The sequence below is a fragment of the Moschus berezovskii genome, chromosome 22 (assembly GCF_049115385.1).
Source record: "Moschus berezovskii isolate FMDL1 chromosome 22, NW_MosBer_1.0, whole genome shotgun sequence".
Classification (NCBI taxonomy): Eukaryota; Metazoa; Chordata; class Mammalia; order Artiodactyla; family Moschidae; genus Moschus; species Moschus berezovskii.
In genome coordinates, this window is record NC_142481.1 from 47,002,079 (window position 1) to 47,263,626 (window position 261,548).

At 42.3% G+C, this 261,548-nt stretch overlaps 3 protein-coding genes, 1 long non-coding RNA gene and 1 other non-coding gene across 17 annotated transcripts; 2 read left to right on the top strand and 3 right to left on the bottom strand.

The window, feature by feature from the left end:
• The first annotated feature begins 17,778 nt into the window (after window positions 1-17,778).
• SIAH1 (siah E3 ubiquitin protein ligase 1) lies at window positions 17,779-44,877 on the top strand. Of its 10 annotated transcripts, XM_088830459.1 has the most exons (4): window positions 18,910-20,002; window positions 20,944-21,294; window positions 22,503-22,583; window positions 42,739-44,877. In XM_088830459.1, exons 2-4 carry the CDS (start codon window positions 21,210-21,212, stop codon window positions 43,587-43,589), a joined length of 1,017 nt encoding a protein of 338 aa, XP_088686585.1. In that variant the 5' UTR covers window positions 18,910-20,002; window positions 20,944-21,209; the 3' UTR covers window positions 43,590-44,877. The 10 variants fall into 10 exon arrangements, with proteins under 10 accessions (XP_088686589.1, XP_055268808.1, XP_088686585.1 ...); XM_088830463.1 differs by lacking the exons at window positions 18,910-20,002; window positions 20,944-21,294; window positions 22,503-22,583 and adding an exon at window positions 17,779-17,798; XM_055412833.2 differs by lacking the exons at window positions 18,910-20,002; window positions 20,944-21,294; window positions 22,503-22,583 and adding an exon at window positions 18,317-18,504.
• TRNAY-GUA (transfer RNA tyrosine (anticodon GUA)) lies at window positions 24,208-24,279 on the bottom strand. The gene has a single exon. It is a non-coding gene; the product is annotated as a tRNA-Tyr (tRNA).
• Window positions 44,878-55,901: 11,024 nt separating the features above from the next.
• On the bottom strand, window positions 55,902-145,992 carry LONP2 (lon peptidase 2, peroxisomal). Its single transcript, XM_055412827.2, has 15 exons — window positions 145,660-145,992; window positions 137,854-138,088; window positions 135,596-135,727; window positions 134,323-134,445; window positions 132,129-132,292; window positions 129,311-129,405; window positions 123,626-123,884; window positions 112,264-112,405; window positions 102,090-102,240; window positions 99,917-100,043; window positions 96,391-96,524; window positions 70,857-70,999; window positions 60,830-61,037; window positions 60,202-60,392; window positions 55,902-56,320 (listed from the first exon to the last, which is right to left on the bottom strand). The coding sequence occupies exons 1-15, from the start codon at window positions 145,890-145,892 to the stop codon at window positions 56,099-56,101; spliced, it is 2,559 nt and encodes an 852-aa protein (XP_055268802.1). The 5' UTR covers window positions 145,893-145,992; the 3' UTR covers window positions 55,902-56,098.
• LOC129547128 (uncharacterized) lies at window positions 113,706-123,619 on the bottom strand. The gene is made up of 2 exons (XR_008684015.2): window positions 119,973-123,619; window positions 113,706-119,080 (listed from the first exon to the last, which is right to left on the bottom strand). It is a non-coding gene; the product is annotated as an uncharacterized LOC129547128 (long non-coding RNA).
• Window positions 143,126-226,915, top strand: ABCC11 (ATP binding cassette subfamily C member 11). 4 transcript variants are annotated; one of them, XM_055412824.2, is made up of 30 exons: window positions 143,126-143,279; window positions 153,609-153,751; window positions 157,693-157,811; window positions 160,485-160,643; window positions 165,800-165,947; window positions 168,576-168,809; window positions 172,525-172,698; window positions 173,693-173,840; window positions 173,993-174,141; window positions 178,087-178,194; window positions 182,991-183,251; window positions 185,248-185,319; window positions 187,951-188,075; window positions 189,962-190,034; window positions 192,273-192,476; window positions 194,084-194,218; window positions 194,301-194,397; window positions 195,952-196,041; window positions 198,456-198,559; window positions 204,304-204,501; window positions 208,038-208,264; window positions 208,388-208,525; window positions 209,765-209,951; window positions 214,743-214,832; window positions 216,016-216,205; window positions 217,861-218,020; window positions 222,972-223,050; window positions 223,618-223,731; window positions 226,240-226,404; window positions 226,514-226,915. In XM_055412824.2, exons 2-30 carry the CDS (start codon window positions 153,653-153,655, stop codon window positions 226,604-226,606), a joined length of 4,140 nt encoding a protein of 1,379 aa, XP_055268799.2. In that variant the 5' UTR covers window positions 143,126-143,279; window positions 153,609-153,652; the 3' UTR covers window positions 226,607-226,915. The 4 variants fall into 4 exon arrangements, with proteins under 4 accessions (XP_055268799.2, XP_055268801.2, XP_055268800.2 ...); XM_055412823.2 differs by having other exon boundaries at window positions 143,148-143,327; XM_055412825.2 differs by lacking the exon at window positions 178,087-178,194 and having other exon boundaries at window positions 143,145-143,327.
• The last annotated feature ends 34,633 nt before the right edge of the window (window positions 226,916-261,548 follow it).

The window sequence follows — 261,548 nt, forward strand, 5'->3', positions numbered from 1 at the left end:
ACTGAGCTATCAGGGAAGCCCTAAACAAGCATAGATTACTAAACTGTTTCTGTGGCTCAGGAGTTTGGGAATGACTTAGCTTGGTGATTCTAATTCAGAGTCTCATGAAGTTGCGGTAAAGCTGTTGACTGACTGGGGCTGCTGGCATTCTGAAGGCTTGATTCTGGGGCTGGAGAGTCATTCTAAGACAGCCTATTCACAAGGCTATTGGCTGAAGGCCTCAGTCTTGGTTGCTCATGTGGACTTCCCTAGAAGGTAACTTGAGTGTTTTCACAGCAAAATGGTTGGATCTCCTAGAGCAAGTAATCCTAAAGAAAAAGATCAAGAAGGAAGGCAAAATGACTTTTTTTGACCTCTCTTGAAAATGACTTCTGTCTTATTTTATTTGTAAGAAATGAGTCACCAAGTCCAACTCACCCTGAAGGGTTGGGGGCTTAAGTTCTACCTTTTAAAAGAAGGTATATTTATGGATACATGTTTAAAGCATTACAATGACCAAGATGGGTCTTGCTTCCTTGCAAAGATTAATCTCCCTCCTTGATTTTTTTTTTATTGAAGTATAGTTCACTTACACTGTTGTGTTAATTTCTGCTATACAGCAAAATGACTCAGTTATATTATATGTGTGTGTGTATGCTAAGTCACTTCAGTAGTGTCCAGCTCTTTGTGACCCTATGGACCATAGCCCGCCAGGCTCCTCTGCCCATAAGACTCTCCAGGCAAGAATACTAGAGTGGATTGCCATGCCCTCCTCCAGAGGATGTTTCTGACCTAGGGACTGAACCCACGTTTCTTACATCTCTTGCATTGGCAGGCGAGTATGTATATATACATTCTTTTTCATATATATACACTTATTCTTTTTCTTATTCTTTTCCATTATGGTTTATCACAGATAATAAACACAGCACTATTTACAACAGCCAACACATTGGAACCACTTAAATGTCCATGACAGGTGAATGGATAAAGATGTGGTACATATATACAATGGAACACCACTCAGCTATAAAAAATGAAATCGTGCCATTTGCAGCAACGTAGATGGACCTAGAGATTATCAGACTAAGTCAGAAAGAGAAAGACAAATACCACATAATATCGTTTGTATGTGGGAATCTAAAATATGACACAAATGAACTTATCTATGAAATAGAAACACACACAGACACAGAGAACAGACTTGTGGTTATCAAGGAGGATGGGGATAAGAGAATGTTGGATTGGGAGTTTGGGATTGGCAGATGCTATTTTTTGTGTTGCTGGAGAAGGAAATGGCAACCCACTCCAGTGTTCTTGCCTGGAGAATCCCAGGGACACAGGAGCCTGGTGGGCTGCCGTCTACGGGGTCGCACAGAGTCGGACACGACTGACTCGACCTAGCAGCAGCATTCTTTTTAAAAAATTTTTAATTAATTGATTTATTTTAATTGGAGGATAATTACTTCACAATATTGTGATGGTTTTTGACATACATCAACATGAATCAGCCACGGGTGCACATGTGTCCCCCATCCTGAGCCCCCTGCACGTCCCTCCCCATCCCATCCCTCTGGGGTGTCCCAGAGCGCCAACTTTGGGTGCCCTGCTTCATGCATCGAACTTGCACTGGTCATCTACTTCACATATGGTAATATACATGCTTCAGTGCTTTTCTCTCATATCCCGCCCTTGCCTTCTCCTACATCGTCCAAAAGTCTGGTATAATAGGCTCCAGTTTCATCCACCTCATTAGAACTGACTCAAATGTGTTCTTAGAACACTTTCTAACACCCTACACAAAAATAAACTCAAAATGGATTAAAGATCTAAATGTAAGACCAGAAACTATAAAACTCCTAGAGGAAAACATAGGCAGAACACTCTCTGACATAAATCATAGCAAGATCCTCTATGACCCACCTCCCAGAGTAATGGAAATAAAAGCAAAAATAAACAAAGGGGACCTAATTAAACTTAGAAACTTTTCCACAACGAAGGAAGCTATAAGCATGTGAAAAGGCAGCCTTCAGAATGGGAGAAAATAATAGCAAACAAAGCAACTGACAAAGAATTAATCTCCAAAATCTCTAAAACCCGGTCTACAAGCAGCTCATACAGCTCAATAGAAAGTGAAGTGAAGTCGGTCAGTCTGGTGCGACTCTTTGGGACCTGTGGACTGTAGCCCACCAGGCTCCTCCGTCCATGGGATTCTCCAGGCAAGAATACTGGAGTGGGTTGCCATTTCCTTCTCCAGGGGATCTTCCCGACCCAGGGATCGAACCCAGGTCTCCCACATTGCAGGCATACACTTTAACCTCTGAGCCACCAGGGAAGCCCTGTACAGCTCAATCAGTTCAGTTCAGTTCAGTCGCTCAGTCGTGCCCGACTCTTAGCGATCCCATGAACCACAACACGAAAGGCCTCCCTGTCCATCACCAACTCCCGGAGTTCACTCAAACTCATGTCCATCGAGTCAGTGATGCCATCCAGCCATCTCATTCTCTGTCGTCCCCTTCTCCTCCCACCCCCAATCCCTCCTAGCATCAGAGTCTTTTCCAGTGAGTCAACTCGTCGCATGAGGTGGCCAAAGTATTGGAGTTTCAGCTTTAGCATCAGTCCTTCCAATGAACACCCAGGATTGATCTCCTCCAGAATGGACTGGTTGGATCTCCTTGCAGTCCAAGGGACTCTCAAGAGTCTTCTCCAGCACCACAGTTCAAAAGCATCAATTCTTTGGCGATCAGCTTTCTTCACAGTCCAATACCAGATGCTAATTTTTTTTAACCATCGTTTTTTAGCTTCTCTTGGGTCTGAATCTTTCACCATTTTCTCTCTCCCCCGCCTCTCCTATTTTCTTTGGTCACAGAAGTACACAGACCCCCAGCATTCTTATAAATTCCTTTTACTCCTAGTCACCATCCCGCCAGTTCTGTTATCTAGCCTCTCACTAGCGCCCCCTCCTCCCATCTTCTCTCTTTATCTCTCTTCTGCTGGCTCTTCTTTCTCCTTCCTTTCCCTGAACATGGACATTCCCTAATGCCCTTTTGTTTCTCTGTACACTCTTGTCCTTGAAACTCATTATCATCCATGGTTTTAACTATCCCTTATAGGTAGATGATACCCCAGAGCAGATGCTTCTCTCAAGTTTCAGCCCCAGATTTCCTCCTGTCTGTTGTACATTTCCAACTGGATACCGCAGAGGCTGCTCAGCATGTCCTGTCTACACTTAGCCTCCGTCTCCTGATCTGCTCATCATCCTGTTATCATCAAGATTCAAGGGACTCTGACCCTCCCCTCTCCCTCACCTCACATGTCCATTTTGCCACTAAGCCCCTTGGATTTCACCATCACAACAGTGTTACTAATCTACTATGAGAGTCTATGAATTGGTCTCTCTGTCTCCAGAGAACCCAGTCCACTCCTTCCTGCTGAGCATGCCTGGATTAATCCTTGAACAGCAGGGCTCTGATTATGTTACTCTCTGGCTCAGAACTTTCAAGGGCTCCTCCTGGTTACAGACTTTCAGCGGGGCAACCCAGGGTCTCACAGTGTGAGAGATTATGGTGCTTTAATGTTTAACCTACAATAGGCTTGACCTCTTGAGACCTGAGATGAAATCCTGAATGTGTCACTTACCAATAATGTGACCCTGGACAAGGAGCCTCACCTCTGTAAGCCTGTGTTTTCTTATCTCCAAAAGGTGAATAGCATTACTTCCAATCAGCTGTCTTGACCAGTCAATCCTAAAGGAAATCAACCCTGAGTATTCACAGAAGGACTGATACTGAAGCTCCAATACTTTGGCCACCTGATGCGAAGAGCCAACTCATTTGAAAAGACCTGATATTGGTAAAGATTGAGGGCAGGAGGAGAAGGGGAAGACAGAAGATGAGATTGAATTGGATGGCATCTCCGATTCAATGGACATGAGTTTGAGCAGACTCCGGGAGACGGTGAAGGCCTGGAAAGCCTGGTGTGCTGCAGTCCATGGGGCTGCAAAGTGTTGGACATGAATGAGCAACTGAGCAACAACAATCTTGAGGATTAAAGAAGATAATATACATGAAGTTTGTATTCTTATTCAAGTGAAACCAGGAGCTACCTTGCAGCTTCTATCATTACCATCCCATTTAAAGACATTAGCAAAAGGTTCCTGCTGCAAAGTATTTGCTCAACAAATCAGTGTTTTCCCAAGGTGTTACTTGACTGTGTACCTCTGGTGTTACTTTTATTTTTAAATTATTTGTTCCAGTTGTTTTTCATTATGACAAGTGACAGGATTTTCAAATGCATATATTTACTATAGAGCAGAGGTGAGCAAACCTTTTCTATAAAAGGCCAGAGAGTAAATATTTTAGCCTAGCTGGGCCATGTATGGTCTATGTCACAAATACTCAATTCTGTTGTGATAGCATAAAAGCAGCTATGGACTACATATAAATGACTAGGGATAGGTGTGTCCCAAAAAAATCTTTTAATGGACACTGAAATTTGGATTAGCATAATTTTTACATGGGCTTCCCTGGTGGCTCAGAAGGCGGTAAAGAATCCGTCTGCAACTCAGGAGACCAGGGTTCAATCCCTGGGTTGGGAAGGTCCCTTGGAAGAGGACATGGCAACCCACTCCAGTATTCTTGCCTGGAGAATCCCAGGGACAGAAGAGCCAGAGGGCTACAGTTGCAAAGAGTCATACATCACTGACCAACTAAACACACAATTTTTCCATGCCATTAAATATTCTTCTTCTTTTGATGTTTTCCAACCATTTACAAAAGTAAAATCTATTCTTAGACGATGGGCCATATAAGAACAGATAATGGGCTAGATGTGGTCTGTAGGGCCATTTGCTGACCCGTGGTACAGAGTGTTCATTACATTTAAACAATAAATGGTGAATTAACAAGAATAGTATGAAGTAAAGAAGAGTAGAGATGATCTGTGGATCTGGAGAATATTCTGACGGTGGTGCAAGAATAATCTAAGTTGGGTAAACACATCGATAAAAGTTTATGGCCCACAAAGACCTGGTTCAACCTAGCTGTCCAGTTCCATCTCCTCCAAGACCCAGCTAGGCCAGGCTTCTGTCTCCCACATATCCTGCACCTTCCCAAGTCCTTTGTTTTCGAATAACCTCTCTGAGTCATTTTTAGTCACAGTACTTCTGACATCAAAAGTGTGGGATTTTCCCACAGCAACAACTAGATCAATTCTCCAGACACCAGCTGGATGTTCAACCCCATCATAACACTGTTCTTGGCCAGGTTCCTCTGTCCATGGGATTTCCCAGGCAAGGATACTGGAGCGGGTTGCCATTTCCCGCTCCAAGGGAACTCTTAGACCCAGGGACTGAACCCGCATCTCCTGCATTGGCAGGCAGCTTCTTTACCACTGAGCTGCCAGGGAAGCCCTTACTTCTCATTATCGGTTTATTATAATGGGTATGATGAAGGATGTAAAAGAACAGCCAGATGGAGGGGTACACAGGACGAGAAATGGAATGGTCTGGAACACAGGGGCCTCTGTCAGGAACAGAGACCAAATATTCATTTCTTATTTTATCATATCACCCCTTCCCATCATGCTCATGAAAATCATATCCTATAAGAGCCACATTAAATACCATCTGTTAAAAGCCCTCCAGTGCTTCCTCCCCCACCCCCCATATATGTTATTTTCCCTCCTCTGCCCCTTCTTTTCATGCCCTCTCCTCTCGGTAAGAGCCTGCAGGCACCTTCATTACTGGACTTGTATTATAGTCATTTGACTATTATCTGACTTAAAACCAAGGTTGTTAAGGGCCTGGGACTTTATCTAGCTAGGATTGGGCAGTGCTTGGCACAAAACAGGCACTCAGGAAGCATTTATTGAATTTTGCTTCTTTGAATTGAAAATGGGATTTGACATTTATTTTGGCCACTGTGTTGCTGGCATAATGGAGTGGAAGGGATTAGCTCATCCGATTGCAGTCAATGGAGCAGGTCTGGTGGCAAGGCCACACCCTCCGGGCACGGCTGGCAGGTGGAGAGTGGTGTTAGGTCTGTGAGGCTGCGAGGCTAGTCTGTATCAGTGAAACCTTCAGGAAGTAGGTCTGAAAAAAGAGAAAAGTAGGGCTTCCTAGAGCTTCCCACGCATCCGCATCCGAGAGGCTAAGCAAAGAGCCTAGAGCAATTCAACTGCTGATTGTCCTGGGCCTCCAGAGAGCCCAGGGCTGAGAAGGGCGGCCCGAGAGCATCACCGTGCCCCAGTTCTCCGGAGTGAATCAGGCTCTGATGCAACTGGCAAAGGGCCTTCATCACGAGCCCCATCTCGTAGGTTCCGAACAGACGAGCTTTGTCATTTCTCTGAGGGAATCACTGCCATTTCTCTTCCAAGCTCAAAGCAGCTCCCCCTACCCCATCTAGCCCTCATGAGATGACAATTTAAACAGCTCCGATGACCAGGTTTCAATAGGTGAGGAGAACTGATTAAACAACAGTGACCCAAATAACCTTAGTGGTAGTGATGCTTTCTTGAATCCAGTGGAAGTTTTGCCAAATTAAAGGATGTCAGGATGAGATACTATGAATATCAGTTTCCTTCTCTCTGGCAGTGGAGAGGATTAATTAAATGCTTGTGAAATGCTTTGAAAATTTAAGCTGTTAAGAATTATTGTTCTGTGTAATAGGGAAAAAATAGAATTCTTGGCTTATTAAAGCTGTAATGTTGTAAGCCTGAGTGCTTTTTCCAGGATATATTTGAGGGCTACATTTTTATTAAAAGGAGGGAAGAAGGAGAAAGAAAAGAAATGTTTGTATAATTTGCTTACACACGTGCAGGGACAGTTTATCAGCAGACATGCACTTGTTTTCTCTCAATGGATTCAGGGATTCCAAAGCTGTGAGAGTGAAGGCATGTAAACATGGAGTTCCATGTGCTTGGATGGCCTTTTCCATCTTATCATCAGCACGAGGCAACATTTTCCAGCCTTCACTCTGTGGGCAGATTTGCCCAGGGACGCCTTTGCTTTCTTTCCAGGGGTTCTGCGATATTCAAAAGAGCGCCATCCTCAGTGGACCCTTGGCTGTCTTTCAACCACACTGACTGAGGTCTTAGACCTTTTGTGTCTGCACTCCTATTGTTGTTGCAACAAATTACCACAAATGTAATGACTTAAAAAGCAATGTATTCTCTTACAGTTCCGGATGTCAGCAACCTAAAATCGGTCTCTCTGGGCTAAAGTCAAGGTGCTGGAAGGGCTAGTTCCTTCTGGCAGTTCCAGAGGAGAATCTGCTTCCTTGCATTTCTAGCCTTCTGGAGGCCGTTTGCACTTCCTGGCTTGTGACTCTTTCCTGGCTCACCCTGATCACTGCTTCCCTCCTCATACCTCCTTCTATCAGACTTTCCTGCTTGCCTCTTTCTTTACACTGGATGCCCCTGGACAGTCCAGGATAAGCTCCTCATCTCAAGATCCTTAACTCAATCATGCCTAGGATAATCTCCTCATCTCATGATCCTTAACTCAATCATACTTGCAAAGTCCCCCTCCCAACATCACAGGATCTGGGAGCAGGGGCGGGGCGGGCGTGGGGGGAAGCAGAGGAGATTGTTGCATTTGGGGCAATCATTATTCTATCTACTACAGCCTCCAACTGCCAGACCCCTTCTGTTTTTTTTTTTTTTTTCGTGTCTTCTCAAGTCAGGCTCTGTTTTAAATGTTTAACATGGATGATTTTCACACTCACCCTAGAAAAGGGAGTCTGTTACTATAGATAAGGAAACTTGGACTCAAAAAGTTTAGATTACTTGCCTGGGGTCACTAATCTAGTACTGAAGCCTAAACCTCACAGACTTCGTCCTTAAAGACTTCTATTGCCTTTACTGTTTGTTTTTTTTTTTTGTAATTAATTTATTTTTTATTGGAGGCAAATTATTTTACAATATTATATTGATTGGTTTTGCCATACATTGAAATGAATTCGCCCCGGGTTTACATAAGTTCCCCCTCCTGAACCCCCCTCCCACCTCCCTCCTCCCTTTATCCTCCCTCTGGGTCATCCCCGCATGCCAGCCCCGAGCATCCTATAACATGCATTGACCCTGAACTAGTGATTCATTTCACATATGACAACATACGTGTTTCAATGACATTCTCCCAAATCATCCCACCCTCACCCTCTCCCACAGAGTCCCAAAGACTGATCTATACATCTGTGTCTCTTTTGCTGTCTCGTATACAGGGTTATCATTTGCATCTTTCTAAATTCCATATATATGCGTTAGTATGCCTTTACTGTTTTTAATTATAAAAGTAGGGACTTTCCTGGTGGTCCAGCTTTCACTGCTGTGGTCCCAGGTTCAATTATTGATTGGGGAATTAAGTTCCTACAAGCCACTCGGCTTGGCCAAAAAAAAAATTATAAAAGTCAAGCAATATAGGTGATTAAAAATAATTCAAATGAAAATCCCTCTCCCTCACCCCATCATTAGCCATATCCTAACAGGGCTTCCCTGGTGGCTCAGAGGTTAAAGCGTCTGCCTCCAATGCGGGAGACCCGGGTTCGATCCCTGGGTCGGGAAGATCCCCTGGAGAAGGAAATGGTAACCCACTCCAGTATTCTTTCCTGGAGAATCCCATGGACGGAGAAGCCTTGTAGGCTACAGTCCACGGGGTCGCAAAGAGTCGGACACGACTGAGCGACTGAACGGAACGGAACAGTCCTTGTCAACTATAATGTTTCCAGTAATCACCCCACACCTTAATGTTATAATATGCCTTAATTTTTCAATTAATCTAGAGAGTTGTAGGTTGTTGTTTGGATAATATAATGTATCCCTTTACCAATTCTTCTACAATTATTCAAATGAAAGTGCTGAATTTAAAAATTCTCATCAAAGACCTCAGAGCTCTGGAGAAGAATTCATGTGTAAATACTTAAAAATGAACGTATCTTTGTTGAAACACACAGACATAAAGCAAAGAGTGAAGAAGGCCTTAGAGCCTGGTGGGCCTGATTGTCAGCTTTCACTTCACTCGTTATTATTAGGTACCCTTGGAAAAGTTACTTTTCCTCTGTATATCAGTTTCCTTACCCATATGACAGGGACTTCCCTGGTGGCTCAGATGGTAAAGCGTCTGTCTACAATGCGGGAGACCCGGGTTCGAGCCCTGAGTTGGGAAGATCCCCTGGAGAAAGAAATGGCAATCCACTCCAGTACTATTGCCTGGAAAATCTCACGGACAGAGGAGCCTGGTAGGCTACAGTCTATGGGGTCGCAAAGAGTCGGACATGACTGAGTGACTTCACTTTCACTTTATCCATATGATACTCCCTTCATATATGTTGTTAGCTTTAAAGTAAATAACCTGTAAATTCAAGCATGTTAGGAGTCCAATAAATGCTAGTTCTTCCAAGAAAGAAGGAATGTTTCATTGTCTTCTAACAAGGAATGAAAACACATAAACTAAAAATCATAAACAGATTTCCTAGACAGCCAAGGATTTTAGGACACGGTCCTTGTCTAGTATTTACTCATTTGCTCAGCAAAAATGTTGAGGGCTCCCTATGGCATTGTGCTAGGCCTTGATGGGGACACAATGGTGACTGTGCTGTGCCCCTCCCTGCAAAAGAAAGGCTTAGTGTATTCCTTGAGAGTCCCTTGGACTGCAAGGAGATCCAACCAGTCCATCCTAAAGGAGATCGGTTCTGGGTGTTCATTGGAAGGACTGATGCTGAAGCTGAAACTCTAATACTTTGGCCACCTCATGCGACGAGTTGACTCACTGGAAAAGACTCTGATGCTGGGAGGGATTGAGGGTGGGAGGAGACAGGGACGACAGAGAATGAGATGGCTGGATGGCATCACCGACTCGATGGACATGAGTTTGAGTGAACTCCGGGAGTTGGTGATGGACAGGGAGGCCTGGCATGCTGTGATTCATGGGGTCGCAAAGAGTCGGACACGACTGAGCGACTGAAATGAACTGAACTGAACTAGCACAGAACAGGAAATCAACATAGAAGTTTTTGAAAGGCTAACTTCTGGTGACTATAAAGGAAAGATTTGGATCTGTGGAAATAAGTATGTGTGTATTGGGAGGTCAGGGGAGGCAGGGATTGTATCAAGAGCTCTGGATGGGATGAACACTAATTGCGTTTCATTGATGTAATACTGATATCCGGAAAGAAAGTATTCTTAATACCACTCATCCCCACAGACTGCCAGGCACCTAAAAACCTGAATGATTTTCCAGCTTCTTGCAAAATTTAGTGCATTTTTTGTGAAGAAATAGTTTAAGGAAAAAAAAGTTGTGGATGAATGTACTTCCTGATAACTAAGGACCTTTCAGCAGTTAGTCCCTACCATGTTTTGGGGGTATTTATGCTGTAGCTCCAATTTCTTCTTCACCTGGTTTGTTGGAATTTGTTTTATACGCTGTTTAATACATTCACCACCCCTGGACAGGCACTGACCGTCAACAGGTGTGTCTGATAAAGAAAACATTGTTTCTGCTTTGCGTTAGACATGTCTGACATGTTGGGACCTGCTTCCCTTCTCAAAGTTGATAGGAATCTAGTATTTGGGAGGGAGGTGTGCTTGCCTGTTTCAGGCCAAGAAAGGCTCCCGGTTTGGCTTGCGGCAGAGCTCAGCTTGGAAGGGAATGCTAATATGTCTTCAGAGCTATCCAAGTTGGTTGAATGACAAATGGGTATTAACGAGCTAACGTAAGAGAAAATATTAATAGCAATAGTTTCCTGGGCAAAAGATATCTGTGATTGCCTGGAAATAAACACAGCCCATCAGTGATCTGGGAATGATGGCTTTGGCCTTGTGAACCAATCTGTACAAAAATAATTGTATTGACATTAGACACTTAGAAATTAAGTGTACTGTCTTAACTGGTTTTGCCAATTTTTATGGTGTTATCTGGAATTGCATGTAATCATGCAAAGGACAAATTACTTTGACTGTATGGAGGGCAGCCAGTGTGCCTTGAATAGCACTAGCACATTCATCAAGTGAGTCAGTGAACTAGTAGAGGCTTGATGGAAGAGAAGTTTGAGAAACAGACCTTCCAAAAACTCATGGATTTCAGAGACCCATACAGAAAGGCTACCAGTTGGAGCAGGAAAGGGACTTAACAAATGCAGGATTTGTACTTTGGAAAAATGACACTGGTGACTGGGAGAGGGGAAGGTGATGCTAATTTGGGTTAAGGCTTTGAGCTTTCGGGGGAGCATTTGGAAAGGTACTGTTGCATTGTATTGTATTGGAGGGGCAATAATGAGTTGAGAACTTTGTATAACTGAGGAATTCCCTGGCCATCTGGTGGTTAGGACTCGGCGCTTGCACTGCCAGGGGCCTGGATTGGATCCCTGGTCAGGGAACTAAGATCCTGCCAGTTGAGTGGTGTTTCCATAAAACGAAAAATAGAAAAAATATATATATTATTATTATTATAAAATTTGAATTCATATTTCTTAAATTAAGAACATTGGTGTGCCCAAAGATTTACATAGGTGTGCCTGAGAGCTCTTAATCCATAGAACAGTTTAAAACAGTCATACAAGAGAATGTGGGAGAAAGAATATGTATATGTATGTATTTTTGGCAAATTTCCATGTGAAAGAAATAATGGTATCCAATTTTGAACATGACTCAGTTATTCTAATGCAGTCAGTCAAAACACTTTCTACTTATTCCACTTGCTCCTACTTCATCTCTTGGTAAAATCTCACCAGACATCATGGAAAGAATAGTTCTTTTTGAGAAGATGTCAATAAGTTGGTCTCAGACCTATATTAAATGTCAGGGTACTGTGAATTTATATAAGATCCCCAAATCTAGATACTATTATCAGTGTCTGCTTCATTCATGATTAGGAAAGAAGAAAGTCACATCATTTCCTATCACTAGAGTCTTTATCATGGGTCACCTACAGGATTAGCACTTTACATTCCATTGGAGCAGAGGAAATTGCCATTTGACTTGATTCAAGGGGACTAGGAAGGCTGAAATATTTTCCCCATCTGGCCTGAAAATATTTGGCATTCATCCTGAAATCCCATCAAGTAGAGGACTATTTGGGTTGGCTTTAGAATTTATAGGAATGCTTTTCTTTAGATTAACTGTCATGAAAGCAGAGTTGCCTCCCTATTGAGAAAAGGATGTGTAGTTACTTCACAGTGGGGCTATTTTCCTTCCCATGTTTAAAATTTTTAATAGTGTGTTCGTGTCCCACCCATATCTATCAGCCATTCATACCCTCAGTAGGGATGAACTAAACCAGATTAAGTCCCTCCTGAATCTAGATGAGATTAGTGGGGATGAAATTATTCTCATGAGCTAGTTTTGTATAAAAGGGAAGGGGGAGAAGGAAGAAGTAGTTTCAACTTTTCTACAGGAGAGCAGGTACCAACCTAGCCAAGAAAATCAAGTTTGAGAATTCCAGAAACAGAAGTTGCTTCTGACACTTCGTAAGTGACTTGTGGCGTCTTCAGGCAACACTTTGTCCTGGGCACTCCTGCAGCTTAAAAGAATCCACCAATTTATAAGGTACTCCAGCACGGGGCCAAAGGAATTAGTGTTATTTTTGGATGGGAAAAATGCTGTTGATTAATGAGTATTAATGGTCTAACAGGGAGAAGGGACAGGGATATGAGGGGCCAAAATTTGATTTTGGCAAAGCATGATGTTTGGAATTTTGATTGCCACAAAACAATATGCACTGTAACTTATGGGCAATTCAAAGGATTTTCAAGGATAATTTTGATTATACTTACTTTTTTTTAATGGGCAGAGTTTAAACCCTAACTCTGCTAAGCTGTGATGTCACTCTACGTTAAGTCTATCTACACATTTATATGTAACATATGTTTGTTTCATGTCTACTTCTAAAAATAAAAAAAAAAGGTAGAATGTTCCTCAGACTCTGATGAGACACAGTTCAAATCTCGATGGGAGAGGAAGGTAAAGTTTGAAAACTGAGGGAATTTGGGAGTATCTCTGCTCTCCCTTCTAAGAAAATACCAGGTTTTCTTTGAGACCAACGCTCTCAGCTCGCTTTAAAATGAGGTAGCTTTTTCAAAGGCAGAGAGAATTGTGTCCTGCTGGCTTACATCATTCCGTGTTTGCTCACTCAGTCACGTGTGACTCTGTGCAGCCCCTTGGGCTGTTGCTTGCCAGGCTCCTCTGTCCATGGAACTTCCCAGGCAAGATTACTGGAGTCGGGTGCCATTTCCTACTCCAGGGGATCTTCCTGACCCAGGGATCGAACTCGTGTCTCTTGCATCTCCTGCACTGGCCAGCTGATTCTTTACCTGTGGGTCACTTGGGAGGCCTTCCTCATTTCATTTTTTAAAAATTAATTTTATTGAAGTATATAGTTGATTTACAATGTTGTGTTAATTTTTGCTGTATGGCAAAGTGATTCAGTATATATATACACACACACACACTTTTTCATATTATTTTCCATTATGGTTTATTATAGGGTATTGGATATAGCTCTCTGTGCTAACAATAGGACTTTGTTGTTTATCCATTCTATATATAATAGTTTGTACTTGCTAATTCCAAACTCCCAATCCATCCCTCCCCCTTGGCAACCACAAGTCTGTTCTCTGTGTCTGTGAGTCTCTGTTTCCTTGATAAGTTCATTTGTGTAATATTTTAGATTCCACATTTAAGTGATATCATATGGTATTTTCTTTCTTTCTTGGCTTAGCATGATAATCTCTAGGGCCATCCATGTTGTTACAATGATGTTATTTTTTATGGCTGAATAGGGTTCCATTCATATCTATCTTTTTAATTTAGTTTATTGAATTCTATCTTAAAAGTACGTACCATATTCCATCTCATCATGTTCAGTTTTGCCTTAATTGAACTGAAATTGACAAACTTCAAAATGACTGTTGAAAAAGAAACCTGGGTTTTTCTCATTAATTCCCCTACTAGGCTCTGTGTCCAGGGATGGGGGAACCTGGTGGGCTGCTGTCTATGGGGTCGCACAGAGTCGGACACGACTAAAGCGACTTAGCAGCAGCAGCAGCAGCAGGCTCTGTTCTCTGTGATTCCAGAGAAACTGCTAGAACACACATCTCTGCTCCACCCTAAACAGGGGTGGGCTAGGATAGGGTGGGGTGAGGTGGGGCCGGGACTGTGGGGAATGACCCACAACCTCCTTCCTAAGTCCTTGGCTTCTATTTCCAGCTTCTTTCTGCATGTTCCCTAGGCACTTTACACCTAATGCCTCCAAAACAAGAATTTATCTCAGAATAGGCTTTAGAGCAGAGCATCGAAGAAAGGCTTGGGTTTGAATCCTGCCTTTGCCACTTAGTAGCTATGTGACCTTAGGCAAGTTATTTGACCTCTTCATGCCTCATATATCAAATGGGGATAATAATGGTATTGCTTTACGGAGTTTTTGTACAGGAGTAATGAGGTAATGCATGTGACTGAAACAGAGTAGATGCTTAAGAATGGTCACTAATATAGTCTATCCGGTCGCAAAAGAGTCAGACACAACGTAGTGACCAAACAACAACAAAAAACTATTTCTACTATATCTTTGTCATTATCACCAGCCTCAGCTCTTTGATCTCCACATCCTACCCTCCCTAAATCCCCCTGATTGCTCTCTAGATCCAATTGTCTTCCAAGATGCTCAACATGTCTGTTGCCAGCTCTTAGGTTCAGGCCTTCATTTCTTGCCTAGACCAAAGTGTTTTCTCTGGTCACCCTTTGCTCATTTTGGCCAGTTTCAGCCAAACTCTACCTCCCCGTCACATTGTGACTTAGACACACATTTTCCTTTTGTGATTGTCCCTTTCATATCTGACCTCAGTTTGGAAGGATTTTTCATTTTCTTCCTCCTACATTTTAGCTGAGGCTCAGTTCCAAGTTTATTCCTGAGTGAATGAATCCTTTCTTGGCCTCACTAGCCTGAGAAATGCTGTCCATTACATAATTTGGGCACCTTGGCACAAAAAACCCAGCAGTCTCTGAATTTCATTGACTTTTTCAGCATCACTGTTTATACCACTTAACTATAACTTGTGCCCTCCTAGTCCCTTCACTTAACCCCCCAGAAAAAAATCTGCAGTGGAGTTGTTTTCCATTCCAGGAATTGGGCAAGGCTTTCTTCTGAAATAGGGCTTCCCTGGTGGCTCAGATAATAAAGAATCTGCTTGCAATGCAGGAGACCCGAGTTTAATCCCTGGGTTGGGAAGATTCCCTGAAGAAGGAAATGGCTACCTACTTCAGTATTCTTGCCTGGAGAATTCCATGGACAGAGGAACCTGGTGAGCTACATACAGTCCATGGGGTGGCAAAGTTGGACATGACTGAGCAACTAACTCACTTTCACTTCCTTTGAAATACCTTTCATCTTTTTTCGAGTCCTTCACTTTCCAGTAAGTTACTCCCAACCCCCAACTGGTTCAGTTCAGTTCAGTCGCTCAGCCATCATGTCCAACTCTCTGCAACTCCATGGACTGCAGTCAGGCTTCCCAGTCCATCACCAGCTCCCAGAGCTTGCTCAAACTCATGTCCATCAAGTTGGTGATGCCATCCATCTGTCTCGTCCTTTGTCATTCCCTTCTCCTCCTACCTTCAATCTTTCCTAGCATCAGGGTCTTTTCCAATGAGTCAGTTCTTCGCATCAGGTGGCTAAAGTATTGGAGTTTCAGCTTCAGGATCAGTCCTTCCAATGAATATTCAGGACTGATTACCTTTCAGTTCAGTCGCTCAGTCGTGTCCGACTCTTTGCGACCCCATGAATCGCAGCACGCCAGGCCTCCCTGTCCATCACCGACTCCCGGAGTTCACCCAGACTCATGTGCATCGAGTCAGTGATGCCATCCAGCCATCTCATCTTCTGTCATCCCCTTCTGCCCCTGCCCCCAATCCCTCCCAGCAGCAGGGCTGATTTCCTTTAGGACTGACTGATTTGATCTCCTCGCAGTCCCAGGGACTCGCAAGAGTCTTCTCCAACACCACAGTTCAAAAGTGTCAATGCTTCAGGGCTCAGCTTTCTTTATAGTCCAACTCTCACATCCACACATGACTACTGGAGAAACTGTAACATTGTCCTTTGTTGGTAAAGTTAATGTCTCTGCTGTCTAGGTTTGTTATAGCTTTTCTTCCAAGGAGCAAGTGTCTTAACTTCATGGCTGCAGTCACCATCTGCAGTGATTTTGGAGCCCAAGAAAATAAAGTCTGTCACTGTTTCCCCATCTATTTGCCATGAAGTGATGGGACCGGATGCCATGATCTTCGTATTTTGAATGTCAAGTTTTAAGCCAGCTTTTTCACTCTCCTTTTTCACTTTCATCAAGAGGCTCTTCAGTTCCTCTTTGCTTTCTGCCTTCAGGGTGGTGTCATCTGCATATCTGAGATTATTGAAATTTCTCCCTGCAATTGCAATTTGATTTCAGCTTGTGCTTTACCCAGTCCAGCATTTCGTATGATGTACTCTTAATAAAGTAAGCAAGGTGACAATATACAGCCTTGACATACTCCTTTCCCAATTTGGAACCAGTCCCATTGCTCCATGTCCAACTCTAACTGGTTCTGTTCCGTTCCGTCGTTCAGTCGTGTCTGACTCTTTGCGACCCCGTAGACTGTAGCCTAACCAGGCTTCTCCGTCTGATTCTCCAGGCAAGAATACTGGAGTGGGTTACCCTTTCCTTCTCCAGGGGATCTTCCCGACCCAGGGATCGAACCCGGGTCTCCCGCATTGGAGGCAGACGCTTTAACCTCTGAACCACCAGGGAAGCCCTCTAACTGGTTAATTCCTTCTAATCCTTAGGTTCTTTACTTGTCACCTGTCATATTATTATACACCTGGCCTGTTACATTCATTCTTAGCAGCAGGGACCGTCCACCAGTCCCCTTTTTGTAACATTTTCCCCAGTTGTCGTCATAGATTTGTAAGACTGATTTTTTATGTTCCCCACTAGATAATATATACATGAATGTAGGACTAGTGACTCTGTACTCCTAGAACCCAACACTGTTGAAGAATAAATAATGTCTTCTTCACTCAGTAAACTCCAAGCCCGACCAATGTATAACAGAACCTGTCAGAATTTATTGTTGAAGAAATTACTGTAGGGGCCTATATAATTCACCCAAGTCCTTCAAGTGACTTTTGGGCTTTGGGGACCAGCATATTAGTAGTACAGCTTGCGGTTAAGAACACGTGGTTTTTTACTTTCCCAACCTCAAGAAACACTGTGCTAATGGTCCTGGAGGAAGAGAGTAGCCACAAAAAGCAAGTACTAGGTTGAGAACATTAGTAGGAAGTATCAACACAGACACAGTCTACAGATTTGTTGGGGGAAGCTGGAAATTAGCAGCTTGCATTAGTACCTAAAGATAACTGTGTGCCTCTCACTTTCAAGTCGAAAGTTTTGTGTTCTCAGGGGCGTTTGCATAAAAACTTCCCATCTAAAATTATTTACTACTTGGGACACAACGCGAGACTATTCCCTGGTGGTTTCTAAAGTCTCGTATATTAAGAGTACTTTTTGTTTTCACACGGAATACTATTTTTACGGAGGCTCTTACATGGAAATCCAGTTTAAGGTCTGACACTAGCCTTTGCTCTGGTATATACTTTGTTAGGTACCCTGAATGACTTTCCTTTTATTTCTTAGGAAAAGAAAACCCAGAGTCTCACTCAGCTTCCAGAGGAGGACACGGGGAAGGGCGTGCCACTACCCGTTTTTCAGCTAAAATAAGCTTTTGAAACTCGTTCCGCTTTTGCTGAAGAGCAGCTCAAAGCTAAGGAAGGGGCTTGGACCTCTTCCCCTTTAGGGCTGGGGGCCCAGGTCGGTGGCTAAGGCAGCCCGTTTCTTTTTCCTTCGGGAAAGAGCGGAGTTGGGAAGAGCCGGGGGAGGCGCTGTGTGAAATCAGCAAACAAAACAGGAGTGGGCAGAGAGCGGGGCCGCCGCGCGGGACGACCCCTTGGGCCGCGGAACAAAGCCCCGCGAGGCGCGCGCAAACCGGGTGCCACACGCGGCAGCGAAGCCCTGCTCCTCCCCAGGAGGGGACGGTTGCAGGCATGAGCGCGATGTTCAAGTGTTTGTTGGTCGCGAGGTCTTCAGTCGCAGCAACTGTGCCCGCAGGGCCCGGGCGCCAACCGCCGAGCTCGACAGCCAGCACCTCGACCCGCGAAAGCCGCCGCCGGCCGCGCGAGCGCCTCTGCGCCTGCGCGCCCGCGGAAGCCCCGCCCCCTCCGGGCCGCCGGCGCGCGGGGCCGCGCCTCCTCATGGCGGCCGCCGCAGTGTGTGGTATTTAGCGGGAGCGCGCGGCGGGCTCGAGGACGCGCGAAACGGCGGCGGCGGCGGCGGCCAGGGGGGAGCCGGGGCGGCCGTTGCGGGGCGCGCTCTCGAGCGGCAGCGGCGGCCCAGAGCGTCCCGTCGGTGTTGGCACGGGGAGGCGGCGGTGGCGCTGCCCGCGGGGGCGGGGGTTGGCGGCGGCGACAGAGCGCGTTTGAGCCAGGGCCGGGGTCCGAGGCGCGCTCTCCGCCCACAGGTAAGTGGGGCCCGGCCTGGAGGGAGGAGCCGGCCGCGAGGGGCTCCGCGGGAGGAGGACTTCCAGGCCCGGTCCTGGCGGCGGGCGGGCGGGAAGGTCGGCCGGGCCGGGCCGCGCCGCCCGGGAGGGGGCTGCGGGCAGCCCCCGGCCCCGGGCGCCTTTGTCTCGGCCCGAGCCCGGCCGCCCGGCCGAGCGCCGCCCCCCGCCCCTCCCCTGCCCTGCGCGGCCCTGCCCGCCGCGCCGAGCCGGCTCGCCCCCGCCCCCGGCGCCCGGGGCCCGGCAGGCCCGCGCCGGGGGTCGGCCCCCGGCGGCCGGGCGAGGGCGGGGAAGGGCCTCCGCGCCGGCCGGCCCGGCCCCCGCGCGCCTGGGAGGCGGGCCTGGCCGGGGGAGGCGCCCGGCGCTCGCTGCGCCCGGGTGCCGGCCTTTGTTGTGAAGGGTCCCGGGGTTTGCGGCCAACATGGCGGAGGTCAGCTGAGTGCGGGCAGTGGCCGGCCCTTCCCTCCGGCCCCTCCCCGCGCCGGCCCGGGGGCAGGACGGGGCGACTCAGCCGTCCTTGGCCTCCCCTGCCTGCCCCCGACCCCGGGAGCGGTCGTCCCCGATTGCGCTGCGTTCTTTCCCGCTCCGGCCTGCGCTTTCATTGTGCGATGGGAAGAATGCAGTCTCCTCCCTTGTTTATGTCGTTAGAGAGGAGATCGCGTGAACAATTTGCCAGGGAAGCTCTCCAGCTTTTTATTGTAAACCTTGGTTTTCCTAGGCTTCGTTTGTCGGGTAGTTTGGGGGCCTTTCTGGACGCTCCCAGATTTATTTAGGAATGTGGATAATCTGGGCCACAGCGTTGCGTAGGTTTTTCTTTACCCGTTCCTGGAAAGACTGAGAATTTGCTCTGATACCCAGAGAAGTCCAGTTTGTGTGTTCGGAAAATCAAGTGGTGTAGCCGATTTGTCAAAGTCGTAGAAGCCGTGAGCACGGATATAGGACAGGGATCAGACTGCCCGTTTCTAGCTGTTGAACATTTACCATTTCTTGATAAGGGGCTGTCAAGGGTAAATTGTTAACTCTTTGCAGCAGTTGAACGTTGGGAGCGCGTACTCTGAAGTCAGACTACCTGCTTTGGTTCCAGTCCTGCCCCACCGGTTTGTGACCTTGGGCAAGATACTTTAACCTCTCTGTGCCTCTTTTTCTTTATCTGCAAAATAGGGGGAACAGTACCTACCTCGCAGGATTGTTGGGAGAATTGAGATAGTAGGTGAAGGGCTTAAGGCTTAGAGCAGTGGCAGGCCCATGGTAAGTGCTCAGTAAATGTTTGCTGCCAAGGCTGCTGTTGTTTAATAACTCAATTTATGAGATTATTTTGGCATGTTGCATATGTTGGAACTGCATAGGTTTTCTTTTAGTGCATTTTGTTAGTTCCTAAAAATGAAAACAAGAGGTTTAGATGATAAATGTCCAGGCATTTGAAGATGATGGCGTTGGAAAATTTCTGTAGTAAGACATCTGGGTAAGTCTTGTGTGATCTAGAATTTAATCAAATTCATGGGTCAGTTTGCTTTTGAGGTCTTAACTTAGAAAAGTGAAGCAGTGAGTTTCTGAGTGTTAGGTGTCTATGGTGTCACCATCTCGTTTGGACATTGTTGAAGAGCAGAGTGTAGTGTGGTGATAAATGTAATGGTCTGGTAATTTTGTTTGGGAGATACTGCCTTAAATTGTGGAGGAGAGGATTTTGGTTAGCTGTTAGAAGTTCATGACAAATAGATTTTGACCTTAATTGGAGTGTACAAATTGTGTAATTTTTTTGTTCTGGAAATTAAAATATACAACAGAGATTTGTGATCTGGAATAATTAGTTGCAACCCTAAAGTTGGCTTTGCCAAATATTTTCTTTAACTCTGTTATAGATTGCTTTGCATGACCCCTTTTGACACTTTGCAGCGTAATTGAACATTTAATATTTTAAACTGAAGTACAATTTAAATGATAGATGAGGAACTTTTCAGGATAAATATTACACAAGCTACAGATTCAGAAATTTAATTCAATTTTGTGTAATGTGTTCTCTCTAAGCTTTGGGAAATTTTTACAAAATTGTTGTAGAGCAATATACTTTAATATCTATAATTAAAAAGAATGTTAGGCTACGATTAATTGAAGTTACAAAGGAAACATCTAGCTATGGCAACAATGACGTAATATGGAGAATAGGATTTTATTTTCAGCTTATACAGTGATTAGAAAACAGCTCTTACATAAGGAGGGTAAACAAAGTTTAGTAACTTTGCAGAGCAACCACTTAAAATTGTATTTTGAAGGAACTGATTTACTTGGTTTCTAGAGACTGAAGTTTTTCCTGGCTTAGATCTGTTTTACAGACTTCAGTTCTAATTATGAAATGTCCATATACGTCTTATAAAAAGTTTTAAGCTTTGGTTATTTTTGCTCTAGACCTCACTGCAAACAAAATCAGTATATGAAAACCTCAGACTTCCTGCTGCTGCTGCTAAGTCGCTTCAGTCGTGTCTGACTCTGTGCAACCCATAGACGGCAGCCCACCAGGCACCCCCGTCCCTGGGATTCTCCAGGCAAGAACACTGGAGTGGGTTGCCATTTCCTTCTCCAATGCATGAAAGTGAAAAGTGAAAGTGAAGTCGCTCAATCGTGTCCGACTCTTAGCAACCCCAGAGACTGCAGCCCACCAGGCTCCTCTGTCCATGGGATTTTCCAGGCAAGAGTACTGGAGTGGGGTGCCATTGCCTTCTCCTCAGACTTCCTACCCACCCCCAAAGAAGAACCTAGGTATAAACTTTTATTCCCTAAAAAAAATTAATGGTTTCTTTAAAAAAGATTTTTCTAATGCATTTTGAGTCATTTGGTTTTCCATGGCTTGAGTTACTAGAGTTTCTGCTGCAAAAGGGCAGGGATTGTGTTTTATTCCTATATCCTCAGTGGCTGACACTCGGTACAGACTTGTTTCCTGACCTACTGCTTCTATTAATATATTCTTATGACACTCAGATTTCTTTGCTTGTGAAACCTAGACCTATGTATTCTCTTGCTTATAGGTCTTTTTTTTTTAATGACTTCTTTTTAGAACAGTTTTAGGTTCACAGCAGAATTGAACAGAAGGTTCAGAGATTTCCTGTATACTCTACCCTACTCATGCATAGCTTCCTCCATTATCAGCATCTTCCACTGCAGTGATACATTTGTTACAATTGATGTACCTGCACCTTATCACTCAAAGGTTATGGTTTACATTATGGTTCACTCTTGGTGTTAATGTATTATAAGTTTTGACAAATGATACCTATCCACCATTAGTCGGATCACACAGAAATAGTTTCACTGCTCTAAAAATCCTGTGTGGTCTACCTGTTCATCCCTCCCTCTTGCTTAATCTCTGGCAAGCACTGATCTTTTTACCCTAGTTTTGTCCTTTGCGGAGTGTTACATAAGTGGAATCATACAGTATGTACCTCTTTCACATTGGCTGCTAGTCATGTGCATTTCAGTTTCCTTCATGTCTTTTTGTAGCTTGATAGCTTGGTACTTTTTTAGCACTGAGTATTATTCCATTGCCTGAATGTACTAGTCTGTTTATCTACTCACCTACCAGAAGACATCTTAGTTGCTGCCGTGTCTTAGGAATTATAAATGAAACTGCTGTCAACATCTGTGTGCAGGTTCTTGTATGGACATAAGTTTCCAGCTCCTTTGGGTAGATAAATAACCAAGGAGCATGATTTGCTGGATATGGTAAGAATATGTTTAGTTTCTTTCTTTGTCTATGCTGGGTCTTAGTTGCACCACATGGGATCTTTAGTCACAGCATGCGAACTCTTAGTTGCAGCCTGTGGGATCTAATTCTCTGACCAGGGATCGAACTCAGGGCATTGGGAGCTTGGCACTTTAGCCTCTGGAACACTAGGGAAGTCCCTGTTTAGTTTTGTAGTAAACTGCCGGACTGCCTTTCGAGTGGCTGTACCATTTTGCATTCCCACCAGCAATGAATGAGAGTTCCTGTTGTACCAAGTGCCCGCTAGCATTTGGTGTTTGCAGTGTCCTGGATTTTGCCATTCTAAAAGGTGTGTGGTGATATCTTATTTTTGTTTTAAATTTGCATCTCCCTGATGACAAATGATGTGGAGCACCTTTTCATATGCTCCTTTACCATCTGTATATCTGATGAGGTGTTAAGGTCTTTTACCCATTTTCTTAATTGACATGTTCGTTTTCTTGTTGAGTTTTAAGAGTTGGTCTTTATTTTGGTTAACAATCCTTTATCAGATATGTCTTTTGCCAACTATTTCTCCCAAGCTGTGGTTTATCTTCTCATTCCTTTAACTGTGTCTTTCCCTGCGTGTCATTTTCCACTTTCACATACCAAGGTGCTTCCAATTTATGTATCCTAAACTAAAACCTTTGTTTCCAGCCGTCCAAGGCTCTCATCTTCTGTATCAGTCGTAGAGCCCTGCTTTTTCTACTCTCTGGCTATTGCCAGAGATCTGGCGTTGCTTCTCTCCCTCGTTTTCACATGTGCGTTTAGTCCTCTTCTGCTTTCTAAATTTCTATTTGCTTTTGGTCTCTGCCTCCTCCTTTCAGCTTTCCTACTGCTACTTGAGGGAGCTTTCTAACATAGGTGACTTAAAGCCTTCAGTTTAAAGTCCCGGGTTCTTTGACACTATATAGATAAGTTGACAGTCCGTTCTAAAGCTGGCTTTTGTTACTTTCCTGCCATTTTCAACTATGTACTTGCAAGTGCCTATGCATACCACATATTCTCTTCCAGCTAAGCTCTGTAATCTCAGCTTGGACATCACTTAACTGATGTGCTTTTCCTGGACGCCCCACCTTGAATTGGATGTCATCTCTCCATGTTCCCATAGCACTTTCTGCTTGGCCCTACTACAAGATATATTTCTCTGAACTGTAACTTTTCTCTTCTACTTTGCCTTCACAGATATAGACTGCAGTCTCTATGAGGACTTTGCCTTGATCACCCCTGTCTAGAGTTTATGTTGCTGGCATGAAGTTGGTGCTCAGTGTTTATTGAGTGGCTAATACCTTCACACTGTTCTGTTATGCTCTTCTAGCCTTATCCTCCAGCATTTCTTCTTTGCCATGCCTGATTAAACTGGATTCTTTTTTGTTTCTTGAATTCTCCATACTTAAATATATCTGTGCCTTTTCTCATGATTGTACTTAATTCCTCAGATAATATGTCTGTGCTACTTTGGGCGGATGACTTAACCTATCCAAGCCTTAGTTTCCATTAGCATGTGAACATCTACTAAGCATGTTGCTGCCCCTTGATCCAGTGTCCTACAGCTAGAGAGGCAGTGTAGCTGAGTGGTTAAGAGCCAGATCTGGATGTGTGTCTAGCATCTGTTACTAGTTGTTTGTGACCTTAAGCTCTGCAACAGCAGGGACAATGCCTACTGTTGATTTAAAAGCACATTTCTTGACAGAGAAAGTGCTTAAAGAATTAAAAATTAGTTGTTGAATAAGTTACTTAATTTCTCTATTACTACTTACATTCTGGTAAAGGAAGAAAGCAGAATTACAAACTGTGATATATACTATAAAGGAGTAAAGAGTAATTGTGGGAGGGAGTCTTGCTGTGAGAAATGGTGATATTTGTTGTCTGTCCATGGGACTTTCCAGGCAAGAATACTGGAGTGGGTTGACATTTCCTTCTCCAGGGGAATCTTCCCAACCCAGGGATCGAACCCGGGTCTCCTGCATTACAGGCAGACGCTTTACCGTCTGAGCCACCAGGGAAGCCCACTTACATTCTGGTAAAGGAAGAAAGCAGAATTACAAACTGTGATATATACTATAAAGGAGTAAAGAGTAATTGTGGGAGGGAGTCTTGCTGTGAGAAATGGTGATATTTGTTGTTTAGTTGCTAAGTTGTGTCCAACTCTTGCTACCCCATGGATTGTAGTCTGCCAGGCTCCTCTGTCCAAGGGATGTCGCAGGCAAGAATAGTGGAGTTGCCATTTCCTTCTCCAGGGGATCTTCCTGACCCAGGGATCAAATCCATGTTTCCTGCATTGGCAGGCAGATTCCTTACCACTGAGCCACGTGGGAAGCCCTGCATTGCTATTTAAGGTATGTTAAAAGGATAAGGAGTTCTTTGAAGGAGAGAAGGGAGAATATGAGGTTGAAGGAGCAGCAGAAGTAAAGACCCTGAGGCGAAAATGAACATGGACTGTTCCAGGAACTGAGAAAAGAGAGTGTTGCTGGAACAAATGGATGAGGGGGAGAGATAGGCAAGGATCAGATCCTGCAGAGTCAAAGTAAGGAATGTGAATTTTAAGGGTACTGAGAAGCTATCAAAAGGTTTTAATTATAGGAGTAACAATCTTCTTTTAAGATTGCTTAAGCTTTTTGGGGGGGCTTCCCTAGTGGCTCAGGTGGCAAAGAATCCGCCTGCCAATGCAGGAGCTGCAAGAGACGTGGGTTAGATCCCTCGGTCAGAAAGGTTCCCTGGAGAAGGAAATGGCAACCCACTCCAGTATTCTTGCCTGGAACATTCCATGGATAGAGTAGCCTGGCTAACTACAGTCCATGCGGTTGCAGAGTCAGGACACGACTGAGCACAAATGCCTAGCTCTTTGGAGAATAGAAGGCCATTTCTTTGACCAGGCTTCCCTGGTGGCTTCAGTTAAGAAATCTGCCTGCACTGCCGGAGACCTGGGTCCAATCCTTGGGTCTTGAAGATCCCCTGGAGAAGTAAGTGGCAACCCACTCCAGTGTTCTTGCCGGGGAAATCCCATGGACAGAGGAGCCTAGTGGGTTGCAGTCCATAGGGTTGCAAAGAGCTGGACATGCCTGCACAACTAACACATGTACTTTGATCAGGAAGCACAGTAGTTGATTATGACCTGGATTAAGGTGGTGGTGGCTGTGAATATGAAGAGAAGTGGATGGATTTGAGATGTATTTTGGGGACAGAATTAACAGGGCTTACTGATGGATTAGATATGAGAGGTGAGGGAAGGAAAGAATTAGATGGTTTCTGGCTTGAGCAACTGTGAATCATAGTGCTATTTACCAAGAATGAAAGAACTAGGAAAGGGTTTGCAGATAACAATAAAACTCAAAAAACAGAAGGACAGCAAATAAACTCGAAGTTCTGATATGTTGAATTTAAAGGTATCTATGAGACATCCAGAATGATCCAGTGAGGTAGAGGAACATCACAGAAGCCAGATGGGAGATAGGAGAGCATGTTCAGGTGTTAGGGAATGGTCCAGTAGAAAAAGAGACGGATGCGGGAGAGAGGGAGAATAGAAGTGTGAAGTCTGAGGAGGTGAGAGGACAGTGCCCAAAGGCCTGGGTCACTTCTTCCATTCTAAGAGGGAAGGGAAGTGGCAAGTCAGCATTTGATGGCTTCTGCTGCATTTTCTCGGAAAAGGCAATGGCAAGCCACTCCAGTACTCTTGCCTAGAAAATCCCATGGATGGAGGAGCCTGGTAGGCTGCACTCCGTGGGGTCACTAAGGGTCGGACACGACTGGGCAGCCTCAAACCTTAGGTGTTGAACTTGCTTGGGGCTTTTGTTTTTGCTTGTTTTGAGTAGCAGGGCAGTTGGGAGCACATGAAAGTGGACAACGAAACAGGGGAACATCTGTGGAGAATGGATCTGTATCTGTAAAGCTGGGATTACCAGTGGGAAGCATTTTCTTAGAAAACGAGGATTTGATGCCAGTCCTGAAGTTTATTGTACTTGTTATAGTTGTTATTGTCATAATTGACAGGCTTAGCCTAGTAATGGTTGACATAGCAAAATTAAGTGTGCTGTACACTAACTTTTGTACTTCAGTTCTTGGTTTGACTGAATGAAATAATCTAATTGTTAAAAAGTTGATTTTTCCTGCCTTTGTGTTTTACCTTTTAGTTCTTTTGAGCTCAGCTAAAGTTGAGTTGTGGCTTTTTTTTGTTTTGTCAGGGTCCCTGATTTAGCTTTGTTTGGGACAGCTTTGGATATTTTGTTAATACAGATAGTTTCTGAGTTTCTACATTCTTTGATTTTGCTTGGAGAGGTGATCAGATAAATTTTGTCTTTTACAATTAACTTTTAAAGTGCTAAGTTTAAGTTTTTTTTATATAAACTAAAATATACATGTTTTTGAAATATGTAGGGTTTTAAAAATGTGAAGAGACTGTTTTTCCCTATAAGTATTCATCTATTTGATGCATTTTAAGAAAAAAAGAAAGCAGTAGGCAAAATCAACTCTTGATCTCTTAATGTTTAAATTTGTGTATGAAATCACTAGCAGTTCGTTAGCAGGAAAGTGTGGGGACACAAAATAGACACTAAAATTTAATCATTTTAAATCCCCAAAGTAATATATATATTTTATGGAGCATTTGAGAAATATATACAGAAATGTAACCCCCACCTTCCTCATGATCATTCATAATGTGGTAATTGAAAAGTGTAGCCATTGTGGACATTTTGGTATAGTTTCCAGTCTGTGTGTGTTATACATTCTTTTAAGATAGCCGTAGACATTTTAAAGTCAGTTTCTTTGATCTGACTTAATCATTGTAGATGCTTTCCCTTTGAGTGATTACTACTTGTCAGTAACTATACATGTTTGTGGGGCTTCCCTCAACTGCGTAATTCCAAATGATGAAATTTGTGTTTATACTCTGTAGTCTATATATTCTTCCATCTTGATATTTTGTGTATATATTTGTAGTTCAGTGGTTCCAACTCTAGTCTTTGTGATTTCTGGTTTTGAACTTGACCTCCTTTCCCCCCTTTCTAATTCCTTACCTTAAGTCTTTAAACCACATTTGGCAATTTGGATGCCCTTCTAGTCCCATTACATGGTATGTATACGTACATGCGTACATATATAAAAAGATAGCTGTCTCTTTTTTCTCTTTTAAATGGGATTGTAATATATTCTGTGGGCTTTTTTTCCCTCTACCTGTTTAAAGAATTTGATTCTTATATATTAGTAAGTATGAGTCTGTTAAGAAAAAAATGGCTGCATAGTATTCTGTTGTATGGATCATCATTTAGTCACTTTCTTCATCTAGAGCAGTTTTCAGTTTATTTGCTGTTACAAATAGGGTTGCTGTAGACATCCATATATATACACCTTTGCCAATGTGTAAGTCATAGGATAGACTCTGGGTCAGAGAATATTGAAACAAACCGCCAGATATTCTTAGAAATCTTCATAGTGGACATTTCCAACAGTGTAGGGAAAGTATGTTTCCGCAGATCTTAGCCAATACTTGGAATCAAATCTTTGAAAACAAATTTATATTTGTAATTTCTTAAGTAATGCATGCAGTTTGTGACAATTCATATCAAGTTTTTGAACTTCTTTTTCTTTTAGTCTAGAGTTTTACATGCAAAATAATTCAAAATGAAATATTCCGCTAGGCTTATTTTTTTTTTTAAAGAAAACCTACCTGCCATATTCCTCTCCAGATGTCTTTTTCCAGAGGCAACTACTTTAACCTCTTTGAAGTGATTATATTTTATTTACCTTCATTGTGTCTAGATAATATGCTTATGTTGTTACTTCAGGATTTCAGTTTTAGGCCTTATTCCTGTTGTGTGTTTAACTACCTTTCCTGCCCCTGTCACATGTGCAGACCCTTACCTTTCCTATACTCTCCTAATTCAGTAACATCATAATTTTGTGTTTGCATTATTATGACTATAAAAGTTACAATTTGAGCCATATAGTAGTAAATGGTTACTTTTTCTTGGAACTATTTGTATAATTTTCCTTGTAGTTAATACTTGTCTTTTCTGCTGTTTTCTCTGTTTAATCATTTTCTTGTGGATTTTAACAAGTATTGCTGTACTACATACAGTTTTGGATATTATTGCTCAGAAGTCCAAAACTCTTCTGCTTTCTAATTTATTCAGCTAGCATATTTATTGAGCCTGCATTGTGTGTTAGTCACTGTGGAAGTGTTTGGGACACGTCATTGAACCAGACAAATCCCCATTTTCCAGGTGGTGGAGGAGGGGTTACAACAACCATAACAAATGAGTAAATTGTATAGCCTGATAGATGGCAGTGCATTTTATGGACAACAGTAGAGTAGAAATGGAGGAGGGGGAAGGAAGGGGAGGCGAGGCAAAGATAGACAGCAATGAATGAGCAAGGATTAGGAGAAGGGGTCAGTGGGCAGAGTGGGGTCACTGTTTTATTTAAGTAGAGGAGACTGGATAGCCCTCATTGAGAAGGAGGTATACAAGCAAAGATTAGAAGGAGGGGAGAGTCCTGTGGATATCTTGGAGAAAAGTATTTTAAGGCAGAGACCCAAAGGAACAACCTACCCTTAGGGAACAAAGGTGCCAGTCAGCCAGTGAGGAGGGAAGAGGTGGGAAGTGAAGTCAGACAGCAATGGGAACATAGCATCACTGTGCAGGGTCTTGTAGACTGTTGTATGATTTATCTTTTACCTGGATATGGGAGATTCTAATAGATTTTTTTTCTTACTGCTGTGCTCTGAATTGGTGGGTGGGGTGGGAAACAAGGATGGAAGCAGGAAGACTGGCTAGAAGGGTATTGCAGTAATCCAGCTGAAAGATAATGATCTGGTATAGTAGAGGTGATGAGGACTGGTTGGATTCTGGATTCATTTCTCAGGGAGGTACAAGATTCCTGGTGGTTTTATACATGTGATATGTAGAGAAGAATCAAGGATGACTTCAAGACTTTTGGAATGAGTATCTGGAAGGATGAAGTTTCCATGAAGTGAGAGGAAGGATATTGAGTTTTCTGGGAGAATATTAGGAGTTCAGTTTTGACCACCCTCCTGTACAAATGTCTGGAGCTTCCCTGGTGGCTCAGATGGTAAAGAATCCACCTGGAATGCAGGAGACCCAGGTTCAGTCCCTGGGTTGGGAAGATCCCCTGCAGGGGGGAACTGGCAACCCACTCCAGTATTCTTGCCTGGGGAATCCCATGAACTGAGGAGTCTGGCAGGCTACATTCTGTGCAGTTGCGAAGAGTTGGACATGACTGTGTGGCTGTGCACGCAAGCTGTGGGAATGTCTAGTAGGAGACAGCTGGGTGTACACATCCGTAGTTTAAGACAAATCTGGGAGATTTTTGTTTTTTATTCGGGACATAAAAATGTTGGAGGTCCGTGGCAATATCAGTGAAATTTTAAAAACACAAGAGTGAATGAGATTACCAAAGTGAAGAAAAGTGGACCATGGACAACTTCCAATATCAAGAGTTTGGGGAGAAGAGCAGGAATCAATAAAGGAAACTGAGGAGCATCTGGTGAGACAGGAAAACCAAGAGTGTGTAGAGTCAGTGACAGTTTACACAGCAGGAACCAGTGATCTGATCAACTCTGTCTGATGTTGGTGACAGTTCAAAACTTGCAAATTAAATACAAACAAAACTGCAAAACCAGTAAAATTCAAATTACACTAATTTATGAAAATATTGAATACTGCCTGCAAAATTGAAGTCTTGAAACAACATGACTTATGGAATTGACTTATGCTGTAGGTTCTGAGTTGAGCACACCAAAGTTATCCCATATGTGTGATAACCACATGATGTGTTTTCTTACCAATGTATTAGTGCTTCATTGAAAACCATGATGTCATCTGGGCTTCACTTCACACAAATGCATCACTTATATATTAGGTCCCCCTCTATTTTTCTCTTTAACGTCCCGTAATTAAGAGTACTGTTAGTACCAACTTGGAGCCATTGTGACCATAACTGTAAACAGGAGCATTCAGTTACATGGCTAACAGGTGGATTCAGATGATTGAGAATGTGCTAATGCTGTTTTTAAAATAAGTAAACCCGAGAATAAAACAGAAAATTTTTTTAGAGAAATGTGGTACCTGCCCAGAGAATGGAATCTTAGTTTGAAATTTAGAGTCTGAGTTAATTCATGTGTTATATCCTTATTCAAAATAACTAAAATGATTTGGCTAGAGTTTGAGATGTTATGCTTATGTGACCCCATGGACTGTAGCTCCCTGGGCTCCTCTGTCCATCCTTGTCTCCAGGAAAGAATACTGGAGTGGGTAGCCATTCCCTTTTCTAGGGGCTCTTCCTGACCTAGGGATCAAACCCAGGTGTCCCACGTTGTAGCTGGATTCTTACCATCTGAGCCATCAGGAAAGCTTCTTTAACTATTTCAAAGGAGTGTAATTTAGCTTGAATAAGGCTCCATGAATTTTTTAACTTGGCATTTCCCCCTATATATTCCATTGTTCTGTAAAGGTAGTAAAGAACTGTCAATCATATAATGTATTAGACTCTTCAGTGTGACTTTTTATCTCATTTAATTTCTTCATCTCTCAAGCTATGTGTTCTTTTCTGTTTAGCTTAGTATCACCAACTCTTTGTAGGTTACTGCCAGTGTTGATCTGCTTTAAAAATTTTGTTCTCTGTGTATTTACCTACCATTACTTATCAAGAAGAAAGAGAAGGTGGATGGGTTGTGTGTTAAAGTGTAAAACGGTACAAGATACAGGGAAGAATTTTGAAAACATAGTTTAACATCAAGATGGAGCAGAAGAGCAAAGATCTACTGGAATATGTGACAGTTTTATATCCTGAGAGAATATACAGCCCAATCAGATTAGTAAACAGTTGTATTCGAATTTAGGTAACTAAAAGATGAAAATTTGGCTGCTTTTATCTAGACACTATGAGTCTTGGTGATATTGCAGAAGTGATTGTGTTGTAATTATGACTGGTATGCTGCTAAGTCACTTCAGTTGTGTCCGACTCTGTGCGACCCCATCGACGGAAGCCCACCAGGCTCCCCTGTCCCTGGGATTGTCCAGGCAAGAACACTGGAGTGGGTTGCCATTTCCTTCTCCAATGTGTGAAAGTGGAAAGTGAAAAGTGAAAGTGAAGTCGCTCAGTCGTGTCCGACCCTTAGCGACCCCACGGACTGCAGCCTACCAGGCTCCTCCGTCCATGGGATTCTCCAGGTGAGAGTACTGGAGTGGCTTGCCATTGCCTTCTCCGATGACTGATATGGTTTCAATAATTTCAAGTGAGTTCCCCAAAATTCTCTTTAGTGATATGTGGTATGACTTAAAAAGGTTGAGAGCCTATTTAATCTCTTCCTGCTTCTTTTATTCTTGCTTGCAGCAAGTGGAATCTTAGTTCGGTCTTAGTTTCCTGACCAGGGACTGGCCCGAGATCCTTGTAGTGGAAGCTCGGAGTCTTTACCACTGGACTGCCAGAGAAGTACCTTGCTTCTTTTATTCTTATTTTTCTCTTCTTGATTCTTTTTTTTGATTTAATGTCTAATGACTTAATGACTGTTAGGCTATTCCACTTTAATACAAAAAATTCAAAAACAACTACCTGCTATGACTACAGGTTTAATTTAAAGAATGTAGGGAATTTTTTTTTTTTTGGTCAGTTTTTATGAATATTGAAGATTAGTTGGATGTGAAGTTATAATATTCTGTTTAAGAGTGAGAAGATTATACATACTTAGGGTTATTTGAAAGAAAATAAGATTCAGGGACAAAGCAGACAGTCTGGTTCTGTTCTTATTACTACTGAATTTTTCTGATCTTCATTTTCCTCATCTTCAAAATGGGAGATACAGCCTTTATGAGTATGGACTGTCTGAAGCTCCTGACATGATGCTTTACAGGTTGATATGTGGTCAGTTGGAAGTTTCTATCATAGCAGACTTTGTCTTTATCACATTTCAGACACAGTCCCAGGCTGAGGTTATGAAAATAAAGTAGGTTGAAACAACAGTTTTCAGTAAAATCTTGGGTAATCTGGATCTTTTTAATTTGGTAATTTGTTGCATGTGTTGTTAGTAATATACCAAATGTTTCCATATACTTGATCTTAGTTAATGTCCAAAAGTCTGTTTGTTTTTTCAATATTTTTTAAAATTTATTTGGCTGTGCTGGGTCTTAGTTGCAACATTTGAGATCTTTGATCTTCATGGTAGCATGTGGGTCTTTCGTTGCGACATGTGGCATCTAGTTTGACCCAAAGTCCATGGTTTACATTAATGGTTCACTCTTAGTGCTATGGGCTTCCCTTATGACTCAGTGGTAAAGAATCCACCTGGCAATGCAGGAAACTCGAGTTCAGTCCCTGGGTTGGGAAGATCCCCAACCCACTCCAGTATTTTGGAAATTCCATGGACAGAGGAGCCTGGTGGTCTGTCTAGTTCATGGAGTCACAAAAGAGATGGACATGACTTAGTGGCTAAACAAACAACTTAGTGCTATATGAGTTTTGACAAATGTACTCACAACTATAGCATACAGGATCATTTCACTGCCCTCAAAATCCTTTGTGATCCACCTATTCATCTCTCGCCCAGTCTCTGGCAAATACTGATTTTTTTTACTGCCTCCATACCTTTGCCTTTTCCAGCATGTCATGTAGTTGGAATCATACAACATGTAGCCTTTTCAGATTGGCTTTTTTCACTTAGCAGTACATATTTAGGGTTCCTTCATATCTTTTTGTGGCTTGATAGCTTGAATTATTCCATTGTATGAATGTATCACAGTTTATCCGTTCACTGTAGAAAGACATCTTAGTTGCTGCCGCATCTTGGGAATTATGAATAAAACTGCTATAAACATCTATGTGCAGGCTTTTGTGTGGACATAAGTTTTCAACTACTTTGGGTAAATTTTGGGGATCATGATTGCTGAATCTTATGGTATATATGTAGTTTTGAATAAACTGCTAAACTGCCTTCCAAGTGGCTGTACCATTTTGCATTCCCAGTAGCAATAAATGTTGCTCCACATGCCCATCAGCATTTGGTGTTATCAGTGTCCTGGATTTTGCCATTCTTAAAGGTGTGTGGTAGTATTTTATTTGTGTTTTAATTTGCATTCCCCTGATAACAAATGATGTGGAGCACCTTTTCATATGCTCCTTTGCTATCTGTATATCTGATGAGGTGTCTGTTACAGTCTTTTGCCCACTTTTTTTCCTTTTTCTTTTTTTAATTAATTCATTTTTGGCTGTGCTGGGTTTTCATTGCTTTGTGCGGGCTTTCTCTAGTTGGGCCGAGTGGTGGCTAGTCTTTGCATGGGCTTCGCACTGCGGTGGCTTCTTTTGTTGCGGAGCTTGGGCTCTAGGCCGGGGGCTTCAATAGTTGTGGCATGCCATTTAATTGGCATATTCATTTTCTTGTTGAGTTCTGTGCAATATTTTGGATGACAGTCCTTTATCAGATGTGTCTTTTGTGAACATTTTTTCCCAGTCTGTGGTTTGTCCTCTCATTCTCTTGATCATATCGCAGAGCGGACATTTTTACTTTTTAAGTCCAGCTGATGAATTGATTCTTTGCTCATTCATGCCTTTGATTTTTCTGAAAAGTCATTGCCAGATCCAAGGTCTTCCAGATACTCTCCTGTGTTACTTCTAGGATTTTTATAGTTTTATGTTTTACTAAGCCTGTGATTCGAGTTAATTTGTGAAAGGTGTAAGATTTGTGTCTAGATTTCTTCGTTTTGCCTGTGGATACCCAGCTGTTGCAGCACTATTTGTTGAAGTCTTCTCTTTTCTTCATTGTGTTGTTGCCTTTTGCTCCTTTGTCAAAGATAAGCATGGTGTTGTTGTAAAATATTGTTATTTAAAGTAAATTGTAAGTCTCAATTGTGAATTGAGATTCACAGTTGTGAATCTCTTTAAGGTTGTATCAAGCAACAGATATATTTTACTGAGGAGTCATCAGGGATGAGTGAGCTCTGGTTATACGCATGCTAATCCTTCATACTGTTGTACTTGATTTATTTATTCTTTCAGAAATATTTGAGTACCTGGTCTGGACTGGGTACTGTCCTAGGTGCTGGAGACAGAAGAGAGCACAATAAACAAAGTCTGTTCTGATGAAGCTTATATTCTGCAGAGCTTCTGAACGAGAAGTTACTGGTCAGGGAACCTGGGAGTTCTCAAGACCCTTTGGGGTCAAAGCTGTTTTTCATATTGAGACGTGAAAGTAAAGTGACGTTCCCAGAGGCTTCAAGACATGTGGTGTCTTCACAGATTAACTGCAGAAAGTGAAAGTTGCTCAGTGGTGTCTGAGTCTTTCTGATCCCTTGGACTTTACAGTCCATGGAATTCCATGGGTAGCTTTTCCCTTCTCCAGGGATCTTCCCAACCCAGGTCTCCCACATTGCAGGTGGATTCTTTACCAGCTGAGCCACAAGGGAAGCCCAAGAATACTGGAGTGGGTAGCCTATCCCTTCTCCAGAGGATCTTCCCTACCCAGGAATTGAACCGGGGTCTCCTGCATTGCAACTGAGCAGATATTAAATATCCACCTTTTGTTTTTCTTACTGTATCATATTAAAAAGATTTGCAAAAAACATAAAACATAGATGCTCTTCTTCCTATTATGGAAGATATTTTTCATAAACATTTAACATGTAAATCATGTTATATAAAAAATGTGATGGTAATTTTAACATATATTTAAAGTTCTTGACATAAACCACATTGACAAAATGCTGTTTTGGGATCCTCAATTACTTTAAAACAGTAAAGACCATTTTTTCCTTATGTGGCCAGATAGGCTTAAAGAGCTACAGGCGTCATGAAAGTGAAAAGTGTTAGTCACTCAGTCGTGTCTCTTAGTGACCCCAAGGACTCTTTGTGACCCCAAAGAGTAGCCCGCCATGTCCATGGGATTTTTCCAGGCAAGAATACTGTAGTGGGTTGCCATTTCCTTCTCCAGGGGATCTCCCTGACCCAGGGCTTGAACCTGGGTCTTCCACATTGCAGGCAGACTCTTTACCGACTAAGCCACCAGGGAAGACCTTAGGAGTCATACATAGGGTCTTTTCATCTCCACCCTTGGAAGCAGTCCTAGATGTAAGTGAATGCGCTTAACTACTTACAAAAACAGGCAAGTGGCCTGCAGCTGTAGTTTGCAATTACTGGTACAAAGGGTTCCTGAAACCAAAAATGTTTGAGAATTGCTTTTATCAGCAAAAAGCTGGTATTGAGGAGGAGAGGGAAAAGGACAGAAGACAGACAATAAGTAGTAAGAAATTATTTAGCAAGTGAATTTCATATGGCAAGAGATAATATGAAGACAGTAAGAAGAGTGATCTGGCCTTTAGTGATCAGGAAAGGCCTCTCTAAAATGCTGACTCTTACTCATCTCCCATCTTTTTTTAAATTTACTCTTTCCTGGCTACATTGGGGATCCCTCTTGTGTTGGGAGGGAAGCAAAAGATAGTTGAATCTTACTAAACTTAATTTCAGAAAAGGTTAATTTTTCAAGTTGAATTAGAAAATGTCCAAAGAATATCTGCTTTACAAGGATCTAGGAAATTATAACATTGCCCAGATTAGAACATTGACCTACTTTATATGACATTCAGCAAGTTCTTCTGTGTCATTTGTCTCTTCTGAAAATGAGAGAGTTGGTTAAGATCTTTTCCAAGTCTAAAATTTTTTCATAATGTCTGTTGGCCTAGGATGCCATTTACCACCCCTTCTAAGTCTTCCTTAGTCACATAGCTCTTCAACTCCCCCTTTTTTTTTAAAACTAGTTCTGTAATCTGAAATTTATTTTGAAATCCATTTTCTTTTCTGTAACATGGGATAAATGCTTAACCTGGAAGCTCATTGAGGACAATACCTGGTACATATGTATGCTTATTAGTGAACATCTGGGGGAGCTGTTTTAGTAAGAATGGAAGAAAAGTCCCTTCTCTGCCTCCTTATTATTTTAGTTTGCTGACCCTGGAACCATTTAGGTTACAGCAGTGAGAGCAAAACCACTAACCAGGAGTGACGCTTCAGTGAGGGACATGAAAATCAAACGTGGAAACTTTAAGAGAGGCTAAGGAAGTACAGGAGCAGTGCAGTCTGAATTTACGTGGCCATTCCAACTTCAGGGAAAGGAAAGGGAAGCAGCCGTTCCTCCCATCAGACTCTGCTCCCTTGTTGGAGGTTGAGGGTATCTATATAATTAAATGCTTTAGCATATCAGGAGATCTAACCTTAGCAAAACCAAATTTATGAATTAGAACTTGAGTTCTCTTGGAGTGCAGTACAAAGCAAGGATCAGAATGATGAGAAAAAATATATTAAGACTTTTGAAGATAGATTCAGGAGAGTCAGTATCAGAATTATGTGAAGAAAAGAGCTGAGTAATGGTAAGAGTTAAAAAAGAACAATTAGAGGAAAGGTCCACAAAGGTAAAAGATTTGTCTTGAGATTGAAAATACTTGCTGTTTGGCTCATGCTGATGACATATATCTAGATGTTCTGATGAAAATTTCTTCCAAAGATAGAATCCTGGAAGCCACCTGTTTAGGGTAGAAAAGTTACCTGCAGAGGACCAAGAATAAAAGTGAGGTTAGATTTTTGATCTGTGTAGTTACTTATCAGAAGACAGCAGGATTTATGTAATTCTTAGGGGTAAATGGTATGACTAAAATCCTGAGCTTGTGCAATTTATGCAAGAGCTTCAGATTGTTAAGATTGAAGTTTAACCTGCCTTGTTTTGGGAGATGTTTATAGTTTCATTTTTGAGGTTAATTTCATTTTGAGGTTAGATTCACTGTGAAGTAAAAATAATAAGGAAAATAGTGAAGTAAAATTAGGACTTACCACAGTTTGGTATTTAGCATAGTGCCTAATGGGTTCTGGTTAAGTATTTTTTGTATGGTTTGTTTTTTTACTAAGTATAGAAGCCTCAAAATACAGTGATTTAGGGAGTAAAAAACAAATATGCTTTATACATTTGAGTTATGGTTTGCATTTTCCTCTCCATTTACTGTCATCACCTTTGTTCAGACTTCTGCTTTTATATCTTCTATCAGGTCTTTTGTCCTGGACTTCCTCCACTTCAGATCGTTACTCTTATTGGATATATAAATATTATTCTGTGGCTACAACGTTTTCTGAATTATCTTCAGGAAAAGAGCTTTTAGGAAAATACTATGTACAATTTTTTAAAATAACCATTAATAAGGTACGGTTCTGGAAACTAAAAATAGATTGCTTGATTTTTTTTTTTCCTTGGCATTAATGTGTTATAATGAAGTTTTTTGATTTTTAATTTAGCGTTTTAAACTGTTGAATTTTTAAGGAGACTTGCCATAGTTTTAATTTTGTGGTGGGAATCTTTGAGGGGGGCATTATTTGCACATCATGGTAACATTTGTAAACTGTAAGAAAATGAAAAGCACAGCATTGTTGTGTATTCATTAAAATGCCCAGGCACAAGGTTATGATTAATCAGAGAAGTTGTTCATTAGTCAGTTATAATAGGAAAAAAAGGTTCCCACGTGAAATTGAGACTAAAAGTTTGCATCTGTTTACTTCAGTGGTAAGTTTGTTAATGTGGAATAGCAATGGTTAAATGCTCTAAAGTTACTAAGGCAACATTAAAGGCTGATTCTAAAATGTTTTTATTTAAATTAAAGTCTATTTAAACTTTATACCAAACGGGGCCTGAGATGTAAGCTTTATTTTAGAAAGGGTAAGTAATAGTGGACTCTTGATAAATTTTGGAATTTTGCTAACTTTGGATTCTGTGGGCTTGTCTTAGTGTAATGCAGTTTTTGTAAAAATTTATCTCATAAAACCAGTTTAAATAAACGTTCTACCTAGTCGAGAAATTCTACTATATTGTGCTAAAAATTAGTTAAAATGGTAGTTGCTCTTTGGTAGACATGTTTGATAACCTTACTAAAGCTAAAGGCATCTTTTAGAGTATACATCTGGAACGTACAAGTTGACTTTAGGCCAGACAAGTTAACTTTTGGAATTGTGTAAGCGAGCACTTACATATTTTGGAATATGTACCACCTAACTTACCCATCTTCCTTAATCCAGACAAAAGCCATGGAAGGCTAGAAATATTGTCCCAGTTTTACAGCTGAGCAGGTGGTGAAGACTGAGTTTGAATTCAAGTGTAGATGACTCCAGAACACTTCCGTTTTTACTGCCCTTACTCACTTATTCAGAGGTTTGTCCATAGGTTAATGATTTTTAGATGGTGTTGTAAGGATCTGGGTATAGGTTCTTTGTATATAGGTTCTTTTTGTATAGGTTCTTTGGAAGTTTAGGAAAACATTTTTTTGGTTGAGAAATATGTCATCCCTTTTCCTTGTTTTTACACATCTGGACTCTGTCCTAAATCTGTCTGAAGTTTTTCTGCTCTAAAACATTTGAAGTCTCCTGCTCTAGAAACCTGAGACCTATATAGAATGAATATGTTTTAGAAAATTAAAACATAGATTATCGTAATTTGTATTTTTCAGTGAACAGACTATTTTCAATTATATTTCTATTCCTAATGATGTTTTCTGTAGCCTAATACCAAAATGACATTGAGGTGATTGAACACACTATTAATAGGGTGGGGAAGTGATTAGAGTTAAAATTTTATGCTGAAAATGGCCAATTTACAGCACAGGGTTCACGCCCCACACCAGGTCTTGGTGCCTTTAAAGGCTGCTCTAAGCATGATGTAATGACAGGTTAAACCTCTGAATGCCTGAGCTGACGCAATGCAGATTGGAGGCCCTGGACTTTATTGGGGCAAGGGTAATGCTTATTTAAAAACAAAACAAGCTACTCTGTTTAATGAGGCCGTTTAAGATGGTTTTCCTAGAGTGGGAAGAGAATAAAATCTAAATTTGGAGGTTAAAGTAGTTTAATATGGTTATGTGTGCTTACTACTCTCACTACAAAATCATCTCGAAGGGAGAAGGAGTTTAAGGTGCTGACGGCGGTAAAAATGGAGAAGTGACTTACAGTTGAGGAAATAAGGTAGTTAACGCCCGTTAAATAGTTATTGAACGAAGTAGGGAGAATGCTTTTACTTTATAAAAATCTAGCGTCCGCAGGGTTAACTGGCGGAGTATAGTGCAGAGATGTGTGCTTGTCTGGTCGTGTATTTCCCACGTATTCTGTGTAGACTTTTGGGTAGAAACCATGCAAAATTGCCAATATCCGACTGTTTGGGCCTACAGAAATGGAGTGTTTCAGCCTTCTAGTAAGCTGATGGCGTGCGCAGTATCGCCGGGTTTTACGCGGAGTTTTACTCGGCTGGGTGCCTGGCTGGGAGTTGCGCGCTGCTTGCCCAGGAGCCGCTTGGGAGCTGCCCCAGACAGAGTGGGACGGAGCCTTAAGCCCCGCCCCCGTGCGCCGCCCCGCCTCTCGCCGGCCGCGGCAGCCGCCGCCCTGTGCAGAGAGAGCCTGCGGCCCCCTGGCAGTGCGTTGGCGCAGGCTTTACAGCTGCGGGCCGGATCCTGCAGTAGTAGCTCGAGCTGGCACCGAGAGCGCACGTAGTCTACCAGTCGCGTCTACGCACCCTTCAGCCCTCTTCTTCACCGAGCTGGCAGGAGCCTAGCCGATGAATTTGGGGAAGACAGACTTCCGAGACAGATGAAGGTTTAGGGCCCAGCAGAGGACAGCTCAACAATGGCTCCCATTTTTGGAGACGCAGGCGAATTTGAGCTCATGGGGAGGTGTGGTCGACTCCTCTTGGAACAGGAGGGGGCATCAGTTCTCTTCTTCAGTAGCCAGTGCTTCTGAGGAGTAAATGGAGTGTATGGAGTAGGGCATGTGCCGCCTTCTGAAAACTAGACCCGGGACATGTTTAGGAACAGAAGGTATCCAGGAAAGCCCTCTGTTGCAAGTTGTCTTTGCTTCTGGGGGAAAGGCTATGAACTCTCTGACTTATGACCGGAAAGTCTCCCTTACCTTTTCTGTACTCCTGGAGAGGCGTCTTGCTCACTTGTTTACCAGCATCTGGGACAAGGAAGAGAAAAGGTATTGCCATTTAAGAGACTGTGTTGCTTAAACTGTGAAACGGGAAAGTTGTTTTGAGCCTCTGAAACGGATCAGGGAATTGCTGCAACAAAACTGAGCTGGCAGTGATGTTCTTTTGATCAGCCGTGCTTTTCTCAGTTTAAGCCAAACTTCAGGTTATGTCATGACTGCTGCAGAGCTGTCCAGACACTTCAGTCCTTGGTTCCTACTGCACGGCTGCTGTGGTGTGTTTGGATTATTTTTCTGTGTGAGGATGGACTGAGTTCCCCTTCCGAGCTTCGGGAAGTTTGAGCAGCTACTGTCCTGTAATATGTAAATTCACCAGAAATAGAAGCCATATTTTACTTGTTTTCACACTTTGAATAGGAATTCCAAGTTGTGCTTTGTACGTTTGGAAAAATAATAATGTATATTGTGAGTCTGGACTATTGATAAATGTATAACTTTTGCTAGGTCAAAATATTAAACAATAATATTCTTCTTGCTTAGAAGTTATATTATGTTGAATACAAACTGAGTTTAGTGACCAGCTGTTTTTGGTTTAGTGATTTGAAAGGCATCAGCTTAGATTTTGTGCCCAGGGAATCACTTCCCAGTTATTATGTTGCTCTCTTAAATGAGCCGCATAAAATGGACCATGAAATAAGCATAAATACGGGACACTTTGGCAATGCTAAGCCATTGTTTTACTAGTGACCTAAAATAAAATGCATGGATCATCATATGCAGGAAAAATCTCAGGGGTAAACTGGATTTCATGAGAGTTCCTTTATAGTGTTTTTGTTGGGCTGAACACTTTGGTTATACAGGGCTTCAGTGATGAGAGTTGATTCCTGTTGTTTTAAATCCATGTGAGGAGCCATGTTATGATAGAATTCTTGTGATACTTTTGTTTCCCCTTGAGCTCTAGAATATTCCTTTAGTGACAGTGGAATTGATCTGTTTTGGGGTTTCCTGGGGGAGAGGTTTCACTCTCAGTCCCCATTTAAGGTGTCTGTCCTTGAGTAATCTATGAGTATGTGCTTGGGCTCAGTCGATCAGTACCTGAGGTCTGACTCTTTGTGACTCCGTGGACTGTAGCCCACCAGGCTGCTTGGTTGATGGGAATTTCCCAGGTAAGAATACTGGAGAGAGTTACCATGTCCTCCTCCAGGGGATCTTTCCAGCCCAGGGATCGAACCTGTGTCTTCTGCCTTGGCCGGTGGATTCTTTACCACCGAGCCACCTGGGACACCCTGTCTATGAGTAATAGAACCCAGATTGCATTTATGTGGTCTCATTGATAACCAGCATTATTTTTTTCAATGTTAAATTCTTTCTGACAGAATAACAATTATAATTAAGGAAACATTAACTTTTAGGAGTTAAATTTTGATTTTGTAGAAATATGGCTTGTGGTTATTGAGTATATCCTCTTAGGACATTAATGGACTGATTTTTTGTCATCCCCAAGAAAGCGGCCCACTATATCCTTGGAAAAGGTGCTTGCTTTATCTTTAATTCAGCTTGACAGGTTAGTTAACATTGTTGATCATTTCTTCCAGATGGCATTTATTTCTTAAATAATGTTTAGTGCTGTGCTGATGAATGCTTCAGCAACTCTGTAATAGAGTATAAGAAATTCTTTACCTGTTGACTCTGTCCCTCACCCCTAATGTTGTGTGAGTCTCTCTGATACTGTTTATCTTTATTCTTTATCTTTTCCTGACTCTCCTTCCTCTTTGCAAATTATACCTGATTTATATTGTAGAATGGAAGTAGAACAGAATGATTTACTTCCAAATACCAGACTCACATCTTTTAGAGGGTGGCCCTCTATTTCTCCTATATACTTCCTCACTTTTGAAGGGGGTCACAGATCAGTAGGAAACAAGATTAAGATCTAGCTGGTGTTAACATTCCATGGAGATGGATGATGGGATGGCAGACCTTCCCTTCCCCAAATAGATCTCTTGAGCAGATAATATTCACCATTAGAAAGAGTAATCAAAAGTCAGTACCCTGGTGATCCTTTGGATCATGTATAACTCACTGAGGCTGTCAACAGCTGACTTAAGACTGGGGAAGAAATAGAATGAGATGGGCAGTTGAACACAGAGAGGCAGGGGAAATTCCAGTCAAAACTGATTTCATTGAACTTAAAACTATTTATACAGTGTTCCAAGTTTCTATTTTAGCATTTATTCCATGTAGTCCATTCAAGGATGATTTTTTAACATTTTTTAGAAAAAGGGACTGTGCTTTGGAACATTGTGAAAACAGATTTTATCCAGTGTACAGTGCACATATTTCATGTAATCTATGTTGTTTTAAACCCTGTTTGTTTTTCTTTATTTTGCTTACAGTAAATTTTGCACTAAACTTAAGTATTTTTGGCAAGTAAATGTTATTTATATAAAACATGTTATAGTTGTAATTATTTTTCTCCTGCCTCCTTATACTTGTATTTGTGCTTTTTCTTACAGAAATGAGCCGTCAGACTGCAACAGCATTACCTACTGGAACCTCAAAGTGTGCGCCGTCCCAGAGGGTGCCTGCCCTCACGGGCACCACCGCCTCCAACAATGACCTGGCGAGTCTCTTTGAGTGTCCCGTCTGCTTTGACTATGTGTTGCCACCCATTCTTCAGTGCCAGAGTGGCCATCTTGTTTGTAGCAACTGTCGCCCAAAGCTCACATGTTGTCCAACTTGCCGGGGCCCACTGGGATCCATTCGCAACTTGGCTATGGAGAAAGTGGCCAATTCAGTACTTTTCCCTTGTAAATATGCCTCGTCTGGATGTGAAATAACTCTGCCACACACAGAAAAAGCAGACCACGAAGAGCTCTGTGAGTTTAGGCCTTACTCCTGTCCGTGCCCTGGTGCTTCCTGTAAATGGCAAGGCTCTCTGGATGCTGTCATGCCGCATCTGATGCATCAGCATAAGTCCATCACAACCCTGCAGGGAGAGGACATAGTTTTCCTTGCTACAGACATTAATCTTCCTGGTGCTGTCGACTGGGTAATGATGCAGTCCTGTTTTGGCTTTCACTTCATGTTAGTTTTGGAGAAACAGGAAAAATATGATGGTCACCAGCAGTTCTTTGCAATTGTACAGCTGATAGGAACACGCAAGCAAGCTGAAAATTTTGCTTATCGACTTGAGCTAAATGGTCATAGGCGGCGATTGACTTGGGAAGCCACTCCTCGATCTATTCATGAGGGAATTGCAACAGCCATTATGAATAGTGACTGCCTAGTCTTCGACACCAGCATTGCACAGCTCTTTGCAGAAAATGGCAATTTAGGCATCAATGTAACTATTTCCATGTGTTGAAATGGCAATCAAACATTTTCTGGCCAGTGTTTAAAACCATTGCATTCAGTTTCACAGAGAATAAGGCACCTGTCTGCCTACCAACCAAAAACTTGTGGTAGGTGGAAGCTAGACACATGAAGGTAAATAAAAGGAAAGGCTGTTAATTACAGGAAACAGTTGCATGTAATAACACTAATATATTTAAAAATAAGTCAGCAGTAAACCACTGAAAAATAAATATATATATATATACACCCAAGATGGGCATCTTTTGTATTAAGAAAGGAAGCATTGTAAAATAATTCTGAATTTGTGTTTGTTGTAGATTGAGTGTACTGTTGAAAAATACTGGGTTCTTGTTTTGTTTTTTTGTGTGCCTGTGCGTGTGTGTGTGCGTGTGAGTGTGTTTGGATTTTTTTTCCTTTAACTGACAAGCCATGTTGAGTGGTCTTGGACCACTGCTTTTCCCCTATGTGAGTCAATACATAGTGCTGCTGTGTGTGTATATTTTTTTTGTGTGTGTATTTGCTAATTTTTATTAATTCTAGTTTTTCATTAAATAAATTTGACTTTCTTTTCTGTAATTCAGGTTTTTCCTCACTTTTTTTTTGTACCTTTTAAAGTTAGTGTCTTTTTGATATGCATAATTGTTGATGGTAAAATTTATACATGTGTTCGATACATATTTTCTTTTCCCCCATTAATCAGTTCATTAGAAATATTTTAAATTCAACTGTTTTGTGAAGATATGAATTTCAGAAAGGAAAGATAACATCAGAAGAATTATCAGAAGCTAGTTAAAGCAGCTATAAAATGGTCTCCCTCTCATCTCCAGTTGAGTCATACCTTCAAACTTATTCTTTGTAAGGTTAGGGAGTACTGATTTTTTTTTTTTTAATACTGGGGAAAAAAAATCAGGCTCCCCCTTCCCCTCACATATCTTGGACAAATCACATATGTTTAAAATTTGTTCTTGTATTTATTGGTTTTGCAAAAGAAGGCATCGTCTCACACAGTATTTGTAATTAAAAGCAAATCATTTGTTTTAAAAAAAGGCAGTTTGCAAAAAATGTTTTTGGTCTTTTATAATTCTCATTAAAAGAATATCTGGCAAATTAAAAACTCTTACGTGTCTGCTTTAGCTCTTAAGTTTGAAGTTACAGCAAAAGAATGGGTTATGACCTCTGTTTGGCCTACAGTGTCTTGTTTTCTTCCTTTCTCTAGCTTTCATTTTGATTCTCATAACTCTGTTAGGAGGCCAATTAGTTAAAATACTGATCACTCCCCACCCCCAACCCCCACCCCCTCTTAACAACAAAAAATGAGTGAGTGTTTTACAGCCTAGTGGTTAGAGCCTGGCTTCTGCAGCCAGACTTCAGGGGCCTAATGCCTGTGCCACCTTTACTCACTCATCAGTGGTGTGATGTTGGGCTCCCGTTTACTAGTGTGTAAAATGGGGTTAATTATGGTAGCTACCTTCAAGGGTTAAATGGGATGGATACACGTTACCAAGGACAGTGCTCTGCACTTAATAAGCACCCAACAAATGTTAGATACTATTATTATACCTGTAACTAGCACCATCGTTAACTGTTACTAGTTACCCTGAAGCACCTAGAAAGATTCTAAAATTGCCCTCTGATTGGCTAGAGATCATTTTACTTTGTGTGGGTTTTATGGGTACCCTAAAGGTAGAAAGTCAATTAAAAAATAGTTTGGATGCCCCCTGCCCCCACTCCTCACCCTACCACCAATTCTGGTGTAACAGCTTCTGTTAACCATTTTCAGGAAAGTTTGGGTAGTTTCTTTCCTACATTAGCATTATTTTTTGAACTGATTGTAAAGTGTGCTTGTATAGCCGTTTTTGTTGTGAAAGGGAGCAGATCAACCACCAGTATATATCCCCCAAACTCATGTCCATCAAGTTGGTGATGCCATCCAGCCATCTCATCCTCTGTCACCCCCTTCTCTTCCTGCCACCAATCCCTCCCAGCATCAAGATCTTTTCCAGTGAGTCAACTCTTCACATGAGGTGGCCAAAGTATTGGAGTTTCAGCTTCAACATCAGTCCTTCCAATGAACATCCAGGACTGATCTCCTTTAGGATGGACTGGTTGGATCTCCTTGCAGTACAAGGGTCTCTCAAGAGTCTTCTCCAACACCACAGTTCAAAAGCATCAATTCTTCGGCGATCAGCTTTCTTCACAGTCCAACTCGCACATCCATACATGACCACTGGAAAAACCATAGCCTTGACTAGACAGACCTTGGTTGGCAAAGTAATGTCTCTGCTTTTCAATATGCTGTCTAGGTTGGTCATAACTTTCCTTCCAAGGAGTGAGCATCTTTTAATTTCATGGCTGCAATCACCATCTGCAGTGATTTTGGAGCCCCCAAAAATAAAGTCTGACACTGTTTCCACTGTTTCTCCATCTATTTCCCACGACGTGATGGGACCAGATGCCATGATCTTAGTTTTCTGAATGTTAAGCTTTAAGCCAACTTTTTCACTCTCCTCTTTCACTTTCATCAAGAGGCTTTTGAGTTCCTCTTACTTTCTGCCATAAGGGTGGTGTCATCTGCATATCTGAGATTAGTGATATTTCTCCCGTCAATCTTGATTCCAGCTTGTGCTTCTTCCAGCCCAGCGTTCCTCATGATTTACTCTGCATATAAGTTAAATAAGCAGGGTGACAATATACAGCCTGGACGTACTCCTTTTCCTATTTGGAACCAGTCTGTTGTTCCCTGTCCAGTTCTGACTGTTGCTTCCTGACCTGCATACAGATTTCTCAAGAGGCAGGTCAGGTGGTCTGGGATTCCCATCTCTCAGAATGTTCCACAGTTTATTGTGATCCACACAGTCAAAGGCTTTGGCATAGTCAATGAAACAGAAATAGATGTTTTTCTGAACTCTCTTGCTTTTTCCATGATCCAGTGGATGTTGGCAATTTGATCTCTGGTTCCTTTGCCTTTTCTAAAACCAACTTGAACATCTGGAAGTTCACGGTTCATGTATTGCTGAAGCCTGGCTTGGAGAATTTTGAGCATGACTTTACTAGCGTGTGACATGAGTGCAATTGTGAGGTAGTTTGAGCATTCTTTGGCATTGCCTTTCTTTGGGATTGGAATGAACACTGATCTTTTCCAGTCCTGTGGCCACTGTGGAGTTTTCCAAATTTGCTGGCATATTGAGTGCAACACTTTCACAGCATCATCTTTCAGGATTTGAAATAGCTCCACTGGAATTCCATCACCTCCACTAGCTTTGTTCGTAGTGATGCTCTCTAAGGCCCACTTGACTTCACATTCTAGGATGTCTGGCTCTAGGTGAGTGATCACACCATCATGATTATCTTCGTCGTGAAGATCTATCTTTTTTGTACAGTTCTTTGTATTCTTGCCACCTCTTCTTAATATCTTCTGCTTCTGTTAGGTCCATACCATTTCTGTCCTTTATCGAGCCCATCTTTGCATTAAATGTTCCCTTCGTATCTCTAATTTTCTTGAAGAGATCTCTAGTCTTTCCTATTCTGTTGTTTTCCTCTATTTCTTTGCATTGATCGCTGAGGAAGGCTTTCTTATCTCTCCTTGCTATTCTTTGGAACTCTGCATTCAGATGCTCATATCTTTCCTTTTCTCTTTTGCTTTTCTCTTTTCACAGCTATCTGTAAGGCCTCCTCAGACAGCCATTTTGCTTTTTTGCATTTCTTTTCTGTGGGGATGGTCTTGGTCCCTGTCTCCTGTACAATGTCACGAACCTCCATCCATAGTTCATCAGGCCCTCTGTCTATCAGATCTAGTCCCTTAAATCTATTTTTCACTTCCACTGTATAATGATAAGGGATTTGATTTAGGTCATACCTGAATGGTCTAGTGGTTTTCCCTACTTTCTTCAATTTAAGTCTGAATTTGGCAATAAAGAGTTCATGATCTGAGCCACAGTCAGCTCCCGGTCTTGTTTTAACTGACTATATAGAGCTTCTCCATCTTTGACTCCAAAGAATATAATCAATCTGATTTTGGTGTTGACCATCTGGTGATGTCCCTGTGTAGAGTCTTCTCTTGTGTTGTTGGAAGAGGGTGTTTGTTATGACCAGTGCGTTCTCTTGGCAAAACTCTATTAGCCTTTGCCCTGCTTCGTTTCATGCTCCAAGGCCAAATTTGCCTGTTACTCCAGGTGTTTCTTGACTTCCTACTTTTGCATTCCAGTCCCCTATAATGAAAAGGACATCTTTTTTGGGTGTTAGTTCTAAAAGTTCTTGTAGGTCTTCATAGAACCGTTCAACTTCGGCTTCTTCAGCGTTACTGGTTGGGGCATAGGCTTGGATTACCGTGATATTGAATAGTTTGCCTTGGAAACGAACAGATCATTCTGTCATTTTTGAGATTGCATCCAAGTACTGCATTTCGGACTCTTGTTGACCATGATGGCTACTCCATTCTTCTAAGGGATTCCTGCCCACAGTAGTAGATATCCATCCAGGTCTATTGCTATTGGCATGAATGCTAGAAAAATGACTTTTCCTCCTCATTTAATATATTTTTGTGGCAGTATATCATTTTAAAGTATTTTAAAATGTTTTTATTGTAAAAGCAGTGTATGTTTCATATATAGACTTCGGTACACACAAGAGTCTATAGTTTTATCCACTCAGAGATGATTATAAACATTTTCATTTTCCTAGTTCTTTATATGTATTTACATGTGTTTACACACATTTATTTTGAAATCATATAATTTGGGATCATGTAATTATGTAACTCTCTCACACTCACACACATCACATGATCATCTAAGCATTTCCTCATTTTAATAATCTTGGAAATACATCATTTTGGGTAACTTTTGTGAAGATTGACTATAATTTTAGCCAGGTACCCAGCACTGGATATTTGCTTTGTCCTGTGTGTCCAGGTAATTTTTCTGGCTAATTCTAAATAGCCTGTGAACATTTCTAATATATTTTCTGGTTATATTCTTTGGGGTTCTTTTTTTTTTAATTTTTTTTAAGGTCATGATGCTGTTTTCATTGCTTTCCGGAGAAGTTTCAGTGGAAACTTATGATAGTAAAATGAAGGATTTTGCATTTCATTATAACCTCATGTTTTGCCAATTTATGCCTAAGATTTTAAATTGTGTGTCTGCTGGTAATAAGGTTGATATTTTTGTATTTGTTAACTGTATTTCTTCTTAGTAGTCTATATTCTTGGCCTATAAGGATAATGAGATCTAGAACTGTAGATCTTGGTTCATTTGAGATTTGATTTATGAGGTCTAACTCTTGTTCTTAAATCATCTGTATTGTAATCAATATTCTACTTTTACTGATGCCCCTACTCCTGGAGTCTTGGTGTTTTCTTTCAGGGCACTATATAGATTTAAGTGAAGTGAAGTGAAAGTCACTTAGTTATGTCCGACTCTTTGCAACCCCATGGACTATGTACAGTCCATGGAATTCTCTAGGCCAGAATACTGGAGTGGGTGGCCTTTCCTTTCTCCAGGGGATCTTCCCAACCCAGGGACTGAACCCAGGTCTCCTGCATTGCATGTGGATTCTTTACCAGCTGAGCTACCAGGAAAGCCCAGTAGAGTTAAGGGGAGGTGATATTCTTTGTTATTTTATATTCTTAAATATTCTTAAATATGAATTTACCCTGTTGAATCATGGACTAGTTTAATATGTGAATTTATCCTGTTGAATTGAATCATGGACTAGTTTAATATGTTAATGATTGTTGGGGAATTTTTTCTTCTGCTCTGATTTTTTTTTTTAATCATATGTATGCCTAAGCCCACAATACTACAAACTTTAAACTAATGGCTATAAATGTTTTGGCTCGCCAAAAATCTTAGTTGTGCCCACCTTCCCTGTCGCTCCAGAGCTCTTTATATCCAGGAACATCTGCAAATGATTCTACTAATGGTGGAATTTTATTTCATTCAGATTCTTGAGTAGAAGAATTGGTAAGTAACCCAACTGAATAAACAAAATACTGAATCAAAAGTTAAACATTCTGGGGGCCAGCCTGTGATCGGTGCACTAGATCTAGAGTAAGATCAGGACACACAGGGCGAAAGTGAGTGTATGACTTGCCAACTAGTCCCATAGTCATTTATGTAGGTTACACAAGAAAGGAACGGAGAGAATGTTAGGGAAATCAACAGACTGAATGCACTGCTAGAACCTTAGTCAGTCTCTTCCCCACCTACCAGTGTGCATGTTCTAAACATAAAGGATAATTTGGTGGCTCATTGCTTACAATTTTAAGCTAGTTGAGTCGTTTACCAAAAGAAACTCAGTTTTATCTAAAAAGAGCATCCTCCTCCAAATTCAACCACTAAAATGTAAACTATGGGCTCTAGGTTCTAACTGCCTGGGTTTCAGTTCTGACCTACTCCCTACTAGGGTGTCACTTTGCTGCTAGTTCCACTCTAGGTGTAATAAAAGGTGTAATGATGTCAGCCTCCTCAGAAAATGAGGATGGTTAAGTGTGCCGTGCTTATCCTTATGTCTGGCATTATAGCCTCACTGTCTGCTAAAACAGACATTTTCCTTAACCTTGTACAGACATAGGAATTTTCTTTGAAATTACTTCTCTTAGATTTTTCTAAATTTTGAAAAGAATTTTGAAAAATTTTGAAAAGTTATGAAAGAATACTTGGTTTTATAATAAAGGCACCTTTGGATAAGTTAGTACTGTCATATTAAGATTAGGGTTTAGCCTAAAGGGTTTTAGTTCCTATTGCCTAGAAATGTACTATGTTAGAATTGAATTTAATTAAAAAATTATGATTTTTTATTACATCCAAGAATGTTAAACACATTCTTTAGCTCATTGATAGTACAAACCATACCTAATGTGTTTCAAATAAGTGAATTTTCATATCAAATAAAGGTTTTCCTAGATTAAAAAAGAAACTTTTGATACAGCTGTTTTATAACATTTCAATAGTCATTCAATGCATTTATTTGCCTGTTTGTGTCCCTTCAGATCCATTTAATACTCCTTGTTTCGGTGCTGTATATTTTTTAGTAACAGTGTAGTTGTTATTGCTGTATCAACTAAGTGTTATTAAAGCAAAAAAGCATAGGATTGGATCATAAATCATCAAATTGGATCATGACTGTAAAACTTTGTAGTCTTGACATTTTAAGCGGCTGGATAAAATTTTCATGAAGATGGGCACTCAAATACAACTCATTTTTGCCAAAATAATGAGAGCTTGAACAAGTTACACTTGATTAAAAAATAAAAATTCTTAGTCCCAGATAAAATAAACTACAGATTTGGAAGGAGAATTGGCAAAATTAACATTCTTTGTAGCTTAGTGTCAAGTCCCTTAATTATAGAAGGTTTTTCTCATTTCAGTGGTCAGTGAAAAAAATAGCCCACTCTACCCTCAGCAGTCGGTTACCTCACAGCATGGTAGACTTTGATGAGGTTTAAAAGTGGGCCAGTCACCTAGTCCAGGGAGCTCCGGATGGTCGACATCACTAGGTCACTGTTGAGATGACAGGAAGCAGAAAACCTCTGCATTTCAAGCAGCCTCTACAACTCAGATGGCGCTGGAAATGGAGATGGATTTACAACTCCATTCTTCTTGTGAAGATGATCTGTACTTTGACTAGAAAGCAAATCTTGACTAATGTCAAGGGAAGAAAAGGAAAGAAACCTTAATGTTTTTACCTCCCCTTATTTAGAAAAATTCAGATATATTTAATATCCTTTAAATAACACTCACATAGTCAGAAGACCTTAACTATGGTCCAAGATGTGTGTTGTTCAGTTGCCAACTCGTGTCCGCCTCTTTATGACCCTGTGGACTGAAGCACACCAGGCTTCCCTGTCCCTCACCATCTTTTTTTTTTGCCCAAGTTTATGTCCATTGAATTGGTGATGCCATCTAACCATCTGATCCTGTCGCCTTCTTCTCCTGCCTTCAATCTTTCCCAGCATCAGGGTGTTCCAATGATGTGTAAATAGATGTTAAAAAGGATCACTTACTGTGATGGCATCTTCCACTGTATTTGCATATAGGTGATTAAAAGCACTAAAGATGTCTGACATGGTTTGCAGTAAGGTTCAAAACAGAAGGGGCAGAGCAAAGTAAAAAGCATGTGTGCCTCAAGCAGTATAAAATTTCTTGGTTTCCAAGGCACTTAAAAGTTTTATATAGTTTTAATACTCGAAAAATTTTAAAGCCCATGCATAAAAAGCATGAAAGCACTAGATAAGTACACTGATTAACAAGCCCTTGCCTGTAGGCCTGCTGAACTGGAATTTAAGTTAGTTAGAAGTTCTCACGGAGAAGGCAATGGCACCCTACTCCAGTACTCTTGCCTGGAAAATCGCATGGACAGAGGAGCCTGGTAGGCTGCAGTACATGGGGTCGCACAGAGTCGGACACGACTGAAGCGACTTAGCAGCAGCAGCAGCAGTTCTCAAAAAACCCAGCTGACATAAAGGGTCTATGGGAAACAAACATTGCTATAAAGAAAAAAACATTATTAGTCACTGCTGCTAAGTCGCTTCAGTCATGTCCGACTCTGTGACCCCACTGACGGCAGCCCACCAGGCTCCGCCGTCCCTGGGATTCTCCAGGCAAGAAACCTGGAGTGGGTTGCCATTTCCTTCTCCAATGCATGAAAGTGAAAAGTGAAAGTGAAGTTGCTCAGTCGTGTCCGACTCTTTGCAACCCCATCAACTGCAGCTCACCAGGCTCCCCCGTCCATGGGATTTTCCAGGCTAGAGTACTAGGGAAATGTAAATGAAAACCATGAGATGCTTCTTCATACCCTCAGGATGGTCGTTACCAGTAACGAAAATAGGACTTCCTGGTGGTACAACAGGTAAGAATCTGCCAGCCAATGCAGGGTTCGATCCCTGGTCTACATGCTGCAGAGCAGCTAAGCCTGTGCCGTCACTACTGGAGCCTGTGCACCTAGAGCCTGTGTTTCACAAGAGAAGCCGCTGCAGTGAGAAGCTGGCACATTGCAACTAGACAAGGCCTGAGCACAGTGAAGAAGACCCAGTGCAACCAAAAATAATTCTTTAATGAAAATAAGTGCCGGCAAGATGGAGAGAAGAACCTTTGTGTGTTGCTGGTGGGAATGTCAAATGATGCGGCTGTGGTGGGAAACATACGTGGGTTCCTCAAACATCTTTCCAAAAGAATGTAAAACAGACTCAGAGACAAGTGCTGTGTACACTCGTTCACAGCACAATAGCCTACAGGCAGAAAAAAGATGAATGATTAAAATGTCATATGTCCAACAGTGGAATATTAATCAGTCTTAAAGATATGAAATTCTGATACAAGCTACAACATGGATAAACACTGATAACATGCTAAGTGAAATACCCCAGACACAAAAGGGTAGATACTTATTATATGATTCCACTTACGTTAGGCACTTGGGAAATTCAGAGACAAAATAGTGGTTACCAGGGCCTGTGGAGAAATATCAATAACCTCAGATATGCAGATGACACTACCCTTACGGCAGAAAGTGAAGAGGAACTAAAAAGCCTCTTGCTGAAAGTGAAAGAGGAGAGTGAAAAGGTTGGCTTGAAGCTCAACATTCAGAAAACAAAGATCATGGCATCTGGTCCCATCACTTCATGGGAAATAGATGGAAAAACAGTTCAAAGTGTCAGACTTTATTTTTTTGGGCTCCAAAATCACTGCGAATGCTGATTGCAGTCATGAAATTAAAAGACGCTTACTCCTTGGAAGGAAAGTGATGACCAACCTAGATAGTATATTAAAAAGCAGAGACATTACTTTGCCAACCAAGGTCCGTCTAGTCAAGGCTATGGTTTTTCCCGTGGTCATGCATGGATGTGAGAGTTGGACTGTGAAGAAAGCTGATCGCCAAAGAATTGATGCTTTTGAACTGTGGTGTTGGAGAAGACTCTTGAGAGTCCCTTGTACTGCAAGGAGATTCAACCAGTCCATTCTAAAGATCAATCCTGGGTGTTCATTGGAAGGACTGATGCTAAAGCTGAAACTGCAATACTTTGGTCACCTCATGCGACGAGTTGACTCACTGGAAAAGACTCTGATGCTGGGAAGGTTGGGGGTGGGAGGAGAAGGGGACGACAGAGAATGAGATGGCTGGACGGCATCACCGACTCTGTGGACATAAGTGAGTGAACTCCAGGAGTTGGTGATGGACAGGGAGGCCTGGCGTGCTGTGATTCATGGGGTCGCAGAGAGTCGGACACGACTGAGCGACTGAACTGAACTGAACTGGGCCTGTGGAATGAAGGGATGTGAAGTTACTTTTTTAATGGACACAGAGTTTCAGTTTAAGATGATGAAAAAGCTTTGGATAATAGTGGTGATGACTGTACATTAGTATAATTAACAACCCCATATACACTTTTAAGTTAAAATGGTAAATGATTTTGCCATAATTTTTAAAAAGTAAAAGCTTAGATTTGAAACAACAAACAGAAAACAATGCTAGAGAAATGGAAGGTCACACTGTTAGTCTCATACACGTTAGTCTCATACAGATTTTCCTGGTCAGTTCCTTTAGTGAGGAAACACATGCTCAAAGTCAGAGGTCATGGCAGATGCCCTGCTGCTGTTAAAGGGCCAGCACAAAGCTGCATGCTCAGGAATTTTGAGGAAGAATACAGAGAACTCCCACTTTGAAGAGTGTGCATTACTGGGTGGGACAAGACAGAGTAACGTGGGTATGGATTAGCTCCCTCTGGTTGCCGAGAACAAATTAAGATCATAGTTTCTTTTCCTACCCTTGTAAGATGATTGAGCAGAAATAATAATTCATAGTACTGAGAAGATAGTCAATGAAATGTTTTCAAAATTCCTGGTGCCTGCTACCACTGGCCACAGTCCCAGATCTGGACTTGTCTTCCCAGAACACCTTCAGATTTTTATTACCAGGTCTGAGCACAGTATTTGGGTAATTTGTACACCTTATTCTTATCCAGGGCTTCCCTAGTGGCTCAGATGGTAAAGAATCTGCCTGCAATGCAGGAGAAAGGAGTTTGATTCCTGAATCAGGAGGATCCCCTGGAGAAGGGAATGGCAACTCACTCCAGTATTCTTGCCTGGAGAATCCCGTGGACAGAGGAACCTGGCGGGCTACAGTCCATGGGGTTGCAAAGAGTTGGACACGACTGAGCAACTAACACATTCTTATCCAAGAAATTTCAAAGTATCTTTACAAGTCTGTTGTTATATTTTGTAATAAGATTTGAAAATCCATTAGTGGCTGGAATGATGATTAGAAACTGTTCAACATTATTTTATGTTGCATTCTAACTATCTTTACAGTAAGACTGATGAGTACAATTATTTGCATTTTAAAGGTAAGGAAAACTAAGATACAGAAAGTTCAAATGCTAGTACACAGAAGTTACCCATATCCTCAGTTCAGTTCAGTCGCTCAGTCGTATCCGACTCTTTGAGACCCCATGGATTGCAGCACGCCAGGCTTCCCTGTCCATCACCAACTCCGGGACCTTGCTCTAACTCCTGTCCATCAGGGCGGTGATGCCATCCAACCATCTCATCCTCTGTGGCCCCCCTGCCTTCAGTCTTTCCCAGCTTCAGGGTCTTTTCCGGTATCTCCTGCCACCTCCCCTTCTGTTCCTTGTTTGCCTGAGCCAGTGCCCAGTGCTGGAAGACGTCCTCTAGTAGACTTGTCTTCTCCTATGACTCGGTCCAAGACCCGTATCTCAAAAGACCCACATCCGGGACTGAGTCATGGGAGAAGACAAGTCTACCAGGCAAACAAGGAACCGAAGGGGAGGCGGCAGGAGTCAGGACACCAAGCATAGGGACCATCCCCGGATGGACGGCTGCCTCCTTCTGGATCTTTTTCCTAAGATCACAGACATTTAGGGTCGGTGTGTTTGTCATGGGAGCCAACACAGGCCACTCTGTTACTCCCCCCAGCAAGGAAGGGGCCTACATCGGGATGTGTAGACCTCATCAGAGTTTGCTTCCCCTGAGTACGCTCCACAAAGACCAATGGTTGGCTAGAGTTTCACCTTTGCTTAGTCCCCCTTCTGGTTGCTTTGAGGGGCCAATAAAGTCCATAGGTGCATCTGCTAAGGTAATGGTCTATCTCAATGGTTCTGACCTTGACTACATGCCAGAATCACCTGGTGGCTTAGTACAGATTGGCTCCTATCCCCCGAGTTTGATTCAGAAGGTCTGCTGCTGATGGGTTTTGAGAGATCACATTTCTGTCAAGTTCTCAGGTAATACAGAGGTTTCTGTTTGGAACCACAAGAAAACCACTGTTCTGTAACTTGCCAGGGACAGTAATGAGCCCATTCAAAACAAGAGTTCAATTCCAATTTAATCAATTTATTAAATTAACATTTCTATAATAAACACTAGCCACCACTTGAGTGAGGCTTGTTACTGCTGTGATTATGTTCACAAATTAGGGACATTTTGCTTTACCCCTATTGGTGCGAATAAAATCATGTCAGTACCTTTTGGCACTTTGTAACTTAAAATTCTGTTGCGATCTGGGCTACAATTTGCTATTTAGGAGACCAGGTCTGCTCTTGACAGTAAAGCCACCATCAAAAGCTGCATTAAGAACTTCATCCAGGCAGCTTGCTGTGATGAAACTTAAATCCTGCCGGACATTGGCTGGGATTTCTTCAAGGTCTTTCTCATTCCTCTGAGGAATAATGACGCGCTTCAACCCCGCTCTGTGTGCTGCCAGCACTTTGTCTTTAATTCCACCCACCTGTAAGGAGAGGAGAACGTTAGGAAGGTTTATTTATGATCATCCTCAGGCCTTGAGATAAACCCTGACCTACCTTTCTTTCATTGCTATTTTAGAACATCCAAATCATCTTCCATTTCCTTAGAGCTTGAGCTGAGAAAGCCACTAAAAAGGTTAATAGTATATTCTTTACATTTCAATTAGCACCATACTAAATCCTATTAGGGCTTCCCTGGTGGCTCAGAGGTTAAAGCATCTGCCTCCAATGCGGGAGACCTGGGTTCAATCCCTGGGTCGGGAAGATCCCCTGGAGAAGGAAATGGTAACCCACTCCAGTATTCTTGCCTGGAGAATCCCATGGACGGAGAAGCCTGGTAGGCTACAGTCCACGGGGTCGCAAAGAGTTGGACACAAGAGTCGGACACAACTGAGCGACTGAACAGAACGGAACGGAAATCCTATTAATGGAAAATTCTAAACTTTTTTTTTTTAATTCTTAATTTTTGACAGGTATGAGCACCTCTTCTGTCCATGATTCCCTTTTATATTTCTATTCCTTTCTGTACTCACATCAGTCTTGTTTATAGGTAGCTCAGGTGTCTGAGATCACCCCAGCTGTCTAGGGAGAGGCTCTGAAGTGAGGACCTGGGGCCTCCTGCCGACCAGGACCAATGTGCAGTCATGAGTGAACCACAATAGAAGCAGTTCCCTCTGCCCCAGTCAACTTGCAGATGACAGACCGGGCTGGTATAGTGACCACACAGTGACAGTCCCTGGGCCAGAAGAGCCCAGCTAAGCCTCTCCTGAATTCCTGCCCCACAGAAACTAAAAGTAACTATTGTTCTGGGGTGGTGTGTATGCAGCAATAGATGCCACATACAGATAATCCCCCGGAAGGCGCCTCCCACCTGCTGCACTGCTGCCATCCTGTCGCACTGTCACTCTCTTTCCAGGCTTTTTCTTTATGCTGCTGAACTACACTTTCAAGGTACCTTCGTCAGAGAGAGTGTGAGATGAATGTATGGCAATGTCTATTCTGCGTTCACATTTACCTGACAGTAGGGTCTTAAAGGTGCTGTATGTCTAGTGTCATCAGTGAGTAAGCTTTGTCCTTGGTGACTGGGAAGTCATGAGAATGCAATCCTTTTTCTGAGTTGGTCCTTTCAATCTTTCTTAGGTCCTTTCAAACTGAACACAGCCTTCAATTCTAGGAAATGCTCTGTTATTTCCTTGACAATTTGTTCTACTCTTATTTTCTCAGTTTAGATGCTGGATCTGTCAGATTGTTTTTTTCTATTTTTTTCTGAACAGTTCTTTGAGCAATTCCTAAAACCATCATTTTAAATTCAAGAGCTTTGTCTTATTCTCTGTTCTTGAATTATGTTTTCTCTAGGCTTAGCAGGTCTTTTTCTTAAATGCTGCTGCTTTTCTCCATGTCTCATGTAATAGGTAAAAACTGAAGGCTTCCTCAGAGTTGCTGTGGCTGTCCTCCCCTGGGGGTGGGAAAGCCTTTACCTGGGTGCGATGTGCTCTGAGTGCAGGGGATCTAGCAGAAGAGCCATTTGTTCTGTGGAGATTCCAATGAATGCCCTGGTTTTTGTTTCCCATCCCCTTCCTGTTCTCCTGGTCTGAACCTTCTGGCTCTGACCCAGTGCTTTTCACCAGGTTCCTGCTGGGAAGAATGTCTCTACCTCCAATCCTGTTACATCAGTTGGGATACTTCTATCTTCTAGAACTTGGCTGAACTATCAGCTGATGGCTCCCCACTCATTTTTGACCATTATAATTTATTCCCTCACTTGGCTTACCATTTTGAACTAGGAAACTAACAAGTTTATGGTTAGTAAAGCACTTGTTCATTTCCTTTTAGTAGTACAGCTAGTGTTAACCACCAAGTCACTAGAAATGCAATAGTTCTGGGGCAACGTGAAGAAAAGAGATCAACATTCCTTTTGAGTACAGAACATAAATATGGTTTAGGATATGACTTCCTGGTTGAATTAAATTTAAAAACCCAGAGAACTGAGAGCATTTTTAGTGATCTTAATTGGTGATTCTATGACCTACTTTCACCATTACTTCATTAAAGCAGAGGTGTTCTCAGAATAAAGAACATTTCTTTTTTTCTCAGTTTGCTATCAAACCTGCTTACTATTAGACTGCTACTGCTACCTAATGACTTAAACCTCTAAATGATCTCTCAAGTTTTATGCATTTTTCAGTGTTTTTATAAGTAATTACCATGTAGGCTGGAGCCCCAAAGCCTCGTATGTACAGAACTTTTTCAACATTTAGCAATTAAGAATGGTGAGTCTTTACTACAAACTTTCATTTTGTACTACTTCTTTTCTATACATTTTTCTATCAATCTATCATTACAGTAATCTAATAGGAAAAGGAGTACGTCAAGGCTGTATATTATCACCCTGCTTATTTAACTTATACGCAGAGCACATCATGAGAAACACGGCTGGAAGAAGCACAAGCTGGAATCAAGATTGCCAGGAGAAATATCAGTAACCTCAGACATGCAGATGACACCACCCTTATGGCAGAAAGTGAAGAGGAACTAAAAAGCCTCTTGATGAAAGTAAAAGAGGAGAGTGAAAAAGTTGGCTTAAAGTTCAACATTCAGAAAACTAAGATCATGGCATCTGGTCCCATCCCTTCATGGGAAATAGATGGGGAAACAGTGGAAACAGTGTCAGACTTTATTTTTTGGGCTCCCAAATCACTGCAGATGGTGACTGCAGCCATGAAATGAAAAGATGCTTACTTCTTGGAAGGAACATTATGGCCAAACTAGATAGAATATTAAAAAGCAGAGACATTACTTTGCCAACAAAGGTCCGTCTAGTCAAGGCTATGGTTTTTCCAGTGGTCATGTATGGATGTGAGAGTTGGACTATGAAGAAAGCTGAGCACTGAAGAACTGATGCTTCTGAACTGTGGTGTTGGAGAAGACTCTTGAGAGTCCCTTGGACTGCAAGGAGATCCAACCAGTCCATCCTAAAGGAGATCCGTCCTGGGTGTTCATTGGAAGGACTGATGCTGAAGCTAAAACTGCAATACTTTGGCCACCTCATGTGAAGAGTTGACTGATTAGAAAAGACCCTGATGCTGGGGGCAGGAGGAGAAGGGGACAACAGAGGATGAGATGGCTGGATGGCATCACCAACTTGATGCACATGAGTTTGGGTGAACTCCGGAGTTGGTGATGGACAGAGGGGCCTGGCATACTGCGATTCATGGGGTCGCAAAAAGTCGGACATGACTGAACTGACTGAACTGAACTGAAGTTATCTGTAGGAGGATAGGAGGTCTCACAGGAATTTCAAAAGGTGAGAACTGGGCTTAAAGTTTAAAAACAGCTACCATCCATCTAGTGGTTAAGAATCAGCCTTCTTGATCCCTGGTCAGGGAACTGAAATCCCACATGCTACATGGGGTGACTAAGCTTGCTGCCACAACCATCAAGCCCATATACTACCCATGCTCCACAACAACAGCAGCCCAGGCACTGCACGTAAGACTTGTGCAGCCAAAATAAAATACACAGCCACCATCCTATTTCACACATATGCTATATATTTAACAATTCATTAACTAAAATAAAGCCTCAAATCTTCATCTAAACAGCTAATGTTTCTGGTAACCAGACTGGTATTTTTTCCTGTCAGCAAGTTTTCTTTTTTAGTGGAAGGGAAAACATAGGGAAAATCAGTTTTTCATTTGATCAAAATGTTAAAATCTGAATTGCAGACATAAAAAATATGTATTTAAAACTAAGCCATTCATAGGAAGATGGCAAACCACTATTAATTTAGATTTTAAAATACTATTAATAAAAATCTTAAATTAAAAAATTTAAAAACCATACAAATAGGCTTTCTCATACTTACTGGAAGAACAAGACCTCGCAGTGTGATTTCACCAGTCATGGCTACATCTGAACGCACCAGCCGCCCACTGAAAAGTGAGGCGAGACAGGTTGCTATGGTGACTCCAGCAGATGGTCCATCTTTTGTGACAGCTCCAGCTGGGAAGTGCAGATGGATGTCTGTGTTCTCAAGAAGATCAAAACTTCCAGAAACTTTAAAAAAGGAAAAAAAGATTTTGATGTAGAAAAATTAAACTGGTTTTCTGTTTCTCTGAAAAAAGAAAATCAAAGAGATAAAAATGAATGTTTGGAGTAAATAAATCCTTCAAAATATTAGTGGGCAGTATAAGTGGAGGTGTGGAAGAACAGCTTAATTCTGTTCCAAGTAGAAGGAAAATCAAAACAAACTCTTGGCAGCAGTTTCCAGCTCAGGTTCCCGTCAAACAGTCCTCAACTGGGAACTAGAATTTCCCCTGCAGTTCAAAAGCAAAGGTCTGTGCTTTAAGGTGTCAAGTGATCATTTAAAGCTCTTCTTTATCTCTGTTTCAGAACTGTGGGATACCTCCTGGGTCCTGATCCCAAGGCTCTTCTTTGCCCACAGCTTTGAGCATGCCCCCCACCCCGCCCCCACCCTGGGGCGGGCCACTCACCATTGGTCAGATGGTATTTCTTGGCGTTGCTGCGCAGCCAGCTGATAGCGAGGTGGGCAGACTCCTTCATGACATTCCCCAGTTGGCCGGTCAGAGTTAACTGGCCTTCCCCATCCATCCGACTTGCCTCCACAAACATGATTTCCCCGCCTAAAGGAGTCCAAGCCAAACCGATTGCCACTCCTGGTTGACTCAAACGCTCAGACACCTTGGGAGAAAGAAGGAAAATGAACAGTAAGGTCAACAAGAGCCAAGCACTTTTCAGGCTGACCTAATCACAAAGGCAGGATCCCCCTCAGAGGACCTGAGCGTACGCTGCACCTCAAAAAACTTACTACTGCGCTCAATTTGGAGTCACACAGGCATTCTGCCAAATCAGGAGGTTTGGCATTTATCAGAAACAGTTTTACCTTAAAGTATGTATGAATGACTTCGATGCTTAAGCACCACATGCCCTAATTTTCAAGGAACAAACACAATCGTTTTATTTACCTCAGTATTTTTATATTAGGCTGCATATTTTACAACACTCCAGTGCCAAACTTCATTTCAGGCAATCATGAAACTGCTACTCTCTTTTCAAACACGCTATTGAGAACTGTTAGCTCCAGAGGCCAAGAGGGAGAGTATTTATTAAAACCCCTGGATCGCACTTCCCCGCCACTCATCTTTACTTTTTCCTTATTGCTGCAGAGATGCTGTGAAGTGCTGCTTCACGATGTCCTGGATCCTCTCTGTGTGCTCGAAGGCCCACCATGCTGCCTCGCTGCCTTTTTTTTCATCCTCAGAAGCTGTCCATATAAATCTGAACAAACCCGAGACACAGCAATCTATATTAGATCAACAAATCCGCTTAGTCCCTTGCTAGTGTTGAGAATAAGCTCTCACTGCCATCTCAAACCGATCGTGTCACTCACTAGAGATTACGAGCCAGACACGTTAACACATCCAAGTTATGAAAACATATAAAAAGTACCAGTTGAAAAACAATCATGTTAACTTTTATTGCACATGCTGAGCCTTCAAATTTCTTTTCCTATAGAAGCTATGCATGTTAGAGGAACTGGGCACAATATATCAACCCAGCACTAACGCAAGCATGAGATTTTTCCACTGAGAGGTAACCTTCTCTCTAAGGTGCAGCAGAGTCTATAGGATGAGTTTCCGGTTAAAGGGCTGTTTGGGGGATGCTCCCTCTTTTTCCAAGGGGCTTAGATGCTGAAAATCCTGATTTTAAATGGATGTGTGAAATCCTCTGAAGCTATTGGGCACTTGTTTTTAATAGTGAACATAAAAGCCTATTTTTAAAGTTGGTTTTATATTTAAAATTTTAATTTTTTATTTAATGATAAGTTAGACACTGGGAAGGCCAGGCTGTAGTGATGGCTGAGCTGACGCTGTGCACCATGGATTTCACCTTCGCATCTGCCCTGTTCTGTATCTACTCAAGCAGAAAAATGCAAAAGAACAACGGGCAGAAGATCAGTTCTATTTAAGGAAAACACAGAAACAACTATTTATAAAAGTGTTCACAAGGCTTATTCTTGCTAATATAAAAGCAATTCTCTATACCTGAAAGACACCTAGTGGGTGGGAACTTGCCAGGGGTTCCTGTTTTTACTTCATGGCTCTTTTCTAGGGCTGAGTGACCCGAACCAGCCCTAAACAATTATCCTCAATATACTTAATCCTGTGCTAATTTAACAGGAAAAGCCATACTGTACAACTGTTAGCTATAACAAGAACAATTCCCCCCTTTTTAAAATAGCTAAATCCTCAAAACTCACTCTGTCAAAATAATATGCCCAAAGAATCGATAGTAAGATTCATGCTGATTATCACATTGCTTCAAGAAACCACGCCAGTTTCCAGCACTCTCCATCTACTGGAGAGTCGCGCTGTTCCGGGCAGAAGTAACTGGTGCATAGCTCACTGAAAGGCAGGAGGGGAGATAAGTACATGTGGCCACACCGAAACCACCCAGGCTCATAATCACTTTATTCTAGCCTGATGGCAAGTGTTCTAATACTAACCTGAAAATGGGACCAGTGACAAATCTGTGTAACTCAACAACACAAAGGGGTGGGAGAACCGAGGGCAGGAGCTGCTGTCAAACCGAGAATCTCGTGATGAGGCTAATAGTCATCCAAGACAGTCAGGGGTCCAGGGCCTTCCCTGGTGTCCGGTGGTTAAGAATCAGCCCTCCAATGCAGGGGACACAGGTTCGATCCCTGGTCAGGGAACTAAGAGCCCACGTGCCGCAGCGCCACTGGGCCCTTGCACCACAATGAAGAGTACAGCAATTAAGACCCCGTGAAGCCCAAACCATATATGTATAGTATTACATATTGAAAAAAAAAGAATCTGTAACCCACGAACTTGGAGTCATACTCTTCAAAGTCATTTGTTCTGAAATAAACAGTTCTCTAACTACCAAGCATCCATTTTCTAAGTATTTTTCCCTCAGAGATAGTGAGTACAAGTAAATATGAATTTAAAAGATGAGATATATGCTCTTTCCTGCTCCTGAATGCAGCCATCTTAAACTGTGTATAGAAAAATTTGTATTTTATAGAATTCCCTAATGAGATTCAACACAATAATTTCAAAACTACATCCACTGGTGCTTTGTTACCAGTTTCTAACTCCATTACTCGGAGAAGGCAATGGCAAGCCACTCCAGTACTCTTGCCTAGAAAATCCCATGGATGGAGGAGCCTGGTAGGCTGCAGTCCGTGGGGTCGCTAAGGGTCGGACATGACTGAGCGACTTCACTTTCACTTTTCACTTTCACACATTGGAGAAGGAAATGGCAACCCACTCCAGTGTTCTTGCCTGGAGAATCCCAGGGACGGGGGAGCCTGGTGGGCTTCCGTCTATGGGGTCACACAGAGTCGGACACGACTGAAGTGACTTAGCAGCAGCAGCAGCAGCAGCAACTCCATTACTGGATTGTGGAATCATCAATTATATTAGGTAAGACAGGCCTCAGCTTGATGCTTAGAACATTTTTCCCCCTCTAAATGTCAAGTTGGAACATGAGTATCTCAAGTTCATTTGTCATTCAATTTCCCTTCAAACTGGTGCTTCAGTTTCCTTTATCTGTTAACTAAAGCTTGTTCAAAGAAATGGTCAGTTTCTTCTGTAACAATTATATCAATCATGTAAATATGCAAACTGAGGAAATGTTTAATATATTTAATAAAGTTAATGATAGGATATGTCTTATAAAGTATGGTTGCATTCCTAACACTTCAGTGACAGCAGCGTTTAAGGAGCATTTGAGCATCTAATCACTGCCAATTTCACTCTGTTCTTTACTCTTGATTAACTCAATAGTGATATTTATTGATATTTGACTGAAATAGTAAATAACACACAACTCTTTGTGACCATTCCAAGACTAGACCAAAGCCTGCAGTTTTAACACCTGGTTAGTTACTATTGTGGCCATTGGAGGGATTAAATTTTTCCTTCATCCATCCAGGCTTTACTAGCATCTGGCTCCAGGCTCCATCACAGATCACAGGGATAGCAAGCCAAAACCTCAGGGCCACGACAGACTTACCTGCCTAACCACAAAGAATAAGGGGCCGCTAATCCCCCAGTACGGGGAGTGCAACAAGAGGATCTAGCCAGCTCTTGTCTACAGAGAGCCCTGCAGAGGCGAGGGCCCATGTCTGGGGAGCTGGGACAGGTGTCTGCTGGGCAGAAAAAAGCCAGGATGCCCTTTCACAGCAGAGAGGCCAGCATGTGCCAGGGACTCAAGACAGGATAATATCGTGGGCCTTCTCTCCAAAGACAAGCACGGCGCCTCACTAAACGCAAAACCTGCCTGTCAGACGGCGGTGGCTTGTGCGCAGGTTTGCCCCGTGGTGATGGTTACACCACACGATGGTTTCTTTTATAGCTCATATGGCATATTCCTGCCAGGGCTGTCACCACAGCAGCTCTCCATCTGCCAACTTCTGTAAAGTCTTGGGAGGAATATCTGATTTTTCTAGTTATAAATGTGTTTCGGCAGCGTTTTGCTTGGGGGGGCCCTGGGGTCAGCCTCTGGAAGCAGTGTGACACAGCCCTGTCTGGCCCAGCACCAGTGCTGCTGAAAGCCAGCCGCTTTCAGATGCTTCCAGTAAGGAAGGCCTTTCCTTGGCACTGGTGGTGGGCCAGGCGAGCGCAGCGTCGGTGCAGTCTTAACGGGGGTATGGCACATGGCAGGTCTGAATCAGAAGGATGGAGGAGGAATTTACTACCATGACTCTTTGGGCATTTCCTTAGTGTTCACACACCCTGGTTATTCCTAGCAGCTGACTGTGTCTGTCTGCAAGGAAAGCACGTGGATGGAATCTCCTGGAGTTCACCTGCATTCTATTCAGGATGCTTTTTTAACATCTCCACGTCTCTTCTTCCCTTTATTACTGTTTTTTTCTAAGGGTAGAGACATCTGGATGAGGACTTTTCATATATCACACTTCATTTATCATATTTCATACTCATTATGAATGGAGTCACAAATACTCAGATGACAGATTGTCAGGATTAGCAGACTGGACCAAACACACTCGTGGCTTGGATGACTGGTTTTCTGAGGCTGAAAATCAAATGCAACCTGGAAACCCTAGAATTTATGTGTTCTTCTGATTGAGGCACCATATTTGCAATCTGTGGGATTAAGACAGCATCCCCAGAGGTATATAGGAACTCTTCATATATATTTTTTTTTCGGGAGGGGAGTATGAACTGCAGAGTTGTATAATATTTATATAATGTATCTAATTTGTATGTATGTCAATATGGAGACATACACATATATGTATATGTGTGTGTATCTAATCATGTGGAGGCTTCTCTTGGCTTCACTAGGATGATAATGAAAGTGAGATTCTCATCTCACCCCAAAGAGGTTCACATAATCAATAAAAGTAACCATAACCAAATTTACCATTATTAATAGCAATCTCATAACTGACTAGCTCAGTAAGGTTCAACAGCTGGGCCCCTCCTAAATTCTCCATATCTGGATCCAGGCCTGCTCTGAGGAGGTGATCTGAGAAGCAGTCAGGGAGAAGGAAGCCTAGACTTCCTTGGGCGCCCACACCTGCTTCATTCTCTCCCATTTTTAAAATCTCTTAACACAGGGAGATCTTTTATTTTTTTTTTAAGTGGATTTAACTGATCTTGTTATTATATATGAAAAAGTGACTAATGATACTGTTCCTAAATTTGAAATCTAAACGAAGTTTCTCATTTGTTCAGGAACTCCTTTTTCAACCTGCTGAGAGAATTCTAAAGGAATGTAACACAAGCAGAAGTGTGCCTTCCTGTCATTGCTCCTCACTGTTAGTTTGCTAGGTCAGTAACGTTTTTTGGTACTAACATATTTTTGCAGACTCATCTTCAATAAAAGTAAATCACAGTAGCCATGAAATTAAAAGACGCTTGCTCCTTGGAAGAAAAGTTATGACCAACCTAGACAGCATATTAAAAAGCAGAGACATTACTTTGCCAACAAAGGTCCATCTAGTCAAAGCTATCGTTTTTCCAGTGGTCATGTATGGATGTGAGAGTTGGACTATAAAGAAAGCTGAGTGCCGAAGAATTGATGCTTTTGAACTGTGGTGTTGGAGAAGACTCTTGAGAGTCCTTGGACTGCAGAGAGATCAAACCAGGCAATCCTAAAGGAAATCAGTCCTGAATATTCATTGGAAGGACTGATGCTGAAGCTTAAACGCCAATACTTTGGCCACCTGATGCGCAGAACTGACTCACTGGAAAGGACCCTGATGCTGGGAAAGATTGAAGGCAGGAGGAGAAGGGGACGACAGAAGATGAGATGGTTGGATGGCATCACCAACTAAATGGACATGAGTTTGAGTAAACTCCGGGAGTTGGTGATGGACAGGGAGGTCTGGTGTGCTGCAGTCCATGGGGTGGCAAAGAGTCGGACACAACTGAGCAACTGAACTGAACTGAAAGCACAATAAGGGATGGTCATGTTATTAAAGCAAATAATAATGAGGCTTATAATAAAAATTACAGGGACTTTTCGTTTTGTGACTTGACATGGGTCTATGTGTTTTTAGGATGCATGGTGGTTACACAAACTAGAATTTGTTCGTTTTTTTAGCATGTACTAGGCACTATGGTCAGAGAAGGCAATGGCAACCCACTCCAGTACTCTTGCCTGGAAAATCCCATGGGCACAGTCCATGGGGTCGCTAAGAGTTGGACACGACTGAGTGACTTCACTTCCACTTTTCACTTTCATGCATTGGAGAAGGAAATGGCAACCCACTCCAATGTTCTTGCCAGGAGAATCCCAGGGATGGCAGAGCCTGGTGGGCTGCCGTCCATGGGGTCGCACAGAGTTGGACACGACTAAAGTGACTTAGCAGCAGCAGGCACTATGGTGGTTTTCCCAGATGGCACAGTGGTAAGGAATCTGCCTGTCAATGCAGGAGATGCAGGAGACTCGGGTTCAATCCCTGGGTTGGGAAGATCCTCTGGAGAAGGAAATGGCAACCCACTCCAGTATTCTTGCCTGGGAAATCCCATGGACAGAGGAGCCTGATGGGCTACAGTCCATGGAATCACAGAGAATCAAACACGACAGCACAAATGCATCCACACAGTACTATGGTGGGCACTTTATATACATTAACTCACCAACTTCTAAAAACTTACACAGAATTACTCCCTCGCATCAGATGACGCCAGCGCAGTCCAGGGGGAGGGGTCATCCCTGTGAGTGACAGGCCTCTTCCTCCTCCTGCTCAGTCCTGTTTGTGGTGGCTGGATTTCCCATCTTCACACTCTGCTTACTTCCTTGTATATTCAAAACCACTCTTCTCCCTCCTGACCACCCTGAGTCCCGCCATCATCCTGGGTGTCTTCAGCAAGTACCTGAGACTCAAACAACCTGGTCTCTTTGTCTCTAAACACCCCCTTGACCCCCAACATACTCCTCAACCTAATCCAGCCACCCTTTTCCCGGTTCTGACTGCCAACAGAAGCCATACAACTTCTGAAATCTGAATTCCACCACTCCCTTCCCTGACCACTCACTTTCTTATCCTTCCAGCTCACTTGTATTCAAGACCACCAACTCTACTCATGTATACACCTTGTGTTATACACCAGCTCTGTCCCGGCCTCACCGCTCTCCTTGGGCACTGAGACGCCTTTGTCCCAGCGCTATCACCTCTTCTGTGGCCATTTCTCCATCACCTGTCGCACAAATACCTCCTCCCATAGCACTTTCCCAGAGACTGCTCCTGGGGTACCAGCTCTCTCTCCAGCAGACTCAGTCCAACTCTGTGGGATTATTCTGATTAGCGAACAGGCTGCCATGTGTAACCCCCTCCCTCTGACCTCCACTGTCCCTTCCAGCCACCTCACTTGTGTGTGGTCCATCACAGTCAAACTGCAGAAGCAGTTCCCGGCAACCTCCTTCTACTCCCCACCGCCCAGACCCTCTTCACACACTGCATCACTCCCTGCAAACAGGCTCTGTCAAGGTCGCCCACAGCCTCCACGCTGTCAGATCCAGGACACAGACAGCAAACACACCTGCACATCCCCCGTTCCTGAGACAGTTTCCTCTTCTGGCAGCACCGCATCCTTGTCCTGCTCCTTCTGTTTCTCTCTGCTGTGAGGGCTCCTCTTCTCCTACGTGACCCTACCTGTTCAGGGCCTCTTCCCAGGCTCCCTGCTCTTCACGCCGTATCCTTTTCCTGGGACTTTAAAACTCCTCTATTTTCTAACAACTCTATAATTTATACCTCCCCGTCCAAAACAGAGCACCACAGTTGGTAAGAATAGAAGTGAAACTCTGAGGTAGAGCAGGTATGCCTTTATGTTACATTGCTGTACTTCAAGCAATTCTTTTGCAGCAGAGAGGAAAGGGCAGGAATCAACTTGGCTGCAGGGTGGTGCAGGAGAGTGGAAAGAATGCTGAATTTGAGTTGGCTGACTGGCTTCACTAACTGCACCTTCTGTGACTTTGCATGATTCATTTAAGGGTTTTCCTGTGTTTAAAATGGACGACCCCGAGCACAAAGAAAGCCCTTGTGGATAATAAAGAAATGTTCCATAAAGTTTTATTTCATAGATGCAAAAGTTGAGGCAGAGGGTGATGGTCATCAGACCACTAGAGGTAGAGAAAGAAACCCCCTGCACCAGCATAAATTCTCTCAGCTGTGGAAAAGATGAACAAAATGTTCCAAACTCCCGGACACCAGACCTTCTATTCTAAGATGCTATTTATAGATGGGAAAATGGCTACAGGATTCATGTTGGTAAAACTGTTCATATGTAACAACTCAGATGCTACAAGAAAAATAAAATCATCTTTGTAAAGATATCAAACAGAGCTGTTAAGCAGTGTTTATAAAATTTCTCTTTTCTGTCCTTTGGCTCTTTCTCCGCTAAAGCTCCAAGAATGTCAGCAATGCTTCCAAACCTAACAGGAGCAGATGTGGCTGGGAGAAAAGGGCCTATGGAACAGAAACAAGGATCCATCTTTTGTTTTTTCATTAACTGCTCTGCTGTAAATTCCCAAAGGACGACTGACAGACTGTTCTGAAAGCCAAGAGCAAAAAGCCCGCTGGACACGCGGGAGCAGAACCTGTCTCCATCGTCACTTGCAAAATCACTGGGTTACTCGGAACAGGAAACAGCTTTCTCAACCAAGATAAGTTTTGCTCCACTTCTTTCAACACTTCAAAATTTAAATCCACAGTATCTTAAGAATTCAAATAAGCAAATTAATGTTTCTGATTCTACTGTTCAGGACCACATTTACTGTCAAGAGTAAATGTGTTCTGTCCTTGTAGCTGATCGCTTTGTAGAGGCTCATTAGCTAAATGATCAGCTCAGAGTTTAAACAGATAAACAAGATGGCTTTGGGAATTATTTCCCCTCAGTTTTAAGATTTGAGGAAAATCATATTTACTGGTAGTGGTTTCAAATGTTGGATGGGAGATTGTCTTCTGCTTAACGTACCAGATATATCGTCTGAAATTTCTTTTCCTTTATACAGAAAAGGTGATGGGAAAGCTTCTGAAGAAAGATGCTAGTAAGTTCAGTAGTAACATACGTATTTTTCTAGTAACTGCTTCATGAAAGCTTATGTAAGCATCCTATGAAGTACATCACCATACCTCAGTAATCACAGCTTCAAATACCTATTTCCACCCAGCTGCCTTGACTCGGTCCTGCTCCCAGGCCACTATGGCTTGGCATCCCGCTATGGGGGATGGTTAGGGGAGCGGGAACAGCATAGAGCTGGACTTGCATGTGGGTTTAACCTGAAAGGAACTAGTAGTAACGATGGAAGAACAGATCCTGAAAGAAGTCATCTGGTCTGCACGAGAGCAGCCTGAAGCTAAAGCCAGGCTCATGTCCTTAGGTATTATGTACCAGGCTGTTTCCCTACCGCCTTCTGCCAAGCCTTTGATAGCCCAGAGGAAGAATCCTTAATTAAAGCACATGGATAGGAATATAGAATTTCCAAGGAGGAGAGTCAGAGACACTGTTCTTAAAATGGAACTGAATGAAAAGAAAAAGATCAGACTGGGTTTCTAGAAGAGCACCCAGGCAGGGTCTCTGGGGCTCTGCAAAAGCCCTGTGTATTATCACGTTGTGCTGTGCTAAGTTGCTTCAGTCATGTCTGACTCTTTGCAACCCCAAGGACTGTAGCCTGCCAGGCTCCTCTGTCCATGGGATTCTCCAGGCAAGAATACTGGAGTGGGTTGCCATGCCCTCCTCCAGATCTTCCCAATCCAGGGATCAAACCCACATCTCTTAGGTCTCCTGCACTAGCAGGCAAGCTCTTTACCACGAGTGCCACCTGGGCAGCCCTGTTATCACATTAAGTACCGACATTTAATACTAGAGAGAAAACAAGTTTCCAATCTGAAGACGAAATTCAGCCTCACCAAATAGCCAAACCTATTTCCCCCCCCAATCTATTAGGCAACCAACAGAGTTAACAGGTGGGTATCAACAAAGAAACGAGAATGCTCACCTCCATTTCATACATAGGGGGCCCGAGGATGTCTTTCAGAGCATGGAAGTCAATCAAAATTGGCATTTCAGGTGGGAGAGCAAAGTCGGTAGTGTCACTGACAGCGCTGGATTTTCCATCTTCTAAGATGTGTTCTTTGCAACCTAAGGGAGAAGAATTTACTCAAGAACACTCAGAGATGTGCAGAATGAAAATTCATTAACAGTAAACATCAAACAGAAGCTCAGTGGATTTCTAGTAGTTCAGTCACCTTCATACATGTGTTAAGGCATGTATAATTCACCTTGTATAAAATTCACCTGGTGTATCTGTGGAACACAATAGAAGAATTAGTCTTTCAAGAGCCCCTGAGGATGACACAGTGCATTGCTATGTTCATTTACTTTTACTTGTTTGTCTTCATCTCCACCTGTTAAAGACTAAGCCCCAGAAGAGCAGCAACCTTGCCTGTCTTCTTTTCAACCATTATATTAAGCTAAGAGCAATGCCCGGTACTACTCAACTGATGGCCTTTAGAGGCCAGACACTCAAGGGTCAGATGTATAGATCAACGTGTACAATTCTCTGTGAAATCAACACAATTTAAACTGTTCAAGTCCCTCTTCAGAGGAGTTCCATCAGGTGTCCCATTTCTATTGGGCAACGAGAACTTGGAAATGATAGAACCCAAAGAAGCAATGCCTCTTGTGTAAACATACAGCTCAACTCCAAGGTTATTATTTTCCAATAAAAACAAATATAATTGTCAGTGCCTGGTAAGAGAACATGAAGCCTGGCTTGAAACCCCTATAATAATGGACCATTTCCTTTACCTGCCTAAGAGCCCTGGTTGCTGACATCTTGTCAAAGGACTGACTCATTGTGGTTGGGATTAGACATCCAGGGAACAGGAGCCAGCTGCCCTAGCAGACCTTTTCTATTGGTCTTTGTAATTTCAATCTGAGTAAAGAAAAATGTTACTTACGTCTATAGCCAGAAACCGAAAATGAGAAGAGGTTTTAAAAGGCAGGAAATATCTGGCTCTATTTAGCTTCATTCCCTGTTTTTCTTTTCCTTTAGTTCTGTCTTAATTTTTCTAGCTCTTGTTCTATCTCTCAAAGTGTTTTAAAAATATTTTTCTTTTATTACTTTCTTTACATACACCCTTCCTTCTGGAGACGATTACTGTATATATTAACATACAATATATGATAATTATATAAAGTCACCTAAACATTGTATATTCCTATGTATTTATTCCAATTTTGCTATGATCCTTCTGATACCTCATGAATTTAAAAGTATTTTCTACTAACTTTTCTTTTCAAAAGTGATTACTGAATATGTTTAATAATATTAGACCTTAATTTTAGACTCCAATGATAACTGGACACATCCTGGAGTGTCCCCAAAAGATCCCAGTGTCTTGCGGCCTTGTTGTAATGTCAGCGTGAAGGCCTCTGTTGGCTTACTCTTCTGCTGGACCCTACAGGGCTCCTCTTCAAGACTGAATCATAAATGAAAACAGACAACAGCTCAGACCTTTTCCTATCTGTTGGCTACTTGACTTTATACAAAGAATTAAAGAGAAAACTCTAGACTGCAAAGTGCAATGCACACACTGTATCCCAAGTATGGGTCTTAACTTACAGATAATCTCACACTCCTACTTCTGCAATGTCACTTGATCTTTGGCTCAATCAGATTCTGAGACGTCTTCCCTGATCTTTCCAACTTCTTACAGTGCTGACTTATCTGTTTCACAAAATCGAGCAATTCCCGGGTGGCACGTGGGAAATTTTCTGCCTGCTGCTCTATCTGCAGCAATGTCAGTGATCGAGGGTGGGAAGGCACTTAAATCAACCGTTTAGCTACACACAGATCTCAGAGTGGAACAGAAAGCAGGTGTCATTGCTTAATTAAAATTAATGCACAGGAAAAAAAGCACTACTGTCTAAGGTTACCGCACACTAAAAATGAAGGGCTCTGAAACTCTAGCTGATGCCTAGAGGAGGCTGCAAGTTTCTTTAGCCTGTTGTGTTTTGTGTTGAGCTTTCCTGAGATCTAATTACAGTTGCCAGTCTGGAATTCACTATCACAGGAGGAAGGAAAACTGGATGGGTGAAAGCCAATCCACACTTATGTAATCAATGCTTTGGGACATCCCATCGCTTTCCGAGTGGAGTAGTGAATTCAGTGCTTTGAGCAGAGAGGGGGTGGGGGTGGGGAGAGCTACTTCTAATGCGACTAGACCTTACAATGCAAAGGATGGCCATTCACTCCAGGCTCTAGGCACAGCAGCTGGGTGATGAAAAAGCAATAAACTCAGAACTAATCTGTGCTTTGAAATATTCCATCATGGAACACAAGCCTAGAGAACTAAAGCTCCATGTCAAGGAACTGGTACCAGCTAATCAGAAAAGACAGGCTGGCACTGGATTTCAAGAACCATCTACTGTACCTTTGTTGTTCTTGTTTAGTTGCTAAGTCACGTCGGACTCTTTTGTGACCCCATGGACTATTGCCCACCAGGTTCCTCTCTGTCCATGGAGTTTTCCAGGCAAGAGTATTGGAGTAGGTTGCCATCTCCTCCTTCTTCAGATTCCTCCTCAGGAATCTTCCTGACCCAGGGATTACCGTGTCTCCTGCATTGGCAGGTGGATTCTTTACCATTGAGCCACCAGGGAAGCCCCTACTGCACCATGGTTAACACAAAGCGAGTAAGGAAATGGATTTTCAGAGTGTACACTTTGACTCCTCATTAAACGTCATCTCACCAACATGCCATTCCAGGAATGAGGTCCAGGTTAGAGCTGAACCCCGCGTCCTTGAACAAGCTTTCAGGACTCAACTCCAATGCCCCGTTCTCCCTTGTCGGAAGGGATCAGCACCCAGAGAGGACAGCGGCAGAGTCCCTGGGACTCACGACTGGCCTCACCCCAGATCACAACGGTCGTGCCAGATGGACGTTTGAAGGCACAGCAAACCACAACAGAACAAGGGCCCCGTCCCAGACCCTTCCTGCTGGAGCTGCACAGTTAACTTTCTTCCATGCCCTTATCCTGGGTAAAACCGCAGTTCTCAACAAATGCATAACAGTCACATGAAAAAATGATTATTTCACCAAGAAGCTTTTTTAAAAAAATAATATTTATTTTTATTTATTTATTTGGCTGCACTGGGTCTTAGTTGCAGTGAGGCATGTGGGATCTCGTTTCCTGACCAGGGATTGAACCCAGGTCCCTGGCACTGGGGTCTTAGCCATTGGACCACCAGGGAAGCCCAAGAAGTTTAAATTATAAAAGCCAAGTTACATTTTCTGGTTACCAAATTAAAGTAACCAATAAAGTTTAAGAAATGACAACTATTTCTTCAACATTAAAGAGAATGGAGAGATCTTCTCAAACACTACTGCTTATGGAAATATAAATTGATTCAATCTTTCTGGAAAGCCGTTTGTCAATATATTGAAAGTTTCCTAAATAGTCATAATTTCACACCCAGTGATTCTATTTCTCAGGAACCTATCTTTAACTTTAAATAAATGCTTAAATAACAAACCTACTCACTGTAGCGCTATTTTTAACAGCAAAAATTAGATCCAATATAAAGACGCAACATTAGGAGCATGATTAAGTAAACTGTGGTACAGCCATGGCTCTAATAAAATACTATACAGTCACTAAAACTGCTTTCTAAGTGTTCTTTTTAATAATTTTTTTCCCTAAGTGTTTTTAAGTGATGCAAGAAAAGCCTTTTGAAACAACATCAAATGGAGGAAAGAGAGGAGTACAATTTCTCATGCCATGAATCTTACTAATATATATGTATATAAGAATGAAGTTATATAATCTAAAATGTTAATACAAGCTGTTCCCTGAGTTATGAGGTTAAGATTACTTGATGAGATTGTCAATAAATAAAAGTCTCCAATCTTGGCTCTGGCTTCCCAGTTGGCCTTGAAAAAAGCTACTTTACCTCTCCATATCTGGTTTTCCAATCTGTAAAACCGTAACTATTATAGTAACCCTTAGAGAGTTGCTGGGAGAATTTGATAATGCTTAAAGTCTTACTATGCATAAATGAAAAACTGAATTATATAGAGCAGTATTTAACACAAACTTCTAAGACCCACACGTCTTATTCCATAGCCCATTTCACTGGAAGAAAACAAAATGCTTTCTGTACCCCAACCCCACCCAGGGCCCCAGAGACAGGGCTTTGACCACACATGACCATAGGGGATGACATAAGTTATTTTTTCTATTCTATTTAAGAAAATAGAAAAAGATACCAAGAGTCAAGACTGTGCCCCATGTTTCTCATCAGTATTATCAGCCCGTCCTGAGTCTAATTCAGGACACAGCCAGGGTGGCCAGGGCATAACCAAGGAGCTGAATGGCATGAAGGTGGCAGATAAGCAGATAGCACCAGAGGCTGAACCTGCAAGGAACTTGCTCTGCTAGCACAGCAAATGTGGACCTTGGTACAGCAAGGGTGAAACTTGATGTCACCACAGCTACTACCAAAGGATATTCTATAGCTGAGAACTCCTGGGGCAGGAGGGGTGGGGGGTGGTGTCAGCCTTCCAAAGCAGCTGTCACCAGGACACGATCACGTGATATTTCCCAACCACTTTTCTGTCAGAGAAACATGATTTACACAAACAAGCCCTAGAGCCAAAGAATCACTGTGGGAAGGAGGGACAAAGGAAGGTCCTAAGAGAGGAGGAAGACAGGAGGAAGAACAGAGGGCTGTAATGCCTCAGCAAAGTCCAGGAGCTTTCTTGTTTGTTTAAAAAAATGTTTCTTACCTTTTGAACAAACCTTGCAGCAAATGGTATCTCTGAGCAAGTGATCCAACCAAGGCAAAGTAGCAGAGGCCAGGAACAGGTACCAACACCAACAGCTGAATGTGGCAGAAAGAAAAATCCACCCTACCACACGCAGCCCCAGGTTATCTACAATCATCTTTACTCAAGACAGAACCTTGTGGGCATCACTTATTATTCTGTATATTCTGCTTAACTTGAAGCATATGCTACACTCTCTAGCCCACTCTCAGGAGTTTAAAAGCTACATTTTGTGGTATAGACATAAAATGATCCCCTTCTTCTAGATTGTGAAAGAAGAAGTATTCATTTTCATGAATAACAGGTTTGTTGGTTTTTTTTTTTAACTCCTTTGGGGTAGGGATGGAGGAGAGGATAGGGTGTACAATACTGCTGACTGCAACCAGCAATCGAGTAACAGGCGTGACTCAGACACAGAGGGTTAATTCTCCAAAGGAACAAATGCTACCTGTTGCTGTCATACTAATACGATGTCCCCAAGAATGTCCAGATCTCATTCTGAGGCTTACCAGAATTCAGGAAGTGTCAGGAAATTCAAGTACAGAATGGAACCATGATCCATTAAAATTTAAGAACTAAGCAGAAAGTAAAAAGTCTGGTCCAATCCTTCATTTTATACTCAAGGAAAGTGATGGAAGATTGAGCAAATCTCCTGATGTCCACAGTAAATCACAGACAGCGTCAGGATTCTGGATGTCCGGTCAAGGGCACGTTTTGTTCTACCTGAAGTCCGGTTTAGGAAAGCTGCCTGTAGCTCAGGAGTTCCTTGACAAGCAGCCTGGTGGCAAATTTAGAGGTTAGATTATTTTTCCCTGACTGAAAATAATCAACTCATTTGCCATCACATACAGATTCCCTTCTATGACTGTTGTCAGAAAAAACCGTGAAAGACTTAGAAAAGAACAAAACAGATTACTGGGCGAGCTGTCCAGTGTGTCCTTCCAGGTTGTGTCTTGGTGCCTTTCAGCTATTTTCCTGTAAGAGATGATTCCTGTCCATAGAAATTAAAAAGTATTTTGGCCTCTCCCTTTCCCAAGAAGCTGGTTTTTCAAATAAATTTCAGCATTCCTGATCACCTATATAATGTCTATATTTTGAATTCTCCATGGAGCCAGATCTTACTAAGATCGATCTTACTGGTTCTCTCATTAATAAATGAGTTCATTTCAATCTTTAACATGTGTTCATTTTACATCTGTATAACAGTGATAATTTTGCCATTAAAAATTATTATCCTTTCAGTTCAGTTCAGTTCAGTCGCTCAGTCGTGTCCGACTCTCCGCGACCCCATGAATCACAGCACGCCAGGCCTCCCTGTCCATCACTAACTCCCGGAGTACACTCAAACTCATGTCCACAGAGTCGGTGATGCCATCCAGCCATCTCATTCTCTGTCGTCCCCTTCTCCTCCCACCCCCAACCTTTCCCAGCATCAGAGTCTTTTCCAGTGAGTCAACTTGTCGCATGAGGTGGCCAAAGTATTGCAGTTTCAGCTTCAGCATCCTTTAATACTGAACAAAAACGAATGTTTCTAAAAAGTGACCAATTCCCCTGGGAATCAACCCTTAAACTGAAATGTTTAGATTTAAAAACTTTAGGGCCTCAGACAGATACACCAAATTGCTTTAGATACAAAAACATGAACCTCCCATTTTTTTGGTATTCCTGATTTGGGGTAGATCCTCAGAAACATCCAGGAGAGGCACACTGATCCTCTTTATTTCCAAGAGGCCTTGGAGTCAGACAGCTTGGATTTGTGGTCCATTTCTTACAAGTTGGTATGATTTTGGGAAATCTCCTTTTTCTGGGGGTAACTCTCTTTATTATAATATGTATGTAACATACTGTTGATCATTTTAGCCACTTGAACTGTACAATTTGGTGGCATTAAATACATTCACGATGTTGTTGCAACCTTCACCACTATCTATACCTGAAACTTTATCATCTGCATATAAACTTTGAATCCATAAAATTGTAACTTCCCATTCTTTCACTCCCACATCCAACTGGCAACCTCTATTCTACTGTTTTGTCTCAATGAATTTGCCTATCCAAGCAACTGCATATTAAGTGGACTTATATTTGTCCTTCAGGGTCTAGTTTGTTTTACTTAACCATAATATTTTCTAAGTCCAGTCATATTGTGGAATATATATCAAAATTTTCCTTTTCAAGGCTGAATGATATTCCATTATATGCACACACCACATTTTGTTTATCTATTCATCTGCTGATGGACACTTGGGGTGTTTTCATCTTTTGGCTATAGTGAATGCTGCTGCCATGAACACTGCTATCATTCCTGCTTTGAACTCTTTCAGATATATACCCAAAAGTGGAAATGCTTGGATACAAGGTAGTTCTGTTTAACTTTCTGAAGAACTGATGGACCGTTTTCCACAGCAGCTGCACCACTTTATAGTTCCATTAGCACTGCACAAATGTTTCAATTTCTCCACAGCCTCACCAATGTGCAGCTTTTTATTTTCCATTTTATTTTATTACAGCCATCATACTGGATATGAAGTAATGGTTCACTGTAGTTTTCATCTGCATTTATCTAACGACTAACAACGGTAGGCATCTTTCCATGTGCTTTCGGGCCATTTGCCCATTTTCTTTGGAAAAAGTGTCTATTCAAGTCCTTTGACTATTTTTGAACTGAGTTGTTTTTTGTTGGTTGAGTTGTAGGCATTCTTTATGCATTCTGGATATCAATCTCTTATCAGTCACATAATTTGGAAATATTTCCTCCCATTCTACAGGTTTTTTTTTTTTTTCTTACTTTCTTAGGTCTTTTAATGCACTAAAGTTTTTAATTTTGAGGAAGCTCAATCTACTTACTTTTGTTACCTGTGCTTTTGGTGTCATATCCATGAAGTCATTGCCATATCTAATGTCATGAAGATTTTCCCCATTGTTTTATTCTGGATGCTTAATAATTTTAGCCCTTAAGTTTAGGCTATTGATCAATTTTTAGTCAACTTTTATATATAAGGTAAAGGTCCAAATTCATCCTTTTGCATGTGAACAGTCAGTATTCCCAGCAAGAGTTTGCTGAAAACACTTTGCTTTCCCCACTGATCTAGGCATCCTTATTAAAAATCAAATGACCACATATGTGAGCCTTTCTTTCTGTTCTATTTGTCCTGCTGGCTTATATATGTCTGTCTTTATGCCAGTACCATACCACCTAATTACCGTAGCTTTGTAGAAAGTTCAAAGTCAGGACACATGAGTCCTCCATTTTGTTCTTCTGTTTTAAAGATTGTTTTGGCTATCTGGGGCCCACTGAAATTTCACATGAATTTGAAGACTGGCATTTCCATTTCTCTGAGAAAGGATGTTGAAGTTTTGGAAGAATGACTGCATTGAATCTATAGATCTCAACAATGTTAAGTCTTCTTATTCATGAACACAGGATATCCTTCCATTTACTTGGGTCGTAAAAAATTTCTTTCCATCAATGTTTTGTAGTTTCTAGTAGACAAGTCTTTTGCCTCGTTGGTGAGATTTATTCTTTAGTATTTAAGTTTTTTAGATGTTATTGTAAATGGAACTGCCTTTAAAATTTCATTTTCAGATTGTTAATTTCTCTAAGCCCTTTAAGCTCCCTTTTCTCATCTGAAAAGAAAGAAATGGTATGTACACTTCAAACAGTTGTTATAGGGATAATGGATACAGGATATCCATACAGGATATATAGGAATAATGAAATCATAATATAGCTTCTAAGGTTAGGCCTGGAGCTGTTCAGCCTAAATTAAAATCTGACATTTATTAGCTGTGAACCTTGGGACTTTATTTAATCTTCTGTGCCTTAGTCTTCTCATCTATAAAATGGGCCTAAAAATAATATCAATCTTATAGGATCATTAGAGGATTAAATGAGTAAATACATGTAAAGTGCTTAGGAAGGAGTCTAGCAAACAGCAGGAACTTTATAAATGACAATTAGCCTTCTTACCTGAATTATCAGAGCCGCCTAATTTGGTCTTTCTTCCTAGTTTCCTATTATTCATTTTATTCACTCTTTGTAAATGAATCTTTCAAATCACTACTCTAATTACATTATTTCCAGACTGAAACATCTTTACTAGGTTTTCATTACAAATTAAGCAAATTAACTTCCAAGAGTTGCATTCAAGATCTACCACCATATAGTGTCAAATTACCTTTCTAATCAAAGCTCCCACTGGAATGCCTTTTAAACTGAAAGAATACATAACCATCACCCATAACTCAACTAACATTTAACACAATCCAGGGTAAGCAACTTCACCCTAGAGCTCCTGTGTGCAAAATGTCAGACTACAGGAAGTCTAACCTTACCACACCAGTTCATCACAAGTGCTTCATACAAAACAGGTATTCAATTATGGTTTGTTGAATTAAGTTGAATTTTCCCACTGCATTCTTTTTTCTGAAAATGTTACTGGAGTGCAGCTGATTTACAATGTTGGACTAGTTTCAGGTGTATAGCATAGTGACTGCCTATTGCATTCTTAAATCTCAGTAATGTGTGGACAAATGACAAATCACCAAAACACTTAATCATTACTTGATTTGCCAAGAAATCACCAGATTTTTAATGCTGACTTGTCAAGTAAATATAAAGATTTTTAATAAATGAAAATTTAGGCTGTAATAAAATTATTACTGAATGATTAAAATTTTTTCTTGAAAGTTGAACCCAATCACGCTGGGCTCCTGAATCCTGAAGCAGAGGCAAAATGAAACTTACAGACTGGCTTGACTGTATTCGTGTGCCGAGTGTAGGATGTGTGCTACTAGGTGTATTAACAGGAAGTTGGCAGAGAGGCCGTGCACAAACCAATGAATGGGAATACTGTTTATATCTCAACTCCTTAGCATACATGGGAATGTAAACATGGATCCAGACCCCATTTGGCTATAAAGGAAAAGATTTGTATGGCTGTAGTTATAAAACTACTATAAAAAAACAAAAACAAACTGAGTAGTCTACTTTAAAAATTGAGATGTGATGCTGAGATTGTAAGTGACTTTGTTATTTCTTACAAGACAGTAGAAGTATGTGCCTCAAAGCCAAACTGACCATAGATAAAAAGCATCTGAGAGCCTTCTCTTAGGAAGGCAGAAAGGGGAGAATAAAACATCTAAAAGCAATTCAGAAAAACCTGAATATCTTCAACTATATAATTTGTCTGTCAGTTTCAGGTTAATCTTTTCCAGAAAACCATCTTCCCAGCCAGAGGAAATGTGCTGAATGCAACTGAGATTCAAGTTACTGACCCTGCTGCCAAGGCATTTGTGCCTGCATATTTTCAATCTGTTTTTCTTCCTTTTTTTTTTTTTTTTAAAAAAAGGAACTAGTTATAATGGAGAAATTTGTGGATCAAATGCCCAGAAAAACCTTCATGCTAGCAATAAAGTCTTTCACGTCCTTTCTGCCAATACCTTCTTCATTATTTTGGGGACCTACTAAACATTTCTATATAAGAACTGTTGAAATAAAGATGGACATTATGACTGTGAACCATTTCTCATCTATTCATGAAAATAACATCAAAAAAGGTATCTGGAAAACTTTTCCCCCCATCTATTTCAATGAATTTTCAGATGTAAATAAATGACTATTTTGTCTCAATTTACTAAAACCAAATTTTAAAAGCTACAATATTTATAATAAATCAAATGAAGCTTTCAATGATCAATTCAATGCCTCTATAGCATTTTAAAAACCAGCATTTATCCCACATCTAAATACTATTTGTTTATATCTACCTCTCCCAATGGACTACCTGTTACAAGTTCTCTTTCATCTCCTGCCCAGAATCCAATCTAGAACCCAGCATATCCTAAGTGTTCAGTGACTGTTAGCTGACTCACTGAATAAATCAGTGTTATACAATGGTCCAAAACATACGACCCTAACTTTGTACCAGACAAGATCGCTTGTATCCTGTCTCCCAGGGTTTTTTTTTTTTTGCATTAAGAGATCTCATTTCCTGTGTCAGAGATTCAGAAAATAGTCTTGGGGAACTACTTGGATTAGCAGTTAAGAAGCAGAGACCATCTGTAGCTTTTTTTAAAGTAGGTATTATTTTACTACCTTGTAACTTAAGGCTGGTTTTGGTAATATATGTCAATGCCACTCAAAAGCCACTGCATCTTCCTACATGATTCATTAAGTGGAAAATGACTTTTTAATTTGTTGTCAATATTTGATTTTCCTGTTTCCAAATACAGTTTAAATAGCAAACATTTGTCTCCTATCATACATAAGTAGGGTTTTTCCTTTATTACAGCTTCCTGACAGTCTACATAGTCAAACAAACCTCTCTTAAACCAGGCCAGTACTGAAGAGGGAACATTCAGTGAATCAGCATAAACATCAGAACAGAATATAGAATATCTTCACGATACGGGAGTACATTCCAACATGACATTTTCATCTCAACATTAGAACACCACTGGGTTTTGGATGTTTTGACACAATATACTGCCTAATATCCCTACAAATGTGAAGGATTTAGCATAGAAAGTCTTAATCTCTAAATTTAATTGGATCTTGGGTTTGCAAAATCCAATTAGCTGTAATAGAACCCTACAAACTCACAAGGCTTCAGAACCACCAGCAAGCCAGGCAGGTGTCCTGGGACTGAAACTCTCTCTTAAATCTATATTTCTTAACAGTTAACCTTAGCTGTTTCTGTGACTATTAGAAAACATTATTTGTCCTGAGTCACTAATAAAATCAAAGGAAAGATAAGCACGAACAGATGAAGAAAGACTTTAAAACACTAAAACTGCAAAAATGAACCAAAACTTCTTGGCCCTCTCTCTGCAACCTGGGTCTCTAATAAGAAACCAGCTCGAGTTTGATGGATGGATATTCAACACTACAAACTTAAATGCTGGCTTAGAAAAACCCTTCTGATAATAAAGTGTCTTAGACTGCAATGACTATTGAACCGCTACACCCTTTTAAGACAGTAAATTGTGTAAGGATGAGCAGAAATTCTCAAAGCTGTGCTGCTTAAACATTAGAAAAATGCAGACCAATTTAAATTCAGCCCCCATAGCAACACTAAAACTGTGGCCTGTCACACTCTGTTCAAAGACCTCTTAACATCAGATGGAGGCATTTCTTCAGAAACTGAAAATCGGACTTCTGAGTATTATTGTAGCAATCTAAAATAAACAGCTCAAACATCTGGTCTGTGGTTTTGGGTTCAGAGGCAAGCACACAAATTACTCTCTCTTTTTTGTGCTAACACTAGCCAGAAAGGAAGATAAGGGATTTAGGTTAAAATGTTTGAGGATTTTTATATGTAACTGGAACCAAGTAATAAGAAACAACTCAATTACTCTCACTTCATTAAAAACAACTAGCAAAGTTTTTATGTGCTAAAACAAAACAAATAGGAACAGTATCAATAAAATCCATCCTCATTAAAAGTTGACTAAATAAAGGTTGTTTCAGTTGTTACTAAAGAATCATTCATTTGCTTGTGGGTCTCATTAGGCTTTTCTCCCCTCAAGGCCTACCCAATTGTGCTTATCTATTTTTGCTGCACAGCAATTTCCACTATTAACAACCCAAACCACAGGTTTTCTTTAAAACTCTAAACAAACTATTTTAATCTTCAGGAATGGGGGTTGTATTATCAGAAATGAAAGGTATAATAACTTTCTTTAAAATAAGTTAAAAAAAAAAAGTCTGTGCGAGACAACTTTCAAGACAGTCCCCAACGGCCCTACCCTGTGGAGTGCCATCTCTCACGGTACGAGGACTGGTAGGTGTGACCAACGGAACGTGGCAGAGTGAGGATTATAAAAGCCTGCAGCTTCTGTCGTGAACTCCCTGTTTCTTCCCAAGCACAGTTCTCTCACTAAGGGAAATCAACAGCCATGTCCTAAGCCTAGCGAGAGGCCAAAGTGACGAGAAGCTGAACATCTGGCCATCAGTCAGCAAGGAACCCAGGTTGTCACGTGATACTGTGATTTTTAAGAAGTATTTCTCATGTTGATCTGACCACCACTGTGGCTCACAACCCCCAAGGCCTTTAGAATATCCTAAGTACTGACAGTGATAAAGGTATCTTTCATTATGTGAATGAGGTGACTTCCAGGATTACCTAGGACAGTGCTGGTGGCCGGATGATTAGAGGGCTGGAACTTTCTTTCCCACTCCTGATTTCTGGGGAGAGGGGCAGGGCTTGAGGTTGAAGAAGTCACCACTAGCCAATGATCTAGTTAATCACAACTAAGCAATGAAGCCTCCATAAAACCCCAAAGCAGAGCTCTTTGGTCCGTTTTTGGAGAGCTTCCCTGTGCCCGTCTGTTGAGCCCCAGGCTCCATGAGGACAGAGGCTCCTTTGCTCTGGCCCTGGCCCTATGTAGTTGATTCGTACTCTTTAATATCCTTTCATAATAAGCCGGTAATCTACTGGGTCAAAGGGGTCTCCTGAGTTTGGTAAGCCGTTCCAGCAAATTAATCAACGTGGAGGAGGGGGGTTGTGGCAACCTAAAATTTGAGCCAGCTGGCCAGAAGTCCAGGTACTAACCTGGGCTGTGGCTTGTCTCTGAGTGCAGGGTGGTCTAGCGAGGCGAGCCCTCTGTCTGTGGAGCAGAGCATTGTCTCCAGGTGGATAGTGTCAGGACTGAGTTGAACTCGTGGACCCAGCTGGTGGCCCTGAACTGCTCGTCAGTGTGGGGAAACATCCACACGTGCACTGGAGTCGGGTCTTGGAACCCTTTTCAGCTCACAGCCACGTCAGTAAGCCTGGAGGCAGATCTGCCCTGAGCTGAACCTCCAGCTGTCTACAGCATGATGAGAACCTCACAAGAGGTCTCAAGCCACAACTACCCAGCTAAACTGCTCCTGTGTGCCAGACCCACAGATACAGTGAGATGACAAATGTTTGCTAACTTCTGGGGCACTAAGTACAACTTTTGCTTTACCAAGTTTTGGAGTAATCTGTCACACAGCACTGAACAATGTAAAAATTCAAAAGATAAAGGGACAGATCCCATTTGGACAGAAGACTGTTCCAAGAAGTCAAAGACAAAAGAACTTGGCGAAAAGTTACACAAAGCTCAGAAGTTACTTCCTGAAGACATTATTATACATAGTGTTTTCATAAATAAAAGAAACCCATGACATTAGACAAGACAATGGATATGCTTCAGATTTGGAGATGACAAGTAAAGGGGAAAAAGAGCTGAAAAAGATTCAAAAGCACTTGTTTCTCCTGCAGGAACAGCTTCCTGTTTTGGTTACAAAGGAGCCACACTTAAAATAACTACTGTGAAGTATGCTGAGGGCTTGAGAAGTCAATGCCAGGAAGCCACAACAAAGAGCTGAAAGCAGCTGGACAGAAGAGGATTCCTTCGGAGGAAAGGACCCAAGAAAGGCTAAGGGAAAAGCCATCCTAGCAGATGAGTGGGATGTGCGGCGAGGAAGGCCTGTCGGAATGATGCTCTTCCCCGGCATCTCCCCCGCCCCCGCCTGCCCTGGCACTGAGCAGACCCGCTGCTGCAGGCAGGAGGACCCCTCTCCCTCAGCCAGCACACTCCTGCCAACGGCCAAGTGCGGACACTTAGGAGAATTAAAGCTAAAGAAGGCAGAGAACAGTGCCATAACTTTGAATATTTTATTTTGATGCATTTTTAAATGTGAAGTCGCCTAGAAAGGATATCAAAAATTAAATTAAGGATCTGCCTGCTTCCACTATATTCCGTTGATTTCACTGTCCTACGTATGGCAAACATATCAGAGAACCAATACATGTCAAAATGCAACTCAGTCAAACTGCGATCCAGACTGAACTAGAGAAACTGTCCTAGTTAGATCTGTGGTCTAGCCAGCCTGATGTTTTGCGGTCAGCAAGGGGCCCAGGGCATCTATCATGAGGGGATAGGCATGTTTTCACTGACATTAAATCCTATTGCTTATGACTCATACTACCCAACCACTTAACCCTTTTTCCAAACTACAGCTTCTGTTCCTATGGACTGGGAAGTAGATGGCTAAGCTTATAAAGATGTGTCTATTAACAGTTAAATAGGCAAGTCTTAGTGTTTACTGGGGAATTTTGTGAAGGGACTTACAAATTCAATCAAGAGTCAAATTAGACAGCTTACTGAGAATCCTACTCAACTGAGACTTTACAGTAGTCAATTAAGTGGCCCAAATGTACAGAACAAAAGCTAAAGAGACTGGCAATTCTTCATAGGCTTTTTTTCCTGATTCCTTTGTCTATCACCACTATTTCTATTCAATGTTCTCCTAGAGGTCCCTGCTAGTTCATCAGGAAAGAACTGAAATAAAAGTGATAATGATCAGAAAAGAAAAAGTAAAAACTGACATTATTTGCATTTGTGATAGCTGATGGTATATGTAGGGCTTCCCTGGTGGCTCAGGCGGTAAAGAATCTGCCTGCACTGCGGGAGATCTGGGTTCGATCCCTCAGTTGGGAAGGTCCTCTGGAGGAGGGCATGGCGACCCACTCTAGTATCTTTGCCTGGAGAATCCCCATGGACAGAGGAGCCTGGTGGGCTACAGTCCATGGGGTTGCAAAGAGTCAGACATGACTGAGTGAAAATTCAAAAAAAAAAAAAAATCAGTGTTTCAATTTGGCAAGTCTGTTGGATACAAGTCAATATAGTATTCTCACAGAGTAGCAACCAAAAGAATTAGAAAATTAAAAATATTATTTACAATAATACACACACATAACACATACATATAAGATCAATTAACTAGGAATATATCTAAAGAAAAAATATGCAAAAGCACACCACTACAACTATTAAAACACTTAAAAAACATTTATTAAGACTTAAATAAATGAAGCTAATCATGAATTAGAACTCTTGCTAATGTCAAATTATCAATTCTCCCCAAACTGATTTATAGATGCAATCACAATCAAAATATCACAAAGTGTTATTTAGCCTCCAATTAAAAAAAAAAAGGTGTCATTTATTTAGTGATTTACTGGTACAGAGTCACCAAGCTGTTTCTAAAATTAATACAGATATTTGATGAACCTACATACAACAGCCAAGGCAATCCTAAAGAAAAACAAAGCTGGAGAATTTACACTACTAGGCATCAAGACCAACTAAGATATAGTCATTCTTGAAACCATGTATGGTGCTAACACTGGAAATTTCATCCCAGGTCCAAAGTACCCATCTACTTACCGTAAGTCAGCTAGTTTAATTCATTTTTCCTTTAAGTGTTTATCTGAGATCTCTATAATATAACCACATACCTACTGCCCGAAGTGACAATTTTAAAGTTTATCCATAACAACATCTAACACACCTCATATTAAATCTGTTCATTTCATCTTTTTTTTCATCTAATCAATTTTTCAGATGACTTCTATGAGAATAGTTAAGAAACTAACATCTTGAGGCACGTTAAGTTTAATGTAGCTTCTCCAATAAATACCACACTTTCCAAAAATAATTTAGAATGCTCCATATTCTGAGAAACTTCATAAGCATTGGTTATAACTTCAATCCTTGGCTGGAGATAATTTTTGAGGAGGAAAATCTTACTAGGTATTAAATGAACATACATGGTAAAAGAGTATTTGAACAAATGGACCTAAGCTAACTCTTTACAGAGAAACCTCCAAACTGCAAAACTGAATACACGGGATATCTGTGTCCTAGAAAAAAAGCAGGCAGGCAAAAATAGAATAAAACTGTAACCACAAACTTTTACCTTTCGATGCAACTAATATCGCAGAAAGGAAAAGGGCAATTTAGAATACACTAATAACATACAAAAAAACATAGGCAGTGCTGCTTTCATGAAATAATTCCCATACTTTATAGGTAAGTGACTGACACCATAAATACTCCTCCACTAACACAAATCAATTAGGAATCTCACTTGCCTTTTAAATTCTGTTATTTGTTCTGTTTAACTGCCAGTTAAGACCTCACAAATACAAAGACAACTGTTCACAGACCAGTATTTCTGGGCCTACTCCAGAAAGTTTGTTCGATATGCTGGAGGTTTCTGCCTGTTTTTAAAGCTTGTGGCCTGAAATTACTTTTCTTCCTGGCAGTAACTCTAAGACCAGCAATATTTTTAACATTAAAAATAACTCCCTCACTGAATTACTCGAAATTTCTAAAACAATTTTATACTCTAATTTTAAATAATTCAATTTCTTAATGAGAAACTTTCAGTTACTAAGCTAGCTCCATTTGAACTTTGTGACATGAAAACCTGAAAGAGATTTTTTTGGACAGAAAATTTTCTTTTGGCTTGGTTAAGGTCATAAACATCAATTCATAATATCTTATAATTGTTTTACTAAAATTTGAAGGAGAGTCACTTACAGGTAACTCAGGGGTATCTTACAACGTAAGACCCAGCTTGGAGTCCCGTATCTCCTAATAAGAAATACAATCAAAATCATCATCTCAAGAGACAAGTCCTTATCCTAATTATTCAGTCGGACACGACTGAGCAACTTTCTCTTTCACACTATGGGTGTCCTTGGTAGTATCTTAACCCAGATTTACTTAACTATGTATTATTTAGGATTTGTTCTGTCTGTGAATCATTGATTAAAAAAAAAAATAACCAAATAAATGTTACCATGAAACACTGTATGTTCTCACATGGTTCACAAGCAGTTTGAATAAGTTCTTAAATATTTCTCGGTTGTCTTTAAAAAGCTAATATGATCACAGACATTATTAGAAATATGCTAATAGATATAAGCATTGTGTAACTATGAAAAGCTGTTTTAAACATCAAGTCCCCATTGCTGTACAGCAGAAACCAAAACAACATGTAAAGCAAGTATCCTCCAATTAAAAATAAATTTTAAAAATTAATATATACTTCTGAATGTGTTATTATAAGTTCCAAAAGAAACCATCAAAATCCTAAACACAATTTTCAAATTGTGTCAAGTAGATAAACTCACTTAACTCTCTGCCTTTCTATTATATCACAGACAAGAATAAAAGGACATAGGCTCAGGTGCTGGAGGCCACAGCAAAAGAGAATGTTCTAAGAATTAAAAAGAAAAACTTGTGAGGATTTAAGCATTACATTCAGAAAGGGAAAAAAGAAAACTACCTCAGTTCTCCACTGTCAGCTGCACCAGTGATGCCATTCTTGATAGGCTATCAATCACCTAGAGTACTTTTCAAAAATTCAGATTTCTGAGAATCTTCTGAACATGTGTTTAGCTTTAACCGGCCCCCCTCCACCAAATCCTATTAAAATGACAAGTAAGGGATAAAAAAAATAGGATAAACCCACGAAAAGAAAAAGAAGACAAGAGATGCTGACAACATTATGGGTAACAGCAAGTAGATGGGCAAGAAGTAATAAACATCTAGCAAGCTTGAAACAGTAGAAACTTTAATGTCTGTGAAGGAGGTAGGTGGGGGCGGGGGGTGGTTAGCCACAAAATCCTACAAAGGCTCAGGAATTTGAGGTATCCCTGAAAATATGGGTGAGATGTGGGACTAAAGACAAAACATTTTTAAAACTGTGTAAGAGTTCCTCCCTTCCCAGAACAGGACTGAACAACTGAGCCTTAAAAAGTGTCCACCCGCCCCCTAGTGTCAGGACGGAAATTAGACACTGAAGAGATCAGCAAACAGAAGCTAAAACAGAGGGAACCACCTTGGAAATGACAGAGAAGTCTAGAGGCTACTTCAAGAATAAGACCAAAAACCAGAGGCAAGAGGCTTAAGCCCGAATCCTGAGAACACCAGAGAACTCCTGACGCCAGGGAACATTAATCGATAGGAGCTCATCAAACATCTCCATACCTACACTAAAACCAAGTACCACCCAAGGGTCAACAAGTTCCAGAGCAAGACATACCACACAAATTCTCCAGCAACACAGGAAAATAGCCCTGAGCTTCAATATACAGGCTGCCCAAAGTCACTCCAAACCCACTGACATCTCATAACTCATTACTGGACACTTCATTGCACTCCAGAGAGAAGAAATCCATCTCCACCCACCAGAACACCGACACAAGCTTCCCTAACCAGGGAACCTTGACAAGTCACCCGTCCAACCCCACACACAGCGAGGAAACTACATAATAAAGAGAACTCCACAAACTGCAAGAAGAGGGAAAGGCCACCCCAAGCAAAGCAATATAAGCAAGATGAAGAGGCAGACAAATACCCAGCAAGTAAAGGAACAAGACAAATGCCCACCAACACAAACAAAAGAAGAAGATATAGGGAATCTACCTGATAAAGAATTTCGAATTTTGATGGTGAAAATGATTCAAAATCTTGAAAGCAAAATGGAGTTATAGATAAAGAACCTGAAGAAAAGGATTGAGAAGATGGAAGAAAGGTTTAATAAGGACTTAGAGGAAATAAAAGAGTCAGTATACAATGAATAATGCAATAGATGAGATCAGAAACACTCTGGAGGGAACAAACAGTAGAATAACAGAGGCAGAAGACAGGATAAGCGAGCTAGAAGATAGAATTGTAGAAATAAAGGAAACAGAGAGGAAAAAAGAAAAACAAATTAAAAGAAATGAGGACAATATTAGAGACCTCTGGGACAATGTTAAATGCTCCAACATTCGAATCATAGGAGTCCCAGAAGAAGAAGACAAAAAGAAAGACCATGAGAGAATACTTGAGGAGATAATAGTTGAAAACTTCCCTAAAATGGGGAAAGAAATAATCACCCAAGTCCAAGAAACCCAGAGAGTCCCCAACAGGATAAACCCAGGGCGAAATACTCCAAGACACATATTAATCAAACTAACAAAGATCAAAAACAAAGAACAAATATTAAAAGCAGCAAGGGAAAAGCAGCAAATAACACACAAGGGGATTCATAAGAGCTGATCTTTCAACAGAAACTCTTCAGGCCAGGAGGGAATGGCAAGACATACTTAAAGTGATGAAAGAAAATAACCTACAGCCCAGATTACTGTACCCAGCAAGGATCTCATTCAAATATGAAGGAGAAATCAAAAGCTTTACAGATAAGCAAAAGCTGAGAGAATTCAGCATCACCAAACCAGCTCTCCAACAAATGCTAAAGGATCTTCTCTAGATAGGAATAACAGAAAGGGTGCATAAACTCAAACCCAAAGCAATAAAGAAAATGGCAACGGGATCATGCTTATCAATAATTACCTTAAATGTAAATGGGTTGAATGCCCCAACCAAAAGACAAAGGCTGGCTGAATGGATACAAAAACAAGACCCCCAAATATGTTGCGTACAAGAGACCCACCTCAAAACGAGGGACACGTACAGACTGAAAGGGAAGGGCTGGAAAAAGATATTCCATGCAAATAGAGACCAAAAGAAAGCAGGAGTAGCAATACTCATATCAGATAAAATAGACTTTAAAACAAAGGCTGTGAAAAGAGACAAAGAAGGAAACTACATAATGATCAAAACATCAATCCAAGAAGAAGATATAACAATTATAAATATTTATGCACCCAAGATAGGAGCACCGCAATATATAAGACAATTACTAACAAGTATGAAAGGGGAAATTAACAACAATGCAATAATAGTAGGAGATTTTAATACCCCACTTACATCTATGGATAGATCAACTAAACAGAAAATTAACAAGGAAACACAAACTTTAAATGATACAATAGACCAGTTAGACTTAATAGATCTCTATAGGACATTTCACCCCAAAACAATGAATTTCACCTTTTTCTCAAGCGCACATGGAACCTTTTCCAGGATAGATCACATCCTGGGCCATAAATCTAGCCTTGGTAAATTCAAAAATATTGAAATCATTCCAAGCATCTTTTCTGACCACAATGCAGTAAGATTAGATCTCAATTACAGGAGAATAACTATTAAAAATGTCAACATATGGAGGCTGAACAACACGCTGCTGAATAATGAACAAATCATAGAAGAAATCAAAAGAGAAATCAAAATATGCATAGAAATGAATGAAAATGAAAACACAACAACCCAAAACCTCTCACTGTAAAAGCAGTGCTAAGGGGGAAATTCACAGCAATACAGGCACACCTCAAGAAACAAGAAAAAGTCAACTAAATAACCTAACTCTACATCTAAAGCAACTAGAAAAGGAAGAAATGAAGAACCCCAGGGTCAGTAGAAGGAAAGAAATCGTAAAAATTAGGGCAGAGATAAATGCAAAAGAAACAACAGAGACCATAGCAAAATCAACAAAGCCAAAAGTTAGTTCTTTGAGAAGGTAAATAAAATTGACAAACCACTAGCCAGACTCATCAAGAAACAAAGGGAGAAGAACCAAATCAATAAAATTAGAAATGAAAATGGAGAGATCACAACCGACAACACAGAAATACAAAGGATTATTAGAGAATACTATCAAGAATTATATGGCAATAAAATGAATAACCTGGAAGAAATGGACAAATTCCTAGAAAAGTACAACTTTCCAAAACTGAACCAGGAAGAAATAGAAAATCTGAACAGATCCATCACAAGCACAGAACTAGAGGCTGTAATCAGAAATCTTCCAGCAAACAAAAGCCCAGGTCCAGATGGCTTCACAGCTGAATTCTACCAACAATTTAGAGAAGAGCTAACACCTATTCTACTCAAACTCTTCCAGAAAATTGCTGAGGAAGGGAAACTTCCAAACTCATTCTATGAGGCCACCATCACCCTAATCCCAAAACCTGGTAAAGATCCCACAAAAAAAGAAAGCTACAGGCCAATATCACTGATGAACATAGATGCAAAAATCCTTAACAAAATTCTAGCAATCAGAATCCAACAACACATTAAGAAGATCATACATCATGACCGAGTGGGCTTTATCCTAGGAATGCAAGGATTCTTCAATATCCGCAAATCAATCAACATAATACACCACATTAACAAACTGAAAAATAAAAATCATATGATTATCTCAATAGATGCAGAGAAGGCCTTCGACAAAATTCAACATCCATTTATGATAAAAACCCTCCAGAAAGTGGGAATAGAAGGGACATACCTCAACATAATAACAGCTGTATATGACAAACCCACAGCAAACATTATCCTCAATGGTGAAAAACTGAAAGCATTTCCCCTGAAGTCAGGAACAAGACAAGGGTGCCCACTCTCACCACTACTATTCAACATAGTTCTGGAAGTTTTGGCTACAGCAATCAGAGCAGAAAAAGACATAAAAGGAATACAAATTGGAAAAGAAGTAAAACTTTCACTATTTGCTGATGACATGATCCTCAACATAGAAAACCCTAAAGACTCTACCAGAAAACTACTAGAGCTAATCAATGAATACAGTCAAGTTGCAGGATATAAAATCAACACACAGAAATCCCTTGCATTCCTATACACTAATAATGAGAAAATAGAGAAATTAAGGAAACTATTTCATTCACTGTTGCAATGAAAAGAATTAAATATTTAGGAATATATCTACCTAAGGAAACAAAAGACTTGTACATAGAAAACTATAAAACACTAGTGAAAGTAATCAAAGAGGACACTAATAGATGGAGAAATATACCGTGTTCGTGGATTGGAAGAATAAATATTGTAAAAATGAGTATACTACCCAAAGTAATTTATACATTCAATGCAATCCCTATCAAGCTACCAACGATATTTTTCACAGGACTAGAACAAATAATCTCACAATTTGTATGGAAATACAAAAAACCTCGAATAGCCAAAGCAATCTTGAGGAAGAAGAATGGAACTGGGGGAATTAACCTGCTGGACTTCAGGCTCTACTACAAAGCCACAGTCATCAAGACAGTATGGTACTGGCATAAAGACAGAAATATAGATCAATGGAATAAAATAGAAAGCCCAGAGATTTCACGCACCTATGGACACCTTATCTTTGACAAAGGAGGCAAGAATATAAAATGGAGAAAAGACAGTCTCTTTAACAAGTGGTGCTGGGAAAACTGGTCAGCCACTTGTAAAAGAATGAAACTAGAACACTTCCTAACACCATACACCAAAATAAACTCAAAATGGATTAGAGAGCTAAATGTAAGACCAGATTCTATAAAACTCCTAGAGGAGAACGTAGGCAAAACACTCTCCGACATAAATCACAGCAGGATCCTCCAAGACCCACCTCCCAGAATATTGGAAATAAAAGCAAAAATAAACAAATGGGACCTAAATAAAATCATAAGCTTCTGCACAGCACAGGAAACTATAAGCAAGGTGAAAAGACAGCCTTCAGAATGGGAGAAAATAATAGCAAATGAAGCAACTGATAAAGGATTAATCTCCAAAATATACAAGCAGCTCCTGCAGCTCAATTCCAGAAAAATAAATGACCCAATCAAAAAATGGGCCAAAGAACTAAACAAACATTTCTCCAAAGAAGACATAAAGATGGCTAACAAACACATGAAAAGATGCTCAACATCCCTCATAATCAGAGAAATGCAAATCAAAACCACAATGAGATACCATTTCACACCAGTCAGAATGGCTGCTATCCAAAAGTCTACATGCAATAAATGCTGGAAAGGGTGTGGAGACAAGGGAACCCTCTTACACTGTTGGTGGGAATGCAAACTAGTACAGCCACTATGGAGAACAGTGTGGAGATTCCTCAAAAAACTGGAAAACAGAACTGCCATATGATCCAGCAATCGCACTCCTGGGCATACACACCAAGGAAACCAGAATTGAAAGACACACATGTACTCCAATGTTCACTGCAGCACTGTTTATAATAGCCAGGACATGGAAGCAACCTAGATGTCCACCTGCAGACGAATGGATAAGAAAGCTTTGGTACATATACACAATGGAGTATTACTCAGCCATTAAAAAGAATACATTTGAATCAGTTCTAATGAGGTGGATGAAACTGGAGCCTATTATACAGAGTGAAGTAAGCCAGAAAGAAAAACACCAATATAGTATACTAACGCATACATATGGAATTTAGAAAGATGCAAATGATAACCCTGTATACGAGACAGCAAAAGAGACACAGATGTATAGAACAGTCTTTGGGACTCTGTGGGAGAGGGTGAGGGTGGGATGATTTGGGAGAATGGCACTGAAACATGTATGTTGTCATATGTGAAACGAATCGCCAGTTCAGGGTCAATGCATGTCACAGGATGCTTGGGGCTGGTGTGCGGGGATGGACCCTGAGGGAGGATAAGGGGAGCAGGGAGGTGGGAGGGGGGTTCAGGAAGGGGAACTCATGTACACCCGGGGCGGATTCATGTCAATGTATGGCAAAACCAACCAATATAATATTGTAAAATAATTAGCCTCCAATAAAAAAAAAAAATAAGATAAATAACAACAACAAAAAAATAAAACTGTGTAAGAAATAATTGACTTCCCAGGTGGCTCAGTGGTCTCAGTGGTAAAGACTGCCTGCAGTGCAGATGTGGGTTCAATCCCTGGGTTGGGAAGAATCCCTGGAGAAGGAGATGTATCCCTGCTCCAGCATTGTTGCCTGGGAAATCTCATGAGCGGAGGAGCCTCGCAGGCTACAGTCCATGGCATCACAAAAGAGTCGGACACGACTAAGTAACTAAACAACAAAAAGAAACAATTACAGGTTTAAGATCCCTATTCCTACTCTACATAACAAGGGCACTACCCCTTACCAACAAAAGGTGGCAGGTTTACTTTTGGGAGAAATGAACCAGCGAGGTTCTAGGCACAGTGCAAGCTGGGATGAAGCACATATGAGGAAGAGGAGGATTTGGGAAAGTCTACTTGTTGGACGGCATCACCTACTCAATGGACACAAGTCTGAGCAAACTCCAGGAGACAGTGAAGGACAGGGAAGTCTGGCGTGCTGCAGTTCATGGGGTCACACAGTCAGACACGACTTAGCAAATGAACAACTCTTTGGATGATACTGCTGTTAAAGGCACTGTGAAGGAAAAGCAGGAATGACGCTTTACTGCCTCTATGCCACTGAGCTTATCACAAATTATGGTTCTTCAGCCATATTCATCAAACTTCTGTCTAGAAAGAGCTATGGAAATGGTAGAACATCTAATAAATCTCTTTGCTATGAAAGAGTAAAGAGATTCTCTATTCAAGTCATGTTTGTTAAAGCAAATTCTGGCAACCATGCAGCAGCATGGTCTGCGGTAAGAAGTTAAAACATTTTAACTTAAATATCCATATTTCATTAATTTGAGGAATAGACCTCTTCCCTTTTTTTCCTTGTCACCACCTCCACAATTATTTTTCTAAGAAAAAGTAATTTAAATTATATCTTAATTGTGTACCTATCAAAGAAAATGTGTGAGAAAAACAAATGATTACACATGAAGCCATTCCAGAGAATAAATATCTGCCCTTGCAGTACCTGGACAACTATGATTTTTTTTTTTCTTAACTGCTATAGCAACTTTCTATGCTGTAAATACCGAAAGACTTAACAATCTGGATCAGAAAGAAACAAGTGAACACCAGAAGCCAAACCTAAAGTGTACCATCATTACAAGGTGGAGAAATATATCCCTGAGGCATTAATACTAAGTTATTCTTCCTGCCAAAACTTTGTATTCTTTGTAGAAAAGAATCCTCTTGACACATCAACTAATAAGTTTAACTTACACACTGGATGCCTTTACCAGTGGAGGAATACGTGCCATTGCTCCAAGGACCACCCCACACCATCCCTCCACATCCAGCTTTGTTTCCATTCACTTCCAACCACCAAGCCTGTGGGTCACCAACCTTCTCCCTCAGCCACATCAGGACGGTCCAACTTGGCCTCTCTGTGCTGTCCCTCTGCCACCTTCACAGCAACAGCTCGGCAAATGGCCCCCAGCTTCCGGTCCAAAGAGCGAACCCCTGCCTCTCTGGTGTACCTGTCATCCAAGAAAAAATATGTTAATTTTGGCTAAACATCGCCTGTAAAAGCAGAATTAATGTGATTAATAACTATACTAAAGGAAGTGTACATTTAAAAGTTTATTACGGTTTCTTGAGTATTAACAGCCTCATCTTTAAAAATTCCTCAGTATTCTTATTTCTTAAAATATTTAGAAGTAATTCCAGCTACAACTTTTCCTTTTATATAGAGTATCTTGAACTATTACCCTATACTTAAAAACGAATTATTGGCTCTTCAATTTATAGTGCCAAAGTAAATATTGCAGCACATAAAATATCATTTACTCTTTGATATGTATGTATAAAAGCTTTCTTACAACTTGTTGATTTAAGAAAATTCTGACCAATTTATTACATGTGAACTACTGCTGAAAGAATCAGAAAAATAGAATTTTTTCCTAAGTAAAGCAAAAAATAATTTGAGACAGAGAATGGAGTCTTTACCTGGAACTGTGATAATTACCCCATTCAGTGTATTTTCATTGTAGAGACCTTCTAAAGAAAGAAATATGCTAATAATGCAAGCAGTGTAATTCAGTGGAAAAGGTTCCAGATGTGGTTAAGCAGAGCTGTCTTAAAAAACTTTCATGTTAGACTCAAATTCTGTAAGCCACTTCAAAGTCCTTTATACAGTACAATCAATTTTGGCACCCAGCTTTGGGTGAGTTTGAACACACAACATCAGCAGAGAATGCTATTTTATCTGAAAAACTGCATCTGATCAGGCAGCCAAACACACAGTTAAGACTCTAGGAAAGCAGATTTTTTAAGTTCTGAGAAAAGACAAAATTCTTCGCTAAACACTCTATAAAGTAAAAAGTTTATTTCAATCAAAGGGATAGAAGGATACAGGAATAAAGTCCATATTATACACATGCATGCAATTTCAGTAAGAAAGAAAATACGGAGGCGCCTTAAAAATAAACCAACATGTGACAACAAAAACCCAGTGCAGCTTCCTAGACAGCTATTTGACGAGCTCACACGAAAAGGTCTGGACAAAAGATAAAAGAGAAAGGCCAGAGGATGCTTTCAGAAGGGTGGCGTGAACATGCAGAAACGGTACCAGGAAGTTCAGAATGAGCGGGAGCTTGCCAAAAGTAATAACGACATCATCAACAACGAGATATTTTTTGTAGGTATTTAGAACAATAACAGGCTAGGAACTAAGGCAGACAGTATAATATTAACCTCGACTAGAGGAAAGTAGACTTATCAACCACTGGTTTGGTTTAGCATTTTTAAACCAAAAGAGGAAGAAGCACCAGTGTCAAGTAAGAACTGGTTAATGTTTCCTACCCACAACCAAATGATTGCGAAGGGGCTAATTTTCAGAGGACATAAAACTAATGCACTGGATGATAATCAAGATGAAAAAAAAAATCAATTTGCTGCAAAGGTAGCTGAAACTAACATGGATATTAAAATATATACAATTGTAAACTTCTACATTTGGGCTTTAAAAAATTCAACCCTATAAATATGGAATGAGACAGATCAAATGAATAAGAAATTCATATGAAAAAGAACTACGGTGTCAGTAACCATATTTACAAGTGGAAAGAGGATAACCTAAAAAAGCTAAGACTCTGGAGATACAGTCATAAAATAATAACAGAATAAGACTAGTGGCCTTATTTTTTTTTTTTTAATTTCTTATTACTGTTTAGCTGCTAAGTCATGCCAGACTCTTTGCGATCCCATGGCCTGCTAGGCTCCTCTGTCCATGGGATTTCCCAGGCAAGAATACTGGAGTGGGGTGCCATTTCCTTCCCCACAGTGGTCTTCTTATACTATGAACTGTTTAGGCTACGTCAGAAATACTGAGTTCTACTCTGGGTGTTTATTTTAAAAGAAACACTGACATCAAAGGAATCATTCAGAAGAAGACTAATCAGGAAGGTGAAAAGTCTTGAAAGTGGGTCAGGAGGAATGGTAAGGAGAATAGGAATATTTAGCCTGAAGAAGAAAATTAGATGACTTCTAAGACTCCTTCTTCTCCTCCTAAACACTACGGGTCTATGACTACAACACAGGAAAAAAATGAAAAGCTATGTCCTAATCTGGGTAACTCACTACATACCCAAAACTTGCCTGGAGTAGTAAATACCTGTGCTGTATCTATGAATAATAAAATTGCTCAGAGAAATTTCCTAATGTTCACAGCTTTTAATGGCTGATGTTTTGAGCTAGCAAGTATATAAAAAAGAAATAGTTCTCCAGGCAACAACTGGCAAATACAAATAGCAATTACTCTTTGAGTCATTAGTATTTATATCCGGATAAGCTATGAATGAATATTTTTCTCTATATTCATATTTTACAGATGGGGAAGCGATCAAAAAAGGTTAAGTAAGTTACTTGTTGAAAAGCTACCCAGAAACATCAGGCGTATTATCTGGAATAATGATATTTTTGGAAGACTCTGGCCCAGAAATCACCTACTTTATTTCCCCTGGCATTATCCACATAGTAAATCACAAGTTAAGAAAAGGAACTCCCAGGTCAGATTGAGTCTTACTGTCTCATAAGTAAATTTAAACAGACTTCCAAATAGACTTCCATAAGAAGGCTGGATTAGATCAAAAAGCAGTCCGACTAGCCAAGCTCTAAGTCAAAGTTCAAAACAGAGGGAGAAAAAAAAAAAAAAACAGAGGGAGACTTCACTTCTCTTGAAAAAACTGCGGTTACTGGGATGGGGCTGCATGAGGAGTCCTGGCAGCCTGACACTATTTGCCAGATGATGCAACAGACCTGCAATGCTGAGCCAGGAAAACTGTGAGAGGCTATTGTAGATAGAAATTCTCAACAGGATATATTTTCCATTCAAACACACAATCCATAAATTAGACTCAGCAGTACTCAACTCAGATAATTTATGTGCTGCTTGCTACAGGCTTAACCACTTGGTAGCTAACTTGGGAAAATACCTTCTCTGTTGTTCTGGCGTTAATTCTGAAGATAAAAACACTAAGGATTTTTAAAAAATATCTCAAAGAGAGGAAAAGAAAATCTGAACAACTTATAACAGATGTCTGAAAGGACCATTTCACTTCTTAGGAGACTTCAACTTTCAAGGTTCTGGGATATAAAAAGGTGTCTCAGTATGTCCCATGTGTTTGGCTGTTAATTTATCAAATTAATCCCTTATATAGATACTGTAGAAAAGCTGAGATTCTGGCTCCACTGAAGTCCTTAGTTAGCTATGAAGATACTCCAAATGCTTTCCCTGTGAATTTCTGCCTAATACAGAGCCCTGTGTAAATCAACAGTTACGGAAATGCTTGCTGGGAATCTGCTGGAGAGGGAAATAGGAATCTCCTTTTCAGATCTGAACATTACGGAAGCCCCAGGATGGCTGACTAACCTGGTGATGATGTCAAGAGTAGTAACCTGAGGGATCTGAATCTGCTGAGGAGTCAGCCCATGCTGTTCCAGCTGCTTAGGGATCAAGTGCCTGTGGGCAATCTCTATCTTCTCCTCTTGTGTGTACCCTGGAAAAGAAGTCATCGTGCTTTATGATTATTCACATGGCTTCCACAGTGCCAGGCTTCATTAATAAATCCAACACAGGTGCAATGGGTCTTGGATTCAGAATGGATTTAAGTATGACTTCGACTAAGATTAGAATAAATTAATCTAATTGCCAATCAGTAACTGCTAAAATTTCCAACTTTTTCACAAACAAAACAAGCACCTACTAAATAAGCACAGTGTCTGAAAGTCTTTTGATTAAAATGGTATCTCTCTTAAAGAGAAAAAAAATCTCACTTTCATTAAGATTTAATTTAAATCTCCTCCTTAATTTAAATGCAAGTTTTATTTTATTATTTAAAAGAAAAATAAAGCCGTCCTTTTTCTTTAGCGTAATTTGCTGTGTAATTGAAAAAAATTTGCAACAGTAACAACAGAGGCTTCTATTAAGACTTCAAGAGAAGAGCTGCAAAGGGGTTATTTCCAGAAGTCCAATTGTAAATTTTAGCAACAAACAAAACAGAAACTAAGATGTCCCTATAAGCGTTTTTTCCTTACATGTTGGAATTACATAGATAATTTATATATTTAAAATACTTTATGGTCTTATCTACTTAAAAGTCTCAGTAAGTATAAATTTACTTTCTCTTTAAGTCCTGTAAGATGAGTGTCCCGTATAAGGATTGCCCCCTTTCCATTTAACAAGCAAAAATTAAAAAGATGAATGGACAAGGAATCTATCTTTTGAGCATAAAAAGGAGATTAAAAAATACCAGAAGAGCTAAAAGATAAGATTACCAAACCTGCAGAAGAAGGTGGCATCAATGTCCACCTTTGCAGCAGCTGTCCTGATTATTTCACTTCATGTTAATATATCTTATGGATTTTTGCCTTAATTTGGAGGTTCCATGCAACTGGGTCTCATTACTTATTTATTTTAGTCTTATAAATAAGCACAAAGCAATTTTAAAATACTCCACCACATTTTAAAACTACAGGATCCTGCAGGATTCACAGATAACTAAGAAATGGAATTATCATTTACTTGAGGGTAAAAATGTATTTCAGTTTAATATGAAATATATATTCAGATTATATTTATTTTTATCTATTTTTATTTTAAAAGATACCCACTGACATTTGATCTTTTCTAGGGAGAAGTAATTCTGAACAATTTAAATAAGGTGAAAACACTGGGATTTATTTAGTGTTAGTAACTAAAAGGGGCTTCCCAGGTGGCAACAGTGGAAAAGAATCCATCTGCCAGAGCAGGAAACACAAGAGACACGGGTTCCATCCCTGGGTCAGGAAGATCCCCTGGAGTAGGAAATGGCACCCGACTCCAGTATTCTTGCCTGGAAAATTCCATGGGCAAAAGAGCCTGGTGGGCTACAGTCTATGGGGCCACAAAAAGTGACATGACTGAGAGACTGAACACACACACAACTAAAGGACTTTTTTAAAAACGAAGAAGATATGGTTTAAAAAAAAGTATATAAGTACTTGATAGAGTCAACTAAAAAGAAGAATTTGAAAGCACTCTGTAATTTTATATAAAAATGAGGCCAGATGTAATAAAGAGAAAGTTTTAGGATCTACTTCCTAACCAGAATAAATGATTAGATTTTCTAAGCGATAGGAAAAACTTCCAAAGACAGGAAGCTACACTGGCAATGAGAAGATCTATTTTTGGTTTTTAGACACATACTTTGAAAAATTAAATTGTTTTATCTATAATTTTAGAAACTGCTTCAAAGAAGAATATCTTATTTTCCATAAAAATAATCAGTTTTTAATGCTAAGTTGAATCTGAAAGTGTTACAGAACCTACAATGTATATTGTATAGCACACAAACACACTCTTATCTGTCATGTTTATTCTATAGATGTTGAATCTATATAAAAGCTGGTTTATATGCCAGATTCAGAACATCTGATCAACATTGGCAAATCAACTTTTTACTCAAAATTCCATAGCTCTACCAGTTTTAAAGAATTCTGCTCAGAAAAGCAACAAATAGTCTTTTATTTAACAAAGTAATGACTTCTGTTTACAAATCAAGTACCTGGCACCTGAATGATCTCCATTCTGTCCAACAAGGCAGGTGGAATAGTAGCAGTGGTGTTGGCAGTAGCAATAAAAAGAACTTGGGAAAGGTCAAAGGCCACATTGAGATAATGATCTGTGAAGTTATGGTTTTGTTCAGGATCCAGCACCTGTGGGAGGACAACAAACGCTGAAACAGATGCAGTGGCTCCAACAGAAAACCCTATAAATTGAAACACACATGATGATATTTCTGCTCAACACAGTTAGTTTGGGAAATATGGGGACAACATTAAAAATGGGAAACATGTTCAATGTTAAAATTCTTTTAAACATAGAAAAGCACAAAGAAGCAAAAATTAACCATTCAAACTTTGTTCTCCAAATCCATTAATGACTCACTATGTGGCCACAAATAAGTTACCAATCCCGCAGAACCAGTTTACCTCCTGGTAACACACCCTCTCTTAACTGCTATGAGAATATAAAGTAAATGTGTATGGTATTTTGAAATTCCAAGGTAATAGGTAAAATAATAATTAGTATATTCCTCCTCAAACATTATCAGCAAGTCTTTAACAGTTTTTTTTTTGGGGGGGGGCTCATCATGATAGGTAGGATCTAGTTCCCTGATCAGGAATTGAACCCATGCCCTCTGCAGTTGGAAACATGGGAGTCCTAAAGACTGAACCACCAGGGAATTTTCCTGACAGTTTTTTAAATAGCAAAATCTTCCTGTTTATAATGAGCAAAATCTTACTATCCCTTGAAAATATTTTAACTGAATAAATTAGATATTTACTAATAAGATCCTTAAAATGTTGAAGAATATTAAGGAAACTATATACTAGGCGACTTTATCTTATTAAGGAGACTATATCTTCTCAGATCACTATTCAAATGCTCCAAGTTGTAGGCACTCACAGGGGAGATGCCTACACTGGACTTTAAAGAAGGCAACACATGGCTTCCAAGTTCTAACCTTCAACATCTTAACACTTTCACTTAGACTGGATTAGTACAGATATAAACAGGGTTAACATGTACAAAAAGGAAGTAAAATGACTTAAATACTTAATCAATCACAATTTTACTATATAACCAGCTTTTCCTTGCTTCTGATTCCCTTTCTAAAGTTTTACTTACTTTTAAACATATCCACAAGTTAGTCTTAATTTGAAGCCCTTTTCTTAAAGAGTCTTGAATTTTGTTAAGTATTCATTGTTATTGGTAACTCAGTGTGTATCCAGAATATAATTCCCAGAAAATTCTACTATTTATATTTTCATAAGACTTAAAATAATTTTTAATGTCATAAAAATGTTACTTACAAGTCAAAGACAATTCTAATTATGTTCAGTATAAACTGGCTAAGTTTAATATTACTGTCTACCAATGATCTGAAAATTGCTCATCTATGTATGGCAATCTTGCTGCTGCTGCTGCTGCTAAGTCGCTTCAGTCGTGTCTGACTCTGTGCGACCCCATAGACGGCAGCCGACCAGGCTCTGCCGTCCCTGGGATTCTCCAGGCAAGAACACTGGAGTGGGTTGCCATTTCCTTCTCCAATGTGTGAAAGTGAAAAGTGAAAGTGAAGCCGCCCAGTCGTGTCCGACTAGCAGCGACCCCATGGACTGCAGCCCACCAGGCTCCTCTGTCCATGCGATTTTCTAGGCAAAAGTACTGGAGTGGCTTGCCATTGCCTTCTCCGATGGCAATCTTAGTTAAACTAATTGGCTAGTTAGGTAAAAATCTCTCATTTAATGGCTGTAATTAAATTTAATACATTTATGTTGGATATGTCGCCATCCAAGAGAAATAATTTTTTTCCCCTAAAATTTTAAGACACTGAGTTTTTTAAAAAGTAGGAAAATTAATAAAGCAATGTTTTCTGGATTATGTATGTCTTTTTAAAGTGTATCACTGGACACCCAGGTTAGGAGGAGAGAAAAATCAGTGATGCTCAATTTGCATGGAGATGGAGATCTTTTATTTATTAGGAAAATTAAAAAAAAATGTAGAGTTTGAACAACATCAAAAATAATAATGATCATTAGAATGCCAGATAAGAAGTGTTTCTAGGAACCATTACTTGGATGAAACCTTAAGGTAAACTGTTGAATCCAGGACTTGACAAGTTTTACAGGGAGAATTTTTCAGCTATCAAACCTCTGCTTCTTCCCCAAGCCTTAGAGAGAGGGCATCCAAGGCCCAACACCCACATAAAGGAGCAGATTTCAGGAACAACCAGAGCTTTTTCTCTCTTCTCATTAACAGTTATCTCTATGTAAACCCCAAACTATAATTCCTACCTATGCAGAATGACTGGGAATGGAAACAGCTGTGATATGACATTTTATTCTCAGCGATGTGAAATCAGCACAGGGATTAAACTATGGGAAGGGGTGTATACCGAGAACTGCTCTTCAATAACTGTTTCTGACAAGAAAGGAAGTACAGATGTTTGTAGGTAACCCAGGAATATACTCCACATATTATACACGATGAGGCAACTATCATCTCTAAGTATGATATTAATAGTATGGTGATACTTTTTAGAAGTCTGTATCTTTAGGGGTAGATGCTAAAGTATTTATGAAAAGATATAACGTCTGGAATTTGATTCAAAATAAGTAAGAATGGGATGAAGGAGAATGGGTAGGAACAGACAAAACAAGATTGGCCACGAGGGACTTCCCTAGCAATCCAGTGTTAAGAGTCTGCCATCCAATGCAGGGGTCATAGGTTCAAACCCTGGTCAGGGAACTAAGATCCCACATGAGTGGAGCAACTAAGCAATGCAACTACTGAGCCTGCACACTCTAGAGCCCAAGTGAGCACGCGTGCCACAACTAAAGAGCCTTCATGCCACAACAAAGATCCAGCACAGTCAAAAAAACAACACTGGCCATGAGATGGCAACTGTTAAAACAAGTGACAAATTTTATGGTTAATTATACTATTTTCTCAACTTCTGTTACAGTTATATTTTTTCACAACCAAAGTAAAAATTAAAGTACAATAAAATAACTAAAATCAACTCCGGAAGTCACACACAAATACTATAGAAATTAAATCAGTGATAATGACAAACTTGAGAAAAATGTCCAGAACACAGAAAATGAAGGCAGTAAGGCTATGCAGAGGAAAGATACAGAAAAAATAACAATATCCAATTCATGCTTAAGTGATGTAACTAAAGAAGAGGCCCCAGCAAATGTAACTAAAGAAATAACCAAGAAAATACTCCAGAAGACTCAACACTACAGACTGAAAAGCCTTAAACTCCTCTTGTGCAATAATAAATGACAGAATGTTATTAGGATAACACCTACAGAATTTTCAAGCATAATTATGACTTCTTTATAAAAGTATTTTATTACACAGGATACATGTAGCAAGACATAGGATACAATGGGTAACAAAGTGAATACCTGTGAACCCACTATCCAATTGTGACTACATCTGTATTTTGTGTCTAGATCAGGGGTCATCAAAGTGGAATGTTTCGAAAAGCCCCCTGAAGTGCAAGTAGAAAATATGAGTACATATAGTCATCTTTATGTATCTATAAATACCAGAAAAAAACTAGTTTTTAAAATATTTACTACAAAAAGTAATGCCCTCACTTGAAATACACATCACACACATGAGATATTCTAAGAGAAGAGTAGAAATCCCATAACATAATGGGCTGATGTGGGGTCCTCACTCATCTGCTTTAATTGTGATGATAGTACAACTGCAGTCCATGTTTTCCTGATTCAGTATTTTTATAGAATACAGATGGATGAATGGAGTGTTTAAAAAAAGATTTCTGCAACATAAAATTAAAGATAATAGAGGCCAAAATGTGAACAGTAAGAAAATAATAGGAGTTGATACTTATTTCTGGAATAAGCTTTGTCAGCCACAGTACAAAATAAAATAAAAACAATTACCTAATTAAAATACATAATTATCACCAAAAATAACTGCTTAACCTTTAAAAATGTATTCTGTATGGGCTGCATGTATAAATACCTAACATTAGTACAATGGCACAAATATGTTATGTTTATGTTGCGTATTTATCTTTATAGATTGACTTGTATCCCCTCAATGCATAAGGGTCTTTAAGGAGGTAATTAAGGTTAGAAAAGGCCATTAAGGGTGGGTGTCTTATCTAATATGACTGGTGTCCTTGTAAGAGAGAGGAAGAGATGAGGGACGCACGAGCACAGAGAAAGGTCATCTGAGAACACAGGGAGAAGGCGGCACGTCAGAGACCTCAGGAAAAATCAAACCTGCCAACGCCTTGATTTTAGACTTCAAGCTTTCAGAACCGTGAGAAAACACATGTTTGCTTTTTTTTAAAAGAAACCCAGTCTGTGGTATTTTGTTATGGCAGCTTTAGCACACTTTGCTGTTGTTCAGTAGTGAAGCTGTGCCTGACTCTTTGCAACCCCATGGACTGCAGCATGCCAGCATTCGCTGTCCTTTACTATCTCCCTGAGTTTGCTCAAACTCTTTGTTCTCTGAGTTGGTGATGCCATCCAACCATTCCCTGTCATCCCCTTCTCTTTTGGCCTTCAAGCTTTCCCACCATCAGGGTCTTTTCCAATGAGTTGGCTCGTTATGAAAGTATTGGAGCTTCAGTTTCAGCACCAGTCCTTCCAATGAATATTTAGGGTTGATTTCCTTTACGATTGACTGGTTTGATCTCCTTGCTGTCCAAGGGACTCCCAAGTCTTATACAGAACCACAATTTGAAAACATCAATTCTTTGGCACTTGACCTTATGTTCCAGCTCTCACATCTGTACATGACTACCGGAAAAACTATAGCTTTGATTACATGGACCTTTGTTGGTAAAGTGATATCTCTGCTTTTTAATAAGCTGTCTAGGTTTGTCATAGCTTTTCTTCCAAAAAACAAGCATCTTTTAATTTAATGGCTGCAGTCAACATCCGCAGTGATTTTGGAGCCCCAGAAAATAAAATCTGTCACTGCTTCCACTTTTTCCCCTTCTATTTGCCATTAAGTGATAGAACTGGATGTCATAATCTTAGTTTTTGAATGCTGAGTTTTAAGCCAGCTTTTTCACTCTCCTCTTTCACCCTCATCAAGAGGCTCTTCAGTTCCTCTTCACTTTCAGCCTTTAGAGGGGTATCATCTGCATATCTGAGGTTCTTGATATTTCTCCTGACAACCCTGATTCTAGCTTGAGAGTCACCCAGCCCAGCATTCCTCACAACGTATTCCAAATGTAAGTTATACAGGCAGGGTAACAACAGACAGCCTTATTGTACTACTTTCCCAATTTTCCATCGGTCAGTTGTTCCACGTCCAGTTCTGTTGCTTCTTGACTTGCATACAGGTTTTTCAGTAAATGGTTAAGTTGGTCTGATACTTCCATCTCTTTAAGAATTTTCCATAGTTTGTTGTGATCCACAAAGTCAAAGGATTTCGTGTAGACAATGAAGCAGATTGATTATATTCTTTGCAGCCAAAAATGGAGAAGCTCTATACGGTCAGCAAAAACAAGACATGGAGCTGACTGTGGCTCAGATCATGAGCTCCTCGTTGTAAAACTCAGGCTTAAGTTGAAGAAAGTAGCGAAAACCATTCGGTCATTCAGTTATGACCTAAATCAAATCCGTTATGATTATACAGTGGAGGTGATAAATCGATTCCAGGGATTAGGTCTGGTAGACAGAATGACGGAAGAAGTATGGACAGGAGTTTGTAACCTTGTACAGGAGGCAGTGACCAAAACCATTCCAAACAAAAAGAAATCCAAGAAGGCAAAGTGATTATCTGAGGAGGTTTTACAAATAGCTGAGGAAAATAGAGAAGAGAAAGGAAAAGATAAGCCTACCTGAATGCAGAGTTCCAGAGAACAGCAAAGAGAGATAAGAAATGAACAATGCAAAGAAATAGCGGAAGACAATAGAATGGGAAAGACTGGAGATCTCTTCAAGAAAATTGTAGATATTAAGGGAACGTTTCATGCAAGGATGGACACGATAAAGGACAGAAACAGTAAGGACCTAATAATAGCAAGAGATTGAGAAAAGATGGCAGGAATATACCAAAGAACTATACAAAAAAGGTCTTAATGAGCCAGATAACCACAATCGTGTGGTCACTCATCTAGAGCCAGACATCCTGGAGTGTAAAGTCAACTGGGCATTAAGAAGCATTACTATGAACAGTTAGTGGAGGTGACAGAATTCCAGCTCAGCTATTTCAAATCCTAAAAGTTGATGTAGTTAAAGTGCTGCACTAAGTATGCCAGCAAATTTGGAAAATTCAGCAGTGGCCACAGGACTGGAAAGATCAGTTTTTATTTCAATCCCAAAGAAGGGCAATGCCAGAGAATGTTCAAACTACCATACAATGGTGCTCATTTGGCATGCTAGCAAGGTTACGCTCAAAATCCTTCAAGCTAGGCTTCAGCAGTATATGAACTAAGAACTTCCAGATGTATAAGCTGGGTTTAGAAAAGACAAAGGAACCAGAGATCACATTGCCAACACTTGGATCATGGAGAAGGTAAGGGGATTCCAGAAAAACATCTACTGCTTTACAGTTCACAAAGTGCTTTCATACGTATTCTTCTTGCTTTAATATGCTGTGAGGCATGAGAAATTCTCACCCAGGATTTGGGCATGTGGGGAGGAGGACGTCAGGGACCTAGACGTTCTTCCATATCTGCGTCTTGCTTCACTCTACAGCACCACAGTCAATAAGGAACTGATGCTATTAGTCACTAAACCTCAGTGATACGCATGCAACCCAGGCTGGCACTTACTTAAAGGTATCATTTGAGGTTTTCGTACTTTTAGTTTAGAATATTAATAAATCAATTGCCAAAGGAGTGACTATCAAGTTCTATGTCAGAAAATATCAATATGTCAGCTACTCATCATCAAACATCAATTCAACAAACATTACTGAATCGCCACAAAGCACTAGGTGAACACTTAAAATACACAGTCAAACAAACATACGAGGGCTTATTCCTCTCTTCCTACTACTTGTGAAGCTGTCTTTGGTGGACTTGTTTCACAGCTCCCACAGACAGTGTGTTGGGAAATCTAACTATCAGGGAATCCCCCTTAAGTTCTTTTCAACAAGGTAACAGTGTGTGTCTAATGAGAAAATCTGTTATATTATCTGAAAAATGCCCCAATTAAAGCCTTCAAGTCAGCATCGAAGAAACAACTAAAATCTTAAATAATGTTCATTATCCTACCATTCATAGTACTGATCAGTAAACTAGTTACTGAGATAAAGAACTGTCTTTGAATAAAAACAAGCAAAACCAAACCAAATAAAACTCTTATCTCCAAACCCTGGAGCTTTTAAAGTGAGGTAACTATGCTTTTTATTGTCCAAAGAGGCCCCACTTCTAAGACTAAAAGAGAATGCAATTAAGAATTAGGCATAACCAGGAGTGTGTCCCATGCAAAACAGAATGTATGACACGTCCCAGTCCATCCTGTCCTCAGGAGATTACAACAACAGAAAAGAATCAGGAAGCCAGAGGGAACTCAAAGCAAGGAAATAAACAAAAAAAAAACCAGAAAACTTTCACAAAGCAAGTTTTCCCTCAGTTTTAAAAACCAATTTGAATATAAAAATTATTTTACATAAACCAGGGTAAAGAGTGGGGCAGAAGTGGTAAAATACGGAGGACTGGTTAGGGTAAACTTAAGAAGCAGTCAGATGCCAGATCCCTTTCCCATTCCAGTAAATACTGGGATTTCCTTAAGAACATAAATCAGCAGGTCCCTGCGCAGGTGACACGGCACAGCCGAGTAGAGTACATACTCTACTGAAAACAACAGCTCAGGTGAGTGCATACATCCGGGATGCTGAATGCTTCCCCTATTTGGCTCCCAGAGGTTGGCAGCTGGGCCTTCATTCTCAAGCCAAGAGACTTAAAATCTGACCAACTTCAAAAACAGACCTAAACTTATTGACACATGAGGTTCCCCAATCAAATATATTAGTCAGATGACCTACCCTGAAAATCGTAATCAATAAACCCTCTCTCACATTCTTAGCTTCCAATCAGCTTTTTAAAATCCTATTAAATATGAATGGGGCTCCTGCCAAGCAGCAGACACAGATTCAATCCCTGGGTTTGAATGATCCCCTGGAGAAGGAAATGGCAACCAATTCCAGTATTCTTGCCTGGAAAATCCCATGGACAAAGGAGCCTGGTGGGCTACAGTCCACGGGGTTGCGGAGAGTTGGACAGGACTTAGTGACCAACCAATCAACTAATTTTATATATAAACAGACAAAACTGTCAGACATCTAATTAAAGACTAATATAAAAAGACAGAGACCAGAAAAAATATATGTAATGAATAGACAAATGAAGCTTTAGAGCAAAGAAAGAAAAAAATTTTCTTAATCTACTAGTATTTTTCTCACAGAGATAAAAGGACATTTTACAACTATGTAACAAGAGCAAGATACTATAAAAAGAGCATGCAGAGAAGTTAAAAAAAGGGGGGGTTCTCTGAAATGACAAACTCAGAGAAGGATTAAAAGATAAAGCTGAGGAAGTCTTCAGAGGAAGTAGAGCAAAACATAAAAAAGGTGAGTAACAGGAGAGATAAGAAAATTAAAGATCTAGCATCAAATTAATAGGAGTTCCCCCAAAATAAAGGAGAATCACCAACAAAAAGATTCAAGAAAATTTTATAGAAATAAAAGGAGAGGATTTTTCAATACAGAGTCTTCAAAGCATCAGCAAAAATGGAAACAAAGAGACTCATGCCATGGCAGATTAGTCAATCTTCAGAACACTGGGATAAAGTGGAGATATGAAAAGTTTTCAGAGAGTAAAACAAGTCACAAAAGACAGAACCGCAACAGTTTTGTTTCATCAACAGCAACAGTGAAGACTGGAAAACAAAGGAGAAATGTCTTTACAAGTTTGCAGGAAAATTATTTCCACCTGGAATTCTATACCCAGTCAAACTACCAATCAAGTACGAAAGAATCATAACGACATTTTCTGGTATTCAAAGTTGAAAAATGTTTACATTCAGGCTTTCTCAGGAAGCTACTGAGGGACTAACACCAGGACAGTGAGAGAATAAACCAAAATAGAGGAAGCCATGGACTACAGGAATCAGGAAACCCAACATGGGGGAGGGGAAGAGTGACCCTTGGACCACAGCTCTGTGCCCAGAGTGGGGACAGCCAATTCAGAGTGGAGGCTTACAGAAAACAAAATCGATCAAACACAAAGTGTTTGAAAGTCTCCCAACAACAATCAGATAGTTGGTGAAAGTAAACAAAAAAACAAGACAATCATTAACTTCAAAAAGATTTTTAAAAACACAAAAAAACACAAAGGACAGAAAAAGAAGAATGATCATGGTTCACACGGTTCAACTGTGAAAAGCACTTATATAACTGTAATAGCGTAAACACTCAACAATGACTTAACAAAATCAGGATACAATTTATATTGGGATATTGAAAGTATAAGCAAGCAAACTCATCTCCTATAGAAAGAATCACAGATAATGCCCAAACCTCTAAAATCAAGAAAGCAATACAGCCACACCATCTCAAGAGCGAACTAAAAGTCAGAGGGTCAAAGTGCAGAAAAGGAAATAAGGAACCCCAGGGAGGAGACCAGCTTGCTGTTTTTTGTAACAATCTTATAGAATTACTATTCTCTAAACAATAAGAATGCATAAAATTTTATTAAACTGCTAAAAACAAAAAAAGGAAAAAAAGAAACAAGAGGAATTATTAGAAAAAGAACAAAGAAAATCCCTAAGACATTTTAAATTATCGAATGGCTTCAGATTTTAGTTTGTATCAAAGTATTTTTACCATGACTAAACCCACATCAATGTATCACATGCGTGAGTGCTAAGTCGCTTCGGCCATGTCTGACTCTGCAGCCCTATGGACTGTAGCCCACCAGGCTCCTCTGTTCATGGGATTGTCCAGGTAAGAGTACTGGTGTGGGTTGCCATGCCCTCCTCCAGGGGTTCTTCCCAATCCAGGGATCAAACCCGAGTTTCTTATATCTCCTGCATTGGCAGGTGGGTTCTTTACCACTATCACCACCTGGGAAGTCCACATAAATGTACATGTTCCCTAAATATGATTATCTGCTCTTACCTACACTCTCCCAGTGTGACTAAAGACGGAGATCTTGTAAATCTTACCTCAAGCAGAGCTGCTGCAGGATCACCCTGCAGACTTTTTCCTAGTTTGTCCACTTCATCTAAGAGGAACACTGGATTGTTTACCCCTACAGTCTTCAAGCCATTGATTATCCGGCCAGGCATGCTGCCAACATAGGTGCGCCTGAAGGAGGCAAGCCATAGATTAGCAACAGAGAGATGGCAGGAGGCAGGCACAGTATCGCTTAGAAATAAAAACTCTGGATCAGGAAAAAGTCATTTAGTTATCACAGGAATATAGTAAAGAGATACTATCAATTTTAAAAGCCCTGCGATACATCAAAGAATTATCAGATTCAATTCTTATTTTCCATTTAATGCTGGCTGTAAATGACCCATGGTATTGGAAGCACTGTATCTAATTTTTACCACTTAGTGAAACTGAAAATTACACTTTAGTCACATAGTTAGGATTTTTACACTTCCAAGATTCCAAAACATCCAGAAAGCCCTATGAATTTAATTCCCATATTTTTCATAGCTTTTCTGGACACCTTTCTGGCACTTCCCAAAACCCAACATAATTGCCTTTTTACAGTCTGAAAAGGATGACTCAGGGCTGGCTAAAACATTATCACCATATTCATGGAGGAAATTAGAAATGGTTCAAAGGTCCACTCAAAATACTTGCGGACCCTACCCAAAAAAAGAGAAAAATTCCAACTTTTTTATTTTCACAGACAATAATTTGTTACACATAGTAGTAAGAGGACCTGGGACCAAAAGTATTTATAGAAAAATTTCATTAATTCTGGCCTTTTGAGTAAAACTGTGTTCACCCTATATACACCGACTGGCATAACCAAGCTCAGCCAGACATTTGGTTGTGCATTCAAATATTACAGGCTGCTTTAACATATCTGAACAAAAATCATCTACATAACTGACAGATGCAGAGCATGACACGAAATAAAAATATGTTTGTCAAACTAAAAACATTGCCTTTTTTACAAAGCCAGCAAAACGTTATTTTAAGCAGCAATTTCCTGATTTTAATTATAACCCTACAGCCTAAGCCAAGAGAAACCAAATGCTGTTTGTGAAGAGGCATGAAAGGGTGAGTGCCTGCAAGAAAGAAACCAAGGACAAGTGGAACAGTGGCCGTATCTCATGATCTGCACAAAGCCGGCTCACGGAGCAATCCTGCCACATGACTGGTATAAAATAGGACAGAGTAAATAGTGACCTTTGAAAAGACGAGAAAGCCTCAAGAATATCATAGGCATGCTTTTCATCTAGGGGAGTGACTGAGGCTCTGGAACCAGATACAATAAACACTGTCCAGTTATAATGAGGAGTTAGCACGTTCAAGACTTCAGAACAGGATATAGGAATGACAAGACTCATAAGTAATAAATTCTCTGAAATTCTCTCTCTGGAGAACTGACAGATTTGTCAGCCTTTTGTGAATAAGCAGGGAAGGGAAACTAAAAAAAAAAACAAAAACAAAAAAACCACCTCAAAGCTCTAAGGGTCATTTCTTGCTGCATTAATTTCCTTTCCTTACTGCTTTTGATAGGCAGATTTCAAAACCAAGTCATGACAATTCTAGACCTATAGTCATGGAGAGAAAATAATATTCTGGACAGCTGACCTTTCTAAAGAAGCAGCAGAAATCTAAGTACTAGTCATAGTATACAAACAACTCCTCCTAGGCTTTCTACTGCTTCCCAGAACCTAGAAGATAAGGTTCAAACTCTTCAGTCTAGAATTCAAGGTTCTTCACAATCCAGTCCCCACCACCAGCTTTCCAACCACAACTGAAGTTCTATTAATACCCCTTACACTTTTTTTTACCTTTGTTAACATGGTGAGTTCCTGCTTATACCTTCCCTGCCTGTGTAAATCTCAGAGATCCTACTAAACTCTTCCTGACCACCTCTCAAAAAGGGATCTTTCTAATAATGCAATGTCTGCAGCATGGCCCTATAGTTCTCCTGATTCATACTTAAGACCTAGGTTTCATCCATGGGTACCAAGCATATGGCCTCCTCTAAAGAGCCAGTGAGCACTCTGATAACAGAAAGTGGGTCTTAATACAGACTAGATGCTGCATATAGAGTTGTAAGATCGTTCCCCAAATAGAAGCCCCTATTTGCTTAAAGGCACCAGACCAATGATGCCAGGACCCAAAAAAATCTATGACCACTGTTAAGGTCATATAAGTCTCTGAGTACTGCTTTGCATAAATAATATGACCCAAGCCTCAGTTTCCTCATCCACTAAAATGGGGATAATGGCAGTACCAACCTGATAGATTATATGAGATCATGAGAGACTACTATAGATAAAGCACACAGCCCAGTGCCTGGCACACAGTAAGCTTTCAAAAGATGTAACTGTTATTAGTAATAGCTACTTTAAGTCCACTTGTAATTTCCTGGAAAAAGATACAAAGGCAGGTGTCAGTACACCTAAATTTGGGTCCCATTTCAATGTCTGTCTCACAGAAGCAACTCTTATAATTGTCTTTTCATAGTGAAACCAAGCCCCCCAGACCAAGTTCCCTTACTGAGTTAATGATTAATCTATCCAAAACTTTATTCCTTTTCTTGTCCCCTCTGACCTCAATACTGCACTAATGCAACACTGACCAACGAGAGTCAGATGACTAACTGGTGTCGATAACATTGCCAGTGTACTGAAATAGCTGTTATAAATCTCACTGTTTAACATACAACTCAGGTTGCTTCTCCAGGGCAAGGAGCCCCAAGTCTCAGACCACCTGGCCAGAGAATCATAAATCAGAGGCATTCAGACTCTTGAAACTACAATTAAGAAATGTCACAGAAATGTCACGCGATGATAATTAGTCCTAGCCTCTTTGTTCTCCGCCTTTAGAAAAAACCCTTGCTCAAAGATCAAGTGGAACTGGATCTGAGGCTTGTCTCCCACAGGATTGCTGGGCACCCTACAATGAACCCTTCCTTTGCTACAAACCTGTTGTCAGGGTTCGGCTTTCTGAGCCATGGGCACATGAGCCTTTTGCTCAGTTACAACAGCCCCAAAGGCATTCAATGCCCCTAGAGCTCCTCCATCACAGGTGACATCCCCAAATGTGTACCACTAATCTAGATGTCAAATCAAGACAACTGTGATCAGAGCCTGTGAGCTATGTAAAGTATCTGTAATGTGCTTGTGTTTTGCTAGAGGTATGGGTTCACACAGTATATTCTGTAACTTCACGGACTGAAGTTACAGAACATACTATGATTAAACCTTTGGACTAAACCTGATGCTGGGAGGGACTGGGGGCAGGAGGAGAAGGGGACAACAGAGGGTTAGATGGCTGGATGGCACCACCGATGCAATGGACATGGGTCTGGGTGGACTCCAGGAGTTGGTGATGGACAGGGAGGCCTGGCGTGCTGCGGCTCATGGAGTCGCAAAGAGTTGGACATGACTGAACGACTGAACTGAAACCTTTGGAATATGAATAAGACGACAAAAAATGTAGCTGTAAATGCTGCTGCTGCACACTTACAAATACACACAAAAACGTTCTCTTTCAACAAACAAACACAAACATTTTAAAAAACAAATTAGCATCCTGAGAAACTACAGAGGTAGGAAATAAATGATTTTACAAATTGTAACCTTTTTGAGGGCAAAATACTCTTTCGAGGGAAAAATCCTTCCTCCTTATGATACAACATCTAGAAAGCAATATAGTACAATACAGGAAAGTTTGAGAACTTTTTCCTTTTATTTTTCTAAGAGTGTATAGCTCCAATTACTTATTATTCAGCCTGAATACGTAACTATCTTGGAGTTTTTCTCAAAATTAAACCATACACGTGAACTTGAAAATATATAGACCCATAGTTTTAATTGTTACATAGGCTTATTGTTGTAATTGTTCACAGGCTTATCAGGAGACAATTCAACCAGTGTATGAGATACAAAAACAAAAATGCCTACATAGTTCAAAATTTTAAGTTACAAGATCAGCATTCTTAATTTTCCAAAAAGCAATCTGTATTATACTTGAAAAAACAACTACATAAAATTACAATATCATCTACTTACAGCTGCATGGTAATCAACTATTTTACTATATTGCATCATCTCTAGATATAGTCAAATCCAATTCAATGTAGTCCAAGAGGCTGGTCATTCTGTCACTGCCAAGGATATCTAAACGTTAGGAATAAGAGGTGTCTTTCCTTACTTCTTTTCCAGTATGTAGAGAGGGAGAAAACACGGCATTTTACCATCAACTTTTTCATGCCTATCCAATGAAGGAGCACTTATGCGCTACAAGACAAACTATTAAAGTGATATTCACAATTAAAAGTTATATAAAAAGTTTATGTTATAATGTTAACTAGAAAGGGTAAGATGATAATTCTGTTGCTTTAAAAAAGGGCAAAAGCTTCCTGATGAATATCTGGCAGGAAATAAAATGTTAAAAGTGATTACTTTGAAAACATAAGGACTTTTTTCCTTCTGTTTTTCAAGTTTTCTACCCAAGGCGGGGGAGTGGGGTGGGGTGTGTGTGTGTATCTCAAATTGGATAAAGTAATAAACCTAAAAGAAATCCTAATGAGCTCTTTTTAAAACAGAAAAACAGTCTTTGAGGAACTAAAAATAGTCTGTAATATAGCATGTCTAAACAAATCAAACTGTTCTGTAGCAGTCATTTCTAAATCTTCTTAGACAGTCATTTGCATAGATGTGCTCGTCCAAAGGACTGCCTGATTTCCAAGATGTTTTAATCTTACTTGAACTCACACAGAGAATATTCTACACATGGACATCACCAGATGGTCAACACCGAAATCAGATTGATTATATTCTTTGCAACAAAAGATGGAGAAGCTGTATACAGTTAGCAAAAACAAGACTAGGAGCTGACTGTGGCTCAGATCATGAACTCCTTATTGCCAAATTCATACTTAAATTGAAGAAAGTAGGGAAAACCACTAGACCATTCAGATATGACCTCAATCAAATCCCTTATGATTATACAGTGGAAGTGAGAAATAGATTTAAGGGACTAGATCTGATAGATAGAGTGCCTGATGAACTCTGGACAGAGGTTCGTGATATTGTACAGGAGACAGGGACCAAGACCATCCCCATGGAAAAGAAATGCAAAAAAGTGAAATGGCTGTCTGAGGAGGCCTTACAAATAGCTGTGAAAAGAAGAGAAGCGAAAAGCAAAGGAGAAAAGAAAAGATATAAGCATCTGAATGCAGAGTTCCAAAGAACAGCAAGGAGAGATAAGAAAGCCTTCCTCAGTGATCAATGCAAAGAAATAGAGGAAAACAACAGAATAGGAAAAACAAGAGACCTCTTCAAGAAAATTAGAGATTCCAAGGGAACATTTCATGCAAAGATGGGCTCGATAAAGGACAGAAATGGTATGGACCTAACAGAAGCAGAAGATATTAAGAAGAGGTGGCAAGAATACACAGAAGAACTGTACAAAAAAGATCTTCACGACCAAGATAGTCACGATAACGTGATCACTGAACTACAGCCAGACATCTTGGAATGTGAAGTCAAGTGGGCCTTAGAGAGCATCACTACGAACAAAGCTAGTGGAGGTGATGGAATTCCAGTTGAGCTATTTCAAGTCTTGAAAGATGATGCTGTGAAAGTGCTGCACTCAATATGCCAGCAAATTTGGAAAACTCAGCAGTGGCCACAGGACTGGAAAAGGTCAGTCTTCATTCCAATCCCAAAGAAAGGCAATGCCAAAGAAAGCTCAAACTACCGCACAATTGCATTCATCTCACACACTAGTAAAGTCATGCTCAAAATTCTCCAAGCCAGGCTTCAGCAATATGTGAACCATGAACTCCCAGATGTTCAAGCAGGTTTTAGAAAAGGCAGAGGCACCAGAGATCAAATTGTCAACATCCGCTGGATCATGGAGAAAGCAAGAGAGTTCCAGAAAAACATCTATTTCTGCTTCATTGACTATGCCAAAGCCTTTGACTGTGTGGATCACAATAAACTATGGAAAATTCTGAAAGAGATGGGAATACCAGACCACCTGACCTGCCTCCTGAGAAAACTGTATGCAGGTCAGGAAGCAACAGTCAGAACTATACATGGAACAGATTGGTTCCAAATAGGAAACGGAGAACGTCAAGGTTGTATATTGTCACCCTGCTTATTTAACTTATATGCAGAGTGCATCATGAGGAACGCTGGGCTGGAAGAAGCACGAGCTGGAATCAAGATTGCTGGGAGAAATATCAATAACCTCAGATATGCAGATGACACCATCCTTAAGGCAGAAAGTGAAGAGGAACTCAAAAGCCTCTTGATGAAAGTGAAAGAGGAGAGTGAAAAGGTTAGCTTGAAGCTCAACATTCAGAAAACAAAGATCATGGCATCTGGTCCCATCACTTCATGGGAAATAGATGGAGAAACAGTGGAAACAGTGTCAGACTTTATTTTTTTGGGCTCCAAAATCACTGCAGATGCTGATTGCAGCCATGAAATTAAAAGACGCTTACTCCTTGGAAGGAAAGTTGTGACCAACCTTGATAGTATATTAAAAAGCAGAGACATTACTTTGCCAACAAAAGTCCGTCTAGTCATGGCTATGGTTTTTCCCGTGGTCATGCATGGATGTGAGAGTTGGACTGTGAAGAAAGCTGAGTGCCGAAGAATTGATGCTTTTGAACTGTGGTGCTGGAGAAGACTCTTGAGAGTCCCTTGTACTGCAAGGAGATCCAACCAGTCCATTCTCAAGGAGATCAATCCTGGGTGTTCATTGGACGGACTGATGCTAAAGCTGAAACTGCAATACTTTGGCCACCTCATGCGACGAGTTGACTCACTGGAAAAGACTCTGATGCTAGGAAAGGTTGGGGGCGGGAGAAGAAGGGGACGACAGAGAATGAGATGGCTGGATGGCATCACCGACTCTGTGGGCATGAGTTTGAGTGTACTCCGGGAGTTGGTGATGGACAGGGAGGCCTGGTGTGCTGTGATTCATGGGGTCGCAAAGAGTCGGACATGACTGAGCGACTGAACTGAACTGAACTCACACAGCACTTACAGAGCACTTACCATTCTTGGCACTGTGCTCGGCAGTACAGAATGTTCAGAGGATTAGCAAATACAAAATAATCCCTACCCTACAGAGCTTCTGCTTTTACTATACTTACATTTTACCTCCACAGGAATGTATTAGAAATGCCAGAGGCCTGTATTATTTAATCATTAAGGAGCATAATAGTTCAGAGGAGAACAAAATCATCACGGCTGCACTTATCTTAGTGGAGGAAGCCTTGGGTTGCGGCCTCAAGACAAACCTGGAAGCTTTTCGGAGACAAAGAAGAGCTATATGCAAATACACGTTAAAAAGGAGGCTGATGAGTAAACAGTAACATGTCTGGCATACTATGCTAAAAATATTTTAAAACCTTGCTGCTTCAGTTATTTTTCCCTTGTAGAGACTAATAATGAAACAGCTAATTTAGTTAAAATTTCACTATTTCAGGTTACATATGAAAACTTCAGTTCAGTTCAGTCGCTTAGTCGTGTCCGACTCTCTGCGACCCCATGAATCACAGCACGCCAGGCCTCCCTGTCCATCACCAACTCCCGGAGTTCACTCAAACTCATGTTCATCGAGTCAGTGATGCCATCCAGTCATCTCATTCTCTGTCGTCCCCGTCTCCTCCTACGCCCAATCCCTCCTAGCATCAGACTCTTTTCCAGTGAACGTGGAAAGCAAAAGTTCATTTTTCTTCTCATCTTGATTAAGAATTGAGCTGAGGATTCCTTACAATGATATAACTTGATCATCCGAACAAACAGCTGGTAAGTGACTTTCAAAGAGTTACTCTCATCAACAAGCTGAGAAATATCACAACATCTATTTCACTGAGGAACAGCTAATGAAGAAAGACCGCTATGCAAACATGATTTTATAAAACCTTACCCCGAAAGAAGTCACTTTATCTTTAATGTCTATGAACGGATTTAAATTATTTATATTTAAATAATTAAATTATTTAAATTATTAAAATACAAGCCATAAAAACTGATAGACGGGAACAGAGACTCTGTGACTTGTAAGAATAGACAAAAATCTCAATGGAGGTAATGAGAAATATTAAATTGAAAACATGCAGTAGTTAATATGGAGCATAAACAGGACTATTCTCCCTCTAATCCACCAAAATAATAACATGAACCTAAACAATGGGACAATGTTCAGTCAGATCACTGTTATTTTCTCAGTCTAGGATTTACATGTAAACCAAGTCTTTTTCTTCCCCTCTCCCACATCACTGTCATTTTAACTCTAAAAGATAATAGGTTGTTTTTAAAATCAATTTCTAACTTATTAGCACCTTCCTCCACATAAACGGGCACTTCTACCAAAAGGCTGGCGCTCATGCATGGGAAACTGGGGAAAGTGAGAGGCAGAACCCAGAGAACAAGCAAGGAAGATAAGAGAACACAGCTCTGTTTTTCCTTGACTATTTTAAGGTTGCTGAACAGTGGTGCCTACTCACAGGCTGAAGAAAAACAAAACTCTGCGTGAACTCTGCTTGTGAGCATGTGACCAGGACTAAAATGTCAAGACCTGGGTGTTCCCCAAATGCCTCAACTGTGACATGGAGCCACTTGTTCCCACAATCCCCACCCCATGGTGGTGCTATAATCCTCTACTGCTTCCTCTCCCCGCATCACCTCCAACCAGTAACTCTGTCACAAGCGCATACTCTGCTCTCAGTGGGCCTTCCTGTTATCCATCACTGCCGGCTCTCCACCAGCTTCTCAACAGGTTTTCAAACAGAAATCTTCTCCCGGCTTTGGTCATGTAGGAGGTGGGTGGGTAATAAGTCCCCAATACCACAATGCTGTAATGTTCAGCGAAACATCTGGTCCAGTGATGGCTAAGAAGTACATGTTTACCAGCAAGGTGTATCGAAAATAAGGCTTAATAGAATGATTCACAGACAAACCCACATACCTTTTATTTAGCAGTGATCACAACCTCAACATGCACCATAAAAAAGCTTATATTTACACATATTTTAGGCAAATACACAAGCTTCTTTCACAAAAGATCCATAAAGAAAATAAATCTTCATTTTCTTTAGGTTCAATTCTCTTAACAGTCACATACACAAAAGTATACTCACTTGAAAAAAGAAAACAAATTTTTCTATCAGTTTCAGTAAAGATTTAAAACAGAGATCTGTTTAAACCCAACAACGCTCATAATAAGTGGTGAGGATTATGACTTTCTATATTGCGTACCAACCAGGTTTCCCAGGTGGCGCTAGTGGTAAAGAACCCACTTGCCAATGCCCAAGACGTAAGACATGCAGGTTTGATCCCTGGGTCGGGAAGATCACATCCCTGGGTTGTGAAGGGCATGGCAACTCACTGCAGTATTCTTACCTGGAGTAGCCCATGGACAGAGGAGCCTGGCGGGCTACAGTCCACAGAGCTGCAAAGAGCTGGACATGACTGAAGCAACTCGGCATGCATATATGCACCAACAGGCATCATAAAGATACATTTTCCACAATTCTGCCACACAAATTAAATAATGTCCCAAACAGGATATTTTAGGTACAATTTAAGAATCAGATTGAATTTTATAAAAAGTCATACTGAAGCTTATAAATCTAAACATGTCCTCCTGAGAACTGAGAATTAAAATAATAATGAAAGGTAATTTTTACTGAATGTTCAGTGTGTGCTGGGCACCAAGCCTTACTAAATAACCAACACCAATGTAGGAAGAAATAAGGACAAATACCTACATGTCATGTGCCCAAGACATTAATTTCACAGAACAATAACCCCACAAACTCACTCTCTAAATTTCATCAAATACTCACACAATAATGTGCTACAGATAAAAGGAAGAAATAAATGAAGAGAACTCAGAGTGCAGGAATCAAGTCTCTTGCATGGAGAACACCTCCCTTAAGCTCTGTACATTTCAGGCCACAGATCTAGCTTCTCTAGGACTGGTCCACGATGCCAATATCTTTACAAAAGCGAACTACAGCCTCTAGTGGCACATAAGAGAATAAGAAAATCTAGGCAACGAAAATATGATTTGAAATTGCCAGAAAGACCAACGCTGATCAATTCCTTGACCTAATCTGCAGTCCTTATTGCTTGTTTATGAAAATCTTGAAATAATTTTTTTCAATGCATAATAATTGTAAATAAACAAGTAAAAGAGAATAAAAAGAACCACAGTTTCCCATTCCTGCTTAAGGATCCCACAAATAAGGCAAATGAAAAATAAGGTGCTATGAAAGCATCATATTCTTTTTTCTCCCACAATTCAAGTTTAAACCATATTCACCAAACTGTAAACATGCATTTGAACTACGCTTGGCTACTGGTAATTGCTCAATGCTTGGCAGGCCTGCCAAAGCCCCTACTTATAATCTGCAATGCTTTTGCAATTTCAAGATCAAGGGTATGATCTTGAGGACAGAGTTTATTTTGAGTTTAACTACTTTCTATTCAAAGTTACATGCCGTCTTTTTAAAAGAAATTGTTTTAATTGAGATATAACTGATATATTACATTGTATTAGTAGTATGTCAACATCAGATTCTTTTAAATATACAGCATCATATTCTTTTAAGCAGTTCATAATTTCTACATTCTTAAATGTTGCACATTTTTAAGTGTACCTTAAGACATACACCACAGGCATGTTTTCTCATAACCTGCAACTATGAAACAGAAGTTCATGCTTTCCTAAAGCATCTTCCAATCTGAGCCACAGAGAATAAAACAATGAACATAACAAGAAAATCCCACTCTAATAGTGTCAGATTAATCAGAGACACAATTCTTATAGTTTAATGTATTTTTATGGAAAGGGTGTCAAAGATGCAAGGATAAGGCTCAAATTATTTTTTCTCCTTATTACTCATTCTCACACTACAAACCAGCCTCCTTGAAAGAAAGTTTAAACTGCAAACATAATAAATTTGTTATCAAAGATTTCTTACCTCCTCCTATTTGCCTGCTATTTGCACTTACTTCTTAAACTCTAAAAGTTATAGGTCATTATTTATGAAACGTTATAGGGCCAAAATGAATATAAAGATATAATATTTAATAATAACTGATTTATAATTGTATATAATGAGATTCCAGGAAAGCTGAGGCATAGACTCCCCGTCCACCATCGCACAGACATCAAGGTTAGCTTGGGTATATCTTGACAGCAGGGGCCTTAGGCTAGCAAGTAAGTACCATAACTGTCCTTTGCATTCAAGGGACCACAAAGAGCCGTTTTAAGGAGAAGATCTATATTATGATTGACTTATGAGGGGGCTCTAGGAGAGGAGAATCAGAGATTAAACTGAGAGAGGTCCTCTACCTGTGTCCTCGAATGTCAGACTGATCACACACGCCTCCAAGTGCAATCCTGTGGAACTCTCGGCCGAGGGTCTTGGCCACTGATCTTCCCACACTTGTTTTACCAACCCCAGGAGGGCCGACAAAGCACAGAATGGGGCCCTTCAGGTTGTTTTTCAGCTGCCTGACAGCCAAGTATTCCAGCACTCTTTTCTTCAATTTTTCCATGGCATAATGATCATTATCCAGCAGAACTCGGGCTGCTCGAATGTCCAGACGATCTGTCAAGTAACCCAACAGAAACAATCTGAGCGCATGGAGCTATTCAACGGAAGAACTCCTTTTCAGACTGGCAAGAGCCAGAAAAGCTTTTTGAAAAAAGAAGTGATAAGAACAGGCTTGGTTTCTTCTAAATGAGTCTTCAGAGAGACCTGGACTTGGTTTCCTTGCTTAAGATTTAGTATTTATAGAAATAATAGATATTACATAATTAAAAACTCAAGGAGTTAATACTCATTCCATTTGGAATGATTTTCTATACACGTTACTTCTATGGAGACAAGGAGAATATTTCTACATATTCTACTTGTGCTTGTATTTGTTCTTTTTCTTTTTAAGTGGTTTTTTCTTATTATTATGTTAGTTATATAAGCTCATTCCAGAAAATCTGATGACACTAATAAAAAAGGAAGAAAATACTCACCCGTAATCTCATCTCCCCACAGAGAGCATCACTACCTTCACTTCAGTACACATTATTCCACATTCTCTGTGTGTGTGTGTGCGTGCACACACGCTTATATACCTATTTTTTAAAGTAAGATTATATGAGGTCTTCAAATTTTGGAAAAATAAGTTTTTTTCACTTAAATAACATGGACATCTTTCAGTGTCAAATGTATTCTTCAGTAACAGTTTAGTGGCTACATAATATTCCATTATTTAACTATCCATTCCCTATTGCTGAGCATTTAGGTTATCTACAAATGTTTATAGCTATAAAGTATGCTTCACTGTGCATCTCTGTAACTAAATCTCCACATACCTCTGTAATTACTTCCTCTAGCTAATCTTCTAAAACAGAAGAGTCGGGTTGAAAAAAAAAAATTAAGACATGTAGAACTGCCTAAGTTCTGTCTATTAAAACCTCACCAGAAATGTATGAATTAGGCTCTGTTTCCAGAGCCAAGCTTTCATCAGGTTTACTGGTGCTTTAGGATCTAAAATAATCACAGATTAAACAACAGGTCAAGCCAAAATGAATTTATCAGCTGGGTGGCAGCCAGAGGATAATCTACAACCACAAAACTGACAGGGAAAAGAAAATGGGAGAGAGAAAAACACAGAAGTCCACTCTTTAACTCAGTTATTTGGAACGTGCTATGCATTTTTCCTACAAGAAAAAAAAAATGGCCTGGTTCTCAAGCTAGTCTACAAAAATCCAGCTAAGCAATAATGTATAATTAATTACAATACTACTGAATTTAGTCAGAGTCCTGGCTGAGTGATTTGGAAAGGGAAGAAAAAAATTTCTTCCCCTTTCCTGGCTTCAGAAGCCAACCAATGAATATATGAATAAATGAAACAGTCTCCTATTTCATGATGCTAATCCTGACACCAAAATCTACCACAGTAAAGAAAAAACCCACTTCAGACCAATTCCACTTTGCATGGCTCTAATTATTCAAATGCTGGTAAATCAAATTTATTCAAAGAGTAACCTACAGAAATCCCAGTGGGATTTCAGTTATGCAAAGATGGCTCAATACTTAGTTATCAATATATTTATATCATGTCTAAGGGCACTTTCCAAGAAAATGTCATTTTGTATCTAAAAAGGCATTTGTTATAATGCAACATTCACTTCTGATGAACATTTAGTAAATATTTAGTGACTAGCTGGGCTGAATGAAGCACAAGCTGGAATCAAGACTGCCAGGAGAAATACCAATAACCTCAGAAATGCAGATGACACCACCCTAATGGCAGAAAGCAATGAGGAACTAAAGAGCTTCTTGATGAAGGTGCAAGAGGAGAGTGAAAAAGTTGGCTTAAAACTGAACATTAAAAAAACTAAGATCATGGCATCTGGTCCCATCACTTCATCACATATAGGTGGGGAAAAAGTAGAAACCATGACAGGCTTTATTTTCTTCTGCTGCAAAATCACTGCAGACGGTGACTACAGCCACAAAATTAAAAGACACTTGCTCCTCGGAAGAAAAGCTATGATGAACCTAGATAGCATATTAAAAAGCAGAGACATCACTTAGCAAATAAAGGTCTGTCTAGTCAAAGCTATGGTTTTTCCAGTAGCCATTTACAGATGTGAGAGTTGGACCATAAAGAAGGCTAAGCATTCAAGAGGGAGGGAACATATATATACCTATGGCTGATTCATGTTGATATTTGGCAGAAACCAACACAATTCTGTAAAGCAACTATCCTTCAATTAAAAAATATGTAAATTAAAAAAAAAAAAAAAAGGCCGAGAGCTGAAGAATTGATGCTTTTTAACTGTGGTGCTGGAGAAGACTCTTCAGAGTTCCTTAAACAGCAAGGAGATCAAACCAGTCAGTCCTAAAGGAAATCAACCCTGAATATTCAAAGGAAGGACTGACGCTGAAGCTGAAACTCCAATACTTTGGCCACCTGATGTGAAAAGCTGACTCACTGGAAAATATTCTGATGCTGGGAAAAATTGAGGGCAGTAAGAAAAGGGGAGACAGAGGATGAGATGGTTGGATGGCATCAACGACTCAATGGACATGAGTTTGAGCAAGCTCCAGGAGATGGTGAAGGAAAGGGAAGCCTGGCGTGCTGCAGTCCATGGGGTCACAGAGAACCAGACATGACTGAGCGACTGAACAGCAACAACAAAACTAAGAACAGAATCTATGTACTTTAGAAAATAAATGCAAACACTGATGGAGTTTCTTCTAATATGCCAAGTAAAGATAATTTTAAAAGTCAATTCTTTCAAACTTTTAAGGAAAGAAAATTTCCGTGCTACTTATTGTTGTGCTATCTTTTCTATACAGGATGTACCTTTTCTGATTATTCTTTTTAATTATTCAGAATGTATGCTTCCTATCACAAATAAAACTTACAGTTAAACATAAAAAATGTAAAACTTACATTTATTTCTCTTTTTACAATTAGAAGATTGAAATGGTATCTATTGGCTCCCTCCATTCAAGATGGAAAATCAACAAACTTATTTCCTCCAACTCACTCCTTTTTGCTTAGGTAACTGTCTCTACTTAGGTAAGCTTCTCTTTTTGAGAATTATGAAAGACATTTTTCACGGTTTTATGATTTTACTTGTAACAAGTATTTAGACCTAAAGTACTAGATTAGAAGCTCAACGTGACTACTTTTGCACCACAAATTATCCACCTTCAGTTCTCCACTGAGATGGTGAACAATGAGAAGTGTTTTTGTGATGGGTACGTGCGTCTCTAATGCTGACACACGTCCAGCAGAAACTTTGAGTTGTAAAAACAAAAAATAGCTTTGCTTTGCTTTTATATTTTCTTGGTTATTTCAGTAAAGAATGGGAGCTAGCACTCTGAATTCAAGTAAACATTTTTGCCTTCAATTCTCTATAAGTGACATTGTATGAACCTGACAAAAATTCCTAGCTAGTCATTAGTTTCACTTTACAAATAGGACCAGTGTGGCAGGGGAGGAAGCTGAGGGCAACTTACTAGGTTACTGACAGCAAACAGTAAAACCTGCAATTTTATATCTTCAGGTCATCATAATATGCACACTGCATGTCTCATAAGTCATTAGTTAAGATAAATCCCAAAGCACAGAAACACTTTACCAAGAAAACACCAGCATTTCAAAACAAGACCCTTGGTGTTACCAAGTTATCCAGATGTGCTTCACATCACGCACTAGCCCTACCATGAAAAGAGGAAATAACAGGGCTTGGGAATTATCACGACTCCATTAATGACACAAATACCTGTCAAAAACACACCAAAATGTAAGGCGCTTCATTTCATGCAGATGAAATGAAAGCACTAAAACTGCAATGTCACTTTCTTTCCCAGGTCTGTACTAACAGTGCACAGGGCCTTCTTCAAATCCCGCAGAATAGGGCCACTTTGCTTCAAAGCAGGCGCTGTAGAGCTAGGAGTTAACAGAAGACTATCTGAACCAAAATGGTATTTCCTAATAGCACCAGCTAGATCCAGATAGACATCAGAACTCAAACTGGTCAGGGGCAGCCAGGGGCTAATTCAATGGGAACGCGTGCTCCCCTAGAGTCATCTTACTATGACGTTTCCAGAAAATTTTGAATTAAGAATTAAACCAAGAAATTCAGCTTCAGTTTACTTCATAAAACATTGTCAACTAGAAGGCAACAGACTGTCATGAATGTAAACATGAAGTAAATTAAGAAATAAATTTACCAACATAGCTTTATATACAGTTGCTCAAAACCTGGAAACAACCCAAATGTCCAACAACTGTTAAACAGATAAACCAATTACTGATAGATGCAGTAACATGGATGAGTTTTAAAGTAATTATGCTAAGTGAAAGAATAAAATAAAAAAGAGAGCACATACTAACTCATTCCATTTATATAAAATTCTAGCCACACACATTAATAAATCCACTGAGTCTATCAAAAAAACTAATTAAAATAGGGTTGCTTTAACCTTACTACTGCCCTAGCCTAGTTAATATAAGACAAATACGCTTCATTCTAGGCCCTCTTTGAGACAAAAATGCTTTTTTTGAATTCTCAATACCAGAGAGTATGCTCCTCTGCAGATTAATGGAAAAGTATTTTTTAAGAAAAACATTTTTTAATATTAAAAATTCAGCATTCTGAAATCTAGTATGTATGGCATACCTTATATGGGGCATAAACATGTGTTTTGGGGCTAACACTTCTCAAAACTTCTATCACTGCTTTAAATGCAAGTGTTTTACTAGCCAGGAAAATATATCTGATCAATTCTCAAGACTCAACAATTCTTATGCCAAAATTAGTTCAGAGAATCAACCCACTGCTGAATGTAAATTTAACAAGAGAGTCCAATAAAAGAAACAAAAGCAAATAAAATGATTCTGAAAATTCTGAAAGACAACTGAGTACATCTCTTACCCCAAGAGAAAGTACATAACAAATACATAAAAAACAAAGAAACTGGTATAAAATCCTCCTGGTAGATAACAAAACTTTACTCAAAGATAGGAGAGATAAAAAGAAATTAAACTCTTTAAATAGTTTTAGTGGGAAAGAAACAAAGTTTCAATGGTAAAACTGTTTTACTGTTATCCTGTCCTTATACCTGATTATTTCCTTCAGAAAACATAAAAGATTTGCTGTCTCTAGTACTTATTTGGCACTTATTGCCAATTACCTCAAAACTGTTTTGTTTTCCTATCCTCCTGGAAAAAAGTACATATATACAAAGCTAACTGTCTGATTGACTATTGGCACTGAGAAACACCTATTCACCAATTACAGAAAATCCTACCTTCTCCAGAATTAGGCAAAAGGCACTTTTACGCAGCACCCTCTTTTCCTTTACTTCCTAAAACCGATGACACAAGTGCCGTCTCTAAATAGTTTACATCACAAACTACTGAAACAGAAAGATAATCAACGGGAAATATGTCACCAGAATGTGCTCGAGCCTCCTGAGACTGCAAGCGAAGGTGGGATCTGTGCACTCACCAGTTGTACTTTTGTTCCAGGGAAGCTCCACCATAAGTTCTAAATAATTTCTAGTCAGAGCATACTCTGGCATTGACTGAGGCATTTTTTTGAGCCTGTGGGGAAAGAATACACAGCAAACCTGTTCAGGAACACAGAAAAATTCTGTAAAACAGAAAAACCAAGCATATCTCCCTTTCTTGGTCAGATATATCATGCATTTTTGGCTAAACAAATCTGAAACATTTTTATTAGGCTGGTGCTATTGTATGGTGCTGTTAGCTTCCGTAACTGAGCTAAAGTAACTGGGGCTTCCCTGGTGGCTCAGACAGGAAAGAATCTGCCTGCAATGCAGAAGATCTGGGTTCCATCCCTGGATTGGGAAGATCCCTTGGAGAAGGGAATAGCTACTCACTCCAGTGTTCTTGCCTGGAGAATTCCATGGACACAGGATCCTGGCAGGCTACAGTCCATGGGGTCACAAAGAGTTGGACAAGACTGAGCAAATTTCACTTTCACTTTTCAACTTAACTGGTATTTTTTGCATTGTTGAACTCTGCCATTTGATATTGGAATACATTCTTAATAAATGTGGTTATGCTATACATCATTTTAATGTGCATTTCTATGATTTTTGCTAATGACTTATTACTTGCTGTTTATTTTAGACTGGGGAAATGATGTTAGACAAAAATTCTATGATATTCTTATTCAGGTTTAAAATGGGTTTTAAAGCAGCAGAGACAACATCAACAATGCATATGGCTCGAAACTGCTAAATGAATATACAGTGCAGCGGTGGTTCAAGAAATTTTGCAAAGGAGATGAGAGTTGTGAAGATGAGGAGTGCAATGGCTAGCTATGGGAAGGCGATAATGACCAAATAAGAGCAATCATTGAAGCTGATTCTCTTACAACTACATGAGAAGTTGCTGAAGAACTCGACGTCAGCCATTCTATGGTCATTCAGCATTTGAATCAAATTGGAAAGGTAAAAAAAGCTTCATAAGCAGATGCCTTATCTGCTTACAAATCAAAAAACTGACTACAAATCAAAAAACTCATAGTTTTGAAAAACGCAACAACTACAAACCATTTCTCAGTAAGACTGTGACGTGTGACGAAAAGTGGATTTTAGATGACAACCAGCGATGACCAGCTCAGTGGTTGGACCGAGAAACTCCAAAGCACTTCCCAAAGCCAAACTTGCACCAAAAAATGGTCATAGTCACTGTCTGGTGGTCTGCTGCCAGTCTGATCCACTACAGCTTTCTGAATCCTGGCAAAACCATTACCAGTTTTTCTGAGAAGTATGTTCAGTAAATCGATGAGATACACTGAAAACTGCAACGCGTGCAGCTGGTATTGGTCTACAGAATGGGCCCAATTCTTCTCCAAAATGATGCCCAACCACACGTTGCACAACCAATGCTTCAAAAGTTGAACCAACTGGGCTATAAAGTTTTGCCTCATCTGCCGTATTCACCTGACCTCTCACCAACCGACTACCACTTCTTCAAGCATTTCAACAACTTTTTGCAGGGAAAATGCATCCACAATCATCAAGAGGCTGAAAATGCTTTCCAAGAGCTCATTGAATCCCAAACCACAGAGTTCAGTGCTACAGGAATAAGCAAACTTATTTCTCATTGGCAGAGATGTGTTGATTGTAATGGTTCCTATTTTGATTAATAAAAATGTGTTCCAAAACTACTATTACTTTTGCATCAACTTAATAAAAATCTAGTTAATAAAAAGATTATTTTGTTTTCAACAGATACTTGCAAAGTAGCGCTCTGCTTCTATCCTTGAAATATGTAAGGCCTTATCAATATCTGTATCTCATAGGGAGAGTCTCAAGTCAATTACCCAGTGATTTACTTAGGTGCCTAATCATGTATAATACGATAATTACATATTGTCTTGTATCAGAAAGTCAGCTCATCAGATATTTAATTAAAATAATGCAACTTCCATAATATATGCAGCGCTTAATAAAGTGTTCTGTACACAACAAATGTTCTGCATTTGTTAACTAATGTCAGAGTCACTGTAAAATAGCTCAACGACATTTACTTATGTTCTTAACTGTGCGTCTCAGAAGTCAAATCTTTAGTTTCTGAGTATACATTTAAGTTGATTACAATCCACGCATAAAAAATATGCAATACAGTCAGAATGTTGTAAGTATGGAAAGGAAAAACTGGTTTTAACCCTGAGATTATCCAGAAAATGTGATCAACTCATGTACCCTATTCTGTCAGCAAGGTTCCCCTGTACTTTATCTTGTACGAAGGCAAAACTGATTGTCCCTGCCACCTAAAGTTTATAATCTAAGGACAAAAACAGTGATGTGCAAAGAACACAATAACTGAATAAACATTATTTCTAAGTAAAGTATGGCCTTAAGACTATGAAAAGGCAGTGGCAATAGTGACTGTGCTTGACAGCCTACAGTAGATGGAAAAATTATGTCACTTATATTCAGCACTCAAGAAAAAGAAAATGCTGAACATGGTGTTGATTCAGGAGTATTAAAAATCAGATTCTGATGGAAGAACAAAGAAGAGAAAGGACTTCACAGATCACCGCTACAACCTGCAATTAGGAAAGCCATAAACATAAGAAATACAAGAGATAAGAGATAACAGTGGAAACTGCTGATGAATAGGGTGGTCCGGGACTACACTAAATATAAGGGAACGGAGAAAGATAAAAGAATATGAAACGAGAGATCAGCTTTGTAACACAAAGTAGCAGATTCACTTCCATGGGCAACAGTTTTTAACATTAATAAGCAAACGAAAATCCTAATGAATGAACAGCTTCTACAACTTACCTTTTTATCTCTTTGACACAGACTTTGTGGGCCTGTTCTGGCATGCTAGATGTCCGTATCTTTTTCTCCAGCATGACAATGTCATCGTTATCTTCATCCTCACCCTCGTCTGCTAGAGCGCCTGGGATATGTGTAATCCTTCTCATAGGGCGTATTGCGATGACCTACAAGATAAAGCAGGAGTGAAAAACTGCATGCCCAAATAAACTGGGGATGAAGCACCGAGCGACAGCAGACATTTTTACGGGTAGAGTCTAAATCTTTGGGAACTAAAGTTCAGAAAGATGAGGAGCAGGCACATGCGCATGTGAAGGGAGCAGAATTTAAAAAGCAGATGAAGATGAGATGGACGTGATTCTTCCATACATGCTAACACTACCAGCATGAGAAGAAAACATTCAAGAAATTGGCTACTAGTAATACTTTGGCCACGTCACGCGACGTGTTGACTCATTGGAAAAGACTCTGATGCTGGGAAAGGTTGGGGGCAGGAGGAGAAGGGGATGATGGAGCATGAGATGGCTGGATGGCATCACCGACTCTGTGCACATGAGTTTGAGTGAACTCCGGGAGTTGGTGATGGACAGGGAGGCCTGGCGTGCTGTGATTCATGGGGTCGCGGAGAGTCGGACACGACTGAGCGACTGAACTGAACTGAACTGAATAATGAAAACATCTAAGAATTGTCTCTTCTTGAGCTACTACTGCAGCCACTATTTTCTTGATATACTTAATAACTACTCATCATTTGGCAACTGAATAAATTCCATTTTCTCCCTATAATACAAAGTTTCTCTTTAACGTCTTTAATCTTTCCGCTACTGCCTCTATTCTCTTCATCTGTAACAAGCAGAAAAGTCTTCTGCCTTTCAAAATGTTTTAACTTATCTATGGTTTTTTCCAATTAACTATACACTATTTACTTCCCTTTTGATATTCTGCTTTTCCAACAAGAGGCACTAATCACCACTTCCCCTTCCTCGCTGGTTACTTAATAATTTGTACTTTGACTTTTGTCTCCAGTGTGCTGAAATTGTTCCCTGAAACCCAACAACAGTCTCCTCTGCCAAGTCAAACGGTCTTATTTAAGTTCTCCTTCTCTGTGACTCTCTGCTGCTGCTGCTGCTGCTAAGTCGTTTCAGTCGTGTCCGACTCTGTGTGACCCCATAGGCGGCAGCCCACCAGGCTCCCCCGTCCCTGGGATTCTCCAGGTAAGAACACTGGAGTGGGTTGCCATTTCCTTCTCCAATGCATGAAAGTGAAAAGGGAAAGTGAAGTCACTCGGTCGTGTCCGACTAGTAGTGACCCCATGGACTGTAGTCCACCAGGCTCCTCTGTCCATGGGATTTTCTAGGCAAGAGTACTGGAGTGGCTTGCCATTGCCTTCTCCGCTGTGACTCTCTACCATGTTTTAAAAACCACCTACTCTTTTGAAATTCTCAGCTCGTTAATATCATGAATCAACTCGAGCTGTTCCTGGAGCAAAATGATATACTGACATTTAACTTAAAGGCCTCAGAATTTACTTGACTTATGAAATTACCTATTTAATATGGTCAAATATAAAAGTTAAAAACATTAAACAGCAAAAATTTTATAAAAACAGAAACATTAAACTAAGACTAACAGTTTGTACAAACAAAAATTGAAACATTTTTAAGTTAAAACTAAAAAAGTCAAGTCAAAAACTTAAAACACTACAAAATAATTTTTAAAAAGCCAAAGTATGGCACAACACATTCAGTCAGTCCTTTTAGGAAATAATTTTGTGGTATGTTCTTAACAAATACTGTATGGTATGCAGTGGGAAAAAAAATCATACTCAAAGACAGTCATCATGGTTGTTTGTTAATTTTTAATATATTGAAAACATCACACACTGGCAGAAAAACAAATGGCTTAGTAAACTATCCCTTTCAATGATTATCAAAACAAAACATGAGAAGATGTCTACATGCTTAAAAGGAAAAAGAAAAGATCCAAACATGGAGATGGGGCAGAGGGAAACAAACTAGAATTCAAAATTTTATCAGTAACTTGGGTGAAAGAGACAACGAATCTGTTTCTTCTTTGTTCCTTTCTTTATTCCCCCAATTTTTTTCTTTAAAAAAAAAAAAAGAAGAAAACAACTGAACATTACACCACACAAAAGCAACTAAGGAACCTAAAGAAATGGATTAAAAGGAGAATTTACCCGCTTCTCATCATCTTGCTTGTGTTTTCTGGTTTTCTGAAGCAATTTCAGGCCTTCGATTTGTCTGACAAGCAGTGGTATGGTCATCTTGAATCGTTCCTCCAAACTCACAGCATCTAAAATCTGAAACGTACAGCATCTCTCTCTCAGAAATACATGCTCCAGAAACAAGGCAGTCAAGACTCATGACTTAAACTGCTAAGTAAAAAAGGTAATGCCTCTCAATATTTATAGCTACACTATGGCTAACACAACCAAATTATCAGCAAGGTCATCTGACATAAATACCAGAATCCTAAAAAAAAAAAAAGATAAGAATAATAGTATCCTGAGTTTCTATTTAAAAGATGAAGTCAAGATATTGTTCCAAGAGCAAGAACAAAACATATTTTATGTCAACTCTTTCCAGGGAATTATCCTCTGAAAGCCCAGATGTATCTACATAGTAGGTCTAAACAAATTATAGGTTCAAAAAATTTAACATTTTACATACACAAGAGTCTAGGAACATTTTAACCAACCTCCAGGAATGATTTGAGTGAGAGACGCTCTCTGGCCCCTCAGTAAAATGCCCTTGCTAAAGCCCATGCTAGATCAGTCAGTAGAACTCCTGCCTTCTCTGCTCCTACCAGCTAAACTGAATCCTGTGTTTAAACACAAGCTATCTGCATTAGTTACCCTGGCCAGTACAATTGTTAGACTTAAGCATAAATAAACTGATGAAATAAGGAAGGCAGTTTAATGCTCTCGGAAGAGTCAATAAAACAGATCACTTAAAAATACTACAAAAATAAGTGTACAGGAAAATTTTTATAGTTTGGAGAAAAGACATTCAAATCTAAGAATCCACGTTTGGATTATTTTTCAAGTGTCTTTTAAACTCATTTCACTTTAAAGAAATAGAAGTTGAAAACCATTAAAAAAATCATAGATAACACATCACAGCTGTGGTTTCTGTAAGAAACATGACAAATTCTAACAACGCAGACTTATCATACACAAGGGAAAGGTCACAGCTCCACACTGTTAAAAAGTCATTCTCACTTAAACTTTTTCCATAAGTTGACAAACGGTAGTACTGATAATGCAAATGAAAGAACTGTCTGGGCACACAAAAATGTAAAGCAATCACTTTAAAAGCCAATTTAAGTGTAAACGTATCCTAACTACTTCCGTGGGTCTGCAGTATCTCTTACCTGAAAGCCAAAACTTACTACCTAGATCAGAATAAGAAGTGACAAAGCAGTATGGCATTCCAGAGGGGAACACTGACCTGGAGCTTCTCTTTGTTGCTTGTTCGGATAATTGATGTCAGAATGTCTGGTAAAGCTTCCCTTGGAAGACTGTCTAAAAGACGTCTCAATTTAGCAACTGCTGGGACAGACATATCCAACATTTCAACCAACTACAAATGGAGGGAAAAAAAGTCTTTTTAATAAAATTGGGCATTTTTTGTGAATTTAAAAAATGAAATTGTCATACAGGTTTAAGTTTGGGTCACAGAGAAAGTCTTTGCTTCCGAACAATCATTGATTATTAGAGTTCAGGCATTTTTATAGGACTCAAAGGAAAAGAGAAGTACTGTGAAAATGTCAGTCAGAATGAAAAGCAAAAATGGCTCGAAACTGGGTAATAAAGGTTTTGTAAATCAGTGGTTTTAGTATTTTATTTAAAAAAATTAAAATGTTATAGAAAAGTTGCAGTAGTATAAAGAAACTCCTTCTCCTAATAAACTTCCCCTAAATTCATCAGTGGTTAACATTTTGCCACATCTGCTTTCTCTCTCCCCAACTCTATACACACACACAACACATAAATATTGCTAAACATGTCAGAATAAACTGCAGACATCAAGACCTTGTTCTTAAGAACAAGGATACATATTCTCTTACAGAGTGTAATTATCAAATTCTGGAAATTTAACATGGCTGATTATGTTAACCAGTTGGTAGCTGAAACACTGTTTTTAGTAGAACACAGGATTAATTAAAATCTGAGCACTGACTGAATGATTTAAAAAAAAAACAAGTTGCAGGGTATAGCCTGGAGTTAAGACAGATCAAGCTCCAGGCAAGCTTTTAGTAACTGTGATATTCAGTGAGGCTGTTGATAAAGTTGCCCTTTCCTTTTACACGATGGTGGTGTAACTGTGGTGATGTTACAAAAATTCCTTGAATGTCATTATAAAATCTTTACATATTTAAAACTTTTTGTCGATTCAAAGTGGGGAGAAGTAAAGCATAAAAGAAAGAAGCTATGAAGCTATGTCCAAGAGAGGAACTGAGACTCAGGGAGGATCACTCAGGAAAAGGAAGATAAATTCTACTTTCCCCTCAATCGCCTTCATTCCTAAACAGCATATTCACTTCCTCTGGTTCTCAAACTGAAGCTTCTCTCTTTAAGTAGGTTTTTCCTTTCAGTCCTGACAGTGGTTGTAGTTCAAAATTCTCTATTTTTCTTTTGTTCACCACACTAGAAATGTTTCCCTTCAAATGCCACAACAAGTACAAATACTATAGGCTATGAACACCTGCCTTACACACTTTTCAACAGTCAACAGAGTTTATAATCAAAGCCTTTAGACACTGCCTGTCCCATACAGATCCAGTTTAGTCACTGGGTTACATCAGAACATACAAGACTACATTTTGTAATACACTTCAGTAAGATCTGAAGTGAATAAAAGCATAAAAGCATATGCTTTTGGGGTCAGGGGAAAAGTTTTCTGCTCAATCAAGAATTAACCAAAAAAACTCAAACCTAGAATTAGGGAGTCCAAAGATTAATGTACACCTAACGTGTGCATCCTTCCCAGAATTCTAGAGGATCGAGGTTTCAACCACATGTGAAACCACGGACTTAACCTTCTGCACCAGTCACAGTGTGATCCTGACTTCTAAACCAACATAACATATAGTGTGATGCCTAGATCTTCTAGTGACAAACAGCTTCTGTTCAGTATTTTAATTTTTAAGATTATTTAGGTTTAATAACTATCTGGTTTGGAGACACTGAAAGTTACAAGGAAAGCTCCAGAAACACTTTGGAAAAATTTTAGAAAGGGTTGGCTAGCATGTCCCAGCGGAGAAGGCAATGGCAAGCCACTCCAGTACTCTTGCCTAGAAAATCCCATGGATGGAGGAGCCTGGTGGGCTGCAGTCCGTGAGGTCACTAAGGGTCGGACACGACTGAGCGACTTCACTTTCACTTTTCACTTTCACACACTGGAGAAGGAAATGGTAACCTACTCCAGTGTTCTTGCCTGGAGAATCGCAGGGACGGGGGACCCTGGTGGGCTGCCGTCTATGGGGTCACACAGAGTCGGACACGACTGAAGTGACGCAGCAGCAGCATGTCCCAGCAAGACTGAGATACAAGCCCAGACAAAAGCAATTTGAAATCAATATATCACTAAATCTTCTAAGCACATACTGCCTGAACACTTCACTACTCAACAAACTTATCACATCTTATGGTAAAAAAGAAACCGAAGAAAAGAGAATTTTAAGGAAACACTTAAAAGCAACTCACTTGTACCGCGTATTTATAAAACTGTTCTGATAGCTCTCCGAGCTCCTCCCTAGTCTTACAGGTATCGGGGAACTCCTCCAGGTGGTCCAACTGTTCCACCTCGGCAACAGGATACGGCTTCTCTTTCACAACCTGTATGATCTGGAAGCGGCACAGGCCTGTTATCAGCAAAGTATAGTGGGGCTTGGGCCAGTTACTGCCCACAACCTGGACTGCCAGTGCAGCTGTCCCAATCCTGAAAAACACAGAGAACGTCAGCATTACAAATGCTCAGCATGATAGGGCAGAAACTCACCTCAAAAGGGTTGCCTTTTCTGAGAAATTCATTAAAAAGCAAAGAACATCTAAAGTGCAAATGAATTATTTCTCTATTTAATTTAGCATCCGGTGCACTGTCTGTTGGGCTTCCCTTGTGGCTCAGCTGGTAAAGAATCCACCCAAAATGCAGGAGACCTGGGGTCGATCCCTGGGTTGGGAAGATCCCCTGGAGAAGGGAAAGGCTACCGACTCCAGTATTCTGGCCTGGAGAATTCCATGGACTCTATAGTCCATGGGGTCGCAAAGAGTCAAACATGACTGAGTGACTTTCAATTCACTTCATTTCACCAACAAAGGAGATCCTGGTTCAATCCCTGGGTCGAGACGATCCATTGATAAAGGAAATGGCAACCCCCTTCAGTATTCTTGCCTGGGAAATCCCACGGACAGAGAAGCCTGGCAGGGCTACAGTACATGAGGTTGAAAAAAGTCGGACATGACTAAACAGTAACAACATGGTCTGTTAAGTCCCTACCACCTGCCATGGGGCCATCTCATTCTAACTAGATGTTTTAAGAATTAGATAGAAATTCCTAAGCTCGGATTATTTAAACATAAAAAAACATAAAAGCTGTTGAGATTTACATAAGTAAGTGAAGTCACTCAGTCATGTCTGACTCTTTGCGACCCCATGGACTGTAACCTACCAGGCTCCTCCTTCCATGGGATTCTCCAGGCAAGAGTACTGGAGTGGGTTGCCATTTCCTTCTCCAGGGGATCTTCCCGACCCAGGGCTCGAACCGGGGTCTCCTGCATTCCAGGCAGATGCTTTAACCTCTGAGCCACCAGGGAAGCCAGCTGAGAATGAGGTAATCTTTCACCAGAATACACACTAACATTATGGAGTCGCAAAGAGTTGGACACTACAGAGCACACGTACATACACATTCTAAATAGATTTAAATACAAACAGTATGATGTAAACCAACCTAAGTAATCCCTGTTCCAATCAGTTTTGCTACTAACACCAAACCAGGTTTTTTACATAATCAATCTATAAAACTGTCATCAAATCTGGGAATTAATATGTATGCCCTTGAATTCTGAATTTCTAAATATGGGGCTAAATATCAGAGGCCACACTTCTTTGTGGTCTGAGGAGACTTAGCCAAAGACCTACACCTCAGGAAAGTATAAACCTACTTCTAAGTGGTAATCACCACACCTAACACTTGATGGAAAGTTATACTTCATTTAAGCCTCAACTCCTTAGCATTCAATTCTGACCAAATTGCATATAAACTAAATCACAGGAAGGAAGCCTCATCCAAACTAAGGTGAAGTAATACAAAATAGAAAGATCAGCATTCAGAGGTGACTTCCAGATGCCATCTACACTTAAGATTTTTTTCCCCTGAGCCACAATAGGTTGTTAACTTCAGAAAAGAAACTAAAACCAAAGTGCTCAGCACTTTCAACACTGGACAATGGTGACACAGGAATATTGAACCTGCCCATCTCAAACATACTGATGGCACAGACAATGTGAGCATACATTAGTGAGCTCGCTCACTTCCAGCTGCAGCTGATTCTTGATTCCTTCCTTGTAAATGAGGCATTCTGTACATAACCTGTAACCATCCTTGCCGGCACACCACGTGGACAGGAGATAAACCTTGATTTAAATAATAAGTGAAACAAATCAGGAAAATAATTTAGTGGGGAGGAAAATAATCATGTACTTCAAAAACCTGATCTTGTGTTGCGGCTGCTTTTCTTCAGTCACTAACCAAACAGTAGGTTCTGTCTCCCATTCACTGAAAACCTGCCTAACTGCCTGAGACCTAAACTAATTAGAGACTAATGAAGACTATCCGGAGAAGGCAATGGCACCCCACTCCAGTACTCTTGCCTGGAAAATCCCATAGACGGAGGAGCCTGGTAGGCTGTAGTCCACGGGGTCGCTAAGAGTCGGACACGACTGAGCAACTTCGCTTTCGCTTTTCACTTTCATGCATTGGAGAAGGAAATGGCAACCCACTCCAGTGTTCTTGCCATGAGAATCCCAGGGATTGGGGAGCCGGGTGGGCTGCCGTCTCTGGGGTCGCACAGAGTCGGACACGACTGAATTGACTTAGCAGCAATGAAGACTGCAGTTCATTGCAGATGACAATCACCAAAGCTTATACAATGTAGAATGTTTACAGTTCTATTTGGAAGAAACACTGACAGATAAGAAACCGGATTCCTAGCCTCAGGGGATTACAAAGAAAGAGATTTGGGGTAAAAGCTCTGGGAAGGATGACATTTATGTTATTTATTTTTCTTTAAGATTTTTTTAAAATATGGACCATTTTAAAAGTCTTTATTGAATTTGTTACAATGTTGCTTCTGCTTTTTTTGGCCGGGAGGCATGTGGGAGCTTAGCTCTGGACCAGAGATCCAACCGGATCCCCCTCTAGGCACTGGAAGGCAAAGTCTTAACCACTTGACTGCTAGGGAGGCCCCTAATGCTATTTTAGACAAGCTGTATTGTATGTTGGGCTCTAGGTTTTACATATAAAAATAGGTATTAAGTAAACAAAATGTTCAATTAATACTTTCCTTCTAACTATGATCGAACTATGATACATAGCGTTTATATCAACTTAGTCATCTTTCTAAATAATCTTCTATTACTATGAGCTTTATTGTTGTTTAGATGCAAAGCCATGTCCAACTCTTTTGCGACCCCATGAACTATACCCTGCCAGGCTCCTCTGCCCATGGGATTTCCCAGGCAAAAATACTGGAGTGGGGTGCCATTTCCTTCTCCAGGGAATCTTCCGGACCCAGGGACTGAGCCCACCTCTCTGGCATCAGCAGGTGGATTCTTTGCCACTGAGCCACCTGGGAAGCCCAAGCACTTTATTTGTTGTTGGTCAGTCGCCAAGTTGTGTCCAACCCTTGTGACCACATGGATTGCAGAACAACAGCTTTCCCTGTTCTTCATCATCTCCTAGAGTTTGCTGAAACTCATGTCCACTAACTCAGTGGTGATATCTAGCTATCTCATTTTCAGCAGCCCCCTTCTGCCTTTGACCTTTCCCGGGATCAGGATATTTTTCTATGAGTTGTTTCTTTGCATCAGGTGGCAAAATATGGGCGTTTCAGCTTCAGCATCAGTCCTTCCGATGAATATTCAGGGTTGATCTGCTTTAGGATTGACTGATTTGATCTCCCTGTTGTCCAAGGGAGTCTCAAGAATCTTCTCCAGCACCACAATTAAAAAGCATCAGTTCTTTGGTACTCAGCCTTCCTTATGGTCCAACTCTTACATCTGTAATGACTACTGGAAAAAAACATAGCTTCGACTATACAGAACTTTGTTGACAAAGTGATGTCTCTGCTTTTTAATATGCTGTCTAGGTTTGTCATAGCTTTCCTTCCAAGGAGCAAGCGTCTTTTAATTTCATGGATGGAGAAGGAAATGGCAACCCACTCCAGTGTTCTTGCCTGGAGAATCCCAGGGACGGGGGAGCCTGGTGGGAGGCCGTCTATGGGGTCACATAGAGTCGGACACGACTGAAGTGACTTAGCAGCAGCAGCGGTCACCGTCTGCAGTGACTTTGGAGCCTAAGAAAATGAAATTTGTTGCTGTTTCCACTTTATCTCCTTCTGTTTGTTATGAAGTGATAGGACCACTGTTTCCACTTTATCTCCTTCTGTTTGTTATGAAGTGATAGGATGGCAAGATCTTCATTTTTTTAATGCTGAGTTTTAAGCCAGCTTTTTCACTCTCCTCTATCACCCTTAAGAGGCCTTTTAGTTCCTCCTTGCCTTCTGCCATTAGAGTGGTATAATCTACATATCTGAGGTTGTTGATATTTCTCCTGGCAACCTTGATTCCAGATTGTGAATCATCTAGCCCAACATTTAACATGATGTATTCTGCAAAGAAGTTAAATAAGCAGGGTGACAATATACAGGATTGAGGTACTCCTTACCCAATTTGAAAACAAGTCCATTGTTTGATGTCCGGTTTTGTTATTTCTTGACCTGCATATAGGTTTCTCAGGAAACAAGTAAGGTGGTCTGATACTCCAATCTCTTTAAGTATTTACCACAGTTCGTTGTGATCCACACAGTCAAAGGCTTTAGCATAATCAATGAAGCAGTAGATGTTTTTTTGAAATTCCCTTACTTTGTCTATGATCCAATGGATGTTAGCGATTTGATCTCTGGTTCCTCTGCCTTTTCTAAACCCAGCCTGTACACCTGGAAGTTCTCAGTTCACATAATACTGAAGCCTAGCTTGAAGGATTTTGAGCATAACCTTGCTAGAAAATGAAGATAAGGATAGCTGTGGTCTATTTGCCAACCATCTGCTTTTTTCTTTCACTTTTTTTTTTTAACTTTATTTATTTGGTCAGGCCTCTTGGCTTGTGGGATCTTAGTTCTCCAACCAGAGATTGAATCTTGGGCTTCCCTTATGGCTCAGCTGGTAAAGAATCCACCTGCAATGCAGGAGATCTGGGTTCCATCCCTGGGTTGGGAAGATCCCCTGGAGAAGGGAAAGGCTACCCACTCCAGTATTCTGGCCTAGAGAATTCCCTATGTATAGCCCTTGGGGTCACGAAGAGTCGGACATGACTAAGTGACTTTCACTTCACTTCAGAGATGAAGTATCCCAAAATGAAGAGGGACTGAGCAATCAGTACTATGAAGAAAGGAAGGCAGGTACGCTGAAGACTGGAAGACTGGGAGAAGATTGCGGGGCCATCTCAAAATGCTTGAAGACACTGTGCAGGGAATGTTAAATTGTTGTCCATTTTCATTAAGAAAACAATGAGCTTCTGAGGAGTCACTAAAAAGACAGTCCAATGAAGCAGGGTGGCCTGCGGTGGCATGAGACTCAAGTTCTACACTGGGGCTAATCAAAAGTAGGCAACAAGCCTACACATCAACATGCAGAAAAGGGACTGTACTGTTCAACATGGTTAAGGAAGTGGTTCAGGTAAGTCAACATCTGATCCTGCCACTTTATGACAAAGAGCGTCAGGAAACAAATGAGCACAGCTGTTCCTTGAAGACGGAGGCACTGTCACCTGGATGGTCTAAAGGAAACAAGAGACAGGAGCAAAGCCCTCGCTGAGCCTCTGGAGTCCTACCTCAATCTGAAAAAGCAGGTAACCGGGGAAGGGCAGATCTGCGTATTGAAACAGAACAACAACGTTGTAAGTAACTCAGTACTTGTACTATCAAAGCTCTCTTAATTTCTTAAAATAAAAGCATTTAAAGCTCAATTGGAAAAAAAAAGACATTGGAACCTAATATTAAGGAATACAGTCTACATAGATTTTTCAAGTAGCAAATAATATTTCTAGGATAACGAGATGGTCTGGTTGGTCTCTGTAATGCTGAAATTCCATGAAGAATTTTCAATGTCGGCTTTCTAACTTAAATGATTAAATTTTAACATTGCTACTCATTTAAAACAAAGGCTGCAATAAGAACAGCAAGAACCACGTTACACCTCATCTGATTATTAGTGGATTACTTCCAAGAAGTAATCAGACAGAATCATACCAACAAATAGTCACTCAAATCTGAAACTCTACTTTCAAAATTCAGTGTATCCATGAGTAATCAAAAATATATTATCATGAGCACACTTGCCTCAACTAGCAACTAAGGGCCTGTGCACAGAAAGCAAAAAATTATGGGAATACACAGAGGCTTAAGGAGTGGGGTCATGTTTTGGAAAACCAGAATCCAACACAGTTTATCACAGTTTACTGAAACTTGAAAACTGTCAGGGGACTTCCCTGGTGGTCCAGTGCTCAAGACTCTGCCTTTCCAACGCAGGGAGTGTGGGTTTGATCCCTGGTCAGGGAACTAAGATCCCACATGCGGCCAATAAATACATAAATAAATAGAACTGTGAAAAAGCAAATCTCTGTTTTAAAAAAAGTATCCAATTTTACTCAAGCAAAGCAAAGCAGATCAGATGGAAACCAAAATGTTTTCCATGCTTGAGAAAGGCAGAGGTTTAACGTGGACCAACAAAGGATTGCTATGTTTTTGTTCTGTTTTGTTTTAAGAGGGGAGGGGAACCAAACCTCTGAGAATTTGAATAAAGCCATAGTCCATGGGTTCGCAAACAGTCGGACATGACTGAGCGCCTTTCACTTTCACTATGGTCTCCTTTAAAAAATGTATATAATGAAAAGAATTTGGACAAAAACAAGACATTCCTAACCCTCTCAAAATCCATTAAGAGTAAAGTACACCTAATTTTAAAAAAGGTAACTGTAGGTGAAAGAGGGAAGGGCTCTAAACTGAAAACTTCTCAAGAAGAGTTAAGGACAGGAGGCAAGGGCTTGGGAGGCTTGATGATAACAGCGTTTGTTGAGAGCATAGTATATACCAGCACTGTCCGGTAGAAATATAATGCCAACCACCTATGTAATTTTAGTAGCCACATTAGAAAGAACAGATGAAATGCTAATATTTTACTTAACTCCTAATATTCAAAATACTACCATTCCAACACTTAAATCTCTATAAAATTAATTAATCAACAAAAGACTTTTCATACTAAATTTTCAAAATTTAGTGTGTAGTGTACACTTATAGTACATTTAGGATGACCAACCATCCTGGTTTGTCTGAACCAAGGGGTTTCCTGGGACACAAAAGTTTCAGTGCTAAAACCAGGATGGTCCCTGGCAACCTGGACAACTGGTCACTCTAGTATCTCAAGTTGGACAAGCCACATTTCAAGCTATGCAGCCAGCGACGGGACAGTACTGGCTGGTGTATGCATTTATCCAGGCCAGCACAAAAAGACCACATGTGTTATCTCACTTCTTCATCACACACCTAAGAGGCGGATGCTGGTAGTTTCCAAATTACAGATGAAGAAAGGAATAAGCACAGGTTCCATCTGTCACCCAAAGTCACACAGCTAGGGTCATGGTGTAGGGGAATCGGTGAGCTTTGGGTGTAGGTGATGAGCTTGGGGCCTAAGAAATGTTGAGATACAAGAACAGAAGCGGAGACGGGGGAAAACGTGAACAGGGAAGGCCTTTTAGGAAGGAAAACAGAAGAACAGAGGGGACGTGAGGGGTGGGGGGAAGACAGGGAGTGTGGAAGAACGAATGGCTTCCTCAATAAAGAAACGGTGCAATATAGGCTGGGACGGGGCGGGGAGAGAAAACGTGACGGAGCAAGTATCTCGGTCAAGAGGACAAAAGAACGGGAAAGGAAGGAACAGAAAGAAGGGAGTGGGGACAGGGAGAGAGGAAAGCAAAGAGCCGGGCGGGGAAGGCGAGGTGCACCGGCTTGGGAGCCTGCAGATCCGGGGCGCGGGAGGGAAATTCACAACGGATGGTGAGCAGCTAGCTGTGCAGTTTTCCCGACTCCGGGGGTCAAATCATTTAACGGTCACGAGGCACTCCTGTCACCCCCCGTCTGGCACGGGCGTCGTCTGAGGAGGCGGGGGCCCCTGCGCCCGCGCCCCGAGGCCGGGCCGGGCCGGGCAGCAGGCCGCGCCGCCCGGCCTACCTGTGCAGCGGCGGCAGGTCCTGCGCGTCGCTGGCCGGGTCGGGCGTGTTGGGGATGACGCCCAAGATGGTGCTCTGCAGCGACGTGCCCTTGAGCAGGCGACTCCGCACCAGCTGCAGGTTGCGGGCCGAGTCCACGCTGGTGCGCATGGTGGAGCCGGGCAGCAGCACGCCCTCGTGCGTGAGCAGCAGCGGGAGGCGGCTGGGGATCTGGATGGGGCTCACGGACGACATGGCGACACCCCTCTGCGCCGGGACAGTCCCCAGGAGCCCAGCGCCCGGCTTCGCGCGGCCTCCCCGGCGGCGACCCAGGCTCCGGCCGCGGCGCGCTGCCGCTTCCGGTCCCACGCGCTCGCTCCCCCGCCCCCCAGCCTCCGCCGCCGCCGCCCGGCGCCGTACACACGCGAAGAGAAGCGCACTCCGCCCGCCGATGACCCCCGCCTCCCCGCCCTCTGTTTTCTCTGGAGTTTCATTCATAGCTGAGCTGTGTGCCCAACGATGGTCCCGTGTGAATTATGTCCACTTGAAATGTCTGTACCTTTCTATTCGAATTGATTTTAGATGTACAAAAATATACTAGGGAGTTTCCATTTACCTTTCACCCAACCTCCCTTGTAATTATCTTACACAATCATGATTTGACTCTAAAAACCAGGAAACTAATATTACTGTTATCTAATTTATAGATTTACACAAATTTTGCCAGTTTTCTCACAAGTGTCCTTTTTTCTGGTCTAGGATCCCACTTTTTATTTAGATGCAATGTCACCTTAATCTTTTTTTCTTTTTTCCTTCAAAGCTTTTTCTCTTATTTTGTAGAATGTTCCTCTCTTTGGGTTTATCTGATGTTTTCTCAAGATCACATTATACATTTTTGGCAGGAAGACCACAGAACTAATGTGCCTTAGTGATACATTAACAGTGAAATGTCTTACCAATGATGATTTCAACAGTGATTAGGTTCCCCACTTTAAGTGAAGTGAAGTCGCTCAGTCGTGTCCGACTCTTTGCGGCCCCATGGACTGTAGCCCACCAGGCTCCTCCATCCATGGGATTCTCCAGGCAAGAATATTGGAGTGGGTTGCCATTTCCTTCTTTATCTCATTATAAGTAAGAGTTTGTAGGGAGTTAAGTCTACATTTATCAACTGGAATCTGTAAGAAAAAGCTTCCCTATCTCTTTCATTTATTTACTTATTCTATTATGTTTTTATGTTAATATGGACTCGAATATTCAATGTTTTTTGGGTTATCATGCAGTGATATCATGTATTTCGTTGCACAAATTTTTTCGCATTTGGCCTTTGGGAGCTCCTTTTTATAGATGAGTAATTGAGATTCAAAAAGGGTAAACAGGTTAGTTATTCATGATTACAAGGCTACTAAATAGCAACGAGTCGGACACGACTAAGCGACTGAACTGAACTGAACTGGAATAGCAACAGGGGAATTGAATTTGACTTAGTTTTGGCTGTAGGTTGCAGAGGGAAATTTTTCCCCAAATAAGAACAGCAAGGTTCTCAGAATCCGGGAGGGAATTGAAAGTTGAGTCAACATGCATTTCTTTTTTTTTAATTTTTAAATTTTTTATTGAAGGCTAATTACTTTACAATATTATATTGGTTGGTTTTGCCATAGAGGGTGAGGGTGGGATGATTTGGGAGAATGGCATTGAAACATGTATATTATCATATGTGAAGCGAATCACCAGTCCAGGTACAACATGCGTTTCTTGAGGGCCTGCTAAGTACAAGTTCCTCAAGCACCACTTGGCCAGAGGGACAGAGCCACAGGTGGCTGAGGCTGATACAGGAATTGTTTGTTTCTGTATGTGAAGCAGGTAAGAGAAAGGAGAAGACAGGTGTCCTAGCCCCTGCGCTGGAGACAGAAATTTGGGAACTCAGAGTCTCCTGCCTAAAGCTCTTTCTCTGTCATGATCCCACCTTTTATTCATTCACTAAACAACTATTTTTTGAATGCCTACTATGTAACGGATGTTACTTTAGATGCTGGGGATATATCAGTGAGCACAACAGACAAGGTTCCTGCTTTCATGGAGCTAACATTCTGGGAGGAGAAACAGAAAATAAGCAAGGAAGATCCTTTTGGATGGTGATATGCCCTTCAGATGGCCAGAGCAGGCCTCGCAGAAGAGTTGAACTTTGTTTGAATGGAGCCCTGTACTGCAGCCATACAGAGGTTGTCGGGTGGCTGCCAAGGGAGTGCTATTCCAGGCAGAAGGAGTGGTGATGGCAAAGGCTTTCTGACCGGGATGAATTTAGAATGTTTGTGGATCCTGCTTCTGTGATTTGCTGAGGTGGGACCTGGTGAGGGAAGCAGGAGAGAAGTGGGTGGGGTAGGGTAGGGTGTAGAGAGCTCAGTAAGGAGTACGGAATGGGGGTCAGAAATCTGCTGAGGAATTTGGGTCTTACTCTGAGCTCAGGGCAAGCCATTGGGAGTTTCAAGTTGTGGAATACTTTTTCAGACTTAACGTTTTCTAAAGGTCACGTTAACTGCTGTGTGGAGAATGGAACACAAGAGTTTAAGGTCAGATGCGCAGAGCCAGTTAGGAGCTGGTTGAAGTTGCCCAGGTAAGAAGTGATGTGGACTCAGACCAGAAGCAGTATATTCAAACCATGTGTGAGTGTAGCTTCAACACAGCACATTGATGGGACTTCCCTGGTGGTCCGATGGCTAAGAATCTACCTGCCAGCGCAGGGGACATGGGTTCCACCTCTGGCCTGGGAAGATTCCATGAAACGGGCAGCGAAGCCCATTCACCACAACTCCTGAGCCAGAACTCTGGAGCCTGAGCTCTGCAATAAGAGAAGCCACCTCAGTGAGAAGCCTGCACACCACAGAAAGTAGCCTGCACTCAGCAGCAAAGTCCCAGAGCAACCATAACTAACTAACTGACTAAACAAAAACAAAAACAGAGCATGCTGATGGATTGGACATGACAAGTGCACGAGAAACAGTCAGGGCCCAAGCCTCTAGGGCCTCCAGGGCAGTTGTGCTGGTAAGCAGGAGATCTTGGCTCCAACCAGCATGGCACTGGGTACCTGACACTGTGTTAGACTCTGGCGGTGAAGCAAAGATAAAAACATGCAGGGCCTAGCTCCCAAAGAGCTTAGCTTTTCACCAAGTCTTCTGCAAGGGCAAGGGGGAATGTCCCCATTATTTCAGAACTTCAAAAACCCTCTTGTAAACCTTGCAGTATATTTTCTGAACACACGTTTAATGCTTTTAACGTACACTCTCCCCAACAACAACAAGCAATGTGAGTGTCTAGTCACATAATCATAGCTGGACTTATTTTAAAATACAAATGCATCCCACGCCATGGAAGGTGTGGTATGGCACCGGGCCCACGTTTAAGTTGCTTACTTGATGAACACTTTCTTTCCATCCTATCAGTCTGTCTTTGTGATGGGGTGCCAATCCCCTTGGGAAAGCAGCAAGAATCTAAGTGTGAGGTCTCAAGGGACCGAGTGGCTCTCCTGGTCCTTTCTTTAACAACCCTGCATCTACTTTCTTCATTTATCTACCAAATACTTATTCCACCCTGGTGTAAAAGGGCTGAGGTAGGCAGTAAATAAATAAGCCCCCAAAGAAATGGCAACTTCAGAAAGTGATAAGTAAAGGAGACCTAATAGGAAAATGTGTAGAAAGTGCTAGAGAGAGGAGGACAAGATGAGGGAGGGAGGTCTGGGAAGGCCACCCTGTGAAGGTGGTGTATAAGCTGACACCTATGTGATGAGGAAGGCAGGCTCTGCTGGGAGCTGGGAGGAGAATGCTCTTGACAGAGAGTTGACAAAGGCCAAGATGGGAAGGAGCTTCCTAGTTTCTGGAACAGAGATGATCAGGCACTGGGCTCGAGGGATTCAGCAGTCGAGCAGATGGCAACGCCAGCAAGGGGCTCCAGGAGCTCTGAGAACTCGCCCCCAGAAAGCTTTACCCAACTCCCCAGGGAAGGGAAGGGAGAGGAACAGGAGAAATAAGGTCTAGTCCTCTTAGCTTCTTCGGGCCTGGCCTGAAGGCATGGCTTCTTCGGGCCAGTGCCTCTGCCCTTGCCCTGAGCAACTCCCCTACCCTCTGCTACCCTTCTGGCTTTGGACACTAGACCATGCTGGGAAAGTGTTCAGAACAATGAGGAAAGAAACCAGTTCTTCCAGAAAGATCACCTCCCTCCAATAGCCCTCTCCTGTCCACAGGCTGTTTCACCATGTGCAGATGGCCGTGAACTAATCCCGAGTCTAAACTAATCCTAATGTTGCCTCTCCCTGGGAATGGGGGAGCTCAGAGCTGGAAGTATCTGCCTACTTCCTGGTTTATTCCCAGTCCTGACCTGGACCCCAGCCTGACCACAGTGATGGTCTTGTCACTAACTACATTGAATAAACTTCAGCTCTGCCTTCTTCCTGAAAGAAATTTGGGAAGCCAGGGAACTTTTCTGTTTTCTGGGATACCAAAGAAAATCCTGGAGGGAATTCCTCTGGCCAGTCAAGGAATCAGGGGTGGGCCTCATAGACATGGAAGGTGGCCCAAGCCAATGTGTGACTCAGTTATGCTGAGATGAGCAGTTCATGTCCTATGAGCATATCCATTATACACATTTGCATTCCCTTCATTTGCATCTGGAGAAGGCAATGGCACCCCACTCCAGTACTCTTGCCTGGAAAATCCTATGGACGGAGGAGCCTGGTAGGCTGCAGTCCATGGGTTCGCAGAGTCAGACATGACTGAAACGACTTCACTTTCACTTTTCACTTTCATGCATTGGAGAAGGAAATGGCAACCCACTCCAGTATTCCTGCCTGGAGAATCCCAGGGACGGGGGAACCTGGTGGGCTGCCGTCTCTGGGGTTGCACAGAGTCGGACACGACTGAAGCGATTTAGCAACATTTGCATTTGCTTTACTTTTCCCTGTTACTAATTTCCTGGATAACATCTATATTTCCATATGGAGTTACATCTTTGAAACCATCATGTATCTCTTTGCAGGTGTATACAAATTAACCAGGTTGGCAAATCATACTATAACTAAAAGATGAGAAAAAAAAAAATCTAATTTCTGTATTAGTGCTCCAAGAATCTGGACTTCCTCCTGAGCCTAAATGTTTAGGCTCACCGTTTTAAGATACTGGTTTATGAGGACTAATTGTCAAATTTGCAGGAATTTTGAGAGCCCAGTTGTTAAATACAAATAGTATTTAAATTATTAAATTTATAATTAATAATATTATATCAAAGGCAAAGATAATGCTCAGAAATCTATCACTTCCTAATTATTTCACTGTATTTACTTTTTATACTTTAAAGTTTATTTACATCTACTGTAAATAGGGGCTTCCCAGGTGGTACTAGTGGTAAAGAACCCACCTGCCAATGCAGGAGACATAAGAGACACAGGTTCAATCCCTGGGTTGGGAAGATCCCCTGGAGGAGGGCTCAGCAACCAAGTCCAGTATTCTTGCCTGGAGAATCCCCATGGAGAGAGGAGCCTGGTGGGCTGCAGTCCATAGGGTTGCAAAGAGTCAGACACCTCTACTTAGCACGCACGCCTACTGTATTTGTACATAGAAATACTGTACAGTGATTTCTTAATGCGCCTCTCTTCCCAACATGTTGGTAGCTTGAAATCGTCCTTGATGGGAATACTTATACCACAAAAATCGGCAAAGGCTACAAATCTGGATTTGTTTTTATATTTTATTGATTGTCTAGGCTTGAGAAATAAACGCAGGAAATGTTAATAATTCAGATTAACAAGTGTGGTGCCTGTAGCCATTACATTGTGAACAGCACAAAAAATGAGAAAATCCTTTTTCAGTATTTGGAAACTCTTCAGCAGTTACATGGGTCGTTGGCAAATGAGTGAAGATGCAACCAACATATGTCTTGGATGCTTCAATTTCTTCTTACTCCTTAACATAAAGCACAGTGTCAAGTTACAGTTGTGTTGGAAATACATTCACTCACCAGTTGCAACCACAGCTTAGTTATAGATGCACAGATTTACCAGCACACCGCTGACAACACTAAGACTGTCCCTTGCCAGGGTGCATGACTTGCAATCTAGAATTTACTTCCTCCCCCTCCCCGGCCCAGTCCCTCCGCTGAGCACCTTTGTGTCTTAGTAAATAAGCTGTAAGCCAGTAAACCATGGTTCTACCCCCAGGGCTTCCTTCCACTGAATCATGCCAATTTCACTTTAGGCTGGTTCTGACAGACAGAAACTGGACTCTTCCCACAGTCCTAAACAAGAACTACCTGACAGTCTCTCTTACCTGATATATCTCTTTTATTTTAAAGTTTTCCATCACCCCTGAACGGTCAACTTCTATCCTCACATGCAAGTACAGCTTCCCCTCAGTTCAGAGCTGGGATTGGTTCCAGTCCCCCTGTGGTTTTGAAAATCCAAGGATGCTCAAGTCCCTTATGTAAATAGTGTAATATTTACATATAATCTAAGCACATCCTCCCATATACTTTTAAGTCATTACTTATAGCTGTAACTACAACATAATGCTACGTAAACAGTTTCCTTTGCCAACTAAAGCTTTCCTTTTGGGAATACTGGGTTTGTTTATTTCCCTGAATATTACCTATAGTCAGTCGGTTGAATCTTGATTGCAGAATCTGTGGGTACAGAGGGCTAACTGTATACTTATGGCCTGGTGCCATTGCTGGGGAATCTGTCTTGTAGGCTCTACAGGAGAATTCCAGAAACCGAGTCCACCAGATTTGGGTGTGATTTGCTAAAAGGAAGTGAGATGAGAGGGAATGGGATAAAGGAATTTAGAGAATCTTCTCCCAAGACAATAGGATAGTCTTCAAGTCTGTTTACTTGAAACATAATCCAGTATTTGAATGCCAAAATCTATATCTGAGCATGAGGACTGACTACATAATTTGTGGGACCCAGTGCAAAATGAAAATGTGGGACTCCTTGTTCAGATTATGAAGAATTTCAAGAAAGTGGTGGCAGAACGTCTGTAAGTCCATCACAAGCTGGGGCCCCGTGAGACACCCGTCATACCCCACGATGCCAGCCCTGTTGTACATTTTCTTTCTCTTTCCATTCCTTCAGAAACATTACTGACTACCATCCCCTCTCCTGCCCCAGGCACATGGATGTTCTGAGAGTGAATCATATTCACAAAGGCAAAATGGAAAGCAATATATTTTTTCGTTATTTAAATTTCCTAAATCAAGGACTTCCCTGGTGGTCCAGGGGTTTTGACTTCGAGTTTCCAATACAGGGGGCCCGAGTTCCATGCTTGGTCAGAAAATTAGATCCTAAATCCTCAGATGAGATTTTGCATGCCTCAACTACAGAAGCCACATACTACAGCTAAGTCCTGACGTGGACAAATAGATAAATATTTTCATAAATAAATGTCCTAAATCATACCCAGATCCACTCCCCTGAGTCTGAGAATGGCAAAATCACATTTCTTTCATTTATTTATTCATCATTCACCACTGATTTCCTGAATATCTGCCCTCCTCCTAGGGCATCCCTAGGCCTGAGGGATTTAATAGTAAGCAAAGCAGACCCGTCTTTGTCCTTGTGAGGATCTCTGTTTAGTCTAAGAAATGAACTCTAAAACATCAGTGATTCACCTAAATAGACAACTACAGACTCTAATAAAAGAAGAGGCATGGCTAAAGAAACATGGTTTTAAGAGCAAGCCTTGAATATATTAAAGAAGATTGACCTGGCCCAAGGATGTAGGTTGGGAATGGGTGGTTTGGGGTTTCCCTGGGTACTCTTAGGCTGAGCCCCAAGTAGAAGTTTAAAGACAGGGAGCCAAGCCCACTCCTAACAGAGGGGAGAGCAGGTGCTGTGACGACGGCCCCCAGCACACTCCTTGTTGGGCAATATCCCCCTCTCCTTGTTGCTTGGGGTTCCATCTAAGGTGCTCTTACCTGTTGCCTTTTCAGATTCTCTGATTCTGGGGAACAAAGAATTGGCAGTACACCTGAAAATGGCCAGAAGAAGGATATACTGGGTCCCCAGGTCTTCTGGTGGCCTTGTGAATCTCGGCTTGGATGTAGATGATGACATGGTTTCGGGACTTAGCTACGTAAGTAGATCTCCTTTGCATCAAAACACCAGGAAACTGAGTTCACAGGGTATTTCCAGTGGTCATAAACTGGATCAAATTTTTTTGTCCCCTATTTATTCGATTTTGATTTTTTTTTTAAATGGAATTCTGGCTTCCACAATTAGATGAATCATAATCCTTGGTCCTGATGCACAGCTCTCTCCCACTACCCTCCACTCCCCACCCCATCTCTGTCTCTCTCACCTATTTATACATTTACTTATAATAATATGATAAGTACCAATAAATCTACCACCAACTCACCAGCTCGGACCTTAACCCCATTACATTCCCAAACTCTCCCTGCCTGAAGGAACCACTATTCTGAACCTTCACCCATAGATTCCTTACTGTGTTTTCAAGAGAGTATTATTTATTCTATGTGAAGTCCTAGAAATAATATACCTTTTTCATTTCAGTGGTTTCCTACTTTATCAAAAGGGTAACGTGTAATGTCTTGGGATTTATTTTTTACTTCTTGATTTCTTTTTAATAGTTTTATCCTTAGAGAGTGACTTGGCTTTGCATCCTGTGGGCAACTAAACATAATACCCTTTCTTCTTGTCTACGGTGTTTATGGACAGAAAAAAGCCCAGATAAGTTGAGGGAACTGCTCAGGGTAGGAGCAGAGCCAGAGCTGGGAGCTAGTTATTCTAACACATGGCTCATTCCCTACCTGGCAGGCTTTCCTTTATTTATTTTTATTGAGACATAAGTGCCATGAAACATCTTATGACTTACAGATGTATGATATAATGATTCATTATTTGTATAAATTATGAGAGGATCACCACAATATCCATCACCACCCATAGTTCAAATATTTTTTTTTCTCATGAGAAATTTTAAGACCTACTCTCTTAACAACTTTCAGATACACAGCGCAATATTATCAGTTATAGTCACCATGTTGTACATTATATCCCCGTGACTTATTCGTTTTATAACTGCATGTCTGTACTTTTTGACCAACTTCACCCATTTTGCCTATCCTCACCTCTGGCAATTACCAGTCAGGTTTTTGTTTGGTTGTTAGTTGGGTGGGTATTTTTTATTCTATTCAGTTCAGTTCAGTTCAGTTGCTCAGTCGTGTCCGACTCTATGTGATGCCAGGGACTGCAGCACAACAGGTCTTCCTGTCCATCACCAACTCCCAGAGCTTACTCAAACTCATGTCCATCAAGTTGGTGACACCATCCAACCATCTTATCCTCTGTCATCCCCTTCTCTTCCAGCCTTCAACCTTTCCCAGCATCAGGGTCTTTTCCAATGAGTCAGTTCTTCACATCAGGTGGCCAGAGTATTGGAATTTCAGCTTCAGCATCAGTCCTTCCAATGAATATTCAGGGTTGATTTCCTTTAAGATGGACTGGTTTGATCTTGCAGTCCAAGAGACTCTCAAGAGTCTTATCCAACACCACAGTTCAAAAGCATCGATTCTTCAGCACACAGCTTTCTTTATAGTCCAACTCTCATACCCATACCAGAGAAGGCAATGGCAACCCACTCCAGTACTCTTGTCTGGCAAATCCCATGGATGGAGGAGCCTGGTAGGCTGCAGTCCATGGGGTTGCTACGAGTCAGACACGGCTGAGCGACTTCACTTTCACTTTTCACTTTCATGCATTGGAGAAGGAAATGGCAACCCACTCCAGTGTTCTTGCCTGGAGAACCCCAGAGACGGGGGAGCCTGGTGGGCTGCCGTCTATGGGGTTGCACAGAGTCGAACACGACTGAAGCGACTTAGCAGCAGCAGCAGCAGCAGCAGCACACCCATACATGACCACTGGAAAAACCATAGCTTTGACTAGATGTACCTTTGTTGGCTCCATGGTGTTGGGGAAGACTCTTAAGAGTCCCTTGGATTGCAAGGAGATTCAACCAGTCCATCCCAAAGCAAATCAGTCCTGAATATTCATTGGAAAGACTGATGCTGAAGCTGAAATTTCATTACTCTGGCCACCTGATGTGAAGAACTGACTCATTGGAAAAGACCCTCATGCTGGGAAAGATGGCAGGCAGGAGGAGAGAGGGGTGACAGAGGATGAGATGGTTGGATGGTATCACTGACTCAGTGGACATGAGTTTGGATAACCTTTGGGAGTTGGTGATGGACAGGGAGGCCTGGTGTACTGCAGTCTATGGGGTCACAAAGAGTCGGACTATGACTGAGCAACTGAACTGAACTGAACTGAAACTTTGTCGGCAAAGTGATGTCTCTGCTTTTTAATATGATGTCTGATCTGGAATCAAGATTGCTGGGAGAAATGTCAATAACCTCAGATATGCAGATGACACCACCCTTATGGCAGAAAGTGAAGAGGAACTAAAGAGCCTCTTGATGAAAGTGAAAGAGGAGAGTGAAAGTGTTGGCTTAAAACTCAGCATTCAGAAAACTAAGATCATGGCATCTGGTCCCATCACTTCATGGGAAATAGATGGAAAAACAGTGGAAACAGTGTCAGACTTTATTTTTGGGGGGCTCCAAAATCACCGCAGATGCTGATTGCAGCCATGAAATTAAAAGACGCTTACTCCTTGGAAGGAAAGTTATGAGTAACCTAGATAGCATATTAAAAAGCAGAGACATTACTTTGCCAACAAAGGTCTGTCTAGTCAAGGCTATGGTTTTTCCCATGGCCATGTATGGATGTGAGAGTTGGACTGTGAAGAAAGCTGAGTGCCAAAGAATTGATGCTTTTGAACTGTGGTGTGGAGAAGTCTTGAGAGTCCCTTGGACTGCAAGGAGATCCAACCCGTCCATTCTAAAGGAGTTCAGTCCTGGGTATTCCTTGGCAGGACTGATGCGAAAGCTGAAACTCCAATACTTTGGCCACCTCATGCAAAGAGTTGACTCACTGGAAAAGGCTCTGATGCTGGGAGGGATTGGGGGCAGGAGGAGAAGGGGAAGACAGAGATCCAGATGGCTGGATGGCATTACCGACTCGATGGACATGAGTTTGAGTGAACTCCGGGAGTTGGTGATGGACAGGGAGGCCTGGCGTGCTGTGATTCATGGGGTTGCAAAGAGTCGGACATGACTGAGCGACTGAACTGGACTGAGGCTGGTCATAGCTTTTCTTCCAAGGACCAAGCGTCTTTTAATTTCATGGCTGCAGTCACCATCTGCAGCAATTTTGGAATCCAAGAAAATAAAGCCTCTCACTGTTTCCATTGTTTCCCCATCTATTTGCCATGAAGTGATGGGACCGGATGCCATTATCTTTGTTTTTTGAATGTCAAATTTTAAGCCAATTTTTTCAGTCTCATCAAGAGGCTCTTTAGTTCTTCTTTGCTTTCTGCTGTAAGAGTGGTGTCATCTGCTATCTGAAGCTGTTGATATATCTCTCAACAATCTTGATTGCAGCATGTGCTTCATCTAGCCCAGCACTTCACATGATGTATTCTGCATGTAAGTTAAATAAGCAGGGTGACAATATACAGCCTTGAAATACTCCTTTCTCAATTTGGAACCAGTCTATTGTTCCATGTCCAGTTCTAACTGTTAAGTTTCTTGACCTGCATACAGATTTCTCAGGAGGCAGATGGTTCCCATCTTCCCATCTTAAGAATTCCCATCTCTTTAAGAATTTTCCACAGTTTGTTGTGATCCTTTCAGAGGGTTTGGTATAGTCAATAAAGCAGAAGTAGATGTTTTTCTGGAACCCTCTTGCTTTATTCTGTTGGGGTGGCCAAAAAGTTCCTTGGGGTTTTTCCATAACATCTTATGGATGTTATATTACAGATATTTTTAAGTGAGATCATAGAGTATTTGTCTTTTTCTGTCTGACTGTGATATCCTTTCTGTAGGAGGCTGAATGTGGAAAGATTCGTCCTCCTTAGGTGGCTGGTCCCTCATTCCCTCAGGACAGTATTTGTGAGGTCTGAAACTGATGCTCTTTTGTTTTTTATTTCCCAAGAAAACAATAACTGTTGAAGATGGCCCCTGGAGACAGCAGGTGAGGGAACGTGAGGCACCAGGAAGAGGGAAGTATGATGCTGCCTGGAAAACCATGATCCCCTTCCGACCGAAGCCAAAGTGAGTCCTGAGTGGGAGCCAAGGGTTGGGACCCTCCAGGGCAGTGATCCTCAGGCCCTCACACCTGGACCCCTCCTGAAGGCTGCACAGCCCTGTCCCAACACTGTCCTGTCACCCTCCACAGCCAGACACCTCCCAAGAAACCCGAGATGCATTAGGGCAGCACAGCCAGCGTCTTCATTCATTCATTCAATCAATAAGACTCATTAACACTGTGCTAGACTTTGGGGGTAGCAGTGAGCCAGCCAGACAGGACCCTTGCCCATCACCAACCTCACATGGGGGAGAATGAGTAAGCTTATAAGCATGCCAACCAAGTTCCATCTAGTCAAGGCTATGGTTTTTCCAGTAGTCACGTATGGATGTGAGAGTTGGACCATAAAGAAAGCCAAGCGCCAAAGAATTGATGCTTTTGAACTGTGCTGTTGGAGAAGACTCTTGAGAGTCCCTTGGACTGCAAGGAGGTCCAACCAGTCCATCCTAAAGGAGATCAGTCCTAAATATTCATTGAAAGGACTGATACTGATGCTGAAACTCCAGTTCTTTGGCTACGTGATGTGAAGAGCTGACTCACTGAAAAAGACCCTGATGCTGGCAAAGGTTTAAAGTGGGAGGAAAAGGGAACGATAGAGGATGAGATGGTTGGATGGCATCACCCACTCGATGGACATGAGTTTGAGTAAACTCTGGGAGTTGGTGGTGGACAGGGAAGCCTGGTGTGCTGCAGTCCATGGGGCTGCAAAGAGTCAGATAGGACTGAGCAACTGAACTGAAACGTGATTATTGCTGTTTGAGGAAAGCACTGTTAAGACATGTGGGGGTGTGAGGGACAATAGAACAGCGACAACATGATAGGTTCTGAGTGATGCTGAAACTGAGACCTGGAGGATGAACAGGAGGATGACGTGGGCAGCACGTGCAAGGGCCTGGCCTTGTGCTGGAAGAACACAGTGACATGCATGTCCAGGATCTGAGCAGGAGGCTAATGCCTCTGCAGAATCCTAGCCATAATGGACATGGCAAGACACCTCCAGCATGTCTCCACAGACCACATTAAGCACGTCGGTCTTCATTCAGATAAAAATGGGCAGCCGTTGAAAGGCCCAAACGCCCCATGATGTTACCTTAAACTTAGGAGTTTATGAAATTCATGGAGCCTTCTCTACTAAACCATAGTTTCAAGTAACCATCCCCAAATGACTTTCTGGTTTAAACACCTGGGGCTTCAGGGGCCTCCACAGATTCACGCACGGCCTCATTTATGCAGCATTTTGTTGACAGGCGCTTAACACTTCTGGTCTGATCCCTCAGCATTTTGTAACTGGGAAAAATTTTGTATTCAGGAATCCCTCTTCGCGCCAGTGTTTTTCTAACAAACAGCAGTGGTTTTCCTATTTTTTAAATTTGAGCTTCTATCAATACCAGTTACATTGTTACCCACCAAATCAATCCTATCTCGACCAGGAATAGAGAACCTTGGTACTTGAGTTCACCTGGACATCCTTATCTTAGATAAACAGTGTTTCTGCTGGGCCCTTGGAATATCAGCCCTGGCCCATCAGTTCTGGCCCAATCCTTGCCATCACAGATGGCCCCGCACATCTCCTACAACGCCTCATCTTCCCTCAGCTCTTCTCTCCCAACATCTCCCGCCGAGGCCCAGCCTGCATTGCCCAGAACGTACAACCACGGTTGCTGGTGGGCTGGGAGGATGTAAAGGGCCAGGATGTGGAGAAAAGAGGCCATAACCCCAAACAAGAGAACATCCTGCAAGTATGGCATTTTTGTCTTCACATCTGTCTCCCCAGATCCCTTTTAATGTTGAATTTTCCTCATATCAAACCATATAACATTAGAGACAATGTTGAAAAAAAAGTGAAATTACACATAGTCTCAACACCTTAATGAAATAGTTGTCTTTTGTGAACGATTCACAAAGATACGACCTTATCATTCTGACTTATTAACTTTTTTTATTTTTACAGTTGTTATGGAAGTTACAGAAGCAGAGCATAAAAATTTAAAGTGATGAGAATTTAGTTTTGTTCCTTTGCAATTTCTACCCCCTACTTCAAAGTCAATCTATGAATGATTTGATATAAATTGTTATATAATTTAATGTTTATTATATATAATATTTTTTAAATATATGTAATATAGATATGTGTATATTGTTCTCTGTCTTACCTCCCTTATTTCTTCCTTTTTTATATAAGTAAAAATATTCTAAATTTCTTGATCTTCAAGTGACCTTTTTTCAGTTTGCTTAGAGCCCGTTCCATGTTCTACATGTAGATCATCCCTATTTTTAGACCCTTCTGCATTGTTTTCTACAACGTGCAGGATATGCCATATTTGTCTTCTTTCTTTTTAAATCATTCCTCTGTTGCTGGGTGTTTTTGTTGCTTCTGGTTTTTAACTATGAGAACTGGGGAAAAACCACAGTGTGGGCCTCTGAATGTAGGAAAAAAATATTTTTTCCTGACTATTATTTGTGATGTTAATAATAGTCATGAAAAAATGCTTTTTTCTACATGCAGACGACATAGAAACCACACTGTGGTTTTTCCCCAGTTCTCATTCATCTCTTCCAAGTTCTGCTGTGACTTAGTTATCCACCTCTGGAATCCACATCCTGGTGTCACCGTGTTGCCCGTGTGACTTTTCTGCTAGGTTTCCTGAGCCCCAACCCCTGGATGATGCTGGCCTGTTCTCCTACCTCATGCTGTCATGGCTCAGCCCACTCATGTTTCGAGGTTTACGGAGATCCTTAGATGAGAACAACATCCCCCAGCTGTCAGTGCACGATGCCGCAGACAAAAATGCCAAAAGGTAAAGTCATGCTGGGCAAGCCAGCGGGGTTAAATAGACCGTGTCTTGGCAGTCGGTGACCAGAGATGCTTAAATGTGTGTTTTAAGGGGAGGCGGGTAGTGGTTCATCTTCAGACAAGCAAAATATATCAGTTCTCCCTTTGTAGCAGGAACCCTCCTTCTATTGGAGGTTCTTAATCTGGAGTTACGTAATAATTTACATATTTCATATGTAAATATTTACATATTTACATACAGGCTAGAGAACTTTTTCTGGAACAAGAATTCTCATCTTTTATTGGGTCTGTCTGAGGTCCCAGGACCCTGAGAAAGAAAGTACTGCTTCTTGTCCCTTTTGCCTTTTTTGGTGTGTGGATAAAGCATTTATCTGTGTCATAGATCTTTAAATTTTGGCTAGTGGCCCAGGCTCTTAAGCCACTTTGAGCTGCCACTAATCGTTGTGGGATTAAATTTCCTATACCATCTACCTCACAGGTGAAATTAGATCATATGGGGGGGGGTGGGAACGAGTGACCTGGAATGTTCTGTACTAATGTTACTACCTCTAGGTACTTCATGAGAGACCCCAGATGTAGATGGCATTTTCCAAATGTACCCCAGACAGAATGGCACTCTAAGAGCCTTCCTGAAAAGAATATTCAGTGGTCAGAGAGTTTGTGAACCGTCATATGCTATTACCAGGTCTCAGAGATTTAGAAAGAAAATCAGTGTAGTGAAGGCACTGAGAAAACAGAAACTGGTTGAATTTCGACCCATTGCTTCTTAGACTCAGGAAAAAAAATAGAGGTTCCAGGGAGCATCTCTTGGATAATGCCAGATATTGGTAGAATCTCACCTCTTACCAGCTATGATGTCAGAGGAGTTACTTACCTTTGTTTTTATGTATAAAATAGTGAATTATAAAAAAGTATCTCTCATTGCCCTTCATTGGCTCGTTGTAAGAATCCAAAGAGGTAATAGATTTGATGTAAAGCACCTGGGAAAATGCCAGACGCATCACAGGCCATCAGTCAAATGTTAACTTGCTTGTTCTTCCCTAACCACTGCGAAGACCAGGTCTCCTAATTTACTTCCGTTCACTGTCCGCCCACTGGTGCTACCTTTTTTATTCTGTAACTCACCATGCCTCCCCACCAACATTTTTGCAATCACTCCATCTTTACATGTTTCTTTGAAATGGTAATTTTCCATGCATTCACACTTTTAGAGGGATTTCTTTCTATATGTTCACCATTTAACAGGGCTTCCCAGGTGGCACTAGTGGTAAAGAACTCACCTGACAAAGCAAAAGACTCAGGAGACATGGGTTCCATCCTTGTTTCAGAAAGATCCCCTGGAATGGTGCCTGGAAACCCATTCCAGTATCCTTGCCTGGAGAATCCCATGGACAGAGGAGCCTGATAGGTTACAGTCCATAGGGTCACAAAGAGTCAGACATGACTGAAGCAACTTAGCACACCATTTAACAGGCAGCATTCTGGGTTGTGTCTTCCCTAATCCTTCAAAAGAGCTGCTTTGTTTTCTATGAGGATGGGTTGACAAAGTGCCAACCATCATCCTCACCACCACTCTCGGCAGGATTACCATTGTCACCACCATCATCTTCATCCTACGATCACCGTAATTCCTCACAGGTTAACTATTCTTAATTATAGAGCATTTCCCCACCCATTGTCTCCTTTGACCATCACAAAAGGATTATGAAATAAGGCAGATGTTATTTCCCCCATCTTACAAATGAAGAGCCAGAATTAAGAGAAGTATGTTCCTTGAATCATATCATGAATGAATGGAGGAGGTAAAATTTGAAACCAAGTCTCTTGAATCTGAATCTAATAATCATGGCCAGAAATAGAGTTGCCCAGAGAGCTGTGGGTAGGCTGTGGAAAACTTGGATTTGTTTAGTCAAAGTAGAACCGACTCTAGAGCTTGTTGTTTCTGTGGATTGTGTCATGTGTGGAGGTAGGGCTAGAATGAGGAGAGGCAGCCCCATGGTTTGACCTGAGTAATAGCATCCACAAACAATAAAATCCTTCAACACAGACAGGAGTCATGGGGACACTTTTGCTCTGTCGAGCTACGGTCCAGGCCCCTCAGGTTATCTGGTCCACAGAGGTGGTCCTGGATGGAATGGGGCAGTTTTTTTTAATAACTCAGAAAGGAAGCAGCCTGGAGTTTTGATTGCAGGAGAAGGAAAGTAGGGCAGAAAGGTCTCATGGTTTTGGCTCCCTTCTGGTTTGGGCTGGGCAGGAGTATCCACGGCTGGAGGAGGAAAGAAGTGAAAGGGCCAGAACTGCTTTGTCATGAGACTTGGTGAGATTCTGGGCAGAGGATGAGAACCAGATGCTGACAGAGCTGTTCAAGAACAGGCACAACTAGCGCCGCCGTCGGGCCCTGGGCGCAAAGGGCAGCCCAACAAGGGAGTCCGTTTTGCCCACTGCGCTCTTGCTGTCTGAGGAGCAGCAGCTTTGGGGAGTGCCTGGAGTCCCTTGGCCTGATCCACGGTGCTGTCATCATTGCTGTTGTTCAGTTGCTAAGTCATGTCCGACTCTGCAACCCCACGGACTGCAGCATGCCAGGTTTCCCTGTCCTTCGCTAACTCCTGGAGTTTGCTTAAAATCATGTCCATTGAGTCGATGATGCCATCCAACCATCTCATCCTCTGTCACCCCTTTCTCCTCCTGCCCTTAATCTTTCCCAGCATCAGGGTCTTTTCCAATGAGCTGGTTCTTTGTGAGGTGGCTGAAGTGTTGGAGCTTCAGCATCAGTCCTTCCAATTAGTATTTAAAGCTGACTTCCTTTAGGATTGACTGGTTTGATCTCCTTGCTGTCCAAGGGACTCTTAAGAGTCTTCTCTAGCACCACAGTTCAAAAGCATCAATTCTTCAGCATTCAACCTTCTTGATGGTCCAGCTGTCACATCCATACATGACCACTGGAAAAACCATAGCTTTGACTAGACAGATCTTTGTTGGCAAGGTGATGTCTCTGCTGTCATCATGGGCAGTGCTAATAGTGGAACCGGACATAGGGAAGCAGGAGCCAGGACATCCAAGTTCAGCCAGCATGGTGCCTGGAGCTGATAGATTGGACTGTGGACTCATGGTGAGTGGGGGAGGCATCCAGAGCGAAATTAAGAGTCTGGAAGCCTTGAGCATCGTAATGACTATTGTCCAGTCACTTGTTCCTGCCTCAGGTATAGCTCAAAACAAAAGAAAAGTGTACGAAAGTCAACACAATTTTAAATCTTTTCACAAAAACTTCCTGGATGCTTTTTTAAAAAAGCTAATATACAAATAGTATATCAATTTTCCCCCCAAAGAAATGTTTTAGGTGTTCTTATTTTGCTGGTGTAGCACAAATCTCCCAGGCATCATTAGCTTGGAATGTCAAAATTAGGATACATTTTTGGTTGCGTGATCCAACACTGAGGCACCCTTTTGGGAATTTTGAAATAAATAAGGACACTTTTTGGAGATCAGAGCTCTGTGTTTTATGAATCTTAATTTGTGTATAAAAAGGAAGGGTGACGCTTTTCAGAGCCTTAGGCTGTTTCTTCCTTGGACTGCAAGGAGATTCAACCAGTCCATTCTAAAGGAGATCAGTCCTGGGTGTTCATTGGAAGGTCTGATGCTATAGCTGAAGCTCCAATACTTTGGCCACCTCATGCAAAGAGTTGACTCACTGGAAAAGACTGATGCTGGGAGGAATTGGGGGCAGGAGGAAAAGGAGATGACAGAGAATGAGATGGCTGGATGGCATCACCGACTCGACAGACATGAGTTTGAGTGAACTCCGGGAGTTGGTGATGGACAGGGAGGCCTGGCATGCTGTGATTCATGGGGTCGCAAAGAGTCAGACACGACTGAGCAACTGAACTGAACTGAACTGAGGTTGTTTCTTCAACTAAGAAAACTTGTATTTCAGGGTAACAAAACAGTTGATGAGGGAAATTTCTTTTTTTTAATATTTACTTGTTTATTTTTATTTGGCTGTGCCGGGTCTTATTTGTGGCATGCAGAATCTCTAGTTGTGGCATGTGGGATCTGGTTCCCTGACCAGAGATCGAATCCAGGCCCCGTTCGTTGGGAACTTGGAATCTTAGCCACTGGACCACCAGCAAAGTTCTGGGAAAATTATTTTTTTTTACAGAAAATTCAAGCTGTTAACTATAAATGGAATGATAGAATTAGACAAATCACCATTTTGCCAGTCCTGTCAGAGGTGGATATAGGCAATGATCATCAGTGATGGGGAACTTGGCAATGGATGAGTCAGGCTAACACGTCTTCTTAACTCAGTGATCCAGTTTAACATATCCAAAAGTGGGATAGCACACTTTGTACATCTTCTGATATGATGAAAAGAACATATACTACATCATCTATTAAGTATTTTTGCCAGCTGACTTGAATTCTGAATTTTATTATGCCTTTAGATCTAGCTAACAGCTTAATAGAAAATACATGGCATAGAAACTTATACTAGCCCCACAGGGGTGCAATAAGTCAAATCCAGAATGTGGAAAACTCTACAGGATAAATCATTCAGATTCTTTAGAAAAGTAAATGGCAGAAAATGCAGAGGAAGGGAAATTGTTACAGATAAAATGAGATGCAAGAGGCCCGTCAGATTTGTCTTTTAACTGCAATGAGTGGGACCTGTTTGGATCTTGATTTAGGCAAACTAGCTGTAAGAACTTATTTTTGAAATAATCAGAGAAAGTTGAATTCAATGCCTTTCTTACTATGCTATTAATATATGGCTACTATTAATAGTTATTAATAATGAATAGTCATTAATTCATAACCATTGTTATGGTTACTATGTGGCTTTTAGGGCTTTATCTGGAAGAGATGCATATTGAAGCATTTATAGATGAAACAATATCTTTGGGATTTGCTTGAAATATTCTTGCAAAAAGGAAAATAATGGAAAGGGAGGAGAGATTAAACAAAAATGTCAAATGTTGATAATTCTTGGAGCTGGGGCATGCATATCTGTGGCATGCATGCAATGTAAATGCCCTGTACTGTTCTCTGTCCTGTGCTATCTTTGACAATTTCTGTACCCAAGTTCCTAGACCAGCAGGAACTGGGATAGTTGGGTGACACAGTCAAAGAGATTTCATTTGCCTCCATTTTCTTCTTTTCAAGGCTTCATCTTCTTTGGGAAGAAGAAGTCTCAAGGCATGGAATCGACAAAGCTTCAGTGCTTCGAGTAATGCTGAGATTCCAAAGAACAAGGCTTATTTTTGATACAATTATGAGCTGCTGCTTCTCCATCACAAGTGTTCTGGGGCCCGTAAGTAGCAGACTTGAGGTGTCTGGACTTCAGGGTTTGGTGATTGGTGTGTTTAGATCCATGCCAAGAACTGGAGATGTCTTGAGACTTCCCTGGTGGGTCAGTGTTTAGGACTCCACACCTCCAACTGGGGGGAGATGGGTGTGCAGTTTTGATTCCTGGTTGGGGAACTAAGATCCTATATGCCATGCAGGGGGTGGCCAAAAAAAATAACAATAGTTTTCTTAAACCCCAAAACATAAACAAACAAACAAAAAGATTTGAGGATGTCGGTCTCTCAACTGCTGCTCAGAAAATGAAGGCTTTCTGGGGGCAGTGGAGCTAGTAGTAGTTGGAAGTGCGAATTCTGCAGCCAGTGCTTAGGTTCTAACCTTGGTTCTGCCACTTAATTTCTGGGCGACTTTGAGCAATTTGTTTACCCCTTCTGTGCCTTGGTTCCCTCATGGAATCCCATGATGCTCTCAACCATAGTCCTCATGGAAACTCTCATGTTTGAAATGGAGAGCCTGACATTGTCTGCCTCATAGGATGACATTACATAAGTTCAGTAGAGAAAACATTTAGAACTCAGTCTGGCTCAGGACGTGGGACCCGCTTTGAGAAATGGCTGAACAGCTCGGGGCATGCAGAAGACTCCACGTACCGTAGTTGGGATGAATGGGCTTGCTACTTCCTATTAGCTTCTCGACTGCAGACAGTGAATCTGGCTGTCCCAGCTGGGGTCACGTGCTCACTTGGTTGGTCAGCAGTGGAACACTTTGATTGATGATCCAGCCTAGACTGTGTGCATTGGAGCAGGCGACTGTCTCCCCAGAAGAAAATAGAGGCGCTGTTACCAGCTTGGGGGAGAGGGGTTGCAAGTCAGGAGGAAGCAACAGCTGATGGCACCACAGAGATAAGTGACTTGGGTGACAGTATGTTCTCCATTCGTCCCTCCAGATCCACTCTCCACCCTTGCCCACACCACCCTATGTTATGCCCCTAGTGTGTGACCTCTATGGGTCACATCGGTGGGGTACCTCTGCCTCTGGCTTCTGGTTGCGTTTGACCAGTGGGAGACCCCATCTGGAGGCTGGAGGGAAGGGGAAGGTGAGGGCAAGTTATATATCACTCTGACTTCCTCCCTCCCTGTCACTGAAGGCTGGTGACCAGATCCTGAAATGAAGGGCCCTTTTTGTATGACTTTCTCCTTCTAGGCTTCAGTAAACTCATCCTCCCCTCCCCATTTAGTTCCCTGTGGTTGCTAGCTCCAAGGTGCTTCTCCATTCCTGTTAAATTTCCTCAGTTCTGCCCACATCTTTATAAATAGTCAGGTTATTAACTCCTGTATTACTCCGTGTGTGTGTAATCTATTTCCCATTGACATCGATGCTGAAATGTGGTCTCTGTACTCTGGTGCCAAATCGAATCTGAGACAGAGTTTTGGTGAAGGGCTTCCCAGGTGGAACTAGTGGTGAAAAAAAAAAAAAATCCCTCTGCCAATGCAGGAGATGCAAGAGACACGGGTTCAGTCCCTGAGTTGGGAAGAGCCCCTGGAGTAGGAAATGGCAACCCAGTCCAATATTCTTGCCTGGAAAATTCTACAGACAGAGGAACCTGGTGGGCTACAGCCCATGAGGTCACAAAGAGTTGGACACGACTGAGTGACTAAGCACCCACACACTCACACAGAAAAGAATAGATTTATTGCTTTGCCAGGCAAATGGGGACACAGTGGGCTAATGACCTCAAAACTGTGTGTCCCAATTTAGGGGGATTTGGTGAGGAGTTTTATACCAATCCTCATGGCTCAAACAGTAAAGAATTTGCCTGCAATGATGGAGACCCGGGTTCGATCCCAGGGTTGGGTAGATCTCCTTGAGTAGAAAATGGCAACCCACTCCAGAATTCTTGTCTGGAGAAATCCATGGACAGAGGAGTCACAAAGAGTCACAAAGGGTCAGACATGACCGAGTGACTAACATTTTCACTTTATAGCAATGGTTCAAGGGTGAGGTTTGCTGATGAGATCAGGGTGTGTGTAGGGCCTGCATTCCTTTAATCTGACCTCAGGAGGTTTTCTGATGAGCTTCTGTGGTTCTCGAGGTTATCAAACTGTGACCTCTCTGGAGTAGAGTATTTCATCAAGTAGTTAGCTGCTTCCATTTGTTGGGCATTTTAATTCTGCAGAAGAGCTCAAAGATATTATTATGTGTATCCCTTGAGGAGGAACCAGGAGCCTGCCCCAAGACTGCATTGTTTCTTGGCTGCTCCTTCCTTGTCTCCACATCCCCTCTCTTCCTTTAGGAATGCAGGGAAGGTCATGGAGGCTGAAGTCTATTCCCTACAAACAAGAAATAGGGGGCACAGAATAGGCTTCTGCATCCAGGAGCACCAGAGCGTCCTGCTTGGTTTCAGGACCAGTATGAGGTGGTGGAGCTGGGCTTCAGATCTGGGTCAGTCGAACTCCTAAGTGTCCTCCAACTGGTCTGTGATCTCCTGAGTGTAGAATTATGCTTGAGTCAGTTGTGATCATCTAGTAAGCCCCTTCTCTTGACCTGAGGACCTCACATCCAGTGCACTTTGGTAGGTGTTGCCTGAAAGCAGGATTGGGAAGTCAGAGTGATCTAAACTCCTGTTTCCTTTTAGGTGTTGGTTATACCAAAGATCCTGGAATACACCGAAAACCCATCCAGGGATGTTGCCTATGGAGTTGGGCTTTGCCTTGCCCTTTTTTTCACTGAATGTGTGAAGTCTCTGAGCATGTGCTCATGCTGGGTCATCAACCAGCGCACAGGCATCAGGTTTCGTGCAGCTGTCTTCTCCTTTGCCTTTGAGAAGCTGATACAATTTAAGTCTCTAACACACATCACCATGGGAGAGGTAAGTGACGAGGTTGCACACTGAGGGGGTGCTTTCCTCCTCCTCCTCCACACCTCCTTACTCCAGAGGCCAAGGGAGGGAGAAAAGGCTAGAGACAAGGAAGAAAGAGAAAGGAAATCATTTCCAGGGTAAGTGTTGATAACCATCAATAATTGCCTCTGGAATCATAAGAGCCCGTCAACAGTAAATGAGTTTCCAGCTGTATTCAGAGCCTTAGAGAGGATTTATCCGTCCATTCAATAAATTGTTACTGAGGTATGCTTTGGGCCAAGCCGTATTCTAGGCTCTAGGCAGCTTTGCTCACATCACTCCCCCCGCCCTTTCAAAATCTCATTCATTCTTCAAAGGCCTGGCTTAGCTTGTCTCTCCTTCATGATAGTATCTCTAGACCCCCTCCTTCTGACCCTACTCCCCACCAAGCCCAAATCTGGTCTCTCCACTCAGAAGAGCTCCCTTCAAAGACATAAACTATTTCAGATCCACAACTCCATCCCTCAAAAAGCCCAGCATCTGAATTACACATGACAGTCTCCAAAATACAGTCTGCTAAATGAACTATTGCCACCAAACAGATGCTTCTTCTAACTCAAGTACCAACAATGTAAGCTTTTTATCTTACATGATAATGGATTGTTATTTATTACTGTTCTTCACCATTTTACTCGTTCTCTAACCTTAGGCAACTTGTTCAGCCTCTCTGAAGCTGTGGGATAGTAATAGGACCAGCCTTGTAGAAGTGTTGTCTTAAAGGATTAAATGAGTTAGTACATACAAAGCATGTAGAAGAGGGGCAGTGACCCATGTGTTCAGTTGTATCATTAATTCCTTTTAGGCCTTAAGCATCAAAGTTACCCTGTCCTCCTACACTTGCCTGGAGTTAAAGAATCCATGGCAGCCCTTCTCCCTGTTCTCAGCAAAGTTATCACAGTAACTGTTAACGTCCTCTGAGCCAGATATTATCCCAAACGCGTCACTAAGTTAGTTCAGTCGGTCCTCTGATGACCTCCTACATGATAGCTTCTGTTATTGTGCCCATTGTCATGGAGGTGGAAACTGAGGCCAGGAAAGGGTATGAAACTTGGACAAGATCACACGATTGGTAAGTGGCAGAGCCTGGCTGCAGATTCCAGGCTCTCAACTAGAGCCGTCACCTGCCTTGCTAAGGAGATCTGCATTCAGGCCAATGCTGCTTCCTTTTCTGTTTGTCCGTTCTAAGCCCTACTATATGTGAAGTCCAACTTTCCCAATATCTTCACAGAAGCAGCAAATAAGATGACCCATTTGAAACTGAAGATGGAAGTAGTTGCTCATATGAGGATTTCTAGAGAGTTGCTTCCATGAATTTTATATTAAAATTAATTTTAAGAACACCTGGGTTGTGTCCATGTCCCGGCTCTCGTAAAAGGTGCTGCTGTGAGCATTGGGGTTCCGTGTATCTTCTTCTCAGGATCTATGCCCAGCAGTGGGGTTGCTGGGTCATATAATAGATTTAGTCCTATCCTAGTTTTTAAAGGAATCTCCATACTGTTCTCCATAATGGCTGTATCAGTTTACATTTCTGGCAGAAACTAACACAACACTGAAAATTTTTTAATTAAAAAAACAATCGAAAAAAAGTTTAAAAAAGCACACCTGAATACTTTCTCCTCAGGAAAGAAATAGAAAAAAATAGTATAGATGAGCCCTTACACCTGGTCACTCCTCCTATGCCTGAACTAACATCACCTTCCAACTTTTAAAAGTACGTTTAGGTACACATGTGAATTACCCATAGAAAACATAACATATTTTGTGTGCATGTTTTTGCATAAATAGTACTGCATTTTACATAGTTCTGCAACTTGATTTTACCAATAGAAAATGTAAGATATATATTTTGGGGTGAGATTTTTACATCAGTGTTACTACATCACTCACATCATTTTGCATTTTTTTCTTCTCTCCTCGCTATGTCTTAAATTTCCATGTTGACACATTTAGATCTTCCTCAGTACTTTTCAGTGATGCTTACTCATAATTAAAGCACTTTCTCTTTTTCTTTATTTTTTACTGTGATATAATTGATGTAGAACTTTGTACTAGTACAAAATATACAGCATAATGGGCCTTCCCAGGTGGCGTTAGTGGTAAAGAACCCGACTGCCAATGTATGAGACTTGAGAGACATGGGTTTGATCCCCAGGTCGGAAAGATCCCCTGGAAGAGGGCCTGGCAACCCACTCCAGTATTCTTGCTTGGAAAATCCCATAGACAGAGGAGCCTGGTGGCCTACAGTCCATAGGGTTGCAAAGAGTCGGACATGACTGAAGTGATTTAACATGCACACATGCATTCAGCATAATAATTTGATGTATGCATATATTGCAAAGTGATCACCACAATAAGTTTAGTTAACAACCAGCACTACACATAGTTACAGACTTTTCTTGCGATGAGGATTTTTAAGATCTATTTTCTTAGCAACTTCCAGGTATACAATACAGTTTTGTTAATTATAGTCACCATGCTGTACCTTACATTCCCAGGACTTATTTATCTTGTAACTGGTAGCTTTTACCTTACTTTTGTCCATTTCTATCACCGCCATATAGCCTTCTCAATGTGTGAAAATATTTTTTATCCGCTACCTCATTCAGTTATCATATCAACACTATAAAGTAGGCTGTTTTATTATTCCCATTTTACTGATGAGCAACAGAGGCACAGTGACCGAGCCACACATCTGTGGCTCCATAAAGGACAAGCCTGAGACATCAACACTGACAGTGTGCCCCAGGATCCCGTGTGAACTAACACTTCTTAAGTGAGTGCTTTAACCTTCCCCCACCAGTGGACGTTTAGGAGGTTTCCGGGCTTGCTGCTATGGGCAGCGCTGTAATCGACATCCTTATATGTGTGCTTCCTCCAGCACATCACAGTGTTCCTCAATGGAGAAATGAAAGTGACAGTCATGGGGTTTGTATAATTATTGGTTTTTAAAAGATACTGTTAACTTGTCCTCCAAACTGGCTGTACAAAGTTATGCTCCCCCAACACTAAAAAATTTTAAAGGCTCAGCCTGGGGCACATTCTGGGCACTGGCAGGAGATTGGGTTAAAATGAAAAGAAAACCACTTCTTAGGGATTCAGGTTGGTAATTCCAAAAGACATTAACAAATTGATTCCTTAAATATTTTGTGACTTGGAATGTCAGCTTTTATACAGTGCACTAGGCAGTACATGTTGGGGAGGGAGGGAGTGGGCAGAAGAGTCTATAGCAAAAAAGAGAAAGGAGAAAAAGACTCAGCTCCTGCCAAAAAATGCAGGTATTATTATTAGAATGAATGGAATGGAATAGAATAAAATACTAGAAGCAACTCTGTGGAATCTGGCTATTAGTAGTAGTAGCGATAGTACAAAAATGTAACTTTCGTTGGGTGCAGTCTATGTGTGCAGGTATTTATCTCACTGACATTCTTACAGTAACCATGTAAAGTAGGTGTAATCATTCCAGCTTTACAGGTGGAGGCTCAGAGCGGCAAAGTAGCTTGTTCAGGGTCACACAGCTAGCGACATAAGACCTGTGAACCTGGCGTGTCTCTCCACTCTACCACCCTGCCTCTCAAGCTTGCCTGCCCATAGAAGGCACGGCGAAGCCACCTGTTGCATGCACATGCAGCCTCTTCTGCGAACTTGGAGAGGTGACCCCTGTGTCCACGGGCTTATTGTCTTACAGGCCATTAGCTTCTTCACCAGCGACATAAACTACCTGTACGAGGGAGTGTACTATGGGCCCCTGGCCGTGCTCACCTGCTTACTGTTGATAAGCTGCAGCATCACCTCTTGCATCATTATCGGACCCACAGCACTCATGGCCGTACTGTGCTATCTTCTGATTTTGCCACTGCAGGTAATGTCTTTCTTTGCCGCCCATTTGATGTCGGACATTCCCCAGAACTCCTAGGGAATTGGGGGTGCTTCTGAGTGGGAAGGCTGACCCTTGTTGACTGCTCATTCTATTGCAGGTGAGATTTGGCGTCAATTCCTACCCCAGATGGTTCTCTGGCCACCATGCTGGGGCCTCATAAATATTAATAAGAGGTGAATCTGATGGGTGAGGTCCACCTCATGGGTTTCTGTGAGCGATTATCTGCTTCACAGACTTTCCTCAGTAGCTATCCTCTATGGAAGATTTTGGTTCCTTCTCTTTAACCCAGAATGTGCTGGTATAATAGAGCTGACAGCATGGAACATTGGCACAGTTTAATGGGGGAAAGGAAGCAAATTTGCTGCCAAAGATTCAACTGAAAAAAAAAAATGGGCAAAACAGGAAGTAACTCTTGGATTTGTGTGCTTTGAATTATTGAAATGGAGTGTGTTTTTTTGTCAGTTCAGGTACTCTAATCAAAAGGTGATTGTAGTCTTACTGCATAGCACAGGGAACCATACTCAATATCCCATGACAAACCATAATGGAAAATTATTTATATATATATATATGTGTTTGTGTATAACTGAGTCATTTTGCTGTACTGAGACATTAATACAGCACTATAAATTAACTATACTTCAATAAAAATTTTTTTAAAAGGTGATGTAATTGGTAGAGGGCTTAGGGTTCCCAGAGGCAGAGGAGTCATATTTCTGTTTAGTTAGCCAAGGCCTGGCTTGGAACCCAGAAGAGAAAGCCCCCCAGGCTGTGTGAGGCAGGTGTCTTGAGGCATGATGGCCCAGAGAGGCTTCCAAACCTTCAGCAGGGACCAGGAACCGGGAGTGCAGGATTAGACCCAGGGATTCAGTCCACATGTGGAGCTGACTTTGGAAGTACTCTCATTTGCCACACTAATGCCAGACTGCACTTTCCTGCCCTTATAAAAGATGCTCTTGCTGCATCCTCGCTGCAGATATTCCTGACCAGAAAGCTTCTGGAGTCACAGAATCATACATCAGAGGTCAGTGACCAGCGCATCCGCGTGACCAGTGAAGTTCTCACCAGCATTAAGTTGATTAAAATGTACACCTGGGAGAAGCCATTTACAAAAGTCATTAAAGGTACAGAATACCTGGCTTTCTGCTCTGAGCCTGGGATGTCATGGTGGACTGAGCCTTTCACCTTCTGGGGATTCTTTCATCTTCTGGGGCTTGATATATGCTCCTTGGAGAATGTTCTTGTGATTCATTTCAGACGTTTTGAAATTTTCCAGATCTCAGAAAAAAGGAAACAAAGCTCCTGGAGAGGTGTGGGTTTATCCAGAGTCTGATCACAGTCATCTTGTTCCTCGCCCCCTCCTTAGCTGTAGTGTTGCTCTTCCTCACCCACACAGGCTTACGATCGAAACTCACAATTTCAGCGGTAAGTGCTGGGGTGCTTTGTTTCCTCTCTCATATTGATAGGGAGTTTTCTCACGTGTCCTTTTCCAGTCCATGCCCCCTGAAAGATCTAGAGGTTTTGGAAACGAATGATACAAATGAATCTTGATTTTCCAGACTGTCAGGGTCTTGAGCTTTCTTCCATTTCAGTCCAGACGTGGAGCTGATATCCCCTGCATAGCAGCTGTGGGGGCAGGAGTGGGGTGGGGAATGACCATCATCTGGGGGTGCAGTGGAGGTGAAATGTGTAGTTAAAGCCCAGACGAGGCTGAGGTTGAAAATCCTGAAGCGGGGAAGCTCCTCAGATCTGAAGACAGGGCCCTGAAAATGCATTTTAAATGCAAAGGTCTGGCTTCTTCTGTGTTTTCTTTTGTGGTCTGATCCTGGCCTTGGAGAGCAGCAGCTGCCTTTCAAGGTTAGGAATTTGATTATTTGAGAATAAGACAGAGTGCTACTTTAGAGGCGTCCCAGCTGCTCAGTGGTAAAGAATCCACGGGTTTGATCCCTGGGTCGGGAGGATCCCCTGGAGAAGGAAATGGTAACCCACTCCAGTATTCTTGCCTGGAGAATCCCATGGACACAGGAACCTGGCAGGCTACAGTCCATAGGGTCACAAAGAGTTAGACAAGACTTAGTGACTAAACAACAACAACAAAGCAGCTGTTAGAGAGGTTAGAATCTATCTAGAAAGTCCAGGAGACTGCACCTGAAATAAGAGAAGTAGCATTTGACAGTCTGCAGCCAAGGGCTTGTTGGTGCTCCAGATGGCAGTCACCTCTGCTAGCCCAGCACACACCAAGGAACACCCCAGCAAGTCATTAGGAACACTGTGTAAGGAAAATGCTCAGTGAAACTTTAAGGTCACACTGCGCTTACACCATACCAGGTCAGACTAAAGGTTAGACTAAAGTTCTGTTGGAGTGGAGGTTAATTTGGGCCAAGAAGAGGGTAGAGACGGGGCATGAACTGCATGAATTGGATGCAAGCTTCCTAAGGTACCTCCATGAGGTCATTCTCTGGGATCCTGAGAACCAAGGGTGGTTTGCTACAGTCAGGAAAGGTCTTCTGACAGGGTGAAGTGAGGCATGGATTAAGCTTGAGGCTTAGGGAGTCGGTTTTTTTTTTTTTTTTAATTTTTATTGGATTGTAGCTCATTTACAATGTTGTGTTAGCAAAGTGAATCAGATATATCAATTCTTTTTCAGATTTTTTTCCTATATAGCTCATTACAGAATATTTAAGGGAGTTCCCTGTGCTATATAGTTGGTCCTTGTTAGTTATCTATTTTATATATTGTAGTGTGTACATGTTTATCCCAGTTTCCTAATTTATCTCTTCCCCCCACGTTTCCCCTTTGAAAACTGTAAGTTTAATTTTGAGATCAGTGAGTCTGTTTCTGTTTTGTGAATAAGTACATCTGTATCATTTTAAATTAGATTCCACATATAAATGATATCATATGCTGTTTGTCTTTCTCTGTCTGACTTACTTCACTTAGTATGATAATCTCTAGATTCATCCATGTTGCTGCAAATGGCCTTATTTCATTCTATTTTATGGCTGAATCATATTCCATTGAATGCATGTACCATATCTTCATTATTCATCTGTCATTGAACATTTAGTTGCTTCCATATCTTGGCTATTGTGAATAGTGCTTCCATGAACATTGTGGTGTACATATCTTTTCAAATTATGGTTTTCTCTGAATATATGCCCAGGAGTAGGATTGCTGGGTAATATGGTAGTTTTATATATATATATACATACATATAAATTATATAAATATATATATATTTAAGGAACCTCCATAATGTTCTTCATAATGGTTGTACCAATTTACATTCCCACCAACAGTGTAGGAGGATTCCCTTTTCTCTGCACCCTCTCCAGCATTATTATTTATAGATTTTTTGATTTATTTATTTTTAATTGAAGGATAATTGCTTTACAGTATTACATTTGTTTCTACCAAACATCAACATTAATCAGCCATAGGTTTATCCATGTCCCTTCTCACTTGAACATCCCTCCAACATCCCTACCAATCCCACCCCTTTAGGTTGTTACAGAGCCCCAGTTTGAGTTCCCTGAGTCATGCAACAAATTCCCATTGGCTATCTATTTTGCATTTGGTAATGTATGGAGAAGACTCTTGAGACTTCCTAAAAGAGATCAGTCCTGCGTGTTCACTGGAAGGACTGATGCTAAAGCTGAAACTCCAATACTTTGGCCACCTCATATGAAGAGTTGACTCACTGGAAAAGACCGTGATGCTGGGAGGGATTGGGGGCAGGAGGAGAAGGGGACGACAGAGAATGAGATGGCTGGATGGCATCACCAACTCGATGGATGTGAGTTTGAGTGAACTCCGGGAGTTGGTGATGGACAGGGAGGCCTGGCGTGCTGTGATTCATGGGGTCGCAGAGTCAGACACGACTGAGCGACTGAACTGAATGTATGTTTCCATGTTACTCTCTCCATACCTCCCACCCTCTCCTTCTTCCCTCTCCATCTGTCCATAAGTCTGTTCTCAATGTATCTCCACTGCTGCTCTGCAAATAGGCTCATCAGTACCATCTTTCTAGATTCCATATATATGAATTGCTGCTGCTGCTGCTAAGTCGCATCAGTCGTGTCCGACTCTGTGCGACCCCATAGATGGCTGCCCACCTGGCTCCCCCGTCCCTGGGATTCTCCAGGAAAGAACACTGGAGTGGCTTGCCATTTCTTTCTCCAATGCATGAAAGTGAAAAAGGAAAGTGAAGTCGCTCAGTTATGTCTGACTCTTAACGACCCCATGGCCTGCAGCCCACCAGGCTCCTCCATCCATGGGATTTTCCAGGCAAGAGTACTGGAGTGGGGTGCCATTGCATTCTCTATATATATGCATTAGTATACCATAATTGTTTTTCTCTTTCTGACTTACTTCACTCTGTATACTAGGTTCTAGGTTCATTCACCTCATTAGGACTGACTCTCAAATGTGTTCTTTTTTATGGCTAAGTAACATTCCATTGTAAATATGTACCACAACTTCTTTATCCATTCATCTGTTGATGGACATCTAGGTTGCTTCCATGTCCTAGCTATTATAAATAGAGCTGCAATGAACATTGGGTTACATATGTCTTTTTCAATTTTGGTTTCCTCAGGGTATGTGCCTAGTAGTGGGATTGCTGGGTCATATGGTAGTTTTATTCTTAGTTTTTTTTAAGGAATCTCCATGCCGTTCTCCATAGTGGCTGTATCAATTTTCATTCCAACCAACACTGCAAGGGGGTTCCCTCTTCTCCACACCCTCTCCAGCATTTATTGTTTGTAGATTTTTTTATTATGGCCATTGTGACTAGTGTGAGATGATACCTCTTTGTAGTTTTGATTTGCATTTCTCTAATAATTAATGGTGTTGAACATCTTTTCATGTTTTTTTTTTTTGTCATCTGTCTGTGTTCTTTGGAGAAATGTCTGTTTAGATCGTCTGCCTATTTTTTGAATTTTTTTTTTCTTTTATTGAGCTGCATGAGCTGTTTGTATATTTTGGAGATTAATCCCTTTTGACAACAGTAGTAGTACAAAGCTATGTCACTGGTAACTCTCTGGGTAATTTTTCAGTGCTTCCCAACTATTCCTGTACCACCGTTAGGATTTGGGGCATTTTGCCAATGGGGAAACTGTGGTGGAAGTGACCTGTCTGAGTTAAGGAATTACCCAGTGGCTAAGCTATAAACGCAACCAGGCCTTGTGACTTTAAGATGAGTGCTCTTCCCCATTTTTCCTAGTCTTCCCAAAATACCACGTGAAGGGCCTGCTTGCTGGAAGCTGCAGGTCTGGCTTTGCAGCTTGAAGCTCCGGGATGGGGTCTTCCTTGGGATGGGGGAGCAGGACAGTGTTGAGACACTCACTACCTCCTCTCTGCCTCATCCAGGCCTTCACCACTGTGGCCACCTTGAGTCCCATGCGGCTGTCAGTGTTCTTAGCACCCTTCGCAGTCAAAGGCCTCACAAACTCCAGGTCTGCCGCGGACAGGTTCAAGGTGAGTGGTCAGAGGTCTGACCATACAACCCTTTATTCCATGTTCTCATTTGCCTTCAGCCCCGTGATGTTCCTTCTGAGTGTGACCCCAGGCCAGGCAGAGTCCAGCCTAGATGGAGAGGAACTAACTAGTAGTAGAATTGCTAATCCATCTAACTCAGTGACCTCCTGTGCCCAGGCTGGTGTGGGGCTGGGAAGACAGATGAGTCAGGCTAGTTCCCAGGCCCCAAAGACATTCTAGGACATGGATCCAAACCACATCTCAGCCAGGTGACCTGCAGACCCTGTTCAGGTGTGGGTAGAGTTACCATGATGGTTTTGGTTTTTTAAAAATTGTATCTGTTGCTGGCATTTAAAGAACTAGAAATTGTATATTAAAAACTCAGATTTCTGGATTTTCTTGAATAATCAGAAGATCTGGCAATAGTGGACCCACATTATTCTGTGGCCACAGCAGCTCTAGCCGAGGTGATAGCTGCCCCTCATTTAGTCAGGGAATTCAGGTGGGGTTTGCTGCAGCCTCTACCATGCCATAGCGCACCTCCAGGTCTGGGGCTTACTTTCCATTCATCATCTCAGCAATGGTTTACTTCACTTCTTTACATTTCTGGTCTTGTCCCTATAGGCATCGAAGTTGAAAGACTCTAAACCAATTTCTAAAAGCATTTTATAGTCATCTCTTTTAAATATGTGCAGTCCCCAATCTATATCATCCATTCACTCATACACTTATTAAAAAAAAAAAATTAGCCAGAAGTTTCCTGGCAGTCCCGTGGTTAAGACTCTACACTTTCACTGCTGTTGCTCTGATTGAAGCCCTGGCAGGGAACTTAGATCCTACAAGTCAGACAATGTGGCTTAAAAGAAAAAAGAAAAAAAATGAATGAATACTAGGCATGGAAAACACCACAGTGAGAATGACCAGTATGGTTCCTGCTCTCAGAAGGTTATAATTGTTACCAAGTCCAGGCTCACTCTGCTCACCACATGACAGGCCAATTAATCAAGAGAAGAGATGTTGAGGCAAGGAATACTACTTTATTTGGAAAGTTGGCAGACTGAGAAGATGTCAGAACAATATCTCAGAATAACCATCCTATTGGGGTCTGGATACCAGGTTCTTTTATAGAGCAGAGATGTGGGGAGGTGAGGAAGTAAAAAAGACCATTGGTTTTACAAATATCTCCTGGCATGGCCAGCCTTGGGGAGGAGATGTGTTAATTTCTTCCTTCCTGTAGCCATCCACAAGTGGACAGGGTCCTGAACAAAGACATTCTGGTTTAACATTCAAGCAGAAGGTCAGGGTTCCCTGAGGCAGGCCATTATGTATGAGCAGTATCCTTTCAGTGGATAAAAGCTATGGGAAGCAAAGGTTAAAGTAAAAGAAGCAGATCCAATATGGAGTCAGTTCTTTTCTATAACGTAATCTGGTATTGGATACAGGCAATGTACGAGTGAATTAACCATCAGAGAAGATACATTAGCTTATATGAAGGGCTGTGGTGCCAATAAGGCAGAGTGATGTTCTGGAGTGCATGCTGGGGAGGTCTGGGGTCACAGTGGTCAGGGACGTATCTTTCCCAAGGAGAAGTTTGAGTTGAGTGATAATGACAAAGCAGAGAGGACAGCAAGTACAAAAGCCCTGAGGCTGGAATGAACTTGTCTTGTCTGAGTAACACCAGTTCTTGACTTATCAACAGCCTCAGGAGCTCCCTAACTTCTCAGCTTCAGCTGTTGGGGCCCCTTCTGCCTCCTCCTCCCCACTGGAGTTCTCCTGCCCTTCCCTTCCATGCCTATTTCTACCTGCAGGAGATGAGGCAGCTACAGCCTGGGCTCAGGAGGGTGGGTAGGGATGCTGGCAGAAGGGATGACCAGGGAGACAGCTACAGGGCAGGGAAGGGGGTGGGATGGATGCAGGAGGAAAGGAGGAGGCTGGAAGGGGAGGGTCAGGGCAAAGCTACGGTTTTTCCAGTAGCCATGTAAGAATGTGAGAGTTGGACACAAAGAAGGCTGAGCACCAAAGAACTGATGCTTTCAAATTGTGGTGCTGGAGAAGATTCTTGAGACTCCCTTGGACTACAAGGAGATCAAACCAGTGAATCCTACAGGAAATCAACCTGAATATTCATTAGAAGGACTGATGCTGAAGCTGAAGCTCCAGTACTTTATCCACCTGATGCGAAAAGCTAGCTCATTGGAAAAGACTCTGATGCTGGGAAAGACTGAGGGCAGGAGGAGAAGGGGGCAACTGGGATGAGATGGCTGGATGGCATCACTGACTCAATGGACATGAGTTTGAGCAGACTCCAGCAGATAGTGAAAGACATGCTGCAGTCCATGGGGTCACAAAGAATTAGACACGACTTAGCGACTAAACACCAGCAAGAGGGCTAAGATATCAGACCCTGAGCTGCACTTCCTCAAGGCCTCAAGGGGCTGGGGCTGTTACGCTGGACAGGTACTAACCCTCCAAGTCCCTTCACTTCAAGACCTCTTTTCAGTCACCTGCGTTTTCTGTCTGATGCATAGGCATTTGTCTTTGAGATCCTCAGGCTGGAAGGGGGAGGAAAGATCTCTAAGGCCAGATTCTTTCTCCTCTGTTCCCCTCAGGGATGTATTGAGGAGTCGCCTTGGGGGTTGGGCAGGGAGAAGAAAGCTGCAGGCCCTCAGGAAGGCTGCCTCCATGCAGGTGGCCACAGGTAGGAGGCAAGCTGGCTGCTGGCTGCTGCCGAGGTGGCACACTGGGGCTCTGGGCAAGGCCCCGTGGTGGGCAGCACTCCAGAACACCTTTTCCTTTGCACTGGTTATTTTTTAAAAAATGAGTGAAAAGTCACTGAATGGTATCACTAAAGTCACAGATTGAGAATTTGCTTAGAGCATTTGGGGGTCACCCCATAACCCAGTTTGTTGGTGTCGATTCATGTCCAGATGTGTGCTTGTTACTCTGACATATTAAAGCAGTGTGCTCTTTTTTGTTTTTTAAAGCAAGGGAATGAAAACTACAAATCTGGGGACAGTGGTTGCCCAAAGGGAGGGCTTGGAAAGAGGGGGTTGCTTTGACCCACCAAGCAGGAGGATGAGCTGGGGAAGGACCCTATTGATCGATAAAAGTCAGGGCTCCTGGGTCCGCTGGTGGGCTCACAAATATTCAGTATGTTATTAAAAAATTGCTAAACAAGTAAATGCCCAACTAGCTAAATGAAATAAAGTGGGCCATGCAGTTCCTGCTGATGACTATATGCCTTGACCCAAATATTATAGTTAATTCATTTCAATGTACCTGAGGTTCAATTTTAAAAAATAAACTACCTCTCTTTTCTTAAATTTTATTTTATGTTAGAGTATAGTTGATTTACAATGTTGTACTGGTTTCATGGATACAGCAAAGTGATTTATATATATATATATACACACACATATATATATACACACATTCTTTTTCAAATTATTTTCCTGTATAGTTTATTGTAGAATATTGAGTAGAGTTCCCTCTATAATAAGTCCTTGTTGATTATCTATTTTAAATAGAGTAGTGTGTATCTGTTGATTCCAAACTCCTAATTTATCCCTCCTTCTACCTTTCTCCTTTGGTGACTATACATTTGTTTTCCAAGTCTGTGAGTCTGTTTCTGTTTTGTAAATAAAATTCATTTGTATCTTTTTTTTTTAGATTCTGGATTTACTTCACTTAGTATGATAATCTCTAGGTCCGCCCATATTGCTTCATGTGGCATTATTTCTTTTATTCCTCTGAAAATAGCTTTCTGTTGTGTTTTTGTGAAATGCTACATACTCATTGCAAAGGTTCAGACAAGGCAAAAAGATACAGAGAATAAAGACTGCTCAGCATTTACTCGGATAAGGCAATGGCAAGCCACTCCAGTACTCTTGCCTAGAAAATCCCATGGATGGGGGAGCCTGGTAGGCTGCAGTCAATGGGGTCGCTACAAGTCAGACATGACTGAGCGACTTCACTTTCACTTTTCACTTTCACACAGTGGAGAAGGAAATGGCAACCCACTCCAGTGTTCTTGCCAGGAGAATCCCAGGGACGGGGGAGCCTGGTGGGCTTCTGTCTATGGGGTCACACAGAGTCGGACACGACTGAAGTGACTTAGCAGCAGCAGCAGCAGCAGCATTTACTACGGACAGATAAAATTAATTGTCCAAAACGTCCTCAAGTGTCTTTCTAGATCTCTTTCTGAGCATGTCCCGGTGGAGAAATGCAAATGTAATTTGATCAGTGAGATCATATTTCCCACCCACCTTTTTTTGGTGCTAGGATTCTTGCAGTTCAATTCTTATTTCTTGCAGACAGTGAGATACAGGTGTGGAGAAAAGTGACCTGCCAGTACATTTTGAAATATATGACCAAACAGCATTTTGAACAGAGTCGTGCCTGGACAGACATTTTTACTTTTAATATTTAGAAATGAAAGTTGATGAGAAAAACCACACATCAGTATTATGTTTCAACAGCTCTTACCTCTTAAGAGGAGGCTAATGGAGGTTATGTCACTAGTTAATGTAAATTAAAATGGAAAAGAACTCATAGTATAGGAAGGATACAAACTTGAAAGAACGGCCCAGTAGTCTGAGATTTGGAAAACCCTGATTTGGAATTTTCACCAGCAAAAACTAGCCTCTTCTAATTGATGGTGGTTCTTCACACTTATAGGTTTATTAAAAGTTCATAAATCAGACCAGTTGGCAAGCCAATAAAACGGGTATGTGTTCCTACTGGACTAAACGACTAAATTCCTCCCCGCTTCCTTTCCTTTTTTTTTTTCTGTACAGAAATTTTTCCTCCAAGAGAACCCTATCATATACGTTAAGGCATTGGAAGACCCCAGCAAACCAGTGGTTTTAGAGGAGGCCACATTGTCATGGAGAAAGACTTGCCCTGGGATCGTCAATGGAGCCTTGGAGCTGGAAAAGAACAGATATACCCCTGAGGAGACGACCAGAGCTCAGCCACCTCTGGGTGGCCTTGGGCCAGAGGATCATGGGAACACCCGGGACCCAGAGTTGCACAAGATAAACCTGGTGGTGTCAAAGGTAGCCTCATCAATCCATGCAGGCGGGCTGGTGGCCAGACTTCTAGGGCCAAAGGCTGGGAGATTGGCCTCATGCACCACCATTTCCTTGGCTAAAAACTGCCCTCTCCAAGATCTCCCTTTAAAATAGAAAATTTCCATAGAAAGGCAAAGAGAAAGAAAATTTCCATGGAGGGCAAATAGGAAGTCTTTCATACTTAAGCGTAAATCAGTTGATCATCTAAACTGTTTTGTAATAGTATGACCTAGAATAGCGAGCTGAATGTTCGCTGGTCTTTGGAGGGACCAAGGATAAAGGGAGAAGACTAAACTAACATTTATTAATTCCTAGTGTGTGCCAAGCACTGTCTTTCAATTTGGTTATTCTGTAAACTGACATCATTTGGCTTCTTCTCTGATTAATATTTGCAACAGTGGGCTCCTCTGCTCTGTCCAAATCTCTTCTCTATTATCTATTTCTATCTGTTAAAGTAAAATAGATATTAATATCTAATAATCTATAGATATAGAATATAGACATTGATCTATATCTAATGATAGATATATCTAAAATAGATACAAATATCTAATAGTAATCAATATTGACATCTATTAATAAATATGTAATATTAGTGATATATCTATATTTTCCCCCTTGGTGGTCACCTGCAGTCCCACGGCTCTAGGTTCCATCTCTATGGTATAATTATCTCTAGCCTTGAAGTTTCCTCTGAGTTCCAGACTTAACTCTCTTTTTATTACCTCCTGTTCAATGCCTAATAGATATTTCGAGCAAATAAGACCAAAAAAGAACTTGGTTTTCACCCTCTCTGATCCATTCCCCAGGTCTTCTCCATCTCTGGAGGTGGCATCACCACCTTTCCAGTGGTTAAGGCCCTAGAAGTCAAGCTTGATTCCTTTCCTTTCCAGTCCACCCATCCAGTCTCCCATCAGCGAGGCCTGGCAGTTCTCCATCAGCATTTCTCCTGGACCAGATTCATCTCACCCCAGCCTCCTCCACTGCCTGAGCCCCAACCACCAGCATGCCATGCCCAGCTCCTCGAAGAGCCTCCTTAGTAGCCTCTCCGCTTCCACTTTTGCCCTCTTACAGTCCATCCCACATGGCGGACAGAGGGAGCCTTCTGAAGCAAACCAGTTCAAGTCACTTTTCTGGTGAAGTCCTTCAGTGACTTTCCACTGCACTTAGGATAGAGTCCAGGTTTCCCTGAGCACCTGCCCACGTCTCCAACCTTGTCTGTCATTCGTTCCCTCCACACCAGCCCTCTCACTACATTTTGCCGGTCGCCTTGTTCCCGTCTCAGGACCTTTGCCCCTCACGTTCCCATGGTGTGAAACCTTCAGGTCTCTTCTGTCTCACTGCTTCTTGTCATTCAGGTATGAGCTGCAATGACACATGCTCTTACAAAGCCTTCCCTGGCCAGTCCATCTAACACCGCTTTAACCTCCAACTGTCTGTCATGGTAGCCAATTTATTTAACTTATACCACTTACCACCATCTGTTTTCTTTGTTTTGTTATTTATTTCATGGTTTTTCTCTTCCCACTAGTTGTAAACTTAATGAGAGTGCTTTTCTTCATTGCTTGGTACACAGAAGAAACGCACATGACTATTCAGAATGAATAAATGAAGGAATATGTGCCAAACTGGCTTCGTTATCCCCATTTTACAGATGAGGGAACCGAGGCACAGAGAGTCTAAGTGACTTGCCCAGAATCATAGAGTAGAATAGATGTAGATCTGGAATAGGACCATCTATGGAATGGTCTGGAATAGGACCATCTATGCATAATTTCTTTCTGCAACCCTCATGCAATTTCCTTCCTCTGAGGTTGCCCCATCCCACCTGTATAGACTGGCCTCTCAGCTCCTCTTGAGCTTTGTCTGAGGGACCTTGGGGTGCATGTAGCTGTTTTCTGTTTGTCATTTTGCATAAAAGACAATAGACTGTCCTGGGCAAGTCACCTGTCCCAACGCCCGTCTGTCCTTGGCTTTGCAGGGTACCATGCTAGGGGTCTGTGGCAACACGGGAAGTGGCAAGAGCAGCCTGCTGTCAGCCATTCTGGGGCAGGTGAGTGTCTTGCGGCCCATGCATGCACCCCCGCCCCCCCAAGGGCCAGGAACTCCCAGGTCCCAGTTCCCCCAGCAAGTCACACCACCACTTCTTTCCCACAAAGGTGTCTCTGCCAATAGAATTTTTATAAATTCAAAACAGTTGAGCATGTGCCGTGGGGGAGGTGAGTTATGAATGTGCTTCCATTTCACCTTCCAACTGGGAGAACCACTCCTTAGGACACCTGGAGATCCATCCTCATCTGTTCTCTGTGCTTTCCCTGCCCTTTGCTGTAATCAAGCAGCTACCAAGGTGATAATACAGGGCATCTCGATGCTTAATATGATAACACAGAGACAAACTCATGAAGACAAACTCAGAGTGGGACATGTGTCCCTAAGGAGATGGCATCAGGCCCTTGAAATCTGAACCATCTAATTGCATTGCCTTGGGACATTCTTGAGGTCCGCTTCATCTGCAGCTATGCAGGCAGGTGACTCAGCCCACTCTTTCTCCAGTTTCCAACAAGACCAACCCCTTCCCCCCAAAAAATTGAGGTCATGTTGCACACCTCCTAGGGAACTAAAAAAAACCCAGCCATAACACCTGGTGTGCGTCTATGGCCCCCTTCCCACGGGGGATCTCTCCAGCCCTTCCACACTCAGCCTCAGCCTCACTGCGTCCTAGGGCTTCTCTCCTACCCCCTCCCAACTTTGTCCATTGTCCCCCTTCCCACATGGTTGGGAGAACTATCTGGTATCCCTCCTTCCTTAGCTCCTCCTCCTGAAAGCACATGGACAAACTCATCACCTCCTAGGAAAGCGGTCACCTTGTCAATAGCAATTCTGTCTTAATACATCATTTTGATGGCTCATTTTTTTTTTGTGCACCACAGGTGGTGCAACTTCTTTCCCCAACTTCTCACAACTAGGGAGAAGAAAACTTCCACTTTTTTTTTTTTTAAATCCATTCATTCATTTATACATTTAGCTGTGTTGTGTCTTCGTTGTGGCATGAGGCGTCTTCGTTGCATTATGTGGAATTTTTCATTGTGGCTCATGGATTCTCTAGTTATGGTGTGAGGGCTTAGTTGCTCCCACACATGTATAATCTTGGTTCCCTGACCAGGGATCGAACCCACGTCCCTTGCATTGCAAGGCGGATTCTTAACCACTGGGCCACCAGGGAAGTCCCCACTTTTTTTTTTTAATAAAAATATTTTGAATAGTACTTGAATGCCAGGCCCCGTGTTCAGAGCTTCCCATTTTTTCCCTTTGCCTCCAACCCAAAAACAACTCCACGAGGAAGGCACAGACATTGAGGTCAGTTTACAGATTAAATGAGGCTGAGAGAGGTGACTTGCCCACAACTGCCAGCAGGTGAGGGATGCAGCCAGGGAGGACACCATCCAGCTGATGTCAGAGCTTTGCTTCTCATCACAGCTACATTTCCCAGCAGCTTCCATTCAGGGCCACTTTTCTACGTGGCTGGGGGCTTGTCGCTTTGAATGAACCAGTCACTTAGATTCCTATAAAGGAAAACAAAAAGATGTCATTTAAAGGTTTCAGTTCAGTTCAGTTCAGTCGTTCAGTCGTGTCCACTCTTTGCGACCCCATGAATCACAGCACGCCAGGCCTCCCTGTCCATCACCAACTCCTGGAGTTCACCCAAACTCATGTCCACAGAGTTGGTGACGCCATCCAGCCATCTCATCCTCTCTCATGTCCCCTTCTCCTCCTGCCCCCAATCCCTCCCAGCATCAGGGTCTTTTCCAGTGAGTCAACTCTTCACATGAGGTGGCCAAAGTATTGGAGTTTCAGCTTCAGCATCAGTCCTTCCAATGAACACTCAGGACTGATTCTTATTAAAGCCTGTCTTCAGTTCAGAAGTAGGAAGCACAGGATAAGAAGAGAAAGAAGTATAAGATCATGAGGTCCTCTGCTGGGGTCATGGGTATGAGGGTTTTGGCCTTGATTCTTTTTAAATGTGGGCTTTTAAATTTACCCTGCAGAAAAGCAGGAAGAACGCCACAGCAAAGAGCTGTGTACCCACCTCTGAGATTCAGGAGTTGATAGTATTTGTACATTTGCCACATCTATGTAGAAATATACTTTGTAGAACCATTATTTATTTATTTTTTGGTAGATCTATTTTAAATTACAAAGATTATGACACTTCCCCCACTAATGCTTCACCATGATGTCCGAAAAGTAAAGGCATTTCCTCATCTAACTGTGAAGACATTATCACACCCACAAATCAGTAATAATTCTGTGATACTCAGGGATGGACAGAGGTGGCCTGGAGCTTTCCATCTCACAGCAAAGAGCAGGGAGGCACTGCTTGCTAGGGATTGGGGCTGGGGAAATAAGATAAAAAAAGTTCGGGTGACTTCAATGCGAACCTTGGCTTCAGTCCCCATAGGAACTGATCTGGCTTTCCCCAACTGCTGTCCGCATTCTCAGGGCCTTCACCAGTGGGTCTGGCAGGATCCTGTTAAGATTTCATTTGTGCAGGAGAGCCCCCAGGCTCCTGGAGCACAGTGGAGCCCTGGGCACTGTGGCTGCTGAGCTGGGGGTGGGGGGGCGTGCGTGGGGGGATCTGTTCTCTGGCTGCCACGGTCCTGAGGCTGGACTCACTGTGCCACAGATGCACTTGCTGGAGGGTTCAGTGGGGGTGCACGGAAGCCTGGCTTATGTCCCCCAGCAGGCCTGGATCATCAAGGGGAGTGTCCGGGAGAACATCCTCATGGGAAGCCAATACGACAAGGCCTGGTGAGCTTCTGGGAGGTGCAGGGTGGGACGTGGGGGTCTGGGGCTGGTTTGGAGAGGGGCCTCTAGCTACTAATAATGACTTGCCGTGTGCTCACTTACATGCATCACTGTATTTCCTTCTCATTGGGAAGGAAAGATTCTCATCATATCCATTTTCTAGCAAATCGGCTGAGGCCCTCAAGAGACTGAATAATTTGCCCAGAGTCGTTGAGCTGCTAGGATATGGTAGAGTCAGAATCTGAACCCAGCTGCTTTCAGAAACTTCACGCTAAATCGCTTCAGACGTGTCCTACTCTGTACAACCCTATGGACTGTAGCTCCTCTGTCCATGGGATTCTCCAGGCAAGAATATTGGAGAGGATTGCCACGCCCTCCTTTAGGGGGTCTTCTCAACCCAGGGATCAAATTCTTGTCCACACCTCCTGCAATGGCAAGCAGGTCCTTTACCACTAGTGCCACCAAACTTAACTATTATGCTCCTTCAGCTCAAAATAACCCCCCCCTTCTGAAAGTGTTACTTTGAAACTTCCTTTGTGTTAATTAATTCCTAACCTAAGAAGGTAAAGTCAAAAGCTAAAACAAGTGGGTGATGTGCAACAGTAGTGGAAGGAGCTTAGATTCCCAGCTGGGTGGGCCTCCCACCTTGGCCCACACCCTTCTTGCCCTTTGCAGCCTCTCCCACCAGAGTCCTGGGTGGACCTGCTTGAAACATGCGCTTGGAAATCATGAGCAAAATCTGGTCAGTGGAGAAGCAAGGAAAATTGCTCTGATTGCTGCAGCTGTGCTTCCAACTCTGGTGGACTTTGGCCTGGCCCCTTTGACTCTTTGCCTGATTTTGCAATCTGCCTGTTGTAACCTTGCTGAAAGGCACAGATATGTGGGTGTATAAACCAGCTATCTCCAGTCGGTTGTTCTGTGAGTTCTTCAACATCAGGTCCAATGTGCCCAGCCCCCACCCTGCCTGCTTTTCCTCCCAGATTCCCAATTAGGCTTAATGGCATCACTGAACTATGCACCCGAGGGATCCTGACCCTGCCTTCTCTGGGAACCACCTCCTCCTTCCACATCTAATTGGTCAGCAACCCTGGAAGACTCAACCTCCTAAATACCTCTGGTGTAATATTTCCCTTCTCCACCTCCACTGCCAGTTCTGATCTGCGACCTTCTGCTTGAACGGCGCCCACTGCCCCGCTCTTGGCTCCCTGCCTCCAGCCTTCTCCTGCTCCGTTCAGCTTTGTGCTCTGCTTCCAGGGCAGCCATCCTAAAAGCCCAGCCTCATCCTGTCACTGCTCAGCTTTCAGACTGACGTGACTCATAGAGCAGTTTGTCGAAAATAAAAACACACTATCTTTTGACTCTGAAAATTCACCGCTATAATGAATATAGCGTCACCCATGAATGCCAAGATCCATGTACAAGAATGTTCTCATTGAATTATTCACGATAGCCAAAAGCTAGCAACAATCCAAATGTCCAGCATTAGCGCACTGGTTAAACAGTGCATGGTGCTTCCCTATACTGGAATACGGTAGTGCCATTAAAACAATATAAACCTACATCTGCTGCACATACCATCCATCACTAGATTATTTCTGAATTCATATAGAGGAAACTCTATTAGTTTGAGAGGAAAGCAGCTGAGGGTCAGCGATGCGAGGGAAACTCACTTTTCACCTTTTCGCTCTGTTCAAACATTTACCAAGTGCGTGCGTTAGATTAAAAAAAACGAAGGAAGGAAATGAAAAAAGCCTCCTGTGATTTACCATTAAATGCAGGATCAGGACCAAATTTTTCAGCATAAAATGCAAGACCTTCCCTTCCAAACTTGAGAAGGCTGGAGGGCCTGCGGCCCGCCACCTGTCCCTTTAGCTCCCTTTCCTTCGCAGGTATCTCCAGGTGCTCCACTGCTGCTCCCTGAACCACGACCTGGAAATTCTGCCCTTCGGAGACATGACGGAGGTGAGCGGGAGGCGAGCGTACCCCACTTCTGTTGTGATGGTGCCTTTGTCAGGGTGTTCTGGGGTCCCCAGCCTGCCTCCCTGGGTAGGTAGACAAGGGACCCAGCTCTTCCTTCCCAAAGCAACTGGAGCTGGCCCTGCAGTCTCAGAGCCTTCACTCCCAAGGGAGGGAACTTGGGCTCACCTGACCTTGGGAGCTGACAAACGGGCTACCTTGCCCCACCAGAATGGGAGTTGATCTCAGACTTCTTCTGAATCAAAAGCAGAGCCCCTGTGAGGATGAGAAGCACCCCCTCCCCTGCCCGTCATCCACCTTTGCCCCTCCCACTTCCCTGCCCCTCTCTAGAGCACTCTCTTTGACAGTGGGGATGGCAGCTGTAGCCCCACTGTGGCAATGCCAGTTCTCACTGCTAGGTGTTCCTGATAATTCTCCATCTTTCATGTCAGTAGCCACCTTTACTCTACATGAGACCTTTGTAAGATAAAATCAAGATAAAATCAAGGTTGCCTTGATTTTATTATCTAATAATAGCTCAGTTGGCTGAGCACTCACTACATTCAAGGTAATGTTCTAGCAACTCCAATGTATTAGGTGAGCCTCAGATAACCTATGATGTCAGTTCTTTTATTATCCTTCCTTTAATGATCAGCAGTGTACCCTGGAGGGCAGAGAGCTTGGATGTTTTGTTCAGGGTCTCCCCTTCAGTAGGAAGAACCAGCTCTGGTCTGTAAAATGCGTCAGTAATAGTTCTGACCTCATCAGGATGATTAGAGGTTTAGGTGAATAGTGCTTTGAATAGTGCTTGCAGTAGGGTAAGTGTCATTAGAGCAACACATTTGGCATTTAAGTCTGCTGAGTGAATAAGGAAACTGAGCTTCGCCCAGGCCAAGCCCTTTATCTACGGTCACAGGTCACATGTAAACTGGAGGCAGAGCAGTGACAAGCGGTCACCCCACTGCTCTTTAAACTCTGCTTCTCCTCTACAACGTCACCAGAGTTCAGGGTTGAGCAGGGGTAGAACTTAGACCCTGGTTGTCACGTCCTCAGGACCTGACATAGGGATGGGCCAACCAGCAGCTGCCTGAAGTGCTAGTCTGCTGGGGAACTCCAGACCCACCGCCCAGTGATTCTGGTTAGCACCCTCGACTCCTGACATAACAAACCCACCCACCATCTCAGCTATAATACAGTCTTGGTTTTGGGCAATACCCCTAACCCAGGCCAGTGATCCCACCAGTTGACAGTTACAGTCAATAGACATTTAAAACCATTGTAAGATGTAAGAAGGTGCTGTTTCTTGGGAATAAGTGGTTTATTTTTATGAGCTAAACTGTTAAAAGTTTTAATATGCTTCCTGACAAGCCAACCAATTTAGAAAAAATTATATCTTACTATGTGGAGAAGGCAATGGCAAGCCACTCCAGTACTCTTGCCTAGAAAATCGCATGGACAAAGGAGCCTGGTGGGCTGCAGTCCATGGGGTCGCTACTGGTTGGACACGACTGAGTGACTTCACTTTCACTTTTCACTTTCCCACATTGGAGAAGGAAATGGCAACCCATTCCAGTGTTCTTGCCTGCAGAATCCCAGGGATGGCAGAGCCTGGTCGGCTGCCGTCTATGGGGTCGCACAGAGTCGGACATGACTGAAGCGACTTAGCAGCAGCAGTAGCATATCTTACTATGAATTACAAATTTCAGTTAACTGAGCATCAGTTTTATCATCCCTTACTAGGCATATTGTGAAAAAAATTTTATTTTCTTTTTAATTAATTATGAATTTTGTTTGGCTGTGTTGGGTCTTCATTGCTGCACCCAGGCTTTCTCTAGTTGCAGCGGGCAGGGGCTACTCTCTAGTTGCAGTGCTTGGGCTTCTCATGTGGTGGCTCCTTTTGTCGCTGAACATAGGCTCTAAGGGCTCCCAGACTTCAATAGTTGCCTGCGGGCTCTAGACCATAGGCTCAGTAGTTGCAGCAATGGGTTTAGTTGCCTGGTGGCACGTGGAAGCTTTCCGGACCGGGGATCGGACTCATGTCCCCTGTATCGGCAGGTGGACTGTTAACCACTGGGAAGTCAAGATTGTGAAAAATATTTTAAGTGCCAGGGGTGTCAAATCATTAGGTGTCCAGGAGGGTGAACTGAGCGGGGGGTTAGTCTGTCCATCTGCCCACCTGGCTGGTGCGAGCACACTTGGCTGGGTCATCCTCCAGACTCGGTGCCTTTGGCTGCCTATCCACAGATTGGGGAGCGGGGCATCAACCTCTCAGGGGGGCAGAAGCAGAGGATCAGCCTGGCCCGGGCCATCTACTCTGACCGTGAGCTCTACCTGCTGGACGACCCACTCTCGGCCGTGGACGCCCATGTGGGGAAGCATATCTTTGAGGAGTGCTTTAAGAAGGTGCTCAGGAGGAAGACCGTCGTCCTGGTGACCCACCAGCTGCAGGTGACCCCCCTTCCAGGGCTCTGGCCATGACTGACAGATAATGTAGCTCCTCAAGCCCCTGCCATCTCAGCCTGATCAATAATAGCCTCGCAGCAGATACCCCTTCATATCTCAGACAGACCCCACAGTCAGAGAGGATTGCAAAGAACTGGATATCCTCTGCTTTCCACGTGGAGAAGATAAGTTGACAAAAATTGAAACTAAATTTTTTAAAATTGTTTTTTATTGAAGGATAATTGCTTTATAGAATTTTTTTAATTGTGTTTTTTGAAACTAAATTTTAAGGTCTCCTTTATCTTCAAAATTGTATGGGCGGGCCCCTGCTTTTGAAGTTACAAAAAACTCCCCCAGAGAAGAATTCGCCAAGTCTCACATTCTTCCGTCAAGTGGACTGGCTGTGCTGGGTGCTGCCTCTTATGGGTCATTTTCCCTAGATATGTTCATACCAGACCCTGTTATTATTTATCCTTCTCCTATTTTGGTTTTAGTATTTTTGGTATAAAATATATAAGACATAAAAATAGGTTAGAAAATAACCTAATGAAAGCCCATGTAACTGCCACCCAGATGACACATCACAGTCCAATATTGATGGTCCTCAGATCACAGCCCCTTCCCTCCTTCCTGCCCTTCACTCGCTGGTCACTGTTCCCATGTGGACTTCACACTTTTACAACATATGTATGAATCCAGACAGAGCAAGTGTCCTTTTGCATATTTAAAGACAATCGATGTTTTACTTTCTGTGTCCTTAGGTAATTTGCTTTTCTACTCAACATTATATTTTTTAAGATCTTCCATGTGGATACATGGAATTTTATTTCTTTCTTGCTAGTATCGGATTCGGAGAAGTCAATGGCACCCCACTCCAGTACTGTTGCCTGGAAAATCCCATGGACGGAGGAGCCTGGTGGGCTGCAGTCCATGGGGTCACGACTGAGCGACTTCACTTTCACTTTTCACTTTCATGCACTGGAGAAGGAAATGGCAACCCACTCCAGTGTTGTTGCCTGGAGAATCCCAGGGACGGGGAGCCTGGTGGGCTGCCATCTGTGGGGTCGCACAGAGTCGGACACAACTGACGCGATTTAGCAGCAGCAGCAGCAGCAGTAGCAGCAGTATCAGATTCAGTTCAGTTCTATTGCTCAGTCGTGTCTGACTCTTTGCGACCCCATCTGAATATTCCAGAATTTGTTTCTCCAGGATGGATATTTAGGTTGTTTCCCATTTTTCATGTTTACAAAAAAATGCTTCATTATATTGATACATTCTTCTACATGTGTTTTTATGCATGTGTTTGAGAGGCTTTTTTAAGGGAAGTGTTTTAGGAGCAGAATTATTGGTTCATAATTCTTCAAAAATCTTTAATTTTACTAGATATTGTCAAATTGTTTTTCAAAGTAGCTGTACCAATTTATGCAGGCCTCCCCCCCAACGCCAGTTTTGTAAGAGTCCCTTTCCCCCTAGTCATTACCAACATTTGGGATTGTTTTTGCCAAACTGGTGATATAAAATATTTTCTCAGGGTTTAAGTTTTTCCTTTTGAATAGTGAAGTTGAGCATCTTTTAGTATGCTACTGAAGATCTTATTTCTTCTAACTCTTTAGTATTTAGAGTTTTGTGACCAGATCATTTTATTTGAAGATGGGAAAATCTGTGAAAAAGGAATTCACAGTGAGCTCATACAGAAAAGGGGACGATATGCCCAGCTCATCCAGAATATGCACGGGAAAGCCACGCAGGTGATTTCCCCCTACCCAACCCTTGCTTCTGACCTGACTGGGTGGACCATTCCCTGCATCCATGGCTGTGCTTTCTCCCCAGGGTGTGTTGCAGAGAGTAACAAAGACAGAAGAGGAGCTACAGCTGGAAGGTCAGGCCCAGACCACTTGCCAGGAAGAACTTCTCAATGAAAATGCTGGTAACAGTGCTGAATGAAATAGTGCTTTCACCTGGGAGCAGGGTGAAACCCTCCGCCTGCCTGTCTGCATCTTCCACAGGCTCTGGCATTTCCTCCTGAATGTGGGACCAGGCCTTATCACTTGCTGAATGGGGTGCCAGACATTACTCATATAGGGTACAGATCCAAGTATTGGAGGGCGGTGGGGTAAGGACTGTGCTGGTCAGGAGGCCTGAAGCAACCAGGAAGTGAGTATTGTTGGGGGAACAGCTGAGGGTGTGCAGAGGCAGAATGAGGGTTGACCTCGAGTGACTCTGATTTAAACTTCACAAGGTTTCTGGGCCATTAATTCATTATACATTTTTTGAGAACAATGCCATTGAAAGTCAGAAAAAAATTAAGCCCAGTTCTGGGCATTCAAAAGGTGAAGCTGAACATCTTTTAGTATGCTTATTGAAGATCTTGCTCTTTTTTGAGACAAGGTAGCAGAAGAGAAAGACTCATTTTTAAAGTAAGGCAGATTCTGGATTAGAATCCCAGGTCTACTGCTCTCAAAGCTGTTTGGCTTTGGCCAAATAGGTTAAACTCTCTGAACCCTCACTGGCAAAAGTGGAGATATTTGTTCTTGTATTACAACACCATAGTGGAGATTAGAAGAGGTCCTGAGTGTTCGGACAGTGCCTAGCACATCTGTCACAAATAGAGTTTTCAGCTGCAAAGGTGAGAAGCCAATTTGGGCAGAAAAATAATGTGTTGGCAGAAAAGGGTGTAGGTCACACAGTGAAAAAAAAAAGTTGGAGTACCAGACCTCAGTAACTTTGGAGTCTAGAATAGCAGGAACAGGTACAGAATCCTTTTGAAGAAAACCTGCTTCAGATGTTTTCCATCCTAGTCTAATTTCCCTTGAGATTAAAATTCCATAGAAAGAGCTGTCTTCTCCTGGGGAAATCGTGGTGGTGCTGTTAGAAGGGAGAGTGGCAGGCAGAAACAGGGATTCCCCCGGAGCACTGTCTCCTGTTCCTGCTGTTGCGGTGGTTGTCACTGACAACAATGACGACATCTACTGGTATTTCCAGGTACTGATCTCTCTGCCCTGCTGTAGGCCAAATGTCTGCTTGGGCTGGGGTCACACCTGTTTTGAGGAGCTGTTTCAGAAGCGTATTGCTACAAAGCGTCTTAGTGATTACCTGTAGGCCTGCCTACATCTGTACAACTGCATCTGTAGTTGTCAGATGAGAAAACAGAGAGATTAAGTGATTTGCTTCTGGAAGCTGTACAATATCATGATGACAATTCTGGTCCCGGGTCACTGCTTTCTTCCTTCTCTCCCGCGCTCTCTCTCAACCCATTCAGCCCTTGGGAACCTCAGGCTCTCCAGGGTCTATTGAACGGCTGGCGATGGACCCCCTTTTCAGAGTCCAGGCAGACCTGCAAACTCTGCTGGTTAGAGTTAGACTTGGGTGGGGGTACTGGTGGCAACCAGAACAGAAGGCTTCTCAAGGACTCTTCTTGACCAGGAAGGAGATATAGGAGATTGGGAGGCACACTGTTTCCTTTTTCTTTTCCCTGATCCAGTGCTGGAAAATCAGCTCACACAGAAGGAGAAGATGGAAGAAGGGTCCTTGAAGTGGAGAGTCTACCACCACTACATCCAGGCAGGCGGAGGTATGGGCTGTTAGCTGCCCCAGGCCAGGCCTACTCACTGAAGCTGCGTCAGACTGGAATGTGCAAGGTCATGGGGGGGGGGTAGAGGGATACAAAGGGCCGTGCCATTCATGAGTTTAACTTGCATAATTCCAGCCATACTCAACTATAATGACTCTACCACTGTAGTCAGTGCCAGAAATTATGTTTCCATGTGTATTTGTGTTAATATACCTGGCATTTAAAAATCAAATATGTCAAGGCATATAGACATGTATATTATTTTCATGAAGGGAAAAGTTTTTACTTTTTTTGCCTAGAAATAGGCATGGCCTGCATGCCATGAAGGACCACATGGGGAAGCACCAAGGTTGCTCAGGAGGCTGAGGAGTGGTAAGAGAATGCAGGGCCCAGAGCCTTTATTGGGGTTTCTGTGGGAAGAAGTGGGTGAGGCAGGGCACACTGAGTGAGCGTAGGACTGGACAGCTTGAACAGTTCTGGAGGGCTCATTGCTATAGTGGTGGTCCTAGTTGTCTGATACCTGGTCTTAGGGTGATTTTGGGGAGGGCGAATATTGGCTTGGTGGCTAAGAGTTTGATAAAAGAGGTTATTGGGAGGGTGGGTGGTGGATTGGTTCGTTTGTATATCAAAGGGGTGCTTGCAAGGAGTTACTTGCTGTCTCTAGGAATTAGCTAGCTTTGGGATGAGCAATCTGTCAGGATTAAGGCTGCAAATAACACAGTATTAGGAATATAGAAAGTAAGAAATATAAGCAAATATCATTAATATTTTTACTGAAATAAAGAATGCCACAGTACTGTTTATCTCAGTGTTTTTCATACTGCAGGTCCTAGCCCACTAGTGGGTTGTGAAATCAACTGAGTTGGTTGTAAGTAGCAATGAGAGTAGAAATGTAATGAGAGTAGAAATGTGACTAGAGTAGAAAATATCTGCAGAAGTGATGTTGGTGAAGCTTTCATTTTATTATGTATTAGACTGTATATCTGAAGGTGGATGGCAATAAAAAGTTTCAAAGCTTCTGCTTTATTTAATGGTGTGTGTTATCAAATTCACACATATGTAACTGTACAATGTTGTAAACATGAAACCAAGTATACGCTACTGTGGTTTTGAATAACTTAATTTTTGAGAGTAATTTTGACTCCATGCCAACTGTTTATTCTTCGTTGATTTTGGAACCTAACCCTGCACAAGGGGCCTCTTCTCTCTACCTGTCTAGGGAGAAAGAGGTAGGCTGTGCATAGGAGATTACCATCCTCACCCCTTCCACTGTGAGCATCCTTACGGGATATAACACAGGGCCCGACCAAGCAGGGGAGCAGCAAATGCTTGTGAAATGCAATGAATGAACCAAAAAACCAATTGATCTGTATTTAGGAAGTACCTATAATGAAACTGGGCTTCCCTTGTGGCTCAGCTGGTAAAGATTCCGCCTGCAATGCAGGAGACCCGGGTTTGATCCCTGGGTTGGGAAGATCCCCTGGAGAAGGGAAAGGCTACCCACTCCAGTATTCTGGCCTGGAGAATTCCATGGACTGTATAGTCTATGGGGTCACAAAGAGTTGGACATGACTGAGCGACTTTTACTCACTCACTCACCTATAATGAACCAGGCTCTTGCTGAGTTCTGGAGGGGAGGGTGTATAAAGTTGCCTGAGAACCTGCCCTGTAATCTAACTGGAGAATTAAAACATTCATCCACTGGTAGCAAGAGAGAAAGATCTCTGGGACCAAGCATGGTCTCAGATGTCATTAAAGAGAGTTGGCCCTTGGGTGGAGCTTAAGGAAGAATTCAAGAAAAGGAATATGGGCATGGGGCACAGACGGGATAGATTTGTAGAGTGCCAGGGCAAGAGGTTGATGGGAAAGGAAGGCGTGTACCCTAGGTTTTCCCATCCTTGGCTTCACCACTCACCAGCTCTATGACTTTGAGCAAGTTACTTCCTCCCTTGGAGACTTGGTGGTAGGCATTCTGAATTCAAAAATAATTCATATATTTAGTACTCTACCTGGCGCTTGGTACATGATAGTGAAAGGTAGCTATTGTTATTTTGAATGTTGAACCCTCAGGATTTGCATATGGGGAACCAACTTCTCTAGAAAACCACTCACATAACCAGGCACTGGACTGGGTACTTGACACACGTTACCTCACAGCATCTTTAGAGCAGCCCCTTGAGGCTGCTCCCATCACCATCTTGTATGTAAGGAAGTGGAATGTCACTGACATCTGGTCCCTCGCCCAGGCTCACATAGCTTGTAAGTAGTTTGAGCCAGGAATTGAACCCAGGGCTTGCTAATCTTGGAACCCAGCTCTTTCTAGTCTTCTGGGGTGTCTGAGGAAGTTCCAAGGGCCTGGTGTCGCAATGTACCTTCTTTTGGCACCTGTGTGTTACATTCCCCTCTCTCCCCAGGTTATCTGATCTGCGGCCTGGTTTTCTTTCTCATGCTGATGATGGTCTTCTTCATGTTGTTCAACTTCTGGTGGCTGAGCTATTGGCTGGGGCAGGGCTCAGGGGTGAGTGCCATGTGGGGGCAGGGTGCATTTCTGTGGACCTGGGTGGAATGTGGGACCTTCTTATTCCTTGGGACCCCATGGGTATGGGTTAGAGAAGTCCATGGCAAGCCCAGTGCCTGCCCTTGCCATGCTGATGAATGGGACCCTAGAGGGAACCCTTGGGAGCTGAAACTCTGGCGCTCCCTCTCAGGTGGGCATCCTGTGTTCACAGAGCAAGAGGTCACCTGTACCGTCTCCTAGGAACAAAACCAAGAGGTTTCTGTCCCCAAACAGCTCTTTACACGAAGAATGCTTTACAGTCTGCTCTAATATGAGTTGGAGAAGGGAAAACAAGTTTTATCCATCACTCCTGATAGCAGGGAAAGAGCTGAGCTCCAGTATGACTTGCACAGAAGTGATTTGGGCTTTTGAAAGGGAGAATGAGAGAGGAGGGAAAGCAGGGGCTCTGCTGGGCCAGAGAATGAAAAAGTACAAAAGGCTGGTGAGCGTCAGTACAATTAAGCCATCAGTGTCTGCAGCCAGCTTTCTCCTCCCACAGAAAGTGGGGGACGGAGGCTCTGTCCTTTCTGAGGATTACATTTTAAAGGAATCATTCTCAGTTCTTTAAGAAAGATGCTTCTGAGTTGCAACAGATACGCAGTCACAGCTGTGAGTGCTTCTTTGTAAGTGTTCTGAGGAAGAGAGATCAGGGGCCTGTCATCAGGTGCAGGCTGGAACAAACAGTAAATTTTCCTGGCTGCTGCTGCTAAGTCACTTCAGTCGTGTCCGACTCTGTGTGACCCCATAGACGGAAGCCCACCAGGCTCCCCCGTCCCTGGGATTCCTGGCAGAGGCACTTTAATGAAGGTGGGGGCAGCTGGGGTCCTCCAAAGGACATGCCTTAGCCTACAGGAGCCACAGTAGAGTTCAGAGAAGTCTTTCAGTGCAGGAGTTTGGACAGGGTTCTTTGTGTTGAGGGTTCTGGAGCTCTCAGCCATTATGTACCAGATTAATTCATTAATCTTGCCAACCTCATTCTGAGGTAGGTATCACTGTCCCCTTTTTATATTTGCAGAAATTATTCTTAGAGAGGAGAAGGAGCCTGCCCTGAGATGTCAATGTGCCTTGAACTCTGTGCTCTGAATCCAGGCCGTGTTTTTCAAGCACTCTATTTGGTTAACTTTTGAGTCATGTTTCAGATGGAGTTTGGTCAGGAAAGCAGGAGCCACTTAAAATATTTAGAGCTTCCAAAGATTTAATACACAGATTAGAGGCTACACAGCCATTGGAAGGGCTGGAGGAGAGAGGGAAAGCAGGCTCCAGGAATTTTAGCAGCAGGCGGCACTAAATGGGCTGATCCTTGGAAGGATGCCTGCTAACCACTGGTCAAACTCCATGCTCCATGCACCTGTCCACAATTGCCACCAGAGTATAATGGCTTCTCCTTCGGCCTTTAGATTTCCTGTGAGTGCCTCTCTTTGGTAGAATCTAACCTAAGACCATGCTGGCAAGGAGTCTGAGAAACAGTTCTCAAAGTCTTCCCTGAATCACAGTGGAGAGTGAGGAAGTAGGCAGAGGCGATGTTAGATGAACATCTAGTGCAGACTTCTAACAGCATAGAGTGAAGTAATCTCTCAAGCCATTTTCTACCCTGCCAGAAGAGAAGAGGTTCATTTCAGACAGCAGGCCGCCTTAGGACAAAGATGCATTGAGGAAGGGATGCATGGAAGTCCTAATGGTAGTGGAGTTGAGTTTGGAACAGTCAGGGTAGAGCAGGCCATGGAGTGGAAGCAAGAATTGGATCAAGGAGACAGACCACTGAGACTGACGCTGTAGTGGTCCAGGGGATCAGCACAGGGCAGTGGGGAGGGAGAAGGGAAACGCGATAGCACTGAGCAGGAAGGTTTTAACATATAGTTTCACCTTCTACTGGCAGCTGAGTCTTCTGTAGCCCCAGGAAGACAGATTTTTCTCCCTGCTGAATTTCACCCTGAATTCAGATGGTCTGAACCTCTGAAAAAGAAAACTCATAGTTTTCCTCTCTCCACACATAATTTCTCTGATACCCAAAGTGAAGGTTTTTTTTTTTCCCCCCTCTCTATCAACCAGTTCTCCAACTCCCTGGACACTCGCTGGGTGTACTACAATTCAATTCCATTCTGATACTACCTATCCAGAGTTAGCAACACCTCACAGGTTAAGGGTTCAGTCCCATAAGACTGCTCATGTGCCAATCACAGGCTAGATGTTTTGTTCAGTTCAGTCGCTCAGTCATGTCTGACTATTTACAACCTCATGGACTGGAGTACACCAGGCTTCCTTGTCCTTCACCAACTCCCAGAGCTTGCTCAAACTCATGTCCATCCAGTCAGTGATGCCATCCAATCATCTCATCCTCTGTCATCCCCTTCTCCTCCTGCCTTCAATCTTCCCCAACATCAGGGTCTTTTCCAAAGTATTGGAGTTTCAGCTTCAGCATCAGTCCTTCCAATGAATATTCAGGTCTGATTTCCTTTAGGATTGACTGGCTTGATCTCCCTGTTGACCAAGGGACTCTCAAGAGTCTTCTCCAACACCACAGTTCAAAAGCATCAATTCTTCAGCATACAGCTTTCTTTATAGTCCAACTCTCACATCCATACATGACTACTGGAAAAACCATAGCTTTGATTGGACAGACCTTTGTTGGCAAAATAATATCTCTGCTTTTTAATATGCTGTCTAGGTTGGTCACAGCTTCTCTTCCAAGAAGCAAGTGTCTTAATTTAATGGCTGCAGTCACCATCATGGCTTCAGTTATTTTGGAGCCCAAGAAAATAAAGTTTCTCACTGTTTCCATTGTTTCCCCGTCTATTTGCCATGAAGTGATGGGACTGGATGCCATGATCTTTGTTTTTTGAATGTTGAGTTTTAAACCAGATTTTTCACTCTCCTCTTTCACTTTCATCAAGAGGTTCTTCAGTTCTTCTTCCCTTTCTGCCACAAAGGTGATGTCATCTGTGTATCGGAGGTTATTGATATATCTCCTGGCAATCTTGATTCCAGATTGTGCTTTATCTAGCCTGGCATTTTGCATGATGTACTCCGCATATAAGTTAAATAAGCAGGGTGACAATATACGGCCTTGATGTACTCCTTTCCCAATTTGGAACCAGTCTGTTGTTCCATGTCCACTTCTAACTGTTGTCTCTTAACCTGCATACAGGTTTCTCAGGAGGCAGGTCAGGTGGTCTGTTATTCTCATCTCTTTAAGAATTTTGCAGTTTGTTGCGATCCACACAGTCAAAGGCTTTGGCGTAGGCAGTAAAGCAGATGTTTTTCTGGAACTCTCTTGCTTTTTCTGTGATCCAACAAATGTTGGCAATTTGATCTCTGATTCTTCTGCCTTTTCTAAATTGAGCTTGAACATCTGGAAGTTCATGGTTCATGCACTGTTGAAGCCTGGCTTGGAGAATTTTGAGAATTACTTTGCTAGTGCGTGAGATGAGTACAATTCTGCGGTAGTTTGAGCATTCTTTGGCATTGCATTTCTTTGGGATTGGAATGAAAACTGAACTTTTCCAGTCCTGTGGCCACTGCTGAGTTTTCTAAATTTGTTGGCATATTGAGTGCAGCACTTTCACAGCATCATCTCTTAGGATTTGAAATAGCTCAACTGGAATTCCATCACCTCCACTAGCTTTGTTCATAGTGATGCTTCCTAAGGCCCACTTGACTTCACATTCCAGGGTGTCTGGCTCTAGGTGAGTGATCACACCATTGTGGTTATATCGGTCATTAAGATCTTTTTTGTATGTTCTTCTCTGTAATCTTACCACCTCTTTTTAATGTCTTCTGCTTCTGTTAGGTCCATACTATGTATTGTGCCCATCTTTGCATGAAATGTTCCCTTGGTATCTCTAATTTTCTTGAAGAGATCTCTAGTCTTTCCCATTCTATTGTTTTCCTCTATTTCTTTGCATTGATCACTGAGGAACTCTTTGGAACTCTGCATTCTGATGGGTATATCTTTTTTTTTTTCTCCTTTACCTTTAGCTTCTCTTCTTTTCTCAGCTATTTGTATGTCTTCCTCAGACAACTATTTTGTCTTTTTGCATTTCTTTTTCTTGGGGATGATCTTGATCTCTGCCTCCTATACAGTGTCATGAACCTCTGTCAGTATTTCTTCAGGCTCTCTATCAGATCTAATCCCTTGAATCTATTTGTCATTTCCACTGTATAATCACAAGAGATTTGATTTAGGTCATACCTGAATGGTCTAGTGGTTTTCCCTCCTTTCTTCAATTTAAGTCTGAATTTGGCAATAAGGAGTTCGTGATCTGAGCCACAGTCAGCTCCCAGTCTTGTTTTTGCTGACTGTCTAGAGTTTCTCCACCTTTGGCTGCAAAGAATATAATCAATCTGATTTTGGTGTTGACCATCTGGTGATATCCATGTGTAGAGTCTTCTCTTGTGTTGTTGGAAGAGGGTGTTTGCTATGATGAGTGTGTTCTTTTGGCAAAACTCTGTTAGCCTTTGCCCTGCTTTATTTTGTACTCCAAGGCCAAATTTGCCTGTTAGTCCAGATATCTCTTGACTTCCTATTTTTGCATTCCAGTCCCCTATGATGAAAAGGACATCTTTTTTGGGTGTTAGTTCTAGAAGGTCTTATTGGTCTTCATAGAACCGTTCCAACTTCAGCTTCTTCTGCATTAGTAGTTGGGGCAGAGACTTGGATTACTGTGCTATTGAATGGTTTGCCTTGGAATGAAGAGATCATTCTGTTGTTTTTATAGTTCTGATAAATCAGCTATAAATTGGGTATTCCCATGACTCCCTCTTTGGGTTTGATAATTTTCTATAATGGCTCATAGAACTTAGGGAAATACTTTCATCAGTTTTAAAATAAGGGATATAGTAACGGATGCAGATGCAGAGCCAGATGAAAACATATATAGGGTGAGGTACAGAAGGGTCCAAAGTGCAAGAACTTCTGCTTCCATGGAGTTTGGGTACACCACCCTTCTAGCACATGGATGTGTTCACCAACCTGGAAGCTCTCTGAACTCCATGCTTTAGGGATTTTTATGGTGGCTTCAACATGTGGCTCAGTGTTAAAGAATCCGCCTGCAAAGTAGGAGACCCCGGTTCTATTCCTGGTTTGTGAAGATCTACTGGAGAAGGGATAGGCCACCTACTCCAGTATTCTTGGGCTTCTCTTGTGGCTCAGCTGGTAAAGAATCTGCTTGCCGTGTGGGAGACCCCAGTTTGATCCCTGGGTTGGGACGATCCCTTGGAGAAGGGAAAGGCTACCCACTCCACTATTCTGGCCTGGAGAATTCCACGGACTGTATTGTCCACGGGGTTGCAAAGAGTCAGACATTACTGAGCAACTTTCACTTCAACATGTAGACATGATGGATCATTAACTAAAATTCCAGCTCCTTCCCATTTCCAGAAGATGGGAGTAGGGCTGAAAGTTCCAAGTTTGGACTCATGACTTGGTCTTCCTGGTGACCAGCCCCAATCCTGAAGTTATTTGGAAGTCCCCAGCCCCTAGTCATCTCATTAGCTACGGAAGACTCTCTCATTGCTCCAGAGGCCCAAAGGTCTTAGAAGCGCCTGTGTCAGAAACCAGAATCAAAAGCCAAATATTACCACAAATGAAGCCCCAAGCACCCCATCACCTAGGAAACTGCAAGGGATTTAGGACTTGTGTGTCAGGAATTGGGGACAAAGATGAAGCATATTTCTTATCATACCATACTCCCTGTCCTTTCTTGAAGAATAATAGCAGTCAAGAGAGCAACTGGACCGCTGCAGACCCAGGTGACATACTGGACAATCCTCAGCTGCCCTTTTACCAACTGGTGTTTGGCCTCAGCAGCCTGTTTACAATCTTCTTGGGCATCTGCCTCTCAGTGGTTTTCACCAAGGTGATGGGGAAGGCACCCACAACATTGCACAACAAGCTCTTCAACAAGGTATGGGCCTGGGCACTGGGCATGGCCTTGCTCAACTCTTTTTTCTAATTATTAGACTTTAGTTTTTGAGCAGCTTTTGGTTTAGAGAAAAATTGAGCAGAAAATATAGGGTTCACTTTTACCCTTTGCAACATCCTCAGTTTCTCCTGTTATTAATAGCTTGCATTAGTGGGGGACATCTGTTACAGTTGATGAGTCAACATTGATACATTATTATTATTGATCAAAGTCCATAGTTTACATTAAGGTTCACTTCTTGTGTTGTACCTTCAATGGTTTTGACAAACATATACTGGCATGCATCTACCATCAAGTATCATACAGAATAGTCAAGCTGTCCTAAAAATCCCCTTTGCTCAGCCTATATATATCCCTCCCCTAGACCTCTGAAAACTGCTGATCTTTTTTGCTGTCTCCGTGGTTTGGAGAATATGTCATATAGTTGTAAGTTTACACTGGGTCACTAACTGGGTGGGAGCAGGCCAGAGAATGAGATAGGTTCATTAAAACTTTCCCACGACTAGAAGCATGATACTAAAAGTTTAATGCTTCTTCCTAGAGAGTCAACCCTCAGCTATCAATGCTGGCCTCTGTTGGCTGAGCACAGTCACATAAAGGGTTGCTTCTAATTTCCTTAAGTTCCTTTTGAAGTAGATATTTTACTCTTATCTTACATATGAGAAAACGGAAACCCCATATGTGTTATGGTTAGAATGTATGTTATGGCTCAAATACCAAGTTATCTGTAGTATCACATTACCTCTTGGAAACGTCCTTTCTGTCTTTCACTTATCGAATATTACTGGGTGCCAGGCTTTGGAGTAGGCACTGGGTTCACAGTGAACAAGGAGGTAGATGGACAGGAAAATAATCTGTTGTAATACGATGTGCAGAGTTAACCATGGGGGGTTGCACTCAGGACCATAAGAACATGACACACCTGACAAGCATGGGGGTGGTGGAAGGAAGGTGGGAGTCCAAGAAGGCTTCTTGGAGGAAGTGATCTCTATGCTAAGATCTGAGGATGAACGAGATCTTGCCAGTTCAAGAGTAAGAGGTGAGCAGAAGCAGAACATTTCCAGAGAGCTGCATGGAGCTCAGGAAGGCTGGAGCTGAGAACTGTAGAGAATCTCAGAGGGATTCTCGGGAGGCAGTGAGGGCACCCATCATTCCTTGTAGATTCAAAGCAAATTTTTTTAATGTTTTTTTTTTTTTTTTGATGTGGGCCGTCATTTTAAATATCTTTATTGAATTTGTTACCATATGTTTTGGTTTTTTGGCCACGAGGCATATAGGATCTTAGTTCCCTGACCAGGGATCAAACCAGCACCCCCTCCAATGGAAGGCAAAATCTTAACCACTGGATCATCAGGGAAGTCACACAAATTGTGTTTTAATTTAGGAGGGTGAGGCCAAGGCATTTCCCTACCTCTCAGATAAAGCAACTGGCTTCATGAGCCAGAAAGCAGAAGAGGGAAATTTTACCCCAAAGCCTGGCAGTCCTTACCACCTAATCTGTGGTGGTGGCACCAGCTAGCTGGTCTCTAAGTTTCTGACTCCACATTCCCAGATTCTAGAAATACCTAGTGCCCAGGTCTTCTCAAAGTTATATTCTATATTTTAATTTTGAGAAATGTTCAAGCTTTTTTCACTAGAAAATACATTCCATATTTTAAACATTTTCTTTTTGCTCACCCTTTTATGGCTTTATTGATCTTAAATTTGCCATGTAGTTTTAAATAATCACAAGTAAAGGAAAAATCTCTGAAAAAATTGGCTCAAATATAAAAACAAAACTAGAACCAGATTATTTTGTTACTTAAGGAGGCAACCAGAGATCCTGACCCTGTGTCCCCACCATATACTTCTAATCCCTGGTGAGTGTGGGCTCTCACAAAGACCCCTTTCGTGCCACAGCTGAGCTGAGTCCTGCCACCCTAGCCCCTCACCCCCAAGAGTGCTCAGTGTCCTAAGGGGGTGACTGCTTTAGTCTTCTATTTGTCAGTGATTGTGACTGTTCTTTTTGCTTTAGCTCATGTATTTAACAAAAGATTCTGGAGATAAAATTAAAGACAATTTAGAAGCAGAAGAAAGCAAGGATCTCACAGTCTGCCCCGCTGATGTTTGCTGCTCCCCACCTCCTACCTTGGGCTTCCCTGGTGGCTCAGATGTTAAAGAATCTGCATGCAATGAAAGAGACCTGGGTTCAGTCCTTGGATCAGGAAGATCCCCTGGAGAAGGAACTGGAAACCCACTCCAGTATTCTTGCCTGGAGAATTCCATTTACAGAGGAACCTGGCAGACCATGGTGTTGCAAAGAGTCAGACACAACCGAGCGACTACTTGATGATGATGACCTTCTACCTTAGACAGCAAGCAAACTATACTTATCAGCAAGATCCAGACATTTGCCATGAGGGCTGCTGTAAGAGCCACTTCATGACGCAAATAATTATATTAATGTGTTGGTTGCTCAGTCGTGTCCGACTCTTTGCGACTGCATGGATTCTAGCCTACTAGGCTTCTACGGAGGAGGCAATGGCAAGCCACTCCAGTACTATTGCCTAGAAAATCCCATGGATGGAGGAGCCTGGTAGGCTGCAGTCCGTGGGATTGCTAGGGGTCGGACACGACTGAGCGACTTCACTTTCACTTTTCACTTTCACGCATTGGAGAAGGAAATGGCAACCCACTCCAGGGTTCTTGCCTGGAGAATCCCAGGGACGGGGGAGTCTGGTGGGCTTCCGTCTATGGGGTCACACAGAGTCGGACACGACTGAAGTGACTTAGCAGCAGCAGCAGCAGGCTTTTCTATTCATGGGATTTTCCAGGCAAAAATACAATACTGGAGTGGGTTGCCATTCCCTTCTCCAAGGGATCTTCCTGACCCAGGGATTGAACCTGCATATACCCTTTACAATTTTGTTTATTTACTTATTTCTGTGCAGATTTTCTTCAGTTGCAGTGACCAGGGGCTACTCTTCGTTGCAGTGTACAAGCTTCTCATTGCAATGGATTTGCTTGTTGCAAAGCACTGGCTCTAGAGCGTGACTTAGTAGCAGTGGTGTATGGGCTTAGTTGCTCTGAGGAGTATGGCATCTTTCCAGACCCAGTATGGAACCCGTGTACCCTACATTGACAGGCAGATTCTTAACCACTGGACCACCAGAGAGGTCCCAATACACACTTTTTAATTGTAAATTTTAGTATATTTGCAGAGTTGTACAATCCTCATCCCAATTCTGAAGCATCATTATCATCCCCATTTTGTAAATGAGGACCCTGAGACTCAGAGAGTTTATATGTAACTTGCCTACAGTCCCAGAGCAATAGGTGGAAGATGCGCGGCCCTGGAGTCCAGGCAAATTGACTCTGGAGCCTCTGCCTTTAAGCAGTGCTCTACATTGCCTTCCCTGGATATCCTTTACTCTGCATCCTATGCATCTGTCAGAGCTCGAGGATACCTGGTGTCTTCATCAAGCCTCCACCAAGGCGTGCAGACAGCCTTGTGATCTGGGTTGCTTTTGCTCTCACAGGTGTCCCACTGCCCTATGCGCTTCTTTGACACAACCCCAACGGGCCGGCTCCTGAACTGCTTTGCGGGGGACATGGATGAGTTGGATCAGTTCTTGCCCATCGTGGTCGAACAGTCTGTGCTCCTGTCTTTGGTGGTGATCATCATCCTCTTTATAATCAGTTTCCTGTCTCCCTATATCCTGCTGATTGGAGTCATTATCTTCTCTGCTTGCCTCGTTTATTTTAGGTGAGTGGGTTCTTTTTGCTTGTGATGAGGTTTGTGACTTGGGGTATGAGTCTAGGGCTGACCTAGCCCTGGCGGGTGTCAGAGGTAGGTGGCCCGGGTCACTCACTCCCGTTCTCGATGCAGGGTGTTCAAGAGGGCCATCAATGTGTTCAAGAGGCTGAAGAACTACAGCTGCTCCCCTCTGTTTTCGCACATCCTCACCACGCTGCAGGGCCTGAGCTCCATCCACGTCTACGGGAAGACTGAAGAATTCATCAATGAGTGAGTCCTTCTGCTCTCTGAGGGAGATGGGGAATGTGGCAAAGCTGGGGAACAGGGAGGGAGGAAACAGAGCACCTGGCAATAGCACCATCTTCAGAAGAATCAGAGAGATCATTGTTTTGTTCCGTTCATTTCACTGCACCTCCAGAACCCCATCTGGAAGCTGGTGCTTATAAGAATAAAAAGTGTAAGTAATATGAAAAATGTCTGTCAGTTTTAAAGACCTGTGCTGTTATATACATATATTAATACAATGAATGGTAAGATGTATTGCCATATTAGTACTTACTGCATTTGTTTCTTTCACTTGCAAACAGATATCTAAATATAATGAAATAATAAAGAACAATAGCTTTCTAAATAACAGAATTTTCTTCACTATTCACACCCATAGATTTGCCTTCTAAATGTTTGTTGAAACAATCAAATCCTGTGATTGTTGTTGAGGTTTAATTGTGTAACATAAACTTATCTACTTGTAAGCATCAGTCAAACATGGTCTGCACGGAACTACAAGAAGTTTGCAGTCTAATGAAAGACAGGGGACACAGATGTATATTTTTGTAATAAGAAGTGTTGGATACAATGCAATAGGAGAAACACAGGTAGAATGACTTGGGGTTTCAGAGGAGAAAGTGGTAACCCGCAGCTTGGGATCAGGGAAGGCTCTGGGGAGGAGGCAGCATCTGAGGTGGCCTTGAAGCCAGGAAAGATTTGGGCATGGGAGATGGTGTGTGCTCTGTTAACTGAAATATTGGATGAACCATGGTGCCAGCTCTCCCAGTGACAGGAGAGAGACCCAAGGACTGTGCAGAGACTGGGATTAAGGGATCATTCAGTCAACACTGAGAACCTCCCAGGCGCTGAGCACCCAGTGGGGATACAGCTGTGAACAAGGTGGACGGATACAAAGAAGGGATTGCTTTCCTTCATTCACTCACAAATCTGGGCCTTTATTCATTCTTGTTGGCCCAATGGAGTAACTTATCCATCCTGAATCAATTATTGAGGCCAGGGGAAGAGAACTGCTAATAGGCCTAAATTGGTTCGAGCTCACTCCTAGATCTGGGGTCAGGTGAACTCCATGGCTGAGAAAGGAGTAGGGAGGAATCCTCTCCAATTGTCTTCGTTGGTTCTTTGGTGAGACTGGGGAGCTGGATGCTGGAGAAAGCAACCAGTGTTAGGAAACCCTGGGTGAGACAAACACAGGTGACTTTCATGTTGTCCTTTCTTCGTCAGGTTTAAGAAGCTGACAGATGTACAGAATAACTACCTGCTGATGTTTCTGTCTTCCATGCGATGGGTGGCCTTGAGGCTGGAGCTCATGACCAACCTGGTGACCTTGGTGGTAGCCCTGTTTTTGGTTTTCGGCTTTTCCTCCGCCCCCTATTCCTATAAAGCCATGGCTCTCAGCCTCGTCCTGCAGGTGAGGGATGGACTATCAGACAGCAGGGGGGCAGGAAGGAGGCTGGTGGTAGTCTGTGGCCTGTGGGCAGACTCGGGGGTCTGTGGGACTTTGATTACACCTTGGGTTTTGGCCATTTGTGACCTTATGAACAGGATGCTTGGCTTTCTGAATCTGCAGCTTTGTTCTGTTTCCTTGTCACTTCCGAACTGGGAAGCCTATATTGAAAGGTATTTAACAGAATCATAGAATATTGGGATTGAAGAGGAGCCCAGAGACAGCAGAATCCAACCTTCCTATTGTGTAAATGGGGAAACTGAGGCCCAGAGAGAGGAAGAAGTTGTCTGAATGCACAGAGCTTTAGAAATAGAGCCAGGGCAAGACCCTTGACCTCTTGGTTTCCTGTGGTGTCTTTTTCACTTTACTATACATACCCTGAGCCACTTGTCACTTTTCTGAGGTACCTGGGGAGGCTATGTAAAATGTAGGTTTCTCAGTTCTCCTCTGAGGCAGGCCTGTGAGGTTTCGAAGTGCATAGACTTGAACCTGAGTGCTTGGCCCAGTCTGGTAGGCTGATTCAGCTGGGCTCATGGAGCTGACGGGAGGGCCACACGCCAGAGTTGCTGCTGCTGCTAAGTCACTTCAGTTATGTCCAACTGTGCGACCCCATAGATGGCAACCCACCAGGCTCCCCCATCCTTGAGATTTTCCAGGCAAGAGTACTGGAGTGGGGTGCCATTCGCTTCTCTGACACTCCAGAGCACAGGGGAGCAATTCAGAGTCAAGTGCTGGTTGGGTGGGGTCTTGGAATCTAATTTTTAAAATGGGTTCTTGAGGGGACCCTGGTGTAGAAGCTTTGCATGTCTCATGGCCTGAATTCTTCCATGCCCAGGATCAGGGCCAAGGCTTATGTCCACAAAGTCCTGGGGAAGGACTTTCCACAGAGGGCTCTGAGGCTAGTTAGGAAACTCAGGAAACCGTGGGTACACAGTTCCATTGGCATTCTCTCCCACAGGGGTAGTCATTAACCATCCTCTCTCATTCTTTCTCTCTAACTGGACTTGGGTCTTATGTGCCCCATGCTGAGGCATCCTTTTGGGTGCAGAGGGGCTCCTTCCTGCTCCTTGTTGAACCCTGTGGCAGACACACATGTGTGCTGTGCCCACATGGCCATGCCTGTGTGCAGACTCTTCCGAGGGTGCACAGGCCCTGCAGGTGGCTGTGTGGTGCTCAGGCCCACAGACCGCCTCCCCAGGCTGTAAGCGGGCAGTTGGGGAGCTTGCACTGAGCCCATGCCCTGCTGGACACTTGCTGTGCTTCTTGCATTGAACTGTCACCACATTCCATGAAATGTGGCCAAGTGGTTAAGAGCGTGTGGTTTGGAAGGTGCAGGTTCTCAACAGGCTCTGTCCGTTATCACCTCTGTGACTTTGGAGAAATCTGTTACCCTCCTTATTCCTTTTATGAAAGGGAGATAATAAAAGCTCTGGAATCATAGACTTGTGAGGAATATATGTAAACTCAGGGGTTCGTACATGTTAAAAACCTTGGCCCAGAATAAATGCTGGATAAACGTTCCCCATTATGGTTCCCAACTTACAGATAGGAAGCTAGAGTTTCCATAGTTAATTTGCCTGTGTTCCCACAGCTGTTGAGAGACAGGTTTGTCCATGGTGGGACACACTCTTCTCTCTCTTTCTCTGATACACAGATACATAAACACACACCTGCACACACACGAGCACATGTGCATGTGACCCACTGCAGAATTACCCTGAGCCTTTCAGAACTCTGGGGAGAGGCCCCACCCTGGAGTCCTGGGGGACACGCATCACTAAGGACAGAGATGCCCCCTGCCTGCTGAACCCTGTGCCTAAGTTATCTGGTGCTGGAGCAAAAAGTGGGTGGAGGCTTAGCTCTCCCAGGTGCATCATGTATACAGGTGTTTGCTCAAGGTTGACCAGTTGTCCCACCACAGGACACCAAGGAGGAGCTCTGCCAGGGGGCTTGAGGACTTAAGAATGGTCCCAGGTTCATCCTTTCTTCTCAATGTCTGGTGTTCTGTTTGATTGTCTAATTTCTATCCTGGGTAACAACTTCTCAGCCCACCTGCCTTGCCCATCCCTGAGCCCCTTCCCATCCACTCTCTTCAGTTTAGCTGCTGAGTCATGTCTGACTCTTTGAGACCCCATGGACTGTAGCCTGCCAGGCTCTTCTATCCATGGAGGTTCTCCAGGCAAGAATACTGGAGTGGGTTGCCTTGCCCTCTTCCAGGGAATCTTCCCAACCCAGGGATCAAACCCAGGTCTCCATCATTGCAGGAGGATTCTTCACCATCTGAGCCATAAGGGAAGCCCAAGAATACTGGAGTGCGTAGCCTCTCCCTTCTCCAGGGGAACTTCCTGACCCAGGAATTGAACTGGGGTCTCCTGCACTGCAGGTGGATTCTTTACCAGCTGAGCTACCAGGGAAGCCCCCATTCCAGAGTGATCTTTAATTCTGGTTTTCCTCATGTCATCACCTTGGTTAGACCCTCTGGAGACTTCTTGTCTCTTTATGCGCTAGACCTAAGCCATTGACCTACATTCCAGGCCCTTAAATCTGACCCTAGAGCCCACATACACTCTTTCCTCTGGTCAGACTTTGACTTCTGCATGTTCAGTTCAGTTCAGTTCAGTTCAGTCGCTCAGTCGTGTCCGACTCTCCGCGACCCCATGAATCACAGCACGCCAGGCCTCCCTGTCCATCACCAACTCCCGGAGTTCACTCAAACTCATGTCCACAGAGTCGGTGATGCCATCCAGCCATCTCCTTCTCCGTCGTCCCCTTCTCCTCCCGCCCCCAACCTTTTCCAACATCAGACTCTTTTCCAGTGAGTCAACTCGTCGCATGAGGTGGCCAAAGTATTGCAGTTTCAGCTTTAGCATCAGTCCTTCCAACTTCTGCATGTACTCTGGAGGAAATTCAGGCTTTGGGAGGCAGGTATCACACACAATGTTGCTTTGTAGCCCTAAGAGATTTCTTAGTAAGTATTAGAGATACTTTTGGTTACAAGCCAAAACAAGTCATATAACCAATTCAAAATGGCCTTAGCAATCTGGGAACTTATTATCTGATGTGACCAGAAGGCTGAGGTAGGGCTGTCCTCTGTTGGCTAATTTACTGGCTTATCATGAACCCATGATCTTTGATTTTTCTGCTCTGGCATCCGCAGTCTGACTTTATCCTCAGGATTGTCTACTCAAGTTCACAGAATGACTGCTGCAGCCCCAAACAACTCATCCTCATCCAGAAACTGCTAAAGACTGGAGAGGAGATAACTTTTTCCATGTGCCCCCTTGTAAGAACAAGGAGTCATTTCCTAGAATACTCATGTCTGAGTTTTCCTTGAGCTTCATTGGCCAGAATTGTGTTATGACTCACTACTAAACCAGTTATTGGCAAAAGGATAGGGGTAAATATGATTGGTTTGAAGTAACGAAGCCTCCCTGGAATTCCAGGCTGCCAGACACCTGAACATAACAGAAAGTGTGTCAGCAAGGAAGGAAGATGGAACCGGCTGTTGATGGGCAAACAACTGTGTCTGATATCCTTTCCCAGCTCAGCGTCATTTCATGATGGTGGCCTCTTCTCTGACTTATACAGGTTTTCCCTCCCTGGCCTCCCTAGCCCATACATACCCTTTGCTTTATCCACAGTCACATGGCCTGAGGAGCCCTGAATGGATGATACCATTTTACTACTGTCAAGACTGTCTACTAGGACACCTGTCTCCATCCATGTTTAGCTGGCTAAATCCCACCTCTCCTTAAAAACGTACCTCCAGTGCCACCCCCTCCAGGAAGCCTACCCAGTGTTCCTCATCTGGTGACTGTCCTGTGGCCATGATGGAGCTGAGTGCTGACTATCATGCCGCCTTGTCTATTGACCTGTCTTTCTCCCCATTCTACTGGGTGCTCCTTGAGGGCAGGGCCTGGGTTGGCTGCACTTTAAGCATGGAGCCTGGCCTGGCACCTCCATCAGAGTCTGTTGACTGACTGTATAAGGGAGTTGTTGCTTGGCACCTTCTGCATGGCCTGAGGGGTGCAGAGCATCAAAACTGGGGCCCCCATCCCAGCTCTGCCGCTGGCTTTTGTGTGATTCTGTGTGTATCACTTCCTTTCTCTGGGCCTCTGGTTCCTCACCTGTGGTGCCTCCAATTCCTAAGAATTCCTGAGACGCCTCTTAGTCTGGGCTTCTCTGAAGGCAGAACCTGAGACAAGGACTCAGATGCAGGTAGATTATTTGTGAGATGCTCCCTAGAAAGGACCAAGGTGTAGGAGCATGCGACAGGGAAGGAGGAATTGCACTGCAGGAGCATGTCATTGAGAGTCACTGCTCTATCACCAACTAACAGGATTGCTCAACTAACAGGATTGTCCCTGAAGGCCAAGAGATAGGAGACTTTACCTAGTGGCTCCTTTCCCCACTAGGAGAGGGTTGCTCCTAAGGGCCGTAACTCCCATGTTTCTGGGCTGCACTTGGGCTGAGTGGGCTCCTATAGTATGGACAAAGGTTTCGAACAGAAAGCAGAGGGCGTCTGAGGTGAAACAGGCTTGGTGGGATTCTCTCCTCCAGCTGCCCACCACAGCTGCAGCCACACTCAGAAGTAGCTCAGCGGGGCACCAGAGGTACCTGCTCCTTCCCTGTAAGGGAAGTTGTCTTGGTTTGAGGAGCTACTCAGGAGGAATGGCAATTTCCCACCTTTGGAAGCGATGAGAACCTGAGGGCACCCCGACAGCCTGCTACTCAGATGCTTCTCCTTTGTTCCAGGTGGCGTCCAACTTCCAGGCTAGTGTCCGGATTAGTTCAGAGACAGAGGCGTACTTGACAGCTGCGGAGAGGATACTGCAGTACATGAAGGTGGGATACAGGTCTGGGCTTTGTGCAGGGAGATGTGGAAGTCTCACAGCCAGGCTCTGCAAGCCCCAGCACCTCAGTGGCCCTGAGATTTTCCCAGGGGGCAACTGGCTTCTAGTCCTTCCCCATCAACTCCCCTAGAACGGTATACATCATCTCTCAGAAGCTCTTCCACACCCATCAGCTCTTTTTGACCACATCCTTCATGGCACTCTTGGATGTAGATGGAAAGATCTGCCCTTTTTAGGAGCAAGAGGTTTGCTCAAATATGTTAATGATGATAACAATAATAATTGTTATTAATATTGCTTCTATTTATGTCATAGTACTTAAGAATCCAGATTGTGGAAACAGATCATCTGGGTTCAGGTCTAAGCTTTGCTCCTTGAGTCAGCTGTGTAGCCTTGTGACTTATTCAGCCTCTTAGCTCCCCATCAATGAAATGAGACAGATTGCAGTATCTATGTCATTGGGTTATTACAAAGATTAGATCACATCCTATGTACATCACTTAATGCGGTGCCTGGTCCATAGTAAAGGCTCAGTATAATGATATCTATATTATTTCATGGAATCACAACATGACTTAATGTGGTTAGCTGAATTATTCTCCCCATATTCAGGGGAGGAATCTTTCCTCCCAATCCAGCCACCTTGCTCAGTGCAGAGTTGTGAACTTAGAGTCAGGCAGCCCTGGGTTTGAGTCCCTGGTCATCCACCCAGCAGCTGTGTGATCTTAACATGCCATCCGACCTGTGTGAGCCTCTGTTTCCTTGCCTGTGAAAGCACTTAAAATTGCCTACCTCCTAGGATAGGAATAGAGAGAAATTGTCTGCCCAAGGGCTCTGAGCTCTAAAACACAACTCACAGGAGTGAGCTAACCGTGCTGTCCTGATTATCATTATTCTGGATTCTGTGTCTTTAGAGCCTCACACAATAAATTAGAGTTTTCTGTGTTAATAACATGGGAACTGCCAATATGGTTTCTCACTCTTTGGGGATGAAATCATGTGCATTTCAGGTGATTGGGAGTGGGATGCTCCTCTGATCACATAGCGGTGGCTCAACCCTGGTTCAAGGGCAGGCTGGGGTGGTTCACACCCCCAACAACTAGAGGTCAGTGGGTCAGCAGGGGATGGGCAGAGACGGATAATCATTGATTTCTTTTTCTCTCTTTGAAAACAAGATGTGTGTCCCTGAGGCTCCTTTACACATAGAAGGCGCGAACTGTCCTCACGGGTGGCCGCAGCATGGGGAGATCACGTTCCAGGATTACCAGATGAAGTACAGAGACAATACGCCTATCGTCCTCCACGGCCTCAGCCTGACAATTCACGGCCAGGAAGTGGTGGGCATCGTGGGAAGGACGGGCTCTGGTGAGCTCAGCGTCCAGGGCATGCCCTGTCTTCAGTGTTGGATTTGGGTGTTGGACTTGTCTTCAGACGTGTGTTGACTCCGTGACCCTACAAATAGTTACTGGGGCCTCGTTTTATGCTAGAAGAACTCATAGTCACTGCTGTCATGGGATTCCAGTGGAGGCGACAGATGTTGACAGGTCATCACGTAAGGAATAAGAAAGATGATCGCTTTGGTGGTGAAGGCCCTGGGGAAGGAGAAGGGTGGTGTTAACAGAACCACGGAGTTGTTGGGCCCTTGAACTACAGTGGCCTGGACTCTGAGGCCAGTGTTTGAGATGGAAGGGTGAACAGGGTGCAGGAACAAGTGCTTCCTGCAGGGGGCGTGCAGGGCTCTGCAAGGGTGAAGACCAGCTTGCGTGGGCTCCCGCCTGGTGGCTCCGATGGTAAAGAACCTGCCTGCAATGCAGCAGACCCAGGTTTGATCCCTGGATCTGGAAGATCCCCTGGAGAAGGAAATGGCAGCCCACTCCAGTGTTCTTGCCTGAAGAATCTCATGGACAGAGGATCTTGGTGGGCTACACAGTCCATGGGATCACAAAGAGCCGGACAGGACTGACTGAATGGCTAACACTTTGGTCTTCCCTTTCTCATCCCCTCCCCTCTAGACCACCGCCTTCTCCACCTGCTTCTCCCCTCTTCCTTTCTCCTGGCTGACCTCTTCCCTCTCTTCCTCTCATCACTTCTGGGAGATCTGACCCAAGGGTATTCACCCCCTTCCACTTTTTGCCTTGTTCAGACCCCAGCCTTGGGCTCCAGGGGCTGCCTTCTCCAGGTAGCCCCCCAGGATGACTGGAGCCTCCCAAGTCTCTGTCTCCTCAGGCCCCTGCAGCCCTTGTACTACTGCAAAGTGAAGAGCTCCCACATCTATTCTTCCCTGTACTTTTCCCTTTCCGTGTCTCACCTGCAGCCGGGCTGGGAGGGCTGGGTCTGACGTAGAGCCGCTCTCAAGCAGGGATGGTCCAATTGACTGAACTCATCCAGTAGGTATTTAGTGAGCACTTACTATATGCCAGGCCTGGAAACACAAAGGTGAACAAGACACATGGCTGCCCTCACACTGACCTTACCTTTTAGAGCCAAGGTTGAAAACCCAAATGTACGTGATGTTCCTGGGGTGTGAGGAAAGGCGGGTGGGGAGGGCAGCGCGTTGAACTTGAATACTGTTCTCTTTCAAGGAAGAAGCTACGCTTGGCTCTAGCTGCCTGTTGCCTGAGGGGATATGGGCCCAGTGTTGCCCATTTTACTGACTCTCAAGAGAATCATGCAATTTGAGCTTTTGTATACTGGGTCTTTGGATTTTTTTTTTTTTTAATGCTGGCAAAGAATTTAAAAGGCAGCAATAACATCGCGTATGTGAAACAAAACTTATGTGTGGGCTGGATTTACCCAGGGGCTCCATTCACGCCGTCTGATTGAGGCAGTAAGAGCTGTTCATGGTATTGGGCACCCCTTGGGGTGGAGACTGGAGACTCCAAGCCTCTTCTGCCCTCTCTGGTTCGTGATGACAAGAAGTGGGTCATGGGGAGGCGAGTCTGGGGTGGACACCAGGTCTGACCTGTGCTGCCCCTCCTGCAGACTCAGGAGACAGAGCCTTGCTTTTTCTTGCCCTGCAGGGAAGTCCTCCTTGGGGGTGGCTCTTTTCCGCCTGGTGGAACCAGCTGGTGGCCGCATCCTTATCGACGGTGTGGACATCTGCAGCCTCGGCCTGGAGGACCTGCGGTCCAAGTTCTCGGTTATCCCTCAAGATCCAGTCCTGCTGTCAGGGACCATCAGGTGAGCGCTGGGCTGAGGCAGCCTGTGCAGAGGACAGTCTCCCAGCAGGAGTCACTGGGCGGATCCCTAGGGCTGGGCTGCCTCTCGTCACCTGTGGCCAGAGTCCCAATTTCTGGGCCTCTGCTCTCTCCTTGGTGGGAGAAGAGATGTCCCTGAGGAATGAATAAGGCCTGGATACACACAAGAACACTTTGTAATCAAAAGGCCTAAACAAAAGGCCTAATTTTAATTTTTAAAAACCCTGATGGGATTGGTCAGATTTCAGATCACTATCAGTGTTTGTTCTGTGGTTGACCACATCTTTCCGTGTCTGGATGTGGTTTATTCTCTTCTCTCTCCCACTGGATAAGGCCAACGGGGGTGTTTAAGCTCGATGTTTGCAATCCAGGCAGTCCCATCAGTGAGGCAGATAGAACTGGATCTCTGACCTCCTCTCCACACTTCCTGTTTCCTCTGAAGGCAACTTGGGGATTAAGCATCATCCAGGTTAGTGCTGCTGCTTGACAGTGCTCCTTAGCTGTGTGGGAACCCAAGGTATGGAGTCTGTGGAAGGATGAGGCATGAAAATGAAGCTGGATGCCTCACATACAGGGATATGTAAGGGCATTTATCTTCTTAGAGGCAAGAGGATAGACTAACCACAGAGCTTCAGTCAACTATTTTTATTTAACCATCATTCATTCATCTACTTAACCTGCCTTTTCTGAGCCTCTGCCAGGTCCAGACCTTGTGCTAGGGACTGGGGACACTTGAATGAATGATCAGTGCCCTTACTCCCCTCAGAAGTTCACATTCAAGGGTGAGGGGAGTTGTAGACATGTAAGACCTGTCAAGTTATAATATTAATACAAGGATGTAATTTGCTAGATCAGAGATATAAACCAAGTGCTAAGGGAACCTAGAAGTTCCCTGCCTGGGGGAATCAGAAAGCCTTCCCAGGGAAGCAGGGGAGGCCTTCAGTAGGGTCTTGAAGGTTAAGTAGAAGACTCCATGGCAGAAAAAGGGAGGAAAGTCTTTCCAAGGAGAGTGCATACTATGCGCACAGAGAATTTTGTACCGATTGTGTTGTTTTAGAGGAATGAGATAAAATTTAGTGATAGATTTCTGTGTTAAAGTAGAAGTTGGCCAAAATCTATCGTGCCTTGATATAGGAGTAGTAGAAATATGAATTAATATTTATTGAGCATTTAAATGTGCCAGTCCTATGCTTTAATATTCTGTGTCATTGTAGTGTCAGAGCAACTCTGTGAGGTGGGCACTATTATTTTCTACAAACTGAACTTACGAAAGTGACTTATTGAAGGAGACGCACACATAAATGGTAAAGATGAGATACAACTCCAGGTAGTTCAATGCCCTAACGAGTGATAGTACCTCTCCTCCCCCCAGCACTGCTTACAGCAGGAAGTGTGGACCGGCATACAGCAGACCTGGGTTCCCTGCCTTTTGAGGTTCTGTCTAACTCTGAGTATCTTGCTTCCAGCCTGTCTCTCTGACTTGTGGTATGAGCTTGAACAAGGCACTTAACACTGACAAGTCATAATTTTCTCATCAATAAAAGAGATATATCCGTCTCATGAGGAAGAGGATGTCAATGAACCCATCTGTGAAAATGCTTTGGAAACTATCAAGTATCATGCAAATAGGGCATTCTACCTTTTGCTTCTTCAATCTAGCTGTACACACAAAATGTATGTTGAACTGGGGAAGGAAAAAGCAGTGGTTAAGACAGGTTTCAATTGGGACTGAGTGGTTGCATAACAAGGATGTGTTTATAATGTTTCCTGTGCCAAATGCCAGCGCAAACTTTAATGGGTACAAAGTCCAGTTAGATCCAAATATGATGTTAATTGCCTGGATGATCAGTTAGGATTCCTTCTCTGCGAGAGACAGAAAAAAACAACCTTACCACAATGAGATACCACCTTATACCTACTAGATTAGCGATAGTAAGGAAAGAAAAAGGAACATCACAAGTGTTGGTAAGAATGTTGAAAAATTGGAACCCTCATGAACTATTGGTGGGAACGTAAAATAGCACAGCCACTGTGGAAAACAATTTGGCAGTTCCTCAAAGAGTTAAATATAGAATTATTATATGATCCACCAAATCTGGTTCTACAGATTCAAAAGAATTAAATTTCAAGAATCAAATCTACAGATTTGAAAGAATTACCACAGAACTGAAAGCAGGGCTTAACAGGTATTTGTATACCAGTGCTTATGACCTTATTCACAATAGCCAAAAGGTAGAAACAACCCAGATGTCCATCGACAGATGAATGGATAAACAAAATATGATCTATACAAACTGTAGTATATTATTCAATCAGAAACAAATGAAAAATTGATATATGATACAACATGGATGGATCTTGAAAGCATTATGCTAAGTGAAGTAAGCCAGATGCAGGATGCTTCAGTTATGTCCTACTCTTTGTGACCCTATGGACTGTAGCCTGCCAGGCTCCTCTGTCCATGGGATTCTCCAGGCAAGAATACTGGAGTGGGTTGCCGTGCCCTCCTCCAGGGGATCTTTCCCAACCTGTGGGATCGAACTGAGTCTACGATGTCTACCTGTATTGGCAGGAGGGTTGTTTACCACTAATGCCACCTGGGAAGCTCCAAATATTGTATATTTCCACTTAAATGAGATACCAGGAATAGGCAAATTTGTAGAAACAGAAAGTAGAAAAGAGGTTACCAGGGGCTAAGGGAGGAAGGGGAGGGAGAATGTTTAATTGGCAGAGTTTTATTGGTGTTGATGAGTTTTAGTGGATTGTTACCTGACATTGTAAATGTATTGAACACCACTAAATTGTACAATTACAGTTAAAATGATAAATATTATGTCATGTATATGCTAACACACACAGAAGGTTCTCCAAGCCAGGCTTCAGCAATACGTGAACCAATTCCAGATGTTCAAGCTGGTTTTAGAAAAGGCAGAGGAACCAGAGATCAAATTGCCAACATCCGCTGGATCATCGAAAAAGCAAGAGGTTTGTAGAAAAACATCTATTTCTGCTTTATTGACTATGCCAAAGCCTTTGACTGGTGTGGATCACAACAAACTGTGGAAAATTCTGAAAGAGATGGGAATACCAGACCACCTGACCTGCTTCTTGAGAAACCTATATGCAGGTCAGGAAGCAACAGTTAGAACTGGACATGGAATAACAAACTGGTTCCAAATAGGAAAAGGAGTACATCAAGGTTGTATATTGTCACTCTGATTATTTAGCTTATATGCGGAGTACAACATGAGGAACGCTGGGTTGGAAGACGCCCAAGCTGGAATCAAGATTGACGGGACAAATATCAATAACCTCAGATATGCAGATGACACCACCCTTATGGCAGAAAGTGAAGAAGAACTAAAGAGCTTCTTGATGAAAGTGAAAGAGGAGAGTGAAAAAGTTGGCTTAAAGCTCAACATTCAGAAAACTAAGATCATGGCATCTGGTCCCATCACTTCATGGGAAATAGATGGGAAACAGTGGAAACAGTGTCAGACTTTAGTTTTTGGGGCTCCAAAATCACTGCAGATGCTGATTGCAGCCATGAAATTAAAAGACGCTTACTCCTTGTAAGGAAAGTTATGACCAACCTAGATAGCATATTAAAAAGCAGAGACATTACTTTGTCAACCAAAGTCCGTCTAGTCAAGGCTATGGTTTTTCCCGTGGTCATTATGGATGTGAGAGTTGGACTGTGAAGAAAGCTGATCGCCGAAGAATTGATGCTTTTGAATTGTGGTGGTGGAGAAGACTCTTGAGAGTCCCTTGGACTGCAAGGAGATCCAACCAGTCCATCCTACAGGAGACCAGCCCTGGTTGTTCATTGGAAGGACTGATGATGAGGCTGAAACGCCAATACTTTGGCCACCTCATGCGAAGAGTTGACCATTGGAAAAGACTCTGATGCTGGGAGTGATTGGGGGCAGGAGGAGAAGGGGACGACAGAGGATGAGATGGCTGGATGGCATCACCAACTCGATGCACATGAGTTTGAGTGAACTCCGGGAGTTGGTGATGGACAGGGAGGCCTGGCATGCTGTGATTCATGGGGTCGCAGAGAGTTGGATACGACTGAGCGACTGAACTGAACTGAACACACACGGAGACGCACACACACACCACAGATGGCTTAAGCCAAAAGAACCTCTTGGATCACCTAACAGGAAGGCCAAGTTTGATTCAAAGGACCAATATCCCCTTCAGTCTGCCTTGGCTTCATCCTTGGGCTCCACTGTGGGCCGTGGGGGCTCCATGTTTCCTCGTTCCGAGGCAAGATGGTTGTAGCCTCACTTGTTCAGTTGGTGAGAAAGTACAAGCCCCTTTTCTGGCGATTCGTTGTCTGAGTCCTGAGATACACTCTGATTGGTTACCTTCCCCACCCCTCAGCCAGTCGCTGCAGCCAGGGGTTACCACCTTCTGGTTTGCTTACACGGGAGTCTGCTCCACCCTGAGCTGGTGGTAGAGCCCCACCTGGACCACACAGGCTTGATGACTAGGAAGGAGGTGGCCCCCAAACAAGTCTTGGGAGCTTCTGCCTGCAGAAGGAAAGGGTACTGGGAAGGCACAAGGAAGGCCACTTGTGGGAGTTTGATGAGTTTCTCTGGGTCCAATAATCCAGCTGTAACCATCCTGACTCCCCTGGTGGCTCAGATGGCAAAAAGTCTGCCTGCAATGCAATACACCTGGGTTCAACCCCTGGGTCCAGAAGATCCCCTGAAGAAGGAAATGGCAACCTACTCCAGTATTCTAGACTGGAAAATTCCATGGACAGAGGAGCCTGGTGGGCTTACAGGCCATGGGGTCCCAAAGAGTTGGACACAACTGAGCGAGTTTCACTGACTCAGCCATCCTCGGTCACATGCTCTGTGGGATGCAGACGACTCAATGGGCAAGTGTGCTTCTTGAGCACTTCTCTTTCTCTCCCGAGGCAGATTCAACCTGGACCCCTTTGACCGCTGCACAGACGAGCAGATCTGGGATGCCTTGGAGAGGACGTTCCTGAACAAGATGGTGAGTAAGTGCAAGGCTGAATTCTCGGTCCTGCTGGCCCTCCAGGCTCCTCTGGTGTGGTATGCCAGATGCTGCATGGATCAAATCATCTCACAGGGATGAGATGGTTTGAGATCCCTAGATAAAGGCTGATGACGCCAGTAGTAAGCCAGGCATGTACCAGCTCAGGGCAGGGGGGTACAGCTGGCTTTGTCTTTCTGGTGCTTACAGTCAGGAGAGACTCAGATGGGACAAGTGCTGTGTAGGTAGTGATGAGAACTGCAGATGCCGCAGTGGGTGGCCAGCCAGGGCCTCTGTAGAGATGCACATTTGACAGAGCAAATGCTGAGGGGGCAGCTGGTCACCGATCTTTGAGAGAACATTCCAGGTATAAAAACTAGCAGGTGCAAAGACCTTGTGAGGGGAACTGGATGGGCAGAGCTGGGGACGAGAAAGGTCAGTGTTTGGAGTCTGGAGACAGGGGTGGGGAGGGAGTGTCCCAGACATGACAGGACAGGAGAGGTACGAGGGGGTCAGTTTTAGAACTCATCCCACTGTGGCTCACAGGCATTTTCTTTGATATCACAGGTCTCAAAGTTGCCACAAGGCCTTCAAGCAGAAGTTGTGGAAAATGGCTCGAACTTCTCCGTGGGGGAGCGGCAGCTGCTTTGCATTGCCCGGGCCCTCCTCCGCAGCTCCAAGGTGAGAGCTTGGAGCTTCCCAAGCTTTCCTGCTTGGGAAACACATTGCTGTTTCTCACTCAGGCATCTGGGACTCTGGGCTCCTCACTGGGTTCTGTCCACAAATCCACAAAGGGCTTGATGGTCACTTTCTGCCATTCTGGGCAACCCTGCCTGTGGAAGGGGGGCCTCTCTTCCCAGCGGCTCTGCACCCTGGCACCCCAACCTAGACTTGAAACGTCCCTGCCACAACCAAGCCCCAATGCACTCCTGCAAAAAGCCACAAGGCTAGAGATACATTCACTCAAAGTCGCCTACGGTGTTTTCCTTTTAAAACTTGGGTGCAGGACATTCCCTCATCTTTATTAGATTTGAGAATCAGATGACACCTGTTCTGGAGCAAAATAACATTTTATTTTTAAAAGTTTCATCCAACAATGTTCAGTTCGATTCAGTTCAGTCACTCAGTCATGTCCGACTCTTTGCGACCCCATGGACCACAGCATGCCAGGCCTTCCTGCCCATCACCAACTCCCGGAGTTTACTCAAGCTCATCTCCATTGAGTTGGTGATGCTATCCAACCATCTCATCCTCTGTCCTCCCTTCTCCTCCTGCCCACAATCCCTCCCAGCATCAGGGTCTTTTCCAGTGAGTCAACTCTTCGCAGCAGGTGGCCAAAGTATTGGAGTTTCAACTTCAACATCAGTCCTTCCAATGAACATTCAGGACTGATTTTCTTTAGGATGAACTGGTTGGATCTCCTTGCAGTCCAAGGGACTCTCAAGAGTCTTCTCCAACACCACAGTTGAAAAGCATCAATTCTGCACTCAGTTTTCTTTATAGTCCAACTCTCACATCCATACATGACCACTGGAAAAACTATAGGCTTGACTAGATGGACCTTTGTTGGCTTAGAATTTTCCAAATATTTCAGTTACTACAGGGGCTACTTAGAAGCCAACTTTCCCTCCCAAGTGAGGCAATGTACACACACACATACATGCACACACCTCCACACTCCCACATGTATACATACTTGCACACACATCTGCAAGCATACCCAACATGGTCAGTTAATGAGCAGTGCAAAACATGTTGGTGTGACAGCCAGAACTGCAGGGAAGAGCAGACAGAGTTCAGTGGGGCCTGGAGCAGGGAGGTGTCAGAGGAGGAGTGACTTTCCCCTGTTGCTAAGAGAAAGGGGTGACAGGACTGGCAATGCGTAGGCAGCATTTTCTTAACCTCTCGGTTCCGTAGTTCAGTTACTTAGCCACTATGTGTGAAGGCTGTTTTCTCTAGATTGTTTTCCAAGTTTGTGTCATCACTTTATGACTTTTGCATATCTGTGTACCACCTATCCTGTGATTGACTTGTGATGCCTTGTCTTGTGCAGGAGCAAAAATCACACTTTCTATGCCAATTAAATTCTTCCAATGCATTTTTTTTAACTTTTTTATTTTGTGTTGGGGTATAGCCGATTAACAATGTTATGATAGTTTCAGGCCAACAGCAGAGGGATTTGGCTATACATATACACGTATCCATTCTCCCCCAAACTCCCCTCCCATCCAGGCTCATAACAGTGAGCAGAGTTCCCTTTGCTACACAATAGGACCTTGTTGTTTATCCATTTTAAATATAGCTGTGTGTACATGTCCATCCCCAACCCTCTAACTATCCCTTCTCCCCTTTCTTCCTCCCCCTGAAACTGAAAGTTTGTTCTCTAAGTCTGCTAGTCTCTTTCTGTTTTGTAAGTTCATTTGTATCATTTTGTTTTAGATTCCACATATAAGGGATGTCATGTTTCTCTTTCTCTGTCTTACTTCACTCCCTATGACAATCTCTAGGGCCATCCCTGTTGCTGCAAATGGCATCTGATGCATATTGTTAATGAAAGAAATACAAACATGTTAAAGTAAAAAGTGCATTTATCCCCATACTAGCTACACCATCTCTTCTGCCACCCAGGATGTGTGCTTGGCTGTCCTGAGAAGAACAGGTTAATTAATGTAGAGGTTGCTCTATATTAATTCAGACAAATAGGAAGGCAGTTCATAAAACAGGAAGTTGCTACTGGCACATCTTCACTTTTAAGAACTTAATTTTCTGGTCACTAAAGAAGGTGTCCCTGGTAGTTCAGATTGTAAAGAATCTGCCTGCAATGCAGGAGACCTGGGTTCTATCCCTGGGTTGGGAAGACCCCCTGGAGAAGGAAATGGCAACCCACTCCAGTGTTCTTGCCTGGAGAATTCCATGGACGGAGGAGCCTGGCGGGCTGCAGTCCATGGGGTTGCAAAGAGTCAAACACAACTAAGCTACTAACAGACACAAAGTATAGTTAGCTCTTAGTTGAGACTTAACATTTTCTTCATAATGTGATGAATAACTTAGAGCTCCAAGTGGGTTTCGAACCAAGTCCAGTGATCTCATTTTCCAGCTGAGGTACTAGGTGGACTAGCGGTCACCCCAGGACTAGACCCAGGGTTGAGTCTGAGGAGGCTGCCTTCACCCCTGTTTCTCATCTACCAGATCATCCTTATTGATGAGGCCACGGCCTCCCTCGACTTGGAGACAGACATCCTCATCCAACACACAATCCGTGAAAGTTTCCGGGGCTGCACAGTGCTGATTATCGCACACCGTGTCACCACCATCCTCAACTGTGACCGCATCCTGGTCATGGGCAACGGGAAGGTGAGGGGACACCCCCAGGCCGCTGGGACGATGGCGCCCGGCCTTTGGATCCCTCAGGACAAAGCTCAGCTGCACCCCGCTTCCCTCCCCTTCTCTCTCTGCCTCCCAGGTGGTGGAGTTTGACAAGCCTGAGGTCCTGCAGAAGAAGCCGGGGTCCATGTTCGCAGCCCTGCTGGCAACGGCCAGTACTTCGATGAGCTGAGGAGGAGGGACTGTATGGAGGCGGGTGTGGCTGAGCCAGCCATGGTGCAGTAATCTGAGCCGGCGAAGGGACTGCAGCCTCCTCTGCAGAGATGGCTGCTTCTCCGCAAAGCAGGGCTGGAGCGTGCTTGAAGTGCTGGTGATGGGCGGGAAAAGGACACTGAGGGAACACAGCCTGGACTAGGGCACTTGCTGGCTCCCCTGGAGACCATGGAGGAATTTCGTAATAATGGTAAAGTTTATTACAGCTTTCTGATTGGTGTTAAAAGTGTTATGCTGATTTTGTAAAAAAGAAAAAGTCACACTCTCAGTTCTGCTTTGTCTGTTAGCTGGTACTCATTCAGCTACAGGGAACAGAAACGTTTTTAAGCTTTCTGGTAAAAGGGACATTATTAGCTCATGTAATGGAAAGTTCCAGAAAAAACTCTGGGTTGAGTGCCAGTATCAAAAGGATGTCTGCCGTGTGGGCTCTGCCTTTCTTCACTCAGCCTCACTTTCATTTGTTTGACTTTACTCTCTCGCCTTCTCTCCTCATGGTACAGCATGGCTGCCAGCAGCCCGAGGCTCACATTCCACCAGCTCCACACTCCCAGTCCTCTTTTTCCAGGGATTCCAGCAAAACTCTGGGGCTAAATCTCACTGGGCCAACTTGAGTTGCTCATCCCTGAACTAGTTACATGTTAGGCTGCTGGAATGCAGTGAGGGGCCAGGCCCAAATATTATGCCTGTACCCAGACTGCAAGGAGATCCAACCAGTCCATTCTAAAGGAGATCAGTCCTGGGTGTTCATTGGAAGGACTGATGCTAAAGCTGAAGCTCCAATACTTTGGCCACCCCATGAGAAGAGTTGACTCACTGGAAAAGACTCTGATGCTGGGAGGGATTGGGGGTGGGAGGAGAAGGGGACGACAGAGAATGAGATGGCTGGATGTCACCACCAACTCGATGGAGGTGGGTTTGAGTGAACTCCGGGAGTTGGTGATGGACAGGGAGGCCTGGCGTGCTATGGTTCATGGGGTCGCAAAGAGGCAGACACAACTAAGCGACTGAACTGAACTGAACTGAACCCGGGCCTGGAGATGGGATCAGCTACCCTGAATCACGTAAATGGAGAATGGAGAGGGTTGTTTCCCCAAAATGGGGTGTTATTACTATGTTAGGAAAGAGTGGACAGCCCCCAAACAGTAGCTGTCTACCATCTGCTTGTTTACTAATTGGAGCATAGATGGGTGAAATAAAGAGTTAACATTATTAATACATATGCCAACCGGAAATAAGATCATTTGTGGCACCCCACCCCTAATGGTTACAGATATATATAAATGGAAAAGGTAATTATTTTCAATTTACTTCTAGGGAGACCTCATTGTTCGAGGAGAATATGTTTCAAAGTACTTTGCTTTTGTTTTCAGATTAGTGTCTGATTTTGCCCTAAGAAAGATCAGTAAACGAGTATGTCTTACTCTGTTGCCCTGGGGTGGATGCTGGGGATGTAATGATGTCCCCACCCTCATGGAATTTGCCCTCCAGAGAGTAAGTAGTGAGTGGAAGTCGCTCAGTGTCTGACTGTTTGTGACCCCATGGACTGGGGAATTCTCCAGGCCAGAATACTGGAGTGTGGGGTAGCAGTTCCCTTCTTCAGGGAAATTTTCCTAACCCAGGAATCGAACCCAGGTCTCCCACATTGCAGACAGATTCTTTACCAGCTGAGCCACCAGGGAAGCCCTCCCAGAGATTAAGTAGTAAGCAAATAAACAGGAGGTTCTAAAACCAAGTGACAGGAGGCAGGGGCAGGGTTCAGGAGGTGGAGGCAGTCAGAGCAAGCTTCTTGGTAGCAGTGATGAAACCAGAAAAATGGACAAAGGTTTGCTCAGATGAAGGGGACTGGGGTAAGGAAGACTGTCCCAGGCAGAGAGAAAAGCAAACAGACCCCTGTGGGAATGAACTGTGGCGAGGCTGATTCAATCGCCTCCGCGCCCTTCCTGGTTCTTAGGCAGCACCCGCTTCTCTCCTGAGAGTGTTTCCCAGGTGGACGTCTTCTCTCTCCTAAAAATCCTTTTGTTCGATGGGTCCTCCTTCCCTCCATCCTTGTTTTTTCCTCCTGGGGTCCTGAAGAGCGGCCCCTCCTGCTCCCAGCCTGGCACAACTCTGCAGGGCCGCAGAGCTACTCGTCGGTAAGCTGAAGATCACTCTCCGCGCCCGGCCCTGCCCTCTCCCAGGGCTGCCGTGGGGCCGCTCCCTGTGTCACGTGTGGGAGAGCCGCACTGCTGCCCCATGCTTGACTCCCGGGTCCTTCCCGAGGTCAGGTAGCTGCCTGTTTTCCTTCAGTTGGCCAGCAGATGGCAGGCTCTTCCCAAAAATGCAGGGAAGGTCCCGCGGGTTCCAGGTCTAGATCCACTGAGAACTACTGTTGACCCCTTAGTCAGGACAAGAACCAGAGCCCTTTCCACTTGCTCTTCAGGGCCTCATTCACCTCTCCTCACAGCAGCTTCTCTTCATGGAGGGTTCTCAGCCTTCCCAGCACACTGGAGTCACCCAAGGTGCTTAAAATATCCCGATGGAGGTCCACCCCTAGGTGTTTTGATTTCATTGGTTTAAGGTAGAGAGTGTACATTGGGATTTTTAAAGCAGTAAGTGAATCTAATATGCAGTGGAAATTGAGAACCATTGACTCCAAGCAACAATAAAGCAAAACTGTTTGAAAAAATAATATATGATTTTTTGTTTTGTTTAAAAACAGTATTGGTAATATTTTATTCCTTAAGTTGAATGATGAGTATATGAGTTTGTTTTCTTTAATTCTTTATATATTTGGGGGCTATCTGAACTATATTGTAATACAGTTTTAAAAATTGATTTTTTAAAAAAAATTTTGGTTGCACTGGGTCTTCGTTGGAGCACACAGACTTCTTTAGTTGCAATGCATGGACTTAGTTGGCCCATGGCATGTGGGATTTTAGTTCCCTGACCAGGGAGCAAACCCACATTCTCTGCATTGAAAGGTGAATTCTCAATCATTGGACCACCAGTGAAGTCCCCCAAAAAACTGATATTTCAGAAATAACCTAAAAATAATTATAATGAGAGAATGCAGTTCTACTTCCTTATATTTACTTAGTGCTGTGTTTAGTCACTCAGTCATGTCCGACTCTTTGGGACTCCATGGACTGTAGCCCTCCAGGCTCCTCAGTCTGTGGGATTCTCCAGGCAAGAGTACTGGAATGGGTTGCCATGCCCTCCTCCAGGGGATCTTCGCAACCCAGGGATCTAACCCAGGTCTCCTGAATTGCAGGCGGATTCTTTACCATCTGAGTCACTAGGGAAGCCCATATTTACTTAGTGGTTTGCTATTATTTGTATTTTCAATTCCATCCCTGTGGGGATGGGAGAGTATTTTTAGTGTTCAGGGATCTAAAGGCCTCCATCTGCCGTCAGGGCCTAATCCCCCTCCTGGCTGGGTGCTGTGGACAAACTTCAACACAAACTATGTGAAGTGGATGTGGTCACAGAAAGAGCAAGCAGATGTCCAGGTCAAAGGAGACAGTGGTCCACCTGGCCCTGCCCTGCCCTCCGCCTCTAGCTCTGGACACTATTTTAAGAGAAACACAGCTAAATGGAGACTCTTCCAAGGGCGACCACTAGGTGGCCTGAGCTATGTTGTGAGAGGGACCAGGAAGGAAGAGGGAGTCTTCACCTTTCCCTAAGGGCTTCCTCTAGAAACAGCTCCAGAGGGCAGTCCCAGGCACCTGGGAACAAGCATTCTTCCATCGGAAAGGTCAGGCTAGGAGCTCCCCCTGGCTGGAAGCCTTTTCTGATTCGGACAGTTCTCCCCAGTGTAGGGCAACGGGCACTGCTGGTATTTCCAGGCTCGGAGAGGGTTCCCACAAGACTGAGGGCTGGCAGGGATTCTCTGTGTGTGGGAAATCAGACTGGATAACTTCTAGGGCATATATGACTCCTGGATGCAATGGTGAACATAATGCCAATGGCAGGAGTTCTTTAGCCTGGAGGGCTAAAGCACACCTTGCCAGGGACCCCACTCTGACACACTTTCTGATTCAGGAGGTCTGGGGTGGGGTGCGAGAATTTGCCTTTCTAACAAGTTCCCAGATGTTGCTGATGCTGGACCCAGCACCATACTCTCAGAACCCAGGGGTTAGCAAGATGACTCTATCCTGTAGGGGCTAGACCACAAAGGTTTAAACCTTGGTTCTAATGTGTTTTCCAAAGTGTCCCCAAAGTCCATTTCTGGGGCTCTTTTATTTCTATGACCTCTTTTGGTTCAGACTCCAGAGCGACTCACTTGGACCATGCAGACACTCGTTTCCTCCATCACATTGACTCAGAAGGAGAACTCAGCACTTTCTCTTAATTTCCTTATTCCCTTTGTATGTGTGAAAGTGAAAGTGATGGTTGCTCAGAGACGTGGAGGACCTCAGTGAAGTCTGGGCCAAGGGGGAGTGTCTGTGCTAGTCTGCTTCATACTGCTCATGCAGCCTCTGAGTTCTCTCTGCTTCCACTTCCCAAGCCCTGATCCGTGCTACTCAGAACTGTTCAGTTCTCTCGGTTGATGACTTTTCCTGCTGGGCAAGTCTTCAGGGTCATATAGTTTACCTCAAGAGACCGGTCAAGGCAGTTCTTTAAACAAACAAACAAAAACCAGTTTCCACCCTATGATAGGTGCCAGCTGTTAAGATAGTACCATTTCACCCTCATTAACCTAAATGTGGTAGTCTATCCAACTCTGTGGAATCCAACTATGTCAGAGTCAGAAGCAACTTCAGACACTGTCAGTTCAGATGTTCTTAACCTGTAGTCCATGGACTCCTTAGCTAGATTCAGGGGAGCCATTAATTTGAATGGGAAAAATGGTTTTGTTTTTACTAACAGAAATTTCCATTGATTATGAATGAGACAACAAACTATATTTGAGGCAGATGGGATCTTAGTTGCAGCATGTGGGATCTCGTTCCCTGACCAGGGATCAAACCCAGGCCCCCTAAACTGGGAGTGTGGAGTCTTAGACACTGGACCACCAGGGAATTCTCACAAAATATCATTTATATGCAGCACTGCTTTGAAATGATAGTAGTTATTTACTGTTTCAGTAGAGAAGCACATATATGACAATATCTGATTTTACTTTCTCCATATTGTTTTTCTAACTATGTATCAGTGTAATTGGTTTTCTTCCCACTCCTGTGTAGCTTATTTTATGCATTAGAAACTCTATTCTGAATGTCAAAGAGATCCATGGGACAAAAAGGGTTAAGAACCCTCATTTATTTCCATTCTTGATTTTACAGAGGGAAGCTGAGTCCCAGACAGAGGCTTCTTGCCCACAACTATACCACTGGCTTTTAACTGACTGGCTTGGGACTTGACTCTAAAACAGGGAGGAACAGAAGGGGCAGGAGAGGGGACTTCCCTGGTGGTCTAGTGGTTAAGACTCTGAGCTCCCAATGCAGGGGGCGTGGTATTGATCCGTGGTAAGAGAACTAAGATCCTGCATGCTATGCGGTGTGGCCAAAAATTAAAAAAAAAACAAATAAAACAAAATCAGATTGTGAGAAAAAGAAAGGACAAGAGGGTAGCAAGGGCTGGGGAGAAAGGCCTCGCCCAATACTGTGCTCGGGCATGGTTTGCTCAGAGCAGGGAGTGATCCCCTCACACAAACTCTAGTGTTGCTGCTTGGCTGACCATTGCAGGAGCTCTAAGCAGTAACAGGGCAAGACCATTCCTCATTACAGCAAAGAGGAGTATAATTTTCCCACCTAATAATGGTGCTTCCTGCCCAGTCCTTGGTTCCCAAGTGCTTTGTCATTTGTGCTGCACGCTACCAACAACTGCCTGATTCAGAAACTTCTGTTCCAGTAGGCTGGTCCCAGTCCCACTCGGCATTCACTGGGATGCTCCTCACCCCCTTCCCCACACTCATCAATACACTTCACAGTTCTGGGCTTGTGCCCGATTCATGATTTAGAGCCTACAGAGCATTCCACACAAAATACTTGCCATAAGATTGTGTACCACAGCTAGAGAGGGTTAGGAGTTTTCACTCTGAGTTCCTTAACAGTTAGCGTGAAGAAAGAAGATGTGTGACAAGAACTTCACGACCCAATCATTTAAAAAATATATAGTTGTTGACAACAAGCATAGTTTTCCTGGTCCTGAGATTGGAGGGTCATCTTTCCCACGTGTGGAATATTTCTCAGCCATAAAAAACACATTTGAGTCCATTCTAATGAGGTGGATGAACCTAGAGCCTATTTTACAGAGTGAAGTAAGTCAGAAAGAGAAAAACAAATGTTATATATTAACACACATATATGGAGTCTAGAAAACTCGTGTACTGATGAACCTATATGCAGGGCAGCAGTGGAAATGCAGACATGGAGAACAGACTTGTGGACACAGTGAAGGAAGAAGAGGATGGGATGGCCTGGGGGCATGGAAACAAATACGTTGCTACATGCGAGACAGACAGCCAGTAGGAATCTGCAGTATGAGGCAGGGAGCTCAAACCCGGCATTCTGTGACAATGGAGAGGGGTGGGATGGTGTGGGTGGTGCGAGGGAGGTTCAGGATGGAGGGAACATGTGTGTGCCTACTGCTGATTCATGCTGTTGTATGGCAGAACCCAGTCCAATGTTGCAGACAATTATCCTCCAATTAAAAATAGACAAAAGACCATTGTCTTCCAAAGATGTGTTCAGGTCTTTAAACTCCAAGTGGCAGAGCTGAGCCAGAACACAAGTTATCTGCCCAAGAACATGTTTTGTGTTTTCCAAGAGGCTTGCTTTCTGATCACTGTATGCACACACGTCTGGTTTACTCATTTATGTTTCTTCCGCTTCCTGTTTTAAACGCTGATTCGAATTCCAAGTTACTTTGCAAACTCATCTGACATCAACTTTGTTTGATCTTCCCCTTGTATCTCTGTCCTGATCTCACAGGCAAACAAACAAAAATGAAAACCCCAAGCTTCTTCCTTTAGCAGATACTCTGTGTCCTTCCAACAGCAGCTCAGAAGGTAGAATTCCTATTTCCCTGTGAGATCTTGCTAACTAAAAAATAATTATTCACAAATAATAACTACCATTTACTGAGTGTTTACTATGTCTAAGACACTGTGTTAAACACTTACATTATCTAATCCCCAATTAATTTACAATACTTGGAAGTTAGTATTCTCATTTTGTAGCTGGAGAAATTGAAATTTAGACACTTTGAGCTCAGATCTAATTCCAGAGTTCCTATTCCTAACGCTACACATTGCTGATTCTGTGCAACTCCATATGCCGATCTCTGTGTGCTTCCTGGGGTAGTCTAGTCAGGTCTCCCTGTCTGTCTCTTTCTCCCTTTATTATTTCTCCTCCCCTTTTTTTCTTTCTTTCTTCTTTTCTTTCTTCCTTCCTTACCTCCCCCACCTCCCAGCTTCCTCCCTCCTGCCTTCTCTTCCTTCCTTCCTTCACCTCTCTCCTTCATACACACACACATTTTTTTTTAATATTAAGCAATTTTTTGAGACTGGTTGAGTTCATGCCTTTTATGCTTTGTTGGTGAAGGCAGGAATAGGGAGGATTTCAGACAGAGAGTGACTTTGGAATAAAGGCCTCGTAGAACTTCAGAGCTGGAAAATCCTCCAGAGGAGTGGTCCTGAAACTTTGCACTGAGCCCAGCATCACAGAGTCCTGATACAGGCATGGACACTTATTCACTATGATGCACTGCGTATACGCGTAGGTTGTGTTCAAACATATTTGTACACACAAAAAATAGAATTTTTATAAGGATGAGGACAATTTAGAAAGGATTTCTAAAATTGTTATTTTCTTCTTGTACCCCAGTGATTCTCTGCCTCTGCAACCCCCTCCATAGGGGTGTATACTCTCTGCCTGGGCCTCAGCGCCCAGAGCTTCTGTGCGTGTTCTCACCACCTGGACAGGAGCTGGTCTCTCCTTTTCCTAAGGACTCCCTGAGGTGGCGACTGCACGGGCCCTCTCTGTGATCCATGCCCCAGCCTGCTGCGTGATCGGCCGGATGATTTTCTTGATATGGCGCCTCAAACTGTATCTTGGTAGAACAAGTTTCTATAGACCTTCTATAGACATGTAGGCAAATTGCCTGTTCTTCTCCTTCCCTAAACCCGACAGCATTTGAATCTGTTTGGAAATTGTGAAAGTGAGTCTGTGCTGGGTTTCTGAGACCTCCTGGGATTGTTGTGAAGATCAAGTGATGAAAAGAGGCAGAACTTTGTGATACACGAAGGCCCTACAAATGTCGTTATATTATTAGCTGTGATGTGCTTTTATGGAGGTAGGAGTGGAGGCAAATAAAATGAGACCTCTTAGACTTGCAGAGAGAGAGCCTCTGAGGGCCCAGCAACCCCCTGAGTTGAGGGAAACTTCCTCCTGGGAAAGTTTTCCTATATCGTCTGCAGTTCAGTTCAGTCGCTCAGTCATGTCTGACACTTTGAGACCCCATGGACAGCAGCACACCAGGCCTCCCTGTCCATCACCAACTCCCAGAGCTTGCTCAAACTCACGTCCATCGAGTCAGTGATGCCATCCAACCATCTCATCCTCTGTCATCCCCTTCTCCTCTTGCCTTCAATCTTTCCCAGCAAGGGGGTCTTTTCCAATGAGTCATTTCTTCACATCAGGTGGCCGAAGTATTGGAGTTTCAACTTCAACTGTCTGCAGACCTTCTCCATTTCCCACCTCCCTTTCAGGCCCAAAGAGAGGGTGGCCTCCTCTGTAAATTTTTAAAAATTTATTTTAATGAAGTATAGTTGATTTACAATGTCGTGTTAATTTCAGCAGAAATTACATAAAAGTGATTCAGTTTTACATATGTTGATATCTATACATTGATACATATATTTATTGCTGTTTGTTGCTGTTTACTCACTAAGTCGTGACCTTGCAACTTGGTGGAACTGTAGCCCACCAGGCTCCTTTGTCCATGAGATTTTCCAGGCAGGAATACTGGAGTGGTTGCTATTTCCTTCTCCAGGGGATCTTCCCAAAGCAGGGATCGAACCCATGTCTCTTGACGGATTCTTTACCACTGAGCCACATGGGAAGCCCAATATTCTTTTTCGCATTTGTTTCCATTATGGTTTATGACAGGATATCAAATATAGTTCCCTGTGCTATGCAGTAGGATCTTGTTGTTTATCCATCCTATATATGATAGTTTGCCTCTGCTAACCCCAAACTCCCACTCCATCCCCTACCCTCAACCCCTTGGCAACCACAGGTCAACTTCCTGTCTGTGACTCCTCTGTGAATTACTCCCTGAGGATGTGAAGGAGTCAGGGACAGCCAGCAGGGGGAGAGATTGATCAGGAGAAGAGTAGGAAGAGGCCTCGGCAGGCTTGAAATGATACAGAAAAATTTGTCGTAAAAGCCATGTGACTCAGATGAAGAAGGCCTTCTAAACTGGTAAATAGTTCTGAAGAATGAATCAAGATTTGCTATTTCTGGATTTATAGATGTCGCTCCTTCCCAACCATTCACCGGCAACTGTGGAATCCTCCAGCCACCACTGAGCTGGGCATGTGTTCTGAGGAAGGCAGCGAGGCTGGCCACTCACAGGGACTCAAGAAATTGGGAAAGACCTGTGTTACTTGTGTTACAGAGTTTACAAGTTGGAGTGAGATAAACAGAAAACTTTTATATGCAAGAGTGCCTGTCCCAGACTTACTTTTCATTTAATTCAAGAAAACAAAATTAAGCTCCAGTTGCATTTTAATTTTGGTTAAATGAACGGGGAATGAATGAATGAATTTTTCTGTTTTTAAGATTGGATTTCCCCATCCCTGGACCTCAGAGTTGCTTCACCTTTGCAGGAACACAGAGGGAGAAACGCTTATCTCCTGGGAGTGGGGAGACTTGGCTACAGTTGGAGACTTGGCTACAGTCTGAGCCTTGCCCCAAGTCAGTCATGGAAAACCCTCCGTTCTTTGGTCTCCTGACTGTAGGGAAGAGCAGTTGGGGAAGGAATTTCTCCTCTTATACAAGGCGGTGATGTGGCAGACCAGCTGGGTTAGCCCATGACACAAGCTTTCGCTGTCACCGAAGGAGCGGGACCCTGCCCGAGGTCCATCCTGAGAGGGGGCAGTGCCCTTTAATGTGGGCAGAGGGAATGTTGGTCCCCCAGGGTTCCCTTCACAGGCGTGGTGGGAGCGGCAGTTGAATGGGGCAGTTGGAGAGGAGGGCTCCAGGCAGGAGGGGCAAGGAAGCTGAATCCGAGGTCCGAGGAGCAAAGGTGACCCGGCAGCAACGGCAGGCACCGCCCTCGGAGCCCCATGACTTCTGACCCTGCCTCCTCTCCCGCCCATCCTCAGGACCAGAGCGTTTCCTGCCCAGGTAAAGCTCCTCTCTGTAGCGCTCAGCCCCCAGTTGGTCTTCGAGGCCCTTGTCTCTCTCTTCCAGGAGAGGCTGTGACGGGCAGCCTGTGTGGGAGGAGGCAGTGACCTGGGGTCCCCAGAGCACAAGGGGAGCCTGGGCACTGCCTTTAGGGAAGCCCCCCAGTGTTGTTAAAAAGAAGCAGAAATGCCAAGGCAGGATATCCAAATCTGACATACAAAAGCCTACATGAATAAATGAAGTCCTTCATACACACATACACACACACACAATTGTTCACCATTTAATCAAAGGATTTATTAAAAAGAAACTCTACTTTGTGGTACTCTCCTGGGTGGTTTTGGTGTAAATGGAAGTCTTCATCTTTCTTCAATCTTGTGAGAGTGTCTCTGTAACAGATCGCCACTGGGGCTCTCTGGGGACAAGAGGACTTGAGCCAACCTCTGTCTCCTGTCTTCACTGCAGTCCGCGTGTGCTCTCACCTGCCCCTGACCCTTCTGCCCTCTCTCCCCTTTCCTCGCTCCAACACCAGTCCCGGGACTGGCTGTCCACCTGGGTGCTGGGGACAGCTAGACTGGACAGACAGGGGAGGGGAGGGACAGGGGCTGAGGGAAGCTTCCCAGAGCTTCCCCCCTGAGCTGGAGGCTGGTTAGATTCTCAAGGAAGGGGCTGCAGGATTTGCAGGGGAGGGCATGGGACCATCAGATATTGGTAATTTTGATGATTTTAAATTAAGAAAAGATTTGTTAAGAGAGGAATGGTGGCCATAATCTCTTACCTGGGAAGGATTTTATTTTTATCCGTTTGACTGATGCAAAAGAGTCCTAAGGAAGGATTTCCAATATGGGCACCAGGGGAATCTGAGAATCCAATTCTCAAACAAGACATTGTTAATTGTTAATTTTCTGGGTTAGAGAGGCAGAAATGGATCATGATGGAACAAAGTGGGTAGGTGTGGAAAATGTTTCTTCTTGAAATGCTCTCAAGGTATGTTTTGTCTTCCATCTTTGAAGAGAGACAAGGTTATAGAAAAATGAACCCAATGTAAGGAAAATAGCAAATGCGATGATAAATGCTAAGTCACCCAGACCCCACAGTCGAGGAGACATTAAGGAGTGGTGGGGACTGTGGCAAACTAAAGCCCTTGTGCCCTACCTAAGAAGGGTTGATGCTGCTCTTCAAGAGTTGATACAGAGCTCTTGATACCAAGCATACAGAACTCCTGACTTCTTGACAAAAGTAGGAAGTCTTTTTTCTTTTTAACAAGATTATCTTCTGATTTTTAAATGTTTTCTACAGGTTCAGAAAATTTGAAAAACTATACAGGCTAAATAAAATGGACTTGCAGGTATAATGTGGTCTATGATCTGTGAGTTTGTGCCCTCTGCTCTAAAATGAGACCTTCCTGCTTCTGCCTTTTCTAGTCTATTGAGGTCAGCTTAGGGAACACCCTGCCAGCAAGCAGAGGGATGCACCAGGGACCTTCTTCCATCTCGTATCATCTCTCAGATACTCTGAGTGGAAAACAGCAAGGTGGGAACAGAGGCATGATGGTTGCAGGGGCCCTGGCCTGTTGGGTCCTCGCCTTTTCCAGCTCTCATCAGCGGCTGCCACCCCCACCCACCCCATGACTGCCGGCAAGCAGATTTCTCGCTCCAGGCAGCTCCTCACTCCTGGCAGAGGATGGCACGACAGACGGGCTAGAGACGTTAGCCAAAGCAGACTTCCTGATTTAAAAAGCCTCGTTTCCCCCTGGGGCTGCCAAATTCTGCAAAGTACCATTCCAGCTGCAATGCTTCCAAGTGGTCTTAGGTAATCACAACTCTGCGTTCCCTGTGGAGTGCTCAAGGAAATTACCTCCCAGCCCCAATTCCTATGCACTCTGATTACCTGAACCTAACCAGGGAGGCCTGCTGTCCTGTGTTTGGCATCTTGGAGTCCAGACCCCTTAAGACAAGCTGATGACAGCTCCCTGCCAGGACTCTTTGCTATCAGAGAAGCGAGGAAAATAATAGAGATCATAGGAGGGTTCTCCACAGATGGGGAGGCGCAACCTCTCAGAAGGAGAGTCAGGATCGGAGGCACTGGGGACGTTCAACCTGGACGAGAGAAGAATAGCAAATGGGTTGCTGGGGTGAGCAGAGGGACACAGCAATCGTCTTCATGTATGTGAGGGTGCATAAAGAGGGCTTAAATGTGATCTGCTTGGCCCCGGTGAGCAGAGTGACTGTGGCAGGAAAATCGCTTTCAGTTCCACTGAAGGAAAATGATTTGTTCCCTGAAGGGCTATTTCTTTAAAAAGAAGTTTAGCTTTTTATTTTGAAATGATTCAAACTTATGAAAAGTAACACGGATGATGCTATGAAATTCTAACTACTCTTCACTCTGATTTGCAAATTAACATTTTGCCACACTTGCTTTAACATTTTCTCTCTATGCATAATTATTATTTTTCTGACAAGTTTGAGAGTAAATTGCAGACATTTTGCTCCATTACCTCTAAATACTTCAGTATGTATTTCCTGAGGGTAAGGATGTTCTCTTACATAGTCATAATTACCAAAATGATCAATTATCAAATTGCACAATTATCAAAATCAGGATATACTTTGATATATTAATAATAATCTTACATAACCTACAGTCCACTTTCAAATTTCAATTGTACCAGTAGCATCCTTATCTTTCTCCTGATCCAGGATTTAATACAGTATTGTATGGGCTTCCCAGGTGGCCCTAGTGGTAAAGAACCCACCTGCCAATGTGGGAGATGTAAGATATACGGGTTCGATCCCTGGGTTGGAAAGATCCCCTGGAAGAGGGCATGGCAACCCACTCCAGTATTCTTTCCTGGAGAATCCCATGGACAGAGGAGCCTGGCAGGCTACAGTCCGTGGGGTCAGAGAGAGTAGGACATAACTGAAGCAGCTTAGAATGCATGCACTCCTATTGCTTTTAGCCAGCATATCTGTTTAGCTGGCTTTAACCTAGAACGTCTCCTTGCCTTTCTCTGGCTTCTATTTTACTAACGGTTTTGAAAAGCACAGCCAGTAGTTTTGCAGAATGTTCCTTTAGGTTTGTCTGATATTTCCTCATGACTAGGTCCAGGTTATCCATTATTTGCAGAAATATTGCATGAGGGCTGTCTTGAAAAGAATGACTGGGGTCTGTTGCCAAGCTTGTTGCAACACACTGTGGTTGACTAGAAGGAAATTCTTACTCAAGACACTGAGTTTGCCATGTCTGATGTCTTCTTGGATTCTTTTAATTCTTGGATTCTGTGATTCTCACTCCTCAAAATAGTTTCACTTGAGTTTCAGAACTTGTACTGAGCTCTTTCATCAGCTAATCTGCTTTCCTACCTCTGCTGTGCTCACTTGGAACTTCTGGGCAGCCCTTAGGGCAACACAGGCAGGGAAGTGGCCCAGAGGCCACGGGAAGCTTGGGCATCCATTCAGGGACCACAGCATGGCTGTTCATAACACAGAGCAGTAACAGCGAGGATGGGGAGGCTGTCAAGAAACTGTGTACAAGGCTGTGCCTCTGACCAGATTTCCTTCCTCCTGCCTCTCTGCCCAGAGCTGGATTGCATATATTCGGGGAGCCAATGACCCATCCAAGGGTGACAGTCCAGTTTCTTTACTTTTCTCAGTCCGAGCATCCCTACAGTAGCTATCAGCCCCCCTCACACACACTTCTCCCCTGCATATTCCTGCAGCAAAGCCCAAGAAGCCAGGAGGGCATGGTGTTTTGGGTAGAGGAAGCTGTGAAAAGCTTTCTGGTAAACAGACGATGTAAGTCTTGTGGGAGAGGCTCAGGGTCGGACTATGCAGGGCCCGCAGTCTGCTGTCCACAGAAGCAGCAGCAGATCTAAAGCCCTCACTGGTGTTTCCAGTCTTGTCACTCTTGACTCTTGACTAAGCCTCGTGCATGTGGTTCCCTTGAGAGCCTCCCTACACAGACACTACACACCCAATCTCAGCGAACGTCCCACCTGGGCTTCCCCTCAAACTCTCCTTCTCTCTTCTCGTCTGCTTCTGGCCACCCACCTCTAGCCTCACTTCCTGTTAGAAATCCTCCTGAAAGCCATCCTCCTCCCAGACCATCCTGACCTGTCCTTCCGCAGAACTTGGGTAGCACAGGGGGCCTGCATTCCTCTGTGATACTCAGCACAGCCAGCCCAGTCCCAGGGTTTGCATTCTTAAATACGTGGTTAAATATTTCAATGTCATAGGTCAAACCCTGTATGACCTCCATTTCTCTACCTCGAAGGTAATAACCATCATCTTGAAATTGGTGTATCTTTTCAAATTCATTTTTAAAACATACACTTAAAAAAAACCAGTATTATGTTTACAGAAAAATTGAGGAATAGTACGGAGCATTTCCCCTCTTATTAACAGATTAGTATGGAGCCAGACATCTTGGAATGTGAAGTCAAGTGGGCCTTAGAAAGCATCACTACTAACAAAGCTAGTGGAGGTGATGGAATTCCAGTTGAGCTATTTCAAGTCTTGAAAGATGATGCTGTGAAAGTGCTGCACTCAATATGCCAGCAGATTTGGAAAACTCAGCGCTGGCCACAGGACTGGAAGAGATCAGTCTTCATTCCAATCCCAAAGAAAGGCAATGCCAAAGAATGCTCAAACTACCGCACAATTGCACTCATCTCACACGCTAGTAAAGTCATGCTCAAAATTCTCCAAGCCAGGCTTCAGCAGTATGTAAACCATGAACTCCCAGATGTTCAAGCAGGTTTTAGAAAAGGCAGAGGCACCAGAGATCAAATTGCCAACATCTGCTGGATCATGGAGAAAGCAAGAGAATTTCAGAAAAACATCTATTTCTGCTTCATTGACTATGCCAAAGCCTTTGACTGTGTGGATCACACAATAAACTGTGGAACATTCTGAAAGAGAAGGGAATCCCAGACCACCTGACCTGCCTCTTGAGAAACCTGTATGCAGGTCAGGAAGCAACAGTTAGAACTGGACATGGAACAACAGACTGGTTCCAAATAGGAAAAGGTGTACGTCAAGGTTGTATATTGTCACCTTGCTTATTTAACTTATATGCAGAGTACATCATGAGGAACGCTGGTCTGGAAGAAGCACAAGCTGGAATCAAGATTGCTGGGAGAAATATCAATAACTTCAGATATGCAGATGACACCACCCTTATGGCAGAAAGTGAAGAGGAACTCAAAAGCCTCTTGATGAAAGTGAAAGAGGAGAGTGAAAAGGTTGGCTTGAAGCTCAACATTCAGAAAACAAAGATCATGGCATCTGGTCCCATCACTTCATGGGAAATAGATGGAAAAACAGTGGAAACAGTGTCAGACTTTATTTTTTGGGCTCCAAAATCACTGCAGATGCTGATTTCAGCCATGAAATTAAAAGACGCTTGCTCCTTGAAAGGAAAGTTATGACCAACCTTGATAGTATATTAAAAAGCAGAGACATTCCTTTGCCAACAAAGGTCCGTCTAGTCAAGGCAATGGTTTTTCCCGTGGTCATGTATGGATGTGAGAGTTGGACTGTGAAGAAAGCTGATCGCTGAAGAATCGATGCTTTTGAACTGTGGTGATGGAGAAGACTCTTGAGAGTCCCTTATACTGCAAGGAGATCCAACCAGTCCATTCTGAAGGAGATCAATCCTGGGTGTTCATTGGAAGGACTGATGCTAAAGCTGAAACTGCAATACTTTGGCCACCTCATGCGACGAGTTGACTCACTGGAAAAGACTCTGATGCTGGGAAGGGTTGGGGGCGGGAGGAGAAGGGGATGACGGAGAATGAGATGGCTGGATGGCATCACCGACTCTCTGGACATGAGTTTGAGTGTACTCCGGGAGTTGGTGATGGACAGGGAGGCCTGGCGTGCTGTGATTCATGGGGTTGCGGAGAGTTGGACACGACTGAGTGACTGAACTGAATTGAACTGAACTGATGGTGTATGTGTTATGATTCCATATATATTACTATTCAACAGTAAAAATTAATGAAATAAAGCCGCACATCAACCTGTGTGAATATTGTAAATCAAGAGAGGAAAAAAAGCAGGACGTAGGAAAATTTATTCACTGTGAAAACCATATGTGAAAGTTCACATACTAAAACACTAATATATTCATTTACTGATAAATATGTTTGTAGTAAAATCCCATTTCTCCAAGTAGCTTGGATTCCTTTTATTAGCGAATGGTGTTAGAAACCAAGATTTGGCACTGGGTATGTTATTTGTTGCTGGGATATATACATCTTGCTTTTCTCATTTCTGAATAAATTGTAGAAACTAAAAAAATTAAGATTAAGAAGAGAAGTGACATGCTGGTATAAACGTGATTCATTTAACTATAAGGAATTAATATGTAGAACTTATAAAGAATGTGCAATAAATCATAACAAATACAGTTAATTATCAGTTGTATTGATAATTAATTCACAGACGAGCTAAATTAATACATATAAAAATACCTAACCTTTGAGTATCAGGGAAGTGTGAATTAAAGCCGCAATCACAACAGAGCTATTTATTTATCATTTTTCAGATTGTCAGTATTAAAAAGCCTGGAAATTGTAAATCTTGGTATATACATGGAGCAGAGCAGCTCTTAAACCCTGCTTGTGGTAGTAAAATTTGTCCAAAGCAATTTGATGCTATCTGGTCAAGTTGAAGCGTATCTTCCTAACATTGCCAGCAATTCTGTCTCTTAGGTATTTATGTGCTCTGAGCAGATTCTGCTTGCTGAAGGAGTCACCCACAGAGTGGCCACCAACTTGTATGCCTCCTCCCACTGTCCTCACAAATTCCCCCACCTCTGCTAGCCTTGTTGCGGTTCAGTCGCTAAGTCTTGTCTGACTCTTTGCGACCCCATGAACTGCAGCACGCCAGGCCTCCCCGTCTCTCACTATCTCCCGGAGTCTGCCCAGGTTCATGTCCACTGAATCGGTGATGCCATCCAACCAGCTCTCTTCTCTCTCTTCTCTCTGCCGCTCTCTTCCCCTCTTACCTTCAATCTTTCCCAGCATCAGGGTCTTTTCCAATGAGTTGGCTGTTCACATCAGGTGGCCAAAGTATTGGAGCTTCAGCATCAGTCATACTGGAGAGTTCTAACAAAACATGGTCCACTGGAGGAGAGAATGGCAAACCACTCTAGTATTCTTGCCCCAAGAACCCCATGAACAGTATAAAAAGGCAAAAAGATATGACACCGAAAGATGAGCTGCCTAGTTTGGAAGGTGTCCAATATGCTACTGGGAAAGAGCAAGGGCAGTTACCTCTGCTAGCCTCTCTCCTCTCATACTCACTGATGTCAACACAAGGTCAATTTAAAAAATGCAAGCAAACAATCCACAGAAAATAGACTCATGCACAAAATATCCTTGTGGCTCTCTACAGGAACTCTTGTGGCAACTCTAACGATTTTAAACATTCATCAATAGGAAAATGGATGGGTTGTGTAATACGGATATAGAATGTTACTCCATAACTCATTTATTTTGTGACTAAGAGTTTTTTTACCTCTTAATCTCCCTCACTATTTCATTCACCCTTGCCTCCCTCTGGCAACTACCTGTTTTCTTTATCTGTGAGTCTGTTTCTGCTTTGTTATGTTTGTTCATTTGTCCTTTTAGATCCCACATATAAGTGAAATCATATGGTATTGTCTTTCTCTGTCAATTTATTTCACTTAACATAATACCCTCTGGATCCACCCATGTTGTCACAAATGCCAAGATTTCATTAAGTGTAATCACTGGAATGTATGGTAGTTCTATGTTTAATTTTTTGAGGTTCTCCATACTTTTTTTATAGTGGCTGCACCAATTTACACTCTTCCCAACAATGCATGAGGGTTCCCTTTTCTCCACATCCTCCTCAACACTTGTTATTTGCTGCCTTTTGATGGTAGCCATTCTGACAGGTGTGAGGTGATATCTCATTGTGATTTTGATTTGCATTTCCCTGATGATTAGTGATACCGAACATCTTTTCATGTGCCTGTTGGCCATCTGTATGTCTTCTTTGGAAAAACATCTATCAGGTTCTCTGCCCATTTTTTAATTGGGTTGTTGGAATTTTTGATGTTGAATTTTAAGACTTCTATGTTTATTTTGGATATAAACCTCTTATCAGATATATCATTCGCAAATATCTTTTCCCATTCAGTAGGAGGCCTTTTCATTTTGTTGATGGCTTCTTTTGCTGTGAAAAAGCTTTAGTTTGATGTAGTCCCACTTGTTTATTTTTTATTTCTCTTGCTTGAGAAGACAAAACCAAAAAATATTTCTAAGGGCAATGTCAAAGAGTGTACACTGCCTTTGTTTTCATCTAGGAGTTTTATGGTTTTAGGTCTTTAAGTCTTTTATACATTCTGAGTTTATTTTTTTATGTGGTGTGAGAAAATAGTCCTGTTTGATTCATTTTCATGTTGCAGACCAGTTTTCCCAACACTGCTGAAAAGTCTGTCCTTCCCCCATTGTATATTCTTGCCTCCTTTGTGTGGATTAACTGACTATACCAGTATGGGTTTATTTCTCGTCTCTTGATTCTGTTCCACTGACCTATATATCTGTTTTTGTGCCAGTATCATACTATTTTCATTCCTGTCACTTTGTAGTATAGTATGAAATCTGGCTTTGTTCTTTCTTAAGATTGTTTTACCCACTTGGGGTCTTTTGTGTTTCCATACAAATTTTAGAATTCTTTATTCTAATACTGTGAAAAATGCCATTTTTATTTTGATATGGATTCTGTTGAATCTGTATATTGCCTTGGATAGTATGGTCATTTTAATAATGCTAATTCTTCCAATCCATGAGCATAGTATATATCTTTCCATTTGTGTCATCTTTCATTTCTTTCATTAACTTTGTAATTTTCTGAGTACAGGTCTTTTAACCCCTGGTTTGATTTATTCCTAGGTATTTTATTCTTTTTGATGCAGTTGTGAATGGGATTGCTTTCTTAATTTCACTTTCTGATAGTTCATTATTAGTTTATAGAAGTGCAACAGATTTCTATGTATTAATTTTGTATTCTGCAACTTTACTAAATTCATTGATGAGTTCTAATAGTTTTTAGTGGCATCTTGAGGACTGTGTACATAGAATTATGTTATCTGCAAACTGACAGTTTTACTTCCTTTTTAATTTCTTTTTTTTAATTATGAAAATGTGATAACACATTGACAGGAGACAGAAAATACAGAACAAAGTTACATATAATTCTGCTATATGTTCCAATTATTTTTTAAGTAGATAAATTAAGACTTTTTGCTTTCAAACTGTGACTCTTGAGAGTCCCTGGGACTGCAAGGAGATCAAATCAGTCAATCCTAAAGGAAGTCAACCCCGAATATCCACTGGAAGGACTGATGCTAAAGCTGAAGCTCCAATACACCTGATGCAAACAGGCAACTCATTGGAAAAGACCCTGATGCTGGGAAAGATTGAAGGCCAAAGAAGAAGGAGGGAGGCAGAGGATGAGATGGTTGGAATGCATCCTCGACTCAATGGACATGAGTTTGAAAAACTCTGGGAGATAGTGAAGGGGAGTCTGGCGTTGCAGAGTTGGACACGATTTAGTTACTGAACAACCACAACAAGATTAAGACTTTTAGTTGGAGTTTCAATATCAAACTCTCAAAAATCAATAGAATGAATATACAGAAAAGTAGGATATCAGTTCAGTTCAGTTCAGTTCAGTCGCTCAGTCGTGACTGACTCTTTGCGACCCCATGTATCACAGCACGCCAGGCCTCCCTGTCTATCACCAACTCCCGGAGTTCACTCAAACTCATGTCCACAGAGTCGGTGATGCCATCCAGCCATCTCATTCTCTGTCGTCCCCTTCTCCTCCCTCCCCCAACCTTTCCCAGCATCAGAGTCTTTTCCAGTGAGTCAACTCGTCGCATGAGGTGGCCAAAGTATTGCAGTTTCAGCTTTAGCATCAGTCCTTCCAATGAACACCCAGGATTGATCTCCTTTAGAATGGACTGGTTGGATCTCCTTGCAGTACAAGGGACCCTCAAGAGTCTTCTCCAACACCACAGTTCAAAAGCATCAATTCTTCGGCACTCAGCTTTCTTCACAGTCCAATTCTCACATCCATACATGACCACGGGAAAAACCATAGCCTTGATTAGACAGACCTTTGTTGGCAAAGGAATGTCTTTGCTCTTTAATATACTATCAAGGTTGGTCATAACTTTCCTTCCAAGGAGTAAGTGTCTTTTAATTTCATGGCTGAAATCAGCATCTGCAGTGATTTTGGAGCCCCCCAAAATAGTCTGACACTGTTTCCACTGTTTTTCCATCTATTTCCCATGAAGTGATGGGACCAGATGCCATGATATTTGTTTTCTGAATGTTGAGCTTCAAGCCAACCTTTTCACTCTCCTCTTTCACTTTCATCAAGAGGCTTTTGAGTTCCTCTTCACTTTCTGCCATAAGGGTGGTGTCATCTGCATATCTGAAGTTATTGGTATTTCTCCCAGCAATCTTGATTCCAGCTTGTGCTTCTTCCAGCCCAGCATTTCTCATAGTAGACCTAAAAAGAACTATGAACCAATTCAACATATTTATGGAATTTTCATACGACAATAGGGTACAAATTCCATTCAAGTTCCCATAGACTATAAACTAGGAGATACTGGGACATATACAGGGACATAAAACAAGGTGTAAAAATTTCATGGTCTTGTAGTAGTCTCATGATCTTTTTTATTTCTGTGGTGTCCATTGTAACTTCTCCTTTTAATTTTGAATTTATTTATTTGGCTCCTTTTTCTTTTTTTCTTGATGAATTTGGCTCAAGGTTTATCAATTTTATCTTTTCAAAGAAAAAACTCTTACTTTCATTGATCTTTTCTATTGTTTTTAATCTCTACTTCATTTATTTCTGAGGCTATGTTGTGATCCTCATTATTTCTTTCCCTTTACTAACTTTGGGTTCATTTGTTCTTTGTTTTCTAGTCCCTTTAGTATAAGGTTAGGTTGTGTATTTGTGATTTTTCTTATTTCCTGATGTGGGATTTTATTATTATAAAATTCCTTTTTAGAACTCTTTTGCTGTGTACCATACATTTTGGATAATTTTGGTTTCATTTGTTTCCAGATATTTAAAAATTTCCTCTTTGATTTCTGCAGTGATCTATTGGTGGTTTAGTAGCATATTGTTTAACCTCCAAGGGTTTGTGTTTTTTGCAGTTTTTTTTCTTGTATCTGATGTCTAGCCTCATACCTTTATGGTCAGAAGATATGCTTGATGTGACTTCAATTTACTAAATTTATTTGGACTTGTTTTGAGGCCTAGCATTTGATCTATCCTAGAGAATATTCTGGGCTTCCCTGGTGGCTCAGTGGTAAAGAATCCTCTTGCAATGCAAGAGCCCCAGGAGATGAGGGTTCAATCCCTGGGTTTGAAAAATCCCCTGGAGGAGGGCACGGCAACCCACTCCAGTATTCTTGCCTGGAGAATCTCATGGACAGAGGAGCATGGTGGACTACAGTCCCTAGGCATGCAAACAGTTGGACATGACTGAAGTGACTTAGCATTCACACAGAGAATGTTCTATATCCATTTGAAAATTTTTCAGGCCAGAATACTAGAGTGGGTAGCCATTCCCTTCTTCAGGGAATCTTCCCAACTGAGGGATTGAACCCAGGTCTCCTGCACTGTAGGTGGATTCTTTACCAGCTGAGCCACCAGGGAAGCCCAAGAATACGGGACTGAGTAGCCTATCCCTTCTCCAGCAGATCTTCCTGGCCCAGGAATTGAACTGGGGTCTCCTGTTTTGCAGGCAGATTCTTTACTAGCTGAACTACCAGAGAAGCCTAAAGAATGTGTATTCTGTTGCTTTTGAATGAAAAGTTCTGTATGAATACCTATTAAGTCCCTCTGTATTATTTAAGGCCAGTGTTTCCTTGTTGATTTTATGTCTGTATAATCTGACCTGACCTGCATACAGGTTTCTCAAGAGGCAGGTCAGGTGGTCTGGTATTCCCAACTCTTTCAGAATTTTCCACAGTTTATTGTGATCCACACAGTCAAAGGCTTTGGCATAGTCAATGAAGCAGAAATAGATGTTTTTCTGCAACTCTCTTGCTTTCTCCATGATCCAGCGGATGTTGGCAATTTGATCTCTGGTGCCTCTGCCTTTTCTAAAACCTGCTTGAACATCTGGGAGTTCACGGTTCACATACTGCTGAAGCCTGGCTTGGAGAATTTTGAGCATGACTTTACTAGCGTGTGAGATGAGTGCAATTGTGCAGTAGTTTGAGCATTCTTTGGCATTGCCTTTCTTTGGGATTGGAATGAAGACTGACCACCATTGTTGTAGGTGGAGTGTTAAAGTCCTCTAATATTATTGTGTTACTGTTAATTTCCCCCTTTATGTTTGTTAATATTTGCTTTATGTATTTAGCTGCTTCCATGTTGTGTGCATATATATCTACAACTTTTATATTTTCTTGTTGGATTGATCCTTTGATCTCACGTAATATCTTTATCTCTTGTTACAGTCTTTGTTTTAAAGTCTATTTTTCTGATGTATGTATTGCTACTCTGGTTTCCTTTTTATTTCCAGTTATGTGGGATCCATTGCTCCCACTTGCCTTTAGTCTCTCTCTGTGTGCAGATCTGAAGTAAATCTCTTGTCGGCAGCATCTACATAAGTCTTATTTATGTCTCCACACTCTATGTCTTTTGACTGGAACACTTAGCCCATTTATATGGGCTAAAGTAAAGTAATTATGGATAGGTATGTACTTACTGCCATTTTGTTAACTGTTTGGAGGTTGTTTTTGTAGTTCACTTTTGTTCCTTTTTTCCTTTGCTCTTTTCCCTTGTGATTTGATGCCTGTTTTAGCTTTGGATTCCTTTCTCTTTTTTGTGTATATCTGTCACAAGTGTTTGGTCTGTGTTCCCATAAGGTTTACATATTAACAGGCTGTATATGGTTGGTTGGTGGTTTCGTCACTAAGTTGTGCCCAATTCTGGGAACCCCATGGACTGTAGCCTGCCAGGTTCCCCCGTCCATGGGATTTCCAAGTCAAGAATACTGGAGTGGGTTGCTGTTTCCTTCTCTAGAGGATCTTTCTGACCTAGGGATTGGACCCAGGTCTCCTACATTACAGGTGGAATCTTTACTGAATGAGCCACCAGGGATAGCCTGTGTATACAGGTAATTATTTTAAGTTGATGATCTCTTAAGTTTGATCACATTTTGACCCTGCATTTTTTACTCCCCCCATCTCTCCTGTTTAATGCTTTTGATATCACATTTTACATCTTTTTTTTTTTTTTGCTTATCTCTTAACTGCTTATTGTGGATATAGAGGATTTTACCACTTTTGTCTTTTAACCTTCCTTGTAAGTGATTGATATATTACCTTTACTGTATATTTGCTTTACCAATAATTTTTTTGGTAATTCTTATATTTCTAGTTATAGTCTATTTCTCCCTTGAGAAAAGTCCCTTTAACATTTCTTGTAATGCTAGTTTAGTGGTGCTGAACTCTTTAAGCTTCTGCTTGTCTGTAAAACTCTACCTCTACATAAAATCTGAATAATAGCTCTGTTTAGTAGAATATTCTTGGCTTTGGGCTTTTTCCTTCCATTGCTCTAAATACACTGTGACACTCTTTTAGCCTGCAAAGCTAAAAAGTAATCTGACAGTCTTATGGAAGTTCTCTTAAATGTAACTGGTTACTTTTCCCATGTTGCTATTAAGATTGTCTCTTTATCTTATTTTTTTTTTTTTTGCCATTTTAATTGCACGGTGGATCTCTTTGGCTTGATCTTATTTAGGATTCTGTGGTTCCTAAACCTGGATCTTATTTAGGATTCTGTGGTTCCTAGACCTGGATGTCTGTTCCTGGAAAGGAACCCAGATTAGGGAAGTTTCAGCTAAAATGTCTTTGGATATGTTCTTTGAAATTTCTCTTGCTCTCCTTCTGGGACCTCTATAATGAGAATATTAATATTCTTGATGTCATTCCAGAAGTCTTGGAAACTTCCTTGTTTTTTAAAAAAATTCTCTCTTTTTTGGGGTTCAGTTTGGGTGTTTTCACTGCTCTGCCACTTCACTGATCTATTCCTATCATCTAATCTACTGTCGATTTTTCTAGACTCGTTAATTTCAGTTATCGTACTCTTCAGCTCTGTTTGGTTCTTCTTTCTATGTTCTAACTGTTTGTTAAACTTACCACTGTGTTCATCCATTCTTCTCCTGAGTTCACTGAGCGTATCAATAATCATTACTTTGAACTCTTTATTGGGGTAAATTGCCTCCTCTTCATTTTGTCCTTTTTGGGGGATTTATCTTGTTCCTTCATTTGGAACATATTCCTCTGTCACTTCTTTTTGTCTGATTTTCTGTTTTTATATATTAGGTAGATGGGTTAGTTTTTTGATCTTGAAGAAGTAGGCTTATGTAGGAGCTGTCCTGTGGGGCCAGCAGGACACTGTCCTCTGGCCACCATATCTATATTTTCTAAGGGTACACCCTATGCAAACTGCATGCTCCCTTCTGTTGTGGTAAGGCCAACTACTGTGGGTGTGTTGGTGGTTGGACATGCTTCCAGCGCTGTTGGTTTCTAGGCTCCATCTCATATGTGATCTCACTGGTGGGCACATTCAGGTCTTAAAGCCGCTGGCTGTGCGTCTCAGAAGGTCCTAAGGCTGGTGCTGGCCAACTGATGGGTGGGGCCCAGAAGGTCCCTGAGCTGGTACTGGCCTCTTGGTTGGTTAGAAAGATCATAGGGTGACAGGAGTGGGGCTTGGGTGGGCCTAGCTGGAATCTTAATTTATTTTAATTTACATTTTAAAAAAAGTATCTTTTGATTAATGACATATTTTCCCTTTTCATATTTACTGTACTCTTGAAAGCACTTTATTCCACTTGATTAAGCTGTTTATCAAAATGCTTTTGGGTTGACAATTCTGATACTGTTAGCACGGTTTTTTGCATCCTTTTGCTTTTTAACCCATTTGTGTCTTTATATTGAATGGATCTCTCATAAGCAGCATATCACTGGATATTACTTTTATACGCAATCTGACAATCTCTGCTTTTTAATTGAAGTATTAACTCCATTTATATGTAATGTAATTATTGATTTAGCTTTGTTTCTGTCAGCTTGATATTATCTTCTATTTGCTTTTCCTCTGTTCCTTCTTGCCTATATTTTTTTGGGGTTAATCTGCAACTTAGTGCTCCATTTTATTTCCTTGATTGACTTCTTAGCTCTAAGTCCTTATTTGTGTGTGCGTGTGTGTGTGTGTGTGTGTGTGTGTGTGTGTGTGTGCTTTCTAGGGCTAACACTATGCTTCCCTGGTGGCTCAGAAAGTAAAGAATCTGCCTGAAATGTGGGAGACCTTGGTTGATTCCTGGTTGGGGAAGATACCCCGGAGAAGGAAATGGCAACCCATTCCAGTAATCTTCCCTGGAGAATCCCCATGGATAGAGGAGCCTGGTGGGCTACAGTCCCTGGGGTCGCAGAGTCAGACACAGCTAAGCGACTAAGAACACACAAGACTATGCTATGGTTTTATATTGTCATGTGTGTTATTGTGTGATCATTTCTCCCTTTTTGAGGAAAGGAATTTTGTCTTAGGCTTCTCTCATATCATCATTATTCATTCATTCAATTCATTTATTCATTCAACATATTGTTATCAAACATCTACTATGTACCAAGGACTTCTAAGTATTAGAAATACAACTGTGATCCACACAGATATGAAGCCAACAGTCTGCTTGGAAATAGATAAGTAGGAAAGTTTTCCCAAAGGAGGAAACATCTGAACTAAGCCTTGAAGGCTCAACAGTGAAGTTCAATTTTCTTCAAGTGAAGGGAGTAATGTTAGATTGTTTCAGCTTGTGGCAATGGTGATTTCAAAGACCCAGAAACAGGAGCAACTGGTAATTTGCTCAGGGAGAGGTAAGACATGCAGTATGGCTGGAGCACAGTGTTAGAGCAAATGGGGTGGAGTGTGGAGTATGGTATAGGTTGGCAAGAAGTTTAAGGAGTCCCTATTGATGACTTCTAATTTTTTCAGGAATCTAGAGCTATATCCATGATATTCATGTTATTAATGTTCACTAATTGATTGACTGAAGAGATTTTGAACAGAATTGTTGCCTATAAACCATGTGCCTTGTCCAGTTGTCTACAATGCCTGTTTCCACTTTCGGAGATTTGTCTTTTGGACGTGAAGACATTTTGCTTTTCAAATCCTATTATAAAAAAAGAATATATTATCCCAGAGAAGTGCTTTTTGTAACATAACATAAGCAAGGGATTTTCCAAGGTTATTGGAGAAAAGAGTGTGCATCAGTTTACCTATACCTAGATTGCCTCAGATGAGAAAGTGCTCCTCATTTTACATATATTCTTCCCCTACCCGGCTTTATTGAGATATAATCGCTCTATAACATTGTGTAATTTTTAGGTGTACAATGTGTTATTTTTCTTTTTTTCTAATTTATTTTTAATTGGATGATAATTGCTTTACAATACTGTGTTAGTTTCTGCCACACATCAAGGTAAGTCAGCCACAGGCATACACATGTCCCTTCCCTCTTCAACCTCCCTCCCACCCCGCTCCTCTAGGTCATCAGAGAGTACCAAGCAGTGCGTCAGTTTGATACATGCATATATTACAAAGTGATTACCACAGTAGCATTAGTTAAGTCCTCTATCTATTCACATAATTGCTATCTCTTTTTTATGCTGAGAACACTTGACATTCACTCTTAGCCACTTTTGAGTGTGTAATACAGTATTGTAAACGTTAATCGCCATAATGTACATTAGATCCCCAAAACGTATTCATCTTATCACTGGAGGTTTTTCATACTTTGACAATATCTCCCGTTTTCTCCTGACATCCCAACCCCAACTCCTGACAATCGCTGTTCTACTCTCTGTTCCTCTGAGTTTCTGTGAGTTGGGCATTAAATACATATGTTTACTTGGCTGCATCAGGCCTTAGTTGCAGCCCGTGGGCTCTTTATCACACCATGTGAGGCGCATGGGACTTTGTAGCTGTGGTGTGACAGCTCCAAGGGCACGGGCTTCAGCACTTGTCATGTGGGCTCTGGAATACACACATGCAGTTGTTGCAGTGCACAGGCTTTGTGGCTTCACAGCATGCAGATCTTAGTTCCCTGACCAGGGATAGAACCTCTATCCCCTGCATTGCAAGATGGATTCTTAACCATTGGACTACTAGGGAAGTCCTGAGTTAGGTATTTTTAACTTTCACACATAAGTGGTATCACACAGTATTTGTCTTTCTCTGTCTGACTTATTTCACTTGGCATAATGTCCTCAAGGTCTGCCCAGTTGTCACAAATGGCAGGGTTTCCTTCTTTCTCATGGATGGATAATATTCTACTGTCTGTACAACTGACCCTTCAACCAAGCAGAAGTTATTGCCGCTAACCCCCCAGTGCAGTGTAAACTCATGTACAGATACCAATGGACAACTGGTATCCAAGGAGAACTAGTTCCATGACCTGGCACAGATACTCAAATCTGAAGATGCCCAAATCCCATAGTCAGCCCTCTGCATTTGTGGTTCTGCATCAGTGGATTCAACAACCCTGGATCATATCGTACTGCAGTTATTGAAAAGAACTGTATATGAGTAGACCCACACAGTTCAAACTAGTTTTATTCAGTGGTAAATTATATATACACTTCATCTTCTTTATCCATTACTTAGACTGTTTCCATATCTTGAAAGTTTTAGTCACTCAGTCGTGTCTGACTCTGTGACCCCACGGGCTGTGGCCTGCTCGGCTCCTCTGTCCATGGAATTCTCTAGGCAAGAATACTGAAGTGGATTAGCCTTTTCCTTCTCCAGGGGATCTTCCTGACCCAGGAATCGAATCTGTATTTCTTACCTCTCCTGCATTGGCAGACAGGTTCATTACCACTAGCGCCACCTAGGAAACCCAAGATTGCTTTATTTTACTTTCGTTCTCAAAGGATAATTTTACTGAACAAAGAATTCTTGATCCTTTTCTTTCACCACTTTCAACCACCAGGGAAGCCCTTCCATTCTTGGTTATTGTAAATAAAGCTGCCATGTACATGGGAGTGCGGATATTTCTTTGAGATACTGATTTCATTTCCCTAGGATATATACCCAGAAATGGGATGGTTGGATCATATGGTAGTTCCATTTTTAATTTATTGAGGAACCTTCATACTGTTTCTATAGTGGCTGTACCACTTTATATTTCTACTAACCATGTTTTATGTATCTTTGTCAACACTGGGTTCCCTGGTGAATCATATGGTAAAGAATTTGCCTGCAGTGCAGGAGACCTGGGTTTGACCCTTGGGTCAGGAAGATCCCCTGGAGAAGGGAATGGCTATCCACTCCAGTATTCTTCCCTGGAGAATCCCGTAGACAGGGGAGCCTGGTGGGCTACAGTTTATGAGGTCGCAAAGAACTGGACTTGAATGAGCGACTAACACTTTCACTTCACTTTCAATACTTGGTTAGGTCTTGTCTTTTTGATGATAGCCATTCTCATAGGTGAAAGTGAAGTCACTCAGTCGTGTCTGACTCTTTGTGACCCCATAGACTGTAGCCCACCAGGCTCCTCCGTCCATGGGATTCTTCAGGCAAGAATACTGGAGTGGGTTGCCATTTCCTTCTCCAGGGGATCTTCCCAACCCAGGGATTGAACCCAGGTTTCCCGCATTGCAGGCAGACGCTTTACCCTCTGAGCCACCAGGGAAGCCTATAATGTGGAAGACCCGGGTTCGATCCCCGGGTAAGGAAGATCCCCTGGAGAAGGGAATGGCAACCCACTCCAGTACTCTTGCCTGGAAAATCCCATGGACTGAGAAGCCTGGTAGGCTACAGTCCATGGGATCGCAAAGAGTCTCACACGACTGAGTGACTTCACTTATTTTCATAGGTGAGTGGTGTTATGTCTTTGTGATTTGATTTTAATTTTTATGGTAATTAGTAATGGTAGCACCTTTTCATGTACTTTATAACTATTTGTGTGTCTTGTATTCAGTTCCTCTACCCATTTTTAAATCAAATTGTTATTTTTCCCTTTTGTTACTGAGTTCCTTATATATTTTGGATATTAACCACCTATCAGACACATGATTTTCAATTTCTTCTCCTCTCCCATAGGTTACCTTTTCATTTTATTGATTGTTTATTTTGCTGGGCAGATGTTTTTTTGTTTGATGTTCAGTCAGTTCAGTTCAGTTCAGTTCAGTCGCTCAGTCGTGTCCGACTCTCTGAGACCCCATGAATCACAGCACGCCAGGCCTCCCTGTCCATCACCAACTCCCGGAGTTCACTCATACTCATGTAGCCCTACTTAATTGTTTTTACTTTTTATTTTGCTTGTGCTTTTGACGTCATATTAAAAAAATACCTGCTGAGACTATTTCCCTATGTTTTCTTCTAGGATTTTTATGGTTTCATGTCCTATGTTTTAAGTCTTTGATTTAAAAGTATGGGTTGTGTATGATAGGAGTGCAATTTTATTCTGTATGTGATTATGTGGTTTTTCCCAATACCTTTTATTGAAGAGTTTATCCTTTCTTCATTGAGTGTTCTTGACTCTATTGTCAAATATTGGGTGACTGTGTATGTGAGGGTTTATTTCTGGCCCTTAACTATGTTTTATTGGTCTATGAATCTTTTCTTATGCCAATATCATACTGTTTTGATTAATAAAGCTTTGCAGCATACTTTGAAATTAGGAAGTGTTGTGCCTCCAATTTTCTTATTCTTTCTCAGGATCGCTTTGGCTATTCAGGATCTTTTGCAGTTTCATACAAATTTTAGGATTGTTTTTCCTATTTCTGTGAAAAATGCCACTGGAATTTTGATAAGAATTTTATTGAATCTATAGGTAGTTTTGGGTAGCATGGGCATTTTAACAGTATTGATTTTTCTCATCCATGAACACAAGATATCTTTCCATTTGTTTGCATCTCTTTAATTTCTTTCCTCCAAGCCTTGTAGTTTTCAGTGTACAGATATTTTACTTCCTTGGTTAAATTTATTCACAAGTATTTATTGTTTTTGATACTACTGTGAACGGGATAATTTTCTTTATTCTTTTTCAGATATTTTATTTTAGTGTATGGAAGCACAACTGGTTTCTATGTGCTGATATTTTATCCTACATTATTAAATTTGTTGATTAGTGATAATGGTTCTTTTGGTGGAGCCTTCAAAATTTTCTGTATATAATGTCATATCATCTACAGAGACAATTTTACTTATTTCTTTCCAGTTTGGATCCCTTTTATTTCCTTTTCTGTCAATTGTTATGGTTTTGACTTCCAATACTGTGTTGAATAGAAGTAGTGAGAGTAGGCATCATTGTCTTCCTGATCTTAGATGAAAAGCTTTCAACCTATCACCACTGAGTGTGATATTATGTATGGGTTTTTCAAATATGGCCTTTGTTATTTTCAGGTACTTTTCTTCTATACCTAAGATTTTTCTTTTTATTATCATGAATGGATGTTGTATTGTTTTTTAAATGTTTATCTACATCTGTTGAGATGATTGCATGATTTTATCTTTTATTCTGTAAGTATGGAGTATTTATTTAGTGATTTATGTTGTGAACCATCCTTGCATCCCAGGGATAAGTCCCACTTGATCATGGCGTATAATCCTTTTAATGTGTCATTGAATGAAACTTGCTAATATTTTGTTAATATCATTACACTGATATTTATTAGGGAATTTAGCTTGTAGTTTTCTTTTCTTTTTTTCCTTATAGCATCCTTTTCTGGCATTGGTATCAGGTAATGCTGGCCTCATAAAATGAATTTGGAAGTATTTCCTCCTCTTTAATTTTTTGGAAGAGTTTGAGAAAGACAGTCATTTAACCCTTCTTTTCTTATTTGCTAGAATTCACTACCGAAACCATCTGGTTCTGGGCTTTTCTTTGTTAAGAGATTAATGACTAAATCTCCTTACTCATAATTGGTTTGTTAAGATTTTCTGTTTCTTCAGGATTCAATCTTAATAAACTGTATGCTTCAATGAATTTCTCCATGTTCTCTGTTACAGAATTTGTTGGTATATAATTGTTCTTAGTCTCTTACAATTTTTTGAATTTCTGCCTACTCTTTCTTTCATTTCTTTTTTTCCCTTCAGTTCAGTTCAGTTCAGTTGCTCAGGTATGTCCGACTCTTTGCGACCCCATGAATCACAGCACGCCAGGCCTCCCTGCCCATCACCAACTCCCGGAGTTCATCCAGACTCATGTCCATCAAGTCGGTGATGCCATCCAGCCATCTCATTCTCTGTCATCTCCTTCTCCTCCTGCCCCCAATCCCTCCCAGCATCAGAGTCTTTTCCAGTGAGTCAACTCGTCGCATGAGGTGGCCAAAGTATTGCAGTTTCAACTTTAGCATCAGTCCTTCCAGTGAACACCCAGGACTGATCTCCCTTAGAATGGACTGGTTGGATCTCCTTGCAGTCCAAGGGACTCTCAAGAGTCTTCTCCAACACCACAGTTCAAAAGCATCAATTCTTCGGCGATCAGATTTCTTCACAATCCAACTCTCACATCCATACATGACCACGAGAAAAACCATAGCCTTGACTAGATGGACCTTTGTTGGCAAAGTAATGTCTCTGCTTTTTAATATGCTATCTAGGTTGGTCATAACTTTCCTTCCAAGGAGTAAGCGTCTTTTAATTTCACGGCTGCAATCAGCATCCGCAGTGATTTTGGAGCCCCAAAAAATAAAGTCTGATACTGTTTCCACTGTTTCCCCATCTGTTTCCCATGAAGTGATGGGACCAGATGCCATGATCTTAGTTTTCTGAATGTTTAGCTTCAAGGCAACTTTTTCACTCTCCTCTTTCACTTTCATTAAGAGGCTTTTGAGTTCCTCTTCACTTTCTGCCATAAGGGTGGTGTCATCTGCATATCTGAAGTTATTGATATTTCTCCCGTCAATCTTGATTCCAGCTTGTGCTTCTTCCAGCCCAGCGTTCCTCATGATGTACTCTGCATATAAATTAAATACACAGGGTGACAATATACAACCTTGACGTACTCCTTTTCCTATTTGGAACCAGTCTGTTGTTCCATGTCCAGTTTTAACTGTTGCTTCCTGACCTGCATACAGGTTTCTCAAGAGGCAGGTCAGGTGGTCTGGTATGCCCATCTCTTTCAGAATTTTCCAGTTTATTGTGATCCACACAATCAAAGGCTTTGGGCATAGTTTCTCCCTTAGACTAGTTAAATGCTTGTCAGTTTTATTTTTAACATCCCCCTCCCCAGCTTTTTGTTTCATTGGTCCTTTCAAATGTTTTTAAATATTTTATTTCACGTATCTCTTCTCTGATACTTATTTCCTTCGTTCTGCTTTGGTAGACTTAGTTTGTTCCTTGAAGTATAAAGTTATTGTTTATTTGAGATCTCTCTTTTTTTCTTAATGTAGGCATTTATCACTATAAACTTTTATCTTGGAACTATTTTTGCTGCATCCCACAGGTTTGGGTATGTTTTGTTTTCATTTGTTTCAAGATTATTTTTATTTCCCTTTTGATTTTTTTCTTTGACCCCTTGGTTTCTCAGAAGTGTGTTGTTTATTTCCACATACTTGTGATTTTTTTCAGCTTTCCTTCTGCTGTTTATTTCTAGTTTCATACCATTGTGGTAAGAAAAGATACTTGATATGATGTTAACCTTCTCAGATTTGCTAAGTCTTGTTTTGCGACATATCATCCTCTATCCTGGGGAATATTCCATGTGTACTTGAGAGAAATGTGTATTCTACTCAGTCGGATGGAATGTTCTATATAGTTTGTTAGGTCCATTTGATCTAGAGGATATTTCAAGTCCAATGTTTCCTTATTGATGATCTGCATGATCTATTTACTGGATGATCTATTTAATGTTGAAAGTGAGGTGTTGAAGTACCTTATATTATTATCTATTTCTCTCTTTCTCATCTGTTAGTATTAACTTAATATATTTAGATGCTCTAATATTAGGGATATATATATTCCCAATATCATTATCAGAGAAGGCACTGGCAACCCACCCCAGTATTCTTGCCTGGAAAATCCCATGGACGGAGGAGCCTGGTAGGCTGCAGTCCATGGGGTCACTAAGAGGCAGACACGACTGAGCGACTTGCCTTTCACTTTTCACTTTCATGCATTGGAGAAGGAAATGGCAACCCACTCCAGGGTTCTTGCCTGGAAAATCCCAGGGACGGGGGAGCCTGGTGGGCTGCCGTCTATGGGGTTGCACAGAGTTGGACATGACTGACGAGACTTAGCAGCAGCAATATAATTATCATATCTTCTTAATAAAATGACACCTTTACTATTATGTAATAACTTTTGTCTCTTCATACAGTTTTTGGATAAAGGTATGTTTTCTCTGATATAAGTGTGGTGTTGGAGAAGACTCTTGAGAGTCCCTTATACTGCAAGGAGATCCAACCAGTCCATTCTAAAGGAGATCAATCCTGGATGTTCATTGGAGGGACTGATGCTAAAGCTGAAACTGCAATACTTTGGCCACCTCATGCGACGAGTTGACTCACTGGAAAAGACTCTGATGCTGGGAAAGGTTGGGGGCGGGAGGAGAAGGGGACGACGGAGAATGAGATGGCTGGATGGCATCACCGACTCTGTGGACATGAGTTTGAGTGTACTCTGGGAGTTGGTGATGGACAGGGAGGCCTGGCGTGCTGTGATTCATGGGGTCGCAGAGAGTCGGACACGACTGAGCGACTGAACTGAACTGAACTGAACCCTGCTCTTTTCATGGCTGGAATCAGCATCTGCAGTGATTTTGGAGCCCCCCAAAATAAAGTCTGATACTGTTTCCACTGTTTACCCATCTATTTCCCATGAAGTGATGGAACCAGGTGCCATGATCTTAGTTTTCTGAATGCTTAGCTTCAAGGCAACTTTTTCACTCTCCTCTTTCACTTTCATCAAGAGGCTTTTGAGTTCCTCTTCACTTTCTGCCATAAGGGTGGTGTCATCTGCATATCTGAAGTTATTGATATTTCTCCCATCAATCTTGATTCCAGCTTGTGCTTCTTCCAGCCCAGCGTTCCTCATGATGTACTCTGCATATAAGTTAAATACGCAGGGTGACAATATACAACCTTTTTTTTTTTTTTTTTTGAATTTCACGTAATTTTATTTTATTTTTTTTTTTGTGACTTTCTCAAAATTTATTTATTTATTTATTTATTTATTTTTTTATAATTTTTTTTTCTTTACAGTTAAAAGTATTTTTATTAAAAAAGCACAAATGCAAAGAAATGAACAGAGGAAAATTTATGCGTCGAACCTGGACTGGTCACTTATGATAATATACATGCTACAATTCCATTCTCCCCAATCATTCCACCTTCACCCTCTCCCACAGAGTCTCAAAGACTGTTCTAAATGCCTATGTCTCTTTTGCAGTCTCTTATACAGGGTTCAGGTTACCATTTTTCTAAATTCCATATATATGCGTTAATATACAGTATTGATGTTCTTCTTTCTGGCTTACTTCACAATATAC

Bases quoted from the DNA above. Each gene is read 5' to 3' on its own strand.
- SIAH1 (XM_088830459.1), top strand. From the start codon at position 21,210: ATGGGATTTTCCAGGCAAGAGTACTGGAGTGGGGTGCCATTGCCTTCT. The intron at 21,295-22,502 runs GTATAAACTTTT...CATTCCCACCAG, and splicing joins ACCCCCAAAGAAGAACCTAG to CAATGAATGAGAGTTCCTGT. The intron at 22,584-42,738 runs GTGTGTGGTGAT...TTTTTCTTACAG, and splicing joins GGATTTTGCCATTCTAAAAG to AAATGAGCCGTCAGACTGCA.
- LONP2 (XM_055412827.2), bottom strand. From the start codon at position 145,892: ATGTCGTCCGTGAGCCCCATCCAGATCCCCAGCCGCCTCCCGCTGCTG. The intron at 138,089-145,659 runs GTAGGCCGGGCG...TGTGTTTTTCAG, and splicing joins GACCTGCCGCCGCTGCACAG to GATTGGGACAGCTGCACTGG. The intron at 100,044-102,089 runs GTACTTGATTTG...CTTCTTTTCCAG, and splicing joins GGAGATCATTCAGGTGCCAG to GGTACACACAAGAGGAGAAG.
- ABCC11 (XM_055412824.2), top strand. From the start codon at position 153,653: ATGGCCAGAAGAAGGATATACTGGGTCCCCAGGTCTTCTGGTGGCCTT. The intron at 165,948-168,575 runs GTAAGTAGCAGA...GTTTCCTTTTAG, and splicing joins TCACAAGTGTTCTGGGGCCC to GTGTTGGTTATACCAAAGAT. The intron at 208,265-208,387 runs GTGAGTGGGTTC...TTCTCGATGCAG, and splicing joins GCTTGCCTCGTTTATTTTAG to GGTGTTCAAGAGGGCCATCA.